Source organism: Martes martes (assembly GCF_963455335.1).
Source record: "Martes martes genome assembly, chromosome: 12".
Lineage (NCBI taxonomy): Eukaryota > Metazoa > Chordata > Mammalia > Carnivora > Mustelidae > Martes > Martes martes.
In genome coordinates, this window is record NC_137900.1 from 30,362,052 (window position 1) to 30,650,409 (window position 288,358).

General features: G+C 39.0%; 1 protein-coding gene across 1 annotated transcript; it reads left to right on the plus strand.

The window, feature by feature from the left end:
* The first annotated feature begins 105,564 nt into the window (after positions 1-105,564).
* Positions 105,565-233,186, plus strand: ERCC6L2 (ERCC excision repair 6 like 2). The gene is made up of 19 exons (XM_080819719.1): positions 105,565-105,989; positions 111,405-111,829; positions 130,315-130,437; positions 147,272-147,465; positions 154,454-154,615; positions 155,020-155,227; positions 158,767-158,907; positions 159,928-160,041; positions 160,958-161,077; positions 166,611-166,682; positions 167,521-167,666; positions 170,383-170,478; positions 182,130-182,229; positions 191,553-191,705; positions 196,230-196,310; positions 197,641-198,805; positions 202,898-203,052; positions 225,035-225,216; positions 231,494-233,186. The coding sequence occupies exons 1-19, from the start codon at positions 105,944-105,946 to the stop codon at positions 232,458-232,460; spliced, it is 4,650 nt and encodes a 1,549-aa protein (XP_080675845.1). The 5' UTR covers positions 105,565-105,943; the 3' UTR covers positions 232,461-233,186.
* Positions 233,187-288,358: the final 55,172 nt, after the last annotated feature.

Consider the following 288,358-nt stretch of genomic DNA (forward strand, 5'->3'; position numbering starts at 1 on the left):
AAATACAGAAAGGCAAATTAGAGAATCGATTCCATTTACTATAGCACCAAAAACCATAAGATACCTCGGAATAAACCTAACCAAAGAGGTTAAAGATCTGTACTCGAGGAACTACAGAACACTCCTAAAAGAAATTGAAGAAGACACAAAAAGATGGAAGACCATTCCATGCTCTTGGATGGGAAGAATAAACATCGTTAAAATGTCTATACTGCCCAGAACAATCTATACTTTTAATGCCATTCCAATCAAAATTCCACCAGTATTTTTCAAAGAGCTGGAGCAAATAATACTAAAATTTGTATGGAATCAGAAGAGACCCCGAATTGCTAAGGAAATGTTGAAAAACAAAAATAAAACTGGTGGCATCACGTTACCTGATTTCAAGCTTTACTACAAAGCTGTGATCACCAAGACAGCATGGTACTGGCATAAAAACAGACACATGGACCAGTGGAACAGAGTAGAGAGCCCAGATATGGACCCTCAACTCTATGGTCAAATAATCTTTGACAAAACAGGAAAAAATATCCAGTGGAAAAAAGACAGTCTCTTCAATAAATGGTGCTGGGAAAACTGGACAGCTATATGTAGAAGAATGAAACTTGACCATTCTCTTACACCGTACACAAAGATAAACTCGAAATGGATAAAAGACCTCAACGTGAGACAGGAATCCATCAGAATCCTCGAGGAGAACATAGGGATTAACCTCTTTGATATCAGCCATAGCAACTTCTTTCAAGATATGTCTCCAAAGGCGAAGGAAATAAAGGCAAAGATGAACTTCTGGGACTTCATCAAGATAAAAAGCTTCTGCACAGCAAAAGAAACAGTCATCAAAACAAAGAGGCAACCCACGGAATGGGAGAAGATATTTGCAAATGACAGTACAGATAAAAGGTTGATATCCAGGATCTATAAAGAACTCCTCAAACTCAACACACACAAAACAGATAATCATATCAAAAAATGGGCAGAAGATATGAACAGACACTTCTCCAATGAAGACATACAAATGGCTACCAGACACATGAAAAAATGTTCATCATCACTAGCCATCAGGGAGATTCAAATCAAAACCACATTGAGATACCACCTTACACCAGTTAGAATGGCCAAAATTAGCAAGACAGGAAACAACGTGTGTTGGAGAGGATGTGGGGAAAGGGGAACCCTCTTACACTGTTGGTGGGAATGCAAACTGGTGCAGCCACTTTGGAGAACAGTGTGGAGATTCCTCAGGAAATTAAAAATAGATCTTCCCTATGACCCTGCAATTGCACTGCTGGGTATTTACCCCAAAGATACAGATGTAGTGAAAAGAAGGGCCATCTGTACCCCAATGTTTATAGCAGCAATGGCCACGGTCGCCAAACTGTGGAAAGAACCAAGATGCCCTTCAACGGATGAATGGATAAGGAAGATGTGGTCCATATACACTATGGAGTATTATGCCTCCATCAGAAAGGACGAATACCCAACTTTTCTAGCAACATGGACAGGACTGGAAGAGATTATGTTGAGTGAAATAAGTCAAACAGAGAAAGTCAAGTATCATATGGTTTCACTTATTGGTGGAGCATAACAAATAATATAGAGGACAAGGGTAGATGGAGAGGAGAAGGGAGTTGAGGGAAATTGGAAGGGGAGGTGAACCATGAGAGACTATGGACTCTGAAAAACAACCTGAGGGTTTTGAAGGGGCGGGGTGGGAGGGTGGGGGAACCAGGTGGTGGGTATTAGGGAGGGCACAGATTGCATGGAGCACTGGGTGTGGTGAAAAAACAATGAGTACTGTTACGCTGAAAATTTAAAAAAAAAAAAAAAAAAAGAGATAGGTGGCTAGCGTGCCCATTTTGCCTCTGCAGATGAACAAAAGTTTCCTCTGCAAGGTCACCACGGGAGACCTTGGGACCAAGGGGAGAGCCCCAGTTCACCTGAGCACTTTGTAACATCCTCATTAGAAAAGAAAGATAATTTTGTCATTGGCTGTCTGCTCAGTGCAGCTGCTCGTGGGATGAGGCACCTTCGATCCACTTCGATCCATCATCACAGGTGTTGATGTCAAGCCCCTGTCACTGCCCATCCAGATTAATCTCAATGGGCAGTTTTGTTTTGAAGTTTATTGGTTATTGCCATTTGCAATACATGCAAACAGAGCTCCATCTCTCCCTCTCTGACCCTTTTTCTCTTTTTCCTTTTAGCCACCCTGGAAGTATTAAAAAACCTAGACTTTTTGAATGAGGGTGTATATTTTTGATTATGAAACACTCTAATTCTGTGTTGTCCAATATAGTATCCATGAGCCACCTGTGGTTATTTAAATTTGAATTAATTAAAATGAAATATCCAGTTCCTCAGTGGTACTAGCCACATCCCAAGTACTCAATAGCCACGTGTGGCTAGTGGCTCACATTGAACAGTGTAGATGATAGACCATTTCCATCATCGCAGAAAGTTCTATTGGAAGCACTTTTCCAGATTCTTGTTATTTCAAGTGTGGTCTGGGGCCAGCAGTATCAGCTTCAACAGAAAGCTCGATGAGCAGTTCCAGCCAAGACCTACTGTATCAAAAATCTATATTTTAAAAGAATGCTCAGATGGTTCATGCGCACATTGAAATTTGAGAAGCATCGCTCCAGTTCACCTGGCTATACCCTGCCAAAGACTTGAAACTTGGGCTTTGAAAGGTGCTAAATTTTTACTTTTTCCTGGGCTCATCCCATGAGAAAATAGTGCTTATTTTGTCCCTATGACGAATTTTTCTTCTTGACCTCTAAAAGGTTTGATAATTATTCTAAGCTACCCCATCCTATCAGGGGCTATGAGCTAGTTAACCATTGTTACTTTCTTATTTTGACAAATGTACCATGGTGATGTAAGATGCTAATATTAGGAGAGCTAAGTAAATAATATTTAAGAGCTATCTGTATTATCTCTGCAAATTTTCTACATGTCTAAAATTATTCCAAAATGAAATGTTTTGTTAAAATAAAGAAAGTTAACCCAAAGTATTTTTTGCAGCAATTTTCATGTTTCTAAATTCAGTCTCAGCCAAACTATACTTTGGGGGACTGTTTCATAACACTTGACTGTCCTCAAGAATTTACCAGAGGGGTCTTCTGGGGTAATGTTTACTGGGGGTGCCAGTTTGATGTGGAGAGTCTTAGGCCAGGATTGTAAGGATAATCAGGAATTGTCAGAGCAGCCAAGGATGCCTCCAGGTCCCAGGATTCCAAGGGGTATTCCAAGGTATATGTTTCCCTCTACTTTTAGAGTGTTTTTAAAAAAAATAATAGAACCCCAATTTTGTTGACATAACTGCTTCAGTTCTCCACTTGATGAATGCATGATTTCAATGGGAAGACCAAAGATAAATCAAGAATTCTTCTTGTTCTTTACATTCTACATTGTGACAAATTTATATGGTTTCTTCTTAAGACTTAACTTATTGAGGGCGCCTGGGTGGCTCAGTGGGTTAAGCCTCTGCCTTTGGCTCAGGTCATGATCTCAGGGTCCTGGGATCGAGCCCCACATCAGGCTCTCTGCTCAGCAGGGAGCCTGCTTCCCCCTCTCTCTCTGCCTGTCTCTCTGCCCACTTGTGATCTCTGTCTGTCAAATAAATAAATAAAATCTTAAAAAAAAAAGACTTAAGTTATTGAGATGTCCCATCTCCTGAAAGTCCTGCCAATTAGTTATTGTTTTTGACCTTGATGAGGCAACATACCTCCCTTGTAAGTCCTCTTAACTATATCCCAAACTTTTATCTGAGCTAAATTTCCTACCTTCAGACTGTTACAAATGCAAATTTAACTGCTAGTTTACCTTATTGCCTATTAAGTATATGGCCAACCTTGAATTATTCAGAAACCTAAAATCTAGCATTGCTTCTCCTTTATCTTTGTTCCTTCATGTTGGTTAGTACTTCCCACTTGGGAAGAACAAGGAGTATTTTGTATTGTGGAGATGGAACAGATCAACCACCAAAAATCTTACTTATCTTCTCTGGTCTATGGTGTAAAAAATACCAGAAGAAATAGTAATGCAGTTAGCCTTACTGAATTTCAGTGATTATAACTCTTGAAGCTCACCAGAAAGAAAAAAAAAGTGTTATGCAAATTTACCTCTTTCTCTTCTTTATTTCCCTTCCCCAACAAAAACATTGTAAATTGTTAAAAGTCTTCTTGTGACTTGTCATATTTGGCACTAGCTTAATTGGTCTTGGCAAGTGTATTTTAGTGACTCATAAGAGAATACTTTTAGTCTCTTTACTAACAGATGCGTGTGCTGAAAGCAATGACAACAATGTCACATGGCCATAAAACTGCAGGAATTTGCTGCTGGTGGTCCAATAAAAACAAACTTGTATGAAAAGAGAGTCAAGAGAAGATAAGATTTAAAATATACATTGTTATAAACATTTAGTCATAAAAGATCTGACCTTTCTTCATTTATTTAACCACCATATGTTGAAATGGGGAATCTGCACAAGACATCAAAAGATTTTGCATCTGATGACGTGTTTATAATCCTCATATTTCACTGGAAGCAGTGTTCTAATTTCTCGTTCAGAAGTGTTTCCGACACCATATTCAGGTGATACCCTACTCACATTTTGCTTCTCTAAAAAATTTCTTTTTGAAAACATATGTGCTATGTTTCTGTGTACCTAAAATCATTACCATTTCCCCATGTAGCATCTGATTTGATGGCCATTACAACCACATGTGGTAACCTCATCTGAAACATGCCAATATTTAGGCAACAAATGTTTGAGTGCCTGTTTGTCTGCCATGAATGCTACTGAGTACTGGAGAAACAGCTCTGAACAAATCCTTGCCCCCAAGGAACCTACAGCAGAGGCAGAAGAGGCAAGAAAAGGTTTGTACTTATTCAGAGCTATGGTAGGATGCCATGCTAGTATCACAGAGATAAGATTCATTGATGTGAGACAGTCCCAGCCTCCTCTCTCCCAACCCAAGAAGAATGTTAGTCTTTGCCTATTCTGCTTTGCCTTCAACTCATTACTCTCAGGACCTTCTGTCTCTGCCAGCCTTGATTATGGATTTTTGTACTTCAGACTCAGGAGAATGGGTAGAGACTAAAAGGATGTGAGGATAGAGGGGCCAATGACTTTTTCCTAGACTGTTTCTTGGTGTCACCACTACAAAGAATACTTGGACAAAAGAGAAAGGACACTTTTTAAAAAAGGAAGTTTAGTGGCTAAGCCATTATACATAAAATCAGATTCATCAGGTTGTAGTGCCTAACTTAAGTCTAGACAAAAGGCATGTTCATGAGCAATTCTCTCTGACCTGGGGTCCAAGCTTATGCCTTCAATCCCAGAGACAGAACTATTTTTTCTCCCCATCCAAGTTCTTGGCTAGTCTGTGACCCATACATGCAATCATGGGAAATAATGGTACATTTCTCAAAGTTTGGAACATTCAGTTCAATCCAACACCATAGATGGGCATCTGTATAATGTCTAAAATTCTCCAAACTGAGGTACAGATTCAACATAATTCCTATTAGAATCCCTATTGGTTTCTTTGTAGAAATTGAGCAGCAGATCCTAAATTTCTTGTGGAAGTGAAAGGGGCCCACAATAGCCAAAACAATCAAAAAAAGAAAAAGTTGGAGGACCTACACCTCCTGACTTCAGAAATTATCACAAAGTTATAATAACCAAGACAATATAGAACTGGTACATGGATAGACATAGACATAAACAGAACAAAATTTGAGAGCCCAGAAGTAATCCCATGCGATTATGGCTAATTGATTTCAACAAGAGTATCAAGGCCATTCATTGAGGGAAAGTATAGTCTCTTTAACAAATGGTGATAGGACAACTGGATAGCCACATGCAAAAGAATGAAGTCAGACCCTTCCCTCACACCATAGACAACATGAATTCAAAATGGATGAAAAACCTAAATGGAAGAGCCCAAACTGTAAAACCCTTAGAAGAAAACAGGGATGGGGTGCCTGAGTGGCTCAGTCGGTTAAGCATCTCCATTTGGCTCAGGTCATGATCCCCAGGTCCTGGGATCGAGCCCCACATGGAGCTCCCTGATCAGCAAGGAGCCTGCTTCTCCCTCTCTTCTCTCTCTTCTCTGAGTCCAGGAGTGGGCTTTCAGCTCCAGGTTGCCATAAACCATGGGCACAGTCAGGCTACTGCTCCCTAAGCAGGGGCCCAAAAAAGCAGCAGATCTGATGAGACTGCCCTTCCTCCCCCAGGAGGAACACCCTGTAGTAATCTGCTGGTTTTGGAGACTCCAAACAGGGCCATGTGCCAGAGATAGTAACATTCAGTCACAAGCCGGGTGAGCATGGAGTGTGGCTGGAGACAAGGGAGACAGGAGGGATTGATTGCTTTTCTCTGAGGGTGTACTGAGGAGTAGGGCCCCAAGCTCTCAGCTCCTCTGGGGCCAGAGATTGGGAGGCCACCATTTTCATTCTCATCCTCTAAAGCAGCACAGAAAGGCTTCAGGGAACAAAAGCTACCCAGAGCAAACCTAAGCAGATTACTTAGCCCGGCTCTTGGCAAGGGTGGTGCAATTCTGCCTCGGGCAAAGACATTTGAGAATCACTGCAACAGGCCCCTCACCCCGAAGATCAGCAAGAACATCCAGCCAAGACCAAGTTTACCGATCAATGAAAACTGCAGAACTCTAGCACTAGGGGAATACAGCACATAGAATTCACGTTTTTTCCCCATGATTCTTTAGTGTTTCAATTTCAATTTTTAAATTTTTTCTCTTTCCTTTTTCAACCAATTTTTTATCTCAACTCTTTTTGTTTTGTTTTGTTTTAAGATTTCATTTATCTGACAGAGAGATAGAGAGAGAGCACTAGTAGGCAGAGGGACAGGCAGAGGGTGGGGAGAAACAGGCTCTCTGCTGAGCAGGAAGCCCGATGTAGGGCTCAATCCCAGGACCCTGGGATTATGACCTGAGTTGAAGGCAGCCACTTAACTGACTGAGCCACCCAGGTGCCCCTCATCAACTTTTTAAAAAAAATCTTTTTTAATTTTCATTTTTACAGTTACAGTCTATACCTTCATTGTATTTAATTTTATTTTTCTTTATATATGTTTTTCTTTATGATTTTGCAATGCAGTTTCTTCTAACAGACCAAAATACACCCAAAATCTAGGGTATGGCTCTGTTCTATTCATCTTTCTGATCATATCTTCTCTTTGTTTTCCTTCCTTTTTTTGGTTTGTTTTTCATTTTGTTAGAGAGTCTTTTTAAATTTTCATCTTTACTGTTACATTCTCTCCTTTCAATGTATTTAATTTTATTTTGATATATATATATATGAGTTTTTGTTTATATATATATTTATATATATATATATATATATATATATGAGTTTTTGTTTCTTTACAGTTTTGAGATGTAGTTTCTTCTGACAAACTGACCAAAATATACTCAAGATATAGTATATTGTTCTGTTCTGTTCACCTGTCTGTTTATATCCATTCCTTTTTGTTTTTGTTCTCTTTTGTTTTTTTTTGTCTTTTAATTTTCATTTTTATGAGTTTATTTATATGAGTTCATATTTATGAGTTCATTTATATGAGTTTTCATTTCTTTACAGTTTTGAGATGTAGTTTCTTCTATCAAACTGACCAAAATATACTCAAGATATAGTATATTGTTCTGTTCTGTTTACCTGTCTGTTTATATCCATTCCTTTTTGTTTTTGTTCTCTTTTTTTTTCTTTTAATTTTCATTTTTACAGTTACATTCTATCCTTCCATTGTGTTTTATTTTTGTACATATGCAAGTTTTTCTTTCTTTAAAATTTTGGGATCTGATTTTCAAACAAAGAGACCAAAATACACACAGCATCCAGTGTATTGCTCTATTCTGTTCACCTGTCTGATTATATTCTCTCTGTTTTTTTCTTAAAAAATGTTTTTTTCAGTTTCTGGTCTCTTCTGATTTGTTTAGTGTATATTTCTCTGGGATCGTTGTTGTCATTTTAGTATTTTATTCTCATATTCATCTATTCTCCTCTGGAAAGTATGACAAGATGGAAAAACTCACCTCAAAAAAGGGAAAAAGAGGCAACACTGACTGTCAGGGACTTAATCAGTATGGACATAAGTAAGATGTTGGAACTAGAGTTCAGAATAATGATTATAAAGATACTAGCTAGGCTTGAAAAAAACATAGAAGACACTAGAGAATCCCTTTCTGGAGAAAAAAAAAACACAAAAATCTAACCAAGTCAAAATAAAAAGGCTATTAATGAGATGCAATAAAAAAGGGAGGCTCTAACTGTTAGGCAAAATGAAGCAGAAGAGAGAATTACTGATATAGAAGACCAAATGATGGATAACAAAGAAGCTGAGAAAAAGAGAGATAAACAACTATGGGATCACAAGGGGAGAATTTGAGAGGTAAGTGATACCATAAATCAAAACAATATTAGAATAATTGGGATCCCAGAAGAAGAGGGAAGAGAGAGAGGGGCAGAGGTGTTTGGGAGCAAATTATAATGGAGAATTTCCCTAATCGGAGAAGGAAACAGGCATCTAAGTCCAGGAGGCACAGAGAACACCTCTAAAAATCAATAAAAATAGGTCAACACTCTGATGTATAATAGTGAAACTTGCAAATCTCAGAGACAAAGAGAAAATCCTGGAAGCAGCTCAGGATAAGAGATCCATAACCTACAAGGGTAAAAACATTAGCTTGGCAGCAGACCTACCCACAGAGACCTGCAGGCCAGAAAGGACTGGCATGATATATTCAGAGTGTTAAATGATAAAAATATGCATCCAGGAATACTTTATCTATCCAGATATGATGCCATTCAAAATAGAAGGGGTGATTAAAACCTTTCAGGACAAACAGAAACTGAAAGAATTTGTGGTCACCAAACAAGCCTATAAGAAATATTAAAAGGGATCCTTTAAGCAAAGAGAGAGCCCACAAGTAACAAACCAGAAAGCAACAGACACAATATACAGGAAAAGTCACTTTACAGGTCACTAAATGTCACTTTAAATGCCACTAAATAGTTACTCTGAATGTAAATGGGTTAAATGCCCCAATCAAAAGACACAGGTATCAGATTGGTTAAAAAAGCAAGACACGGGATGCCTGGGTGGCTCAGTCAGTTAAGCGGCTGCCTTCGACTCAGGTCATGATCCCAGCGTCCTGGGATCGAGTCCCACATCGGGCTCCTTGCTCCTCGGGGAGCCTGCTTCCCCCCACCCCTCTCTGCCTGCCTCTCTGCCTGCCTGTACTCTCTCTATCTCTCTGACAAATAAATAGATAAAATCTTTAAAAAAAAAAAAATTAAAAAAAAAAAAAGCAAGACACATTGAAATGCTGTCTGCAAGAGACTCATTTCAGACCTAAAGACATCTCCAGATTGAAAGTGAGGGGATGGAAAACGATTTATCATGCTAATGGACTTCAAAAGAAAGCTGAGGTGGCAATCCTTATATCAGTCAAATTAGATTTCAAACCAAAGATTGTAATAAGAGATGAAGAAGGACGTTGTATCTCAATTAAAGGGACTATCCAACAAGATCTACCAATTGTAAATATTTATGCCCTTAACATGGGAGCAGCCAATTATATAAGCCAATTAATAATGAAATTAAAGAAACATATTGATAATAATACAATAATAAGGGACTTTGATGCCTGAATCACTACAATGGACAGATCATCTAAGCAGAAGACCAATAAGGAAACAAGGACTTTGAATGACACACAGGACCAGAGGGACTTCACAGATATATTCAGAACATTCCAACCTAAAGCAACAGAATACACACTCTACTCAAGTGCACATAGAACATTGTCCAGAATAGATCACATCTTGGGTAACAAATCAGGCCTCCAATGGTACCAAAAGATTGGGCTCTTTCCCTGCATATTTTCAGACCACAATACTTTGAAACTGGAACTCAATCACAAGAGGAATTTGGAAGGAACTCAAATACATGGAGGCTAAAAAGCATCCTACTAAAGAGTGAATGGGTCAACCAGAAAATTAAAGAATTAAAAGTTCATGGAAACAATTGAAAATAAAAACACAATGGTTCAAAACCTTTGGGATGCAGCAAAGGCAGTCCTAAGAGGGAAGGATTAGCCTTTCTCAAGAAGAAAGAAAGGTCTCATACACCTAAAGGAGCTGGAGAAAGAATAGCAAATAAAGCCTAAATCCAACAGAAGAAAAGAAATAATAAAGATTAGAGCAGAGATCAGTGAAATAGAAACCAAAAGGACAGTAGGACAGATCAACAAAATGAGGAGATATTTCCTTGAAAGAATTAATAATATTGGTAAACGCTTGGGCAGACTTATCAAAAAGAAAAGAGAAAGGACCTAAATAAATAAAATCATGAGTGAAAGAGGAGAGATCACAACAAACACCAAAGAAATACAACTATAAGAACATATTATGAACAGCTATATGCCAATGAATTAAGCAATCTGGAAGCAACGGATGCATTTCTAGAGATGTATAAACTACCAAAACTGAAATAGGAAGAAACCAAAAACCTGAACAGACCCATAACCAGCAAGGAAATTGAAGAAGCAATTAAAAATCTCCCAACAAACAAGAGCCCAGGGTTGCATGGCTTCCCAGGGGAATTCTACCAAACATTTAAAGAAGAATTAACACCTATTCTTCTGAAGATGTTTCAAAAAATAGAAATGGAAAGAAAACTTCTAAGTTCATTCTATAAGGCCAGCATTACCTTGATCCCAAAAACCAGACAAAGACCCCACCAGAAAGGAGAATTACAGATGAAAATCCCTGATGAACATGGATGGTAAAATTCTCACGAAAATACTAGCCAACAAGATCTAACAGTACATTAAAAGGATTATTCACCATGACCAAGTGAGATCAATTTCTGGGCTGGAAGGGTGGTTCAACATTCACAAGTCAATGTGATACACTACATAAATAAAAGAAAGGACAAGAACCATACAATTTTCTCAATAAATGCAGAAAAACCATTTGACAAATTACAGCATCCTTTCTTGAAGAAAACTCTTCACAGTGTAGGGATAGGAACATACCTCAATATCATAAAAGCCATATATGAAAAGCCCACAGAGAGTATCATCCTTAATAGGAAAAAACTGAGAGTTTTTCCCTGAAGGTCAGGAACATGCAGGGATGTCCACTGTTCAACATAGTCCTACAAGTCCTAGCCTCAGCAATCAGAGAACAAAAAAAAAAGTAAATGGCATCCAAATTGGCAAAGAGGAAGTCAAACTCTCACTTTTTGCAGATCACACTATACTTTATGTGGAAAACCCAAAAGACTCAACCCCAAAATTGCTAGACTCCATATAGGAATTCAGCAAAGTGGCAGGGTATAAAATCAATGCACAGAAATCACTTGCATTTCTATACATTAACAGTCATACAGAAGAAAGAGAAATTAAGGAGTCAATCCCATTTATAGTTGCACCCAAAACCATAAGATACTTAGGAATAAACCTAACCAAAGAGGAAAAGTATCTGTACTCAGAAGACTATAGAACACTCATGAAAGAAACGGGGGGAAACACAGAGAAATGGAAAAACACACCATGCTCATCTCATGGATGGGAAGAAAAAATACTACACATTCAATTCAATCCCTATCAAAATACCATCACCTTTTTTACAGAACTGAAACAAAGAATCCTTAAATTTGTAAGGAACCAGAAAAGACCCCAAATAGCCTTAGGAATGTTAAAAAAGAAAACCAAAACTGGTGGCATCACAATTCTGTGCTTCAAGCTCTCTTACAAAGCTGTAATCATCAAGACAATATGGTATAGGTGCAAAAGCAGACACACAGATCAATGGAACACAACAGAGAGCCCCGAAATGGATCCTCAACTCTAAGGTCAACTAATCTTCGACAAAGCAGGAAAGAATATCCAAAGGAAAAAAGACTGTCTCTTCAACAAATAGTGTTGGGAAAAATATTGGACAGCCACATGCAGAAGAATGAAACTGGACCATTTCCTTACAACATACACAAAAATGGAATCAAAATGGATGAAACACCTAAATGTGAGAATCTATCAAAATCCTAGAGGAGAAAACAGGCAGCAACCTGTCTGACCTCAGCTGCAGCAACTTCTTGATAGACACGTCTCCAAAGGCAAGGGAAACAAAGGCAAAAATGAACTATTGGGACTTCATCAAGATAAAAAGCTTTTGCACAGCAAAGGAAACAGTCAACAAACCAAAAGACAACTGACAGAATGGGAGAAGATACTTGCAAATGACATATCAGATAAAGGGCTAGTATCCAAAATCTATAAGGAACTTCTAAAACTCAACACCCTGAGAACAAATAATCCAATCAAGAAATGGGCAGAAGACTTGAACATATATTTCGCCAAAGAAGACATACAAATGGCCAATAGGCACATGAAAAAATGCTCAACATCACTGGGCATCAGGAAAATACAAATCAAAACCACAGTGAGATGCCACCTTGACACCAGTCAGAATGGCTAAAACTAACAAGTCAGGAAATGACAGATGTTGGCAAGGGTGGGAAGAAAGGGGAACCCTCCTACACTGTTGATGGAATGAAAGCTGTTATAGCCACTCTGGAAAACAGTATGGAGGTCCTCCAAAAAGTTGAAAAAGGAGCCACCCTACAACCAAGCAATTGCACTACTGGTTATTTACCCCAAAGACACAAATATAGTGATCTGAAGGGGCATGTGTACCCCAGTGTTTATAGCAACAATGTCCACAATAGCCAAACTATGGAAAGAACCCAGATATGCCCATAGACAGATGAATAGATAAAGAAGATATGATATATATGCAGAATACCACCCAGCCATCACAAAATTGAAATCTTGCCATTTGCAAAGACATGGATGGAACTAGAAGGTAGTACGCTAAATGAAATAATTCAATCAGAGAAAGACAATTATTATATGATCTCACTGGTATGTGGAATTTAAGATACAAAACAGGATCATAGGGGAAGAGAGGAAAAAGTAAAAGAAGACAAAACCAGAGAGGGAGACAAACCATAAGAGAGTCTTAATCATAGGAAAAAACTTAGGGTTGCTGGAGTGGAGGGAGGTGGAGCGATGGGGTGACTGAGTGATGGACATTGGGGTGGGCACATGATGAGCACTGGGTGTTATATAAGACTGATGACTCTCTAACCTCTACTACTGAAACCAATAACATTATATGTTGATTAATTGAATTTAAATTAAGAAAATGGAAAAAATAATATAATCTCAAAAAACAGAAACTAAAAGTACAACTTACAGAACAGGAGAAAATATTTGCAAATCATATATTGGATAAGACTTATATCTAGAATATAGAAAGAACAATTGGTTACAAGTCAGTAATAAAAGACAAATAACCCAATTTAAAAATGGATAAGATACCCAGATATTTTCCCAAAGAAAATACTACAAATGGCCAATAAACTAAGATAGCTAAAATCATGAAGTCAGATACTAACACCTGTTGCAGAGGATATGGAAGAATCGGACCCCCCATACACTGCTGGTGGGAATGTAAAACAGTGTAGCCACTTTGGAAAACTTGACCCAGCAAATTCACTGCGTGTTTTGTACATTGGAAAAATGAAAACATATGCCCAGACTAAAACCTTTTCATGAATGTTCATAGCACAATTATTGATAATGGCCAAGAATGGAAACAACCCGAGTGTCCATCAACTGATGACTGCATGAACAAAATGTGGTTTATCTATAATATATAGTATAATATATATAGTATAATAATATACTATTATTTGGCAACAAAAAGAAATGAACTACTGGTACATGGTACAACTTGGAGGAAGCTTGAAAAAAATACATTTAAGTGAAAGAAGCCAGTCATGAAGGACAACATATTACTCTACTTATATGAAATTTCCAGAATTGGAAATCTATAGACAGAGAGTCAATTAATGATTACCTATGGCTGGGAGAAATGGGGGGGAGGTTAGGTTAGGCAAGTGATGGTTAAGGGAGTTTCTTTTTAAGATGATGAAAATGTTCTAAAATCAATTAGGCAAAGATGCACAACTCTGGGAGTAACTGAAAATCTGTTGAATTGTACACTTCCAATTGGTGAAATGTGTGGTATATGAATTATATTTCAATAAAGCTTTTACGAAAATCATATCCTTTCTACATTTTACTTCGATGAACATGCTAATTCAAATTCTAAATATTTTTGAACAGTTTTGAAAAAAAAACAGACCATGACTGGGACGCCTGGGTGGCTCAGTTGGTTAAGCGGCTGCCTTCGGCTCGGGTCATGATCCCGGCATCCTGGGATCGAGTCCCACATCGGGCTCCTTGCTCAGCAGGGAGCCTGCTTCTCCCTCTGCCTCTGCCTGCCTCTCTGTCTGCCTGTGCTCACTCTCTCTGACAAATAAATAAAAATAAAATCTTAAAAAAAAAAAAAAAAACAGACCATGACTGATGTCCTCCAGCAAGACTGCATCCAGCATACATCCCTACCAAGAGCATACACAGATGCCTTCCCTGGGACGACTACACAGCTGTAAGCACCAGGATGGACATGGGCTATTTTACGGCTGCCATCAGTTCTGAATGCTTGCTGCCGGCTATCCTCGTTGTTAAAATACTTTGAACTTCCCTCCTACTTGTTCCCCACACTCTGGCCCACCTTGGGAATCACCGAATTTTGTAAATATTTGCAAAATTGATAATTTGGAAGTGATTAGATTGAATTCCTTTAATTATGAGTGAGGTTGAATCTGTTTTCTTTTTTTTAAGCATTGAAATTTTATTTGTATCAAAAACATCTACACATGGTTTAAATATTTAATTGGACCATAAGAATTTAAAATGAAAAGACCAGGGATGCCTAGGTTACTCAGTCACTTTAAGCATCTGTCCTTGGCTCAGGTCATGATGCAAAGGTCCTGAGATCGAGTCCTGCATCGGGTTCCTTGCTCAGCAGGGAGCCTGCTTCTCCCTCTGCCTGCTCAGCCTGCCCCTCCCCCCTGCTTTGTGACTCCTCTCTCTCTCTGACAAATAAATATATAAAATCTTTAAAAAAAAGAAAGAAAGGAAGGAAGGAAGGAAGGAAGGAAGGAAGGAAGGAAGGAAGGAGGAAAAGAAAGAAAGAGAGAAAGAAAAGATCAGTCCCTAGCTCCATCTTGGTCCTGATCCCCAGAGGTGACCATGTTTTCTTGTAACATTTTCTGATTTTAGTTCTTGGTGTGAATCTCAATCTCTTTACATTTACTCGTGACTTCTCAATAATATACACAAACTCTGATTTCTCTATTTTTCCCTATAAGTGTCTAACTCTTGATTTCTGGCCATAGTACATAAGGATTTGGCTCATCTCACCCTCCTTGCGTACAGTCAGGTCACTATTTTTATTTCTGTTGGTTGCTTTTGTAACTTTGAATACTAATCTTACACATTTTGTTCCTTTTTTGTCAGTTACTAAGATAAGGATATTGGGCTAATAGTCTTTCCATCTTCTCTCATTTCCCCTCTTCTACTTCCCACGTTCTGTGGTCTGTACTTGAAAATTCCACATTGTCGAGGCGGATGTCATTTATTATTTAGAGTCTGCTCTGAAATTGTAAATCCCCGGTGCTATGCCAATACTTTGATCCTAAAACTGAAACTCCATAAAGTGCTTATGCTATTATGACCATGTAAATACTGTTCACGGCAGATCCAAGTAATGCTCTGTGTTTATATTTCCCTTTTCTGGTCTTCCTGGAGCTTCTAACTGCTTATTTATTCTGCCATTGTTGGCTTTCTTGCATCTTTAATCCCCTCCCCCATTCTCCGAAGACTACTATCAAATACATGAAATCTTCTTTTCAAAGATCCTTCATCCCTGGACACCTAGCTCTCCCGCACTGATCATTCTTCTATGTTTGTGGCATAGCTGCTTCTGGAACTTCCTCCTTTTTTCATTCTCCTGGGTTCAATTGCCTATGTCTCAGATTCTGGTATTGTTCATCCTGAGAAAAGCCATATGAGAGCTAAACTCGGTTTGCAAATATCTTTATTATTTAGTCATATTTGATTTATAATTAGAATGAATATAGAATTTCCAGATGATAGTATTAGAATATTTTTGTTGCAAGTGTCAGAAAGTTCGATTTTAGAAAGGTGGAGTAGGAGTTCTGGTGGAAATAACCAAAAAGTCCAAAGTTAAATTATTTTCAGGTATGGTTTGATCCAGAAGTTCACAGGATCTATGGTCTTTGGCTCCTTTATCTATCTATCTATCTATCTATCTATCTATCATCTATTTATTTTTATTATGTTATGTTAGTCACCATACAGTACATCATTAGTTTTTTGTGTAGTGTCCCAAGATTCATTGTTTCATTTAACACCCAGTACTCCATGCAATACATGCCCTCCTTAATACCCATCACCAAACCAACCCATCCCCTCACCCCCCTCCCTCTAAAATCTTCAGTTTGTTTCTCGGAGTCCACAGTCTCTCATGGTTCCTCTCCCCCTTTGATATCCCCCCTTTCTATTTCCCTTCCTTCTCCTAATGTCCTCCATGTTATACCTTATGTTCCACTAGTAAGTGAAATCATATGAAAATTGACTTTCTCTGCTTGACTTACTTCATTCAGCATAATCTCCTCCAGTCCCATCCATGTTGGGGCAAAAGTTGGGTATTTGCCCTTTCTGATGTCTGAGTAATATTCTACTGTATATATGGACCATATCTTCTTTATCCATTCGTCTGTTGAAGGGCATCTTGGCTCTTTCCACAGTTTGGCGATTGTGGACATTGCTGCTATGAACATTGGGGTACAGATGGCCCTTTTTTTCACTACATCTGTATCTTTGGGGTAAATACCCAGTACTTACTGGGTTATTGGGTAGCTCTATTTTTAATCTTTTGAGGAATCTCCACGCTGTTTTCCAAAGTGGCTGCCCCAACTTGCATTCCCACCAACAGTGTAAGAGGGTTTCCCTTCCTCCACATCCTCTCCAACACATGTTGTTCACTGTCTTGTTAATTTTTGCCATTCTAACTGGTGTAAGGTGGTATCTCAATGTGGTTTTGATTTCACTCTCCCTGATGGCTAATGAAGATGAACATTTTTTCATGTGTCTGTTAGTCATTTGTATATCTTCATTGGAGAAGTGTCTGTTCATGTCTCCTGTATTTTTTTTAATTTTTTTATTAATTCCCCTGTCCTTTCCCACTGCATTATGATCAGGGAGTGTGATCTGCATTTAAAAAAAAATATATTTTTTTACATTTATTGAGATATATGTGCCTAGTACATGATTAGTTTTATAAATGTTCCTTGGATTTTGAAAAATATATATTCTTTCATTCTAAAAAAGAAGTTATTTTGTAAGGTTCTATAAATATTCATTTTATGTTATATTTTTAAAAAAGTTTTTTTTTCCTTTTTCTTACATTTATCTGGTATGTCTTTGTCCCTGTTGTTGCTCTGTTAGTCCAGCCCACTGTTGTACTGCAGGAGTTGTGAGAGAAACCATTTTAAGCTCAAAGTATTAATTGGACTATCTATGGTGTATAATCTTTATATATATACATAGAGTGTAGAGTGCAGTGCAAAGGTGCTCAAAAATATTTGTTAAAAGGATTAATGAATAAAATGGAATAGCATGCCTAATCAAAGCAGTTCAGTTCTGACCTATGTATGTTAGCAATTTTCCATTTGCTGTATTTTTTTATTCCTGTTTGCCATTTGAGATCAATATCTAATTTTCAGTGGGAATTTCTTAGGGACAGAAATATGTCATTGACCACCTCTTTTGTCTGCTTTTCTATCTACCCGAATTCTGACTAATCATTTACTAAGAGTACAGAAAACCCATAGAAGAATGGTTCTTATCCACAACTAAATTAAAGGAACTTACGGAATATTGGTTTTCTCAAACTCCCAGAAATGTCCTAAAGCCAACCACCTAGGGGAGCCCAGTAGAGCTCACAAATGGCTGGGATTGGGTAAAGGGATGTCAGTGGTCTGCTCTTCTTAGAAACACCCAAGGGCCCGGCCTTTGTGGGGATTTGCCTGGCCTGATTTATGGAGCAAATCTAGCCTCGCCCAAAAAAGTTTCTCTTTTTCCTAAAATGAAACTTCTATATTCAGACTTACATCAGCAATTTTGTTCTTTTTAAGGACACAGTCCCGTTTAATCTCTGCCAACCCCAGTGACTTAGGCATAATTCGAACCTGTCATATGGTGCTGATATACAGAAGGTTTGGTCTGGCTGCTAATACTGGCAAAAGGAGTTGAGTTTTTCCCAGTAGGATGAACATTCTGCACTTAATGAAAGCAAGATTCTAAAATTGGCTTCTCCTTTACAACATCTAGGTCTTGTAAAATTACATACAGCTTGGGGACCACTTAGATGATATATGGTGGAGGGAGGGGGCAGTTACTTTATACAGAGAAATCTCCTTGGTGACTCCAGTTGAGGCCCAGGCTTAACAGCTTCACATAAATCTTACCCGAGAGAGACCAGATAAGCTGTTGCTTTCAGTGTGACTTAATCACAAAGATCTGATCAGGTACCAGTGACTTTTAGATGGCCATTTATGGAACTCTCTCCACGGCGTGCTAAACAGGATACGCTACTCACCTGGTAGCTCATTTTGTATTATCCTGGAGTGAGAAAAACATTGTTAAGGACCCCATTTTAAACATCTCTTCAAGAGAAGGGCCTCCCGGTTTGAATTTGAAATGAATCAAGGCAGTTGGACCTATGCATTCGGTGTCATTGATGTTTTCCATTTTGTTTCTTCCTAACCTAAGCAAAATAAAAAAGCTTTGCCCTTCTAAATTGTAGGCAATATTAAAGGTTAGAATAGATTGAAAAAGAGAAATTCTTTTTAAAAAAATTCTACTTCTAGGAATTTAATCTACTATGACACCCTTTTTTTAAGCCAAGCTGTAAGAGGATCTTCAGTCAGCATCTTTTTTAAATCAGAAAAACCTGGAAACTGCTTAAATGCCAGTTTTAACAAAGGGCTACTGAAATACATTGTAGGCTGTATTGGATATATATAAAATCCAGCAGAACTGGATGCTATGCCACTGCTAAACGGAATGAGGTTGGTCGATTTGTGTTAACATGGGAAGCTCTGCAAGACATCTTATTACGTGAAAACAAGCCAGGTGAGGCACTTCAGATAGTGATTGCATGATCTCCCCATAAAAATTTTTGTGTGCATGTGTTTGTATATATATATGTACATGCATATTTTGATGCAGGAGAAAAAATGTTTTCTAGAAGAACTCTAAGACATGACTAATAACCTGGGTGACATGAGGACGTAGAATATTACTTTCATTGTATAACTTTCTGTACAGCTTGAATTTTTCATTATTTACATGAATTAATTTTTATTAAAATATGTTATCAGGTATTATCTATGTGGTAGGTACATTCTTTATCAGTACATCTTTTATAATTTTTTGTATTAAAGAAACACTGGCAAATGTTAATTTTCAGAACCACATTCATGGGAATAGTCTTGACAACAACAAGTAAGGCGGTTAAATTTCAAAGTTTGATTTTTTTAAAATAACATAAATGATAAACTCTAGTCTAATAGAAATGATCTTGTACAAGAAAACTTTTGATCCAGTATGTGAAATAGACTCTGGAATCCAGTTGAAACTGGGTGGAGAAAGTTTTTTCAAAGTGTAATAAATTAGAATTACTACTTTTTCCAAGAAAAAAAAGAATTACTATTTTTTCAAAGAATATTAGAAAGGAACTTTTGAAAAATATTGATGCATGGTGATTTCAGGAAAATACATAGAATGAATGTGCAAAAACTATTGATAAGTTTTGTTTTCTGGTATTTTCTGTGGTTGCACACATATTTTTAGCAATGTTTGTTAAATTTAAAGATTTTCTCAAAGATGTTATTCACCACGTTTTTAAAGAGATAGCACCAGATAAGGACACTGGAACCAGTATTGGATATTTTCTTATCATGAAGTAGTCGGTTAAGTTATTCTGCATTTCCTTTTCTCTACCTGATCATTTCAATTCTGTGCTTAAAACTACTTGAATCCAGCCCTGAACCTTCAATTACTACACAGTAACATTCTGTTCTCTGTAACCTCATGAAGCACATGACAGAGAATGCATAGCACTCCTACTCCCCTTGGATTGATTAACTGATTGATTATAAAGTAGGATGGAAGTTTATTCTGGTGTATATCACTTCCATAAAATTAACGATCACCTCAAAAAATGGTTCTAGTCTGCATTCAATAGGACCTGTGAAGCAATTTTCACTCAGCTTAAGGTTTTTCTCTGATTAAAAATAGACTTTTCCACTTTCCTTAAACTTATATTTCAAAGAAAAGTTGCTATGATTCTCAGTAAGAAAGAAGTGAATCAGATTTGCTTTTGTGAGGTCTGAAGACTTTTAGCGGCGGACGGTGAGAGAGAAGGAGGGAGTGGGATGTGTTGCTGCAGACAGGGACACCGGGCTTCCGTGAAACCAAGAATTCTGTACCTTTTCTCAGGGTCCCAGGAGACTTAAAAGCATTCTTTTCTTAGCAGATACTGCTTCAGATGGGCGCCAAGTCCCAACATATTTATTCAGACTGCTTAATGTGCATGGTCAAATTGAGGACCAAATTCCATATTAATTACAGGAAGAATATTTAAGTTTTTTTTTGTAGGAGTTAATTTGCTATAAATGCATTTCAATTAAATATACCCAAATATTTGCTGACGAAATACCTATTCGGGTCATAGCCGCGTCTCTTCCGCATCAGGCCTCCATCCACTCCCCATCATTTCACTGAATGTGCTTTCCATTGCTTCGGTGGCGATTCATTACATTTTATGAATTTTCTGGAAGACGTTTTCCTCTAACTGGGTTCTTATGGGTCTCCTTGGAAACTTGCTCCTGAATTTAATTCCTCTGCTCCATGCCAGTTGAGTTTTCATTCTAGTCCAGACATGTTTGAAGAACCGTTCCAGGGCTTAACTCTCTGTGGCCTGTTTTGGTCCTGATAAAACTTCTCAGTACTTCAGTTTGAACCAACCCTTGCTCTGCTCCCAAGAGGCTGTGAATCTCCATCTGACGTGGGAATTTGTTTGGCCCGATGAAGCTCCTTTAAAAGCCCTGGAAGTTCCTGTGTTTATTGTCTTTCGACTTTGAGGTCTCCAGGCTTGCTTACCTCCCATGACCTTGTGTCCCTGTGTCTTCTTGTATGTAAACAGTTTCACAGCAGCAAAGTTGCAGCTCTCCATGGCTTTGGCAGCAGGGAGGTGAGTCATGGCTTTCAGAGAGAAATCTCTTTTTGAATACATTTTCCTCCACATCTCCTGGCCCCCAAAGGGCTGCTATTAGCAACAGACATGTCATTTCATGTCCACATGATCTTATTTTTGGATGAGCATCTTCAAAAAAGCGAACTAAATGATATTTGCCTTCATCTTTCAATTATCTTTCATTCCTTGTTCTCATCAAAAATAGACTCCCATTTTCCCACATCTTTGGGGGTATGTCTTCATATTTAGCCTTCTCTCAGAAGAAAGATATTTCTGCCATCTTCCTCCACTAGCCATCGATCTAGGTCTCTCACATCCCCATCCCAAATTTTTAGGAAAGAAGCACAGGCTGGTTTCTGCACCCACAGCACTGCACGGAGCGACAGGGTCCACTGACTTCCACCCTTGACCCACCTGCCTTCTGCCATCTACCCTGTAGCTTCCAGGCAAACTGTCCAAGCAGAGACCCATCATAGATTCCAGAAGGAAAGAGAGCCGGGCTCAGGGTCAGGGTGACACCCAGAAGACACTAGTTCCCTGAGAATAAGGACCCTTTCACAGCAGGCTGCCTTTACCCAGTCTGAATGTGGCTTCCTGGGGTGCCCCTCTGTCCAGAAACAAGCCTGGGTCAAGGGGAGAAGTCCAGAATGAAGCAAGTAGTGCTTCTCTGCTGTTCCATTAGTGGATTGGCTTTCCCAGTGTAGGGGGCCGGACATTGCTTGCTAATCACCTGGAGGCTGGGATTTGCAAACCTGATGCGTGCCAATAAAGGGCAGTCCTGTTTCACTAGGACTGCTTGCTTATTTATTTATTTATTTATTTATAAAAATATGGGACGCTTCATGGAATTGCCTGTCATCCTTGTACAGGGGCCATGCTAATGCCTGTATCGCTCCAATTTTAGTGTCTGTGCTGCTGACGTGAGCACCCTAGTCCTGCTTTTTAAAACATCATTTGAACTTGAACTCCTTCTCTAGTTTGCCTTCGCCCCAGCGGCTCCCTGTGCTGCCGGCTCAGTGTCGGGAGATTCCAGCCTCTGAGACTCAGCAAGCGCCCATTGAGGACCCCTGAGCTCTCGGCTCTGTGATAGGCACTATGGGGAGGACTTGGACAGATGAGGCAAAGGCGGGAAGCTCCTCCCTAGCAAGGTGTCATGGGACGTAGGATCTCCAGGAGATAAAGCAGGAGATATGTAAGCAGCCAAGTGAACGTAGTTTTAGACAAATGGATCAATGTTAGCCTACAGAGCTGGGGGAGGCGTCTTTGTCTTGTGTATGAAGAAGGGATTATTGAAGGGCAGGGAGGGTTTGTGGAGAGAGAAGGGCAATCAGAGATTCCGGAGCCAAGATGTAAATCTGTGGGCAAGCCCTCAGGGGGCAGGAGGAAGAGAGGATCACCCCACTCCAGGTTTGTGTTGAAGCAGCAGTGAGAAGCTGTGTCTGACTCCAAGAGCTGCAGATTACTATCTTATCGACAGTGGCTTTAACTCCCCATCTCCTTTAATGCTCTTGTAGTCAATATTTAGATCGTATGATTTTGTCTCTGCATTGCCCAAGTGGCCAAGTGGCCAAGTTGGACTGCTGGGAATGGGTCCTCCAGGCCACATCAGCCAGAGCAGGACTTCAGATTCATTTTTCTGTGATCATCTCCCATTAAAATCCTCTTGATTTTCACAATGCGGAGTGAAACCTGGCAGTCTTCTGTAGCCATGCCACGGATCATCAAGTACATGAAAGACTTTGTTCTAGAGCCTGAGCCATACACTGAGCCTGCCCTAGATCAAGTCTAGTAGCAGTAAGTGTCAAATGACTATCTAGAATAATCAAGTTAGGGTTAGTTTGTTATTTTGTATAGCATGTACTGAATTTCTCAAACAGGGTAGTTTATTTTTATAATCAATCATTGCACTAAACCAATGTATTGATAATCAGGTTTGTTTCAACGTGTTATTACTTTACAGGTTAATTGTTGGAACGGTTAACCAGCAATAACAGGAGGCATCATTCACTTTCTCAGCCACTAGGCTAATTTGGCTATTCACAATTATGAGATTCTTTGGAAAAATATTGGTAGCTTCTAGCAGTTAAACGTTTACGTCCCTTCCCCTAGACAATCTCACCACCAAGACATATGTTTAAATGAAAACAAAACTCAGACCACATTCTGCCACCTACACTCAAACATGTACTAGCAGGTAAGCCCAGAAAAATCATTCAACCTCTTTGCCCCAGTCTCTAGTCTTTTTAGGAACGCTGACAAGCCCCTTGCAGGAAATATTCAGTTTGATGTGGTCACGACGAAATTTTGACATCAGGATCAGGTGACAGGTGACAGAGACGGCTTTCCCTCCTCCCACGGTTGGGGACTGTGGGGCAGAATTCTATCCCTAGGGCATCATTCCAGAAGGTATTGGACTGCTGGGACTGCCAGATCAAAGAAAGAGGTGCCAGTGGAAATCTTCTTAGCCAACGAGTTGTTTTCACACCACTCTTTTCTCCGGAGCAAACTTACTTCTACACTCCCTGTGGTAAGGAACGCACCCTCTGAGGCAAATGGAGATAGGGTTATTGAAGCCTTTACTTTTGTTTCTTTTGGACCCTGAATTCCTGATAAGAGTTCTTTATATGTTAACCAACAACTGTTGACTAATCACCCAAGAGCACAGATGAAAGTAAAGTATAATCAGAGATATCATCTGGTTGGCCTATATTTTAGGTTCCCTCCCTTTAATCCCCAACAGCTGTCCTAAAGCCACCTCCAGTAAAAATAGAACCTAAGTCCGAGAGCATTACTTGCTACATACATGCAGCTTCCATCCAAACCCTCCAGCACCTCCCAACCCCTCTCTAGTCTAATGAGATCACCACCATTGAATTACTCCTCCAGAGAAATACAAGAGCCACTCCTGCTGGAACCCAGATCCCAATGATTGATTTCACAGAGACCCAGAGACAGCTACTTGGATCCATATATAGTAGACATTGTGCCCCTTCAGGAAGGAAGGAAGGACTTGTTCCCTGAGCTGCTGAGAGTTCTGCTGGAGGCAAGCTGAACCTCTCAGACCCTCTGTGAATCGCCGAGGCTTAAAGACAGCTACTTTACCCAAGGTTACTTCCCAGGGTTGCAAGTTCCTGTGACAATGGGTATCCAGACTGGTCAGTACTGGGATATAAAAGTCTGCCCCCTTGGGGTGCCTGAGTGGCTCAGTGGGTTAAGCCTTTGCATTTGGCTCAGGTCATGATCTCAGGGTGCTGGGATACAGCCCCACATCCAGCTCTCTGTTCAGCAGGCAGCCTTCTTCCCCCTCTCTTTCTCCCTGCCTCTGCCTACTTGTGATCTCTCTCGCGCGCTCGCTCTGTCAAATAAATAAATAAACTCATTAAAAAAAAAAAAAAGTCTGGCCCCTTGTCTTAATACCTTTGGTCTGTCCCAGCTCCAGAACTCCCAGCCTCTCCCCCTGCCCAATCCTGCTTCCTTCCCTTTGCTCACCTCCTACACACTAAACTCCATCTCAGAATCTTGTTCTTTCAGAATAATTTACTACAAAATCATAGGTTTGCAGGGGCGCCCATGCATCCTTGCAGAATGTATAGCATAGTTATACCAGAAAAGGAGCTGTAAGCATCTGGAAATGGAAGGACTTAAAGCGGGGTACCAAACAGGACTGCGTCTTCTGGGCTCCACACCATCCACACTGTCTGTTCTGGGGATGCCTGCAATCTGCTTCAGGACCCTTGTCTCTAGGTTCGAATCATTTATTCCCTGTTCAAAAGATGATCTTAAGGCATCATGTCCTAAATTCCATTTTCATTTGTATTGAAGTTACATAGACCCTTGGTTAAAAGAAATTTATTTGACAGAGGCTGCTGGCTGAGCTACTTCCAGGTCGTGTTCCTGTCAAGATGTGCACAGGTGCTGTCCTGACCCATTGCCCCCTCCCCCTGGCTGGCATCACAAGAACCAGAATGGCTGCTGTGGTCCCCGAGATGGAAGCTCCATTTAGGGATCATAAAGCCACCCTTTAATCCAAATTGCTTCTCTCCGAACCATATCAAACAAGAGCAAGATATACCTAAATCATTTAAACATTTGTATTTTGAGGTTTTTGTTTGTTTTGTTTTTCATTAAAGCAGCACAGCCTGTATTTTCATCCATTTAGCTTGGTTGTTTTTTGAATTCTCTTTTTTTTTTTTTTCCCAGAAACAACCATAATAAGTTTAAATAACATATTTCTATCTGATATATCATCTTTAGACATTCTCTATTGAGTTTCCAATTTGGACTATGACTATTCTGCTCTTTCTCCTTCTCGCCCACCCACCTCATCCCGCTGCATACCTGCTACCTTCTCCCCTCATCCTCCAAAATAGTTATGTCATCATCTTAAATAGGTAAATACTAAGTGGTATATCATTATGACAATGCAAATGGTATCCCAACTGATCTCTGCAGTGCCCTATGGATGCTTTTCCTTTCTTAATTAATACTTTTTTGTCCCAGAGATGATATTGAGCTATTTTTTTTTAAATTTCTTAGCTTCCCATTGACTTATCATTAATTCAAACCTAAACCCTCCTGCAGTTGTATGATCTCCTCTGAATATGTTCAAATGTACTTGGGATGCAGTCAGTTTTATCTCTTTGAAGAAATACTCCCAGGGTTTTCTGACTGGCTCCATCTGGACTAGCTGTTCACTAAGCCTCAGGTGTGCGTCTGATCAGCCATCTTTAACTGGACATCAGCTACCAGTTCTACAACTTTGGATTGATTGCTCTGCGTGTCTTAATCCTCTCTATAGGCTAGAAGGGCTGCTCTGGCTATATGATAGAGCATGCCTCCGACCTGGGAGGGCTCTGTAAGCAAATATTCTCCATGGTGGAGGCTTCCTTCTGACAGTAGTAGCAACCTTCTGCACAGGGAAGACATTGCAAATCTCCAAGATGGATCAGTGTCTTCCTTTTTGGAGTTGAATCTTAAAACTCTTCCTGCGTTAGGCAAAAAAATTAACAGCCTCCTAAAAGACCCTCTAACTCAAGGTCATATGTTTAATTATTTCAAATTCAGTATTGTTCAGGCTACCGCATTGCACAGGGATACTGACCAACCTTCAACTTGACAACAGCCCCAGATATTTTGGGTATGGTACTAAGGTATAGTTTTTTGGCCTTTGTCCAAGTTCAGGTTTAAGTATAACTCTTACCAAGAAGGCCTGGAATCTAAAAAATCAAATTTAGAACTTCAGCAGAACCCCCTTCCTCATGTTCTTTTGCTGCCAACACTGTTAATCACCACCCCCCTCCCCAACCCCTCTGAGCCCCTGCCAGGGAATTCTGGGAAGTCAACTCACCTTGGCATATTTTATTATTATAAGATGAAAGCATTGCAGGGAGGTGATCTGCCCCAAAATGGGTGGACACTGGTTCACTATTGTCAGTCTCATTCTCCCCTCAGTTATCTTTCCTACATTCCAGTACAGTTTTGGATGATTGAATAACCAGTGTGGTCTGATGAAAGCTTGTCACCTGAGAGTAGCCAAGGAGAGCAGAGTGAAGATCACTGCTTCTCACTGGGGCTGATGTGAAGCTAAACCAGTCAATGCAGCTTCCTAAAACACACACACACACACACACACACACACACACACACACACAAACAGCAACACAAAATCCATATTCGATCATTTCAATCTGGCTATTGATAAAAATTTTGAAAAAAATTTAATGTAAGGAAATTAAGAGTTGAGTTCCAGGGAATGTAGGCAGGCATTTCTAAACAGAAGTGTCTTTGAAATTTGTGCTTTTTAATTTGCAATCATCACCACACATTTCTGAACCCATGCTAGGTGTCAGCTGCCACATACACAGATGACTAATGACAAAACAAGGTAAAACACATTAACTAGCCAACAGGAAGTGAGGGGGGACAGTAGAGAGGTAGGGACTTTACTTATATCTCCAAGAAAGGATAGATTATATATTGTTGCAAAGGAGTAAGCGAGCAGTATATGCAAAGGGGTGCACTGATTCTAAATTGTGGTGGAGCTGGAAGGTCAACTTAAGGGATTTGGACATCTTGGAGGCATTGGGAAACCACAGGTTTCTATTGTTGTTTAGGTGTGTGAGTCCGCTTAGGGAGGAGGGGAAATGTGATAGACACATGATTCGTCTGACCATGACGTGTGATGGATTAGAACGGAGAGGCCTGGGGGTCAGGGACCAGCAGGCTCGGCATGAGGAAATGAGAAAGGCCCTCAGTGATGAAGCACCTAGGCTGTGAGCACACTACAGGCCGTGTGAGCTCACCACTCCACACTGTCGTCAAGTAATTCTCCCAGCACCCCGTGGAGTAGGTATCTGGCTCCATTTTTCAGATCAGGAAAGTCCAAGGTCACGCAATGAGCAAACGACACAGAGGGGATTTGAACTCATTTGTTTTCTGACGTCAAAGTCTTTGTTCTTTCCATTCATCATGACACATCAGACTTGGATTTTTGTTTCCATTAAAGATTTTATTTTTCAGTAATCTCCACACTTAACATGGGGCTCAAACTCACAACCTTGAGATCAAGAGGCGCGTGCTCTACTGACAGAGCCAGGCAGGCACCCTTAGCATCTTGTTTTTAATAGGGGTTAAATATATAAATATAATTATAACCTAATTATAGGTGGTGACAGAGGACAGGGAAGGGGAACCTACCTACGACAGGGCTGTCCTCGCAGCCTCAGTGCCATGATTTCGTAACTCAATATCCTCTTATTTCCCCTTGAGAGTTGGGGGGGGGTGTGGGGGGGGGTTGTCGGGGGGAGCCATTCCATGGTGCAGGAGTCTCCCTGCCGGCCAATGGCCGGGATCGCCCAGAGACAGAAAGCGAGCAGTGAAACATGCTTCAGGTTTGTGGGAAATTGCGAAGGACAAGACAGAAATCATAAAGGTGCAATTGAATTACGTTGTGTCGTGGCCCCTGGGATAACAGCTGTTTTCCAGGCCTACGATCGTTCTCATTAGGAAATTAAAAACGTGAAGCTCCGGGGCCCAGCCCTGCCCGGCTCAGGCCACGTGGTGACAGGAAGCCCTGTGTTTGCACAGGTGGGGGAGCGAGCAGCCGCTCGAAGTGGGTGGCTGAAGGCCCTGCCCGGAGCGCAGGTGGGCTATTGGAAGAAAAGCAAACCCAGGAAGAGGCTTGTGTGTTCTGGTGTTGTCAGCTTCCCTCTGCAGAGGGAGGAGTGGTCCAGCAGGCCTCTCCACGTTGGTGGGTCAGCTCAGGGCCAGAGCCAACTGATGGTTGGGGCCCCTCCACTCCCCGAGGCAGAAGGATTCCATCCTGGCGCACAGTCAGTTCCCCTCTCTGGGCTGGTCCTTGGAAAATTACCTACCACTTGATACTTTTATCCACAGATAAGAACAACCCAAACTGTGCCTTTTGAGAACACACTAGGAATGTCGTCGATTGCAGAAAAGACAGTTGTTGCAGACAAAGGGAATAAGCAGCAGAGGACTCAGGAGAGCGCCCACTGCAGGTCTGGGGCTCAGGGAGCCAAGCGGTCAGGATGGGCCAGCAAGCTAGTTTCTTTCTCTCTCTCTCTCTTTTTTTTAAGGTTTTATTTATTTATTTGACAGAGAAATAGAGAACACAAGTAGGCAGAGGAAGCCCCATGTGGGGCTCAATCCCAGGACCCTGAGATCATGACCTGAGCCGAAGGCAGCCGCTTAACCAACTGAGCCACCCAGGTGCCCAGCAAGCTAGTTTCTGAGTGGGGTGGTGATGTCATGCAAGTTGATGCAGTTATTATTTTTTCTTTTTTTTAAATTTATTTGACAGAGAGAGACAGTGAGAGAGGGAACACAAGCAGGGCCAGTGGGAGAGGGAGAAGCAAGCTTCCTGCTGAGCAGGGAGCCCCGATGCGGGGCTCAATCCCAGGACCCTGGGATCATGACCTGAGCTGAAGGCAGACACTTAACGACTGAGCCACACAGGAGCCCAAGTTGATTCAATTATTAAAACCACATCTACATACAGACCACAGAAGGGCAAGCACGGACCAATGAGGAGAGTAGGTCAAGAACCTAAGATGTCTGTCCACCTGAGGTGCAGAGAGAACAAGAGTACAGCAGATGTGACATCACTGCCACTCTGCCAAGACACCCCTAGGACGAGACACCTGGGATCCCCTCTTACCTTGCTGAAGGCCCTGCTGTGCTGCCCAATGACCTGACACCTGACCTCTGCAGCCTTCTTGGCGCGCAGTGCCCCCTGATCTCCACACACAGAGATACCACGGTCCTTGACCCCAAGACTGTGCAGTGAGCCATGGTAGAAAACGTCACTGAAAATGAACATGGAGAGGTGCCTGGGGGTTCAGTGGGTTAAAGCCTCTGCCTTCGGCTCAGGTCATGATATCAGCGTCCTGGGATCGAGCCCCGCATCGGGCTCTCTGCTCAGCGGGGAGCCTGCTCCCCTCCCCCCTGCCTGCCTCTCTGCATACTTCTGATCTCTGTCAAATAAATAAATACAATCTTAAAAAAAAAAAAGAAAGAAAGAAAATGAACATGGAGGACGGTAATGATACCAGACTCTACTGGAAATTTAGATGCCAATCAGCATTTCTTCCAATTAAAGGATATTTTAATATCAGAGAGAAAGTAAAAAATGTTGAATTTTTACACCTGGCCTACAAGCAATCAGTTTTGCGACCTCAAGAAATTACTTTCCATGTCAGGGGCTAGAAGGACTCAAGTACACCTTTTATCATTCCCTTCCCCATTTCTCCTCCCCTTCCCCCCTGCACCCTTCCCTCCTCTCTATTTCTAACCTGAAACATTCTTTCCTCCCTGAGAGAACACAAGATCTTAGGAGTTTGGCCCAGCTGATATCCAAGGTGCCTCTGGATATCCTACTGTATGGGTGTGACAAGGCACTGGGGTCAGGGGGCGGGACACGGGGCAGCTGCCACCTCCTCCAGCTGAAATGGTCCAGTCCAGGGTGAATCAGGGCATCACCCTGATACCTCCTAAGACTTATCTTGTTTCTCTCTCCAAAGTCAGAAAACTATCTTTAACTTCTTCCTACCTTGAATGCTTGAGGCCCAGAGTTGGAGTCATTGCAAAGTGGAGAGAAAGAGGGGAAAGAAGGCAGAGAGATTAAGCTTAAAGGGAATGCGTGGCTGTCTGAGAAAGGCCGAGTGACCACAGTGAAAACACAATGGTATAGTTCCGAATGTGTTCTCTGAACTCTCCTCGCAATGGCATTCATAGAATTAAAATGTGCTCCTGGTGTGATGGACAGCGTGTATGGTATCGGTGAGGAATAAATTAACAAAAATGTCCTGAGGAATAGCTATGTGCCCTCAAGTGTGTTAGGCCCCAAGGTCAAAGAAATGGCCACGCCCAGTGGTCCTCGCCCTGGAGGAACTTGTATGGGGACAATGACACACCCCTGCATCTAAGTGACTATACTCCATAACTTGGGTGGAGAGGGTGCTTTGAGGTGGAAAGTCTTCAGCATGTGGGGAGGCAGGGACCATGTGGATGTGGCGGTCACAGAAGGCTTCTGCGGTGGGGAGATGGGAGACCTGAGTGAAGGAGAGAGGCAGCCGAGTGAATGGGTCACAGGGCACCTTCTTGGAAGCAGGAATGGGTAGCACCTGGCCTATGGCTGCAGCCTGAGTGGCCTTGTGCCTGGCCCATGTGCAGACCAGAGGAGGCTCGTGTGCCTGCAGTGAGAGCCACTACATGATTTAGGAGACCCAGTGTAAAATGAAAATGCAGGGCCCCTGGTTCAAAAATTATTAAAACCTCCCAAACAGCAACAGCAGAGCGCTGAACCAAGTGTGGGCCCCTTTGAAGCTCAGGGCCTGGGCACCTGCACACGGCAGCCCCGCTGGCCCTGCCTGAGGAGGGAAAGGAAGTCTGAGAAATATTTGAGCTGGCTGTGGATGGTCTTGGAAGCCGTTGTAGGGACCTTAGATGTTACTCCAAGTATAACAGGAAACCATCGCAAGTTCTGAGTAGGACAGCAGTGTGGTCTGGCTGTTTCCAGAAGGATTTCTGACACTTTTATGAAGGTGAATCTCAGAAGACCACGCATGACAGAAAGGAGGCCAGGGAGGTGGCGAAAGAATTGGAACGGTGACAATAAATGAAGAACTAACTCAGCATGCCCATCTTTTGTCATAACTGGATACAATATTGTCTTCACCAACTCCCCCATTTGGAATATTCTGTGTTCTTTGGCTCCAGTAATGAATGAAACTGTTCTGGCGCCTGGAGTGGATTTGGGTAATGTGCTCAGAGAACTTAGGCAGAAAGAGAAGCCAGGCTGAACGTGTCCTCTACCTTCTCCGGATGCCTTTCCTCAATTGATTTGACATCAGGTGGGGACGGGAAGTAGAAAGAACAGAAACACATACTTCAGAAAAATTCCATCCCATGGGTCCCTGATCTGGAATTCCATTTCACTTTCTTTAAAGGAAAAGGAAATTCCTGAGGGCTTAAAGAATGTCTGTCAATGGCTTCCACAGGTGTCACAAGAAGGGAGTGTTGGAATTCTAACAGAGCCAGAAGGGAGGGGCAGGCTCTTAGGCACGTTGGAGTTGGTGGCCTCCTCGAGGGGAAACCACAGTGGGCATCCTCTATTTCTTCCCCAAGCCACTGAGGAGCACCCTGGAAAATCCACTTTCTGAATGATGGCTTCGGGAGCAGATATTGATGGAATTACGGCAGGGGGATTGAGGGTGATCCTGCTTGGGAAAGGAGGTAAAGGTAGCTAAGAAAACAAGGAAGAGGATTAAAACTAGCCACCTGTTTATGAACACTGATGCACTCTAACATGGATGTGTGCCTACCCATAGCAACCTGTGGTTGATCAGGCTCTGTCTGTACAGTGAGGAAGAGGTCAGGTCAGTTGCCTAAGGTCAGCCATTTAGAAATGGAGGAATCAGGATTCAAAACCCAGCTCCTATTTTTTCCCTTCTTGCCAAAACCCTAATCGTGGTAGTTCTTAAAAGCAGTCACTCACTGATTCCTCCCCTTGAATCTGTGTGGGCTTACGAGGGTTTTACACAATACGTATGGCAGGGATGATGCTATATGACTTTCAAGACTAGATCAGAAAAGGCCAGGCAGCTTCCATCTGATTCTCTTGGAACCCTTGCTCTGGGAATGCTTGCGTTTGCAATGTTCCCTTTTGGATCCTATCGGCTATGCTGTGAGAAGTCATGGCACGTGGAGGAGCCACATAAAGCACCTGGGTCAAGACCCCAGGGAGCCTAGCTCCGAGCAGCCCAGCCCCAGAGCCAGACAGGGATGCAAAGAAGCAATCTTGGAGCTGAACCCTTCAGGCTAGGCTCTTCCAGTCTTCCCTGCTGAGGTCACAGACATCGTAAAGCCTTCACATGCCCACGCTTTTCTGGGCCCTTTCCATATTTTCGACCCATAGAATTCATAAACATAATCTAAGGGTGGTTGTTTTATGCCATTAAGTTTGGGATAGTTGGTTATGCAGAGAAAGACAATGTACCTAATGGTTTGGCTGTGGGCTGACTTGATGGTATAAATGGACCTAAGATCACGAGTCTAATAGGAATGAGCATTATGTGCCATGGTTCTGAAATATATTGACTACAGAAACAACAAATTAATTCTTTATTTATCACCTGTGGTCCAGTTCCCGAGGAATGCCATGCATTCTCTTAAATCCCATCATTTAAGTGACAGTTGTCTGAAATGAGAGGTTCTTGGACCAAACAATCAATATATCTCTCTATATAAAGTTTAAATAAAGTCTTTCTGGTTTACATAAGATCATTGAAGTCTCCTTTATCCCAATAGTTCCATGCTCTGTAATCTGTAGAGTTATTTGGAATAGCATGGCAAATGACATTTATAAATCAATCTCTGGTGGAAGCAATTTTAAATCAAAGTACTTGAATAACCTCATTTTTTTTTCAAAAGTAGTATGTTTTAGGCTACATCTCATATATGTCAAATTTGTATTTATTCATGTACCCAAACCATATCCAGATTACACTCGAGCCCCCTCCGAGGCCTCTATGTACTATTTAATTGCTTTTGACAGGCATGATATCCCATGAAAGATATGGCTTTCCTCTGAAAACCTCCTTCAGCTAAAAATAGATTGTATTGAAAATAAAGTGGTTGCGTCATCTAAATTCGATTCTCTGTAGCATTTTGTAAAATCTCATGACCATAGAGAATGAGCTCTTAAACCTGATTTCAGGGTGTCTGGAACAAGATATGGGCATGAGGACAGGAGTCCTCATTCCCGGGAACCAGGAAGCACTTTCAAGTCCCTTTTTCCAGGCTCGAAGCACACCAATGCTTGGGCTTTCTGAAGGAAAATCATTTGTGAGGAACAACTTTTGAGGGGGGAAACTGAAGTTCTTGGAGCAGAGCGTGGGCAAACATCTGGGGCAGAACCAAGAGAGAGGAGAACGTGTCGTAGCTAAAAAGAAGGCATTTGGCAAGAGCTGAGAATGGGGACAGGAGAAGAAAGCAGTGAGTGACTGAAGTCACGCCAGGAGCTCTGAATATTCTTGTCACCAGGGCGCCTATCTTTTGCCTGATGGCGAAAACTGTGTGGTTTTCCTGGCCGACCGTCTGCCTCCCGGGGCCAGCTTGTTGCCCGGATCCCGCGAACTCCAGATTCCTTCTGGGAGTGTGCAGGAAGGATTGTGGCAGAAACCACATGAAAGACTTGGGTGTCGGCAGTGATAAATCTTCTGGAAGATGAAATGGCTCTGATGACTTGCATGCTGCCGTCTGGACTGTGGTCATTTGGGAGGTTAACTCTTTCCTTGTTGCAGTTGGTGTGGCCAGCACTGCTTGTGTTGTTCGATTAAAGATAAAACAAGGGGAACCCACCTCACCGCCACAAAGTTATGGCCTGAACATAGCTAGAGGTCTGCCTGTGAGCTTGTCAGGAATGACTCATCAGGCTCCTTGAAGCCAGAGGCTCCAGTAAATCTAAACATTTGATAATACTTGTTTTTGTTTAATTTATGAGGCAAGGCCAAATAGTCAAACCCACTGCCAGGCACGAGGGCAGGCAGCTTTTTGTAAAAACAGAGGGCGTGTCCTCAGGATTCCAAGAACACCTATGTCATCGTGCTGTTTCTAGACTTCTGGAGGTTTACTTCGCAATGAGAAACACGTATAGAGCTTCAAATCACATTCAGCTTGGTTGAAAGGGCCTTGAGAATTGATGCTGCATTTTATACATGTTCACACACCCACTGAGTAAACACGCTTGTAAGGTCAGGTTCTCCAGAAGTCACTCTCTGAGGTGCGGATTTGAATGGGAGGGGTTTATGAAGGAAGTACTTGTGGGAGGACCTATCTGGAGAGAGGGAAGCAGAACATTAAAGGGAGGAAGCCAAATGGGGGAGCTACTTCAGGCTGAGGTCTGAGGGTGTGGCATCAGCCTGATGCTGTAGGGGACTTTAGTGCATGGTCCATCATGTTTGCCCCAACTGGCAGCAAAGGAATGGAGCAGTCCCAGTCTCTAGGCATAGAACCCCTGGGAAATAAGACCAATAAAAATGTTCTAGTGCGAATATAATATGATGAGACTAGGATTTGGTGAGCCCATTTTTTGTCAGCTGCCATAGAATATAGATGTTCCAATACAGTAAAGTGTGAGTGAGCGTCTCAGTTTCTGTTATGAATCAATGGTCTCTCTTCTCACAGGAAGTTGAGGAATAATTTGAGAGCAGACTGAGAAGGTTCGACATGGCTTCGTTTTCCCAGAAAATGGTGTTTCTCATATTTCCAGTTATTATTAGTGCTTTCCATGGCAACAATCCTGCCTTCCATAGTACAAGGGAATCAGAAAGAAGAAATGAGATTCAGTCTATACGGAATGGCTAGGTTTCCATTCGTTTGGCCACCAGTTCAACAAATATCTATTGTGTGCCTGCTATGGTCCAGGACTTGCGGTAAGTTTTGAAGATACAAAGCAACAAAATATATATCTGTAAATGGGTCAACATCCTTGGAACAGAGGCTAGGAAGGAGGGAGGGAGGCACGAAACTGGAAAGGTAAGCACGAACTATTTCAGGGAGCTTCTTGAAAACTAAGTTAAATGCAATGAATTTTTTTTTTTTTTTTAAAGATTTTTTATTTTATTTATTCGACAGAGAGAGATCACAAGTAGGCAGAGAGGCAGGCAGAGAGAGAGGAGGAAGCAGGCTTCCTGCCGAGCAGAGAGCCCGATGTGGGGCTCGATCCCAGGACCCTGGGATCATGACCTGAGCCGAAGGCAGAGGCTTTAACCCACTGAGCCACCCAGGCGCCCCCTTGCAATGAATTTTTATTGGTCATATTTCCTGGGGCTCATCTGCTTTGAAAAATATTATCAGCTTTCTAATTTCCCCCTCTCTCCATTCTAGGAGAATCAGAGACGACATGATGCAAATATACCCAGATGCCTCCCCCTCCAGTTCCAAATCAAGATTTCCATGTAAACTACCCCTTGAGGGTACAGATTTTACAGAGTATAGATGATTATATTCTTTTATGTTTACTGTCTTCTTTTCTGCCTCTTTTCCTGAATTCTTTTAGCTTCTGGGCATGTGACACTCACATAAAATAATCAGAAAACAGATTAAAATTTTAAAATATTTTAGGAATCTTCTTCCTCTTCTAACTTGAATCATGTAAACTTTTGTATTGGCATGGACAGTCTTAAACTTCTTAATTAGCTACATGTTGGTGTTTCATTATTGATATGCAAAAGAAGTATTTTGTAATTATAAGAATGCAATCCTTAAAAAAGAGAGAGAATAGTTGTAAGAATGACATTCCTGAATTGAATTAAGAGTCCCTACTTGGGTTTGGCATTATAGAAATAGGTTTTTTCAGTCTTCTTATCTCTCTAGAATTCTAATTACCTGAGTGGTATGAATCTTAATTCCTTTTTTTTTTTTTTTTGATGACTTTAAATTTTCTGGTTCAACCTAACACTCACCATATCTCCTGGTGGGGGGCGGAGGAGGATGGCCAAACTATGCAAAGCCAATTAAAGAGCCTAGCCATATTTTTGCATCACCCATGAGCCCAGAATGTGCTCCGACTGACTGTGTCCTTTACTGATGGGACACTGTGAGGCACCAGCTTGTTCAGGTATGTTTGAGGTGTGTTGTCTACTAAGGATCCCCACATGAAAGAGTGAACTCTACATCCTGGATGGTATTGGTACAAAAGAAGGATCATAAATAGGCCCCAAGCAAAAGGTGATTGTAAGAATGAATAATTGCCCAAATTGATCACACTCAGCTAAATGGCACTATTTCTACAACGTAAGGGAGATAATGAATGACTTAATGAAACTATCAATAACTTAACACACTTAAAAAAAAATCCAAACTGAAACATTGATGCCACCACTTAAGAATATGTAACTTAAAATCAAAATACCAAGGTTTGAGTCTAACTGTATGATTCTGAGCAAGTTGTTTAGTCTCTATTTTGTAAAATGTAAATAATAGGCAAAACAGGAATAATAAGAATATAGAAGAAGAAGAAGAAGATGATGATGATGATATGTTGGAGTCTTCACCCCCAGCACCTGTGGATTTGACATTCTTTGGAAATAAGGTCCTTGCAGATATAATCAAGTTAGGATGAAGTCATCAAGGTGGGTCTAATTCAATATGACTGGTATTCTTATTCAAAGAGGAGAATAGACCCAGGGACAGACACACAAGGAGACTGCCATGTAAAAACAGAACAGAAATGACAATGAAACATCCACAAGTCAAGGCAAGGACAACCAGGGATTTCTGATGACACCAGAAGCTAGCAAAAGGCATGGCCCAGATTCTTTCCTAGAAGCAGCAGAGAAAGCATGGCTCTGCTCTCAGAGAGATGGTTTGGATGAACCAGAGAGGTAGTTTAGATCCAAAATCATGGATCCAAAATCCATGATTTTGGATGTCTAGTTTCCAGAACCACGAGAGAATAAATTTGTCTTGTTTTAAGCCACCTTGTCTGTGGTACACAGACTGTTGTTACAGCACAGACTGTCTGTTACAGCAGCCCTAGGAAACCAATACAATTAATATCTGTACACCTTTCTTCATGCAAATTATATATGGGTGCCCTTTGTAAAGTTTGTAAGTTACTGGTCAGGACACTTTCTTTTTCAAGAAAACAGAAAATAAAACTAGAAAGTGAAAAAAGGAAATTTATTGACTCAAGGAGTAGAACTCAGAGAAAGGACTCCTATTATCTCAGCTCAGAATATTTCATCTTTTTCTAAGAAATCCTGTACTGGTACTTGTAGTTCCAGACACACATCTTCTTAGGTCAAATTCAGGTGAAAAAGGAGGTGACTTCCTGTAGCTTCCAAAGAAGTTCTGGGTGTACCAATTCAAGGCACGTGCCCATTTCTGAACCAATCAGTGTATGATGTTCCACTGTCAAGTTGGGTCACTAGCCGCCCCCCGCCCCCCAAAATAAGGGTGGAGCCTCTCTCGAACCACATGTGGTGAGATGGGACAGGAAAAGTTTCTTGAAAAAAGTTAATGGCGTTACTAGAAGAAAAGAAAATAAATGTCCCATGTCTTCCTCCAGCTTCTGTCCTATTTCTTTGCTCATCTTCAGCAAAATGTCTCAAAAGAATTGCCTATTGTCACAGCCTCAGCCTCTTATAATCTACCGAGTGGGCTTCTGTTCCATTGCCCCAAGATGGGCAACTCCAAGGTCACCAATGTCTTCTGATGGACTTCAGCGTGCAAAGCCAGATCACAGTCTGTCCTTGTGGGTCTCAGCATCTCACCAGATGACCTAGAACCACTCCCTCCTCCATAAGCATGGGTATCTTATCTGTCAGTCACTGCTTGCTCCTGCCTTCCTTGCTTGCTCCTCTTTGTCTATAAGGAGGCCACCATCCATCCTTTAGCTGTACTTTCCCTGGATGATTGAGGCATTAAATACAAAATGCTTGCCAATGGCTCCCAAATGGAAACCCCCCCCCCCCAAACTGATTTCTCCCCTGGGTTCCAGACCTGCTTTTCACTCTTGTGGATTTTACCTTTACTGGCTTGGCTCTCCAGGCTCTGTCTGATACCTTGACCTCATCTCAGCCACTGCAATGGCTCACCTGGCCTCCTGCTTCAGCCTCGACTCCCTGCTTCCACTGCTGCCAAGACGATTGTGTTAGAAACCACAAGGAAATTGAAGGTACTCTTCTTCTCCATCTCCCCCCACTGGCTTTCCTCAGCACTTGACATTCAAGTAAAATAAAATCCCAAATCCTTACCCCAAGCTTCCAGAGTTGTATATGCTCCGATCCTGCCTGTCCCAAGGACCAAGTGAGGGGAGTGATCAGCTTTGGGTGTGGACAGGAAGAGGATACATTTGCCACAGAAGACCTAAAAATCATGGTAAAACCCAGTTACTCTGCCTTCTAATATCATCATGAACCAGCAATTCCAAAGTATCTAAATGCTAAAAATACTCTTGTGAAAAAAGCACTTGTTGGTCTGATTCTGAACAATTGCAGAAAGGATGTAGAGTTTTGATGACATATAGGTAATCTGTAAATGAGCATATTTTCATCCCTTATCCTTTAATGAACTTTGTATTTTACATGGAAGTTAATTTGGAGTTCTCCCAGATATAGTAGTTAGGGAAGACTTAGCCACACACATATGCTAGTTCCAAGAGTGAATTTTTAACAGTTTGAGATCATTCAAGCTCTCTTTGGACAACTCAATGAGACATAAATGCTTATAAAGATGAAAACTAGGGGGAGGGGAGAAAGATGGCGGAGAAGTAGCAGGCTGAGACGACATCGGGTAGCAGGAGATCAGCTAGATAGCTTATCTAACCATTGTGAACACCTACAAATCCAACGGGAAATCGAAGAGAAGAGCAACAATTCTAGAAACAGAAAATCGATCACTTTCTGAAAGGTAGGACCTGCGGAGAAGTGAATCCAAAGCGACGGGAAGATAGACCCTGGGGGAGGGGCTGGCACCCGGCAAGCGGCGGAGCAACGGAGCACAAAATCGGGACTTTTAAAAGTCGGCTCCACTGGGAGACATCGCTCCAGGGGCTAAACTGGGGGGAAACCCAGGCGGGGTCAGCATAACCCCAGGTCCCGTGGGGTCACGGAAGGACCGGGGGTGCCTGAGGGCCGTGGAGCTCGCAGGTATTGGAGCGGGAAGCCGGCTACAGCGACAGAGCCGAGGACTGAGCTCTCAGCCCGGGGTTACCTTGTGCCGGTTGCAGGCTGGGTGGGCTCGGAGCGTGGCCGGAGGCCACGGAGACAGAAGCGACCGGGCGCTTTTCTCCAGGCTCCAGCAATGACTGCTTTCCTCAAGGCGCGACCGCAAGCCAGGGAGGCGGGGCGGTTGGGCGCTTTTCTCTAAGGGCGCACTAAGGAGCGGAACCCCAAGCTCTCGGCTCCTCCGGGCTGAGAGATTGGGAGGCCGCCATACTCATTCCCGTCCTCCAGAACTCTACGGAAAGTGCTCAGGGAACAAAAGCTCCCGAAAGCAAACCTGAGCGGATTCCTTAGCCCGGCCCCTGGCAAGGGCGGTGCAATTCCACCTGTGGCAAAGACACTTGAGAATCACTACAACAGGCCCCTCCCCCAGAAGATCAACAAGAAACCCATCCAATACCAACTTCAGTCACCAAGAACAGCAGAGTTCCACAGCAGGAGAAAGCAAATCTTATCTGGACAAAATGACAAGGCGGAAAAACTCACCTCAAAAAAAAGAACAAGAGGCTGTACCGAAGGCTGGAGACCTAATCAATACGGACATTGGTAACATGACAGATCTAGAGTTCAGAATGACAATTCTCAAGGTTCTATTGGGGCTCAAAAAAGGCATAGAAGATATTAGAGAAACCCTCTCCGGAGAGATAAAAGCCCTTTCTGGAGAAATAAAAGAACTAAAATCTAACCAAGTTGAAATCAAAAAAGCTATTAATGAGGTGCAATCAAAAATGGAAGCTCTCAGGGCTACCTGGGTGGCTCAGTGGGTTAAAGCCTCTGCCTTCGCTCAGATCATGATCTCAGGGTCCTGGGATCGAGCCCTGCATCGGGCTCTCTGCTCAGCAGGGAGCCTGCTTCCTTCTCTCTCTCTCTGCCTGCCTCTCTGCCTACTTGTAATCTCTGCCTGTCAAATAAATAAATGAAATCTTAAAAAAAAAAAAAAAAAGGAAGCTCTCACTGCTAGGAAAAATGAGGCAGAAGAAAGAATTAGTGACATAGAAGACCAAATGACAGAGAATAAAGAAGCTGAGCAAAAGAGAGACAAACAAATACTGGACCACGAGGAGAGAATTCGAGAGATAAGCGACACCATAAGACAACACAACATTAGAATAATTGGGATTCCAGAAGAAGAAGAGAGAGGGGAGCAGAAGGTATATTGGAGACAATTATTGGAGAGAATTTCCCTAATATGGCAAAGGGAACAAACATCAAAATCCAGGAAATGCTAAGAATGCCCCTCAAAATCAATTAAAATAGGTCCACACCTCGTCACCTGATAGTAAAATTTACAAGTCTTAGAGACAAAGAGAAAATCCTGAAAGCAGCCCGGGAAAAGAAGTCTGTAACATACAAGGGTAAAAACATTAGATTGGCAGCGGACCTATCCACAGAGACCTGGCAGGCCAGAAAGAACTGGCATGATATATTCAGAGCACTAAACGAGAAAAACATGCAGCCAAGAATACTATATCCGGCTAGGCTATCATTGAAAATAGAAGGAGAGATAAAGAGCTTCCAGGACAAACAAAAGCTGAAAGAATTTGCAAACACCAAACCAGCTCTACAGGAAATATTGAAAGGGGTCCTCTAAGCAAAGAGAGACCCTAAAAGTAGTAGATCAGAAAGGAACAGAGACAATATACAGTAACAGTCACCTTACAGGCAATACAATGGCACTAAATTCATATCTCTCAATAGTTACCCTGAATGTTAATGGGCTAAATGCCCCCAATCAAAAGACACAGGGTATCAGAATGGATAAAAAAACCAAAACCCATCAATATGCTACCTACAAGAAACTCATTTTAGACCGGAAGACACCTCCAGATTTAAAGTGAGGGGGTGAAAACAATGTACCATGCTAATGGACATCAGAAGAAAGCTGGGGTGGCAATCCTTATATCAGATCAATTAGATTTTAAGCCAAAGACTATAATAAGAGATGAGGAAGGACACTATATCATACTCAAGGGGTCTGTCCAACAAGAAGACCTAACAATCTTAAATATCTATGCCCCTAACATGGGAGCAGCCAACTATATAAACCAATTAATAACAAAATCAAAGAAATACATAGATAGTAATACAATAATAGCAGGGGACTTTAACACTCCCCTCACTGAAATGGACAGAATAAGGAAATAAAGGCCTTAAATGACACACTGGACCAGATGGACATCACAGATATATTCAGAACATTCCATCCCAAAGCAACAGAATATACATTCTTCTCTAGTGCACATGGAACATTCTCCAGAATAGACCACGTCCTGGGTCATAAATCAGGTCTCAATCGGTACCAAAAGATTGAGATCATTCCCTGCATATTTTCAGACCACAATGCTCTGAAGCTAGAACTCAATCACAAGAGGAAATCTGGAAAGAACCCAAATACATGGAGACTAAACAGCATCCTTCTAAAAAATGAATGGGTCAACCAGGAAATTAAAGAAGAATTGAAAAAATTCATGGAAACAAATGATAATGAAAACACAACGGTTCAAAATCTGTGGGACACAGCAAAGGCAGTCCTGAGAGGAAAATATATAGCGGTGCAAGCCTTTCTCAAGAAACAAGAAAGGTCTCAAATACACAACCTAACCCTACACCTAAAGGAGCTGGAGAGAGAACAACAAAGAAAGCCTAAACCCAGCAGGAGAAGAGAAATCATAAAGATCAGAGCAGAAATCAATGAAATAGAAACTAAAAAAACAATAGAACAAATCAACAAAACTAGGAGCTGGTTCTTTGAAAGAATTAATAAGATTGATAAGCCCCTGGCCAGACTTATCAAAAAGAAAAGAGAAAGGACCCAAATAAATAAAATCATGAATGAAAGAGGAAATATCACAACCAACACCAAAGAAATACAAACAATTATAAGAACATACTATGAGCAACTCTACGCCAACAAATTTGACAATCTGGAAGAAATGGATACATTTCTAGAGGCATATAAACTACCACAACTGAACCAGGAAGAAATAGAAAACCTGAACAGACCCATAACCAGTAAGGAGATTGAAGCAGTCATCAAAAATCTCCAAACAAACAAAAGTCCAGGACCAGACGGCTTCCCAGGGGAATTCTACCAAACATTTAAAGAAGAATTAATTCCTATTCTCCTGAAAGTGTTCCAAAAAATAGAAATGGAAGGAAAACTTCCAAAGTTATTCTATGAGGCCAGCATCACCTTGATCCCAAAACCAGACAAGGATCCCACCAAAAAAGAGAATTACAGACCAATATCTTTGATGAACACAGATGTGAAAATTCTCACCAAAATACTGGCCAATAGGATCCAACAGTCCATTAAAAGGATTATTCACCACGACCAAGTGGGATTTCTTCCAGGGCTGCAAGGTTGGTTCAACATCTGCAAATCCATCAATGTGATACAATACATTAATAAAAGAAAGAGTAAAAACCATATGATACTCTCAATAGATGCTGAAAAAGCGTTTGACAAAGTGCAGCATCCCTTCCTGATTAAAACTCTTCAAAGTGTAGGGATAGAAGGCACATACCTCAATATTATCAAAGCCATCTATGAAAAACCCACTGCAAATATCATTCTCAATGGAGAAAAACTGAAAGCTTTTCCGCTAAGGTCAGGAACACGGCAGGGATTTCCGTTATCACCACTGCTGTTCAACATAGTACTAGAAGTCCTAGCCTCAGCAATCAGACAACAAAAAGAAATTAAAGGCATCCAAATTGGCAAAGAAGAAGTCAAACTATCACTCTTTGCAGATGATATGATACTATATGTGGAAAACCCAAAAGGCTCCACTCCAAAACTGCTAGAACTTATACAGGAATTCAGCAAAGTGTCAGGATATAAAGTCAGTGCACAGAAATCAGTCACATTTCTTTACACTAACAACAAGACAGAAGAAAGAGAAATTGAGGAGTCAATCCCATTTACAATCATACCCAAAACCATAAGATACCTAGGAATAAATCTAACCAAAGAGGCAAAGAATCTATACTGAGAGAACTATAAAGTACTCATGAAAGAAATTGAGGAAGACACAAAGAAATGGAAAAATATTCCATGCTCATGGATTGGAAGAACAAATATTGTGAAAGTCTATTCTACCTAAAGCAATCTACACATTTAATGCAATCCCTATCAAAATCCCATCCATTTTTTTTAAAGAAATAGAACAAATAATCCTAAAATTTATATGGAACCAGAAAAGACCTCGAATAGCCAAAGGAATATTGAAAAAGAAAGCCAAAGTCAGTGGCATCACAATTTCAGACTTCAAGCTCTATTACAAAGCTGTCATCATCAAGACAGTATGGTACTGGCACAAAAACAGACATATAGACCAATGGAACAGAATAGAGAGCCCAGAAATAGACCCTCAACTCTATGGTCAACTAATCTTCGACAAAACAGGAAAGAATATCCAATGGAAAAAAGACAGCCTCTTCAACAAATGGTGCTGGGAAAATTGTGCAGCCACATGCAGAAAAATGAAATTGGACTATTTCCTTACACCACACACGAAAATAGACTCAAAATGGATGAAGGACCTCAATGTGAGAAAGGAATCTATCAAAATCCTTGAGGAGAATGCAGGCAGCAACCTCTTTGACCTCAACCGCAGCAACTTCTTCCTAGGAACATCGCCAAAGGCAACAGAAGCAAGGGCAAAAATGAACTATTGGGATTTCATCAAGGTCAAAAGCTTTTGCACAGCAAAGGAAACAGTTAACAAAACCAAAAGACAACTGACAGAATGGGAGAAGATATTTGCAAACGACATATCAGATAAAGGGCTCATATCCAAAATCTATAAAGAGCTTAGCAAACTCAATACCCAAAGAACAAATAATCCAGTCAAGAAATGGGCAGAGGACATGAACAGACATTTCTGCAAAGAAGACATCCAGATGGCCAACAGACACATGAAAAAATGCTCCACATCACTCGGCATCAGGGAAATACAAATCAAAACCACAATGAGATACCACCTCACACCAGTCAGAATGGCTAAAATTAACAAGTCAAGAAATGACAGATGGTGGCGAGGATGGGGAGAGAGGGGAACCCTCCTACACTGCTGGTGGGAATGCAAGCTGGTGCAACCACTCTGGAAAACAGTGTGGAGGTTCCTCAAAAAACTGAAAATAGAGCTACCCTACGACCCAGCAATTGCACTACTGGGTATATATCCTAAAGATACAAACGTGGTGCTCTGAAGGGGCACGTGCACCCTAATGTTTATAGCAGCAATGTCCACAATAGCCAAACTGTGGAAAGAGCCTAGATGTCCATCAACAGATGAATGGATAAAGAAGAGGTGGTATATATACACAATGGAATACTATGCAGCCATCAAAAGACATGAAATCTTGCCATTTGCGACGACGTGGATGGAACTAGAGGGTATCATGCTTAGCGAAATAAGTCAATCGGAGAAAGACAACTATCATATGATCTCTTTGATATGAGGAAGTGGAGATGCAAGGCGGGGGGGAGGGTTGGGGGGAGGTAGGAAAGAAAAAATGAAAAGATGGGATTGGGAGGGAGACAAACCATAAAAGACTCAATCTCAAAAAACAGACTGAGGGTTGCTGGGGTGAAGGGGGACGGGAGAGGGTGGTGGGGAAATGGACATTGGGGAGGGTATGTGCTATGATGAGTGCTGTGAAATGTGTAAACCTGGCGATTCACAGACTTGTACCCCTGGGGATAAAAATACATTATATGTTTATTAAAATAAAAAAATTAAAAAAAAAAGATGAAAACTAGGAGTTGACTTGCTTCAGTTCTGTTTTCTACTGTGTCTACTTGAAGCTTTTATTTGTATTCAAAATGCAAAATCAAAATTTCTTCTTCTTTAATTGCCAGTGATTTAATAACTTAAGAATGAATAAAATGATTCTTGTGGATTGCTGCATAATTCTTACAGAAAATAACTTGTCATATAGAGGGAGCAAGTGTTAAAAACATCTCTTGACCTTGCTTCGGTAGGTTGGACCCTTTAAGCTTGATCATAACTGAGCCTTCACTCCAGCTCAGTGGCTCTCAAACACAATTCTGCCCCCAGGGGACATTTGGCAAAGTCTGGAGACATTCTGATTGCCCTAAGTGTGGGTAGGGTGAGGGAGCTGCTACGAGTACTTAGTAGGTAGTACGCGGGGATGCTGCTAAGTAAGCATCCTACCGCGCATAGGACAGTCACCTAAAAGAAAGAATTATCCAGGCCAAAATGTCAACAGTGCCATGATTGAGTCACCTGCTGTTCTCTCTGCCTCAAAATGCCCTTCCCTCAGAGTTTCTCATGGCTCATTCCGTGGCACTCAAGTCTCCAAATAAGAGTCACCTCCTTGTGGAGGCTTCTTCTGACCATCCATCTGGAGTATAGCCTCTCTGATCACTCACCCTCATATCACCTTATTTTATTTTCTTCATAACACTTTTCAGCGCCCAAGATTAACTTTCTCGCGCATGAGTTTGCTGTTCATTGCTCATTTCTCTTCTGTGAATGGAAGCACACTTCTCTAAGCACAAGGCCTTGCTTGCTGTTGTATCCCCTGAGCTTAGAGAAGTAAATGACACTGAATATGAGCTCAATAACAATGTGTATAGTGAACGAATGGAAAAGAATAAGACAACAGATGTCTATTAAATTCCTACAGTAATGCAAGTACAGCTTCACTGTTTTTCTCTATTTATTGGGGGCTTCTCACTTTGCTTTACTCAACAGGCATTCACATACCTACAGATCAGAATCACACTTCTGATTGTCCCAAGTCAGGATGGAAATACTCTTTTTGACATACACACTCAGTGTTCTTTTTTTTTTTTTTCATGTCAATATTCCAGTCAACTGGGTAGTTCTTCCTTGACCATATTGAACTGCTTCTCTACTCCTTTTGGGCATATAGTCTTAGATCTGAGCAAGAGTGATAAATACTAAATGCAAGAAGGTAATTTTCTCATTGATCTCTCAGACATCCTGCAACCCTTGATTATGCCTATGATTATATCTGCTTTTTAAATGATATTCACATATTATTAGGGCAGGTTACATTATTATTCACTATGATAAACTTATCTTGGTGGTAGGAGAGGGAGAATTACACAGAGTCATTTCTTTCAAATATCTATTTTTAAAGATTTTTAAAAATTTATTTGACAGAGAAAGAGGAGAAGCAGGGGGAGCAGCAGAGGGAGAGGGAGAAGCAGGCTACCCACTGGGAGGCAGGGAGCCCAACACAGGGATCAATTCCAGGACCTTGGGTTCATGACCTGTACCAAAGGCAAACACTTAATTGATTGAGCCATGCAGGTGCCCCTTAAATATTTTTTAATTGTCAACATTCCTCCCATAGTAGGAGTGAGATGCCTTACAAATACTGGTGTAGATGGGTACCCGGAAGTAAAGCATGGCCCCTGGGGGAGCTTCCAAGAATTGACAGTCCTATTATAAGGCGGATAAGATAAACATCAATCAGCTATGACACAACCTATACAACATTCCATCCCTTGGGAGTGGTGTAGCTGAAATGTCCCTGAAGTCCAGCTGTTAGACTTGGTAGAACATGGAAGACTCTGTGGAAGGGGTGGAAGGGAGTTGGGCTGTGAAGGCGGGGATGGATTCAGATGTGGGAGGCAGGGGTGGGGTGAGGAGGAAAAGGACCAAGAGCAATGTAACCTGAGGGCATTTCATGAGCTGAGCCACAAAACCCAATGCACATAGTGTGCAGCAAACAGCAAGTATTTCGATTTGACCAGAATAGGGATACAGAATGGGAGTAACAGAAAAGAAAGTTAAAATGGTGGTGGGGGTAGGTTCTGGACACTGTAGAACTCCCTGCTGAGGCGCTGGTTGAGCTGTGAGTGGGAAATCAATGGGGGTTGGGAAACATGGAGGTGAGATGACAGGAACTTTGGGAGGTGCAGTCTTGCAAGGCTGGGTAAGAAGAGTCAGAGCAGGCTGGCAGCAAGCCATAGCTGGCCTCAGGAGGAGAGGCTGGAGGGGCCAGAACCAGCTCAGCCTGGTAGCTTGGGGGTTGAGGTGAAAGTGGGCGAGCCCGGGGCAGCCATCTTACTTGCTTTTCAGTAGTTGCTCCTCTACTTTTATCTAACAGAGAATCAAAGTGCTCTGTGGTGGAAGAAGAGAGAAGGTGATGTGGTGGCAGAGCTAGAGTTCTTCAGGGAATGATAGGTCCTTTTAGAAGGCAAATTATTGGCCATCCTTTTCTCCTTGAGCTTACCTGTGGATGGGTCTCCCTTGGTCCACCCTACATCCTGGCCATGCAACACAGCATCCTTGAGGAGTCCCGACAAGTACACTGGTTCATTGGGACATTTCCAAAGTAGTTCAGTGCCTTTATCTCCTGGCAGCTTGCACTTTGCACATCTCTCCAAGTGTCCCATGTCTTGATCCAGATCTGGTATGAGAGGATGAAATATTATGGAACAGTCTGCTTCACCCCTAAATAGCACTTGTTCTTGGGTGTGACTTTGAGTAAATTCAACCAGTTACTTCTAATGCCCATCTCCTTTTGACTATGAAATTCCTTTAAAAAAAAAAAAAAAAGAATTGCTTCTCCATGTCAGTATCCTCTGAACCTCTTTTCAAAGAGCTGGGAATTATCTGAAAATGTAATGAATCTGCACTATTTCTTCAGTGTCTCCGAGTAATAAGGTCAATGCTAAGATAAGGCCAAATCATGCAGAAACTGCACTACAAGAAGGTCAAAGAAGAGAAACAGGGATTTGATATGTTGAAGTTTAAATCCATATTTCTTCTTGTCGATGCTGAATTTACTTGTCAGTTAAAGATCTAATTTCTGGGAGGAAGAATGGATCTGAGTTCCTGGGGTCAAGAGAGCTCTTCCTGATTCACCCTAATAGATCCATTCCTTGATAGCAAGATGCAAAATCCTTCTTCCATCGGGTAGAACTACCCTATTGAAGGGTCAAGTATGGTGAGGAGTCAGTCTCCCTTGCAGAGTGCTCCATCCACTCGGGCTCCCCACCCACTCAGACTCCCCGCAGCTCTGTCTCCTTCTGCAGTCCCAGTCCAGAGCAACAATGCCACCCAGACCACCACAGCCCCAGCCCCTGTGGCTGACACACAGACCTTCTCCAGCAAGGAGACTAATTCATGTCTCCTGTCAAAGTTACGGTGGTCGATCCCCAGGCACTGTCTGCTACTGCTGCTAACCCTGCTATTACTATCTTCAGAGACTGCAGAACCAGCAACCAGGCGTCACTGCCATGGCTCCAGGGGCACTTCTAAATGCTGCTGGGCCACTGGGGCCAATGCTCATGATGCCCATAGCAGCCCTAGTGGCACAGCTTCTTGTTTTCCTACTCTTTTCATATAGCACCTGCTTAATATTACTCAGGCCTGAGCCCAGGGAACCAATGAGAGGAAAATCTGTGAGACAGACACTATGCTATACTTGGGATTGTCGCTCTCATCAAGCCATGTTTCCCCAGCTTCTCTTGACCCTGTCTGCTCTCTAGTCTTGCTGGATAGAAAGCCCCATGCATCCTCACCTCATCTCTAGCACCAACAAGTGGCTGCCTGGCAAATTCAAGCAATGAGAAAGAAGAGGTAGAAAGGAAATAAATTTAACCAAGGAGGTTAAAGAACCATATACTGAAAACTTATGGATGTTAATGAAAGACATTGAAAGTCATAAATAAATGGAAAGATATTCCATGCTCATGGACTGAAAAAATTAGTATTGTTGAAATGTCCCTACTACCCAAAGCAATGTACAAATTCAATGCAATTGCTATCAAAATTCCAATGGCATTTTTCACAACAATTTCACACCCTAAATTGTGTATAGAACCGTAAAAGATCCCAAATAGTGCAAAAAATCTTGAGAAAGAACAAACCTGGAGACATCACTCTCCCTGTTTTCAAACTATGTTACAAACTATAGTAATCAAAACAGTATGGGATTGTCATAAAAACAGGTACATAAATCAATGGAACAGAATAGAGTGCCCAGAAATAAGCCCATGCATATATGCTCAACTGATTTACAACAAAGGAACCAAGAATCTTATAAATGGGGAAAGGGTGTTCTCCTCAATAAATGATATTGGGAAAACTGGACAGCTGCATACAGAATGAAGCTGGACCACTTTCTTACACCATACTCAAAAATAATTTCAAAATGGGTTAAAGACCTAAATGTGAGACATGCAACCATAAAAGTCTTAGAAGAGAACACAGGCAGTAACCTCATTTGCATTTTTTCCAATAACACTCATTCAACAGATTCATTGTTTCTCATCATATGTACTGGATATTATTAAAAACCATGACATTGGCATGTTGCATTAGTATATGGATTTAGGCTTAACAGAAAGGAGAGTTAGGAGAGCATCCTAATTTTATACCACTTAAGATTAGAATTTGATTTTTATTTTTTCTGATCTGCACTCTTCTACTGGGGTTTAATCATAAAGGCTTTGACAGAATATTTGTAATCTGGAATCTTCTAAAATCATATGACTTAGCCTATGGCATCAGACTAATAAACACTGAAAAACATTTCAAGTACCTTCTCAGTAAAAAAAAGCGGAGTATAGAAAAGGTCTGTGGGTAACTTGTTGTCACTAAATAAAGCCTGTTGGGTCTCCTGCAAAACATCAGATGGAGACCCCTCCAGCATGGGGATGTGGACATGCTGCGTTGTGTGCCTGAGGAAGGCAGAGGGTGGCTCTTCTGAAAATAAGATGGGGGTGCCTGCTAAGGTCACCTTGAAGGAATGATACCTGTTGTTTCATTACAATAAACAGTTACGGAAGGTTCAGGCCCATAGCAGGATTTAAACATCTGAAGGCATAAAGATCTTCCCAGAATAACATTTCCCAAATTGCCACTAATAACCATTTGTAACTACATGGAGGAGAAAGTTACCAGATTCTAATGGTGAAACACTGAATCTCATGTTGGATCCCTATCATGCAGCCCTGTGGTGCCATGTCTTCATTTATTGGTCGCCTATGTGGCTGTCTCCCGCTGAGATTTAATTTATTTCCATTTTTTTTAAGGTCAGTTTATTTTCCAAATTAAGTGGATATTTGTTTGTTTTTGAGAATTTTAGTTAAGATGCTGTCTTTCTTACTTGGCCAGACTATTTGTCCCAGCAGTGTCTTAAACCAAGGGCAGGGCTGCTAGGCATGGGGTAGTCACAGCTGTTTCAAACTGTCTCTTGAGCTGTCCATTACCATGGCTTGTAAGGAAATTGCTCCAACAAAATAGCTGAGTCAAGGCTCATGAATTCTTTGTTCCACCAAATAAGTTTTATGAACTTCATGACATCCTCACTTTGTTTTGGTTTCATTAATACTTGTATTTATTCAACATACATGATTAGTTAGACTTAGGAACCTGAATGTCCCGGGTTATTTTAAGTAGGAATTGATGCTTTTGATGTCTAGTTTATTGGTTAATTATAAATCATGCCTAAATCTGTTCTCTTTTTTTTTTTTTTTTTATTTATTTATTTGACAGACAGAGATCACAGGTAGGCAGAGAGACAGGCCGAGAGAGAGAGGAGGAAGCAGGCTCCCAGCTGAGCAGAGAGCCCGATGCGGGACTCGATCCCAGGATCATGACCCGAGCCGAAAGCAGAGGCTTTAACCCACTGAGCCACCCAGGTTCCCTAAATCTGTTCTCTTAATGAGAGATGACAGAAGTCCCCTTGCACTTCTATGCCAATGAACAGTATTACTTGTGATTACACATGAATTGTTACAAGTGTTCTCTTCCCTGACTTGTCCTTTTCTGACTCTTAACTTAGTTTTTCAATTTAGATTATTTGTTGGTAGATGAGCAGAACCATTGCCCAAATTAGTAAGGTTTAGAAGATTGCTTGCCCAGGATACCTCTAACCCGATGTGAGCATGGTATTTCTGCAGTTTCAGTGTCTTAACTCCAAGAAGACACAGAAATGAAAGATAGTCACTAACTTCAAATTGTTATTGAAAGATATGTTACAGATAATTTTATAAAGGTCGACTAGGTAACGTGTAGTTGCTCTCCCGGCAATGGCTAAGATTAAAGTGTATTCTTTGAAGTCTGTTAGCATTTCAACTTTTTGTCTTTTAGGTTTAACTGGGAGGAGTGAAGTAATAAAAGTATGTGTCTCCAGGGGTGATTAGAAAGGAGTAAACATGCTTCTTTGTTGGAGAAGGGCCAATAGTTTTATTTTCCTAGGAAATCCAAAGCCTGAGCAATCAAATCGATAAGACATTTTAAATAAAATAACAGAAAAATACTTGGAAGGGAAACTCCAGTTGTTGGTTAGTTTTACCCCAAATTGTTAAGTATGTGGATTTGGTCTTTGAGGTCCCCTTGCTCTCCACCCCCTCCAAACGATGATAATTAGAATGTCTGCAATTGACCACAAAATACTTGCCGAGAGCCTGGCACTCCCAGTTGCTCTAACCAAAACCCCCCATCTGAGATGGTGAACTTGCAGCCTACCAGAGAGGACTCGTTCAGAGGCCATTCCTCGACCACCATGTGGAGCTTTTCTAATTAGCATAGCGAATGTCAAAAATGAGATTTTATTGATGAAAGTAGTGGTCTGTTGACGGTCGTGAAAAACACTATAAACTCCAAATCTTAAATTTAAAGGTATTTAAGATGCATGGATTAACTAAAAGTTGTTTTTGTTTTTGTTTTTTTAATTTCAATGTTTCCTCCCCATTGAGTGTAAAGGATGTAAGACTCTAGTGAGTCTGTAGCTTGAGCCCTATGCCATGGTTTTCATGCTTGATCCCTAAACAGTCCTATGTCCAGGCATTGGTTAAGGATCTGATGAGGTTAACCAATAATGTTAACAGAATCCTGCTTCTGGAATACTGTTGCATTTTTCTCAAATGAACCCCTCATGAAAGGCAGTGGTCAGAGGACCTAAAAGGGTAGGAGTCTGGGACCTTGTGGGACCAATGAAACAGGTGGTAAGGAATGTTTGGGGTCTCCTTGCATATGTGTGTTTGATAAGTATTGATAAGTATAAGTATAAGTATAAGTATTGATAAGTATTGATAAGTATTTGGAAGGTAGCAGAATTTGTGAGACTTGCTTTCATTATAACCTGACAGTGAGTTTGTGGGGGGAAGTCACTAACCCTTACCATAGAAAACTTCTTCCTCACCGCTTTCACCAAAATCCAAAGGGAACCTAAGAGTGGTACAAGGCCAGACTGGCTTGGGTTATTTTGGAACACATCTTTTCTTCTCTTCCGATTGCCTTTCCTTTTATCCCTCTGTGTATCTTCTTCAAACCATACAGGTTTTGCAAGGATCCTGTGCTCTCCGTGCTCACCTCTCTTGGTCCTCTCCTTTCCTCTGTCTTCTCCCCTCACCCACACACCCAAGAGCAAACTATTAGCTTATTGTTAAGACTCAGTTGCTGAAAGTCTCCAGGGAATTCTCTTTTAAGCCCAAGAAACGAAATTTAACAACAGAACTTCAGGCATCAGGAAGAGAATAAAGGAGGTGTTTTAGGTCTGCTGTCATCCAGCTACTTTTATCCAGTATGTTAAGTTCAGCCCCGGGCAGGCAATTATTGGACAGTGCCAAGGGGAGATGTGGACAGTTCTGGGAAAAGGTGGCACTGGAATGCCATTTATATTCTGTCCTGTGTTCTGCACTCAGAATTCCAGGCTCTGAACTTCCCCAATTTCTTGTACTGTGAAATCTCCTTTTACTTGCTGACTCCTTAGCATCCAATGTCCTGAAAACTCATCACTGCACCAATATCAGGGATATTTGTGGGCTCATGTAGTATTTTTAACGAATCTACTTGATCATCATCACAGCCTTGCAGGTTCCAAATCCAGAGGGAGAACCAATGGGGGAGATGTTGGGGATCAGAAAGTCCAGAGGAGAAGGTGATTTTAAGTAGGGGTCTTTGCCTGTCTCCCTAGTTGTTTAATGTGCCTACCTGTCAGCTTCAGCTTCACAGACTGCTGGTCTCCTGCAGTGACATTCTACTTATAAAAAAAAAAAACAAACTATCTTTCTGCTAAGGCAGTTTTTTTTTTTTTTTTGTTCCTTTTGCTCTCCAAATTCATGGGTTGCAATTGTTCATAATCATTTTAACAGTGATAACAATAATACAATGAGTGAACATCTTGCCTGCATAGGAATGTCATACATTTCTATATAAAAAATATAATTATACAAACTGTGGAAAGAACCTAGATGTCCATCAACAAATGAATGGATAAAGAAGACGTGGTATATATATACAATGGAATACTATGCAGCCTTCAAAAGAAATGAAATCTTGCCATTTGCGACGACGTGGATGGAACTAGAGGGTATTATGCTTAACGAAGTGAGTCAGTCGGAGAAAGACAACTATCATATGATCTCCCTGATATGAGGAAGTTGAGATGCAACATGGGGGGCTTGGGTGGGGTAGGAAAAGAAAAAATGAAAGAAGATGGGATCGGGAGGGAGACAAACCATAAAAGACTCAATCTCAAAAAACAGACTGAGGGTTGCTGGGGGGAGTGGGTTCGGGATAGGGTGGTGGGGATATGGACATTGGGGAGGGTATGTGCTATGATGAGTACTGTGAAATGTGTAAACCTGGCGAGTCACAGACCTGTGCCCCTGGGGATAAAAACACATTATATGTTTATTTAAAAATTTAAAAATAAAAATTAAAAAGAAAAAAAATATAATTACATGTTCACCTGAAACTAATGTAACATTGTGTATCAGTTAAAAAATTAGAAAACAGATATATAATTAATAAATAGACATATGTCAACATTTATATATTTACATGAGAACATTTCCATTAAGTTAAGGTGAAATGAGATGGTAGATGTTTTTATTTTTATTTTATAAAGAAACTAGCTGGTGCTGTTGGTGCCCCACCCATATTCCTGGGTCCTGTGGCTTCAGCACGGATCATGATCTCCTCCCTGAGGATAGACAATGTTTCTCTTCCCTGCTTACTAGAAGCAGAAGAACCATGGGGAATCATCTACCCCCACCCAGACACCTTCCCAATGATTGACTGAATGGATATATAAATGCCCCCGCCCACTCCACTCTGTAGCTATACCTCTGTAGTGTATTATACCTTTACAGTGTGTCCTGTACCATTGCCTACAGTTTCTTCCCAGAATTAAGTTCCAGCTTTAGTCCAGGAGACAACAGGCATATATGAAGGTGCCCTTAACAATGTGTCTGTGGGGCGCCTGGGTGGCTCCCTCCATGAAGCGTCTGCCTTTGGCGTCTGCCTTTGGCTCAGGTCATGATCCGTGGTCTGGGATCGAGTCCCAAGTAGGGCTCCTTGATACAAGTCTGCTTTTCCCTCTCGGGCTCTCTTTGTCTCTCCCCACACTAGTGCATGTTCGCTGGCTTTCTTCTTGCTCTCCCTCCTCTCTCAAACAGATAAATAAAATCTTTAAAAAAAAAAAAAAAACGTATCTCTTTCCTGTCTTACTGCTCCCCTCTGCTACTGTGTATCCTATACTAATGGTGCTCACTCACAGCATAAAAGAAACAGAAAACAGCCCTGATGTTTAGCACTTGCTTATTTCCTTGGTGTAAATGCTCCTGCCACCGCTTATCTCAAGCTCTCTGTATGCTGTCGCCAAACTGGGACCTGAGAAGAGATGTGTCTGGGCAGCTCTCCCAGCCAGTAGGAGCTGCCTCCTGCATCCCACCCACTGTGAGTCCGAAGTAAGGGCTTCCCCTCAGATCTGAGCTTTTCCTTTAAAAAAAAAAAAAAAAGTTGCTAAAACACATTTAGAACTTCATAACTTTTGAGAACACTGCCTTGAAGTCACTTCTCTAAATGTTTTCCACTGCCAAGAAATTCCAAGCAACTCAACTCCTTTTGCTTTTCCTTTGCAACATGGGTTCCATATTGCCAAGCACATGAAGCCTGATCTGCAGGCATCTCTAGTGTGCAAAATAAAAGGATTTCAACTCTCAGGCACATTCCATCTTGGCTTCCTGCAAAAATGGGTCTGTGTGCCAAATATGATATGTGATATGAATTGGATGCTAAGAGAAACTCGCGTGACTGATTCATACATGGCTCTTGGTATTTCTACCAGTCTTAAGAACTGTTCCACACTCCTTGGGTAGAGTCAGACATGAGTTTCGGAGGTCAACAGTATGGAACCAATTCCTTCAACTCTACCTACCCTACCTGCAGATCTTAACGTCTCCTTTACTGTGTGTATATTCATGGCTCTATCAATATCCTCTTTGATTTAAATAGCTCTTTGAATTATATTCTACTTAGTAGATTGTACCAACATTGCTTATCTTCCACCTGAAGAGCGCAGGACTAAAAAGACTTCATGATTATTAATGCACTGATCTGTTTGTGATTTGGGGACACTGAAAAAATACTGGGTCTAATTATGCAAATTATGAGTGAATAAATTGTAGACCAGGCCGTTAGAAGACTGCTTAGGCGTGGGAAGAGACATGATCTTTTAGTTCATTCAGAAAACCATTTATCAACTACCTACTTTGTACTGGGAACTGGACATGCTAAGAGCATTCTAATGGATCCAGAGAAGCTGACAACTTACTGCTTTTGTTTGTGTGTTTGTTTGCTGAAAATTAGTCAATGTTTTGCTCGTATCTCTCACATAATATTTTATTTCCATGTCTTGCATGTATTAATTTGTGTATTTATCTTTCCCCCTTCATTAGATTGTAAGCACTTTCACGACAAATGCTTGGTCATATTTATATACCATTTGCCTAAGTGCCTTGTAAAAAAAAAATACTCAAGGAAAATTGCTAACCTGAACTGAGGGGTCGATGCCTTCTTTTTTAGGCCTGTGCTTGAGCTAGCAACACAACTTAGGACTCCTGACTTCACATTCTTAGCTGCTTTACCCTCTATTTACAATTCATAACATAGTTTGTGATGTAAATGCCTTGGTGTCTGAAGAGTTTATTATTAATGGGACCACGTGAGTGCTTGATATGGCAACATGTATGAATGCTGATTTGGATAATATTTTTTGAAGTGTTGGATTTTATTCTGACTCAGCAGATTATCTCTTTCACTGGCTCCTATAAATGGGGCCCAAGGTTGTGGGTGGCAAAAATGCAGCCTGTGGACCACATGTGTTCTCTAGGCCATATTCAAAACATGGAGAATTCTTGAATTCTAGATGCAACCCAGGCTTTGGGTACAACTTGCCTTAAAAAAGCCATGCCTCAGAGATTCTGAGCCAGTGATGGGGTCAGTCCCTGAAAAATACGTTGCACCCACTGCCCCACCTCCACCCCCACACAGAGTCTTTAACTTTCAACCCAGTTCTCAAGCTTTGGACTGCTTTTAATTGAGTCCTTGGGAATTCACAAGAAATCTTAGCACACATTTTTCTGTTTGTCACTCTTTTCTCCAACTTGATCCTGTCAGCTTTCGCCTTTGTCTTTATGCTGATCCTCTTCTCTCCTCCTCCATTCTACCACCTCAACACCCTCCTCCAACTCCCACAAGGGAAGAACCTACACCCTGGCCTGGTTGAACAACATTGACTTGAACAACAACTTTGGCTGAAGCCTAGCACCAAAGAGTTCTAATCCTGTGATATGGATTAAATTCAAGTGCAAGAATGAGATTGTACTATAAAATGGATATAACAAGAACAAAAGATCAAAACCATTCAACCTTGTGGATGATAAACATGTGGCATTTATGCTTTCAGCTGACCCTCCAGTGTCGATGATGTGCACTGGTACTTTCCTAAAGTTCTTTCCCACTGAGCCTGGACATGATTAAAGAATCCTGAACACTATATCTACCACCTTCAAACAGAACTGGTCCACAATTTGGAATATTTTTTTTTAAATCCTCCTTTGAATGCCTTCTCTTGTTGGGTGAGAAGAATTCATCTTTAAAGGAAGGTTACTTCAAGTGTGGTTTCTAAGCCAGCAGCATGAACATCACCTGGGAGTTTGTTCAAAATGGAAGTTCTCTGACTCTCACCCAGATCTAGTCAGATCCTCTGGGGATAGAGCCTAGGAACCCATGAGTCGTTGTTGTTTTTAATTGTCGCAAAATATGCATAATATAAATATACCCTTTAAGAATTTGTATAGTATACAATTCAGTAGCATTAAATGCAGTGTTACTGTAGTGTAGCTATTACCATGATCCATTTCCAGAACTTTTTCATCATCTAAACAGGAACTCTGTAACCTCTAAATAGTAACTCCCCATTACTCCCACCCATTCCCAGTCCCTGGTTACTTCTACTTTCTATCTCTCCATATTTGCCTATTCTTTATACCTCATATAATGCAATCATAAAGCATTTTTCTTTCTGTATCTGGCTTATTTCCCCTAGCATAATGCTTTTAAGTTCATCTATGTTATAGCATGTACCTGAATTTCATTGGTTTTTTATTTTTTACAGCTGGATAATATTCCATTGCATGTATAGAACACATTTTGTTTAGCTTTTGCTCTATTGATGAATATCTGAGTTGTTTCAAACTTTTAGCTCTTATGGGTAATACTGCTATGAACATTGGTGTACAGCATAACTTTGAGTCCTTGCTTTTATTTATTTTTAGATTTTATTTATTTATTTTGAGAGAGAGAGAGAGAGAGATCGATCCTGTGTGAGAGAGAGTCAAGGGAGGGGCAGAGGCAGAAGGAGAGAAAGAATCTCAAGCAGGCTCTATGGAGCCTGACTCGGGGCTTGATCCCATGACCCTGAGATCATGATCAGAGCTAAAATCAAGAGCCAGATGCTTAACTGACTGAGCCACACAGGCACCCTAAGTCCTTTTAATTCCTGTGAGTATGCACTAAAAAGTGAACTTACTGGATCATTTGGTAATTCTATGTTAACTCTCTAAGGAACTGCCAAACTGTTTTCCATAGTGGTTGCACTATTTTGCATTCTTACCAGCAACATACAAGGTTCTAATTCTAATTTCTCCACATCATTGCTAACACTTGCTATATATATATATATATATATATATATATATATATACACACACACATATATTTTAAATTAAATTAAATTTATTTATTTGACAGTGAGAGAGAGATCACAAGTAGGCAGAGAGGCAGGCAGAGAGAGAGGGGGAAGCAGGCTCCCTGCTGAGCAGAGAGCCCGATGCGGGGCTCGATCCTAGGACCCTGAGATCATGATCTGAGCCGAAGGCAGAGGCTTAACGCACTGAGCCACCCAGGAGCTCCTATATATATATATATATATATATATATATATATATATATTTTTTTTTTTGATAATAGGCATCCTAATGCGTACGAATTGGTATCTCACTGAGGTTTTAATTGACATTTCCCTAATGACAAATGATGGTAAACATCTTTTCATGTGCTTATCAACCATTATATCTTCTTTGGAGAAACATCTCTTCAAATCTTTTGCCCATTTTTGAATTGGGTTGTTAATCTTTTGCTGTTGAGTTTTGGGAATTTTCCATATATTGCAGATATTAATCCCTTATCAGATATATTATTGGTAAATATTTTCTCCCATTCTTTGGGTTGTTTTGTCAATGTCTTGAAAGTGTTCTTTGATGCACAAAGGATTTTTATGTTTGTGATGTTCAATTTATCTATTTTTTTGTTTCCTGTTTAAGAAATCATTGCCAAATCCAATGTCAGAAATACTTTCCCGGGGCACCTGGGTGGCTCAGTTGGTTGAGCGACTGCCTTCGACTCTGGTCATGATCCCGGAGTCCTGGGATCGAGTCCCACATCAGGCTCCCAGCTCCATGGGGAGTCTGCTTCTCCCTCTGACCTCTCCTCTCATGCTCTCTCATTCTGTCTCTCTCTCGAATAAATAAATAAAATTAAAAAAAAAAGAAACATTTTCCCTATTTTTTCCTGAGAGGTTTATAGTTTTATCTCTTATATTTTAATTTTAGCTCTTAGGTCTTTGATCCATTTGAGGTAATTTTTGTATATGGTCCAAGGATCTAGCTTCATTCTTTTGCATGTGGATGTTCAGTTTTGCCAGTACCATTTATTGAAAAGATTGTCCTTTTCTCATTGAAGGATCTTTGCACCCTGGTAACAACCTGTGTTTTGACTAAACCTCCAGGTAACTCTAATGTACACTGAAATTTGAGAACCACTATGCTAAATGGGTTTTATCCTTTATCTTAGACTTAACCAACATAAGATATACCAGTCATAACTTGGCTTTACCAATACATAGAAGGCATTTTATCTTGAAATTTGAATAGTCTCACTATAATCATCTGACTATAATCATCCTAGACATTGAGAGTACTCATATCAAAAAGGAAAATGTTACCAATTTAACGTTTGTTAAATTTGTTGTTAACATTTTAACAACATCCATACTTGTTAGAACCAGTAAGTGATCCACTCAATTATTTTCATTGCTCTGCTAGAATTAACCGTAAGAAAAGACCCATGACATTTGATTAATTTGGCTCTAAAAATAGTTTTCTAACAGATACTCTTAAAAAGATTTTTACCAAACTTGATCTTAAACTTGTTTATGCTAAGCAATGTTCATCTCAAGTTTTAGTGTAGAGAGTTAATGAGACTAAAATTTTTTTTAAAGATTTTGTTTATTTATTTGACAGACAGAGATCACAAGTAGGCAGAGAGGCAGGCAGAGAGAAAGAGGGAAGCAGGCTCCCTGCTGAGCAGAAAGCCCAATGAGGTGCTCCATCCCAGGACCCTGTGATCATGACCTGAGCTGAATGCAGAGGCTTAACCCACTGAGCCACCCAGGTGCCCTGAGACTAAAATTTTCTTTTAATTTTTTATTTCTTATTAACATATAATGTATTATTAGCCCCAGGGGGACAGGTCTGTGAATCGTCAACCCAAGACTAAAATTTTTAAAAGCTTAGCTACATTTTATATTAAAGCTTGGCTTGATCCATGCTAAACTGGTACTTAGTTTTCATGTATTAATGGAAAAAGAGACTAGCACATTATAAATAAATCTATTTACAGTATAGTTAAATTTTTTTTTGTATAGTTGACTTACATACAGCCAAGCTAACCCAGCCACATTTAAATGTTCCCATGAGGGATGCCTGCATGGCTCAATGGGTTAAGTGTCTGCCTTTGGCTCAGGTCATGATCCCAGGTTCTGGGATCGAGTCCTGCATCAGGCTCCTTTCTCAGCAGGGAGCCTGCTTCTCCCTTGGGTTGCTGCACTCCCTGCTTGTGCTCTCTCTTTTTCTCTCTGACAAACAAATAAATAAATAATCTTAAAAAAATAAAATAAATGTACCCATGATATACATGTCCAAGCTTTGTTGCAGTCCCTAGAAATTTATCTTCAATACAGTCCTAGAAGAAAAATAGTTACATGAAGCTGCCAAACATTTTAAAATTCAGTGACACAGATTGATTTCTACTTATTACTTAGATATCCAGGCTTATTTAATTGACAAATTAGACTTTATATCTTAGTTAACTGTATCTTTCAGTGATCAGTCATCATCCAACCCGGCAATAAATGCTAGTTGATTAAAGTAGTAAAGGTTAAAACGTTAAAACCACATGCTGCGGTTCTCAAAAATCAAGTCAACATGTGTAAAGGGAAGAATTATTAGAGGATTTATGAAATCTGGCCTGAACAAATTAATTCATCAGTTTAGCCAAAGGTCTGTCAATGAATTCAAGAATCTTTTCAAAAAGGGAAACATCTGTTGCAATTTAAGTTTCTGTTTTTAAGTGAATGTTGTGGATTATTCTTTCTGAAAAAGGATACAACAGTTCATACAAATGTATTTGAAAGTTAATTTGAAATTACTCTTGTGTCGTTGGGGATCATGGGGCAGTCTTTAGGGGATTTGTACTATTACGGTATTCTCCAGCCTTTCTTGGTTATAGAAGGTAATGTGAACCTCATTGGGACTAAAAGATGTTGCAACAAACCATGATGCCAACTGTCCAGGAAGAGATCATTGTCTAGATGAGTCCACAAAGCCTCTACCTACCTGTGTGGGATCTATTGAAATGATGTACATAATGGGAGATTTAAAGGTACTTCCAAACATATACACATATGTCATATGTATACACTGTATATACATATATACATTTCTGCCTTATGCATTTACTTAGAACATAGACTTCAAGTTAGAAGAGCCCCACCATATTTTGAACTGGGTATGACAGGAATTATACATACATAATAGATAAGAAAACTAAAGCTCACAATCATTGCATGAATTTGTTCCAGAATGCACATCAAGCAAGTGGCAGGACTTCAACTTACACTAATGTCATTTGATACTGGGGCATGGCTCTTCCTGTTGCAACATATTACCTTCCCAGCTGTTTTCATAAATAATGAGGGTTCATCAGGGTCCCCTACCCCTGCTACTTAAAGTGTGATCTGTGGACCAGCAGTATGGCATTTCTTGAGAGCTTGTGAAAATGCAGAATCTCAGGCCCCTCTCAGACCTAATGGATCAGAATCTACATTTTTTTAAAAGATTTTATTTATTTATTTGACAGACAGAGATCACAAGTAGGCAGAGAGGCAGGCAGAGAGAGGGGGAAGCAGACTCCCCGCTGAGCAGAGAGCCCGATGCGGGACCTGATCCCAGGATCCTGGGATCATGACCCGAGCTGAAAGCAGAGGCCTTAACCCACTGAGCCACCCAGGTTCCCAGAATCTACATTTTTATAAGATCCCCAGGTACAGTTTTAGAACTCACTTTGGGAAATCAATGTTACAATTTACATGCTAATAAAGACTTGCTGAAACCCTTAAGATTTAATTTCAATTTTCAAAACAATAATTTTCTATATTTCAAAGATGCACAATGATTGATTTTTGTGGAATTTATTCCAGACTTATTAAAAGACAGAAGATTCACTAACTATTATGGGTTTGAGACTAATTCTTTAATTTTTATTTAGGAATTAGTTCAATGCTACACGGAAAAAAGTTGAGCAATTTCCTATTGAAAACAGTCTTTAAATCATGAATAAAGCTTTAAAAAAGATTTTTCTCACTTAGGCTTAAAACTCATGATATTCCCTTCAGCTATTTGTTACATATCCTGTGTGTTCTTGATAAGACTTATAGTTTTTCATAATTAACTGCGGAAAATTCATAGCTTTTAATTTGCCCAAAGAATGGGGGGGGGGTGTCTCAGTTTAATATACTGACCAGCAGTATGCATGAGTACTTCACTTGGAAACAACTTCATTTCAAATTAAGCCAATTCTCTCTATAATTAACCTTTATTACCTTCCTAAAACTGAAATCATCCCTAGGCAAAAGTATATTTTTATAAGCACAAAGTTGCAAGACAACTTCTATTATCAAAAAGTCTTCATGAAGTCTGTGGCTTCACAATAACCAGTTTTAATAGAAGAGGTTGATGTCTGATAACCACTCAATAGTTAAATTTTGGTCTTGGAGGTTGTTGTGAACTGCAAATTCTAACTGGCTTTTAGAAGAAACCCATAGTCATGTCAAAGAGGAGTTAATGCCTATCTCTGGTATTTTCTATTCAATGAAAATCCACAGGATCATATCTCAAAACTTTTTAATTGTGCCTCTGACTTACCTAAGTGTAGCAGAGTCCCAGCATGAGACAGGGCCATACTCACTATGCAACTTGGGCATAACTAATATATCAAGAAGCCTTGCTGGGCTCCCAGGGGTTTGTTCACACAGGAACCCAAGGTACATTGGCGGGAAGTTGAGTGTTGGCATTTAGTTCTTTCTTGACTACCTTCACAGGTAGCTGGAGCAGAAGGAGACAGGGTTGAGTACCCTGAAAGCTAGAGTGGGATTTCCTTGGTAGACCTGGCAAATAGCAACAGGCATAAAGTAAAGGGAAAATATAAGCCAAATGCCTTCAGAAAGCAAGAATTATATAGTTGAGTGTCTCTTATGGTTTGCCTCCATTAATAATATACTATATGTTAACTAAACTGAATTTAAGTAAAAAAATTTAGAAAGACACAGAAAGAGAGAGAGGGAAAAAGAAAGAAGAATTTTAGATTAATAAATCCAAAATGAAGGGACTTAAATAGAAGATAAACACAGCATGGAATGAAGATGTGCTCAGTATCATCGATCATCTGACATGATGTAATACCATCACACACACAGCAGAATGGCTAAAATAAAAAGATTAGCAGCTCCAAGAGCTAGTGAGCATGTGAAACAACTAGAACTCTGAAGGTAGTATATATTGGTACAATCACTTTGGAAAATTCTCCATCAGGGTCAGCATACATGAATATGTTTCACGACACAACAATTCCATTCCTGGGTGACAAAAATAAGTGCATATCCCAGTTTCCAGTCTGGAATATAAGAAGCATGGAAGTCATCACTCCATCCTAACAAGGTAAACAAGCAGAAAAATCAACAACTCTTCTTAGATCTGTCAGAGAAGTGAAATCATAGGGATAAGTCCTGCCCCACAAATTGGAGAGGCAAACAAGAAAATAAGAGTCACAATTTTTACTGCAGCTGAAACCCATGAGCAAAAATCTCTATGGGAACCAGTACCAAGGTAGGAAAACCCGAACTGTAACCAACAAATAGCTGGAAACTCAGCGTGGACATGTGTGTGACTTAAAACCTCGGGAGGGGGAGTTCTGGAAGGAGGGATACTTTTGTGAGTTTTGGCTCTAGGACTCTAACAGATTCTCATGGTGAACATCAAAGAAAAATACTTTCATGCTTTCAGCAAGTCCAGCAAGAGGAGAAAAGAAACCATTTTGAAATAACCCAGAACATTCCATTCTTCTTAGAAAAGCCTGACCCCAAGAGCAACAGTTTTACCAGGAGCCTAACCTGTTGAGTTTTGTCAGAGCCTAACTGATTTGGGAGAAGAGAAATATGCAACTCCAACTCACTCTAGCCATCTCAGCCTGCCTTAGGAGGGTGGGGGGAGAACTAAGAAACACTTGTGAAGTTCACAGCCCAGGGACACTGCTCACTAAAACACTCAGATATAATCACAAGATGGTAGGTAGAATGCTTCCCTTCCTTTGACACCACAACACTAAGGCCCTGTTTGCTGAGGTTCCTTATATCTAGCACATTATGTCCAACTATCAAGAAAAAATTACAAAGCATACCAAAAGGAAAAAAAAAAAAAACAGTTTGAAGAAATAGAACAAGCAACAGAACCAGATTCAGCTATGAGAGGGATGTTGGAAATATCAGACCATGAATTTAAAACAATTGTGATTAATATGCTAAAGGCTTAAAGGAAAATTATTTCTCTACTTTCAATATTTCTGACACCACATGTGTAGATTTTCCACACTGAGCAATTCTCCAGTTCTCTGTGGGCACCAACTGGGCATCCTGCAATTGAATTCAATTCCGACATTGACTACCAAGAGTTAGCACAGACGGTCATAGGTTAAGGGCTCAGTCCCACAAGATTGTTCTCCACGTCACATGCTAATTGCAAGCAGTGCGTCCAAGGTTGTCTAACTCCCATACAAATCGGCAGTTCCCACAACCCTCTCCTTCAGTTTGGTTATTTGCTGTAACAGCTCACAGAACTCAGGGGAACACTTTACTTATATTTACTGGTTTATTTTGAAGGATACAAATTGATAGCCAAATGAAGAGGTACATAGAGAGATGTTCAGAAGGGTCCCAAGCACAGGAGTTTCTGTCCCAATAGAGTTTGGGATGTGTCACACTGCCAGCATGCAGATACATTTACTGATCTGGAAGCTCTTCAAATCCCATCATTTAGGGTTTTTATGGAGTTTCCATTAGGTAGGCATGATTGACTAAGTCATTGGTCATTGGTGATTAACTGAGTCTCCAACCCTTTCCCTTCCCTGGAGTTCAGAGCAGGGTTGGTGTAGGGGGAGTGGAAGGGGGTTGAAATTCCAGCCTTCTAATCACATAGGGGTTCCACTGACAACCAGCCCTCATCTTCCAAGAGTCACCTTATTTCCCTAAACTCCTGTATGGTTGAAAGGGGCTTGTTATGAATAATAAAAGATGTTGCTATCACCCCTATCATTCTAGAATTTATAAGTTTCAGAAGCTCTACCAAGAACAAGACATGAAGATAAAATATGTATTTCTTATTGTATCACAGTATTGCAGTGTTATGTTGGAAAAGTAAAGAGCATAGAGGAGCAGATGAGTAATGTGAGCAGACAGATGAAGATTCTAAAAACCAACACGTAATGCTAAAGATAAAAAAACAACAATCACTATAACAGAAATGAAGAATGCCTTTGACAGACTTATTAGTAGACTGGACATGACTGGGGAAAGAATATCTGCGCTTGAGGATAGATTGATAGAAACTTTCAAAACTGAGAAACAGGAGAGACTGAAAAAAAAAAAAAAGAATCAGAATATCCAAGAACTGTGGGGCAACTAAAAAAGATGTAACATATGCGCAACGGGAATACAAGAAGAAAAAGAAAGAAACAGAATTAGTCAGACACCAAACCACAGATAAAGATACAGAAAGCCCAGAGAACACCAAATAGGATAAATGCCAAAAATAAACAAACAAACAAACAAACACACATGAAAACAAACACAAAACCCAATCCCTATGCATATCACATTCAAACTTCAGAAAATCAAAGGTAAAGAAAACATTCTGAAAAAAGCTAGAGGAAAAATACACCTCACCTGGAGGAGTCAAGATGGCGGGGAAGTAGCAGACTGAGACTACATCAGGTAGCAGGAGATCAGCTAGATAGCTTATCAAACCATTGCAAACACCTACAAATCCAACAGGAGATCAAAGAGAAGAACAGCAATTCCAGAAACAGAAAATCGACCACTTTCTGAAAGGTAGGACCGGCGGAGAAGTGAATCCAAAGCAATGGGAAGACCGTGGGGGGAGGGGCCAGCTCCTGGAAAGCGGTGGAGCAACGGAGCACTAAATCAGGACTTTTAAAAGTCTGCTCCACTGAGAGACCTCTCTCCAGAGGCTAAACCGGGGTGAGGCCCATGCAGGGTCAGTATGGCCCCAGGTCCCGCGGGGTCACGGAAGGATCAGGGGTGTCTGAGTGTCACAGAGCTCACAAGTATTAGACCGGGGAAGCCAGCTACAGAGACAGAGCTGAGAAGTGAGCTCTCAGCTCGGGGTTACCTTGAACTGGTCGCAGGCTGGGTGAGCTCAGAGCACAGCCAGAGGCCAGGGAGACAGGAGTGATTGGGCTCTTTTCTCTGAGGGCTCAGTGAAGAGTGGGGCCCCGAGCTCTCGGCTCCTCCGGGCTGGAGACTGGGAGGCCGCCATTTTCATTCCCCTCCTCCGGAACTCTATGGAAAACATTCAGGGGACAAAAGCTCCCGAAAGCAAACCCCCGTGGATTACTTAGCCCGGACCCTAGTAAGGGCGGTGCAATTCCGCCTAGGGCAAAGACACTTGAGAATCACTACAACAGGCCCCTCCCCCAGAAGATCAACAAGAAATCCAGCCAAGACCAAGTTCATCTACCAAGGAGAGAAGCAGAATTCTAGAGGAGGAGAAAGCAAAGCACGGAACTCATGGCTTTCTCCCCATGATTCTTTAGCCTTGTGGTCAATTTAATTTTTTTTTAAATTTAATTTTTTTTCTTCTGCTAAATTTTTTTAACTTTTACCCTTTTTTAATGTTTTTTTAACTAGTTTATCTAATATATATATATATTTTTTTCTTCTTTATATTTTTTCTTTATTTTCTTTTTTTAATTTTTTTTTTTCTGAACTTCTTTTTATCCCCTTTCTCCCCCCCATGATTTGGGGTCTCTTCTGATTTGGTTAAAGCTCATTTTCTTGGGGTCTTTGCCACCCTTTTAGTATTTTATTTGCTCCTTCATATACTCTTATCTGGACAAAATGACAAGGCAGAAAAACTCACCACAAAAAAAAAAAGAACAAGAGGCAGTACCGAAGGCTAGGGACCTAATCAATACAGACATTGGTAATATGTCAGATCTTGAGTTCAGAATGACAATTCTCAAGGTTCTAGCCGGGCTCGAAAAAGGCATGGAAGATATTAGAGAAACCCTCTCCGGAGAGATAAAAGCCCTTTCTGGAGAAATAAAAGAACTAAAATCTAACCAAGTTGAAATCAAAAAAGCTATTAATGAGGTGCAATAAAAAATGGAGGTTCTTACTGCTAGGATAAATGAGGCAGAAGAGAGAATTAGTGATATAGAAGACCAAATGACAGAGAATAAAGAAGCTGAGCAAAAGAGGGACAAACAGCTACTGGACCACGAGGGGAGAATTTGAGAGATAAATGACACCATAAGATGAAACAACATTAGAATAATTGGGATTCCAGAAGAAGAAGAAAGAGTGAGTGGACCAGAAGGTATATTGGAGAGAATTATTGGAGAGAATTTCCCTAATATGGCAAAGGGAACAAGCATCAAAATCCAGGAGGTGCAGAGAACCCCCCTCAAAATCAACAAGAATAGGTCCACACCCCATCACCTAATAGTAAAATTTACAAGTCTTAGTGACAAAGAGAAAATCCTGAAAGCAGCCCGGGAAAAGAAGTCTGTAACATACAATGGTAAAAATATTAGATTGGCAACAGACTTATCCACAGAGATCTGGCAGGCCAGAAAGAACTGGCATGATTTATTCAGAGCACTAAACGAGAAAAACATGCAGCCAAGAATACTATATCCAGCTAGGCTATCATTGAAAATAGAAGGAGAGATAAAAAGCTTCCAGGACAAACAAAAACTGAAAGAGTTTGCAAACACCAAACCAGCTCTACAGGAAATATTGAAAGGGGTCCTCTAAGCAAAGAGAGACCCTAAAAGTAGTAGATCAGAAAGGAACAGAGACAATATACAGTAACAGTCACCTTACAGGCAATACAATGGCACTAAATTCATATCTCTCAATAGTTACCCTGAATGTTAACAGGCTAAATGCCCCAATCAAAAGACACAGGGTATCAGAATGGATAAAGAAACAAAACCCATCAATATGTTGCCTACAAGAAACTCATTTTACACCCGAAGACACCTCCAGATTTAACGTGAGGGGGTGAAAACAATGTACCATGCTAATGGACATCAGAAGAAAGCTGGGGTGGCAATCCTTATATCAGATCAATTAGATTTTAAGCCAAAGACTATAATAAGAGATGAAGAAGGACACTATATCATACTCAAAGGGTCTGTCCAACAAGAAGACCTAAGAATTTTAAATATCTAAGCCCCTAACGTGGGAGCAGCCAACTATATAAACCAATTAATAACAAAATCAAAGAAACACATCAACAATAATACAATAATAGTAGGGGACTTTAACACTCCCCTCACTGAAATGGACAGATCATCAAAGCAAAAGATCAACAAGGAAATAAAGGCCTTAAATGACACACTGGACCAGATGGACATCACAGATATATTCAGAACATTCCATCCCAAAGCAACAGAATATACATTCTTCTCTAGTGCACATGGAACATTCTCCAGAATAGATCACATCCTGGGTCATAAATCAGGTCTCAACCGGTATCAAAAGATTGGGATCATTCCCTGCATATTTTCAGACCACAATGCTCTGAAGCTAGAACTCAATCACAAGAGGAAATCTGGAAAGAACCAAATACATGGAGACTAAACAGCATCCTTCTAAAGAATGAATGGGTCAACCAGGAAATTAAAGAAGAATTGAAAAAATTCATGGAAACAAATGATAATGAAAACACAATGGTTCAAAATCTGTGGGACACAGCAAAGGCAGTCCTGAGAGGAAAATACATAGCCATACAAGCCTTTCTCAAGAAACAAGAAAGGTCTCACCCTACACCTAAAGGAGTTGGAGAAAGAACAACAAAGAGCGCCTAAACCCAGCAGGAGAAGAGAAATCATAAAGATAAGAGCAGAAATCAATGAAATAGAAACCAAAAAAACAATAGAACAAATCAATGAAACTAGGAGCTGGTTCTTTGAAAGAATTAATAAGATTGATAAATCCCTTGCCAGACTTATCAAAAAGAAAAGAGAAAGGACCCAAATAAATAAAATCATGAATGAAAGAGGAGAGATCACAACTAACACCAAAGAAATACAAACAATTATAAGAACATATTATGAGCAACTCTACACCAACAAATTTGACAATCTGGAAGAAACGGATGCATTCCTAGAGACATATAAACTACCACAACTGAACCAGGAAGAAATAGAAAACCTGAACAGACCCATAACCAGTAAGGAGATTGAAGCAGTCATCAAAAATCTCCAAGCAAACAAAAGCCCAGGGCCAGACGGCTTCCCAGAGGAATTCTACCAAACATTTAAAGAAGAACTAATTCCTATTCTCCTGAAACCATTCCAAAAAATAGAAATGGAAGGAAAATGTCCAAACTCATTTTATGAGGCCAGTGTCACCCTGATCCCAAAACCAGACAAGGATCCCATCAAAAAGGAGAATTACAGACCAATATCCTTGATGAACACAGATGTGAAAATTCTCACCAAAATACTAGCCAATAGGATTCAACAGTACATTAAAAAGATTATTCAGCACGACCAAGTGGGATTTCTTCCAGGGCTGCAAGGTTGGTTCAACATCTGCAAATCTATCAATGTGATACAACATATTAATAAAAGAAAGTACAAGAACCATATGATACTCTCAATAGATGCTGAAAAAACATTTGACAAAGTACATCATCCCTTCCCGATCAAAACTCTTCAAAGTGTAGGGATAGAGGGCACATACCTCAATATTATCAAAGCCATCTATGAAAAACCCACTGCAAATATCATTCTCAATGGAGAAAAACTGAAAGCTTTTCCGCTAAGGTCAGGAACACGGCAGGGATGTCCATTATCACCACTGCTATTCAACATAGTACTAGAAGTCCTAGCCTCAGCAATCAGACAACAAAAAGAAATTAAAGGCATCCAAACAGGCAAAGAAGAAGTCAAACTATCACTCTTTGCAGATGATATGATACTATATGTGGAAAACCCAAAAGGCTCCACTCCAAAACTGCTAGAACTTGTACAGGAATTTAGTAAAGTGTCAGTATATAAAATCAATGCACAGAAATGAGTTGCAGTTCTCTACACCAACAACAAGACAGAAGAAAGAGAAATTAAGGAGTCAATCCCATTTACAATTGCACCCAAAACTATAAGATACCTAGGAATAAACCTAACCAAAGAAGCTAAGAATCTATACTCAGGAAACTATAAAGTACTCATGAAAGAAATTGAGGAAGACACAAAGAAATGGAAAAATGTTCCATGCTCATGGATTGGAAGAACAAATATTGTGAAATGTCTATGCTACCTAAATCAATCTACACATTTAATGCAATCCCTATCAAAATCCCACCCATTTTTTCCAAAGAAATTGAACAAATAATCCTAAAATTTATATGGAACCAGAAAAGACCTCAAATAGCCAAAGGAATATTGAAAAAGAAAGCCAAAGTCAGTGGCATCACAATTCCAGACTTCAAGCTCTATTACAAAGCTGTCATCATCAAGACAGTATGGTACTGGCACAAAAACAGACATATAGATCAATGGAACAGAATAGAGATCCCAGAAATAGACCCTCAACTCTATGGTCAACTAATCTTTGACAAAGCAGGAAAGAATGTCCAATGGAAAAAAGACAACCTCTTCAATAAATTGTGTTGGGAAAATTGGACGGCCACATGCAGAAAAATGAAATTGGACCATTTCCTTACACCACACACGAAAATAGACTCAAAATGGATGAAGGACCTCAATGTGAGAAAGGAATCCATCAAAATCCTTGAGGAGAATGCAGGCAGCAACCTCTTCGACCTCAGCCACAGCAACTTCTTCCTAGGAACATCGCCAAAGGCAAGGGAAGCAAGGGCAAAAATGAACTATTGGGATTTCATCAAGGTCAAAAGCTTTTGCACAGCAAAGGAAACAGTTAACAAAACCAAAAGACAACTGACAGAATGGGAGAAGATATTTGCAAACGACATATCAGATAAAGGGCTCGTATCCAAAATCTATAAAGAGCTTAGCAAACTCAACACCCAAAGAACAAATAATCCAATCAAGAAATGGGCAGAAGACATGAACAGACATTTCTGCAAAGAAGACATCCAGATGGCCAACAGACACATGAAAAAGTGCTCCACATCACTCAGCATCAGGGAAATACAAATCAAAACCACAATGAGATACCACCTCACACCAGTCAGAATGGCTAAAATTAACAAGTCAGGAAATGACAGATGCTGGCGAGGATGTGGAGAAAGGGGAACCCTCCTACACTGTTGGTGGGAATGCAAGCTGGTGCAACCACTCTGGAAAACAGCATGGAGGTTCCTCAAAAAGTTGAAAATAGAGCTACCCTATGACCCAGCAATCGCACTACTGGGTGTTTACCCTAAAGATACAAACGTAGTGATCCAAAGGGGCACGTGCACCTGAATGTTTATAGCAGCAATGTCTGCAATAGCCAAACTATGGAAGGAATCTAGATGTCCATCAACAGATGAATGGGTAAAGAAGAGGTGGTATATATACACAATGGAATACTATGCAGCCATCAAAAGAAAAGAAATCTTGCCATTTGCGACAACGTGGATGGAACTAGAGGGTATCATGCTTAGTGAAATAAGTCAATTGGAGAAAGGCAACTATCACATGATCTCCTCATATCACTGATATGAGGAAGTTGAGATGCAACATGGGGGGTTGGGGGGGTAGGAGAAGAATAAATGAAACAAAATTGGATCGGGAGGGAGACAAACCATAAGTGACTCTTAATCTCACAAAACAAACTGAGGGTTGCTGGGGGGAGAGGGGTCGGGAGAGAGGGGTGGGGTTATGGACATTGGGGAGGGTATGTGCTATGGTGATTGCTGTGAAGTGTGTAAACCTGGCGATTCACAGACCTGTACCCCTGGGGATAAAAATACATTATATGTTTATAAAAATAATAATAATAAATAAAAAAATTAAAAAAAAGAATATATAAAGAACTCTTTTCTTAACAACAACAACAACAACAAACAAATAATGCAATGAAAAGTGGACAAAGGACCTGAATAAATCCTGCTCCAAAAAAGATCTCCAGAACTGTGATTCTCCAGAATCACAAAAGTACAAAAAATCCAAAAGTACATAAACAGATGCACAATATCATCAGTCTCTAGGGAAGTACGAATGAAAACTGTGAGGAAATATGTCTTCATCAGCAAATGAATAGGTAAATATAATATAGTGAAGGCACACAATGGAATAGTATGCAGCTACAAGAGTGAGTGAAATACTGACACGTGCTACAAGGTGGATGAAGAAGACATTATGCTAAGTGAAAGAAACCGAACACAAAACCCACAAAATGCATGATTTTATATACGTGGAATATTCACAATAGGTAGATCCTTAGAGAGAGAAAAGAGATTAGTTGTTGCCAAGGCCTGGAGAAAGAAAGCAAATGAAGAGTGACTATGTAGGGGGTATATCTGGAGCAATGAGAAAGTTCTGTAACTAGATGGTGATGGTTGCAATATTTTGTGAAAACATTTAATTTCACTGATTTGTATAAGTAAAAATTGTTATGCTAAATTCATTATGTGTATTTTAATACAACAAAAATAAGTTCATTTTAAAGAAAAGATGTTAGTTCATTGCTGTGTTGGACACCAATAATTATATGATTGAATTTTGAAGAAAATCTGTGAGCACTGGGTGATACACTCAACTAATGAATCATTGAACATTATATCAAAAGCTAATGATGTATTATATCTTGACTAATTGAATTTAAATAACAAAAATAAAAAATAAAATTCTTAAAAAAAATACACCTTACCTGTAAAGTAACAAAGATAAAAACTGTAATGGTAACTAACTAACTAGAGAACTAATTATTCCTATCAGATACCATGCAAGGGAGAAGAAAGTGGAGTGAAATATTTTATGTGTTGAGAGAAAAAAAAACCCACCAACTCAGTTCTGTATCCTGTGAAATTATCTTTCAGAAGTGAGAGAAAAATACTTTTCCACACATAAATTATATAGGAAATGTGTTGCCAGTAGATCTTACAAGAAGTGCTAAAACAAATTCTTTAGAGAGAAGGAAAATGATATATGTCACATATTGGAATCTACATAAAGTAAGGAGAAGTACTGGAGAAGAAATAAGTGAAAGTAAAAAAAACCTCTTATTTTCTGATTTTTAATTGATCTAACAGATAGTAGTTTGTTCAAAATAGTAATAGCAACAATGTATTCAATAATGTATGCTTATATGTATATGTGTGTGTATATAAGTGAAATGAATAACAGCAATGATACAAGAAGTGGGAGAGGGAATTACTACTATTTTGATATTAAAATGTATTAGCACTATACCTTGAGTGATATAGTGTTATTTGAAAGTAGACTTGGATTAGTTGTAAATATATATTCCCAACTCTAGAGCACCAATTAAAAAAATTAAAAAGAGGGATAATCAATACACTAAGAAAGGAGAGAAAATGAAACCATGTAAAATACTCAATTACAACCACAAAATGTGGAAAAATAATGGAATGTAAAGATAGGAACAAAGTGAAAGTTGCTAAGATAGTAGATCTTAGAAGTCCTCATCACAAGAAAAGAAAATGCAACTATCTATGGGGACAGATATTAACTAGACTTATTGTGGTGATCATTTTGCAACATATACAAATATCAAATCATTATGTGTACGCCTGAAACTAATACAATGTTAAATGTTAACTACACCTTGATAAAAAATAGAAACAAAGAACGAGGCAACAAATTGAGAATAGTAACAAATATGGTAGATATTAATCCAGCTATGTCAATAACTTTAAAACCAGGATCCTAAACATACTATTTTTTTTGTAAATGTGACTTTATTTTTATTTTTTACAGTGTTATTTTAGTTTCAGGTATACAAAATAGTTATTCATATACTATTATGAATAGTAATATGGATCAAAAAACAACACTCAACTATATATTGTGTACAAGAAAACCACCTTAAATACAAAGACATTTATAGATAAAAAGTAAATGGGTGGAGAAAGATATACTATCCTAAGACTAATCAAGAGGAGTAGCTATATTAATGTCACACAGAGCAGATTTCAGAGCAAAGAAATCTATCAGGAATAAAAAAAGGCATTCCATAATAATAAAGGGGTCAATTCCCCAAGAAGACATATGATCCTTAATGTGTACGCACCTAACAACAGGGTTGAAAAATACATGAGGCAAAAACTGGTAGACATAAGAAATGAGGAGAAATAAGTGAATCCATTATTATGTTTGGAGATTTCGGTACTCTCTATCAGAAATGGACAGATCTAGCAGGCAGAAAACAGTGAAGGACAGAGCTGAATTCAATAGAACCATCAATCAAATGTATATAATTAACATCTTTAGGCTACTTTGTCCAACAACAAAAGAATAAGCTCACATGGAACATCCACTAAGACAGACCACATTATGGGACATGAAAATCACCTTAATAAGTTTAAAAGAAGAGAGATCATTTAATGTCTGCTCTCAGACCACAACAGAATTAAACTAGAAATCAGTAATAGAAAGATAGCTAGAAAATCTCCAAATACTTGGAGATTAAGCAATACTCCTTTAAATAAAACACAGGTCAAAGAAGAAGTCTCAAGAGAATTTAAAAAATAATTTATATAAATGAAAGTGAAAATAGAACTTACCAAATTAGTGGGATTCAGCAAAAAAAGTACATTATAGCATTGAATTGCATACATTAAAAAAAGAAGAAAGATCCAAAATCAATAATCTATGCTTACATCTTAGGAAACTAGAATGAAAGAGCAAATTAAATCTAAAGTAAGCAGAAGAAAAGAAATAATAAAAATTAAAGCAGAAATCAATGAAATTTAAATAGGAAAACAATACAGAAGATCAATGAAACCAATAACTGATTCTTTGAAAAGATCAGTGAAATTGATAAGCCTCCAGTTGTGCTAAGAAAACACGAGAGAAGATATAAATCACTAATATCAGAAATAGGAGACATCACTGCTGATCCCATGGAAATTTAAAAATAATGAAGAAATATTTATGAACAACTGTATGCACTCAAATATGATTACCTAGATTTAATGAGCCAGTTCCTTTACAGACACAATTTGTTGAATATACACAATAAGAAATAGACTATCTGAATAGGCCTACATATATGAAATAAATTAAATCAATAATTAATAACTTTCTAAAACAGAAAGCATCAGGCCTGGAAGCATTCACTGGTGAATTCTACTAAACATGTAAAGAGGAATTATACCAATTCTGTATAATCTTTTCCAGAACGTAAAACAAAAGTAATACTTCCTAAATTATTCTATGAGGCTAGCATTACACTAACACCCAAAGCAGACAAAGGCATTTTATAATGAAACTATAGAGCAATAACCCTCATAAACATAGATGCAAACAGCCTCAAGAAATTATTAGCAAATTGAATCCAACAATATATAAAAAGAATTATATACCACAACTATGTGGGATTTATCCCACATATGCAAGACTGTTTCAACATTTAAAATCTCATTAAAGTCATTCATCACATCACCAGCTAAAAAGGAAAATTACATGATCATATCAGTAGATTCAGAAAATGCATTTGGCAAAATCCAACACCGGTTTATGATAAAAACTCTCAGCAAACTAGGAATAGAGTGAATCTTCCCCAACTTAGGAATACCTACAAAAAACACACTGCTAACATCATACTGAATGGTGAAAAACAAGAAACTCCTCCTAAGAACAAGACCAAGGCAAGAATGTCACCCTCAAATTCCTTTATAACACTGTACTTGAAGTATCAACTAATGTGATAAGAAAAGAAAAGGAAATACAAGTAATACAGATTGGGAAGGAAAAATAAAACTGTCTTTTTTGTAGACATGATGGTCTATGAAGAAAATCTGAAAGAACTGACAAAAGCACTCCTGAAACTAATAAGTAATTGTAACAAGGTGGGAGGATACAATGTTGATACACAAAAGTTGATCACTTTCCTATATACCACCATGAACAAATAGAATTTGAAATTAAAAATAATACCATTAACATTAGAACCCTCCAAATGAAATACTTAAGTACAAATCTAATATATATGTACAAGATCTATATGAGGAGAACTATAAAATTCTGATGAAAGAAATCAAACAAGCACTAAACAGATATTTTCCATGTTCACATGTTCATAGGTAGGAAAATTCAACGTCATCAAAATGCCAGTTCTTCCCAACTCAGTCTAATAGATTCAACACAACCATAGTCAAGATTCTAGCAAATTATTTCATGGATAACAACAAACTGACTTTAAAGTGTCTATTAAGGTCAAAACATGCAGAATAACCAACATGATATTGAAGGAGAGGAATGAAGTCACAGAACTTATACTACTAGACTCCAGGACCTCCTGTAAAGTTCTAGTAATCAGGTATGGTACTGGTGAGTAGACAGATAGAACTGACAAACAGACCAATAGAACAGAATAGAAACCTCAGAAATAGTCCCACACAAATATAAAAAACTGACCTTTGACAAAGGAGCAAAGGCAATACAATGGAGAAAAAGATAGTCTTTTCAACAAATGGAATATCTAGATAACTAGAACAACTGGACATCCACATGAAGAAAAATCTAGACACAGACTTTGCCCGTCACAAAAATTAAAAACTGGATCACAGAACTAAATTTAAAATGAAAAACTATACAGTCCTAGAAAATAACATATGAGAAAATATAAGTGACCTTAGTTATGGTGATGACTTTTTAGATACAACACCAAAGGCACAATCTGTGAAAGAAACAGAACTCCCTAAAATAAAACTTGAGATGAACACTGCTTACCATAAACAAGTATAAGATCAGTTTGGTAAAAATATTTTAAGAGTATTTGTTAGGAAACTTTATTAAAATTAAAAATGTCAGGGGCTCCTGGTTAAGCACCCAACTCTTGATTTTAGCTCAGATCATGATCTCAGGGTTGTGAGATGGAGCCCCGTGTCAGAATCCATGCGTGGAGGCTGCTTAAGATTCTCTCTCTCCGGGGTGCCTGGGTGGCTCAGTGGGTTAAAGCCTCTGCCTTCAGCTCAGGTCATGGTCCCAGGGTCCTGGGATCGAGCCCCGCATCGGGCTCTCTGCTCAGTGGGAAGCCTGCTTACTCCTCTCTCTCTGCCTACCTCTCTGCCTACTTGTGATCTCTGTCTGTCAAATAAATAAATAAAATCTTAAAAAAAAAAAAAAAAGATTCTCTCTCTCCCCATCCTTCTGTCCCTCCCCGCCAACAACACGAGTGCTCTCTCTCAAAAAAACAAAAAACAGGGACGCCTGGGTGGCTCAGTGGGTTAAAGCCTCTGCCTTCAGCTCAGGTCATGATCCCAGGGTCCTGGGATCGAGCCCCACATCGGGCTCTCTGCTCAGCAGGGAGCCTGCTCCCCCCCCCCACCTGCCTCTCTGCCTACTTGTGATCTCTGTCAAATAAATAAATAAAATCTTTAAAAAAAACAAAACAAAAACAAAAACAAAAAAATAAACTAAATTAAAAACTTCTGCTCTGCAAAAGAGACTCAAGAGAATGAAGAGATAAGCAACATACTGTGAAAACGTATTTGTAAAAGACACATCTGGTAAATATACAAAGAATTCTCAAAAATCAACAATAAGAAAACAAACAACCTGATTTAAAAATAGGCCGCAGACTCTGACACTTTGCCAAGGAAGACATATAGATGATAAATGAGCATATAAAAGATGGTCTAAAACATATATCATTAGAAAAATGCAAATTAAAAATAACAAGTTACCACTACACACATATTAGAATGGCCAAAATCCAGAACACCAACACCACCAAATGTTGATGAGGAGCAGCAGAAGACCTCATTCCTTGCTGGTGGGAATGCAAAATTGTACAACCATTTTGGAAGACGGTTGGCAGTTTCTTACAAAACTAAACATACTCTTACCATACAATCCAGCTATTGTGCTTTATAGAATGTACCCAAAGGAGTTGAAAACTCTGTTCTCACAAACACCTGCACATAAATGTGTATAGCAGCCTTAATCATAAATGCCAAAAGTTAGAAGTAACCAAGACGTCCTTCAGTAGGTAACTGGGGAAATAAAGTGGAATATTCCGACAATGGGATAATATTCAGTCCTGAAAAGTTCTAAGTTAGTTATCAATTCATAAGAAAACATAGGGGAAATTTACATGCATATTACTATGTAAAAGAAGTTAATCTGAAAAGGTTATACACTATATGGTTCCAACCATATGACATTCTAGAAAAAGCAAAAGTAAGGAGATAGTAAAAGAACCAGTGGTTGCCCGGGATTAGTGGGGAGGAAGAGATGAATAAGTAGAGCACAGAGGAATTTTAGAGTAGGGAAACTATTCTGTATGATATTATGACTGTGGATACATGTCACTATACACTTGTTAAAACCCATAGAATGTAAAACACCAGGACAAAAAGCTAATATAAACTATGGACTTAGGGTGATTATGTATCAGTGTAGGTTCATTGATTATAACTAACTACCACCCTAGTGGGGGACGTTGATAGTGGAATGGCTGTGCATATGTGGGGGCAGGGGATATATGGGAAATCTCTATACCTTCTGTCCAGTTTTGCTGTGAACCTAAAAACTGCTCTATAAAATAAAATCCAATAAAACAAAACAAAGTGTTTTGTTCATCAAAAGACCTATTTTGCAACAATCAAAGCAGCAGAATGGAAATATGAGTGATGACATTTTCATACACTAGAACACTATATAGGGCAATGAAAAAGAACAACAAGGTGGACAACTTGCATTTTAGGTCTCACATAATAGGCAGGAGAGAGTACACATTTTATTGTTATATTTACATCAGGTCATTTCTAAGGTGATAGAAATTAGGATCATGACTATCTAGGAGGAAGCATGAAAGAATCTTCTGAGTACTGAAAATATTCTATATTTTAGATCTTTGCACTTTGTGGGGTGCGTGAGTAGGTCAGTCTTTAAGCATCTGCCTTCAGCTCAGGTCATGACCCCAGGGTCCTGGGATCAAGCCCTGCATTGGGCTCCCTGTTCAGCAGGAAGTCTCATCTCTCTCTCCCACTCCCCCTTCTTGTGTTCCCTCTCTGTGTTTCTGTCAAATAAATAAAATCTTAAAAAAAAAAAAAAAAGATTCATGCACTCTGCTATACAGCAATGAATCTTTCCTTCAGAATGTCCTTCAGGTTAGTCCCCATGTCCTCATACCTGGGTCCCAGGATGAAGGATATATGGAGCTCATCAGTTGAAATTATGTGGGACACTGAGAGCTGAAGGTGGTAGCAGCTTTGGTAATAACAACGTGTAGTACCACCAGCAGCGATGGAGAGGATCCTTTGTATGGAAAGGAATATCCTCCACAGCTTTGGTTCCCACATCAACAGTAGGAGCAGTACCTTCCATTATAGCTGTTGTACCGTTGGGGCATCTCAACTTTTTTTTTATATTTTCTGGGACTGGAGATTTTAGCACTGAGGTGGAAGGGAAAAATGGAGGCAACTTTGTAGGAGCCAAGAGAACCAGTTTGTGGAGTCTACTTTTCCTGGAGACTACTGACACACAAAGAGACCAATGCATTAACATCCTTGTCTTCCACTACAGTTCTGAGCCATTTGAGATAGAAAGTGGAACCAGACAGATGACAAGCAAAATGTCAGCTTCATTTTGGATAGAGCATTGGGAGAAGGTGTACAAACATGGGAAGAATGAGATTCCTGATACTTAACTTCAGGATGAGACAGGTTTACTTATCCACTGGAAAACCACAGTCCCTTGGTCCCCCGCAATAGCAAAGCCTTTATTAGTTACCTCATGGTCAAGAACAGCCTAAAGCACATGACTTCTGCAAGCAAACAGACTCCAGTAATAAAAGGAGGGAGGACTAAGCTGTAAGTGTTCATTTCATCATCCCAAGCTCCCTACTCAGATAAGTACTACCTTCCAAAGGAGAAAGTCAGGGAGCACTATGCCACATGAACAGATGTTCTCTACCTGGAAACATCCAGAATGGAATGAGTGCCTTCCAACAACTGCCCCAAATATCTAGCAGGAATATGAGAATCTTGAGTTCCCAGACAAGGATTTGTGATTACCACTATGATCTATTTTTAGTGAGATGATGGTGTGGTCTTGGAATTACGTTGCAAAGGAATGGCACACCCTGAATTTAGGATATTTTATGATGACATCTGGAGGTCATCATCTTATGTCAGGGTCCTGAGAGAGTATCAGGAGACAACAGGAGAAAGATGATATTTTTTTGTCTGCTTATGAGAAGGAAAATAAAGCAGCTTCAGATTTGAGTCAGAATGCAATTATCATAATTCCAAATGCCTCTTGCACCAAGGTGACTGGAAAAGGAGTATTCTTCTTCACAGGTGGGCCTGTGGGGGAATAGGAGATCTATCTCTGGAGGTCTTTCCTCTGGACAGCCAGAGGCCCCATGAAGAGGTCAAACCCAACCTCTCTCTATTCTAAAATAGGAGTCGTCTGTTCAGATTTCTGGGGCAGGGCTCCAGTTATAAGGAAGGGAAAATCTCAGTGTGTTCAGAAAGTTGCACATTTTCATACAGAAAATAAATTTAAGTTTAAGATCATTTCAAGTTGAGGGAAAGTGAACTAAATTGCTATAGTTTAAAAGGTAAAGATACAGAATTGCCACAATTATGTGAACAATGTGTAGAAAGTACCAAAGTTCAGGTACTTTACAAAAATTGGGCTTAAGACATCTTATTTTCAGATATTACTATCTAGCATTTTCTTAATGTTTTGGAAATTATTAATATTTTTGAGAATCATTCATATTTTTACCCATAAGAGTTCATTTAAATATCTGATTTTAACAGCTGCTGCAGTAAGCTTTATCTAGACACTAAAGTTACTTTCAGGATAATATATCTAATTTTATAATGAAAGTCAACAACCACATCACAAAATAGAATTCCCTGGAAAGATATGCTTTAATTTTTTTTTTAAACCAAAATTCTAGTACTCCCTAAGCAACTGTTCCATGAAAGAAAAATAGAGGGTTTCAAATCCTCTGCTGGGCAGATTATCAAGCCAGACATTTAGTGCATCCTTGAGAGATCAGAGAAATTGTGAAGGAATCAGAGAAGATTCTGGGGATGCACAGAGGGGATATAACCAAAAGGGACATCAGCCAGGGAGGGAAAGGAATGACAAGAGCAACCACAAGGAAGGAAGGAGGCAAAATTATTACAAACTGCTCCTATTTCATAATTTTGCAAAAGAATTGGGTCTAAACTTCTAGCAAATCAGGATGGAAGATATGTAAAACCATAATTAGATACGTAAGGGCAATTCTTCAAGTTTGACTTTAATCTTTGGCATAATTTCCTCTATTTTCTGGATTATTAGAATCTGCAAACAAAAGACAGTCTTGTAGAAACAAGGAAATAAATTATTCTCTTTTATATTGGCACTATATTTTTCTCCCTGATACATTCTTTTGTGGGCTTCTTCAGCTGTCCTGAGTCTGTGGGAAAGGACATTTACCAGAAAGTCATTGAATACTTATTTATACCCCTCTCTGCTCTACTGATCAGGAGAAGGAAACTTTTCAACTTCTTAAAAGTCCATTTAGATGTTCTTTAAATGACTCAGTTGACGTGTTCCTTGGTGATAAGCAATCTCATGATGACTAAACCAGCTTCTACTTTTGACATCGTCCAGTAGAAGAAATGAGTCGCTGTGTAGAAGTTTCCCTTCAGGTGGCCTTTACCTCAATTTTAACAAATAACCACTTCTATATTAGGAAACTTTCTTTTCAAGAGATGATAATGTTATATTAATGCAAAGTGCTTATTGCTGCCTTTCTGCTGCTGTAGAGCTCTTTTTAAAGAGTTCTTTACTTGGCACCCAAGAATAATACTTTTTTCTTGTGCTTCAGATTTTTAGAAAAATAACATTCCTCCTAAGAAACAGGCACCAGCAGTCTCTGAATGCAGCTGACTGAAAAGTGGGCTTCTGCATGCAAGGTGGAAATCTACATTCAGTTTAAGGTAACTAGAAAGCTAATATTTAATATTAGGTTGCCGTGAGAGGCAGGTCCTCTCTTCTTAACATTCTTGAAAACCTTCTTTATTATTCATGGTGGGTTTAAAAAGCATACTTGGGTTATCAAGGCACTTGAGAAGGGTTGGCAGGGACACTGTAGGGGGTAGACTGGGTTTGAGAAAATAATGGAGGGATCATGACTCAGTACTTATTAATGTACTCGGGTCCTGTTGGAAACAACAGGATATCATGATAGATTTTCCAAACATATTTAAAGTGAAGAGAAAAATCAAAGAAAACAGAAAGGTATGCAGGGTGGTAGAATAAACGCAAGATGAACAGAAAAATAAAAAAGAGTAATTGAGTATTAATTGCAGAGTGAATAGCAAGGATAATTAAAATTATGTGGCATCAATTATTTAATGATAGATCTTTCGTGCTAATTTAGATCACAGTGTATGATGTAGTTTGTGCATGAACTTTATTTTAAATTATATAATTATTATTACATTTTGTCAACAGCCCCTAAATTAATAAATAACTTACCCCCGATCCCACTGCTTAGTATTGTCTCAATGTCAATGCCAGATATTAAGGGAGTAATTTTTATCACCATTGTCTAACACTAACAGATATTTCTTCAGCTTAATGTTTCACTTTTATATTTAACAGGTAGACTGGTTTGCTACTCGGTTTGTTTCTCCAGCCTGGGCTGTTAAAAAAAAAAAAAAAGCATCCTCTGGGGAAGCCCTTTGCACTTAACCCAGTAATTCAGAGATGCCAAGACACAATTTCAGCAAGAACCACGCTTACTCTGGTAAACTCACTCATTCATGTGCTATGTTAGCTAAATAGTAAAATATTCACCTAGTTGTTCATGCTTACAAAGATTGTTAGATTTTATACTAAGAATTTCATCTGACTCTTATATAAAATTTCTGTAAAGTTTGGATATCTATCATAGCAAAGATAATTAATATGCTGACTTCTCTGAGCTTAAAGTTATGTAACACTCTAAGCCATTGGCATCCTTCTTTATCCTGAGAACATACATAATACTTAGAAACAGATAACTGATATTGTAAGGCCAACTGCCTATGTCTTAAGGATGATTACCATTATTTTCTTGGCATTTTATTTAGTAACAAACCAATTGCATTCTTTGTAAAGAGTGCTTGTTCACTCTTGAGCTTAGCTTTCTATATTTCATAGAGAATTCCTTTAGATCCTTTTTAAGAAATCCCAAAAGGAACTTCTATTATAAATGCTTAAATAACCTTTGTTTTTTTTTCAACTTTTTATTATGAATATTTTTAAGCATATAGAAAGTTTGAAAGAAAATTACAACAAACACTCATATCACTCATATACCTACCATCTAGATTCAACAGTTGTTAACATTTTGCCATATAGGCTTGTGTGCATATTGTGTGTATGTTTGCTGAATCCATTTCAAAATAAGTTGCAGACTTCTCAATACTCTTCCCTAAATATTTCAGCTGTGTCTCTTAAAAAAAGGCATTCCACTGCATGATCTTATCATTAGCACAACTCAAAAAAATTAACAGTAATTGTATAATATTATCCAATACCCAGACCATATGCCAATTTCTTCATTTCTTGCCCAAATATATTTTGTGTAATATATTGTATAGCTGGGGTTTTTTGTGTCTCTTTAATCTCTTTTAATTTAGAACAGAGCTCTCCCCAGTACTCCCCACTCTCCAACACACATTTTCTTTTCTTTGGCATTGAACTTGTAAAGTGTCCAAGCCAGTTGTTTTGTGCAATTCTCTACATTCCAGATCTGTTTGATTATTTCTTCTTAGTGTTAAACTTGTTTACCTCTCCTGTATATTTCTTGTGAATTGTGAGTCTTTAGATCCATTTTAAACATTTTATCCGAGTTACAGCCACTCAGATTTGCTTTTTTTTTTTTTTAAATCATTGTTTGTACATAGATAGGACTTGGCTTTACTCAATAGACTAAAGGCTATCTGATTTTATAAAATATAACTATAAGTGGCATTAAGTAAGACCTCTTTCCTATGACTTAAAATTTCTTAGCAAAATATATACCACACAATTGCCAGTTGAATCATGTCATTCATATTCAAGTCCTTTGCATTCTTGTAAGTCATCCAAACATTTTCACTGAGAATGTGGTGTACTATACTAAAAATTAGTCTTTTTCTGTCAGTGTGCCATCTTTTTTTTTCAGTAATCTGTGACTTTTAATTAAATAAACTTTTCTGTCCTGATAGGCAGTAGGTCCTAGAATTATCTAGACTGTAGGTTATCTGCTTCTGGAGTAATAATACATAATGTGAATATATGAAAAAATGCAATTTATAAAAATAACTTTTTAGTGTTCCAACTAAGTGTGAGGGAAAGCTATATGGTATATCTATAACATGTAATGAGTAACATGAAGTCTCTAAAGAATTGTGACATTTTAATTAATCCAAGCTATGAGTACCGGTAAAACTTATGTCTGGAAGGTTTCAGAGTGACTGCACATTAAACTAATTACGAATCTATTACAATTGATGTTAGTTCTTTAAGCTCTTCTCAAATAAGATGAAAGCAGTATTTTTTTTTTGAAAGCAGTATTTTTATTTATGACTGAGTGACTTTTTATGCACAATACCTCTTTTTGGGCCACATTTCAGTCTTTTCAAAATTTACCTCTTAACGAGATACTGAGAGGAAATTAGCCTCTTATAGATAAATGTATATGTTGCTGGTCCAGAGGGCATAAATTCAATTATAGAAGACACAGTAAATTGTACAGTATGAATTACCATGCAGCATCTTGCATCCAAAAATCATTATATATAGTGTAGAAAAGACTTATAACCAGAAAAGGAGATATTTTTTTATCTGTTCAATTAGTCATTTAAGTTGAGAATTAAATAGACAGCTGATATGACCTTGAGGTATATTATCTGATGATAGAGGAGGGCAGTGTTTTAAAAATCAGTTTGTTAAAAGTTAATTTACTAATTTTCCAAAAATTAATTTTAATTGATGTTCTTCTTGAATATATTTGCCCACTAGAAATAAATTATTCTTGTACATATTCAAGTGATTCATTCAACAAATATTTATTGAGTGCCTACTACGTCCAAGAGTGTTGTATGTGCTGTGCCCATAACAGGGAGCATCAATATCAAGAAGTCACTGCCCTCATGGTGCTTAAAGGAGGTGGGCAATGAACACATAAAACATAAAATGTAATATCAGGTAAAGATAGGTGCTATAAAGTCCCACCCATACCTCCTCTTCCTTTCTTTACTGATTAGATGTCAATGGTCTGGATCTAGTATCCAACCCCTGGTAAAAAGCCAAGAAAGCCAAGAAAGTGACCCTGCCAAAGTCACTTAAGGATCCATGGTACATCCCCTGGATGAGTGATGGGAGTGTTCTTTTTAAATAGATGGATTCAGTGAAGCATCTGACAAAGTGGCATTTCAACAGAAATCAGAATAAACTTGGACTGTGAGCCCTGAGAATATCTAGGGGAAGAATAGTCAAGCTGAAGGAAGGGCAAATACAAAGAACCTAAGGACAAATTCCTTGATCAATACTTACTTAAAAATCTAGACTAGAAGAAAATGATTGCAAGTACACTAGACTGCCTACAGCCTCATTTGCTGCTACAAGTTGAATATTGCTTAAAATGATCCCATGAACACATATATTCATGAATACATGTATTCAATATAATCAAGTATTTTTGAATGTCAAGTGATCTTTTCACTATTTCTCCATTTATTTCCTTGTATCTTATCATTGGGCTTGAAAACTTCGCCATAGAGAGCTTGCATATTATTTTAAAAGTTTATTACCAGACACTAGCATAGTTTCTATTATGTTTTCTAGATGCTCATTGCTGGTACAGAGAAATGCTACTGACTTTTAAAAATTGACCTTGTGCCCAGCATCTTTGCTAAACATCCTGATTTGCTTTACTTTATTGATCTGTATATCTATCTATCATCTATCTATATAATGTTGCTCTTTGCCTTTTATAATATTTTGCCTTGAATTCTCTTCTGATAGATCATAAGATTGGTAGGTTAGTCCTTTTTATGATCATTTTTTATATTTCCCTACTAGTGTATTTTCCCATCAGTATATTCCCTACTAGTATATTTTTTCAATTCCACCTTTTAAATTCCACCTTTCTGTATCTTTTTGTTTTAGACGTCTCTTATTTTTACATTTAGCATTTTGTTTTGTAATCCAGTAGGAGTACCTTTTACATTTACTGAAATTACTGTTATAACAGGATTTATTTCTGCATTTCATACTTCCTCTTTGTATTCTTTCCTTCTTCTGAACAGATAAAAATTTCTTTTGCTGGTTTGAGATTGACATTCTAACTTTATTCTTCTAATGTGTTATCCCTAACTTATTAAGACCTACCGTTACACTTTTTCTAATTTTTCTATTTCCTAAGTTTATCAGTATCTATACCTTTCCTCAAACACTACAAATCATTTAGTATTCTCTCATCTCTTTCCAGCTCCTCTCTGAAATGTTTTAGTTTATATCATCTAGAAATTCAGTTTTGGATTGTTATGTGTTTTTTCCCCATTTTTCCCTCTTTTTTTTCTTTTCATTCTTTATTTTTTGTTCTAACAAAAAATTTGTTAATTTTTTTAGGCAATAATGAATTTTAAAAAGTTGCTTGCTCACTCTTTCTTCCCATATTTATATAACATCATACTGAATTTCTCTTTTTAGAGTTCTTCCAGAAGATTTTATAGATATTTTAATTGTGGTAAAATATACATAACATAAAATTTACCATTTTAACGATTTTTATTTTTAGTTGTGATAAAGTACACATAACACAAAATTTACCAGGTAACCATTTTTCGGTGTACAATTCAGTAGTGTTAAGTTCATTCTCATTTTTGTGCAACCATCTCTACTCTCCCACTCAGGAACATTTTTCATCTTCTCAAACTGAAACTCTGTACCCATTAAATAGTAAGTTCCTATTCCCTCCTCTCTCCAGCCCCTAACACTATTCTAATTTCTGTCTCCATAGATTTGGCTACTCTAACTGTCTCATCTAACTGGAGTCATATACTATTTGTTCTTTTGTGTCTGGCTTATTTCATTTAATAAAATGTCTTCAAAGTTCATCCATGTTACAGCATGCATCAGAATTTCCTTCCTTTTTAAGGCCGAATAATATCTTATGGTGTATATACCACATTTTGTTTATCCATTCATGCAATGATGGACACTTGGATTGCTTCACCTTCTGGCTATTTTGAATGATGTTGCCATGAACATGAGTATACAAATATCTGAGTCTGTACTTTCAATTCTTTTGGGCATATATGCAGAACTGGAATTGCTGGATCTATGATAATTCTAGAATCCAGAAGTCTAGAATCTTACAATAATTCTATGTTTAAGTTTTTGAGGAACTGATAAGCTGTTTTACATAGTATTTGTACCACTTTACATCTATAGTCCCACCACCAATGCACAGGCTTCCAATTTCTCCACATTCTAACACTTGATGTCTTCTAGGGTTTTTTTTTTCATTTATTTGTTTTTAATAACATTCAAGTGGTGTCATGTGAAGTAGCTCATTGTGGTTTTGACTTGTCTTTCCCTAATGATTAGTGATGTTGAGCATCTTTCCTTGTGTTTACTGGACATTTGCATACTGTCTTTGGGGAGATATCTACAAAAATCCTTTGACCATTTTTGAATTGCTTTGTTTATTCAGATTGTCCATTGCTTGTGTATATATATGCAACTGATTTTTGCATTTTGACTTTGTATCCTGCTACCTTGCTGAATTCATTTATTAGTTGTTGCTATTGTTGTTGTTTTTAAGTAGGCTCTCTGCCCAGTGTGGAGTCCAATGTGGGGCTTGAACTCAACACCTTGAGATCAAGACCAGAGCTGAGATCAAGAGTCAGATGCCCAACTGAATGAGGCACCCAGGCACCCCTTCATTTATTGTTCTAACACCTTTTTTGAGTGTGTATGTAGTCTTTAGGAGTTTCTACAGATAAAATTATATCATCTGCAAATAGAGATAATCTTACTTCTTCTTTTCCAATTTGGAAAAGAAAATTTCTTTTTCATGCCTAATTCCTCTGGCTAGGACTTCCAGTACTATGTTAAATTCCTATTTAACATGCTAGATATACATGTTTTATTCCTGATCTTAGAGGAAAAGCACTCAGTCTTTCACCATTAAATATGATTTTTGGTGTAGGTTTTCTATAATGAGCTTTATTATGTTAAAATAGTTTCTTTCTGTCCCTAGTTTGTTAGTGTTTTTCATCATAAAGGGGTATTGAATTTTTTCAGATGCTTTTCTGCATCAGTTGATCATGCTTTGTTTTACTTTTTCCTTCATTTTGTTTATATGGTCTGCTACATGGATTATTGTATGTTGAGCCATCCTTGCACTCAAGATTAAGTCCCATTTAGTCATCGTATATAATCTTTTGAATATATTGTTGAATTTATGGGGTGCCTGGGTGGCTCAGTCAGCCTAGGGTCCTGGGATGGAACCACGTGTCACACTCTGCATTCAATGAGGAGCCTGCTTCAGTATTCTCTCTCTTCCTCTGTCCCTTTCCCCTGTTCTCTCTCTCTCTAAAATAAATAAATCTTAAAAAGTATATATATATGCCATTGAAATGGTTTGCTAGTACTTTGTTGAGGCCTTTATTTGTAAGAAATATTGATTGATAGTTTTCTTAGTTTAATGTAGTTCAGGATAATGCTGGCCTCATAAAATGAGTTAGGAAGTGTTCCTCCTCTTCAAAATTTTGGAAATGTTGGAGATGGATTGATAGAAATTCTTCTTTAAATATTTGGTAGAATTCATCACCAGTGAAGCCATCTGGTCCTGGGTTTTTGTTTGTTGACACCTGTGATTTCTGATTCAATTTCCTTAACTAGACTATTCAGATTTTCTGCTTCTTCATGATTCGGTCTTGGTAGGGTGTAGGTGTCTTGAAATTTTCCATTTTATCTAGGTTATTGAATTCATTGGTGTACAGTTGTTTATAGCACTCTCTCAAAATTCTTTTTATTTCTGTAACGTCAGTAGTAATATCTTCCTTTTCATTTCTGATTTTAGTTATTTCTGTCTACTTTTTTTTAGTCAAAATAAATCAATTTTGTTGATTTTTTTTAAAAGAACTCTTGGTTTCATTTTCTCTATTGTTTTTCTATTCTCTATATCTGCTCTAATCTTTGTTATTTCCTTTCTCTTGCTGGCTTTAGATTTAATTTGTTCTTCTTGTTTTAGTTCCTTAAGTTGTAAAGTTAGGCTGTTGATTTGAGATGTCTTGTCTTTAATATGTTTACAGCTATAAATTTCCTACTTGGTACTACTTTTGCTGCATCACATAAGTTTATGTTGTGTTTTTATTTTCATTTTTCTCAAGATTTTTTCAATTTCCCTTATGATTTCTTCTTTGGCCTATGGGTTTTTTAAGAGTTTGTTGTTTAATGTCTACATATTTATGAATTTTCTAGTTTCCCTCCTGCTGTTGATTTCTTGTTTCATTTCATTATGATTGGAAAAGACACTTTGTATGATTTCAGTCTTTTAATATTTATTAGGCCTTGTTTTGTGGCCTAACATATGGTCTATATTGGAGAAATTCCTTGTGTACTTGAGAAAAACGTGTATTATGTTGTTGCTGGAAGGAGAGTTCTCCGTATGTCTATTAAGTCCAATTTGTCCACAGTGTTGTTCAGGCGAACTCTTTTTTTTATTGGTCTTCCACTAGTTATTCTATTCATTATTCAAAGTGGTGTCCTACTATTACTGTTCTCAAGAGTGGTTTTTTCTTATTTAAAGAGGTTGTTTGTGTAGCAAAGTTTCTGAGGCCTTAAATGGTAGAGTTTGGTTTTTTTTTTTTTTTTTTAATTGCACTATCTTCTTTAAATGACAGTCTAGATAAGTGTGCAAAATACTAGCTTTGGAGATTTTCCTCCCCTTCAGTACTAAAAATGTATATACAACTTAGTTGTCCTCTTGCAGAAGTTTTTGAAGTATCTAAAATGAATATTATCTGTTCACATGTGAGTGATCTGCTATCTCTCTCTAGAAGTTTTTCTTTATTTTGATATTCTTAAATTTTACTGTAATGGGTCTGATTATAAAAATTTTTCCAATAATAGCAATCTGTGTTAATTAACTATGTGGGAGTCTATGCAATCTTCATTTTAGCTTACAATTTTGGAGAGGTTTTCGACTTTTAATTTTATGAGGGCAGGGACCATGTCTTTGTGGTTCATGGGTGTATATTCAGTGCCTAGCAAGGTTTCTGACATATGGTAGGAGTTCTGTATAAATATCTGTTGAAAGAATGACTAAATAAATAGACACTAAGATAACTGCCAACTTTTCTAAGATTTTATAAAATTTACTAATATTTCTTTTGTCATCTCTCTCAATAGCTAGAGAATTTTTTAAAGATTTTTATTATTTTTAAAATTTATTTGAGAGAGAGAGAAAGTGAATGGGGGAAGGAGCAGAGGGAGAGAGGGACAAGCAGACTACATGCTAAGCATGGAGCCTGGCACAAGGCTCAGTCTCACAACCCTGAGATCATAACCTGAGCTGAAATCAAAAGTTGGGCACTCAACTGATTGAGCCACCCGCATGGCCCAATAGCTAGAGAACTTTTATGGCAGTAAAGAAATAGGCATTTAATAGAATTTAAACTGAGTTAGTCCATTAAAAGGGACTATGGATTATATATGATGTAAAAAAATACATAGTTAGGAAAAGAATCATTCAAGTTATCATTGGTCTATATATTTACATTTGGAGCCTGAAAGATATTAGTTTCAGTAGAAAATGTAGCAACCCTTTGTACACATCATTTATCACATTATAGTTGGTCTACAGCTCTTTCTCCCCTATTAAACTGTGATCAGCTTGGAGGGATGACCTGTTTTGAATAATGTAGATGAAAAGATTTGCACTATACTCCATTAGACTAGTAATATTTATCACTATATAATAATTAAAATTCTTAAAAGTGGAAAGAAGTGGTAGTTTTCTTTTTTTCCTTCAGGAATATCCATTTAGGATGTAGTGTACAACATGGTGATCATAGTTAATAGTACCATATTGTATATTTGCAAGTTGCTAAAAGGGTAGATCCTAAAAGCTTTCATCACAAGAAAAAATTTTTTATAGCTATACATACACGACAGATGTTAACCATACTGTGGTGATCATTTCACAATATATACAAATATTGAGTCATTATGTTGTACACCTGAAACTAACAGAATGTTATATGTCAATTATATCTCAATAAACAAAAAAAGAATATCCATGCATATGAATGAATGCCAAGTTTTTTAAGATGTGGAGGAGAGAATGGGGGCTTTGTTTGCTTAAATCACCTTTGTTCTGGTTTTAGGCTTATTTTGCTTAGTCATATAATTTTTTTCTAATAATAAACAACCATGTATGAGCCCCAAATCATATTCTCTGCTTCTCCTAATTGCCTTCTAAAATAACAGGAATAATGTCCCACTTTAACAGATATGTAAATTGTCATAGACTTAAGAACTGATACAATCTTTCTTGAAGAAAAGCAATAAAAAGGTTGATAGAAAAAAAAAAGATCCTGTCATGATTGTGAATATGGAAAGACTCAGGACAATTCACAGCCACAAGAGGCATTATTGTAACAACAATGATAAATGCAAGAAGACCTTAAGAAAATGCAATTATTGCAGGCTGTTAGATATTGAGAATATGTTTGTAAAAATGAACTATATAAATAACTAACAGTAAGAAAAATAAAGCCCATGTTTTTCTACAGAAATTGAATGAAATCTTGAAATTTGAGAAGGTGCTAACAGTCTTGAAAATATGAATTCTTCGGGTTTTTCATTTCTACTGTGCAAAAGTGGAATGGAATATTTCAACCAGTCTGTCAAATAATCTATGCATAAATTGGAGAGAGCAGTTCCCCTGAAAGAGTTGCTTTATATTAACAAAAATAGTATCCAGTTTAAAAATAAACTCATTTTACTTTTACATGCTTTTCATATTTCCCTGTTTTAATTAGTTCCTCGGGTAAATTTCTTACTAACCAAACACTGTCAATTCCCAGATCATGCCATCTCATTCAAATATATTGATGAATATAGGGCAATGTGCTAAAATGATACTTATGAAGGAAGCACAATATTATATTTGCTTTTGGAATAAATTCCCATTCAAGTCTAAACATCCTGTAATGACCACAGAATTCCCTTTACCATTGTTTCATGATTCCTAAGGTGTCACTCCCTTTGGAAACATATTTGAAGAGTTAAACTTTTGCAACCCTCTTTATTAAGGACATAGGCATACTTTTAAAAATGTGATTTTTTACATTTTAAACCATGTATACAGATTCTCTTTTGAAACGGTTGCCTTGTTTAAAGAATTTAAGCAATGAAATCCAGGTAAAGTAAAAAATAATGAAGTGATGTGGTCTAAAGTAACTTAGGGAAGAATTTTCTTTTACAGAAATCACATCGAATTTCAGACTTGAAATGGACTCTACAAAGCATATAATCTGAAAACATTTTTCATCCTAGGGTAAAGACTGGAAACATTTTTCAACCTACAATTTTTAATATAAGCCAGATATTTAAAATTTCTATCTTGTTTTGTGAAACTAAATCTAGATTTTTTGCATTATCTAGACATTATTCAAATGTAATTTCCATTACTTTAACTGGAATCTTTTGGGAAAAAAGATTCTATTATGAATATGTAATGGATTTTTAGAGTTTACTTAGCTCCTTGGAATAATACATCTTCATTAGTATTTTTCTAGTTGGGCAAAAAGTTTTCTATGGTACTTCTATCAGCTACTTTACTATGCTGCCAAACTTGGGTAAATGAGTGAAGGGAGCTAGTCTAGAAGTCCAATGCAGTATCCATTGCGCAACGGAGCCACCTGAAGGGAGCTAGTCTAAATATTAATGAGATCTTATTAATATATAATGTCCTTCTTTGTCTCTTGTAACTTATTTGATTTTAGGTCTATTTTGTCAGATATTAGCATAACCTTTCCTTCCCCAACCTTTTGTTTACTGTTTGCATAGAATATCTTTTTCTACCCTTTTGCTTTTAACCGGTGCCTTTGTTTTTTGTATTTATTTATTTATTTATTTATTTATTTATTTATTTATTTGACAGAGAGAGGGAGAGGGAGAAAGAGGGAGAGAGCAAGCACAAGCATGGGGGATCACAGGTGAGAAGCAGGCTCCCTGCTCACCAAAGAGCCTGATGTGGGGCTCTATCCCAGCACCTGGGATTACAACTTGAGCTGAAGGCAGCCACTTAACTAGCTGATCCACCCAGGCACCCCTTAACTTGTGTCTTTGAATACCATATGAGTCTCTTGCAGATAGCATATGCTTGGTTCATGTGTTTTTCTCCATTCTACCAATCTCTGCCTTTTAACTGGAGTTTAACTCATTTACATTAAAATAGTTAATGACAAGGAGGGACTTATTCTGCCATTGTTCTATTCATTTCCTATATGCCAATAGCTTTTTTTTGTCCCTCATTTCCTGCATTACTGTCTTCTTTTGTGTTTAAATGATTTTTTTTTTGAAGTGAAATGTTTAAATTCCTTTATTCCTAATATTCTTTTGTTTATACTCTACAGCTATTTTCTTTGGTGGTTACTATGGGTATTACATTTAACATCCTTAAGTTATAACACTTTAATTTGAATTGATACAAGCTTAATTTCAATAATATAAAATATAATTTTGTGATGTCACAAAATTATACACTGATACATTGTGTGTCTACACATATAAATAATTCTTTTAAATGAATTAGTCTCCTCAATTATGTAGAAAATACAACTTGGACTTATAAACAAAGGTTACAGTAAAACTAGCATTTATAACTAATGATTTTTTCTTTAAATATATTAGTTTCCTCAATCATGTAGAAAACAAAACATAATTATGAACCATTGTTACAATAATACTAGCTTCTATAATTTCCCCTGTATACACCTTTATTGATAACTTTATTTTGCCATAAGCCTTTGAGTTACTGTCTTATGCCCTTTCATTTCATCTTACAAGATTCCATTAAGCATTTATAGCAGAGCAGGTCTAATGGTTACAAACCTGCTTTTGTTTATCTGGGATTGTCATAATTTCTTCACTTTTGAAGGACAGTTTTGGCAGTTTTTGTCAACAGTTTTTTTTTTTTCCTTTTTGCACTTTGAATATATGGGCTCAGTGTCTTCTGGCCTCCAAACTTTCCGATGAGAAATCTGCTAAAGATCTTGAGGATCCCTTGTATGTCATGATTTACTTCTCTCTTGTTGCTTTCAAGAGTCTCTCTTTACCTTTGGCTTTTGAAAGTTTGATTATGATATGTCTTGGTGTAGGTCTCTTTGAGTTCACCTTCTTAGAGTTCACTGAGCTTCTTGGATGTTTATATTCATGTTTTTCATCAAATTTGGGACATTTTCAACCATTAGTTCTTCAAATATTCTTTCTGCCCTTTTTCTCTCTCACTCTTCTCCTTCTGGGACTCCCACCATGTATATACTGGTCCACTTTATTGTGTCCCCAGGCCCCTCCGGTTCTGCTCAATTTTCTTCAACCTTTTTTTCTTTCCGTTCCTCAGTTTCAATAATTTCCATTCTCCTGTCTACAAATTCACTTATTCTTCTGCCTGCTCAAATTTGCTTTAGAATTCTTCTGGTGAGTTTTTGATTTTAGTTATTATGCTTTTCAGCTCCAGCATTTCGTTTTGCATTTTCTTTCTAGGTTTTCTATTTCTTTAATTTCCATTTTGTTCCCACATCATTTTCTTGACTTTCTCCATATCTTCCTACAGTTCTTTGAGCATTTTTAAAGACAGTTTTAAAAAAGTCTTTATCTAGTATATCTGCCATTATTTCTTTTTCAGGTACAGTTACTGCAGATTTGTTTTTTCTTTTGAGTGGGTCATACTTTCATGTTTCTTTGTATGTCTTGTGATCTTTTTGGCTGGACATTGGACAGTTGAATTTAATAATGTAGTAACTAAGGATATCAGATTCTTACCTTCACCAGAACTTGCTGTTTTTGTTATTGCTTTTGTTTTTATTTGTTGTAGGCTGTCTCTGTGCCTAGGAACACCTTGAAGTGTAAATGTAGTGTTTTCTTATGTCTCTTCTGAGACTTTCTCTGGGCATGTGTGGTCACTTTCTAATTTTCTCCATGTATGCAGTTTTTTTCCCTAAATGTCCTACTCTTTAATGTCTGGCTCCCAAATGAAAAAAAGGCAAAAAATATAGAAGGGGAAAAAGGGTGGCTGGCCCTTTAAATACCCTGGTTATCACTTCAGCCAGAGAGGGAGGGGCTTGCAACAATGGGGGTAGGCCCAACAATGCCTGTTTTCTCTTTGTGTTTCTGTGATTGGAAGCAGTAATCAGCAATGGGAACACAGATTCTTTTTGTCCACTCTATAGTTTACACAGCTTTGTGGAAGCTGCTTGAGGGACATACCCACAATTAGTGGCTAGGGGTGGTGGATAGGTTGCTGCTACTGTGCTATGATCTGAAATTAACCAAAATTAACCACAATTCACTGTCCCAAGTCTTCCCCTAGAAATTGCAAGCCTTCAACAAACTCTGGAGTTCCAAAACAGTTATATTAGACAGATTCTACCATTCCAATTATTGCCTAGGTGGGGAGACAGATTCCTGGTGCTTCCTACCCCACCATTTACTCAGAATCTTTTCCTAAATAATAGCAGTTTTGATTCTTCCTTTCTAATCTTTCTAATCAAACCTATAATTTGTATCTAGTTTTCTTTTATTATTGAAATGACTAGGATCAATGTTGAACAGATGTGGTAATAAGAGATATCTTTGTGTTCATGGTTTTAAAAGGAGTGTTGTGTACCATTTTGCCATTTAGTGTTTCCTACAGGTTTGGAATTGACACCTTTATTAAGTTAAGAAAGTTTACTTCTATTGCTATTTTGCAATATTAATATTTGGTTGAATATTATAAAAAGAGTTTTTTATCTTGGAATTTTTCTCCTTTAATCTGTTGGTCAATTACACTACTAGATTTTCCTATTTGAAACTATCCTTGCATTCCTGAGATAAACTTAACTTGGTCATGATGCATTATGATTAATGTTATAGTTGTTATTCAAAGTTAGATTTGATTCACTAGTATTTTGTTTAGAATTTTTGCATCAGTCATCATAACTACAGTGGGCTTGTAATTTTCAATTGTCATGCTGTCCTTATTAGATTTTGCTGTCAAGATTTCACTAAGTTGATAAAATAAGTTGGGGAGTCTTTCCTCTATTCTCTCGAAGAGTTTATTAAATACTGAATATATCTATTCCCTTAAATATTTGGTAGAATTTGCCTATCTAACCACGTGGATCTGGTCTTTCCTTGGAGGGACATTTTCAACTACTGACTCAAGTTATTTCTTAACAGTTATAGTTTCATTCGGGGCCTCTTCCTTTTTGACATATTTTTAAGGAAATATGCATTTAAAATTTTGGTATGAAATTGATTAGCATATATTCCCATATTTTTCTAATCTTTGAATTGGCTTTAGTTTTGCCCCATTTTTCATTCCTAATATTTATTTGTATTTTTTCTTCTTTTTCTTGATGCATTTTACCAGTGGCTTGCCTACTTTATCTTTCTTTTCAGAGTTAACTTATCGCTTTATTACTGCTATTGTATTTTTAAAATTACTCTTTCATTAATTTCTCTTCATTATTTTTCTTCTATTTTCTTTAGGACTAGTTGTTCTTTTGTAAGTTACATTGGAAATATAGATCATTTAGCCTTTCTTCTTTCTCAATATAAGTTTTTCTTACTCCCTAAGTACTAATTTCTTACTAACTTTGATGTGCAGTATTTCTATTATTATTCCATCCTAATGGATGTTGAAAAAGCAGAACCCATGAGATGAAATTAGAATAGAAATTCATTTACTTGCTGCACTGTTCATTCAAACCCACTTTGAGGGCTAGTTTTTCTCCATACTCTTGAAAGGAAATTAGGAAAAATCACAAGTCTTCTTCAATAAAAAATCCTATGGTCACTTCGAGCAACTAGACAAATATAGCAGAAAGTCTCAGTTTAGCAGTTAAGCTAAAGTAATATTAAAATTAAGATTTCAAAACTCATTCAAACTTAAAGTTCTTCCTCTACCAGAGTTCATATCTGCTACAGGTGAGTTGTGTGCAGTGAAAAAAGTAGGAATGACTGCTTCTTTTAAAAGAATTAAGCCTCTGCCTTCCTCTCCCACTTACTAGGCTGCTTCTAACTTTTCCAGAATTAATCTTGGGAAAAGGAGATAAAGTAAGGAACAGGAAAGGTCTTATTTAACTGTAATGAAGTTGCAAAGGCTCTCCTTAAACATCTTTCTCTCACAGGGTGCTTTCCTGTGGTCTTCAGTCAGTACTTTACTCCTAGGCATCCAGCTATCCAGGTCCCTGATTAGGGTCATTTTGAAATGGCTGCTGGCTTCCTCTCACCTAACATCTACATCTGCTCCAGGGAAAAGTGCCTCCTTTTGTCATCCTTTGTAAGGTGGTCCGCAAAGCATCAACTTGTCTTACTCAACTTCAGAGCAGTTAGCCAGCCATAGTATTTGTCCTTCAGATTTCTAAGGTTTGAGGCAAATGGCCCATGATGTCCCACAAATTCCAAGGGTTGCATATTAAACTTTCCAAGTGATCCCTCTAAAGCCTCTTGCTTGTCTAGAAGTGTGGGATTTAGCACTACAATAGCTTTATCAGTCTCTTCTTCTAATCTCCCATTCCCAGTCCTCTAATCCTGCTCATTCCACCCTTTTCATCCTCAATGTAGATGAGGAGTTAGGAACCTAAAATCTATGTTGGTGACTTCCTTTGGAAATATTATATGGAAGACTATCTTACATTAAAACACGAGGTTTGTCATTTTAGGACTGCAAGCTGAAAGAGCCTAAAAACATATTTTTAACTCTGCTTCACAATTATTTTCTAATTTCCATCATGATTTCTTAAACTCTGACCCCTAAGTTACTTAGAAGTGTTTATAAATTTCCAAATATATAATCTTTTATTTTATTTTTTTTAAAAGAACTTATTTATTTGACAGAGATCACAAGTAGGCAGAGAGGCAGGCAGAGAGAGAGAGTGGAGGAAGCAGGCTTCCTGCTGAGCAGAGAGCCCGATGTGGGGCTCGACCCCAGGACCCTGGAATCATGACCTGAGTCGAAGGCAGAGGCTTTAACCCACTGAGCCACCCAGGTGCCCCAATAATCTTTTAAAAATAACTTTAAAATGTTGACTTCTAACTTAATTCATGGTATCAGAGAACATCATCTGTATGAATCAGATTGTTGGAAAGCTGTTGAGAATTGCTTTATGACACAGATCATGGTCAATTTTTTTAATGTTCCCTATGTACTTGTGAAGATTTTTATTCTCTAACAATTGAATGGAGTAGTCTACATATGTCTACTAGATCAAGACTACTAATTGTGTGGCTCAATTCCACTTTTCTTCTTAGTCTTACAATTACTGTGAAGAATATTAAAAATTCCTACCATGTTTGTGGACTTATCATTTACCCCTTGAAATTCTGACAACTTTCATATATATATTTGGTACTGTTACTAGTGGTGATAAGTAGAAAACTTTTTACCTCCCTGGCAACCTAAGACTTTTATCATTCATGTGGTTAATTTCTTTACACTTATTGCATTTTACATTAAAGCTTGTTTTGTCTGATGTTAATATTCATAGCATTTTTATTAAGAACTTACACATTCCTTTAATATTCTATTTACATATACTCTGACACTTAATGAGAATACTCTGCTTAGTAAAGGTTATCTCTGCTCTTCTCTTTCCAACAGAAATATCTCAAATACCTTAAAGTCTTCCACTATTATCACATTTTTAACTTATTTCTGTCCAGTATTTTAATTTCCCTTTATTTTTTATATTCCCAAGTTACATCATTGTTGTTAAAGTTTTATACAGTCAATGGTTATTTTTTCATTTTGTAAGGCTTAATCATTCTTACATTTCACTTTTTTTTTTTTTAGTTCAAAATCCTTAAAAAGTCTTGTGAAAGTCCATTGGTGTTATGTTTTTAGTTTTGTCTGAAAATATTCTTATTTTGCTCTTATTATAGTTCAGCTGATTATAAAATTTTAGGTTGGTAGTTATTTTCTCTGATAGTTATTTTCTTTGCACTTGGAAGTTACTATCCAAGTTCTTCTGACTTTCTTGTTACTATTAACCATTATCAGTTAACTTTTACCAGTTAAATTGTTATTCTATTCTACACAGGTAATCTGTCTTAGAAAATGGCTGCTTTCAAGATTCTTTGTTGCTTCTGTAATTTTACTTCAACATGCCTAAATACTGATACATATTATTATATATTACTATTATTTTAAATGATTTTATTATTTTTTGTATTATACTTAATTCATTATGATTTCTGAATCTGAGATTTCAGGTATCATTTCTTTCAACATTTTTACCCTCAGTGTCTCTATTCATTATTTCTGGACATTCAATTCTACCCTCCATTTCTCTTAACCTTTCTTTTATATTTTCTATCCACTTGACTTTCTGCTCTCATTTGGAGTCATTTCCTTAGATCTTTCAGTTTATGAATTCTCTGTTAGGGTGTATTTAATCTGCTGTTTAACTTACCATAGAGTTTTTAATTTCAGTTATTAAGGTTTTCATTTCCATAAGTTCTGGTTCTTTTAACAAATCTATTTGCTGTTTTCTGACAGTGTCTTTCTCATATTTTCAGTTCCACTTAAAAAAAAATCAGTAAATTTTAAACACACACAAACACTTTTATCTAATACTTCTGTTAATAGAAATCACTGAGAGTCTATTTCTGTTGCATGTTTTCCCTGCTTGCTTTTGTTCATGGTGGCTTGTTTTAAGCAATTTTTAAATTCTTTTTACAGTTTAGGAATTATGAATTGTTTAGGATTTATTTTTGGAAACTTTGGGGAATCTTTGTTTTAACATGTTTTCCTTTAGAGAAGATGAGCTTGCTTCCTTCTTCCAACCTGGATGCAATTAATCTGACACTACATTATGTTATTATCTTGGCTTGGGGTTTCCCAGATCATACAGAATATGTGAACTCAAATCCTAAGTCCATTTGAGGATATGGTAGTGGTTTCAAAATGTTAAAGGAAATTGACACACATACATACATACACACAACACATACACACATGCCCAACCCTGTCCATAGAGCCCAAGCCACAACAGACAAGTCTCTCTTCTTCATCCTCCCCCTTTTCTGCTTTCCAGATTTTTATCTACCCAGTAATTTCACTGAGGGTGTTGCCTTTCATGATTTCTGATTTCAGATGAGGGTCTCAGTTCCAATTTGTGACCTTGTAAGAGCTTAATACCATGTCTTCTGTACCCATAAGACAGATAAAACTCAGACCTTTCTGTAACTGAGATGGACAAATACCTCCAGTACACTAGTAGAAGGTTAGTAAGCTGTTTTTCAGTTTTTTCCTTATTTTTGGCCTTTGAGTATTTTAACTTTTTTTTTTTTTTTGCTTAGCGATACATTTTGGATATTTTTATAATAGTATTTCAACCTGCAGATCTTGGTGTTTTGTTGCAGGATTTTTAGGCTTATTACATGACATGAGATGGAATATTACAAGAAATAGAATCATAGGTTTTAATTTTTCAAATTTAAAAATATCTTCTATGAAATAATATTTTTTTTATTATTTTTTAAAGATTTTATTTATTTGTCAGAGAGAGAGAGAGGGAGAGAGAGAGCACTGGCAGACGGAGGCAGAGGGAGAAGCAAGCTCCCTGCCAAGCAAGGAGCCCGATGTGGGACCCAATCCCAGGACGCTGGGATCATGACCTGAGCTGAACGCAGCTGCCCAACCAATTGAGCCACCCAGGCGTCCCTGAAATAATATTTTTATACATCTATCACATTGGACTGAGAATGAGAAATCGTATTCTAATCTTGGTTTTGTTATTTTCTATTTGTGACCTTGGAAAAATAAGCTAACATTTCTCAAACTATCTTAATTATCTTTAAATTAGAGCACTGGATTGAGGACCTCTGAGATTTCTTCAAGTTTTAATGTTCAGTGAGTCTGCGAAGTAAAAATAGTACTGATGAAGGTTCAAGATGTAATAATCACACAGTCCTAACACTAAACTGCCATTCACTATGTATCTTTCACTACACTTGGCTCAAGCTTTAAACAGTCCTTTTGTTGACACTTTTTGGTTTGTTTTTTAACTGTAGTAAACACACACACACACACACACACACACACATTTTACCTTCTTAATTATTTTAAGTGTACAGTTCAGAAATGTTAAATATATTCATACTGTTGAATAATGCTGCCTTTTAAACTATAGATTGATAAAGGACACATCTATTTCTACCATGTCTACCTTGCTCTTACTCATCTATTCTTCCTTTCTTTCCCTTGACACAGTGGCTGGTACATTTTATCAAGGGAGAAATGCTACAACCTAAAATTATCTAACTAAGAAATTTTCAAAGTTCAAAGTTTTCATATTGCTATGATCTGAATGTTCGTGTCCTCTCAAAATTAATATGCTGAAATCCTAGTGCCCAAAGTGATGACATACACACATGTGGAGCCCTCATGAACAGAATTAGTGTTCTTAAAGACATACCACAGAGTTCTCTAGTCCCTTGTATGAGGACACAAACAAGAAGGTGCCGGCTATGAATCAGGAAGAGGGGTCTCACCAGAACACAACCATGCTGATGCCTTGATCTTGGATTTCCCAGCCCCCAGAACTGTGAGAAAGATTACTGTTATTTATAAATTACCCAGTCTGTGGTATTATTATAGAAGCCCAAATGAACTGAAATACATACCTATTTTTTTTCTTGAGCTTTCCTGCTGAATTAACACACAACTTTGGAGGTCTATGAACCACATATAGATATATATTTGATTTTTGCAGTGCATACACAAAAAAACTTCTTTGGTAAAATATAAGAATCATTTTCCTCAAGGGTCTCTTTGATATTTAAGTAATATTCTTTGAAAAGTCTATGCTATCATCCTCTGTGTTTCTTGTCTTTTTGTAGTTTTAATAAGTTTAATTTTGCTAGCTTCTCCTTTGCCAATGGTTTTGCACATGTTCTAGTTATCCAAGATCATTTATATTGACTTTAGGAATTCCCAAATATTTTGCAAGACTTTCAATTTCACTTTGCAGTGACTAGCATTACAGTATTAGCACATCAGCACCTAGACAAGGATGTCCTTGCAATAGCCTTAGACAAAAGCTACTGTTAAGTGGGGGGAAGGAATGTTTAAGGATATCTAATTTTGTGAGGCATCTAATTCACTAAAACATATTTTTATATCATGATTTTTTCTGCTACACTATGCATCATAAACATGGTGGTGAGGTTAATTAATACTCAGAAATTGAGGTTTCCTCCTCCACTGTTAGTCATAAGAGTATTCCTTCAACCAGATGACCTCTTTCATTTAAATAAAATTTACTTCTGATTTTGTTTTATCACTTGTATTTAGATGTCAGCCCTTAAAGATCAAGGTCTTGGGGTGCCTGGGTGGTTCGGTCAGTTAAGCATCTGCTTTAGGCACAGGTCATGATCCCAGGTTTCTGGGATCAAGCCTGTGCTAGGTTCCGTGCTAAGTGGGGAGCCTGCTTCTTCCTCTCCCTCTGTCCCCTACCTCATGCTCACTCTCTTAAACAAAAACAAAAACAAAAAACAAACAAAAAAAACTTCAAAAAAATAAAAATCAAGGTCTTAAATTAGTAGACCTCTGGAAAAATAAGACAATATTACAGAACTAGTTATTTTAGTGGGGGGGGGGGATAATCAAACCTTTCTGGTAGTTGTAAAAAAGTAAGCTTGGTTGAAATTTCCAACTGCCATTAATTTTGGAGACAATGTGAAAAGAGTTTAAGTAAAACAGATGTATTTCTTCAATTCCAAGAAGCAGATTTTTCCCCCCTACATTTAAAAATTTCCTGTATCAGGATGTATGTTAAAAATCAGAGTTGCAATTTATATAATGAGCAGTTTTTCCTTTTTTTCAGTTGTACCTAAATAATATGCCTTACAATCTATGGTGTTTTAAGTTAGAATGTAGTCTAAAGTCCTAATCTAAGTAATAATGTACTATCAACTATTAGCCAAAATATTAAAAAATGAAGCAATGGTTATATAGAATGCAACTTTCAAGTGGATGCATTCCATTGATAACAACAGTAATAGCAATCCACATACTTCTTCCTACAGCTGGGTACTGTTTTAGATGTTTTACTTAACCTATTTAATTCTTACAACAACACTTTTTTATGTAGGTTACTGCTACTTGCCTCTTTGTTGTCATGGTTGAGGACACTGAAGCAATGAGGGTAAATGACATAACCTCTCAACCAAGTGTGAGGGCCAACATCTCACACATAGTCAGTGAATTAGATGTTTTTCTTACATACGGAATTTCTACCTGTTGGTAAACAGAAACAAGTGCTATTCTAGATGAAGGATTTTATGAAAACATACTGCTAATTGTTCGTATCTCTCAAAGAATAGATACCTATTGGCAGCAAACATACCTTTCCTCATTTAGACCAGTTGGTAGGTTGAATAATGAGCCCCTAAAGATATTCACATCCCAATCCTTGGAACCCATGAATATATTACTCTACCTTGCAAAGGGACTTTGCTGATGTAAAGGGTACAGATCTTCAAATGCGAAGGTTATCCTGGATTATTCAAGTAGACCGAATCTGGTAAGATCAAAGAATCTTACCCAGCTGCAATCTGAGGAAGATGTGACTATGGAAGTCTCAGAGAGAGGCAAGGCTGTCTTTGAAGACAGAAGGAAGGTGGCCATGAGCCAAAGAATATGTAGAAAGACAAGGAAATGGATTCTGCTAGAGAGCCTTCAGAAAAGAATGTAGCCCAGCTGATTCCTTGGTTTTAGCCTGAGACCCACGTAAGAATTCGGACTTAACAGAACTGTGAGATAATAAATTTGTGTTATCCCTAATACTTTTGTGCTCTTCTAAGCCACTAAAATTTGTGGTAATTTGTTACAGCAGCAATAGGAAACCAATACAAGCCCGTTCAAGCAATCCAGTTCAGTGAAATATCCCACAGTATATGAAAACATTTCAACATGTGCAGAAACCATTTTTGGATGAATCAACGTATGAGGTCTGGCGAAGTATAGATTAAGTAGTGTCTATTAAGTTGTGAGTAGTGTGTTGTTCTGATGATGCTTAAACAAAAACAGCCCGACCGCCTGCATAGTGTTTTCCCGTAATGTCACACAAACCACTGTTAACCGTAGATGGTACACGGAAAAACACTTTAAATTTTCGTAGTATTTTTACCTTTATCTTCCATTTATGGCACGTATTGCGGGTTTGCACTCACAGGAGTCGTTTTTTACTATATTTTAGTGTGGGACCACTAAGTTTCCTCAGCCACCCGTGAGTGTCGTGAAGCGCTGGCTTCCGGGTGTCCCACCCCGCTGAGACAGCGCTCCAGGAGGGAGTCACTGGACTCAAGTTCCTGGGCAGGCGCTACACGAGGGACGCGAGGAAGTACCAAGTATAAGCCAGCAGGCCGCGAGCGCGCACACGGTCTCCAGCTATGAGTCAGCCCTTAGAAGACTGGCGCAGGTGCGAGCCCACGGGGATCTCGCGCCTCCGTGTTGTCTGCAATATCGGCAACAGGCAGGCCGGCGACATCAAACTTTGCGACATTTGCAAGTGTCGCGGACCTTTGTGTTACCGGCATCTGGGGCAAAGATGGCAGGAACACGACTCCGCCCACGTGAACCAAGATTTTTTTATCGCGAGATCGTAATGACAGTTCAGGCGCCCGATCTCGCGGGATTTTCCGAGCCAGGGCTGAAAGTTGCAGGGGAAGGTAACGGTAGGGTCAACTCTGAAAGAGACGGTAACGGGTCCGTCCATTTGCCGGCTTACTTCCTCCCCTGGCGGATAGCGGGATGACTAGGTGAGCGCCGCCTTGCCAGTCTCCACAGCACTCTCCAGCTCTGCCGCTGCCTGGGAGGCCGCCTCCCTTCTCCCTGGATCATCTCGGGCTCCACCTGTGTTCCCCTCGGCCGCTGGCGTCGCGCTTCAAGGGGGGCGATGTACGCAGGGCTGCAGGAAGTGGCGTTGGCCTCAGTCTTCCCGCCCGCCTCGTCCTCCAGGTCCTCGGCCGCCTGTCGAGTGTTGTACGCAGCCAGGCTGCCCGGCCCCTCCCCCTGGCCAGATGGATCCCTCTGCCCCCAAGCCTCGCGCGGAAACCGCCGGCAAAGGTACAAGCTCGGTGCTCGCCTGTCAGCCCAGGCAGCTGTCTACTGCGCTGGGTTGGACCCATTCCTGCCAGTTCTCTTGGGGTTGGGGTTTTACCTTGTGGGCTCTTCTGAATGACAGCTGGAGTCTGGCGCAAGTTCTTTGGGATTCAGTGTTGAGAACTTGGATTCTGGAGTCAGACTGGATCTAGTGGTGGCTCTGACAGTTACTTGCTGAGAAACTGGGCAGTTTCCTCATCTGTAAAACAGACCATTGCTGAGTTCTTGTGATTATGAAATGTGACGGTGGATGCAACGCACTTATGTGACCCAGCTTCTGGTCCATATTAAGCCCTCCCTAAATGTGTAGTATGTTTATTTTTTATCCTTCTATGCCCCAGTTCTTAGCGAATGGGAATAAAGGTTGAGATATTCAGTTCACATTATTTGATGGCACAAAGACCTTAACATATGATGTCCTGAATCAGGGCCTTACAGTCAACCTTTATTGGGTCCTTAAAACGGGGTTTAAGGGGGGTGTGGTTATCTAACACAAGTCAAGTGGAATGCCTTCTTGCCCCCAAATTAATAGCTTTCATTATTAAAAGTGATATAATAAAAATTCTCAGATATTGAGTGCTTGTTCTGTGCCCAACAATATGCTGCTTGTTTATCTCCATGCTTTCCTTTGAGGAAGGTATCCATCTCATTAAATAGATGAAGAATTCAGAGCTAAAATTTAGAGAAGTCATGTAATAAGACTCAGCTACGAAGGCTAGGAATTGATGACACTCTAACTCAGGGATCACAAATATAACTACCCACAGAAGCCTGGCAGGTGAAATAAGTAGTGAAGCTGCTGAGTGGGGATTGTAGTGGCTGTGGTGCTCAGACCTCAGTTAAAAGGAAGAGGGACTACTCAGTTCCCGGGACTTGTTTATTCCTGTGTGCATGGTACAGTAGTGTAGCTATAAAGTCAGATAGCTTGATTCAAATCCTGGATCTGCCATTTGTAACCATGGGCAAGCTGGTTAACCTTTATCTGTTTCACCATTTGTTTTGTTTTGTTTTTTAAAGATTTTATTTATTTATTTATTTGACAGACAGAGGTCATAAGTAGGCAGAGAGGCAGGCAGGGAGAGAGGGGGAAGCAGGCTCCCTGCTGAGCAGAGAGCCCGATGCGGGGCTCGATTCCAGGACCCTGAGATCATGACCTGAGCCAGAGGCAGAGGCTTTAACCCACTGAGCCACCCAGGCGCCCTGTTTCACCATTTGGAAAATGGAACTAATAATATTACTTACATGAAGTCATGAAAGGATGGTGGTAAGGCTTACATGAAATAAAGCACATGCCTGGCACACATAAGTCTTCAAATATTAGCTCTATATAAATATTTGTTAGTCCTACAAGTATTTGAGTTTCAACCATTGTTCTAGGTGCCCAGGATATAGTAGTGAACAAAGTTAAGTCCCTGCTCTAGGGAGCTAAGTTGAGATAAACAATAACAGATATTTCATATTTTTCTTTGAAAATGGAATTAAGCAAGGTAAAGGAAGAGTGGCAGGGAGTGCTATTTTAGATTGAGTGGTCAGAGAAAACACCTCTGAGAAGATGCCATTGGAGCAGAGACCTGAATGAAGTGAAAGGGTCAGTCATTTGGGTGTTTAGGGAGAGTGTTTATGGAAGGAATAGAAAACTCAGGGGCCCTGAGGTGGGAGCATGCTTGCCATGGTTGACCAATAGCAAGAAGCCAGCCTGGAATGAAGGAGGAAAGGAAATGACGTTAAAGAGGAGCTGCCATTCAACCCCATGGGAAATCCTCCCAATTTAAGATATTTGTTCTAGAATTTGATACAGAGAGATTCCAGCCTTTGCTCAAACTTAACGGAATCTCTTTAGTTCTAGAAATTATTCAAACTAAGGAACCAAATAGATTTCTGGAATTGTTGTGTGAAGCCCATAGGGCTTTTGCACATGCTATGTGCTTAGAGATCCTCTTCTTAGATCTTCTTCCCCTTTAAATTACATTTCTTCAATACTTTTTTTTTCATAGTACTCTGTTCTTATCTTCTGAAGCACTTATTGCAATTTTGTGTTTGTGAACTTTTTAGTATCTGTCTCCCTCACTAGATATCTAGGATCTGTGAGATAAAGGATGTGTGTTTGTTAATAAATTCAGCACATTTATTGAGTGCCTATTGAGTGCTGATGCTGGGGATAAAACTTGAAAAATACAGACATTTTTCTGGAAAAGAAATTACTCTCTAGTGGGAAAGACAGATAAAAACAAATAAACATAGTCATTAAACATTGTGATGTGAGTTATGGAGGCAATAAAATACTGAGATACAGAACAAAAGGGTACCCTACTTTAAATAAGGTGAGAAGATGACATAAAAACAGCTGAGAGAAGACTTGCTTAGCATGTTTAAGTACAGGGGAAAAGTGAGATTGAGTTGGAGAGGTAAGTATTGGTAGATCATGCTGGGACTTAAAGGCTATAGTAAGGAGTTTGTACTTTATTCTTTATGTAATGATAACTATTGAAAAGTTTTACATTAAAGATTTACTAGTAATTTTTAATTTTTTAAAAAATTTATTTATTTTAAAGAGAGAGCAGGCAGGCAGAGGGAGGGGTAGAGAGAGGGGAAGAGAATCCTCAAGCAGATTCCCCACTGAGCATGAAGCCTGACGCAGGGCTGGATCCCAGGACCCAGAGATCATGACCTGAGCTGAAATCAAATGCATAACTGACTGAGCCATGTAGGCACCCAGTAATTTATATTTTGAAATAGTATTGCTGCTATGTGTAAAATGGATTGTAGGGATGGCAGCAGAGAGAATGGTTAAGAGTTTATAGTGGTAATTTAGGAGAAAGCCATAGGTGGTATACTTTAGGGCAGAGAACAGCAAATTACGGGCCAGGGCCAAATTCAGCCTGATACTTATTGTAGATAAAGTTTTATTGGAACACAGCCATGCCCATGTGTTTATGTGTTCTCTGTCCCTTCTCTTGTGTTACAAGGGTAAGAGACTGTATAGTCTGCAAAACTAAAATAATAAAAAGCTAAAATCTGACTCTTTGCAGAAAAAGTTTGCCAACAGTTGTTTTAGAAAGGTGGTAGCATAATGGAGGGAGAATGAGCAGGACTTTCTGATGGATTGGATGTAGGGAGGAATATAAAACGAATAAGGGCTGGCTAAAGGTTTTCTGTTGTGAAAAGTTGGCTAGATGATGATGCCATTTAATGAGATTTGGAAAGACTAGTTCTAAGCAAGGTTTAATCATTATCATTTTTACATTGTTTTTTTCATTTTATACCTATTGTGGTACATACAGTATTTGGTAGGTAAAAACATATATGTTTAATAATAACACATTAATGACTTAAGTGTTTAAAAATTGGAAGGCATTTTCTGGATAGGCAAACAAATCATGTGAAACAGAAATAATGTGTTAAGAATTGCTATAAGGGTTAATTCAGGTCCTAAGGCTCAAATGGTATGGTTATGAAAATAGGGCCCACTGATCTGTTATCCCTGTACAGTGGATCAAGGTTTTAGTTTCTTGTTAAAACATTGTCTTTTAGGGGGCACCTGGGTGGCTCAGTGGGTTAAAGCCTCTGCCTTCAGCTCAGGTCATGATCCCAGAGTCCTGGGATCGAGCCCCGCATCGGGCTCTCTGCTCAGCGGGAAGCCTGCTTCCCTTCCTCTCTCTCTGCCTGCCTCTCTGCCTACTTGTGATCTCTGTCTGTCAAATAAATAAATAAAAATCTTAAAAAACAAAAACAAACTATGTCTTTTAGAATTGTGTGACAGGTCTTGAACAGTTTGGATCCAATTAGCAATAATCGCGCCTCGGATAAACCTCATTGGCTACAATACTGCCACTGCGCAAAGCTGACAGTTTGGATCCAAAGATTAGAGTGGGAGAATAGATTTTTCTTGGCGTACTTCTAATTGTTATGCAAAATAACCTTACCAAAGTTAGTGGGAATAATGGTTTTACTTTTGAGGCACAACTGCTGAGGAATAGCATAATGAGTTATTTGTGCTTAAGACAGTATAGATACACTAGTCATATTATAATCACAAATGTTATAAAAACCTAACGAGAAATCATCGGAAAGATCCTAAGAAACTCCCAGTGGTCACCTGATCTCAATAAGAAATATGTGAGAAAAATAATTCCTAGTATTCTTATATCTGTAACCATATAACTCCTCTGTAATTCTTGCTATATGAAATTCCATATAGCAAATATTTTTATTTAATATCCTCTATTTGGTATCTTTTAATTATACTAGTTGTATGCTATAAAGATACTCCCCTCCCTATTCATAGTGCTGTATTTTCTGAATAGAAAATAAAACAGATAGGGTGCCCAGGTGGCTCAGTGGGTTAAGCTTCTGCCTTCAGCTTGGGTCATGATTCAGGGTCCTGGGATTCAGCCCTGCATCGGGCTCCCTGTTCAGTGGGGGGCCTACTTGTCTCCCTCCCTCTGCTGCTCCCCTGCTTGTGCTTTTTTGCTCTCGCTGTCAAATAAATTAAAAAAAATTTTTTTTTAATGAAAATAAAATAGAAAGCTATACAATTAAGCACTGAATAAATACATATAGAGAAAGGGGTCAGACTTTTCAAATAATAGAATATTAGCAGAAAGAGATCTTTGAATTCTTTTCTTTTTTAAGAACTGCAACCCTTTAAAAACTGGAAAGGAAAAAAGCTATGACAGAGCTGGCACACGTTACTTTGTGGTTGAATTAGAGATTCCCTTGGTTAGTTGTATACAAATTCAAGAAACAGTTTAGAAGCAGCAATACTAAAAAAATTTTTTTTCAAGTTAAAAAAAATAGTAGCAGTATTGACAAGAAGGAACAGCTCTTTATAGAGAAAGGAGATGGGAAAATGCAGACAGGAGAATCACAAAAGAATTGCTGTCTAGAGGATTTTAGCTTACTCATTATCAAGTCCCATTTACTATTACTCTACAATATCATGAATAATATACATAATGTTCATGAATCATCATGAATATCTAAATCAGTGGTTCTCAACCGTGGCTGTGAATCAGAATGGCCCTTTGGATTCAACAATATCCACCAAACAAAGTAATAAAACCAAATGCCTATGGCCTGTAGCCACTGAACCACAATCAACAGAGGTAGTGTCCAAGCATGAATGAGGAGATTATGACACACAGCCAGGGTGAGAACAACCGGAAGTAAATTATATATCCTTTATTCTGCTTATTATAGGAGAACATTTGACAATATGTTTTAGGAGAATATCTATACATGTTATAATTTATCTTGTTTCAGTAATTTGGAAAGGGTATTCGTGTGAGATACATTTTTTTTTTCTCATTGCAGTGGATAAATGGGAGGTTACTTTATAAGTTAGATTCGGAAATTTTATTATCTTCTTTATTATTACAGACATATGGCATCCAGGAGAAAGATGTCTTGCCCCTTCTCCAGATAATGGGACACTTTGTGAAGCAAGCGTAAAATCTGTCACAGTGGATGAAAATGGGAAGTCCTTTGCAATCATCTTATATTCAGATTTTCAAGAAAGAAAAGTACCTCTTAAAAGACTTCAAGAAGTAAAATCTGTTAAAGATTGCTCCAGGAGTTTTATATTTGATGATGAAGATTTGGAAAAACCTTATTTCCCAGACCGAAAATTTCCATCCTCTGCTGTTGCTTTTCCGTTATCTGAAGATGGGGACTCTATTCCTTATACTATTAACAGGTATTTGAGAGACTACCAAAGGGAAGGAGCCCAGTTTCTGTATGCACACTTCATTCAAGGAAAAGGATGTATTCTTGGTGATGACATGGGACTTGGAAAAACAGTACAGGTATTTCTTTTAATTACTTTACAATTAAAATTCATTAAAGTCATTTTATTATGTACATGAATGGATACCATATACAAATCTCTATTTGTGCGCCCAACTCTTACAGTAACTATTTTGTGTGTGTGTATGTGTGTTTCTCACCCACTGGACAGGAAAGTCCTCAAAATTAGGATGGTGTATAGTCATTATTTTATCCTCAGTACTTGTTTAGTATCTGAAATATGTTATTCAGAATAATGTTTTGGTATAACTTGGCTTGACTTTACCTTTGGTAATACTAGTATGAAGATATCAAGTATATTTAAAGTAGTTTAAGTTTCTTAGCAATACTGTATGGAAGGGAAGTATTCTGCCATTTGTCAAGCTACATAGCATGGTTAAATTGATTTCTTGCGGGCATTTTGTGTATATTGTTTAGGATTTATCATATCAGAAGTTTCTTAATCTGGGATCCCTGAACCACTAGGAATTCTACTGATGGACTTCAGAGAGGTTTCCTATTTCCCTAAAATGTGTGCCAGAAGTCTTGAGAGGAAGTGCTAATTATCTATTGCTCTATAAGAAATTACTCCAAACTTTAGCAGCTTACAACAGAATGCATTTATTATATTACAGTTTCTGTGGGTCAGGAATCCAGGTACAGATTAGCAGGGTCGTCTGGCTCAGGCTCTCACAAGGCAGCAGTCCTCTCAAGGTTGGACTAGGGCAGATTCCCTTCCTGGCCACATGATTGTTGGCAGGATTCAGTTCCTTGTGGGATGTTAGACTGAGGCCTCGTTTCTCGTGAGCTATTTATTGGTGAAGGGCTCCCTTGGTTCCTTGCTATAGGAGCCTCTTAATGGAGTTTCTTATAATATGGCAGCATACTTTCTCAGGGAGAGCAAGTGAGAGGGTAGGAGAGAGCACAAGTAAGAGGGAACTCATGGTCTTTTGTAACCTAATCACAGAAGAGACAGCCCTTCACTTTTGCCATATTTGCTTCTTTAGAAGCAAATTTCTAGGTTCAGCTCTTACTCAAAGGGGAAGATTAAACAGGGTTATGGATACCAACAGGTGGAGATTATTGGGAGCCCTGTCAGAAGCTGCTTATCACAAAGTTTTGTGACCTAAAAAGATTAGAGTTCAGAAACCAGACTTTATACTATATAATCACTCTGGATTTTCAAGGAGTGTTTGTCTAGTTTCTGATTACCTCCTGTGTTTCCTTCATTATAATTGAATTTAAGCCATTTTATTCTTCATGACACCTCTATTGTTAGTGGAACTCAAAGGTAAGTGAAAAACTAATTTTAGCATTTAAAAATTGTCTAGGGGCACCTGGGTGGCTCATTGGGTTAAGGGTCATACTCTTGGTTTCCACTCCAGGTCATGATCTCAGGGTTGGGAGATTGAGTCCCACATCAGGGCTCCCTGCCCAGAGTCTGCTTCAGATTCTCTCTCTCCATCTCCTTCTCTCTCTCTGCCCCTCCCCCTGCTCACCAGTGTATGTGCTCTCACTCTCTCAAATAAATAAATAAAATCTTTAAAAAATAGTCTAGAAATGCAATTGTGTATAGGCTCTGATGTAAAAAGCTAGAGTGAAACTTGATCATTCAATAATCATAGTCCATCATCATTAGCCATACTGTTTGTCCCTTTAAGCCTAGGCAATGCACTTAGTTCTAAGCTTGCACACTGAAGGTGCTAAATAATTGCTTATGGAGTAAACAAATTTACTTTCTCAGGAGAATAGGTGGCAAGAATATAGAAAGGAACCTTTAGGAAACTATCATCTGTGACCAAGGTGTATGGATGAATACTAGAGGAAAAGAAATAACTCTCTATAACTATAAACAACTAATATGACTATCTTTACATATAGTTTTATTGTTTTTGCCTATGCTAGAATGTCTTTCCCACCAATGCCTGCTAATCTGCAAAATCAGAAACATCAGGGTGCTACAAAAAGTGACCTTTTTGGGAACTAGTTGGGAGTCTCCTCGCATCAAAACTACCAAATACAATTCAAATTCTTATGCATGTTTTAGGCTCAAATATAGCTTTCATCTCTGAAGTCCATGTTATAAAGTTATTCCCTTTATTTTATGTTGTATTTTTTAAAGTGGTTTTACTGCACAATTTTATATTACCTGACACACTGAAATCCTTGGAACACTTTCAATTGTGTTATGAATGTGCTTTGAAAGTCCTGAGGGCTTATCTTCTGAAGGTTAGGACATGATTTCTACACTAGTTTTGATACTTGGCTGGACTTTTCTGATCCTTGGGGACCTACATCTCTAGTTATTATTCTTATAGCTCAGAGAATAAGTTCTACATAAATAGGGGGTTTGGGAGATCCATTTAAGGTGGAACTTCTATAAATACAATGGCTAAACCAATTAAAGAACTGTGGACAATAGTTAATAAGTTTAATAGAATTTCAAAATACAGTAGAATTAGGTAAAAATGGTCTATGAAAATTTACTTTTGGCATTTATTACCATTGGCATTTACCATTTGGACTGTAGTATAATTTTTTTTTTTAAGATTTTATTTATTTATTTGACAGAGACACAGAGAGAGAGGGAACACAAGCAGGGGGGAGCAGGAGAGGGAGATGCAGGCTCCCCTTGGAGCAGGGAGCCTGTTGTGGGCCTCGATCCCAGGACCCTGGGATCATGACCCAAGCTGAAGGCAGCTGCTTAATGACTGAGCCACCCAGGCACCCATATAATCTTATTCATTTTTTTCCTTTTTTCCTTTTTTCTGATAACATCCCTTAAGTTTTCCCCTTCTCACATTCTGACTTGACCATAATATGAAATTGAGCTTTTCTTTTTAGAAAAGCTTGGTTTACATACCAAATGAAGTTTGTTTCTCTTATTTCAAATTTAAAAATGTCAGTTTAATATTTTACATTCTTCAAGGGATGAGGATTTTAAAATGTACATTTGATCTAGTGACCTTGGAAATTATTGGTTTGTTTGTTTGTTTATTTATTTGACAGACAGGGATCACAAATAGGCAGAGAGAGAGAGAGGAGGAAGCAGGCTCCTTGCTGAGCAGAGACCCCGATGTGGGGCTCGATCCCAGGACCCTGGGATCATGACCTGAGCCGAAGGCAGAGACTTTAACCCTGAGCCACCGAGGCGCCCCAGAAATTATTGGTTTCTTGAACAAGAGCTGTTTTGCTGGAATTTGCGGGGGCACAAGCCAGACGAAGTAGGTGAAGGCATAGACAAGGGAAGTATGCTTACCTCTTTAAGAATGTGGCTTTGAAAGGAACAAAAGTGACCTAGTAGCTGAAGGAGGTTGGAATTTTGAGGAAGTTTCTTTTTTGTTTGTTTGTATCATTTGGGAATAGGAGGAACTTGAGTATTCTTTAAGTGAATTGGAAGGATCTATCTGACTGAGAGGGAGCAGTTGAATATACAGCATATATAAGATCTTACTATGAAAGATCTTACTATGAAACTTTTCAAACATATAGAAGAGTTGGAAGAATTATAAAATGAATACCCATATACCCACCACCTGGATTCTTTCAACATGTCATTATACATGGGTTTATCACTTATCTATCCATCTATCAAACCATGTTTTGTTGCATTTTAAAGTAGCAGTCATTAATATATCCTATCCCCAAACACTTGAACATGTGTCATTAGCTAATCAGTATTTATTTACAATTCTTTTTTTTTTCATTTTGAAGTAAAATTTAAAGTGAAATGCACAAGTCTTAAGGGTACCTGTCATTCCATGAGCTTTGACATCAGTGTAAGTCAAATAAACCCTTTCAAGATACAGGACGTTGTCATCACTCCAGAAGAGGTCATTCTGTTTCTTCCTGGTCTTCCACCACCCCAAGAGGCAATCACTGTTCTACTTTTTTATATCATAGATTAATTTTGTATTTACATATAAATAAGATCATACATGTGTACTCTGTGTCAAGCTTCTTTCACTTAGCATAATATTTTGAGTCTCATCTATGTTATTAATTGCATAACTAGTTTGTTCCTTTTTATCGCTGGTAGTTATTCCATTCTATAGATGCTGCATTTTGTTTATTCTCCAGCTGATGGGCACGTGAGCTGTTTCCAGTTTTTAATTGTTATGAATAAAACTGCTAGAACTCTCTTGAACAATTTTTTATGTATTCACTTTTCTTGAGTAAATAATTAGGAATGGAATTACTTGGTCATAAACTAACCTATGCTTAGTTTTAGAAGAAATTGCCAAACCTTTTCCAAAATGTTTGTACCATTCTGCATTCCTGCCAACAATGTATGAAATTATGGTTGCTTCATGTTCTTACACAATTTGATTTTTTCAGTCTTACTAGTTTTAGCAGACGTATTGGTTGTATGTGTATATATATACATTTGTGTGTTGTGTATGTACTTTTTAAAGATAAAATTGATATACAGTGAAGTGCATAAATTTACAGTATATGGTTTGGTAAGTTTTACATATATATGCACCCAACAAATGATACCTACAATACCACAATCAAGATAATGAATATATCTATCACCCCAGAAGTTTCCTTGTGTACATTTGTGCCCATGATGTGTTCAACACCAATAGTTCATCTATTTTCACTTTTAGTTTTTAATTGTACTAAGAAATTAAAATTGGGAATGAATACAAAATCCTAGATTTTTATTAAAATTTCCCAATATTTTATAGAATTCTCAAATTCATGGAATTTGACAAATTAAGTTAAAATTAAGATTTTCTTCATTTTGGGTAAATGAACAGATTGAATTATGAACTATCATAATTAAGAATATAGTTTTCTTATAATGAAAAAATCCATAGATGAATTTAGAGGAAAGCAATGGATTGATATCTTTTGGTATCTTTTCTGCCTTTTTAGTAGCCTTTGAGGACCAGTTTGCCTGTAATTCAAAAGAATATATGTATCTGTGTGTGTGTATGTATGTATATGATTCTGTCTTTAATTATGAACAGTAAAATGCATGGATCAAAAGTATACAGTTATGCATATTCAACTCATATATATGTATACATATAACCACCACTCTAATAAGATATAGAACATTTCCTTCACTGTGTAGTTTCCTCATGTCCCATTGTAGTCAATACCCAGTTGCTAAACTTTTCGTTATTGTCCTCTGTCATTTGTGAAACATTCTTTCTACCTCCTTTGGTCTGAGTTCTACATCAGCCATTTTGCTCGTATCAATCTCTTGCTGAATTTAATAACTATTTTCTGCTCATTAATTTTTTTCTCAGCCATGCTTCCTCAACTCATCTCCTTTCCCACTGCACCCCATCCTCAAGTCAACTGGATTTTGAACTGCTGGCAGATACAAATAAACATTTCATTTAAACTTTTCTAGCACCTAGCACAACACCTGGCATGTATTAGGTAGTGAATATATTTTTATTGAATGGACTAATGAATTTTAAGTTGGATTAGCTAATCATGTGTTATGGCTTATATTTAATGATCCCTGCATTGTTAGGCTCTATGATAGGCATTTTCTGTTAAGCATACATGTTAATTAGGCATTATTGCCCCCATTTTATTGATGAAAAAATTGAAATCTATTGACACATTATGTAAATTGCCCAAGGTCACATAGTTAGTATAAAACTGGTTGGTCAGACTCCTGCATTACACTGCCTTATATAATATGGGTTAGGAATGCAAATTTTGTTAGAATATTTTAAAACTCAGCACAAGTTTTGACCATTCTCATATATCAGTATTTTATAAACTTTTAGATAACATAATTTGCTGAAAAATCTGCTTTTTTTATTGTGATATATGAGATTGTGTACAAGCCTCCTTATCTCAGTAGAATGATGCTGACAATAACAGCTCCTGTTTATTAAATCATTGATGTGTATTAACTTGACATTTTACATTTTTTCCACCTTTTTTAAGAACTAAAATAATGCTGATTATATCTTAAATGTACAAATGTCTTTCATAAAAATGTAAAGTATAATTTAAAATTTTTTTATTGAGGTAAAATTCACATAACATAAATTAACCATTTTGTTTTATTTTTAAAAGATTTTATTTATTTATTTACTTGTCAGAGAGAGAGAGAGAGAGCGTGCAAGCGTGAGCACACAAGCGGGCAGAGTGGCAGGCAGAGATGGAGAGAGAAGCAGGCTCCCTGCCAAGCAAGGAGCCCAATGAGGGACTCCATCCCAGGACCCTGGGATCATGACCTGAGCCGAAGGCAGCGGCTTAACCAACTGAACCTAAATTAAAACAATTTTAAAGTATACAAGTCATTTAGTGCATTCACAATGTTATGCAACCCCTTCTCTCTCTGTTTTAAAATTTTTCATCAGCACAGAACACCCCAGAAGTAATTACCCTCATTTCCCTGACAACCACTAATCGGCCTTTTGTCTATATGGATTTGCTTTTCCTGAATACTTCATGTAAAAGGAATCATACAATTGTGACCATTTGAACCTGGCTTCTTTCATTCATCTAGTATGATGCTATCAAGGCTCAACCAAGCTGTAATATATATCAGTACTTCATTTTTTTTATGGCTAAGGAATATTCTATTGTATGTAAATACCACAATTTGCTTTTCTATTCATCCTTTGGTAGACATTTGGATTATTTCCACTTTTTGGCTGTTATGAAAAATGCTGCTATCATGTACAGGATTCTGTGATAGCTTTCATTTGTTTATGTACCTAGTAGTAAAATTACTAGATCATATGGTATTTCTTTGTTTATTTTTCTGAGGAACTGGTGTATCATTTTACATTCCCACCAGCAATGTGTAAGGTTTCCTATTTTTGCACATTCTTGTCAATACTTATTAAACTTTCTTCATTATAGCCATTCTAGTGCATGTGAAGTGGTATCTCATTGTGCTTTTGATTTGCATTTCTATAATGACCAGTGATGTTGAACAACTTTCTATGTGCTTTTTGGCCATATCTAGCTAGCTAGCTATCTTCTTTGGAGAAGTATATATTCAAGTTGATATGTAGACTGAATGTTTGTGTCCCCCCATAATGCATGTGTTGAGACTCTAATCCCCGGTGTAATAGTATTATTTGGAGATGGGGTCTTTGAGGAGTAATTTAGGGTGAGATTAGTGACATTGTAAGAAGAGATAGGAGAAAGGTTGCTTCCTCTCTGTTCTCTGTCATCTGAGGGTACAAGACGAAGACTGCAAGCCATCTGTAAACCAGGAATCGGTCTCTCACCAGACCAGATTTGCCAGAATTTTGATCCTGAACTTCCTAGACTGTAGAACTGTGAGAATGTTGTTTAAGCCATGCAGTCTATGGTAATCTGTTATAGTGCTCCAAAGTGATTAAGATGCAAGTCCTTTGTCCATCTTTAAACTGAGTTGTTTGTCCATGTATGTAAGTAATTAACACAAAATTGAGTATGAGGATAGTCAGACTGAACAATGGTATAGAACAAAAAAGACTAGAATGGTCTTGTTTGGTTTGACTAATATGCAATTTTGTGTTATTACTTTCTTGTTATACCTTGTATATCTTTATGTAATCCTTTATATTTTGATGTAAAGTTCTAATCAATGTGTCAAGTTCCATGAACATATCTTTTTAGGATTTTATTAGGATTATGGAGTTCAGTTATATTGAATTTATAGAACACTTTGGGGAGAATTAACATGGAATGATAGCTCCATTAATTTAGGTCTTTAATTTGTCTCAGCAGGGCTTTATAGTTGTGTATATGGGGCTTATACATATTTTGTTATATGTAATTATATATTTTTGATCTATTGTTAGTGGAACTTTTAAATTTAATATCCTAATTTTTTGCTGGTAGTATATAAAAATCAAATTTATTTTTATATATTGAGCTCATATCCTGCTACCTTGCTAAATTCATCACTTGCTAGTTCAAGTAGTTGTTTGTTAGATGCCTTGGGATTTTCTGTGTAAACAGTATATGTCATCCTACTTCTCTAATTTTTATCTTTTATTTCTATTTCTTGCCTTATTTCACTGGCTAGGTAGGATTCTAGGACAATGTGAATAGAAGCAGTGACATCCTTATCTCATTCCTGTTTTAGAAAAAATTCAGTATTTTAACATTAAGTATATTAGCTGTAGGATTTTCATACTATCTTTTATCAGATACAGGATATTTCCTTCTAGTCCTAATTTCTAAGGTTTTTTTTTTTTTCATAGTTACTATGTATTGAATTTTATCAAATACGTTTTCTGCATCCATTGAGATCAATTTTTCTCCTTTTCTCTGTTAACATACTATATGAATCAATGTGATTTATATTCATTGGTTTTTTTAATCTTAAACTAGTTTTGTATTTTTGAGATAAACTCAATTCGATCATGAGGTGTTGTTTTTATATTTGCTGGATTTAATTGGCTAATATTTTAAGAATTTTTGCCTCTATATTATTACATATATTGGTCTATAGTTTTCTCATATTATGTTTGTCTGGTTTGGTTTTGAAGTTATGCAGACCTCACAAAATAAATTGAGAAGTGTTTCTTCCTCCTCTTTTTTCTAAAATAATTGGGTAAAGTTTCTGTTATTTTATACTTGAATATTTGATAGAATTTACTAGTAACGTCTTTTGGACCTGGAGTTTTCTTTGAGGGAAGGTTTTTGATAATAGTTTCAGTTCCGTTAATAGATATGAAGCTATTAAGATTTTTTGCTTCTTGCTGTGTCAGTTTGGTAAATTGTATTTTTCAAGGAATTTATCTGTTTCATCTAAGTTGTCAAATTAATAAAGATTTCCATGATACTCCTTTTCACTCTTTCAGTGTTTGTAGGATCTGAGTGATACCTCTGCATTTTTAATGTGAATATCTTATGTTCTGTTTTATTATGTTTTTTAAAAAGATTTTATTTATTTCAGAGAGACAGAGTGCGTGTGTGCATGAGTTGGGGGAGGGGCAGAGGCAGAGGGAGAAGCAGACTCCCTGCTGAGCAGGGATCCCTATGCCTGGATTTGATCCCAGAATTCTGGGATCATGACCTGAGTCCAAGGCAGACTCATAACTGACTGAGCCATCCAGGCACCCCTCTGTTTTATTCTTGATAGCCTAACAAGGTTTATTGATCTTGTTGATCTTTTCAAAGAACCAACTTTTAGTTTTGTTAATTTTATCTGTTGTTTCTTTGGTATTTCATTGATTTCTGCAACTATTTTTATTGTTTTGCTTCTACTTACTTTGGATGTATTTCACTCTTCAGTTTCTAGCTTGTTAAAGTAGAACCTTAGGTCATTAATTTCATACTTATCTTCTGATGCACTATTTTTATGTTTGAACTTTGCTTTATCTGTGTTCCATAAATTTTGATGTGTTACATTTTCATTTTCATATAATTCAAATTATTTTCTAATTTTTCCTGAGATTTTTTTTTCCCTCTGGTTCTTGAGTTAGTTACAAGTTTGCTTGATTTGCCAATATTTATTTTTTCCTAGATATTTCATCATTAATGATTTCTAATTCCATAGTGGTTAGAGAATACATTTTACAAGATTTCAATATTTTGAAAAATTTATTGATTTTTTTTCTATGGCCCATTTTATTGAATATACTATATGTACATTTTAAAAGAATATGTTTTCTGCAGTTGGTTGTAGTGTTCTATAAATATCAATTAGTAGATCAAGTTAATTGATAATGTTCAGATTTTCTATGTTCTTAGTATTACTGAGAGAGGGAAGTTAAAATCTACTGTGTTTGGGGGTTTATCTATTTCTCCCTTTAATTTTGTCAGTTTCACTTTCATGTATTTTGAGATTCTGTTATTAGAGTCATAAATATTTATAATCACTATGTCTTCAATCAGGAATTGACCCTGCTATAATTATGAAATGCTATTTCTGGTATAATACTTGAAATCTACTTTATCTGATATTAAGATAGTCACTCTGATATTCTTATGCTTGCTGTTTTCAAGGTATGCTTTTTTGCATTCCTTTATTTCAAGCTCTGTGTCTTAATATTTAAAGTGTGTCTTGTATAGCAGAAATAAACAAAATGGAAAGTAAACAAACAAACAAAAACCAATAGAATAGATCAGTGAAACCAGAAGTTGGTTCTTTGAAAAGACCAACAAAATTGAAACACCTTTAACCAGATACATTAAAAAAAAAGAAAAGGAAAAAAGAAAAGAAAAAGGACTCAATCAGAAATGAAAGCAGAGAAATAACAGCTAACACCACAGAAATGCAAAGGATTGTAAGAGATTATTATGAACTAGAAAAAATGGATAAATTCCTAGAAACATAATCTCCCAAAGCTGAATCAGTAAGGAATAGAAAATGTGAACAGACTATCAGCAATGAAACAGATTATCGGCAATGAAATTGAATCAGTAATGAAAAAACTCCCAACAAACAAAGGTTCAGGACTGAACAGCTTCACAGTTGAATTCAACCAAACATTTAAAAAAGCGTTAATTCCCATTCTTCTCAAACTATTCCAAAAAATAGAAGAGGAAGGAAAACTTCCAGATCCATTCCATGAAGCCAGGATTACCGTGATACTAAAATGAGGTAAAAACACTACAGAAATGAGAACTATAGGCCAATATCTCTGATGAACTTGGATGCAAAAAATTCTAAAAGATACTAGCAAACTAAATTTAACAATACATTTTAAAAAACCACAGTCAAGTGGGATTTATTCCCAGGATGCAAGTGGTTCCATATTTACAAATCAACCATGATACATCATATCAATAAGAGAAAGGATAAAAATCATATGATCATTTAATAGATACAGTAAAAGTATTTAACAAAGTAGAACATCCATTCATGGTAAAAACCCTCAACAAAATAGGTCTGAAGGGAACATACCTCAACATAATAAAGGCCATATGTGAAAAACCCACAACTAACAGCAGACTCAATGGTGAAAAACCGAGAGCTTTTCCCCTAAGGTCAAGAACAAGACAAGGATGTCCATATTCACCACTTTTATTCAACATCATAACCAGAAGTCCTAACCACAACAATGAGACAAGAAAAAGGATTAAAATTGGTAAGAGGAAGTAAAATTTTCACTATTTGCAGATGACATGATACTTATATAAAAAACCCTAAAGATTCCACCAAAAACTACTAGAATTGATAAAGGAATTCAATAAGGTTGCAGGATACAACATCAATATACAGAAATCTGTCACATTTCTATACACTAATAATGAAGCAACAGAAAAAGAAATTAAGAAAATGATCCAATTTACAACTGTACCAAAAATAATAGAATATCTAGGAATAAGCTTAACCAAGGAGGTGAAAGATGTGTACTCTGAAAACTATAAAACACAGATGGAAGAAATTGAAGATGATGTAAACAAATGGAAAGACATTCCATGCTCATGGACCGGAAGAAAAAAATTGTTAAAATGTCCATACTACCTGGGGTGCCTGGGTGGCTCAGTGGATTAAGCCTCAACCTTCAGCTCAGGTCATGGTCTCAGGGCTCTGGGATCGAGCTCTCTGCCCAACAGGAAGCCTGCCCCCCCCCCCCCCCGCCTGCCTCTCTGCCTACTTGTGATCTCTCTCTCTGTCAAATAAAATAAAATAAAATAAAATAAAATAAAAAGTCCATACTACCCAAAGCAATATACAGATTTAATGCAATCCCTATCAAAATACCAACAGCATTTTTCACAAAACTAGAACAAACACTCCCAAAATTTGTATGGAATGACAAAAGACCCCAAATAGCCAAAGCAACCTTGAAAAATAAAAATAAAGCTGTAGGCATCACAATTCCATATTTCAAGTAATACTACAAAGCTGTAGTAATCAAACAGTATGGTGCTGGAACAAAAATAGACACATAGATCAATGGAACAGGATAGAAAACCCAGAAACAAACTCACAGTTACGTGGTCAATTAATCTTTCACAAGGGAGGCAAGAACATACAATGTGAAAAAGTCTCTTCAACAAATAGTGCTGGGAATCTGGACAGCTGTGTGCAAAACTGGACCAGTTTTTTATACCATATACAAAAATAAACTCAATGAATTAAAGACCTCTGAAGCCATAAAAACTCTAGAAGACTTACTAGAGTAATTACTGCCCAGGCAGTAATTTCTCTGACACTGGTTGTAACAGTATTTTTCTAGATATATCTCCTGAGGCAAGGGAAACAAGCAAAAATAAAATATTGGGACTACATCAAAATAAAAAACTTCTGCACAGCAAAGGAAATAGTCAACAAAAGTAAAAGACAACCTACTTAATGGGAGGAGAAGATATTTGCAAATGACATTTGATAAAAGGTCTGTATCCAAAATATATAAACTTACAAGGACACCAAAAAAAAAAAAAAGATTAAAATGGTTAGAAGATATGAACAGACATTTCTCCAAAGAAGACATACAAATGGCCAACAAACACATGAAATATGCTCAACATCACTTATCATCAGGGAAATCAAATCCTCATCGGTGGCTCAAGTAAAAACACAAAAGTAAACAAGTGTTAGCGAGGATGTGGAGAAAAAGGAACCCTTGTGCACCACTGATGGGAATGCAAACTGGTACAGCCATTGTGGAAAGCAGTATGGAGGTCCCTCAAAAAATTAAAAATGGAATTACCCTATGATCTAGTAATTGCACTACTGGGTATTTACCTAAAGAATACAAAAACACTAATTCAAAAGACTATATGCACCCCTATTTTTATTGCACCATTATTTACAATAGCCAAATAATGGAAGCAGCCCAAATGTCTGTCAATGGATGAAGAAGATATGGTATCTATATCTATATAGATATGTATAGATATATCTACACACACACACACACACACACACACACTGGAATTTTATTCAGCCATAAAGAAAAATGCAGTCTTGACATTTGCAACAACATGGCAATCAAAGTAATCAGCCAGAGAAAGACAAATACCATATGATTTCACTCGCATGTGGAATTTAAGAAACAAAGGGGGAAAAAAAAGAGAGAGAGAGAGAGAGACAAACCAAAAAACAGACTCTTAACTATAGAGAACAAACAAGTGGGTTTCCAGAGGGGAAGTGGGTGGGCAGATGAGTGGAATAGGTGAAGATTAAGAAGACACTCATCTTGATGATCACTGAATAATACATAGAATTGTTGAATCACCATATTATACACCTGAAAATAATACAACACTGTATGTGAGCTATACTGGAATTAAAAAAAAAAAAAAGTATGTGTCTTGTAGACAACTCTTTATCCATTTTGGCAATCTTGATATTTAATTGGAGTGTTTAGTCCATTTACATTTAATGTAATTTCTTTTATATTTGAATTTGTACATACCATTTTATTACTTGTTTTTTGTTTGAACAGACTGTTTTCTGTCTTATTCTTCCTACATTCCTGCTTGCTTTTGGGTTGCTAGGATATTTTTAAAAATTTCAGTTCTCCTATTGGCTTTTTAACTATTTACATTTTTTTTGTTGGTTGCTCTAGTGATAAAAATATACATTCCCAACTTTTCACAGTGTGCTTAAATTTAATAATGTAGCACTTCATGTAAAATGTATCATGATGAAATGGGTTGTCCTATTATTTTAAGGAAACCAATGTTAGGAAAGTTACATATAATACCCAATATCCATACAATATCTAAATTTTGAAAATTAAACCAAACTTACATTCCCAGAATCAGCCCAACTTGATTTTAGTATATATTTCTTTTTTATATTTCTGTGTTATATTTGCTAATATTTTAAGGGATTTAATTTAATATTTGCTTCTGAGTAAGAAAAATTGGCCTATAAATCTCCTGCCTATAATATGCTTGTCATATTTTCTTATCAAGATTATGTCAAACTCATAAAATGAGTTGAGACCATTTCTCCCTTTCTAAAATCTGAAACAGTTTAAGACTGGCATTATATCTTATCTTATCTTATCTTATCTTATCTTATCTTACCTTATCTTATCATCCTTTCCTTTCCTCTCCTTTCCTTTCCCTCTCCTTTTCTTTTTTCTTTCATCTTTTTAAAAAAAGATTTTATTTATTTATTTGACAGAGAGAGACACAGCAAGGGAAGGAACACAAGCAGGGGAGTGGGAGAGGGAGAAGCACGCTCCCTGCTGAACAGGGAGCCCAGTGTGGGCTCGATCCCAGAACCCTGGGATCAGAACCTGAGCTGAAGGCAGATGCCCAATGACTGAGCCACCCAGATGCCCTGTTTTGTTTTGTTTTCTTTTTTTATGTAGGCTCCACACCTAGTGTGGAGCCCAACATGGGGCTCGAATTCAAACCCTGAGATCAAGACCTGAGGCGAGATCAAGAGTTGGATATTTAACTCAGTGAGCCACCCAGGCACTCCAAGACTGGCATTATATCTTTCTTAAGCATTGGTAGACTTTATTGGTGAAGCCATTTGACTTTTAGTTTTCTTTGTGTAAGGTCTATAATTATGTATTGAGATTTAATATTTTATGAAAATGTAAATTTTATGTTTTTTCTTGTGTCAGTATAGATAAGTTCTGTTCTTCATTTCTTCCAAATTTTTAGTTATTGGCATGACATTATTTATTATGTCCTTTGTGTGTATGTGTGTGTGAGTATTTACCTCTTCTTGTAGTTTTTCTTCTTCATTAATTATCTAGGGGCTTTATCACTTTTTAAAATCCTCACTAGAATGATCATTTGGCTTTGTTGATTCTTTTTATTATATGCTTTTCCACTTATACATTTTGTTTATAATTCTGGTTTTTTGTGTTATGTTTTCTGTATTTTTATTTATTTTTGAAATAGATTCTTAGATACTTTATTAGCAGTTTCTTTTCTTACTAATATAGGCATTAAGTCCCTAAAACATGATCTTAGGTATAGTCCACAAGTTTAATATGTAATTATTACTTATTATTGTTAAACTCAAAATATATTCTAATCTTAATTATGAAATTAGAAGTATATTCTAATATACTTTATTTTATATATATATTTTTAAAGATTTTATTTATTTGGGAGAAAGAGAGAGAGGATGGGAGATGGGTCAGAGCACAGGGAGAGGAAGAGGGAGAAGCAGAGGTTTGATCCCAGGACCCTGAGATCATGACCTGAGCTGAAGGTAGTTACTTAACCAACTGAGCCACCGAGTCACCCATTATTCTAATATGCTTTAAAATATATTTCTTCTTTGAGGCACCTGAGTGGCTCAGTCCTTGGGTGCCTGAGTGGCTCAGTCATTAGGTGTCTGCTTTTGGCTGAGGTCATGATCCCAGGGTCCTGGGATTGAGCCCGGCATCAGGCTCTCTGCTCAGCAGGAAGCCTGCTTCTCCCTCCCTGCCCTGCCCCCCTCCCCCCCCAACCCCAGCTTGTGTTCTCTCTTGCTGTCTCTATGTCAAATAAATAAAATCTTTAAAAAAAATAAATAAATAAAATTTATTTCTTCTTTGAAGTATATTTCTTACTTTATAAATATTTGTGGATTTTCTTCTTAAACTTTTGTTATTTCTAGTTTCTCACATTAAAGAACATATTCTGTATTTCTGCTGAACCGTATTGAGATTTGTTCCATGACCTTATATGGTGCTTTGATAAATATTTCATGTGTATGTTATTAATTTTTTTAAAAGATTTTATTTATTTATTTGAGAGAGAAAGCATAACTAGGGAGGGTGCATAGGGGTAGAAGGAGAAGGATAGATGACTCCGTACTGAGTAGGGAACCCACACAAGGTTCAGTCCCAGGATCCTGAGATCATGACCTGAGCTGAAGGCAGATGTTAAACCGACTGAGCCAGCCAGGCACCCCTCATATGTATTTTAAATGCAGCTATGTTTTGCAGTAGTGTGCAGTGTTTGATCAAATGTTCATTAGGTCAAGTTTGCTAACCATGTGATTCAAATATTCTGTTTCTTTACTGATTATTTTGTTTCTTTTTTTTTTTTTTTTTTAAAGATTTATTTATTTATTTGACAGACAGAGATCACAAGTAGGCAGAGAGGCAGGCAGCGAGAGAGAGAGGAGGAAGCAGGCTCCCCGCTGAGCAGAGAGCCTGATGCGGGGCTCGATCCCAGGACCCTGGGATCATGACCTGAGCCGAAGGCAGAGGCTTTAACCCACTGAGCCACCCAGGCGCCCCTGATTATTTTGTTTCTTACTGAGTCATTTCAAAATCTTACCATTATGCTATGGATTTGTCTACTTTTATTTCAGTAAGCTGTTTTTTCTTTGCTTAACAATTTATACTAGTTATAACTTCCACATGAATTAATTTTTTAATCAATATCAAGCTTGAAGTATATCTTTTTAATTTAGTAATGTTTTTGCCTTAGAGTCTAATAAAACAGCTATATCGACTTTCTTTTGGTTTTTGTTCACATGTCTTTTCATTTTTTTACTTAACAACTTTTCCTTTTCCTTGTTTTAAATGTTTTTGTGTGTGTGTGTGTAAATGGCATATGTATTTTATGGACCTGATGATCTTTGTCTTTTAATTGTAACATTTAGTCACCTCCATGAAATGTGCTTTCTAATATATATGGATTTAAATCTACTATTTTATTATTGCTCTTTATTTGTTGTATGTTACCTATGTTTATTTTCTTCTTCTTTTTTGCCTCCTTTTGGATAGATTATTTCATATTATTTTGTTATCTCTGTCTTAATAGGTTACTACTTACACATTGGTGTATTTTCCTTCTAGTGGTTACCCCAGAGATTAGAACAAACATTCTTGACTTATCAAAAATTTTAATATAAACAAGTACTTTTATTTCCTCCTGGACAGTGTAAGGACACCAGAATATTATAATTACACTGGGCCCTTTCAGACTCAACTGCATGTGTTGTCATATCTTTTAATGCTTTTATTTAATTTCAAGAAGACAGTTTTGTTCAATAATGTTTACATATCTATATTTTCTGTATATTTACCATTTTTGTTGCTCTTAAGTTTTTCCTGCATCACTGAGCATCTACATAATATAATTTTCCTTGTGCCTGAAAACATCCATTAATTATTTCCTGTACTGTGCTCTTTTGATGAGGATTTTGTTCAGTTTGTTTGTCTGAAAATATCTCCATCTTTATTCTTGAATAATATCTTTACTGGGTATAAAACTAGGTTACTTTTATGTTCTTTACCATCTTGAAAATATCATTCGACATATAGTGTCTTTTGTTGTTTTTGCTGCCAGATCAGCTATTTGTCTAGTTGTTGCTTTTTGGTAGGTAATCTATTGTGTTGTCCCTGTGCTACTTTTAAGATTTTCTTTTTGGTCTCAAGTTTTGAGCAGTTTTTCTTTGCAACACCTACTTGTGGGTTGATAATTTATTTATTTACTTATTTATTGGTTTGATGTTCTTAGTGGATTGGGAATATATGGCTTGACTTTTTTTTTTTTTTAAATCAGCTTTTAGAAGTTTTCAGCTTTTATCTCTTCAAATACTTCTCTTACACCATTCTTTTTCTTTGTCATTTGGGACTGAGATTATAGGTAACCATTCTTTTTTTATTTATTTTATTTTATTTTTTTAAGGATTTTATTCATTTATTCATGAGAGACAGAGAGAGAGAGAGGTAGAGGGAGAAGCAGGCTCCCCACTGAACAGGTAGCCCGATGCTGGACTTGGTCCCAGGATCCCAAGATCATGACCTGAGCTGAAGGCAGATGCTTAACCATCTGAGTCATCCAGGTGACCCCACTCTCATTTTAAAAAAACTGTTTGTTTTTTGTTTTTTGTTTTTTTAGTTTTTCCAATCTCATATTTTTTTCTTTAGGTTTTAATATTTATATGATTTATTTTTCTAAAGTAATGATTCTTCCCCCATATGGATACCCCAAATACTTTCCCCAATCTTTAAAATAACTCTGCAAATATTTATTTTTGCTATTTTCATGTATTTTTACAGTTATTCAAAAAGATTATCTCACCTAAGTTTACATAACTGCCAAGCAACTAAGGCTGAAATTTGAACCAAAGTCCAATTTATTAAATATTTCTTGCTCTTCATTATGTGAGGTTATATTTCCTTTATTATGTCTCTTTGTCTTTCTTACTTGGTATTTAGAGAATAGCTGTTATTCCAAGTGGTGTGTATATTGATGAATTGTCTTAGTCTATCTTAAAATAACATTCTATCATTCCATCTATAATTATTAGATGAACCGAAGTACACAACAGGGAAAAAAGAATGTATGTAGTTTATTCTAATAGAATATATGAAGAGATAGTTTCCATGGAGAGAGACAAATAAGAAGGTAATGTCCCAACTGATGAGATCAAGAAAAAATTCATTCAGTAGGTAAAACTTACCATGGAAGTGATAGCCATGTGAGAATTCTTTTTCACTGTACTCAGGGGTCAGGTGTGCTGTACATTTGTTAATATATATAAAGAAAACCAATACTACTATTTCATGTTGTTTATCCCTGTAACAAATCTATTTGTATATACTCAAATTTTCACTAATTGTGTAGTCAATCATGTAAGCCATAACATTTTGTCCATCTTGAAACATTTACACAGTAACTAAAAAAATTTTTTTTCTCCCAGGTTATTTCATTTTTGGCTGCAGTTTTGCATAAAAAGGGAACTCGTGAAGATATTGAAAACAACATGCCGGAATTTTTACTAAGAAGTATGAAAAAGGAGCCTCCTTCTTCTATAGCAAAAAAAGTAAGATGTTTAGGAACATAAAGCTCATGAAGCTGGTATTGGAAATGTATATAGAAACTTGTACACAGCATACATTATAGCATAAATTCAAAACACATAAGTTAAATACATTATTAAAATATTTGTTTTATAGACCTAATTCTTAAAGGATTATCAGTTTCATCCTCAAATTAAGTATGATTGACTCAAAATGGCAAAACAATTTTAGCTTGAATTTTTTTGTAGGTTTTCAGTCTTTTTCTTGGCTGGATTTATATGACTTACTTTCATTAATTTGTTAAATTTCCATAAACGTGTATGTAAAGTTAATCAAAGTCCATTGTATTGTTTTTTTATTTATGTGAGAATGAAAGGGAGACATTGATATTGATAAGAAAGGTATGTCATTGATAAAGTTGTTCAGGAGAATACTTACATCCTGAAACTCTGAAACAAATTCTTCCTACATGAGGACTGTTGAAGTTGGAATTAGAAAGACTAAGGTCTAGGCGTGTCTTTGTCTCTGCTCCTGTCACTATGAATGCTATTCATGTCTATATTTCAGCTTTCTTCGTTGTAAATACATGTTTATAAATATCTCATGTACGAATCATAAAAAATAAGAGATTTCTAATAAAATAATGAAATGCAAGAAAAAGTATACTTTTGTGTCTTTTATATTCTCAGAAAACTGGATAGAAATAAAGATGAAATGATTTTATGAAATCTTTATTTTCTTATGGTAATGAAATCACTTTCTACAAGTCAAGTTTTAAATAGTCTCATCTATACTAGAGTCTTATACATAAGATTGGTGAGGCCAATTTACTATTGTCAATCATTGGGGCATTTTAGTGCAAAATTTTGAGAATTACTGACTTATGGAATTATTATTGCTTTAACATTTTTTTATAATTTTAATATTATAAATATATCCTATATCAAATTTAATTTGATCCTAAAGAAGTATTTAAATCTTTTTTAAGGATATTCTTTTCACCTGAATCATTTTATTATTTTTTTGAAATTCAATTAACATATAGTATATTATTAGTTTCAGAGGTAGAGTTCAGTGATTCATCAGTCTTATACCCAGTGCTCATTACATCATATGCCCTCCTTAATGTCCATCATTCAGTTGCCCTGTCCCCCATCCCACTTCCTCCCCAGCAACCCTCAGTTTGCTTCCTATAATTAAGAGTCTCTTGTGGTTTGTCTCCTCTCTGATTTTGTCTTGTTTTATCTTCCCTTCCCCTTTAAAGCATATTCTTAATGTGTCTTTAAATCTTCTCGAGTTCAGGGACTGTTTGTAGTCCTATTTTCAGTTATTTGATTCTAAATGTCACTGCAGAATTTATTAATATTTTATGTCAGTTCTGGTAATTAACAGGGCAGAGAAAGCAGGGAAAATTAATACTTTAAATAGGTAAAGATATTAATATATAGTATATATTTATAATACATATTTATTTACATTTATATATGTATATGGGCACATATGCATATATATGTATAATTCCTTGTTATAATAAACAATGCTATTTTTCTATCTCTTTCAGTTCAATTCTATTTATTTATGATTTTATTTATTAATTTAATTGATAAAGATGGAGACAGCAAGAGAGGGAACACAAGTAGGGGGAGTGGGAGAGGGAGAGAAGCAGGCTTTTAGCCTAGCAGGAAGCCCTATGTAGGGCTCCATCCCAGGACACTTGCCATCATGACCTGAGCCAAAGCAGATGCTTTAAGAACTGAGCCACCCAGGCGCCCCCTTCAGTTCAATTCTTAAGTATTTATTTTTAATCTTTTTATATTCTAATGAATTTCACTTAAGTTGTATATGTTTTTTTGAGTACCACTGTGGCTGCATTTCATAGTTTTCATTAGGTGGGTTTTTCATTATTGTTTTAAATTATCTGTGGCTCTATAGTTTTTCTCTTTACTCAAGTACTATTTAAAGTGAAGTTTAAAATTTCCAAGTGAATAGATATTATTGGGGTATGGAGAATAATAGGAGTATTTCGCCTTTGTTGTTGATTTCTACTTTGTTGTTCAGGTAATACTGGTTTTATTTTTATTTTTACTTTTATTTTACTTTATTTTATTTGTGGCTAAATCCCTGGTCAGGTGTTTTTAATGCTGTGGTGTTACATAGACTCAGTTATTTAAAAAATTTTGCAAGGATTTTGCACATTATTTGTTATTAAGGCCACATAGGTCTAAATATATCTGTTTGATCAAGATAATTTGATAATTATAGTGTTCAAATTCTTAATACTATTTTGTTTTGTTTTTGTTCTATTTGAGCAATTAAATTCTGAGAGAAATATATTAAATTTTCCTGCTATGTCTTTTCAGCTTTCTCATTTCTTCTTGTGTTTGTACCACTTTTTGCTTATTTAACAACTTCAATTAATTGCTTCTAAAGTTTTATGTACTTCTATATTACTGTCATACTGGGTTGATAGTTTATCTCTATGTATAATTCTAAGTTAAAAATTTTCTTTCAAATTTCACCAAAATAATTTTATTTTCTTCTGTCACTCCATATTGTAGATGAGGTTCCAATACTGAACTGATATTTTCCTTGGATAGGAAATTTTCTTTTTGTTTGAAAGTGTATAGGACTTTTTCTTCAACCTTGAAATTTATAAATTTCCTCAGCCCCAACACTCACTATGATTTCTGAAGAAGTTGTGCTTTGGAAAAGTATACACAGTACTTTATGTAGGGGAAGTGGAGTGCTGCTTCTCTGAAGCAGATGATTGGCCTAATTGTTTCCCCTTTAATTACTCTGCCATTACTTTGCATTGTTTTCTTAATTTCCTTTTCTTATAAGCCATGCTAATATATTAAAACACAGCTGATTTTTATATATTGATTTTTGTGTCCTGCATATTTACTGACTTTATTTTACTGAGTTCTAAGAGCTATTTGTTTTCATTTATGGCATCTTTAGGGTTTTCTACATGTAATGTCATGTCATCTGCAAACAGACAGTTTTACCTTTCCAATTTGAGTGTCTTTTATTTCTTTATTTACCTAATTGCTCTGACGAGGACTTCCAGTCCTATGTGGAATAAGCTTTGTAAGAATAGGCATCTTGTTACTGATCTTAGAGGAAAAGTATGGAGCTTTTGACTGCTGAATGTGATATTAACTGTGAGTTTGTCATATGTGGTCTTTATTATGTTGAAGTATGTATTCTCTATGTCCAGTTTGTTGGAAGTTTTTTATAAAAAAGGAAGTTAAATTTTGTCAAAAAATTTTTTGCATCTATTGAGATATGATTTTTACCCTTCATTTTGTTAATATGATGTATCACATTTTTTGATTTGCATATGTTGAACTATCAATTCATCTAAGGAATAAATCCCACTTTGATCATGGTGTATGGTCCTTTTACTGTTGAATCTGTTTGTTTCATATTTTGTTGAAGATATTTGTGTTTCTATTCATCAAGGATATTGGCCTTTAATTTTCTTTTCTTGTGATACCCTTGTCTTTGATACCAGGGTGACATTGGCCTTGAAAAATGAGTTAGGGATTGTTGAGAAGGATTGACATTATTTTTCAAATGTTTTATAGAATTCATTAGTGATGCTGTCTGGCCCTGGACTTTTCTGTGCTGGGGGGTGTGTTACTGATTCAGTCTCTTTACTACTGATTTGTTCAGATCTTCTTTCTTCATGATTCAGTCTTGTTGGGTTATATTTTTCTGGGACTGTATCCATTTCTTCTAGGTTATCTAATTTCTTAGTATATAATTACATAATTTCATATGGTCCTTTGTATTTCTTATCACTTGTAATGTCTCCTCTTTCATTTCTAATTTTATTTATTTGAATGTTTTCTTTTTTTCCTGTTCTAGTTAAACATTTGCCAACTTTATCTATTCAAAGAACCAGCTCTTAATCTCAGTGATCTTTTCTAGTGTTTTTCTAGTCTCTATTTCATTCATTTCCACTACGATATTTGTGATTGCCTTCTACTAACTTTGGGCTTAATTTGTTGTTGTTTTTTAAGGTTTATTTATTTTATTTTATTTTATTATTATTTTTTAAAGATTTTATTTATTTTTTTGTCAGAGAGAGTGAACACAGGCAGACAGAGTTGCAGGCAGAGGCAGAGGGAGAAGCAGCCTCCCCGCTGAGCAAGGAGCCCGATGTGGGACTCATCCCAGTACACTGGGATCATGACCTGAGCTGAGGGCAGCCGCTCAACCAACTGAGCCACCCAGGCGTCCCAAGGTTTATTTATTTTAGAGAAAGAGAGCATCCTTGAACAGGGGTGGGAATGGGCAGAGAGAATGAGAGTCAGTCCGAAGCAGCCTCCACACTGAGTGTGGAGCCTGACTGGGGGGTTGATCTGACAACCCGGAGATCGCAACCCGAGCCAAAACCAAGAGTTGGGCGCTCCATTGACTGTACCACCCAGGTGTTCCTTGTTCTTTTTATAGTTTCTTGAGGTATAAAGTTAGGCTGTTTATTTGTGATTTTTCTTTTTTCTTAATGTGAGTCTTTGTTACTAAAAATTTCTTTTTAGAACTCCTTTTGTTGCATCCTGTAAGTTTTGGTTTGTTGTGTTTCAATTTTTATTTGTCTCAACATATTTTTTTGGCTTCCTTTTTGATTCCGTCTCTGACACCTTTGGTTGTCAGGAGCATATTGTTTAATATCCACATATGGGATTTTTTAGTTTTCCTCTTGTCATTGATTTCTAGTTTCATACCATTGTGGTCAGAAAATATGTTTGATATGATTTAAATCAAACATTTATTAAGACTTGTTTTGTGGCCTAACATATTATCTGTTCTAGAGAAAGTTCTATATGTGCTTAAAAAGAATATGTATTCTACTGCTATTAGGTGAAATCTTGTATATATGTCTCTTAGGTCCCTCTGGTCTAACGTGTAGTTTAAATCCGATACTTCTTTACTGATTTTCTATCTGGATAAGCTATCCATTGTTGAAAGTAGGGTGTTGGAGGTCCCCCATTATTATTATATTGCTGTCATTTTCTCTCTTCATATCTGTTAAGTTTTATAGTTAGATGTTCTGATGTTGAATATAATATTTATATTTGTTATATTTTGTTAGTGAATTGATCCCTTTATTATGATCTGATGACCTTCTTTGTCTCTTGTTACAGTGTTTGGCTTAAAGTCTATTTCTAGGGAAATTTGCTTTTTTGTTTTTGGGAGAAGTTTTCTTTTTACATAGGTATAGGATGGATTCCTCAGTTCTTCAAGTATGTCAGTTTTCATCTACTCTTACACAGTTCTGGTTATCTGGCAGCACCATTTCCAAGCATTTTACACTATTATGATTTATTTTTATATTTTATATTTGTACTTTTGTTTCAGTTGGCATCAATAAATACATTTGTTTAGTTAATCATTTGAACTGGAATTTCATAAAGCTTTTAATGGGATTACCAGTGACATCATAAATTAATTCCTCAGAAGGAAATTCAAACAAAAACTCTATTTTTATGTGATGAAATTCTTAAAAGATAAATTTGTGTTCATCCAGTTAAAATTTTGTGCATTTTTAAAAGATAGCCTATGAAATAGCTAGAAAGGAAATAAATTCCTTTATATTTATTATGTTAATGCCAGAATTGCAGTGGAATCCTGAAAAATTAATGTTGGAACTCCTTGAAAAACAAATCATTTTAATGAATCAAATGTTACAAATTAAGGATTGGTGGATTTGAGGTATGTGTATGTTATATGATACATCTTACATATATTTTGAAACTTTTCAAGTGTGAACAAATCATCTAAAAATGCATGCAATAGATGTTTCTTGCCAGGAATAAATTCCGAAAAGACATAAAGTATGCATTTCAAATATTAATTCTTGGAATGAGTCTTTAGATTTAGGCCTTTAGGATTGGAATTCAGTCTTTAAGAAAATCAAAGTAAATTAATTTAATTTAATTTATTTTTAAAAAAATAAATAAAATAAATAAATAAATAAAATAAGAGAGCCCGTTGTGGGGTTTGATCCCAGACCCTGAGATCATGACCTTGGCCGAAGGCAGAGGCTTTAACCCACTGAGCCACCCAGGTGCCCCCCTCAAAGTAAATTAATTTTAAAATACTGCTCTCTCACATGATAAAGCTTTAAAGAGTCTATGAAAATTCATAATCAGTATTAATGCATAGAATTTTTCTAGTAGTCATATTATCAAACAGTTTCAGTGGTGATTGAACAAAAATATGTTTCCAGCATCTTATTTACTATATACTATTTAGTTTCTGATGTATACCAAGAGTATTATCTTGCAAATGATGCTCCTGTGAAAATCCTCATGCATATATCTTGCAACTTTTGCCATTATAACTATAGAATAAATTCTTGGTACTGGAATCACACAGTCTGTGGTACTAAAATTATGGGCATATTACATCTGACAGCTAGGGTCAAATTGCCTTTCAAGAGCTTGTGTCAATTTGTATCCTCACCAATAGTGTAAAATTGTGTCTGTTTCCCACATTTTCATTTATCCTAGGCGTTAAAAAACATAAATTATGCCAGAGATGTAGAAAAAGTATACCTTGCTTTGATTTCTATTGCTTTATTATGAGTGAGGTCAAATATCTTTTCAGAATCTTAAAAGACTTTTAATAGCTTTTTAAAACATCAAGTTCTAGTTTTAATCATTTCTTCATAGTCCTAAATCATATGTTCTACGTACTAATCTTGTATCCATTATATATTCTGTAAATATTTCTTTCCTACTTTTTTCAGGGTCAGCTTTTGATTTATTTATTATACTTTTTAAAAATTGAGGTAGTTAAAAATATCTATCTTTATAGGTTCTAGGTTTTGTGCCTGCCTAGAAAAATCTTCTGTACCTAAGACTGTAAGTTCACCCATGATTCTTTTATAATGTGTATGACTTTATTTTACACCTTTACATCTCTGTATCAGCCTGAATTTATTTTGCTATAAGGAATGATCAATTAATCTGGCTTTATTTTTTCAACTGGTTAGCCAATTATTTTATTGTCATATATTGAGTAAGCCCTCTTTCCCACAATATTAGAAGGGTCACTTTTGATTAAAAATGAAGCTCGTTTATATATGTGTGAGTATATTTCTAGATATATTGTTCTGTCCTATTGATTTATTTGTTCATTTATCTTTCAGTGCTAAATAGTTTTAATTTTTTTGGATTTATAATATGTTTTAATATTTGGTAGGTTAGTTTGTCTTCAAATTTCTCAATTTTCTCCTAAAAGTCTATTGATATTTTAATTGTTAATAATGTTAATATTACATTGAATTTATCGATTTATGTAGGGAGAATGAACATATTTACACTGTAAATACTGCATATCCAAGAGTAGTTGTATTATTTGCTCAAATCTTATTTCTTGCCCTTCAGAATTTCTAGCTTTCTTCATGTGACCTAGTTTCTTATTCATTAAGTTTAACTAGGTATTCTTTTTTTTCAGTTGCTATTACAAATGGAACTTTTAAAATTTTATGTTCTAACTGGCCATGTTTTTATATATACTAAAGCTACATGCTTTTTTAGGCCTTTTCTGAAGTATTAATGACATGTTAGTTTCAGGTGTGTAACATAATGATTGGATGTCTGTATACATTGCAAAATGGTCACTACAGTAAATAAATCTAGTTAACATCTATCACCATACCTAGTTAGAAAAAAAAATTTTTTTCTTGTAATGAGGACTTTTAAGATCTACTGTATTAGCAACTTTAAAATATTCAATACAGTATTAACTGTAGTCACTGTGGTGTACATTACATCTTCATGAATTATTTATTTTATAACTGGATGCATGTTACATACCATACTAATGCCCTAGCAACCATTAATTTGTTCTCTGTAGTGATGAGCTTATTTTTTTGGTTTGTTTTATTTAGTAGATTCCACATATAAATGAAATCAAATATTTCTCTTTCTTGGTATGACTTGTTTCACTTAGCATGATACCCTCAAGATCCATCCATGTTATCACAAATGGCAGGATTTCATTCTTTTTTTATGGCTGAATAGTATTCCATGTGTGTGTTTGTGTGTGTGATATATATAGAGATATATATCTACATATATCACATCTTCTTTATCACCCATTAGTGGACACTTAAGTTGTTTCCATATTTTGGCTATTATAAATAATGCTGCAATGAATATGGGGGTACATAAATCTTTTCAAATTAGTGTTTTTGTTTCCTTCAGATAAATACCCCGAAGTGGAAGTCCTGGATCATATGGTAGTTCTAATTTTTTTTAATTTAATTTAATTTTTTCTTCACTGTTTCAAGATTCATTGTTTATGCACCACACCCAGTGCTCCATGTAATATGTGCCCTCCTTAATACCCACCACCAGGCTTACCCAACCCCCTCCAAAACCCTGTTTATTTCTCAGAGTCCACAGTCTCTCATGGTTCGTTTCTCCCTCTGATTTCCCTCAGTAATTGTTTGTTTTTCATAGTGGCTGCACTAATTTAAATTCCTATCAATAGTGCATAAGGGTTTTCTTTTCTTAAAATTGTGGCTAACACTTGTTATTTCTTGCCGTTTTGAAAATAGGCAGTCTAACAGATGTGAGGTGATATCTCATTGTGGTTTTGATTTGCATTTCCCTGATGATCAGTGGTATTTTTCATGTGCCTGATGGCTGTCTCCTTTTCTTCTTTAGAAAAACGTCTATCCAGATTCTCTACCCATTTTTAAATTTGGATTTTTTTTTTTTTTGGCTATTGAATTGTATGTGTTTGTTAATATTTTGGATATTAAACACTTAGCAGAAACTTTTTAGTTTGTTGTAATCCCTCTGTATGGCAAATGATATCATCAACAAAATGAAAAGAAACCAACTAAATAGGTGAAAATATTTGCAAATCATACATCTGATAATGGGTTAATATCCAAAAATAAATAAATTTTTGTTTTTATTGCCTTTGCTCTTGGAGTTACATTTAAAAAGCCATCACCAAGACCATAGTCAAGGGGCTTACTTGTATTCTTATATACTTCTTACTTGTATACAAGGAGCCTATATATTCTAGGAGCTTTATGGTTTCAGGTCTTACATTCAAGTCTTTAATCCATTTTGAGTTTTGTGTGTTGTATAAAATAGTAGTTTCATTTTTTTGCTGTGGTTGTATAGTTTCCCCAACACCATTCATTGACATGACTGTCCTTTCTTATTGGATATTTTTGCCTCCTGTATCATAAATAAATTGGCCATGTAAGTATGGATTATTCGTATTTTGTTCAAGTGATCTATGTTTCTCTTGTTATGCAGTAGCATACTGTTTGATTACTATAGCTTTGTAGAACAATTTCAAATCAGGCAGTATAATTTGGCTTTGTTATTCTTTCTCAAGACTGCTTTGACTATTTGTGGTCTTCTATGGTTCTATACAAATTTTAGGATTGTTATATTTCTATGAAAAATGTCATTGGAATTTTATAGGGATTGAGTTGAATCTGTAGATTGCTTTGGGTAGTATGTACATTTTAACAATATTTGTTCTTCCAAACCATAGAATGGAGTATTTTCCCATTTTTTGTGTCTTCTGTAGTTTCTTTTTTAAAAAGATTTATTTATTTAATACACTGAGCCTGGAGTCTGATGCTGGGCTCAGTCCCAGGACCCTGAGATCATGACCTGAGCCAAAATCAAGTTGGTCACTCCACTGACTGAGCTATCCCAGGTGCCCCTTCTGTGGTTTAGCAGTGGCTTGTAGTTTTCAGTGTCCAGGTCTTTTACCTCCTTGATTAAATTTATCCCTAGGTATTTTACTCGTTTTGATGTAATTATAAATGAGATTATTTTTTCATTGCTGTTTCTGATAGTTTGTTGTTAGTGTATAGAAAAGCAACAGATTTTTGTATATTTATTTTGTTTCTTGCAACTGTACTGAACTTGCTTATTCTAACAGGTTTGTTTGTTTGTTTGTGTTTGTGGAGTCTTTAGTGTTCTCTAAATGCAATATCATCTCATAAGCAAATATTGACAGTTTTCTTCTTACTTTGCAACTTGGATTTCCTTCCTTTTTTCCTTTCCCCCTTCCCTCCCTCCTTCCTTCCTTCCTTTCTTCCTTCCTTCCTACCTCCCTCCCTTCCTCCCTTCATAATTGGTCAGCCTAGGACTTCCAAGATTATGTTGAATAAAAGTGGTGAGCATTCTTGTCTTGTTCTTTATCTTAGAGGAAAAGTTTTTATCTTTTACCATTGAGTATAATATTAGTTGTGGCTTGTTAATATGGCCTTTATTATGTTGAAGAACTTTCCCTCTATACTTAACTTTGTTGAGAGTTTTTATCATAAATGGTTGTTGAATTTTGTCATCTATTAAGATGATTATGTGATCTTTATTCTTCATTTTGTTAATGTGGTGTATCATGTGATTGATTTGCAGATGTTGAACAATATTAACATTCCATCCTTGCATCCCTGGAACAAAAACCACTTGATCATGGTGTATGATCCTTTCGATTATTTCCGAATTGACTTTGTTGATATTTTGTTGAGAATTTTTGCACCTATGTTCATCAAGGATATTGACTTTTAGTTTTCCGTTGTTGTGGTGTCCTCGTCTGGTTTTGGTATCAGGGTAACAATGGACTTGTAAAATGAATTTTCTCCTATTTTTTAGAAAAGTTCGAGGAGAAAAAAAAATAAAAGAAAAGTTTGAGGAGGATTTGTATTGACTCTTCTTTGAATATTTGGTAGACTTTGCTATTGAACCACCTGGTACTGGATTTTGTTTGTGTTTTGTTTTGATTACTGATCAAAAACAAAACACAAACAAAAAAATCAGTAGTAATTCATCTTACTAGTAATTGGTATATTCAGATTCTCTTTTTCTTTATGGTTCACTCAGGGAGGGTTGTAGTTTTTAGAAAATAGCCATTTCTTTTTGGTTTTCCAATTTGTTAGCACATAATGGTTCATAGTACTCTCTTTTGAGTCTTTATATGTGTGTAATATCAGTCAGTAATATCTCCTTCATTTCTGATTTTATTTATTTGAGCTCTCCCTCCTTTTTCTTGGTGAGTCTAGCTAAAATTTTATCAGTTTTATATTTTCAAAGAAGCAGCTCCTAGTTTTACTGATTTTTAAAATGCCTTTTTAGTTTCTATTTTATTTATTTCCATTCTGATCTTTGTTATTTCTTTCTTCTACCAACTTTGGGCTTTGTTCTTCTTTCTAGTTCTTTGAGATGTAAAGCCAGGTTGGTTTTTTGAGATTTTTCTTATTTTGGGGGGGGTAGGCATAGATTGCTGGGAAATTCTCTCACAGAACTACTTTTCTACATCCTATATATTTGGTATGGTTTATTTCCATTTTCATTTGTCTCAAGACTTTTTTTTTAATTTCTCTGTTGACCTTTTGGTTGTTCAATAGCATATTGTTTATTTTTTAAAATTTTTGTTTAAATTCTTTTTAGTTAACATACAGTGTAATGCTGATTTCAGGTGTACAGTATAGTAATTCAACACTTCCATACAATACCCTGTGTTTATTACAGCAAGTGCTCTCCTTCTCCATCACCTATTTAACCTATCCCCCACCCACCTCCCCTCAGGTAACCATTAGTTTGTTCTCTAAAGTTAAAACAGTATATCTCTTGTCTCTTGGTTTACCTCCTTCTCTCTCTCTTTTTTTCTCCTTTGCTTGTTTGTTTTGCTTCTTAAATTCCATATATGAGTGAAATCATAGGGTATTTGTCTTTCCCTGACTAACTTTGCTTAGCTTAATACTCTCTAGTTCCATCCATGTTGTTGCAAATGGCAAGATTTCATTCTTTTTTATGGCTGTATAATACTCCATTGTGTGTGTGTGTGTGTGTGTGTGTGTGTGTGTGTGTGTGTGTGTATTTCATAATTTGGCTATTGTAGATAATGCTGCTATGAATATCAGGGTACATCTATCCCATTGAATTAGTATTTTTATATTCTTTGGGTAAATATCTAGTAATGCAATTGCTGGATCATAAGGTAGTTCCATTTTTAACTTTTTGAGGAACCTCCATACTGTTTTCCAGAGTGTCTGCACCAGTTTGCATTCCCACCAATAGCGCAAGAGGATTCCCTTTCTTCATATCCCTGCCAACATCTGTTTTTTCTTGTGTTATTGATTTTAGCAATTCTGACAGACGTGAGGTGATATTTTAGTTTTGATTTGTATTTCCCTAATTATGAGTTATATTAAGCATCTTTTTGTGTGTTGTTGACCATCTATATGTCTTCTTTGGAAAAATGTCTATTCGGCTCGGGTCATGATCCCAGGGTACTGGGATTGAGCCCCGCATCGGGCTCTCCACTCCGTGGAGAGGCTACTTTCTCCTCTCTCTCTGCCTGCCTCTCTGCCTACTTGTGATCTCTGTTTGTCAAATAAATAAATTTAAAAAAAATTAAAAAAAAAGAAAAATGTCTATTCATATGTTCTGCCCACTTTTTAATTAATTATTTTTGGGGGGCTATTGAGTTTTATAAGTTCTTTATATATTTTGGATACTAACCCTTTATCAGATGTCATTTGCAAATATCTTCTCCCATTCCATAGGTTGCCTTTTAGTTTTGTTGATTGTTTCCTTCACTGTGAAGAAGATGTTTATCCCAGTAGTTTATCTTTGGGACTGGGACTGAAGTCCCAGTAGTTTATCTTTGCTTTTGTTCCTCTTGCCTCTGGAGATATATCTAGAAAAAAGTTCCTAAGGCCAATGTCAAAGAGGTTTTGTCTATGTTCCTCTCTAGGATTATTGTGGTTTCAAGTCTCACATTTAGGTCTTTAACCCATTTTGAATTTATTTTTGTGTATGGTATAAGAAAATAGTATGGTTCATCCTTTTGCATGTTGCTGCTCAGTTTTCTGAACACTATTTATTGAAGAGACTGTCTTTTTCCCATTGGATATTCTTTTCTGCTTTGTTGAAGATTAATATAATACCATAATATTAATACCATATAGTTGTGGATTTGTTTCTGGATTTTCTGCTCTGTTCTATTGATCTGTGTATCTATTTTTGTGCCAGTACTGTACTGCTTTGATCACTACAACTTTGTAATATAACATGAAGTCTGGGACTGTGATGCCTCCAGCTTTGCTCTTCTTTTTTTAAGGTTGCTTTGACTGTTTAGGGTCTTTTGTGATTCCATACAAATTTTAAGATTTTGTTGTAGCTCTGTCAAACATTCTGTTGGTGTTTGATAGGGATTTTGTTAAACATGTAGATTCCTTTAGGTAGCATAGACATTTTAACACTATTTGTTCTTCTGATCCTTGAGCATGGAATGCTTTTTCATTTCTTTGTGTCATCTTCAGTTTCTTTCATCAGTGTTTTATAGTTTTCAGAGTACAGGTTCTTAATCTCTTTAGTTAGGTTTATTCCTAGGTATCTTATTGTTTTTGGTGCAATTATAAATGGGATTAATTCCTTAATTTCTTTTTCTGCTGCCTCGTTATTGGTGTAGAGAAATGCAACAGACTTCCATATATTGATTTTGTATCCTGTGACTTTACTGAATTAGTTTATCAGTTTTAGCAGGTTTTTTTGGTGGAGTTTCTTAGGTTTTTTAAATGTAGTATAATGTCATCTGCAAACAGTGAAAGTTTTACTTCTTCCTTGCCAATTTGGATGCCTTTTATTTCTTTTTGTCATCTGTTTGCTGTCACTAGGACTTCCAGTACTGTGTTAAATAATTGTCGAGAATGGACATCCCTGTCTTTTCCTCATAATAGGGGAAGAGCTCTCAGTTTTTCCCCATTGAGGTTGATGTTAGCTGTGGGATTTTCATATATGACCTTTATTATGTTGAGGTATATGTCCTCTAAACCTACCTCGTTGAGGGTTTTTATCATAAGTAGCATTTGATTAATCTCTACATATTTGTGAATTCTTGAGTTTTCTTTTTGTAATTGTTTTCTAGTCATACTTTTTTGGTTGAAAGATGCTTAATATGATTTCAGTCTTTTTAAATTTATTAAGGCTTGTTTTGTGTCCTAACGAATGATCTATACCAGAAAACAGGAGCACTTGAGAAGAATGTATATTCTGCTGCTTTGGGATCAAATATTCCATATATATCTATTAAGTCCATCTGGTCTAATGTATCATTTAAGGTGCAACACATATTTGATAAATTCCACTTTCTAATTTTTTTACTGTTCTTAATAATTGATTTACTGTTTGGGCGCGTGGGGGCTGAGTTGGTTAAGTGTCTGATGCATGATTTTGGCTCAGGTTATGAACTCATGGGTCATCAGATCAAGCTGCAGTTAGGGCTTCATGGTCAGTGGAAAGTCTGCATATGATTCTCTCCTCTGCCTCTTGCCCCCCTCATGCGCATATGCACATTCTCTCTCCCGTGCTAATAAGTAAATCTTTAAAAACATTAATTGATTTACTGTTCATTTTATTATTTTACTTATATTTTCTACAAATATGTTTACTTGTCATTTTCATTTTCATCCCTTATTTACTTTTCTTGTTTAATTGAAAGATTTTATATTTATTGGTTTGCTGCCCATTAATTTAAGTGATATTGGCCTATAATTTTATATTTTTGAAGAATGTCTGGTTTTGGTATAATTTTTATGCTGCTTTTCTAAAAAATGATTTAGATAAATCCATGACTAGAATGGGTTCTAAACTTAAATTCCCGTATGGTAAATAGCCACAGCATTCCAAAAGGAAAAGTTACCAGTTATACATAATAGTGTTTAAATTAATTACTTTTGGCATTTTTGAAAGAATTAACATTATAGATGTAATTAAATGTGGCCTCTGTTGATTTTACTAATATTTAAGTGAGAAATTTTTAATTATGTTTGTATTAAATTTTAGATCTAGTTTTATAAAATTGTTTCTTAGCTTCAGAATAACAAATACAGTTGCTTTGTGTACAGTGATTTAGCAACTGGACACTGCTTTCCATTTTATTGTTTTGGCATCTTTTGCTTAAATAAGGCTTGTTAAATGAAATATTATTCACAGCATGGTAGTGAATACTTTACATTCGTCTTCTTATACACTTTCTCTGGACTTTGTACCTGGCATAACTCAGTTCTCTGACTTTTTCTAGTATTAAAACAAGTTACCGAACCATTTTATTTATGTTTTGCAGTTTCAAAGACCAATAATAAGAAATGTCTTAATTTTAAAACTTTTTGAATCTTAGGGCTGATTCTAGGAGTCTTTAGATTCATTGCCAACTTTGATGAATGATACCTGAAGTGGAAAACAGCTCAAAGTGAGCAATGGAGTTTGGACCCATCATTTTCATCTTACAATATACAAAAATGAGGGGAGGGAATGAGACTATACTTGGATTCCAAATTTTATATTTTTGAAGGTAGGGGAATAATGGAATTCATAGGATAAACTCCAAGCCAAAAGGCAGAAGTATTTGAGGTGAATCAGGTATGACAAGAAGTATTCATGTGTGTTTGATGATGGGGTGGAAAAAGGAACTTTCACACTGAGTCCGTTAATCTTTTGTTCTTTTTTTCTTCTTTCTCTTTCCAAAAGAGTCAGATTTGACTTCTTAAGGCTGTCAAATGGCTTACCTGAAATATTTCACAGAAGTGAGAGCAGGATTTAGACTAGTACTGTGTTATTTAATTTTTTGCTAAACTGAAAATTTTTGGTATGTTTAATTGGTTCATCTTTATCAAGTAGGACAAATATAAAGCTTTAGGGAAGAAACTTGTAACATTATTAAATATAATAGCTCAGAAGTAGTGATAACAGTGAGAAATAAAAACATTAAAAAATTAAAATGGGCAGTGACAACAGGATTTGGGGTTAGTTTACAGGGAAGATCGCTGGAACCCCAACATTCATTCAAGACTAAACAGATACATATTGTTAATCTTGATAAGGACTACTTTGATTGGAGGTGTTAGGACAGAAGTCATTTATATGAATTCAAAAGAGAACAGGAGGAAAGTAAGTAAGAGCAATTAAGTATTGATAATTCCTGAGTATCATTGCTAGAAAGGCAATAAAGTTAATGGGGAATAGCTAAAGAGAGATGTAAGGTTAAGGAAGGGGATTTTGGTATTGTTTTGTTTTGTTTTTTTAACCCTGGAAATATTAGGACTAACTAGCTTGTGGATGGATATGGTCCATTAAAAGGGGAAAGTTAGATACATAAGGGAGATTTGGGCAATTTCTCCAGCATTAACTTTAGGTTGACAAGAAAGTGATGGTAGCCACTGTATAAGTTTAGGGTTTGTCTTTAGATAAGAACATGGTTAGTTGATCTATGGTAATGTGTAGGAGAGTAGAATGTTTGCAAATAAATATAGATAGATTACTGATCTAATGAGAAAAGAGGTAGGGGATTTCTTCGACTTGCTTAATTTTTTAATGAGTTTTCGAGGTCAACTGACAGTATCTGAGAAAAGGAGAGAGGAATTGTACTAAGGGTATACAAAGGAAAGAGAGCTTCAGAAAACCATATATTTCAAGAAAAAAACCTGGCTTGCTTTACATATTTGTATTACCCACTTGACTCTTGAAGTTATTATTTGGGTCCTGATTAAACTCTTTTCTCTGTTTTGGAGAATTATTTTCTCTAACCTCTCAGCTCCTTTTTCCGGGGGGTGGGGGAGGGGAATAAAAACAGTTTTTTCTTTGGACAAAGTTAGGTATCTGTTTTATTCTAATAAAAAGATAAACAACAAAATATTTTTGATGGTTTTTTATATCCAGATATATCCAGTCACTACATTGTATTTATTTTTATTAATTGCAGTGTCAAAATGGAAGTAGGACTGTTGATATTCCAGATTTCACTTTTTTCCATTTTTTACAAAAATATATCATAATTTTGTTTTTCTTCTTCTTTTAGATGTTCTTAATAGTTGCTCCTCTTTCTGTCCTCTACAACTGGAGGGATGAATTGGACACCTGGGGATATTTCAGAGTCACTATTTTACATGGTAACAAAAAAGACAATGAACTGGTTCGTGTAAAGCAGAGGAAATGTGAAATTGCTCTAACAACTTATGAAACACTACGTTTATGTCTGGAGGAACTTAACAGGTAATGGGAATAATGGAAATTAGTGCATTAATATTCTGTTTACACCCTTTGTATTTATCCCTTTATATAGTGATTTTTTTAAAAGTTCTAAATATTCCTTAGTATAATTTCATTTCATTTCAGGATTACTGAAATACTTTATAATAATTTATTCTCTAAAAGGGAAAAACCTGTGGGGTGCCTGGGTGGTTCAGTCAATTAAGCATCCCACTCTTGAATTTGGCTCAGGTCATGATCTCAGAGTCATGGGATTGAGCCCCATGTCATGCTCTATGTGGGTGTGGAGCCTGCTTAATATTCTTTCTCTCTCTCTCCAGCCATCTCCCACCCTGTCTGAAAACAAAACAAAACAAAACAAAACAAAACCTGCATCAGATTTTATACAGTCTGTTCTATTTCCTTTATTCTATCTCCAAACAATGCATGTTAAAGAGGGTAATACTGTCCTAAATTTTATGCATATGTTACCTCTAGATTAAGACAGCAATTTTCATGAATGATTTTAATTATGGGAATCTGTTGCGAATGTTGAGTGGCAAAAAAAACATATACATATTGAGAATCAGGGTTCTAGGACTATAAATACCCAAAAGAAATGAACTGGCTTATGCCCACCTGAGTCTTGAGATTTTAATGAGGTATCTAGAGCTGTAACTATAAAGCCATGTGAGTGTTATAATATGTAACAGAGGATGTTGTGGGAGCATATAAGGGACCTAACTCTGTTGCAGTGAGGAGAGTTGTCAGGGAGCTTCCCAGAGAAGATACCTATGAGCTGAGTAAGAATTGAATTATGGTAAGAGTTGAAGAGTAGGAGTGTAATGAGCAGGAAGAAGGAGCAAAGAGCATTTGCAGAAGCCTTCAGCCCACAAACATCACGGCCCACTTTTGAATAAATGGAAGCAGTTCTGATGCTTTCTGTATCTCATGGCTGCAGCATACGTGTAAGAGGGAAGTGGCTGGGAAACAACAACTGTGTGGTAAGCAAGAACAGATTATAAAAGATATTGAAAACTGTCTGGAAATTAGAGGTCTTTATTCTTAGAGTAGTAAAGTGTCCTAGAGATGTTTCCAATGAATTACTAATAAAAATGGTCAGATTTGCATTTTGTAAGTAACCTATCTGCTGTGTGAGCAGACAGAGGAGAACCAAACTAAATGGAACAAGATAACTTAGGAGGCTTATTATGAGCTAAATTATGTCCCCTCCAAACGTGCATGTGCAAGTCCCAACCCCAAGGACATCAGAATGTAACTGTATTTGGAGATAATATTTTTAAAGAAGGAATTAGGTTAAAATGAGGCCATTAAGGTAGCCTCGTCCAATCTCTCTGGGTTCCTTAGAAGAGAAAGAGATACTAAGAACTTGAGTGCACAGAACGGGATACATGGGGACACAACAAAAAGGCAGTCATCTATAAGCCAAGGAGAGAGGCCTCAGAAGAAACCAAAGCTCCCAACACTTTTGTCTTGGATTTTTAGTCTCTAGAATTGTTGTGTCTGGCACATCATATTTTTTCTCATCATCGTATTTTTGAGATTCATCCATGATATTGGATGTATCTGTGATTGTTCTTTTTTAATGCTGAGATGTATTGAATTTTATGAATATATCACATTTTGTTACCCATTAATTTGAGGATAGATATTTATATTTGGGTTTTCCAGTTTTGGGTTATTATAAGTAAAACTAAGAAGTATTATTGTAGAAGCCTTTTTTTTAAGCATACATTTTCATTTATCTTGGGTAGACATATTTGCATTTCCTGGGAGTAGAATTGTTGGGTTATGTAAATGTAGGTTTAACTTTAGAAGAAACTGCCAAACCACTTTCCTGAGTACCTGTACCATTCTATTCCAACTAGCAATCTATGGGACTTCAGTTGCTTCATATATTCACCATTTGGCATTATCAGTCTTTTTGTTTTAGATATTTTAGTGTGTCTGTAGTAGTACTTTGTTGTATAATTTGCATTTTTCTGAATGATGTCTACATGAAAAAATATTTATTCTACAGTTATTCTATAATCTATAAATACCAATAAAGTCAAGTTGGTTAGGATTTGTTCTTAAGTGTTCTTTGTCTTTACTAATTTTCTGTTGTTTTATAATTTCTGAGAGAAAAATGTTGTAATCTTCAATTATGCTTGTATATTTTTAAATTCTTTTGAGTTCTGTCAGCTTTTAGTTCATGTATTTTGAAGCTCCTATTGGGTATACACACATTTAAGATTAGTATTTTTTCTTATGATTAATCCTTTTATCTTAAATGTTCCTTTTTACATCTTGAAGTTTTATCTGATATCAATGTAGACAATACAGTCTTCTTATACTTAATGAATGTTTATCATTTTCTGTCTTTCTATTTGAATATATTGGTTCTTTATATTTAAAGTGAACCATTGTGGTTAATGATAGATCTTGCTTTTTTATCCATTCTGATAACCTGCCTTTTATTTGGAGTATTTACTCCATTTACATTTTATATAATTATTAGTAAGGGGGGCTTCCATTTTTGTCAGCTCTAGAATTTGATTTTACCTCACTTAGAAGCTAATAGCCTGCTCCTGTTTTATGGATGTGATCAGAAAGATAAGTGTAATCTGAGGTGTGGAGAAGTTAAGTAGCTCACCAAAGCCTACATGACATGAAATTTAAACTTTGACCGATTAACTCCAGAACTTGTGCTTTTATTTAATATTTTATATGACCCCAAAAGATGTTCTGCACTTACATAAATGTCAGTGGGATATTCATTCATCATAACATCAATCATATTTTAATTTTTAATTGTCTGCCCTTTTAGACTGTGAGGACTTTGGTGTAGGATAATTTCTGTATTTCAGAGCTTATTACATTTCCAGCACTTAATACTTGCTGAATAAATATTTGTTAAGTAGTTATTTTCTGTGATTGTTACAAACATTAAATAAGAATTCTGAAGTGGAATTTTCTAGGTATGTGTCCCAGATTTCTGTGTAAAATTGAAAAATTAAATGTTACAGTGTTTGTTATATGTAGCATTCTGTTGTTTGTTCAAAAGTCTTCATTTTGACAAATGTTCAAAATAATTTATATTTCATTTGAGTAAATATTAAGTAATCCTGTTTTAGAGTTGCTGCAATCTGGTTTCTTTTTTTTTTTTTTTTGAAGTATAGTTGACATACATGTTATAGTAGTTTCAGGTGTACAACATAGTGATTCAACAAGTTTATATATTATGCTATGCTCAAATATTAAATAATTTTTGTGAGAACAGCACTTTGTGATAGAACAGGATTAAACATTGATCATAGATAATCCAGAGTAAACACACTATACGAGTGAGCTGTATCTCTTTTTATTATTATTATTATACTTTGCTTTACTTTTATTTTTATCAGTTATATGTGTATATTATTTAAAGAGCCAAATATGAAAAACTGCAATTCACTCCTTTCTGCCACCTCTATAAACCCTTCTTCAGACACAACTACCTTCAATTCTTTTACTTATCTTCCTACTTTTACCTCCATATCTCTAAAGAACATTTTTATACTATAACTTTTAATTTTAATTTAATTTAATTTAATTTAATTTAAATTTTATTTTTAGTTTTCAGCACACCTGCTGATTTCTTCTTAAGAAAATGAGGATTTTGCCCTCTTTTGCTTACTGTTTAATGGAGTAGGGACTACTATCTAGGAGATACAATTGCTTCTTAGACTTGAACATTTACATAAATCCAATTTCCAGAGGCATCTGGTACCACCAATTCCTAGCTTTTTAAGATCTCAATAATATGAATCAGATTCCTTTTTGGCTCTCTCCACTACTGGCATAGGCTTCTTCCCAGGCACTAAAATTTTGTGGTCATTTCTTCCTTTTTCTTTGTTCTTTTGTTCTTTTTCAACTTTATATTAAGAAATTATCAAACCTGTAGAAAAATTGAAGTAACAGTATATGAACATCTATATACTTACCACCTATATTCACCAGTTTTGTGTGTGTGTGTGTGTGTGTGTTTGTGTGTATTCAAATGTTGGCAAAATATGTTAATACATGTGTGTCTAAGTCTACGTACAGCGGTGGTATTGAGTCATTTCAGGAAGTTGTATATAACATGACAATATTATCTCTAAATATTTTAGCATAGATTTCCTAAAACTAATTATATTTTTTCTTGTACCACATTATCATTGTCACACTTAAGAATATTAACAGCAATTTAAATTTCCTTACTTATCTTCAAAATATTATTAAAATCCAGTATTTCCAGGTGCCTGGGTGGCTTAGTGGGTTAAAGCCTCTGCCTTCAGCTCAGGTCATGATCCCAGGATCCTGGGATCGAGCCCCACATTGGGCTCTCTGCTCCGTGGGGAGCCCGCTTCCTCCTCTCTCTGCCTGCCTCTCTGCCTGTGTGCGATCTCTGTCAGATAAATAAATAAAATCTTAAAATAAAATAAAATCCAGTATTTCTAAAGCAGGGTTTAATAAATGTTCAAATGATGGATTTGTTGATTAAGCCTATTTAGTCCCTTCTAATCTGGGACATTCCCCCAACTTCACTTTTTTATTATACAATATTTTGAGGGGATCAGGCCAGTTGTCTTTTAGGTTATCTCAAATATTAGCTTCATCTATTTACTTTCTCAAGGAATAGTGGGAATAGTGTATTCCTTTAGCATCTGTGTTTCTATAAGCTGATTTTGGTCTAAAGTCTTAATTAGATTCAGGTTAAACATTTTTGATAAGAATACTTCATAAGTGAGGCTGTGGGCTTCATATTACATTACTTCAGGAGATATTAATGTCAGCTTGTTTCACTATTAATGGTGCCAAGTTTGTCCTATAGGCTAAAGAAATGGTCATCAGAGATTATAAAGTTATGTTTTAACCTTTACAATTAGAAGTAATTTGTGTGGTGATACTTTGCCAGTATTTGAATATTCTGATCCTTCAGTCCTTTTGTTTAGTGGTATTAGCATACAACAATTATTCTTGCCTCAATCAGTTATTTTATTGGGTTTTGCAAAATAATGTTTTCCTAAATCTTTAATTTCTTCTACATTTATTAACTGCAGTATCCTTTAATAAGGAATTAACTATAATATCAACGAAAAAGCAAGGCAAATGCTTGATTCTTTGGCCAACTTTCAGACTAAGATGTTGCTGTAATGGTCATCTATAATAATAGCAAAGTTTTCCTTCCATCTCCCCCTTTTTTGAGTGTCACTGTGGATTAATGGATTAATGAAGTAGATTTGACATACCATAGAATATACCCAGTCTAAGTATAGAATAATTTTTAGTAAATTTATATGGTTGTGATTATCACCACTGTCCAGTTTTAGGACATTTCTATCACCTCAAAAAGTTTTTTGGTTCGAGTCAATCTGTGGTCCCATTTCCAGTTTCAAGCAATGCAATCTGTTTTCTGTCTCTGTAATAGATTTGCCTTTTCTGGAAATCTGATGTAAATGGAATCACTCACTATGTAGTCTTCTGTGTTTGGTTTCCTTCACTTAACATCATAGGTCCATCATGTTGTAGCATGTTTCAATAGTTTGTTGCTTTTTATTGCTTAATAATACTATTATATGTATATACCTCATTTTGTTTATCTGTTCATCAGTGCATGGATATTTGGATTGTTTCCAATTTTTGGCTGTCATGAATAATGCTGCTGTGAACATTTATGTACAAGTTTTTGTGTGGATGTAAAATTTCTGTCTTTTTTTTTTTGACACATACTTAGGAATGGAATTGCTGGGTGTTAGGAGAAATTTAATTTTTGAAGAAACTGTCAAATTGTTTTAGAAAAGTAGCTGCACCAGAAAAAAAAAAAAAAAAAAAGGAAAAAGAGAAAAGTAACTACACTTTCCCAAAAACAGTGTATGAGGATTCATTTCTCCATATCCTTGTCAACACTTGATATTGTCAATCTTTTCTTGATTATAGCCATTCAAATGGGTTTGTAGCAGTATCTTATGATTTTAACTTGCATTTTTCTAATGACCAAAGAAGTTGAGAATCTTTAATGTACTTATATGTCCTTTGTATATCTTCTTTGGTTAGCTGTCTATTAAAATATCTTACTCATTTTTTTTAAATTGGATTGTTTTAACTTGTGTTGAGTTGTAATAATTCTTTATATATTCTGTGTATAAGCTCTTTACCAGATTATGATTTGCGAATATTTTCTCCCAGTCTGTAGCATGTCTTTCATTTTCCTATGGTTTCTTGAGAAGAACAGAGGTTTTTAACTTTAATAAAGTCCAACTTATCAAAAATTTTTTATTGGTGTAATATCTAAGAAACTTATGCCTAACCCAGAATCCACAAGATTTTTTCCCTGTGTTTTATCATTTTTAAAGTTTTGACTTCTATATTTAGGACTGTGTTCTGTTTTGAGTTTATTTTTGTTTATAGCGTGAGGTTAGCATCTAAATTAACTTTTTTTCCTAGAATTTTGGGGTTTGTTTTTATTCAGTGTTTTATATTGAGTTACAATCATTATTCTTAATGATGCTCACATTTTCCAATTAGTTTGGCTTTTGTGTCCTTTGGACATTCCCTCATTTGTCTATGGATACATCTGTGTTTTCTGGCTCTTCACTATTTCCTCTGCTACATGTCTGAAACCAATCATTTCTCCATGGGGCTTTATTTTGTTTTATTTTTGTTTTAGTGGACTCAGTACTATGGGAGCTCATTGCTACTGGGGTAACAATTGATTCTAAACATTCATTTTAGTGATGTTTAAATGACTTTTTTATTCCGCCATCATTAAACAGAATCTATGCCCTTTTTTCTCCCTACTCATTTCATTTTTATGGGTTGTCCAAACCCACGACCGTTGCCCTAATGGAGAATCCTATGGAGTCATCACAGAGTGAATAGCGAAAAAACTCTACAGCTTTGGTAGAGAAAGCTGCTCTCTAAAAATGATACAGAGTAAGAAAGAGAAATTTACTCAACATTTCCCCACTTTTTTCTCACCTTGCAGTTTGGAATGGTCGGCTGTCATTGTAGATGAAGCTCATAGAATCAAGAATCCAAAGGCTAGAATAACAGAAGTTATGAAAGCTTTGAAATGTAATGTCCGCATTGGCCTCACTGGAACCATTCTTCAGAACAACATGAAAGAACTGTGGTGTGTTATGGACTGGTGAGTGAAAAGTCATTTGTCCGTTTTGGAAAATTTTTCTTATTTTTTTAACTTAATATTACCTTGTTTGCTAATTAATAGTTTCTAAAAAAAATTGTGTTTGTTTATGGATGTGTTTGTCCCAAATACAGTATACAGAGTAGAGAGTCCCATGAATGCCTATCTTTATATATTATTCTTTGTCCCTGAGGTAAATATCTGAACTTATTTACTAATTCTGTCATCTTAGAGTTATATTCTGAAATGTCATAAAGAAAAAACATTCTCTTTTCTTGCATTTTGTTATTGTTATCACTCATGAACAAGTGACTTAGTATATTTCTTAGAAGCAAAAAGAAGTCATTGTGTGTCTTTTTAGATAATTTAATAAAGCTGTCATATTTTTTTTAATTGTCTTTATAAAGGGCTGTGCCAGGACTTTTAGGTAGTAGGATCCACTTCAAGAAGCAGTTTTCTGACCCAGTAGAACATGGTCAAAGACACACAGCAACAAAAAGAGAACTAGCCACTGGCCGAAAGGCCATGCAAAGGCTTGCGAAAAAGATGTCTGGGTGGTTTCTCAGGCGTACCAAGGCTCTAATCAAGGATCAGTTGCCTAAGAAGGAAGACCGGGTGAGAATTGCATTTGTTTAAATTATAAACTTATCATCATTTAATTATTAATTTCTCATATTTTATTTTTTTCTGAAAAAAATTGTTTTTAAGAGGAAATCTATCTCCTGTGGTATTTTATGAATATAGTTTTTTGCCTTTTACTCAGTATGGAAAAAAATTATTATATGCAAATTTAGAAAGCACTAATTCAGCCCAATCTAACAGGTTAGCTAACAGGTTTTTTGTTAATATGCATTAAATTCATTTCTCTTATTTTATAAGAATGCTTTTGGTATAATTCTTTCTCACTGAAGAAAGAAGAACTCTCTCCCTAATTTATTTTCTGTTCATATTTTGCCCTTCATATATTTTGCCCAACGTATTCTTTGAGACCTTAATAATAGCTATAGGACTGCAGTGATTAAAAACTTTTATAGGTTTATTTCTTTTAGAATGCTATCTATAGTTATACAGTTAACTTAATTTGAAGAATTTTAGGAAAGTTACAATTAAATTCTGTCAATTGTTTAAAAATATAGTGGTCCTCTTTTATAGTTTTTAATCTTGTGGTTCTTCTAACTCAGGTAATGGAATAAAGGTTCTATAAATTACTATGAACAAAGCTTAATTAATGTCCCAAATATGGGCAATACTATTAGATACTCTCTAATCCAAGGATATCCTATTGATTATTACTTTAAAAAGTAGATTTGAAAGGAAAATATACTGATATACAAGTTGGGGAAGTTGACTATTTGATCTAAAGAAAATGTTACTGTTTAATTGGAGTCCTTAATGAACCCCCATTTTAAAAAATATTTTGTATAACTTTACATATATTATTTAGTTATCTGTCCAGTAGGAGCAATAACTATAAATATATGAAGAGAAAATTGTGTACAAAGTGTTTAGAACTTGGGCTCTGAAATGAAATAATGTAGACTTAAATCCTGGCTCCCCTACTTAGGAGTTTTATGACCTTGAGCAATTTGCTAAGTCTCCCAAGCCTTGGTTTCTTTACCTGTTAAATAAGAATGATGAGGGGCGCCTGGGTGGCTCAGTGGGTTAAAGCCTCTGCCTTTGGCTCAGGTCATGATCTCAGGGTCCTGGGATCAAGCCCCGCATCGGGCTCTCTGCTCAGCAGGGAGCCTGCTTCCCTCCCCTCTCTCTCTGCCTGCCTCTCTGCCTACTTGTGATCTCTCTCTCTCTGTCAAATAAATAAATAAAATATTTTTTAAAAAAGAATGATGATAGCAGTGTCTGCCTTACATGGTTGCTCTGAAGTGTGTGGCATGTGAGAACTGTTCAGTAAATGTTACTACATGTTTTAAGGTACTTAGGAATAAATTTAACCAAGGAGGTGAAAGACCTAAACACTGAAAATTGTTAAGATGAAAGAAATTGAAAGACACAAAAAAATGGAAGGATACCCATGTTCGTGGATTGGAAAAATTAATATTGCTAAAATATCCGTACTACCCAAAGCCATGTATAGATTCAGTGCAATCCCTGTCAAAATTCCTGTGGCATATTTTTACAGGAATAGAAAAAACATTCCTGAAATTTGTATGGAAGCACAGTAGATCCCAAAAGAGACAGAGCAGTCCTGAGAAAGGACAGCAAAGTTGGTAGGCATCACATTTCCCGATTTCACACTATGTTACAAAGCTATAGTAATCAACAGTATGGTACTGGCATACATACGGACACATAAATCAGCAGAGTAGAATAGAGAACCCAGAAACAAACCCACACATATACAGTCAACTAATATTTGACAAGGGAGCCAGGAATACTCAGTGCATAAGAGAGGAGGATACTCTTTTCAATAAGTGGTGGGAAAATTGGATATTCATATGCAAAAGAATGCAGTTGGACACCAGTCTTATACCACTAACAAAAATTAACTGGAAATGGATTAAAGATTAAGACACAAGTCATAATCTTATAAAACTCCTAGAAGAAAACAGAGAAGGAGCTCCTTAACGCTGGTCTTGGTGATGAGTTTTTGAATATGACATCAAAAGTATAAGCAACAAAACCAAAATTAAGAAGTGAGACTATGGGGCGCTTGGGTGGTGCAGTTGGTTAAGTGTCCGGCTCTTGGTTTCAGCTCAGGTCATGGTCTCGGGGTCATGATACCAAGCTGAGCTGAACTGTGTCAGGCTCAGTGCTCAGTGTGGAATCTGTTTAACACTCTTTCTCCCTCTCCCTCTGCCCCTCACTACCTCCCCAGCCCTGCTCTCTCTTTCTTTAAAATAATTAATCTTTTTTTTAAAAAGTGAGACTACATCAGACTTCAAAGCTTCTGTTACCCAAAGGTGCTCAGTCGTTAAGCGTCTGCCTTCAGCTCTGGTCATGATTTTTCTTGGGATTGAGTCCTGCATCAGGCTCACTGCTTAGTGGAGAGCCTGCCTCTCCCTCTCCCTCTGCTGTTCCCCCCGCTTGTGCACGTGTGCGCTCTCTCTCTCTCTCTCTCTGTCAAATAAATAAATAAATAAATAAAATCTTAAAAAAAAAAAAAAAAGCTTCTGTATGCCAAAAAAAAATGATCAAAAGAATTTGTCATTTTTTTTGCAATAGTCTGTTTTAGTGATATAAACATATAAATATTTATAAATAGAAGGCTTTTCCTTTTTATTCACATTTTTCAAAATCTTATTATGAGCTTTATGATCTGGTTACATACAACCACATCTAGAAGACTTTTACCAATTTTTGGTGCTACTAGAAATATAAGGTAAATTATATCCTGTATAACTTAGTGGCATGATTTTATCAAATTTTCTTCTTTTTTTGAATTTGGGTACAAAATAGAAACTCATAGTTGCTTTTATGTGTATTTTCCTAATTCTTACCTTTATTAATCTTAGGAATTTATAGGAGGATATCAAATACAAATTATAATACAAATGGTAATAATTAAGTTTTAAATTTTTTCCTAAGTTTTTAAGGAATTGAGTAAGTACTATTCATACTGTTGTTCTAAAGTTTTCCCTTTTCTTCTTATCCAGTATTTTTTTTTTAGAGAGATTTTATTTATTTATTTGAGGGAGAGAGAGAGCACAAGTAGAGGAGAGGGGTAAAGGGAGAGGGAAAGCAGACTTCCCGCTAAGCAGGGAGCCTGATGTGGGACTCTATCCCAGGATCCTATGATCATGACCTGAGCGGAAGGCAGACATGCTTAACCAGCTGAGCCACCCAGGCACCCCTCCCTATCTAGTTTTTTTATTTGACCTAAACCATAGTAATTTACTTGCATTATGGGCTAATAGTATGAAACCCTGAAAAGACCCAGAATATATTTAGAAATATATGAGGAAAACACTTGTTTTTTCATATTTTGATTCCTTTCAATTGAAAAAGAAACTCTATGAGATTTATTTGAAAGTAGAGTTATTTATATGGTTTAGGGTAGGGTGTCATAATAATGTATCTAAAAGAATAATAGTTTATAAGCAGTTTTCACTCTTACAGTCTTTAAAATCTGGTATACATTGTGATTATTACTGCTATTAAAAAAAGTACCAATAATTCTTCGTGTTTCATCTTGGCAGATGGTATATTGTTCTCTGACAGATTTTCAGAAAGCTGTCTATCAAACGGTATTAGAAACAAAAGATATGACTTTGATACTTCAGTCTTCTGAGCCTTGTAGCTGCAGCAGTGGCCGGAAAAGGAGAAATTGTTGTTATAAGGCAAGCATTTCTGGGTGGTTATCTTCACATCTTGCTTTTGATTACATTGTTCTCTATTCCAGTGTCAGAGGTAAGGAGCAGATAAAATAACTTTTCCTCAGTTCTTTATCTTTAGAAGCCACAAGTTAATAAAAAGGAATAGTTTTCAAAAGTATTTTGCAATATCAAATAGTAGTCATAGCAAAATATAATATTCAGATATCTTCCCAATAAACTGGTTTTTCAGTAGCTCTCAGAAACTAGTACCTTCAATTTGATATCCTCCCTTTCAGCTTTTATTGGGAAGTAGCCTACTTCATCTTGAGGCTTCATCTTATTTCCAGAAGTTTCTCAATAATAAACTTAGTCTTTGACAGCAGGCTTAAAATACTGTTCTGATAGACTGTTAATTAATCAAAATTGTGTATTAATATAATAAAGTATTTTATTTTTATTTAGCAACAAATATTAGTTTATATTTTTTTAACTTTCTATCTGTATTTCCTGCCCTTTTTTTTCACCTCTTTGTTTTAGTATCAAGATATCTATCAAATATCCATGTACATTGAGGGACCCTGAATAAATATTTATCTAGATTGATATTTATTTCATCTCTCATTTATTTTGCTGTTTTTTAACCACATCACTTTTTCATAATAGCACAGTTTCCTCGGACACCTTGGAATATAAAGGAGAGGATAGAGAAGGGACAGTGAAGTATGACCCTGCCCCTGTGCCATTTTTTATTACTAGGAACCTCTTATGGCAACATTCTCTACCACTATGTATCATGAGGGTGCTTTCTGGAATGAGGACTTTCTCCCCTCTTTTATTAAAAACATCACCTAAAGTATGAGTCCACATGAAGTGATTCATGGATTTTTTTTACATAATGGCAGACCATCATTTTCTCAGAATGTATTGTGCCAGTAGTCACCAGATGATAAACGTTAGTGTGAGCAATAGAGTTTATGAAGTCACTTGTTACATAGCCGTGTTAGTCTCTTGCATGTTTTTATTTTCTTTTTTTTCTGGTTACAGACCAACTCACATGGTGAAACAGTGAAAACCTTGTATTTCAGTTACCTTGCCGTCCTTCAGAAGGTAGCCAACCATGTTGCACTACTGCAGTCTACTGGCACCTCCAAACACCAGGTTTGAGTGGGCTTTGTACATTTCTTTATGAGGCTATTTGGCATAAGGATTTTGTATTTGCTATAAAATGCCATAGCCAAGTATCTTTAAGTTATTTTTGTATGCAGTTGAAGAGGAAACTAACTTACTCATGCTTTAAGTTAGGTATCAAAGAAGTATATGCTCTTAAGTTTTTTAAGGAGAAAACTGAAGCCTAAGTTAAAATAATAACCCTTCTTTATGCCTCTTTTAGTGTTGCTGTATTTGTTTTCCTAACATGTTTTGATACAAGTACTAAGTAAGATATTTGATGAGTCGGTCTCATTCCATTAATAGTGTATCTAACTCTATTTATCCAACCTACTGGATTAAAATGCACTTGCAGTAATCTGTATATTAAATATTAGGAATATATCCCAAGTTGGCAAAAATCAGCAATTTCAAAGTTTAGAAGTAAACGCAATCATATACTTTGATCAATTCAATTGTATCTTATTCTAGAGCACACGTAAATAAAAAGAAGTCTTTAAGGCTTATTTTTTATTGCTTTTTAAGGCTTTTTTAATATAATTCTATATTTTCTTTTTGTGTTATGGTCTTCATGCTGTTCAAATATAATTTTAAAATCTAGTAAGCATTTAATATTGTTCTTTGATAGTACTGTTTGCTCTTTGGGAAGTATTTGAGTCCTTGATTTAGAGATTATAAAAGAATAATGATAAAATTATTAGTCCTATCATTTCAGATCTCATCAAAGCCATATATAATTAACATTATCACTTTAAGTTTTTCTAAATTATTAGTCTGACTTAGAGAAGATAATATCTTCAAAGTAATATATTCCTTCTAAATAGAATTTTCTCATAAACAATCTCAATTTATGTAGATATAAATGTGTTAAGTTGAAATTTCTTTTCTTCTATCTTTTCCTCCTAAGGAAACACTTATCAAAAGAATATGTGATCAGGTATTTTCCAAGTTCCCAGATTTTGTGCAGAAAAGCAAAGATGCAGCTTTTGAAACCCTTTCTGATCCAAAATACAGTGGGAAAATGAAGGTAAGTGCTCTTCTTTCAGGCTGCACACACATTAAGTGTGATACACAAAATATTTATCAGTGGTATGATGGAGACACTAACTAATCAGAACAGATACCCAATCATTCAGAAGAGACTGTGGCCAAAGACAACTGATGTAGCCTTATCAGCATTTACTAGCTTACAATGAACCATGCATGCAGTAGGTTCTCAATTAGTGCTTACATCGAATATACTTCAGACTTTCCTTATTGATTTATGAGATGTACGCCCTCTTAAAAATGTATGTTGTTGCCACATATATAATAGCTTATCTTCAAATGTTTAAGGAGATTATCTATCAGAAATATGAATTCTCATTCCAAATACAAGGATGAGGATAAGCAGTAGCTCAGAATTAGAGAAAGAAAATTCTTAAGAGTTCAAGGTAGACAAGACCTCTATGTCTAGACTGAATTTTCTGCCAATCTATATTGGAAAGTTGCTAAGTGTCAGTTGTAGCAAGGGAGCATTTGTTGTACACTAGGAAACTGATCTGTAGATGCTGTTCTACTAAGGGAAGGCGGGAAAAATAAGGCTAGGTTCTCCAGCCATGACCCAGGCCTTGGGGGCATTGCCTGTGACAGCTGCATGAATTGCTGATAGCTTCCAGCCTTTTTGCAGTCACTTTGTTTAACTCTTTAGTAACAATGAAGAATTTTTATTTATGGATTCAGAGATTATTACCAAACAATTCCCAGCATTATAGTTTAATTAAGAAGAAAGTAAGTTACTTCTTTTGGCTAAATAAATAAGTAGTTTTAAGTAGTCAGGTGGTCATTTTCTTAAAATCTTGGAAATATTTTTAGCAGTTAACCTATATAAACTCATAGTTTAGTTTGCTTGAACCTCTAAATTCAATGAAATAAAATAAAAATGAAGAATATTACCTTAAAAACTTGTGTATGTATTTTTTATTGAGATAAAATTGACATATAACTATGTTAGTTTTAGATGTACAGCATAATGATTTGATATGAGTATATGGCAAAATGATTATCACAATACATTTAGTTAATATCCATCTCCACACATAGTCTTTTTTTATTGTGATGAGAGCTTTTAAGATCTACTCTCAGTAACATTTAAATATGTAATACAGCTTTGTACATTCAAATATGTAATACAGTTGCTGTACATTAAATCCCCAGGACTTACAACTGGAAATTTGTACCTTTTGACCACCTTCACCCAATTTGCCTGCCTTCACCCCCTGCTTCTGGCAACCACCAATCTATTCCCTGTACCTATAAATACAAGCATTTTTTAAAAGATTCCACATATAAGTGAGATCATAGGGTATTTGTTTTTCTTTCTTCTATTTCATTTAGCGTAATGCCCTTCATGTTGTTGCAAATGCCAGGATTTCCTTCCTTTTTATGTCTCAATATTCCATTATATATGTATATATCACATTTTCTTCATCCATTTATCTGTCAACAGACACTTAACATTTTTTTCCATGTCTTGGCTGTTGTAAACAAGTGCAGTAAATATGGGGGTGCAGATGTCTTACAGAGATCTGTTTCATTCTTTTGCATAAAGCTATTCAGTTTTCCCAGCACCATTTATTGAAGAGACTGTCTTTTCCCCCATTGTATATTCTTAGTTCCTTTGTCATTAATTAGTTGACTATATATATGTGGGTTTATTTCTGGGCTTTCTATTTTGGTTTCATTGATCTGTATCTGTTCTTTTTTTTTTTTTTTTTGATCTGTATCTGTTCTATAATAGCATACTGTTTTGATTACAATAACTTTGTGGTATAGTTTGAAATCAGGAAGTGTGATGCCTCCAGTTTTTTGCTGTTTCTCAAGATTGCTTTGACTATTTGGGGTTTTTTGTGGTTCCATGCAAATTTTAGTATTGTTTGTCCTATTTCTGTGGAAAATGCTGTTGGAATTTTGATGGTGATTACACTGAATCTATAGAAGCTTTGAACAGTGTGGACATTTTACAACATTAGTTCCCAACCTATGAAAACTGAATACCTTTTTATTTAATTGTGTCTTCTTTAATGTCTTATAGTTCTCAGTGTACAGGTCTTTCACCTCCTTGGTTAAATGTATTCTTAGTTACTTTATTCTTTTTGATACAGTTGTAAATGGGATTGTTTTCTTAATTTCTTCTTCTGATTTTTCCTTATTAGTATACGGAAATGCAATGAACTTTTGTAGACTGATTTTGTATTGTACAACTTCATTGAATTTATTAGTTTTAACAGTTTTTTTGGTGGAGTTTTTAGGGTTTTCTGTATATAAGATCATGCCATATATAAATAGGAACAGTTTTTCTTCTTCCTTTCCCATTTGAATGCCTTTATTTCTTTTTCTTGCCTAATTGCTCTGGCTGGGACTTCTAGTACTATGTTGAATAATAGCGGCAAGAGTAGGCATCCTTGACTTGTTCCTGAGCTTGGAGGGAAAGCTTTCAGTTTTTGTCAGTGGATGTTATGTTAGCTGTAGGCTTATCACATATGGCCTTTATTATGTTGAGGTGTGTTTTCTCTATACCCACTTAGTTAAGAGTTGTATATTTTTAAAATAAGTCTGTGTTAGTGAGAATATTCTATGATTTATTATTATAATAAATAATTCAAACCTAACAATAGTAAATTTCCTAACAATCTTTCCTAACAATAGTTAATCTATTTTTGTCATCCATTTTGCTGACTTTATTTTTAAATAAAACAATGTAAAAAGCTCAGTTAATGTGGAACTTATCCTCTTGTTTCCCAGGCCAGAAATCATGGCCTCCTGTGAAAACTGTATTATCTATTGTTATATATTTAAATTGCATTTTTTATGACTCTTCACTAAAAAGTTACTCTTGATATTAAATGAATTTTATAATTCTACATTTTATATTCTTATACTCAACATATGATTTAAAATGTACTATTGGAGTTGTCTGATTAAAATAATTATTACATTTAATTTTTGTTATGATTTTTAGAAAGGAAAAAGCAAGCATGAATTATTGCTAGAGGCTGGGTAGGTGTCTGTATATGTGAAAGAAGCCTGTAATTTATTTGTTTTGTGAGAGAACACCAATAAGACGGAGACTGATAGTAATAATCTAGGGTTATATTTTTAAGATTGTGTATCATCATCTGATTATCAACATCATCTGATGATTTAGTGATACAAAATGTATAGGCATATAACCTATTGCCTGTGGGGAGAGTTAAGAAATCCAAGTTGCATGTATGTCTTGAATTCAGGTGATACTAGTTCTACTTTTCTTATTATTCATCAGCCTGCAGCTGTAATTTGTTTGTTGTTGTAATGCTTATTGTACCCTTCATACCCTCAAAGCTACACTCATGAACTCAACCTCTTTCTCTTATATGTGAAGGTCTTTTTTCTTTTTTTTTTTAAATCTCAACTACTATTCAAGTGGATGGTCACAAGTTGAACTTACTCCCCTGATAAGAATCCTCATTTTCCCTTCCCTTGGGAAATACCACAGGGCCACTTACTGTGAGGGGGTGGGGAAAAAGATTCAGGAAACCCAATTTAGTGCTGTTGGGATCATATAGGGGTCATGTTCATCTCTAGGCCTAATTTGAGAAGAGTTAGGCCCAGGATTTCTTAGCTGTGAACATTGTTATTTACAACACTCCTTGGTATTTACCCAAATGAGTTAAAAATCTCACACAAAAGCCTGTACCCAGATATTTATAGCAGTTTTATTTATAACTGCCAAAACTTGGAAGCAACCAAGATGTCCTTCAGTAGGTGAATAGATAAATTGTGGTATATTCAGACAATAGAATACTATTCAGTAATAGAAAGAAATGAACTATCAAGCTACAAAAAGACACAAGGCACTTTAATTGCATATTACTAAGTGAAAGAAGCCAGTCTAAAAGGCTACATACTGTATGATTCCAACTATATGACATTCCGGAAAATGCAAAACTGTAGAAAAAGTAAAATGATAAGTGGTTGCCTGGGGTTTGAAAGGAGGGATGCATAGATGGAGTACAGGGAATTTTTAGGGCAGTGAAATTATTCTGTGTAATACTGTAATGATGAATACATGTCATTATATATTTGTAAAAAATCATGAAATGTACAATACAATGAATGAACCCTAAGGTAAGTAATGTAAATAGACTTTAGTTAATAATAATAGTTAATGATTTAATAATAATAGTTAATGATTATATATTATTAATAATAATTTCTTCATTCATCAGTTGTTACAAATGTACCACCCTAATGCAAAATGTTAATAATAGGAAAAGCTGGGTGCAGGGGAGGGGCAGAAGTGCAAGATGGGGGAACGGAGTCTGTGGGAGTTCTCTGTATATTCTACTCCATTCTCCTGTAAATCCAAAGTTGCTCTAAAAAGTAAAGTTTTTTAATTTTAAAAAGCTAATATATTATGTGAAACTCTAATGCACATATTTTATATAGAATCAGTTTTATTAAAAAATAAAGTAAATGCAAAACTTATTTTGCAAATAAATGCAAAGCTTACTTTGTAAGTTCTGCGAGTATTAAAATTATGTGTTTACCTGATCTGTGACATTTTTATTCACCATTTGATTGGTTATCTGAGTAGCTTTCTTTTTAACTCCATGGCTTTTTCCAAGGGATTGGACGCAGGGGTCAGAGTTAGCACAGTGTCTTCTCTTAGTCGACTATTGAAAGTGTCTTATGTTTCTTATATTGCTTATAATTTTTTATTTTAAGTTTAAATGCTTATCAGTGAATAAACAAAATTGCTGAAGTGTTTGTTGCATAATTCAGAAAAATTTTAAGCCTAGTTCAGAAAATTCCTTTTCTTTCCTTTGTGGATTACTTTTCCACAGTGTTCTGGAACTGTCATTGCCAGATGTGGAAATGCCTGTTTTAAAAATAACAGTATTACTATTATAAATAGGCTTTGGATTATTTGCTCCATCCCTAAAAGCACTGTGTATGGGGGCAAATTATCGACATTTTGAGGTCAAAATCAAATCTGGAAGTCAGGGCTTACTGTAAATAGAGAAGCAGAAGGGATAAAATGAGAAGAGGTGTATATGTGACTGATTATTTTAAGAAAATAAATATCAAGACTTTTAGAACTTAAATGTAATTAAACACATTTCATTACATCTATCTAGAAAAAACTTAAATACTTCCTAAAAGGAATGCTGTTCTGTAATTTAGTTTCTGAACATATTGTAGGTATAAAGAAAGTGTGCTTTAGAAATTAAATTAATTCATTTAAATGCATCCCATAATCTAAAATGCTTCCTTTTTATTAAAACCAGATGAGATGAAACAAAAGTCTTTGGGAACCTTACCTCATTATTGACAATATGATGATGAAAACATCTCATGTAATATCTAATACTTTATTTCTCTAAGTTGGCAAAAATGAAGGGAATTAGGAAAGAGGAGTGAGGTTATGTTGTATAAAAATAATTTTTAAGAAATTCTCAAGTGAGGTTTATATGTATAAAGCGTGCTTTTAGTTGGAACGGTTTCACTGGTGGTTGATTTCTGTGGTTCATTTCCAGGTCCTTCAGCAGCTTTTAAATCATTGCAGGAAAAACAAAGATAAAATACTTCTTTTCTCCTTTTCCACCAAGGTGAGTTTCTTCTGAAGTATATTCTTTTTTTTTTTAAAATGATTTTTTTTTTTAAGATTTTATTTATTTACTTGACAGACAGAGATCGCAAGTAGGCAGAGAAGCAGACAGAGAGAGAAGGGGAAGCAGGCTCTCCTCTGAGCAGAGAGCCCGATGCGGGGCTCGATCCCAGGACCCTGGGATCATGACAAGAGCCAAAGGCAGCGGCTTTAACCCACTGAGCCACCCAGGTGCCCCCTGAAGTATATTCTTGATTGGCCCAGCACTAACTCTGAGCCACAAAGCCTAAGAGACATATGTGTCCAGCCACATTTTCTATCCTATACATACTGTAGGAAATGATAGTGAGATAAGCAACTTTTAAAACAGAAGACACTTAAATCTCAAAGATATCAAGGTTATTGTCAAATAGCAGATTCAAAGATAGATTTTTAATACTCTGTTGATGTTTTTGCTATAATTAAAATATTCAAGACATTTAAGAGATTTTAGAACCTGGAAAATAGCACAAATAATGAAAATCATTTACATAAATTGGCCAATACTTTTCTTTTAATTTAGTTTTAGTTTAAAAAAATAAAGTTTGACTTCTTTTTTTCCCTAAAAGGTTGATTTTTTTCTTTTTTTTTTTTAAGACAAGCGTTGGTGAACTTTAGTTTCAGGATAATAGGAAGAAATACATGAGCCAGAAGCCAGGAAAATATTTGTTGCTCTTATAATTGTAAGAAAGAATTTGTAAGCAGCAATTATTAATACTTAGTAAATATTATCTCTATAATTGTATGAAACTTATTACACCATGAATATGTCTTTGCCTTTCTTCATATCTTTTCTGTAGTTGCTTGATATTCTGCAACAATACTGTATGGCGGCTGGACTTGATTACCGACGACTTGATGGAAGTACGAAATCAGAGGAAAGACTCAAGATTGTGAAAGAGTTCAACAGTACACAAGATGTTAACATTTGCCTAGTATCCACAATGTAAGAAAATAAAATTTGATAACTTGATTTTTATCTAATTGCTTTTAAGATTTAGGGTAATTTAAAAATTATTACTGGATTAATTTTCAGTGGTTATGCTTCTATTGCTTTGTTTTATTTGGCTTTAAGGAGAAGCAGCAAAAATGCTATTAATTATGACTGAAATAACAATATCTTGAGTTTTACCTAACCTTTTCTCTCAATTTTCTTATTATCACTGAATTCTCCTTATATGTCTGGGTTTATAAAGATAACAATCAAAAGAAATGGATGTTTCCTCCCAGGAATTTTCTGTGATAGTGTTTTTATTCATGTCTTGTGGTCAGAATAGCCAGACTTAATTGAATAATCAAGTTATTAATCATATAACTGAGAATCATGTGTAGCAGCATTTTTAAACTGTGCTCAAGGAGCCGTAGAGAGCCCACTGGGCTTAGTGGGCCTGGTACTTCCTCCCTCTGTCTACCTCATCTCAACCACAGCAACTCCACATTAATAGGTTTTATAGAAGTTAAGTCAGTTCTAATACCTATTTATGAATCTCTCAATAAAACCTTTTAAAGAACATACACACTTTAGAGAAAGAGTTAAGCCAATATAAACACCTAAGAAGATTAATCCCTTTTTGGGGGTAATAAATCCTTACTTTGACATCTAATATGTAAGTGTTTTATAGATCTGTCCCCACTATCTTTCAAAAAGAATTTCAAAGGACTTTAAAAACAAACATACATAAAATGTAAAAAGTCAACACAATAATTACTTAAAATGAGGAATAAAATTATGTATACGATGAGTGAGCCACTTACTGTTGAGAAGTAAGTTATTCTCGTATTCTTGCAATGAAGTCATAAGGAGAGAAGTTCTGGATTCTCATTTTCCTGTGAATAAATCAAGAAATACTTTCTCAGATGAGCCCTTCCTTACCCACAGAGCATTAAATAACATAGAATATTGTCTTCAGTTAAGTTTTATAAAGTACACACAAGCATTCTTGATTTCCTATATAATAAACATTTTTAATTTCTTAAATAATGTTTTTCAGAGCCATAAATGCCTTCAACAACAGTTCAAATAGTGTAGAACTTCCCATGACAAGCAGTCATCTCTCACTCCTTTTCTGCTCACACCGTCTAATTTGATGAGATTTGCCAGAAAGCTCCTAATTATCTCTTTATATTAGAAATTGTTATTTAACCCATTCATTGAATTTTTAAAGACCGCATTTTTTCATGTTTAAAAGTCCTAGTGATATTTTTCAGATCTGCCTAATTGTTTTTACTTATATTTTGTTCTTTATGGTTTCTAGCCTGCCTTTTATTTCTTTAGTAATTTTAATTATTTTTTTTAAATCTCTTTTTGAATGGCATTTTTTGCTCTACTAACTCCTGTACTTGGGGCTGCTAATCCTTCTGTTTGTTTTTCTCTCGACTCTTCCTTATGGTGGATGGTTTCTTCACACATTTTGTAATTTTTTATTTTGAGCTTATCTACCGTGGGGCTTTTTCCCTTTGTTTTAGGCAGATGCCATGCCAGCCGCATAGGGGTGGGAATCCATGTTTCTTGCTTAGCTTCTGTTGACATCCTGAGTGAGGCACTTCATTAATGTTCGGTACAGCCTCCACTGACATCACAGAGGGGATTTGGTTATAGCTGAGTGTAAAAAAATGTCCCCAGCTCCTCAGTTTGTTTTCTCTGACACCCTCTGGGTGTGGATGAGAGGCATCCCATTAAGGCAAGGGTGGAGAGGGGCACCTGGGTGGCTCAGTGAGTTAAAGCCTCTGCCTTCGGCTCAGGTCATGATCCTAGGGTCATGGAGTCGAGCCCTGCATCAGGCTCTCTGCTCCTCAGAGAGCCTGCTTCCTCCTCTTTCTCTGCCTGCCTCTCTGCCTACTTGTGATCTCTGTCAAATAAAAAAAAAAAAATCTTAAAAAAAAAAAAAAAAGGCAAGGGTGGAGATCTAATCTCCTCACTCAGCCTTTACTGACCAGGTTGGGAGTGGGACCATAGATTTTTTTTCCGTGGTGTTTACAATAGGCTGGTTATTACCTAACATTTTTCTGTCTTAAAAGGCTATACCTTTCCTGGTTCTTTGGCTAAAGGAAGAAGGCTTTTCTTGGGGCTTTTTTGTCTCAACTGTTGGCATTACCAGTATACTGGTTTCTTCAGAACCCAGTCTGGGATTTTTAGGCAAAAAGACAGCTGGAGAACTCGTTGCCGTATCATTCCTTAGTTCATATACTCCCTAGCATGTCTTTGTTCTCTCTACCTTTCTGAGTCTTTTGTTTATTTTATATATGATGTCCAGGGATTTTTAGCTGCACTTAGTAGGAAGAATAAGAAGTGTATCTACTCCTGTATTGACTTTTAAAAATGTGTATATTGCTTTATTTAGCTGGACTATACTTACAATTTTTAGAATGCATGTTAGGAAAATCGTATAGCATAGTAATTTGAATAGCCAAAAAGTGAAAAAAAACCAGCACAACCTACTTATGTGGGCTTTAATAGTCAATTTTTTTAAGGGATATTCTAGAATGGTAGAAAAATGATATTCCATAGCTATTTCGGTTTTGGTGTGTCTGTGTTGTAATCTTATTTTTATGATGTCAATGCAATATTGTATTGATTTGGTTACAGAAACCTGGCACAATTGAATTAGAGGGCAACAATTATGTTTTTGCTCTTTTAATATGCCCTTTTCTGGTTCCTCTAGGGCTGGTGGACTAGGCCTCAATTTTGTTGGTGCCAATGTTGTTGTATTATTTGATCCTACTTGGAATCCAGCCAATGATCTTCAAGCAATTGACAGGTATAATACTGACAAAATTTAACAAGTACTTTTTATCTGAAAATACTCCTTTTTGACTCTTTTAGATTGCTACTATGATTAGAAGATAGAGAAAACCTTATGAAAAAAAATTGTATTTAAGATAACCCCAAATCTGAATCCAAATGGCAGCCTGATAATAGCAGTTTATTTTCTGTCCATCCCCAGATCCCATTATTATGACAGGACTGGTTTAAGAAGGAACAAACCCATAATACTGCAGGAAGAGAGGGAAGGTCACTACTAGTAGATCAGAAGTTTTGAGAAACTCCTAGAAGACAGAAGGTAAACAGAATCTGTATGATCAAGAAACCAGCAGAAAAAAGCCACAGTCCAAAGTTGGTAGGAGAGCACAGAGAAATTTCAAGCTTGGGGTCAGCAACTATAGGATGTAGAAAGAGACCAGATGGAATTGTGGGAAATTAATTAATGTGCTAATCCTAAAACCATTTCCTCTCCTACACTCCATATATAAAGAGGGATTGGCCTACAACAGATACCCCTTGATCAAAGGTGAAAGATTTATTTCATAAATTTTATAAATAAGTGGGGAATCAGACTGACAGAAGGTTTTTGCAGTGGACATTAGGACCAGATCATAAAGCAGAGCTGAACCTAAAGTAATCCCAGATCTCTGTGGAACACAAAAAGAGGGGAATGATTAAATAGACCTGTGTACCTGTTTGGAAATCCAGACCAGCTTTCCTGTGCAGTCCATCCAGTTCCTCATTTGTAATTATGAATGGAAAATTAAGAATTATGAGATGGGGTTACCTGGGTGGCTCAGTTGGTTAGGTGACTACCTTCGGCTCAGGTCATGATCCCAGGATCCTAAGATCGAGCCCCATGTCAGGCTCTCTGCTCAGCAGGTGAGTCTGCTTCTCCTCCTCTTTCTCTCGCTCATACTCTTTCAAATAAATAAAATCTTTTTAAAAAAGAATTATAAGATAGTTTAATAAAACCAGCAGTATGAAAGAAAAAGGCCAAGATGAGAAACAGACCCTGAAGGAAATAAAATAAGAATGGGACACCATGTAAAGAAGTGCATAGAAGAGAAAAATAGAAATTCTTAGATATTAGGGGCACCTGGATGGCTCAGTACATTAAGCATCTGCCTTCAGCTCAGGTCATGATCCCCACATCAGGCTCTCTGCTCGGTGGGGAGTCTCTTCCCTCTTCCCTTCTGCTCTTCCCTCTCCCTTTGTCCCTCCCCCCTGCTCGTTCACTCTCTCTCTAGCTCTCTCTCAAGTAAATAAATAAATAAATAAAATCTTAAAAAAAAAATTCTTAGAAATTACAATTATTGCCAAATAATTCAGTTCAAGGTCTAAGTAATAAAGTGGAGAGGACTGAAAGTGGAGATTGATATGGAAAATAAAAGGAATGATTATTTTAGAACACAATGACAGGGCAGGAGAGAAAAAATACACATAGTGGTGATATTTCTAAATTCCAGAGATAAAGAAAGGGGCTAAATGATGCCAGAGTGAGAAAGAGGGAGAGAAAATTATTTATAAAACAAAGACAAAAAGAAAAAAACAGGTTACCAACAAAGAAATAAAATCACATTCATTTCAGCAGAACAGATTTTGAAGAACAGACTTTTCATCTGCATTATAGAATTCTGGAACACAATTGAAGTTGTCAAAGTGACAAAATTCATATGATGATATCTGCAAGAAAATAATTTTGACTTTATAATCAGTAGCTAAAATATCAGTATGTGAAGGAAAATAAAGCAACTCTTGACATCTAGGAACAAAGAAATTTATATTTAAGTCTAAATAGTTGTTGATGGTTTAGTTGAGAGGCTTAATGCAGTTTTAAAGAAAGAATTCTCAAAAATATGAAAGGATGGTATAAGAAAATTAATAAGAGGGGTGCCTGGGTGGTTCAGTCAGTTTAATGTCTGACTTTGGCTCAGGTAATGATCTCAGGGTCCTGAGTCGAGCCCTGCATCAGGCTGTGCTCAGCGGGGAATCTGCTTGAGATTCTCTCTCCCTCTGTCCCTCTCCTGGCTTGTGCTCTCTCTCTCTCAAGTAAAAAAGTAAAATTTAAAAAAAAAATAAGAAAATAAGAATCAAAAACTAAAATTCAATATAATTTCAATAAAACACTGGAGGTGGGGATAATTGTGTTAGAATTTATATTTCATCAAAAAAGAATTAGAATATCTTAGTTTTCAGATTTATGCCAAAAATTGTTTTTAAATTTTAGCAAAAAATTTAAGGGCAACAACTCGGAGAGTTGGGCATAATAATCACTTGGTTCAATTTTTAAACACGGATGTTCAAGCTCCATCCTTCTGGTATTCTAACTCTGTAGGTCTAGTGTGGGGATCTACAGTTTCCACTTTAAGAAACTCCTCAGGTTGTACATCAAAGGACAATAGCAACAGAGTAAAAAACAACCCATAGGAGAAAGCATTTGCAAATTATACATGATAAGGACTTAACATTTAGAATATATAAAGAACTTCTAAAACTCGGTAACAAGAAGCAGAAAATAAAAACCCAATTTAAAAATAGGAAAAGGGCTTGAATAGACATTTCTCAAAAAAAGATATACAAATGGCCAATAGGAACATGAAAAAGTGCTCAATATTACCAATCATTAGGGAAATGCAAATCAAAACTACAATGAGATATTACTTCAACCCATTAGGATAAATTTTTTTTTTTTTTAAGAGAACTTGTGTGTGTGAGCGGGGGTTAGGGAGGGGTTGAGGGAGGGGTAGAATCTTAAGCAGTCTCCATGCCTAGCCCAGAGCCTTGGCAGGGCTCAATCTCATGACCATTAGGATAACTATTACCAAAAATAGATCAGGGCACCCAGGTGGCTCAGTAGGTTAAGCATTTGCCTTCATCTCAGGTCATGATCCTGGGGTCCTGGAATCAAGTTCCACATTGGGCTCCTTGCTCAGCGGAGAGTCTCCCGCTCCCTCTGTCTGCTGCTCTCCCTGCTTGTACGCCCTCTCTCTCTCTCTCTCCTTCAAATAAATACATAGAATCTTAAAAAAAAAAAATAGAAAACAAGTCTTGGTGAGGATATGAAAAAATTAGAACCCTGTGCATTGCTGCTGGGAATATAAAATGATGCAGCTGCTATGGAAACAATAGGGTGATTTTTAAAAGATTAAGTATAGAATTTCCACATTTTGAATTGAAAGCAAAAACTCAAAAAGATGTTTGTACAACCATGTTTATAGCAGTATTATTCACTGTAGCCAAAAGGTAGAAGTAACTGAAATGTTCACTGATAGATGAATGGATAAACAAAATGTATTCTGTACATAAGATGAAATATTCAGCCTTAAAAAGGAATGAAATTCTTTGTTTTACAGAGATATAGTTGACATACAGCACTATATAAATTTAAGCTATACCACAATGCCTTGACTTACGTGTACTATACAATGAGTACCACAGTTAGTTTAGTTAATACCCACCATCTCATGTAGCTTCTAAAAAACAAAAAAGAATGAAATTCTGTTACACGCTACAACATGGATGAACCTTTAAGACATTATGCTAATTGAAATAAGCCAGATATATAAAGACAAATATGGTATATTTCCACTTATATGATTGTATCTGGTATAGTCAAATTCATAGAGACAGAAAATAGAATGGTGGTTATGAGTGGCTGGGAAAAGGAGGAAATGGGGAGTTACTGTGTAATGGGTACAAATTTTTTGTCTGGGATGATAAAGTTGTAGAGATGGACGATGGTAATGTTGCAAAACAATACAGATTTTCTTAATGCCACTGAACTGTATGTTTAAAAATGGTTAAAATGGAGAGAGCATGGATGGCTCAGTTGGTTAAACATCTGACTCTTCATTTTGGCTCAGGTCATGATCTGAGGCTTTTGAGATTGAGCCCTGTGTCAGGCTTGCTCACACTGGGCGTGAAGCCTGCTTAAGATTCTCTCTGTCCTTGCCTCTGCCCCTCCACACCCCACTTCAATGCACTCTCGCTCTCTCAAAAACAAAACAAAACAAAAACAAAAACAAACAAAAAAACCCCCCACATGATTAAAATGGTAAATATCACATGTATTTCACCACAGTTCTTTCAAAACTACCCATGGGCTTCTGGTGCTCAGTTAGTTAGGCATTCGACTCCTGATTTCGGCTCAGGTCATGATCTCCAGGTGGTGGGATTGAGCCCTGCATGAGGCTTTGCACTCAGCATGGAGTCTGCTTGTCCCTCTCCCTCTGCTTTGCCCCCCACCTCCCCACCCCTCACTGCTCATTTTTGCACACGTGTGCTCTCTCAAATAAATAAAATCTTAAGAAAAAAAACCAACCAAGGTGATTGTGATGCAACTGATCCCCAAATCCACTTAGAGAAACATTGGAAATTAGAAGTAAAAACAAACAGAACTTCCAAAATAATATTTTTAAAAAGTCACTGAGAAAATGTGATTATTTCAGTAAATGATTAGAAATATGAGTGAGAGGGATATGCAGTGAGATATGTGCAGTGAGAGGGAAAGAAACTAAAAAAGAATGGCAAATACAAAACATAAAATAAACTGTAAGAAATAAGGCCAAATATAAATATGAATGGGCTAAAACTTCCTTATTTAAACAAACAAAAAAAGAAAGTTAAAATGAAAAGTTAGATTCAGGTTTATGCTTACTACTATATATAAAATTTAAAAATACATAGAAGGTTAAAAATAAAAATATAACCTAAAAATCTAATCAGGGAGATAGTAACAAAAAGTAAGAGTGGCAATATTAATATCAAGCCATCAAGCTTCAAAGCAAGATGCATTAAGGAAAAAAATGAGGAACAATCCATGAGGAAAGTATAATAGCATTATATAACAAAGCCAAAACTCTTTTATGATGAGAAATGGACAAATCCACAGTCATGATGGGAAACTTAATATCCCTCTCTCAAAAATTAATGGATTAGGCAAAAAAAGGAAATATATAAATTATTTAAATAACAGTTATTTAGCCTTGAATTTAATAAATGTATATAACCATATTACAACTGAAAATACCCAGTCTTTCATTTTAGAGCATACTTTTAAATGACTATATATTTTAATATAAATCACAAGGACTAGATTACATGGCTCCAGTCAAAAGACCCTAGAAAATAACAATGAACTTGTAGCTAATAAAAATCTAGTCATATGGATGTTTTTAAATATATTTTTAAATAACTCTTGTATTAAAGAGGAAATCAAAAAGTGATGCCAGCTAGATGGCAGAATAAGAGGCTCTAGGTACATGTTTCCCTATGGGTGGATTAAAAAAAACAGAGACTGATTAAAATAACTTCATTGGATCTCTTTAATTCAGTCAAAGATCTATAGTAGTTAAACAATGTCCAATGAAGAAGAAGCTATATTCAAAACTGAGAAGTTTCATGGCATCTTTACTCATTCTTGGCTCAGCCCCATTCTCTAATGCAGTACAACCAGGGGAAGCAACCAATTCCCAGTTCCCTCCCTCTCAGGTATGGAACACCTTTGCAACTTTCTAACCTGTCTGTAAGCTGCCAAAGGGAATTGTTTCAATTTCACCTGACAGTGCTTAGAGGAGGAATGGTGGCATAGTTTGGATCTCAGACTAGCAGAAGCTAAAGCAGTGATGAGCCCCACGGTGCATGAAAGCTGCAGTGGGATTCTATCCCTGGTACATGGTATTACAGTAGAAGAATATGATAGAATGTGTTTAAGGCCCTGAGAAGACACTGAAATGAGACTCTTTGGGAAATTAAGACATTTAAAAGCACACACATACACACAGACCCAGGCAGGACATATGACTAGAAATGACCAAAGCAGATTTTAATCCTTACCCTGAGCTTCTCCCAAGACTCAAGATATACCCTGCTAATTAATGTGTGTTTTCCATACTAGCTTGCAAAGACTAGAAGTGGCTATTTTATCAAATGGCCAATTTTTTTTTTTTTTACAACAAAACAAAACAAAAACATCAGACATTTAAAGAAAGAGGAAAACCTAGTACAGTCAGAGGAACAAAATCTCCAGAAACCGTCCCTGAAGAAACATGGGCTTAGGACTTAGGTGACAAAGAGTTTAAAATAACTGTCCTAACTCTTAAGAGCTGGATGGAAACTATGGACAAAGACATAAAGAAAATCAGGGAAACAATATATAAACAAAATTAGAATATCAGCAAAGAGATAGAAATTATATATAAAAAAAGAACAAAGCAAAAACTCTGAACCTGACAAATACAATAACTGAATGTAAACAACAACAACAAAATCACTGGAAAGACTCATCATACTCAAACAGAACAAGGATCAGCAAACTTGAAGACTGATCTGAGGACAAACAACAACAACAACAACAATGAAACAAGCAAAAAAAGCAAAACAAAACAAAACAAAAAACCCCACCAAAACAACAACAGCAAAACCAAAACCAAAACAACAAAGAAAAATGAACATAGCTAAAGGAATTTATGGGACACATCAAATAGACTGAAATACATATTATAGGAATCCAAAAGAAGAGAGAGAAAAGGACAAAGTTATTTAAGAAACAATGACTGAAATAATAACGACCCAAATTTGGGGAAAGACAGGAATATACAAATACAAGAAGCTTAACAAACTCCAGGTAGGATAAACCCAAAGTGACTTACGCTGAGACATGTTATCAAGTTTTAGAAAGTTAAAGACAAAGAGAATGAGAACCTTGAAAGCAGCAAGAAAAAAATGACTTGTAATGTACAAGGGATCCCCAGTAAGAATACCAGCAGATTCTCAACAGAAACTTTATAGGCCAGAAGGCTGTGGAATGATAGATTTAAAGTACCAAAAGGAAAAAAAAATTAACCAAGAATTCTGTATCAGGCAAAACTGTCGTTTAGAAATGAGGGAGAAATTAAGACAACAAAAGCTGAGTTTGTTATCACTAGACCTGCCCTATGAGAAGTGCTAAAAGGAGACTTTCAAGTTCAAATTAAAGGACTCTTGACAGTAACTCAAAGCCATATGAAAATATAAAATTTTTAAATATAAAAACCAGTATTACTTTAATTTTGGTTTGTAAGTCTACTTTTTATAGGATTTAAAACACAGGGGTGCATGGATGGCTCCATTGGTAGAATATGTAGTTCTTGCTCTTGGGGTGTGTAGAGATTACTTAAAAATGAAATTTTTAAAAAAGAAAAAAAATCTTTAAAAAAGAAATAAAAGACATGCATAAAGCTAACTATAAATCTATGTTAATGAATAAATGATATGTGAAGGTTTAATTTGTGACATCAGTAACATAAAAGTGGGGGGCAAAGCTGTAAAGGAGGGGTTTTTTAATGCAATTGATGTTGATTAGTATCAGTTAAGAAATTGTAAGTTTTGGATGTTATATATAATCTTCACAAAGAAACTATCTGTAGACTATACACAAATGGAAATGATAAAAGAATCAAAATTTGTCACTAAAAGAATCATGTAACACAAGAAAGGCAGTAATGGAGGAAATGAGGGGCAAAATAGCCATGAGACCTACAGAAAACAAATAAAATAGCAAAAGTAAGTCCTTCCATATTGTTAATTACTTTATCGCTTTTTAATAAAGATTTTATTTATTTATTTGACAGAGTGAGCACAAGTAGGCAGAGTGGGAGGGAGAAGCACACTCCTAGGTGAACAGAGAGCCCAATGCAGGGTAAATCCCAGGACCCTGGAATCATGACTTGAGCTGAAGGCAGACTCTTAACCAACTGGACCACCCAGATGTCCCTCATTAATTACTTTAAATGTAATCGGGTTACAATTTGGTTAAACTCTCCAATCAAAAGATACAGATTGGCAGAATAGATTAAAAAACAACAAGATACCATATACCAACTATATGCTGTCTATAAGACATTCACTTTGGGTTTAAGGACATGCAGAGGTTGAAAGTGAAAGGATGGAAAAAGATATTCCATGCAAATAGTATCAAAAAGAGAGTAGCGTGGTTATTCTAATATCAGACAAAATAAACTTTTGAATACTGTTATAAAAGATAAAAAAAGGATAATACACAATGATATATAGTATATAATGATAAAATCCACTGATGGATTCTACCAAGGACAATGGCAGTTCTTGATTTAACTCATCCAGAAGCTATAACAATTATAAACATAAATGCACCAAACAAATGAGCTCTAAAATACTAAAGCAAATATTGACAGAATTGAAAGGGGAAATAGTTCTACAATAGCCGTAGGAGACATCAATACCCCATTTTCAATAATGTATAGAACATCCAGTCGGGAGATCAAGAAGGAAAGACTTGAACAGCCCTGTAGACAAATTGGACCTATGAAACATATACAGAACTCTCCTTCCACCAAGAGCGCAATACACATTTTTCTCAAGTGTACATGGAACATTCTCCATGATAGGCCATATGTTAGGTTATAAAACATGTTAATAAATTTTAAAAGATTGAAACCTTACAATTTCTTTTCTGAACACAATAGAATGAAATTAGAAATCGACAGCAGAAGAAACACTGGAAAATCCACAGATATGTTGAAATTAAATGGGGCCCCTGGGTGGTTCAGTCAGTTAGGTGTCTGACTGTTAAATTCAGCTGAGATCATGATCTCAGGGTTTTGAGATGAAGCCCCGAGTTGGCTCCACACTGGGCATAGAGCCTGTTGGGATTCTCTCTCCCTCTTCTGCCCCTCCTCCCTCTCTTGGCTCCCACACCATCATCTAGCCCCACTTGTGCACGCTCTCTCTTTAAAAAAAAAAAAAAAAAATGATGGGTGCCTGGGTGGCTCAGTTGGCTAAGTGCCCCAACTCTTGATTTCAGCTCAGGTCATGATATCCGGGCTGTGAGATCGAGCCCCAAGTTGGGTTCCATATGGGTGTGGAGTCTGCTTGAGATTCTCTCTCTCCCTCCCTTTGCCTCTTCCCCACCTTCACTCGTACTCTCTCTCTCTAAAGTAAATAATTTTAAAAAATTACACATTTAAACAACCACTCCTAAACAGTACACTCTTAAACAACCAATAGGTTATGAAAGAAATCACAAGAGAAATTAGCAAATATCTTGGGAAAAATGAAAATGAAAACAGTATATTAAAACTTTTGGTAAAAAGTGAAAGAAGTGCAAAGAGAAATTTATAGCAGTAAACACATTTTAAAAAAAGGGTCTGAAATCAACACTCAAACCTTATACCTTAAGGAACTAGAAAAAGAAGAACAAACTAAACCCAAAGCTCGCAAAAGGAAGGTTAATAAAGATTAGATCAGAGATAAATGAGAGACTAAAAAAACAGGAGAAAAAAAATTAACAAAACCAAGAGATTTTTTTTCAAAATGATCAACAAACTTGACAAACCCTTAGCTAGATTGAGAAAAAAAGAAGACTGAAATAACTAAAATCTGAAGGAAAGGGGGATGTTACTATTGATTTTACAGAAATAGAAAGGATTGTAAGACAGTACTATAAACAGTTGTACACCAGCAAATTGGATGACCTAGATGAAATGGACAAATGCCAAGAAACATAACTTACCAAGACTGAATCATGAAGAAGTAGAAAATATGAATAAACCTTACAACTAATAAAAAGATTGAATCAGTCATCAAAATGCCAACAAACAAAAACCAGGACCAGATGGCTTCACGGAGGGATTCTACCAAGCACTTAAAGAAGAATTAATACCAAACCTTCTGAAGCTCTTACTAAAACTTGAAGAGAAAGAAAACACTTCCTAACTTATTCTGTGAGGCCAGCATTACCCTGACACCAAAACCTTTATGGGGTAGGCACTATTATCATACCCATTTTTGCATGTGAGGAAGGTGCGGCACAACAAATTGAAGTAACTTGTTCAAGGTCAGAGCCAATGATTTCAAGATCTGAATTCACATACCCTGACTTGCAGAGCCCACATAGTTAACCAGCCTCTCTCCACTGACAGCTGTAAAGGAAAATAATCAAATGAAAGCCACAGAGAATTCTCTCTCTCTCTCTCTCTTTTTTAAATCTTAACAACATTTGTCTTAATTTTGTTCTTTTTCATTTGGGCCATTAAGACCTAATATCCTATTTATCCCAGGGTACTATGTTTTCATACTCAGTTTAAGTTAGTTGCCAATAAAACTAAATGAACAGCACGTCTCTTTCCCTCCCTGCCCTTCACTTGATGCTGGCAGGAGGAATCAAGGAGAGAAACGAAGATCTAGACCTCCATACTGTAGCAGTTCCCCAACACTTGTTTTCATAGTAAGAAGACCATCACTCAACATATCTCTTCTTAATGGACCTAGAAACTGATGAAGCATAGGTCCAAACTAATATGTTATAAGGTTTTTATCTGTGAAGATTAGAGAATATGTATTCTAACAGAATCTGTCCTATTCACCAGTTGACTGAGCACACTTCCAAAAGCCGTTTCCTTAGATCCATTAAAAAATTTTTTTAAGACTCCATTCCACTGTGGGAGAGAAGGGGATTGTGAGTCCCTCTGTATTTGGGCTGCAGGATGAAAGTGAGAAGGCAGTACCTTACCCTGGCTGTGCTGTGCCTCAGGATCCCCCATTCCCCTCTGTGGGTGCAAGATTTTCGGGGCCCCAGGATACTCTTTTTAGTAAAGCCCTTTTCTATGAGGAGCAGTGGGTGAAGGAGGCAGAGAGAGAACGAGATACAACACAGAGAGACTTTACAAGGTCAAATTAAATTTCCCCCAAATTTTAACAGTTTCAAGCATGAGGTGGTATGGCCTTGCCCCTGATTCTCACTGCCCAGCCCATGACTGTAACAAATATTTAGAAACAGGTGACTTGGGGCACCTGGGTGGTTCAGTCAGTTAAGCATCTGCCTTCGGCTCAGGTCAGGATCCCAGGATGCTGGGATCCAGTCCTGATGGGGCTCTCTGCTCAGTGGGAAGTCTGCTTCTCCCTCTGCCTGCCCCCTCCTCCTGCTCATACTTTCTCTCTCCTCTCTCTCGCTCTCTCTCTCAAATAAATAAATAAAATCTTAAAAAAAAACAAAAACAAAAACAGGTGATTTCATTCATAGCATCCAATAAAGCCTTTACGTGACAGAAGCTCCCAGGCCTAGACCTACATTAACCAGTATGGTGAATCAGGTTATTGTTTTAAATAGCACTATGGTGCATGTCAAAATACCTGATATGCTAGTCAACTGAGTGATTCAGTCAGACAGGAATCTCTGCGAAATTAAGGCTGCAAATTTGCACTTTCCCCTCCCCCATTTAAAACAATTTCATTGAGATACATATTAATTAACATACATTAATTAACATACAATGAACTGTGCCTACATTTCCTTCTAAATTAAAATTTTAGTAACAGGGGTGCCTTCGTGGCTCAGTCTCTTAAGCTTCTGCCTTCAGCTCAGGTCATGATCCCAGGGTCCTGGGATCGAGCCCCACATGGGGCTCCCTGCTCAGTGCTTGTCCCTCTCCCTCTGTCCCTCCCCCCTTCCCCCTCCCCTGCTTTCTCTGCTCTGTCTCTCACTCTCTCTCTCTTTCAAATAAATAAATAAATAAATAATCTTAAAAAATATTTTAGTAACATTCCATTTTTCTATCCTAAAGCTATCTCCTGAACCCAAGTTGTTTCATTTGATTTTTGTTTGTTTTGTTTTTAATCTTTTCACAGAGCATATAGGATTGGGCAGTGCAGGGATGTGAAAGTGTTTAGGCTAATATCTTTGGGAACTGTGGAGGAGATCATGTACTTACGACAGGTATACAAACAGGTAAATATATTTCCCTTTTTCTAATTAAGAAGTAAACATTTATCTATTTAAAAAATTTCAGAAATTTGTGTAAAAATATGTTTTTCATTTTATTCTAACTGTAATATGGAATTTAATATTATGAAATATATTTTCAAATATATTCTCTAAAACAGATGGATTCTTACATTCATTGAAATTCAAAGCTGAAATTTTCTTTGAGTAGTACTTCTTAAGTTTTAATGTGTACGTATATCATGTAGGGATCTTTAAACTATGGATTTTGATTTAGTAGTTCTGGGTGGAGCCCAGGATTCTACATTTTTAACAAGCTCCCAGGAGTGCCAACACTACTATAGACCACAATTTGATTAGCAAGGTCACAGCTTCCCCCCCTGTGGGCCAAGACATGACTGTATGCCACAGATGGGAGACAGGTGCGCTGAAACATTGATCTCACAGCTCTCTGGGCAGCAAGATTACCTAAACCAACTTCCAGCCTTAAGAAACCTTTCCAGGTAAGTGTTCATTTTACTGTTTTCTGTAGGTACCATTGCATGAAGACGACTAAGGGGAAAATCCCTTACACATATCTAATGCAACCATTTCATGTTGTACGTAATGAAACTAGGACCCAGGGACACCCAAGTAAATGGAATAACAGGAATAGCACTCAAGTGTACTAACTGCTCTGCTGGTGCTGTTAGTGTTCATTTGAAATTCTATTAGTTCTTTAATATCTTCAGGGTATCAATTACCTTACCATTTATGGCTCTAAATAAACAAAATGTATTTAGTTTATAATTGCTCACTTGAGAAGATCTGGAATGAGTTTCAAGTTTAATTATAAATGTTAAATTTGAGTTACTCCCTATATATTCCCGTTGGCATCTATTTAAGAGCAAACATCTGCCACATGTGGTGGTAGTTAACCTAAGAATGATCCAATCTTAAATTTATGCTGTTTTCTTAATTCTAAAAATAGAATTGTACACAGCAGTTTTTGTTTTTTCTTAAGGCACTTAGCTGTATAAGAAACCTTTCATCTTTTTGTTCTTTGGTATAGCACAACTACTTGAACATTATTTTGTTCAGATATATTTAACCAGTGTTGGAAAAAAGTAGAACATTACTCTTTTCATCTTAGGAGCAGTTTTTTAGAATACTGTCTTAGACTTGTCACAATCCAGTGTGATTTTTCTGTCCCTTTTCTATATATATGTAGTAATTTTCTCTCTTTATATATATGTGTGTGTGTGTGTATACACATATATACACATGTGTGTATATATACATATATACACATGTATATATACATATATGTATATATACATATACATATACACACACACACACACACATATATATATAATACTATTACTTCAGAAGATGAGGATAATGTCCATTATCAGAAGTTTGTATGCTTTACTTGCTTATTAAAATATTTTTAAGCATGAGCCCTTTAGGAAAGATTCAGCCATACAATTTAGTAGGCACAAATCAGGATAATAATGGCAGTTGTGTGAGGAAAAGGCAAGAGATGTGATTTAAAGGTTGATTGGCATTTGAACAAAGTGCATATGACATACACACTCCAGCTAGTTTTCTGAGTATTCCTCAAATTCCTTGGGGAAAAAGAAATCTACAAATGATTTTTTAAAATTTTATTTATTTCTTTAAGAGAGTGAGAGCAAGTGTACAGGATTCGGGGGAGGGCTGGAGGGAGAGGGAGAGAGGAAATCTTAGGCAGACTCTGCTCAGAGCATGGAACCCCATGTGGGGCTCAATCCCACGCCCCTGAGATCATGACCTGAGCTGAAACCAAGAGTCAGACACTAAACCAACTGAACCACCAAAAATGATGTTTAAAAAAACTGTAAAAATTTTAGAAAGTAAGAAGAGTTCCATTTGTGGCCCAGAAGTTATAAGGAACCCTAAAAGACAAAAGGCATTTGGACATCAGATTGAAGGAAGAAGCCAAGCTAAACTCAGAAAGAGACTATTTAAAAAGGTAGGTACAGCTTCTGGATGTTCCAAGTTAGAGTCAGCAGATGCTAAAAAAAAAGGGCAAGGAGTCTTAGGGTGACTATGATGCCCCCTGTTTGGGTTATAATTGATGATCTAACAAGATGGGTTAGCTCCATACAATCTTACCCCAATTGCAGCAAATTATAGCCAACGGTGGTGTCTGCTGTCAAGTAGAAACAATAAATAGAAATACTAGAAGCAAGGAAGCAAGACAGAGCTCCATATTTTGCTGAAATTGAGAAGAAAGTCCCTCCTGTTGCCCAGCAGTTTAAATACTTGCACTCCCCCTGCTCTGAATGATCACTGCAGTAGGCTGAGATAAGAATGTAGGGTATTTGAAGACAGATGAATACCCAACAAAAAAATAATTGTTGAACAGTTTAAGAAAAGAAACACTATGAAAAATGGTCCTCAAAGATACCAAGTCCTAATCTCTGGAATCTGTAAATGTTACTTTATGTGGGAAAAAAAGGGTCTTTGCAGATGTGATAAGGATTTTGCAATGGAGGGGATTAGCCTGGATTAGCCAGGTAGGTTCTTAAAAGGTTCTTATATAAGGTTCTTATAAGAAAGAAGCAAGGGGAAATCTGACACAGGAGAAAACAATGTTACCACAGAGGCAGAGAATGGAGTGATGTGGTCACTTGCTAAGGAATGCTGGCAGCCCCCAGCAGCTAGAAGAGGCAAGGAATGGATTCTCCAATAGAGCATCTGCAGAGAGCATGGCCCTGCCAAAACCTGGATTTCAGGCAGTGATACTGATATCAGACTTCTGGACTCCAGAACTGTAAGAGTAAATTTCTTTTAATTTAAGCCACCAAGTTTATAATTTGTTACAAGAGCCATCAGAACTATTTTAGGCATTCAAAAAGGAGAAGAGGAAGAGGAAGAATTAACATCAGAGAGGACAAAAATTAATAGAAAAGAATAAAATAAATGTTTAAAAATATATAAGTAATATTTTCAAAACATGAGTGAGGGGATGCCTGCATGGCTCAGTCAGTAAAGTGTCTGACACTTGAGTTCGGCTCAGGTCATGATCTCATTGGTCATGGTATCAGTCAAGCCCTACGACCGCTCTGCACTCAGCAGGCAGTCTGCTTGGGGATCGTCTCCCTCTGCCCCTCCACTCTCTCAAATAAATAGATATTTAAAACAACAACAACAAAAAAACGTGAGTGAGGTTGTTGGATCTTAGAAATAAGAACAGACTACTAGAAAAAGAATCCATTAACATCCAGTAAATGAAGAACTCCAGAGATATGCTGAGTAGCACAGAGCAACGTTTTCATCTAAAAGAGAGAACTAAACAATTGTTCTAGATTACAGAGCAAAAAGACAAAGAATACATGTAAGAAAAGTTAGGAGAAATGAATTCTAGGTCCAGAAGTTCTAATACCAATCTTATAGTTGAAGAGGGGAATAAAAGGAAGGGAAAGAAAGAAACTTGAAATAAAGGAAGAAGCATATAAAAAGTAGAAAACAAGAGTCCAGGAATTATATGGGTCCGTATAATTATATGAGTGCTAAACAGGATGGATGAAAATAGATCCACACTTAGACCATCTTTCTATTGTTATAAAACACCAAGAATAACGTGAAAAGTCCTTTAAATTTCCAGAGATGAACCTTCTGCAGAGAAAAAAAACATTACCTATAATAGTACTAGGATAAGATAAATATCTAACTTCTTATTAGTGATTCTGGATACTTAGGAGCAGTGATTTCAAATGAGGACAAATAATGCCTTATATTGTCAAAGAAAGTGAATTTTTAATTCAAACCTTTCTCATAGAACAAGATCCTAACCTAGATGACTTCCATGGTGAATTCTATCAAACAATATTCTTTTTGAAAACAAAGGAGGAGGGAACACTTATAACTTATTTTAGAAAGATAAAAAATTGTTGATACCAACATTTGGCAAAGATATTACAAGAACAGAAAATTATAGACCAATATCTCTTATGAGCATGAATGTAAAAATTTTTAACAAAATCTGTTAGAAGTTGAATTGTGTGCTCCCTCCAAATAAATAAATAAATAAATAAATAAATATGTTAAAGCCCTACACCTGTGTGTAACCATGAAGGTGTCTTATTTGGAATTAGGATCTTTGCAGATGTAATCAAGTTAAAAAGAGGTCATACTGGATTAGGGTGGGGCCTAATCCATGACTGATATACTTACAAGAGGGAAATTTGGATACAAACTGACACTGAGGGAGAATGACTTTGATGAAGGAGGCAAAGATTGGAGTGATGCAGTTTCAGACCAAGAATGCCAAGGACTGCCAGGAACCAAGGGTCTTCACTTGGAACCTTCAGAGAGAGTGTGGTCCTGCCACGATCTTGATTTCAGACTTTAGCCTCCAGAACTGTGAGAGAATCAATTTCTGTTGTTTTAAACCATCCAGATTGTGGCAATTTGTTACGGCAGTCATAGGGAACTAATACAGCCTCAAAGGCCAATATTGTAAATTTAACTACATTTTTATGTGAAACTTCTCTATGACAAAGGACCTAGAAGCCAAATTAAAAAATGTCTAGGACATCATTAGTTTTTGATGTAGTGTTCAGCAATTCATTATTTGCACCCAGTGCTCCTCAGCACACATGCCCTCCTTAATAATTATATGCTGGGTAATTGAACATAATAATAAAAAATTAAAATAATTTTTGGAAACAAGAAATCAGAGTATACCACATGCACATTATTAAAGACAGAGCTAAGAAATAGAATAAAATACATGAATATGAACCAAGAAATGATCTTGTGTATGCCCTTTTTAAATGTCTAGATAATCAATATAAAGAGTTTTTTGGGGGGAGGCTGGGTGGCACAGTGGGTTAAGTGTCTGACTCTTGGTTTCAGCTCAGGTCATGATCTCAGGGTCTTAGGATCACGCCCTGCATTGGGCTCCACAGTCAGTGTGGAGTCTCTCTCTCTCTCTCTTCCTCTCTCTCTCAAATAAATAAATAAATCTTTAAAAGAAAAAAAAAAGTGTCTAGAAGGAAATTTTCCATGTATATGCTAAACAAAGGATCAGCATCTATAGTACATAAAGAACTTCCACAAACCTATAAAAAGACTATGATCAGGCATTTTACTGAAGGTAAAATGCAAATGGTTAATGCATATATGAAAAGATGCCTAACCACAGTTATAATCTAGAAATATAAAATAAAACAATGCTGTGTTATGCACATTCTGCTAAAACTTTCTTGTGTGTGGGTTTTGTTTGGGGGGCAATTAGGGATATAGGGAGATTGGCACTCTTCATTGTTGGTGGGAGTATTTGTAAAGAGGTACTCATTTTTGAGAATATAACTTGGTCCTTTTATTTTATAAGTGAAGTTATCGTTTTAAAGCACATCACCTTCTCCTTATTTGTCTGACAGAAATATTCTCATATACAAACAGTGAAGGATGACAAGGATTTATATTCAGCAGTTAGTATTTGTTTAAAAAAATGAAAAAAAAAAAAGAAAGAAAGAAAGAAACAGCCTAAATGTCTTGTAGTAGCAGAATGATAACATCAATTCTGATGCATGCAACAGAAAAAAATTATAGAGCAGATGTACTGACCTGGCAAGACTGCTAAGACATTTTTAAGTGGGACCAAAAAACCTGACTTGCAGAACAAGTATATCGATTATGTTGGTGCATGAAGTTATTTCTATGTGCATATATAAACAGCTCTTACTGCATTGAGAAAGATCTAGAAGGATATACCTAAACATTACAGTGTTTCTAAGACTGATAGAGGATGATCTGTATTATTCAAGGGGGACTTTAACTTTGATATTTTGTTTGCATTTGTTGTGATAATGCATTAAGACATTTTATACTTTTAAAAAATAAAACGCCTACAAAAAAACTGTACTCCTTCATGTTTGGAGCATTTCATGTATTCTAAATTCACCTTAATTTCTGAATACCACATTTTAGATTATATGAAATCCTCTAAACGTGAAGTATATGTGTGTGTCTATGATGTGTGTGTATATATCCACACACATACAAAATATGTATATGTGTGTATATATACACAAATATATACATATACACAAATATATACATACAAATATATATGTGTATGCATGTATATGTATATATACACAAACATGAAGAAGTACATATATATATATATATATATATGAAAGGTGACTAGATGTATATAATATAGAAATACATTTGTAGATGCAGAAGAATTACAAGAATAGCTCAAAGAACATCCAATTAGGGGCACCCAGGTGGCTCAGTCATTAAGCGTCTGCCTTCGGCTCAGGTCATGATCCCAGGGTCCTGGGATCGAGCCCCACATCAGGCTCCCTGCTCTGTGGAGAGCCAGCTACTCCCTCTCCCCCTCCCCCTGCTTGTGTTCCCTCTCTCACAGTATCTCTCTCTGTCAAATAAATGAATAAAATCTTTAAAAAAAAAATTAACTTCACCTAGTTTCCCCAGTTGTTAACATTTTATCACATTTGCTTTTCTCTTTCCTTCAGTCATGATCTTTATTTTTCTGAACCGTTTGAGAGAAAGTTGCAGATTTATCACTTCTAGTTCTCTAGTGTGTATTTCCTTCAAAGAAGGACACTCTTCTATTTATATGTACGTAAAGAAATAGTTTTATGCATATAAATACTCAGTTCTGTGTGCTGTTCTGCACTTGCTTTTCCCCCTTTCCTCTCCCGAATGTAGTTACCCCAATCAAAAAACTAACATTGATACAACATTATCTTGTAATCCACAAAACTCATTCAGATTTCACCAATTTTCCTGGCAATTTCTTGTCTCCTTTTTCTTTTATGGTTCAGGATCCAAACCAGGATCGTGGTTATAGAGTATTCCTTTTCATGTCTCTTTAGTTTTCTTTAACCTAGAGTAGTTAGTTACCCAAGCTTGCCCTGTCTTTCATGACCTTCACAGTATTAAAGAGTAAGGCCTTTCCTTGTGTTAGCTCACCTTTAAAGTAGGTTTTGATGTTTCCTCATGTCCAGACTCAAGCAAGAATAGTTCATAAACAATTCTGTGCTGTTCTCATTGCATTGGTCAAAAGGCACCTGGTGGTGACATTTATTTCCATTCAGTTTCATGTCTGTTAGCTTTCTTCACTGCAGTCACCATTTTTTCCCTTTATAATTGATAAATATTTTATGGGAACATCCTCTGAGACTTTGCCAGTATTCCTGTTCCTTGTTAAGCCTGTACCTATCAGCCTTAGCGTTCATTGCTAATTCCCACCTGAATCAGCTACACTATGATGATTCATATGACATCATATAGATGATGTCAGATAGTGACTTAAATTCCCATTATTCCTTCTTCTTTGTTCCTATTCTACCATAAAAAAAGAATTTCCTTTTTGTCTATATATTTATTTAACCTATATGGACTCATGGGATCCTGTATTAGTAATAGGTTACAACCTATTGAATTTCACTGTGTATTTTGATGTTAAAACAGTCTCACTTTGGTCTAATGAGAACCCTTCCAGGTGGGTTCTGTGCCATTTTGTCAAGCGTCCGTCATTCTTTTTTTTTTTTTTTTAAGATTTTATTTATTTGTCAGAGAGAGAGAGTACACACAAGCATGCAGAGAGGCAGGCAGAGAGAGAGGAGGAAGCAGGCTCCCTGCCGAGCAAGGAGCCTGATGCGGGACTCGATCCCGGGACCCCAGGATCATGACCTGAGCCGAAGGCAGCGGCTTAACCAACTGAGCCACCCAGGCGTCCCGTGTCCATCATTCTTTTTACACATCCTTCCTATGATAGGCTGAATGATGTTCCTCCAAGGATGTCCATATCCTAATTCCACAAACCCACCTGGATTCTCTGGGTGAGCCAATGTAATCACTGAAGGGAGCAGTTGGGAGGAGGTTAAGAAAAAGGAGAGAAGGAGGAGATATGACGGCAGAAGCAGAGGGTCAGGATGATATGAAGATGCCATGCTACTGGCCTTGAAGATGGAAGAAAGAGTGATGGCTCCTTAGCATGGTGAACGTGACTTCTTTTCTTTCTACCTCTTGTACATCCTGTACATTGTTATGAAGAAATCCAAACATTTTCTAGCCTCAAATGGGTTTTTCTTAAGCCAGAAACTGAGCTACATTTTCCAATTACTGATTTTTTATCTCCTCACCCTCTGTAATTCTAACATTATTTTCTTATAGCAGCCTATAGATGGATGTATCTGACCTTCACTTTTAACTGGAGCCACTTTGAAAAACTTATTTTACATACAAAATAGTGTGCCTTTTATAAATTTTGTAGTAAAACTATGGTGGGGAATTTATAAAGATGCACATTAATGCATAAAAGTTACTTTGGTTATTCTATTTAGTAGTTTGCAGTCTGACAATACAGTGTCTAAGGGAGAATCAGTAGTAAAGTATAAAATCATCAACCAGACCATAAGGTACATCAGTTGCTATGGCGATTCATTTTTCCCAAACTATAGCCTATGTTTCTGGAATACTGATACCAACTGATCCAACTTGGATACTGATCCAAAGCTTCCTCAAACTAAGTTCCCAAGGGTCTTGTTTTTTTTTTTTTAAAGATTTTATTTATTTATTTGACAGACAGAGATCACAAGTAGGCAGAGAGGCAGACAGAGAGAGAGGAGGAAGCAGGCTCCCTGCAGAGCAGAGAGCCGGATGTGGGGCTCGATCTAAGGACCCTGAGATCATGACCTGAGCCGAAGGCAGAGGCTTTAACCCACTGAGCCACCCAGGCGCCCCCCAAGGGTCTTGTTTTAAAAGGGACATCCTGGAGATGGGAAGTTGTTACAAGTATAAATTTTGAATTTAGCCAAATCAGGTATAAATTCTAGAAATGACACTTCCTATCTGGGCAGCTATGAGAAGACACTTAATTTCTCTAAACTTAAGTCTTTATTTCTAAAAGGGAGATCATAATGTCTTATAGGTAGATATTAAATGAGAGAATGTACAAATAATTACAGTAGTTCCTGTTGTAATGAGTCTGGAAAGGTGAAAAGTGTATTCAAATGTATGCTTTTATCATTAAACATTTTACATCAAGTGAATATTACATAGTGATGGGCTCTTGACTCAATTGGTAGAAAACAGATAAATTGGAAATGTAAGATCTCTTCTTCAATAAGACTGGCCCAATTACTATTATTTCACCATAATGGCAACATCTGCCAGGGAAATTAAAATAAAATTTCCTCCCTAAGGAGACTCTTCCTGCTCCAGCTAAAGCTGTGTATATACAGGGAATGCCAGGAAATTCTGACATATTGTTGGAGCAAACACTTCAAAAATATCTTGTGTTTTTTCTGTTTTAGCAACTTCACTGTGTGGTGGTTGGAAGTGAAAACGCCAAGCGATATTTTGAAGCAGTTCAAGGATCAAAAGAGCATCGAGGAGAGCTTTTTGGGGTCTATAATCTCTTCAAACTAAGGTCCCAAGGGTCTTGTCTTACAAGGGACATCCTTGAGGTGTGAAATTGTTCCCTGACCTTTTCAGTGATATTTTAAATACAGTTTTCTCCCTCAGGAAATTTGAAATACAATTGCTGATACCTTTTCAGAGGAATTTGGGGTTTTCTTAGTAAAAAATGCCTTGTGTTTAGAATTTTGACTTTTAGAAAAATAGGAAGTGAATTATTGCACCTCTAAGCTAAGATTTCTTCATGCATACTTGTAAATAAGGTATACACACAAACACAGATACATATAGTAGATAGTATGACCTCCAAGACCATTTTCAGACTGGCAAAGAGAAATATATTATTTTGAAAACAGCTACTTAAGTCAGAAACTAAAAAAAAAAAAAAAAGAGAGAGAGAGAGAGAGAGAAAGACACTTTCCTAAATAAACAAAAATATAAAATGTGTTTTGATTAAAAGTTACCAAATACTCCCTGAGATGCACTCTCATGTCTCATGGACATTTTTGTTTTCTGTTCCCAATAAAAATTCCACACCAATATTTCAAACTCTCCCAGTTGTGTTCATCCTCAGCATACAGATGTTTCTTATTCTTCAAACAGAAATTTCTATCTTTTTTTTTTAAATCGCTTAAATTCTTTGATATGTCAGGATACTAAGGGTATTAGCCTGTTTTCTAGTCAATACTGATAGGAGTATTATAAAATCCTGGAATAGCATCTTTTTCAATCCCCTAATCATATAGATGAGGAAAATGAGCCTCAGAAAACTCAAAGATATTTCCCTTAACCTCCAAGACTTTGTAGTAAAACCTTCACGTACTTCATTGATTTAGTCAGTTTCGTAAAAACAGGTCAAGAACAATTGGTCCCTGCCCTTAAAGAACTTAGATCATCTTGATGAGAGGTGGACGAGAACACTTACATAATAAACATAAAATATCAGTAAGTATGTTAAGCAAGATGGCTTAGAGGAAGGCATGTTTTGTGTATATCCTGTGAATACTGCAACTATTATACAGTGTCTGATGTATACTGCTGAATTTTTATTTTATAGTAACTATTTGGTTTGAATTAAGTGGCCCATTTGAAGTTCCCCTGTCCTGGGACGCCTGTCTGGGTTAGTGGCAAGAGCATGTGACTCTTGATCTCAGGGTTGTGAGTTCAAGCCCCATGTTGGGTGTAGAGATTACTTAAAAATAAATAAAAAAATAAATAAAATTAGGTCCCCCTGTCTTTTTCTTGAATATGCCATCGCTTTCATGGACTTGTTCTTTCCCATTCCTTTTTTATAATCAGTAACCTTGTTAGTATTCCAGGCTCCCCTCAAATCCTACTTCCTTCTCAGAGTAATACCTAATGTACCAACTATATGGTGTTTCTCATGTGAAATTATTATCTATAAAGTATGTTAGCAATATGTGACTTATCCCTTTTCCTCTCATTTATCAAATATTTGAGTTCTCTATTAGAATAGCAGCCTATTTCTTAAGCAAATGTTAGGTAGGACACTCAGTATAACAAGTTATTAAATGGAAAATTCTCTTCTTTTCTGGTTGTCCTAAGTATATCTTGTTTCTCCTCCAGGACTGTTTATTAATGACAGGACTCTCCATGTCTTATATCTTGTTTGTGGTAAAATATGCTTCTTACTAGGCACATTACCAGCACCCCAATATTAAATTAAATTTTGAATTAAAATTGCTCATTTGTTATCAGCCAGAATTTAAAATTATTCAAGCCAGGGGCTTACAAGCTAGAATAAATATCTCTTCCCCTAAAAAAATAAAGAATAATTATTATTATTATCATCATTATTATTATTATTCAGGCATGGTTAGATTCATGCTGCTTTTGGCCAAACAATGTTTTAAAATACTATTATTCCAAGCCCTATATAATGGAAGCATATATCACAAAGTAAAAGAATTATTTCAGGGGTGCCTGGGTGGCTCAGTGGGTTAAAGCCTCTGCTTTTGGCTCAGGTCCTGATCCCGGGGTCCTGGGATCGAGCCCCGCATCTGGCTTTCTGCTCAGCAGGGAGCCTACTTCCTTCTCTCTGTCTGCCTGCCTCTCTGCCTACTTGTGATCTCTGTCTGTCAAATAAATAAATTTAAAAAAAAAAAAAGAATTATTTCACTTCCTACAATACAGTTTTAATTTTTAAAGATTATAGAAAATTCCTTTTAAAATGTTTTAAGACATAGAAATTTTCATATAGAGCACTTTTAATCTGATGATTTCCAGGCTATTTAGTTCTACTTTGCACTGACTTTGTTATCTATATTTATATCATGGTCTCCCTTTAGAGAGCTAATTTTGCAAGTGTCTACTGAGTATATGCTAAATGTCAGCTAGCATACATCATAGAGCTAGGCATACAGAAATGAAAAAATAGACAAAAAAACCCTACCTACAAAAAATTTAGCTTCTATTTTGGGAAAACAAATAATAAACCAAAAAATGATACATATAGCGTATTATGACAATAGGCTCTAAGGATAAAAATAGAGCAGGTAGAAGATGAATGACTTCCGGAGATCTAATGCCCAGTGTCATGATTTTTGTCAAAACTGCTAATGGAGTGGATCTTAAATGTTCTTACTACCAAAAAAAAAAAAAAAAAAAAAAAATCATTCTGTGGCATGATAGAGATGTTAGCTAAAGCTATGGTGGTGACCATATTACAACATATAAATGTATCAAAACATGCTGTACACCTTAAGTGTACATAATGTCATATGTAAATTATATTCTAATAAAAAATATGGAGCAGGGAAGGGAAACAGGAAGACTGTCACAGAAAGAGCATTGCAGTTTTAGCTGGAGTAGCCAAGGAAGGGCTCACTAGGAGGTTCCAATTGATTCTTTGAAGGGGTGAAGGAGGAAGATGTGTTTTACACAGAGGAACAAATACAAAGGCCCCGCAGGAGAAGCATGCCCAGCAGAATTTCCAAATGGCAGGAAAGCCAAAGTGTCTGGAGTGGATGAGCAAGAGAGCGAGAGAGGGGGCCAGAGAGATGACAGGAAGCTAGGTCACAGGGGCACTCTGACTTCGACTCTGAGTGAGACGAAAAGCAAGTAGAGGGTTCTGAACAGAAGACAAACATAGTCTGACCTCTACAATCGAGATTAAATATGAAGAATTAGGCTATAGAGGAAACATGAACGCAGAAGGAAAATGCCAGGTAGGCCGATACAGCAATAATCTAGCCAAGAGATGATGGTGGTTCAGACCAGAGTGACAGTGGTGGATGGTGTGAGAACTGGCCGGATTCTGTATGTTACCTAGGTGGTGCTGGCAGGATTTGCTGGTGGATTAGACACAGGGTATGAGGGAAAAAAAAGGCATTAAGGATGACTCCAAGGTGCTTGGCCTGAGAAACAGAAGACCAGAGTGGCCATTTACCTATCACAAAGGGGTTGTGACAGGATTGAGGATTTCTGGCGCTGCCTGTTCCATCCGTAGTAGCCATCTGGCTTCAGAAAGGATAGAGTACTGGGATGGAGACCTCCCTGTCCCTGCCCACCCCTGCAGTAATTGCCTCTAAGCTCTGGAAGAAAAGATTTCAAAGAACTATTTATCATTCTCCACAGTTCTGGAAGGGAGATTCTGACTTGTTGCCCTGGATACCAGGTGGCTGGAACCATGCCATTGGTAGATATGTATATTTGTAAGTTAGGCATCTGTAACTCTGGTGATGATAGTAGTATTTCTCCTTGTTGGGTCCAAGAATAAAGTCTTAAAGGAGAAATAATTTGACTTCCTTTTGAAGGAGAATTTAATGGTCCAGAATCTAGGCCATTAAGTACCTTTGCTGAATGGTATATCAAAAGCTTTAAAAGAATATATACTTTCCCAAAAGATCTAACAAGGCTGTTACACAATTAGGATCATTTCCTAGTTTCATATTAAATGGACCTTTTCATTTGATGTTTATTGACCAAAGGGATCAATAAGCATATTTTAGTGAATATGTACACTAGCAGTGTAGGCTAGAATATCAAGTTCCCAATATTCAACATTACCTGTACTACTTGATATGCTAATAATATGTCCTTACTATAATTATTATGTAGACATAGTTACTAGGGATATCGTTATTGGGTAAATATATAACATTTTTTTCACTCTCTCTCCCTTACTAGAACTGTTAGTGGAGTTGGCTGAAAAGTACTATTTTCTACCTGAAAAAGACACTTTAAGACAAGAAATAAGAGTACTTTATGGGCCCAGCACACTTCCACCATACCTCTCTATTACCTAAGAATTATGAACATTTTAAAATGTTATGTAAACTGTATATAAGTTTATAGTAATTAACAAAATTGAAAAATAACATTAAGAAAGCTAAAACAGTGCTCGCTTTGGCAGCACATAGACTAAAACTGGAACAACCCAGAGAAGATTAGCATGGCCCCTATATAAGGATGCCTTGCAAAGTCCCGAAGTGCTCCCTATTTAAAAAAAAAAAGGCTAAAGCAAGTCGCTCTCAGTTTGCCTTTCTTAGTTCCAAGTTTTAGCCTGCCACTGCTATTGTAAAATATTTTACAGTTATTTGCATTCTTTATAGAGAGAAGGCAAAGTGGAAGCAGGGATCATGACGGCCACATCATGGTTGAAAGAGGGGCCTCTGGTAAACAAGCAAGAAGCGGTAAGCAATTTTTGAATCTGTAGCCTAGGACTCCTAGAAAATATGTATTGGGACAATTTTAAGTTACTTTTCCCTTATCTTCATTTTTCAATGTGTAAAGAAAAAGGTCTTAAAAAAAGTCAAGGACACAAAGTCAGAGGACTGTCAGTTAAATGAACAATTTAGGCTAATTTCACATTTCATATCATAAGAACAAAGTCAAGAACAATCAGCAGTCATTTACATCCAAACTGGAATTTTAACTATACCAAACTATAAATCCAAAATTAAATACACTGTATAGGTGAACAATCCAACCTAACTAAAGTTTTTCACTAACCAAAAACTTAAATGGAAAGATAGTAACCAGTGTGTGTTTAAGATTACTAAATCCAAACATCAGAATTATTCTCTGACTCAAACATATTTTATTTTATTTGAGTCCTTGATCTTGTGATCTTTTTGGTAGTTGGTCTTCTCACATACTACAAAATCTATATTGTCATCATAAGGCCTCTTTAAAAGTAAAGAATCTACATGTGGAAGGTTTTTGTTGTTGTTTTTGCTGGGTGTTTTTTTTTTTTTCTTGCTTTTAGAGATTTAACTATACATTTAAACTAGCTTAATGATTTGGAACATGGAGTAAATATTTTTCTAACTTTATAGAAATACATGAGTAGCAAATGTTGGCAGAAGTATTACTGGATTTAAAAAAAAAAGTATTACTGGATAATACTTTCCCCAAATCTTTTCCTAATAAAGCCTTGGTCTTAAGAAACTAGAGGATATATTTAGCTCTAATTGATGTAAAAAGAATAAATACTGGATTTAAATTTGTAGCAAATTTTACTTTAGAATATCTAAAATATTTCCTTTATTTCTGATGGTCAGGATTCTATCAAATCTTATTCTTATTTTTAATCTATTAGAACCATTTTCCAGTTGTGAATTCTTTACTTTGTTAATGCCTACAAATTTTTTTTTTCTTAAAGTGTGGTTGGAAATATGTGCTGGACTACAGTAAGCAAGTTGTGTACTTTTTACTTCTGAGACCAGAATCAGTCCCTACACTTTAGAAGCTGACTGCTCTGCTCTGTGTTTTCCTTACATATAAATTGATTACGTGGTATTCTGTTTAAACTTCTAGTTATTTTGGAAGGTTATTCAACTTGAAAAAACAGTGTACTAGACTGTGATATTGAATCCTTTACATTTGTTTATAAAATGCTGTACTTTCAGAAAATGCCAAGTGACATATTAGTTATCTGCCCAAATTTAATTCCCTTCCAGTGTGATAGATTTGATATTATCTTGACATTTTCTAATGTTTCTGTTACTGCTTCTTACATAGTCTAGAGAGACTGACTGTCAAGAACACAGAAGTCTAGAACAACCTGCGGAGTTGCCAACAAATGAAGCATGTGATCTCTGCAGTGATTTTAGTGATGATGAATCAGTGGGGAGCTCAAGAACAAAGACTGCTAAAAACAAAGCACTTGACTCAAGTAAAGCTTTGGGTTCTCCTGGACAGCTTACCCTACTCCACTGTGGTTTCTCTAAATTGTTTGAAACAAAATACAAAGCAGTTGATGATAGTGATGGAAATACTGCCTCTGATGATGAAAGTTCTGATGAACAGCCCATGTGTCTTTCAACAGAAGCCAAAGATGTCGGTTATCAGAAATGTCATGACTCTCTTGGTACTTCAAAACACCAGAAATTAGCTAGTATCCTAAATCCAAATGAAAAACGTATTTTTGATAAAAGTGAGAAAATTTTCAAACAAAATATTTCTTCAGAGTCTGGTGATGAGAAACATTTTAAAAATACAGCTGACCACCATGGCACTCTACCGAATGTCACAGAATCAGAAGATAGTGATGTCATCTTTCCTACACAATGTATGACTCAGAGATGCCCTAAGAATGGTGTAAAGTTTAAGCCACTTGTGGATGGATCTCAAGATTCTGAAACAGATAATCCTGTAAAAATAAGAAATAGTGGTGATGATAGAAAGACTGATGTCAAAGGAAATAGACAAATTTCAAAACAATTAAATCCTGAGAACATGACCCTGAAATCTATTATGAAAAGAAAAGGCAGTAGTGATATTAGTGATGAGTCTGATGACATTGAAATTTCCTCTGAGTCAAGAGTAAGAAAGCGAAGAACTACCAGTTCTTTGAGGTTTAAGAGAAAAAAGGAAAATAAAAAGGAACTTCTCACTTTTCCTAAAACAATGAAGAAAACAAATCAACTGTATGCAGCAGATGGAGATTGTAACTCTCAGGCTATTGATGATTTTTCATCCTCAGACGATGATTTAACTGTTCGCCACATCAGTTTCTCTAAACAGAGCCATCCACCAAAAACTATAAAAGATAGAATCAGTTTCTCTTCAAAATTGCCTAACCATAAGGAAAATGGCACTTGTATGCCAAGAAAATCAATGAAATTTTCAAATGAGAAAGTTGTCAATCAAGAGCAGGTGTATGAGTCAATGGATAAATTTTTAGGTAACTATAGATATATTTTGAAAACTTTATGTTATATTATTTGTTTTGTGCATTCAGATAGCTCTGTAAGATACAGATGCTTGAATTGGCTTGTAAAATAGTTCTATAGTCAAAATGCTACATTGAGGCACAAATGAGGAAGTGGGTGGAAGGTAGTAAAGGGAAGACCACCTAGGTCAACATAGTGAACTTGTTATCCACCCCAGGACCCCCTCTACGTATGCCATCTGAGTCACAGCCCCCACCAGACTTCATTTAGTCTTGACCTATAGGTAACTTTAAATTTAATGGTCCTCTTCCGTCCTTAGGTGAGTGTCTTACCAGTCCGTGTGATTGTCAGAAGCTTATTTTCTAGTAGATCCCTCAGGAAGTGCTCCCGAGGATAACACTCCCTGAGATTCCTGTTGGTAACAGTCTATGCCCTTTATACTTAAAAGTCATTTTGCCAGATATAAAATCATTGACTCACACTTTCTTAAGTATTTTAAATATGAGGCTTCATTTTCTTTTGGCATGAAGTGTTGTATTACATGTTCTTTTTCTTCCCCCGTGATGTCCAAAGAATTTCTTTTCATTTTTGTCCAGTAAATGTACTACATTGTGTTTGAACATTTGTCTTAGTTTGACTTGCTATAACAAACTCCCGTGGACTGCATGGCTTAAACATTTATTTCTCATAGTTCTGGAGACTGGAAGTCCAAGATCAGGATGCCAACATAGTTAGGTTCTTGGTTAGGGCCTCATCTTGGCCTACAGAAGGCTGCTGTCTTGCTGTGACCTCACATGGTGGAGACAGGAATCACCTCTCTTGGGCGCCTGGGTGGCTCAGTCCATTAAGTGTCTGCCTTCGGCTCAGGTCATGACCCCGGAGTCCTGGTACCAAGCCCCACATCAGGCTCCCTGCTCAATGGGGAGTCTGCTTCTCCTTCTGGCCCTCTCCCCTCTCATGCTCTCTCTCACTTGCTCTCTCTCTCTCTCAAATTAAAAAAGAAAGAAAGAATCTCTCTTCTGTCTCTTTTTTTAAGGGCAGTAGTCCCATTCTTTAGAACTTCACCTTCATGACCTAATTATCTCCCAAAGGCCTAACCTTCAAATACCATCTCACTAGGGGTTAGGGCTTCAACATACAAATTTTGGAGGGACACAAACATTCAGCCCATACCAGTGTTGGTTATTCTGGGTCAGTAGTGTCATAATATAGTTTCAACTCGTTTTTTCTTTTGGGAAGGATTTCTTGTACTCGTATTTTTAGTTACTTTTTGTATCCCTTTGCTTTGGTTTTCTTCTTCAGAGACTCCTATTACTCAAATACTTAGTTTTCTTTGCCTGTCTTCAGTATTTGTCACGTTGTCTCAAATCTTTTATCTTTTCCATTTCTTTTTGCTTTTTAAAAATATCCTTCAAGGGGGGCCTGGGTGGCTCAGCGGGTTAAGCCTCTGCCTTCAGCTCAGGTCATGATCCCAAGGTCCTGGGATCGAGCCCCACATCGGGTTCTCTGCTCTGCAGGGAGCCTGCTTCCCTCTCTCTCTCTGCCTGCCTCTCTGCCTACTTGTGATCTCTGTCTGCCAAATAAATAAATAAATAAAATCTTAAAAAAAAAAATCCTTCCATTTTTCTTAAAGCATTAGTTATTATTTGTTCCCTCTTATGTTCCTGCAGTTTAGTCTTCATTTTTGAATTTTTTTTTAATTTCCAAAACTTTCCTGAGTCCTGTCTGTCCATTTCTGAGTTATTCTAATTCTGACTTATGTCAGAATTATGTATCTTACCATATTCTTAATGTCTTTTACCTCATTTTGAAATTAGTTACAATTTTAATCTGCTTTGTGAGCACATGTTTATGGCATATTTTCATTCTGCTGCTTATTCTTTTTTCTCATAATAATTTTTATGAGATTGACCCTCTTGCTCATTCTTATAGAAATTATTTTCCCTGAATTTTTTAAGTGAGACAGAGTTTAGGATATTTTTTACTAAGTTCACAAAGATCCATATCTTGTTTTTTTGTACAGTGTTCAAAACTATTGTGGGATTTCCTGCCTCTATCTGTACCCACTGCTTTGCTTTAGACCTTCTCTTTCCCTCATTCCCAATCTTCCTATCCTGTTCTTTTTGACTCCCTCCCAGCAGTTTTTCTTCATCATGGGGCCCTGACTTGGGAGCCCTGGTGGATCAGTTTGGAGAGTTCCTAAGAGCTAGTTTGTTTCGTTCTCTCACCCCCTGCACCCACGCAGCTTTGGAGGACGGAAAACCTTCCCAAATTTGGCTGCTCATCTCCAAGTGGCCCACTGTGCTCTCCAGGACATACTTGTCGACTGTTCTAGGCTCTTCTGTTCTCAGATCCATCAGATGCCACCTTGTTAGCATTGGTGGACTGTCCCCATCTATTTGTATTTTAGGGTGTCTTATTATCTTAATTTGTTGTATGTGTTGTCTGTGGCCTTTCGTTTTGCTCACTTATTGCTGGCTATTTTTTGTAGGGATTCAGAGATTGAAAAATCGCTTCCCCTGCTACCAGCTACCACCATCTGCTGAGAATCTGCTTAGTGATTTTAAGAGTTAGCATCATTTCTAAAAGTATCTGACTCATTCCTGGGGTGGGGGGGGAGAAAAAGAAAACTATGTGAAAGAAGCTGATGTATAAGCAAGGATAGTTTGATATAGGAACTTTAATCATTGTGTTTGACTTATTTACATATAAAGTTTTCTTTTGTGGTTATTCAAAAGTTCATTATGATATATATTTTGATACCCTTGTAACTCAGTGCTGGACTATCCTTTGGTTTGATTTAGGTTTGAGAAATTGTTGCATAAACTGTTCTTTAAAAGATCAGCTGAGCTGTTTTTGTTTTTTACTGTGTAAAAGATGTCAGTGGTGTGGAACTAAAGCTATTTTGAATAATACATAAAACATGTCATCAAAATTAAGAAAAATCTGACTGAATTTTCTGCCAGAAGAATCCTTGATCCTTCTAAAGGTTTAAAACTTTTGCCATGCACACTACTTGGTATTTTGAGATTTAAGGAGAATATTATCTTGGTTGTTCTTTTTGTTATTTAATATTTGTTTTCTCACAATTATCAGTTTTGGTTGAGAGAGGTTCAGGACTGAAATAGCACAAGTGTTGAAGGTCATAATTAAGGTTCATTGCCAGAGATGTTTGAGGGAGCTTTTACAGGCCTCAGTTCTAGCCTTCTCTTTTATGGCCACAATTTAAAAGTAAATTATAGGTGCCTAGAAGCAAAGCAATAAAAAATGTAGCTATTTTTTAGACTTCTTTCAGATAAAAACTGTAAGTTAATTTTTTTCATTTCCTAAAAAGCTCCCAGTCTTGACATTCTCTGGGCATATGTACAAAAAAGACAAAATACAAACAGTAAAACTGAACAAAGCCAACCAAATGAAACTCCCTGGTCATAAACCCCAGCTCCCACTCCATTGTTGTAATCAAGTACATGTTTAAAGGAACAGATAGATGAGGTCAGCACTGCTGTTTAAATTAGTAAACAACTTTTTTAAATCAATAGGAACACAAATCCATAGAGATGACCCTTCACCATGACTTTTTTCTTAGCCAAACCACTCATTTCAGGTTGAAATCTAAAGGTTGATATCTAATCTCAGAAATTCTCATATTGATGAGAAGGAAAAGTCATTTCCAAGTTAACCTAGACCAATATGTTTGAACTCTTTTCTTTTTTAAAGATTTATTTATTTATTTATTTGACAGACAGAGATCACAAGTAGGCAGAGAGGCAGGCAGAGAAAGAGGAAGGGAAGCAGGCTCCCTGCTGAGCAGAGAGCCTGATGCGGGGCTCGATCCGATCCCAGGACCCTGGGATCATTACCTAAGCTGAAGGCAGAGGCTTTAACCCACTGAGCCACCCAGATGCCCCTGTTTGAACTCTTTTCAATTTTTTTTTTAAAAATAGAATATTATGATGTTAACATACAAACTCAATGTTTTTCTTGAGGATTAAGAATAAAGGATAACTTCTTTTTTAGTGTATTGCTGATAATTTTTAAAGTATACATGGAACCCTATTGCTTGACAATGAAACATCACTTAATAAACACCAATTGCCTCCCAGATGGTGTTCAGGAAGTGGCTTATATTCACTCCAACCAGACTGTGATTGGATCCAGCAAAGCTGAAAATCACATGAGCCGATGGGCAGCCCGGGATGTGTTTGAATTGAAACAGTTTTCCCAGCTTCCCGCCAATGTAGCTGTTTGCACTTCTAAGGTAAGAGAACACAGGGCCCTGACATCTTTAGTATTTAGAAGTTACTCAATAGGATCTTCTCTAAATACTTCCTCAAAAAAAGTGGCTACTAAGACTATAAGTGACATACAAACAAGTATAAAAAACAGAATGCCATTTGGAGCACTGTTGTGCTAAAATGTTTTATATTAAAAGGCACATCTATGGGCACCTGGGTGGCTCAGTTGGTTAAGCAACTGCCTTCGGCTCAGGTCATGATCCTGGAGTCCTGGGATCGAGACCCACATCGGACTCCCAGCTCCATGGAGAGTCTGCTTCTCCCTCCGACCTTCTCCCTTCTCATACTCTCTCTCACTGTCTCTCTCTCAAATAAATAAATAAAAAAGAAAAGAAAAGAAAAAAAAAATAAAAAATAAAAGGCACATCTATACTTAAATGCCTAATAGTGTTGAGTTGCTTAATAATTCCCCTTAATAAAAGTTTGCCAAAAAAATGAGAAATCTGAGGGAATCATTCAGTTAAATCAGAATCAAAACCACTTACACTGATACAGAAAAGGGAAGTGTATGATTAGGATTTCCTTCAGAATTTTTCATCTAACATGAAGGCATGCACAAAAATTAACTTCATATAGAATTTATATATGTATGTATGTGTATATACATATATATATATATATTTTTTTGAGAGAGTATGCATGGGGACGAGTAGGGGTGGGGGGCTGAGGGGCAGAGGGAGAGAAAGAGAGACGATCTTCAACAGACTGTACACCCAGCATGGAGCCCAATGTGGGGCTCTGTCTCATGATCCTGAAATCATGACCTGAGGCAAAATCAAGAGCTGGACACTTAGCCGACTGAGCCACTGAGATGCCCCTAGAATTTATATTTTTAAAAAGGATTCATATGATGTTAAAAGTAATAAGTAGATCCTCTATGCTTTTCTTATTTAAAATTGCTATTATATAAAAATAAGGATTTATGTAAATGTGGTATTTTATTTACACATAGTCACTTTCATCAAATGTTTTCAAAAATGTTTTCTTCTCTTTGGCTTATTATTCTTTATTCCTAAGAGCTGATTGTCTGAGAAGTTTTTCTATCACTTTATGCGTAGGAGTTAAAAACCGGTACTGTATATAACAATGATACTTTGTTTCTAGTTAGTACTACTTTTTTAAGAATGAAGCGAGGGAAATGCCTCTGAACTGTCAAGCTATCTTTATTTATTTGTACCTCCTCTGGTTCCACAAAGGATTTGGATTGTCCTAACAATAAAATCAGAATACAAAATGAAATTCAAAAACAAGGAAAATATAAATTAAACTAGAAGTTCAGGACTGAAAGTTAAATGCAAATATATAAGACATAATGTTCTTAGCCAGATATTTTTTTAAATGACAAGTTGGAGTTTCCTGGTAGACAAAACAAAGGAAGTAAACAATTTATTTAGTGTTTTCTCAACTACCGCATTTGGAAATGTGTGTGGGCACTTTGGGTGGTCACAGTGACTGAGTGCCCGAGTGGCATTAATGTCTGAAGGCCAGGGAGACTAAATGGCTGTCGTGGGGGAGGGGGGACCATCCCACATGCCAAGAATTGTTCTGCTCAAAATGCCATAACACCCCGCTGAGAAGCACTGAGCTAAATTGTTGTCCTTAAGGAAAAGAAAAAGAAAAAAAATACTGGCTCTCTAAGGAGGAAGAAAGCTCTTCCTAGCACTTAATTTGAGGGAAATTTGTCACCTGGGATTTTAAATGGTGACTACCGAATGATCTAGTGAACAATCAGTTGTTTGATAATATCCTTAGAGTAAATGAAATAACGGACTTTGAAAGTCTGTGCTTTTAGCATTTTTCATTCTAATCCAAAGGCACAATGCCACAATATAACACATGAAAGCATTCTTTCATGACCCACATATGCTGCCTTTTTTATATATTCTCATTTGATCTAGGAATATACCATATCTCAACCAACACTGTAGAGAGCTATTTCTATAGCTGGTCTACCTTGTAAACGAGCTATCTGAAAAAGGTAAGCAGAAACATGCTGGGTTTGCCAGAAATTTGCTATATTAGAGAGAAGAGCCTATCAGAATCTCTTAAATAGACAACTAATTTTTTCTTAAGGTTGTATTTTTTCAACCATACCCCCCCCTTTTTTTAACCATGCCCTTATCCAAACAAACAAATTTTAATGTGAAAACATCAGCTAATTTGGCAAACCCCTGTAGCAGATGTTAATGAAATCATTTAACTGGATATTGGTTGTTGGTTTATTTAAATATTTCTCAGAAAACAAATTTGCAGTCTCATGTAATTCTTTCCAAAGCGGATCTGAGAAGCAACCACCTAAATATAAAAGAAATAAAGGTCCCTTTGGAACCTTCTTAAGGCAAGCTGTAAAAAATTAAAATGGTAGAAATACACTTTGCCCTTAATTAGGCCAAGGAACAGGGACAAGGGAGTTCCTTTATCCTTACGTTAGCAATCCCAGTAGTTCTCAATCTTTTTTAGCCCTAACATTCTTAAGGTAGACAGCATAATCTCGTCAGAAACTTTGTCTCTTCACAGTGATTTTTGGAGTGAGGGACATTTCTTACCAAGAAACAAGTTGAAATATTCATCCCCTAGGATTTCTAATATGCCCTTTGAGGCTGTATGTCTCCCCATCACACACAGACGAGCTTAGTAAACCTTTTTGCAGGGTGTATGAAGAAATGTGTTGTTAAATGACTAAATCATAGTGGGTGTAAAATATTCAGGAAGTTTTAAAGCCACTAAGCAGGAGGTCCCATCCCATGCCACCAGTGCTAGCAGGCCAAGAACAGTCTGTACAAACATGCTCATCTGAGCAGCCAACCTCTTTAAATCAATACTTGATACAGTATAATTCCAACAGAATAAGATTCAGTCCCTCAAATTTTACCTCTACCATTTAATACATCAGGTTAATAATACCGCTGTAATTTCTTGAAAGTTATAATCTATTACCTATATACAAAAGTCACTTGGAGACAGTACATGATTTAGGATTAAAAAAGAAAATTCTTACTTGTTATAAGAAAATCGGAATTTTCAAAATAGTGATCTTACGTATTTATGATGTTCTTAATTTTTCACCACCATCAAAGACTGAAACTATTGGTTTTTTTGACATTTAACTACAACTCCTGAGACATGTCTCACGCTTTCCTCCTTTTAGTTTGATTAGTAATAAAGGCCTTATGTAATGAGTTTCATTTTCAATTTGTTGAACTCTGTAATCTTCCAGGGGCCAAAGTTATAATTAGCCTATGGCGTGAACTCTATTCAGAATGTCATAGTTTAGATTGTAGCTCTACTTCATACTTCCTGTGTGACCCTGAGAAAGGCACTTACCTTCTCTGTGCCTCAATTTCTTTGTGTTTAAAATACAAAATAATTATATTTCTTACCTCAAAAAGTTGTTGTGAAGACTAAATGAGGTAAAACACCCTGGACAGTATCTGACACAAAGTAAGCACTCAGTGAGAAATAGGTATTGTCACCACTGGGTAAGACTAATGTCCAGTCTCTAATTCCCCTGGAAGGGAGGTATCAATGAGGAAAAATAATCCATAAATAGTTGTATGCAACCATATTTAATTATAAATAAAAGAATGGGTGATATTAGCAAATCTGGGGCTTGGGACTCCCTTAAAAAGAAAAACAAGAATATTCATGGTAGAATATCCTTCAGAAGTTTATATGTGACTACTGAGATTTTGCTTATGAAAATAGAAAGCCATCAGTACTTTATAATTTATATTAGTTTATTCTAAATATTCTGTATTAGAATTGGAGATATTAGTAACTTTTTTGCATAAAGCTGACAGATTTACTTAATTTTGATTCACTGATTAAAGAGACTACTTTTAATTCAAGATATCTCTATAGCTGCTGACATTCAAATGAGTGAGACATCACTCTGCCATCAGACTAGTCCTTTCATATTATCTCTGTATATCATATTCTTGGTTCTCATCATTATAAATCTTCTGGAAACTAAATACCACCTCAGTAATGTCAGGGAGATGGAACTATGGTAGTATCCTTTTTCTCTTTTTACTAAAACGATTTATAAAGATGGTTAAATTAGGATATCTGAAGAGACTTTTTAAAATAATATTACTTTACATAGATGAGATATTGATGACATTTCAGAGTCATCTTGCAGATGTTCCAAGTAAAAAAATTCATAATCACCGATTTCATCATATCTGGTCAAAATTACTTAAACACCTTTAATGAGTAAATCACCGAAACACACCATCATCTTTGGTTAGAGATAACGTATGTCATTCAGTGAGAGAACTGTAGAGCAGTGGTGGTGATAGCATGTGGTGGCAATGGTGAATTTGCAGTTTTCAAAAAAATTGAAAGTTGTTATGGGAAGAAAAGAGAATAAACTAAGGTAAAGAGAAACAAAGCAAAAGAGGCTCAGCCATAGTGTCAGAAAATATCTGCAAACCTCTTCTAAAGTCTCCAGAAATCCCCAGACCTCCCACCTACAGTACAGTATCTTTCATCTTGGGGCTCACATCCAGAATCTTTATTACTGAGAATTCTTCTGAGTGCTTCTTGTCTGTCACCAAAGTTTTATTAGAGACCTTTATTTGTGTTTGAAAAGATTGTGTGTGCGTGTGTGTGTGTGCATATGCTTGCGTGTGGTCTGTGTGTGTGTGTGTGTGTGTCTGCAGCCAGATGCAGATGTGTTGTCTCACTTCCTAAGAAAATGAAACAAATCCTATTTACTTGTATGAAGGCAACACACATTTAACAGTAGTCACAATATGCAAGTGTTTCACTTTCCAAGGAATACTATAGTTGAATGTAAGTAGGAGCTTTTAACTAAATTGCAAAGGAGTATACTAACTAAATGGAAAAGTTACAAAAAAGAAGTAATGTACACCACAATCCTAGATGAACTCCTATGATCCTTTTAGAGTTTCTCAGTCTTTTTGATGTAATTATTGATAATCAAAATGACAAAAGCTCAGAACCTGCTTTTCAAATTCAACCATATATTAGAAGGCCTCAAATATACTATCTTTTCCGTGTTTCTTATAATTCAGACTTTTATAAATCAGTTTCAACTTACATATTATATAGATGTCTTGAATGAAAACCTGTCTCTCCTAAAATAAATTTCTAATCAAATTTGGTTATTTAGTAATACAAACTATATAAAATAAGAACTCGTTTTGCCTTAAGTTTAGATATTTTAGAGCAGTTTCTGAAGACAGCTTATCTTAAAAGATGAGATGTCTGATAACAAGAGGGGAAATGTGGGTGGTTTAGGTTTAAATTCAGACTAGAAAGAAATGTTTTTAAGCATCTGAAAGGACTGATAATACCTTTATTAGAGTTAATTTGTTCTTTTAATATATGGAAGTATGTAACAGAATTTAGCTATACCTGTTTGTGATGTGGGGCCTCATTTTTTCAATCAACTGCGTGTTTTCAACTTAAGTATACTTAAAGTTTTCTGAAAAGAAATGTACAAAGACAGCATTCAATTAAGGATTAATCACTATGGCAACTGAGACGTGGTGACCGAGAGGAGGGGATGTATTCTCCCCTCCGTTTCCTGCCAGCTGTCATGGTCAACCTCTGTGCCTGAATCCACGCCAAAATATAGACTGTGACCAACTCTAAGAAACTATATCTGTATTTTTATAAATTGGTACAAGTATCAGACTATAAAAGAAGACTTAATCCCCTGAATTGGATGACAGACACTTGGCATTCTTGCCAGTGTTTGACAGAGAAATAACGGGTCGCTTTGTAGTAAAACCTGGATTAATAGTAAACCCTTCTTTATGTTATTGCAGTGTGGTGTAAATGAGAGGCCCAAGCACGCTGTCAGCCCAGGCTGGGGGGGAGCGTGGGGAAGGGTGCCTTTTATAACCCGTGCAGGTTTAAGCACTGCTCAGAATACTGTAAATACAAAATGTTGTGTTAGTAAGAACTCCTCTTTCTTGTATTCGCATTAGATTGGCGTTTTGTAGATTACTTAAAGAAAAGATTTCTATGAGCTATGGTGGATTTGATTGCAGTATGTTTATACAGCTTTTGGAGTCACCAAGGAGGGATGGACTGTTTACAATGAAGCCGACTTTGGGGAGATATAGCATTCCATTATCCTATTTTTCAGGATAGTGAATGGCATGATGGTTTAAAGTAATCGTTCACAAATGACTGGTTTATGAAGTAGTTGAGTAAGGAAGGTTTATGGTTTCAGCATGTAACAAAATTAACTCTTACTGGGTGAGATTTTTTATGGTTTTATCATTTTTCTTTCTATAGCTAGATGCTAATTTTATGGTATTTGTATCAGAAAGTTATTCTTTCAAGTAATTTGAGTAGAGATCAAGATTTTTTTAATTTTGTGTGTGTATTTATGTCATTATGTAACTAGTGTTGGCATGAAGACTTTCTATCTTTGGAACTAGGGTTGATTCAGAAAGATAGTAATAATTCATGAAGAACACCTGTTACCTAGTCAGAGGAAGGAGATTCTGATATTAACTTTAAATATACACACCTAGTCCCCTCCTAGCTGGTGGCTGTGAGTAGACATGACATCCTTCCTCACAGTGGTGTTACCAGGATTACTGGAGTAACTTGACTGCTGAGCTTCTGTACAAAACAGATTCAGCTTCTGGCAAGAAAGACATTGAAATTACTCAGAATATAATATAAATTTTTATTTTTGTAATTATGATTATTGCTGATCAGTAAAGGTGATGAGTGAGACTCCCTACAATGTCCTAATATGATTTTTATTGTTAATAGTACCAATAATAGCATGTGTTAGAAAACCATAGAAGATGTCTAGTTCTCTAATTTTATAGATGAAGAACCCACCTGAGCTATGGCTCATTTTTCATGAAGAATTCTATAGGAAAAATGCATTTGAAAGGAATTATAAACCAATTTAACAATGAACTGGACTGATACCAATAATCTTTGCTTATCAAGAAGTAGTTGGATTCTAACTCTTCTTCTAGTCAGTCATTGTTCCAATTGCATAGAAGATAGATGTTGCTTCTTAAAACAATTTCTCCGTTTAGAATAGTTGGAAGATTCTAAATAGTTAAAAAATACTATGTCTTCAAATAATGCTTTTTCATTAACAATATAAAAACTTAAAGATATATGATCTCATTGAACTGTGATTGACTCTACCTAGTGACTTAAAGAAAGTTAAACACATAACATCCCTTTTCAAATTATATTTTATCCCTCTGTGAAAACCGTGGTATCAATTGGACATGGCCACTTAATGGAAACACCTATTGCCTTGTCATCTGAGACTCTTGTCTCTACGCATATGAATTCTGAATTTTTATAGGATGAATAAAACAAAATTTTAAGATGAGAGAATCATAGCATTTCAGAATTTGGAGGATTCTTTGAGACTATTTAATGCAAATGAATTGTTTTTACTGATTTTTAAAAATGAGATGGTAAGTGATTTCCCTCAGACCCAATAATATCAGTAATCTTAGATCCCTATAGTCTTTCAACACTTCTATCTTCTGTTGTGTTTTTTCCCTCAGTTCCTTTGGCTTCTATTTTGGTTTGGAGGTTTTACTTTTTTTTTTTTTAACTCCATTTTACTTTTCCAGTATGAAAAATCAGTCTAATTTTCCAAAATAACTTGCCTGTGAAGAACACCCTTACTTTAGCAGTTGAACAAAAAATTCAGGTGGACTGAATATATCCTTTAAAAAAATTTTTTTAGATACTTAAAACTATCTGGCATACACTTTCATAAACACCATGACTTAGCAACAGGCAGCACAGAGTGAGAGTTTAGAAAATGTTTATCATTGGGAATTCGTGCGCGAAAGTATTACATAAGGCACAATAATCTTCACTATGACGTCAAGGCTCCTGCACTCTTAGCTCCACAAGTTAATGTTAAACTGGGTACGCTGGCAGATCACATAAGGATATTAGTCATTTTAGAGCAGCATAAAGGCTGGTATTGATTTTTACTCACTCTTTGTCATCTGTTGGCCATAGTGCTGGAATAGGAAACCACTCAAGAATGGAGAACATAGGTAACCGTATCAGAAAAGATATCCCTACCCATGCATGACTTTATGAGCTTCCTCATTTAGCAGTAATAATACATCTAAACTTGGGCCTTAATTTTCTGTCTTCCAAAGTTCTGTGAAATGTCTTTTTGTGCTTCTTTTCCATGGCACACAAGGCCTATCTCAATTGGGCCCCAGCCTGCTTTTTCAGTCTCATTCTGCTACACTCATTCAAAGTTACTAATACTCTGTGTAAAATCACTGTGCTAGACACTGGGGATATAAAGATAAACAGGCTCTTCTGGTCAGCCTTCAGCTTATAACCCAGTCTCCAAGCACACCATGGACTTTTACCATTCTATGCCTTTGCTCCTGTGATTCTTTTGTTTAAAATTCCATTTCTGGGTACCTGGATGTTCAGTTGGTTAAGCATCTGCCTTTGGCTCAGGTCATGATCCCAGAGTCCTGGGATTGAGCCCTATATTGGGCTCCCTGCTCAGCGAGGAGCTTGCTTCTCCCTCTCCTTCTGCCTGCTGCTCCCCTTGCTTGTGCTCACTCTCTCTCTGTGTCAAAAATAAATAAATAAATAAATAAAATCTTTAAAGAAATAAAATAAAATTCCATTTCATCTGTGTTTGCCTATTGAACTCCTGCCCCTTGGATCATCAATGATGGCTGCCCCTCAGGCTTCTTCAAAGCAATGTGAATGTCTTCCTCATCTTCGTGTGTGTGTGTGTGTATGCTATAGCACTTATCACTGTAGCATGTGATATTATAGTATGTCTACAGGATGCTTTCAGCTGTAAGGAATAGAATAACCATCTAAAAGTGGCCTATACAAACAGACACATGAAGAGATGCTCAACATCACTAATTGTAAGGCAATTGCAAATCAAAACCACAATAAGATATCACCTCACATCTGTCATAAGGGCTAAAATAAAAAACACAAGAAACAACTGTTGGATGTGGAGAAAAAAGAATCCTTGTGCCCTGTTGGTGGGAATGCAAACTGGTGCACCCACTACAGAAAACAGTATGGAGGCTTCTTAAAAAATTAAAAATAGAAATACCATATGATCCAGTAATTCCACTACTGGGTATTTACCCAAAGAAAGTGAAAACACTAATTCAAAAAAAAATATATATGTGTGTGTGTGTGTGTGTGTGTGTGTGTGTATCTCACCCCTATGCTTATTGTAGCATTATTTACAATAGCCAAGATATGGAAGCAACCCAGGTGTCCATCAATAGATGAATGGATAAAGAAGATGTGGTATATTACACAATGGAATTTTACTCAGCCACCAAAAAGAAAAAAGAAAAAAAACCAAAAAGAGAGACCTTGCCATTTGCAACAACATGAATGAACCTAGAGGATATTATGCCAAGTAAAAGAAGTCAGACAGAGAAAGACAAATACCATGGGATTTAACTTATATGCAGAATCTAAAAAAACAAAACAAGTGAATAAATAAACAAAAAGCAGAAATAGACCCATAAATAAAGAGAACAAACCGATGATTGCCAGAGGGGAGAAGGGTGAGAGGGATGGGCAAAATGGGTGAAGGGGAGTGGGAGATGCAGGCTTCCAGTTACAGTATGAGCAAATCACAAGAATAAAAGGTGCAGCACAGAGAATACAGTTACTGGTATTGTAGTAGTGCTGAATGGTGGCAGGTGGCGGCTACGCTTGCGATGAGCCTTGCATAACACGGAGACTTGTCAAATCACTATGAAACTAATGTAACATAGGTCAACTCTACTTCAATAAAGATTAATTAATTGATTAATTAATAAAAGTAACCTATACAATGGACTACTGAACTAATTCACATAACAGCCAGTCTGTTGGGGGCTATGTCCAGGTTTAGTGCTACAGATCAGTGACACTGTAAGGATTCAGGCTCTCTCATCTTCCGCCCCACTATCCTTAGTAAGTTACCATTTAGTCCCTGGGCCTTTTGCCTCATGTTGTAGGATAACTACTGCATCTCAAGAACTCATTTTCTCATACAAATGTATCTAAAGACAGAAAGGTGTGGTTCTTTTCATATTTGTCTCCCTTTATTGGGGAGAACAGTCTTTCCTGCAAAACATGCCTACTAGCTTGCCTAACCTCAGTTTATCCCCCCAAAAACCGAGAGAGCAATCCATCTTCCCCAAACACATCTCTAAGAGAACTCCACTTTTGTTCAGACAACAAAGAGTAACAGTGGCTGTTGGGAAGGCCATCAGCAATGTTTGCCACAGTGTTCCTGGTTAGCTTGTGAAACTCTTCTGTGTTAGGAACTGAGTCTTACTCTTTTATTCCCAAAAGCTAGGTACCTGGTACCTAGATATTCAATCAGAGCTTACTAATTTTAATTGAGTTTCTAATAGACACTAAATAAAACCTTCTCAAAGAGATTCTACAAATAAAAAATGGGAGGAATTTTTAACATAAACATGAATTTTTGTGTGGTGGATTGGCTTCAGGCAGGATAAATAGGTTTGGACTGTGGTCCTTGATCTAATATGAAATTTGGGACTCTTTTGCAAATTTCTTATGGAATTTGTGATATTTTTGCCAATTTCCTGATGAGGCTGATATCCCTGTTAACGTAACCAGAGTCAGCTCTCACAGATTTTATGTCAAGATTTTATGTTTTATTTTAAAGGTATCATCATCCCGTAGCCAAGTTACTATCAGAATCAACTTTCAATTAATCTGTAAACAATTTTCATGACTCTGCCAACAGTTGCTTAAAAATGGAATTGGAAAGACATATCCTACTTTTATTCAGTATTTAAGGTTATGCTGTTATTGTTGCCAGGTGAAGTAATGAATACCTTCAGAGGAAGAAATTTTGCTTTTGGTAAATTGTCTTCCAAAAATTTTTCTTACTTGTGTTATGTTTGTGTAAGTTTATATTCATCCAACATTCATTTACTGGAAGTCTGTTGGGTACATGACTCAGGACTCTCCCTCTCCTCCTCACTTTCCCGCTCTCTCTCTCTCCCTCTCTCTCTCTATACACATATACATACCTACCTACACATACACACACACACACACAAAAACACACATGCCTCTGTTAGAGGCATGTATAGATCCGGTTACACAGGTAAGATCTAAGCAATCAAAATAGTTTCCAATAGTACAAGGGTCCTACCTATTCAAAGAGGGCCCCTTGATTTTGCTGTATTCCCTTGGTGTGTGAAATTAGGATTTTTGGTCTACATGCAGCATTGTTGCTGCTTGGCTTAGTATGCTGTGTGTGATTACATTAACTCTTAAGTCAAGGTAGATTCCATTTATGAGACTGACGCACTACCTACTGTGCTAACAAGGCACCTAGTAGATTCCATTTATATAGTAAAGCTATCAAGTGAGAAATTGAAGTAGCAATGCAAGGGGGGAAATAAAGGGATGTAAGGAAAGTCTCATGCATCTAGACCTTCAAGAATGGGTAGGACTATGCTGGGCAGAAGGCAGGGCTAAGGAAATTTGACTCCAAAAATGAACATCATGATGTGTCTGGAAGTAGTGAGAAGACTAGCCTAACCAGACCAGCCTATATTTGACATCAGAAAGAGTAAGGCTGTATAGGGGGAACAGATCATGAAAAGCCTTAAATGTAGAGCAATAATCAAAAGATGCTAAACTGACCTGAACAGACCAAAATGTAGGAGTTTATACTCTGACAAGTAACTTTCAACATGTGCAGAATATTTTACTATTATCTGGTGAAGAAAGCCAAGAGCCAGGCCTGGAGCTGCTAATCATTTTTCTAGACAGAAAGACTCTTCTGTTTTCCCTCGCTAAGCCGGGAGCCTTTTCCTGTGTGTAGACATAAAGCTGGGTGAAACCTAAACCCATTCTGGATCAGCCTGGTCTGTTTTCCAGCATGGAGGTAGCAAGTGTGTGCTGAATGAAGGATGTCAGTTTCTGGTAGGTGAGTGGTTCTCAAAAGTGTCATCCATGGAATGGACCCCTAAGATACTGGAGGCTCTTGTAGGGGTCTGCAAGGTCAGAACTTTTTTCAGAATATTTCTAAGTCCACTTTCCACTTGTTAACATTTGTACTAATGGTGCAAAAGCGATGTTGAGCAAAGTGCTGGCAGCTCAGTGTGAATTGAGCTGTGGCCCCCATGATGCCTCATGACCTTTAGGTTCTGTACTGTTACATATTTGCAGGAAAAGAAAACTAGCTTCTCTGATGAATATCCTTGATGAATTTATATCTTTGATAAAACATGGCTAATTTTATCAAATCTCAACCCTTTCATACTCATCTTTTTTTCTATTCTGTTTGATAAAATAGGAAGTGTACATAAGCATTTGTTTAATTGAGCTGGAAACTGAACTAGCCACTTTTTTTTTTAATAAAACATCACTTGTACTGACAAACTGGTTATTTAAATTTGTATATTTGGTAGATAATGTCTTAAAAATGAACCTAGTGAGTTTTGTTTGTACTTCAAGGAAAACAACGGGCAGTATGTGTTGTCAGGAATAAAAGTCAGGCTTTCGAGTGAAAACTAAAATGTTGAAAAACCATGACCATGACACTTTCCCTTTACTTAAAAGATTTTTTTTCTGATGCAGTAGGTGATGATAACAACACATATGGTTTTCCAGTGTTGTGCAGTTGAATGTATCAATGTTTTGAAGATCTGCATAGCTCAGTTAATCGATATTTTCAAATGACCAGTGAATGATAACCACGAAATCATGCTGGGGAGAAAAGCCAGCCAAAGTACAAGATATACTCATGTATTTTAATTTTAACAATATAAAAAATTTACTGATACAGTTTCAGGTTTTACATGAAATTAACCTTGAGTTTTGATACAATATAAAAAAAGAATATCTCCAGTTATCTGAAAAGGCTATTAAAATATTCTTCCCTTTTCTAACTACATATCTATGATACTGATTTTCTTCAGATACTCCAACCAAAAGTTACCTTGTTGCAACAAATTGAATGCAAAAGCCAGTTACGAGAATCCAGCTGTGCTTTATGAATCCAGATATTAAAGACATTTACAGAAATGTAAAACGTAGACACTCAGGGAGCCTGGGTGGCTCAGATGGTTAAGCATCTGCTTTCAGCTCAGGTCATATTCTCCAGGTCCTGGGATCGAGCCCCACGTCAGGCTGCTTCTCCCTCTCCTTCTGTCCCTCCCCTCTGTTCCTGCTCTTTCTCTTGAATAAAATCTTAAAAAGAAAAAAAAAAAACCTATAAAAACATGTTATTGATTTTTTAACAGACTAATAAATATTTTAAATATTTAATAGGTAAAACCCACACAAAATCTCTTTGGGGTCCTTCATAATTTTTAAAGCGTAAAAATGGGGTGCCTGCGTGGCACAGTCAGATAAGCATCTGTCTGACTCTTGATTTCGGCTCAGGTCATGATCTCAGGGTCCTAAGATTGAACCCCAGGTTGAGACCTACATTGGACTTGCACTGGGTATGAAGCCACTGAAGATTCTCCCTCTGCCCCTTCCCCTGCTCTCGAGCACTCACTCTCTTGTGTGCACTCTCTCTCTCTAAAATAAGTAAATCTTAAAAAATAAAAAAAGGAAAGAAAAGGAAGGAAGGAAGGAAGGAGGGAAATGTAGGGAAGCCTGGGTGGCTCAGTCAGTTAAGCATCTCCCTGTGGCTTAGGTCATGATTCCAGGCTCCTGGGATCAAGCCCCATATTGGGCTCCCTGCCCAAATAGTCTTTAGAGAAAGTTTTACAGTACTGTAATTAATACATATAAAAATTCAAAAGTGTGTCACGGCTATGAGATTCTAAGGACCTATTCGTTACTTTCTGGAAATCCTATAAGAACTGGTAGAATTGTGAATTTTAAATATGGAAGAGATTGATGGGAGTCCCTGATCCAGATTCCTGCCCCCTAGATCCTGATCCCCAAATCAGTAATTATCTCCCAGGGTAGTGAGGCTCAAAAAGATACAAAAACTTCCGAGCTTCCCCTGAACTCTAGGGCCTGAGGTGCTGAGTCCAGTGTTCCCACTTTTATCCCAGGAGCCCCCAGATCCTGCTCTAGCCTTTTTCTGCAGGAGGTAATAAAGGGAATTTATGCCCTGACCACGCTGCCACATAGGACTGAGGGTGTTTGTGAACACTCCCTTTTACTGGGCTGCAGACTTTGATTGCCACTGTCTCATCTGGCCTTTTCCACAGATGACTGCCATGGCAGTGCCTTCAGGGGCGCAGATCCCAAGGAGATGGGGCTTTTATATTTCTTTTTGTAGTCTGCTCCACAGTATTCACCTGCTCTCCCAAGGCTGTCACTTTGTTCTTTTAGATGGGTGGATCTGTCAGATAATGAGAAATGGCCTCTTGCGGATAGAAAAGGAACCTAGGCTCAGGACAGCCAACATAAACTTGTCCTGTTGTGACTCTTCTAGAAAGCAAAGCACTATTAAAAAATATATAGAGATAGGGGCACCTGGGTGGCTCAGTCATTAAGTGTCTGCCTTCGCCTCAGGTCATGATCCCCGTGTTCTGGGATCGAGCCCTGAGCCCCGCATCAAGCTCCCTGCTCAGTGGGAAGCCTGCTTCTCCCTCTCTCACTCCCCTTGCTTGTGTTCCTTCTCTGTGATGTCTCTCTCCCTCTGTCAAATAAATAAATAATATCTTTTTAAAAACTAGATAGGTAGATATAGAGATATATAAATAGAGATGTGGCTGGGTTGTAACTGTTATTTCTTCCAGGAAGAAAGCAGACCAAAAACAAAAAAGATTTGGAATTTGCATCTAAGTGTTTTTTTCAGATTTGAATGTCATTTTTAAACATGCGGAAAACTTGACTTTAATATGTATTTGTGGTGACTCCTCTAAACAGCTGGCTTTTCTCCAGAGGATGAGTAAAGACAATTCAGGACTCATAGTTGTCTTAGGCTTTCCTGAATATTGGAAAACCGCATTCACAGTAATATTGCCTATCTCCAGGCAAAAATCTTGAATGATTGCTTTAAGGATGGGAGATTTTTCACACCAGTACAAAGATCCTTAAAAGTTTGTGTCCTTTTAGAAACTCAGATGCCATTGAATGAATATATTTACATGTCCTGTATGTTTTTATAGTACTCCTGATTCCCTGCTTTGCAAAGACAAGGAAGTTTATTACTTTTTATGTGTTTACAGAGTTCAGCCCTTACCCAAAGGGAGATTTCAATTTTCATCTTTCATTTGAACAGATGTGAAAACAAAAGCTGCCTCTCAGACTTCACTATTTAAGATTTAATGAAAAGAAAAAAAAAATGAAAGAGCACTTTATTTATTTATTTATTTAGTCTCTATGGCAAAGTTGGTGTGATCAGGACAGCGTGAGGACCTGTGACTACATGGTACGCCCACAGGTGGCCATGACCATAGAACGTCTGCACCTTTTGAGGCTCTGTGCTTTTCTCAGGAACCAGGTGTAGACCAAGAGCTTCCTGTAATGGGCAGATCCTTTGGTAATCTTGGAATCCAACTTTAATTAATCTTTCTGTTCAGGCTTCTCAGGGGGTCCAAGTGATCAGGACCTTCCAATGCCTTTGAAAATCTCCTCCCTGATTTCAATTTTCTCAATGATGAATCAAGCCTAAACATCTGGTTAAGGGAGAAAAATAGTGAATGTGTCTGTTAAATATGCATTGCTCTTTGTTCTGGTGTATGTTCTACAGGAGAAACCAGCTTAGCAGACAGATCTATTCCAAAATTGCTTAATAAAACATTTCAGTAACTCCCAGTAGCCTACCGTGGAATGGTAGGAGCTTATCAGGCTGTTCTGCTTCATTGTGCCCTCTCCCTGTCCAAGCCTAAGTGGAGGGTACAGATGAGCAGGGGAGAAAGAATCAGCAGTATCTGCACTGGCTATGGGTGTGTCTCTAAGAATTGGTCCCAAGGAGCTTTAGAAAGATGGCAGAGATTACAGTAGTATTTCTCCTGCCAGAATGGGAATTGAAGGCTATTCATGATTGCTTTTGAAACTCACTCTCCTGGATTATAATGTTTCTTGCCCATTTGTTATAGGTGGGTGGCTACAGGCAAGATTGATCCCTATCAACTTTTTTATTGCCTTGCCATTCTCATCTAGGTGCTGTCTGCAGTTCTTTTGATAATTTACCTCCAAAGTTACTTTTTACCTTCAAGACTATTAGGAGAAAGTTTTTTTTTTTTAACTTAAACATTCTCTGTACTATTCCCAGTAAAGTTTCCTAGTATATGAAGATAGATTTCCTACATAGCAGAGTAAATAGAAAAATGTTATTGTAATCATATGGCTGTGAGGTAGGGGCATATGTCTTTTTTTCTTTTCTCAGTACACTGATACCAAAGAATGCTATCTTTAAACTTTTAAGAGTCAGGTTTTTCCCCTTACTTTCATATTGAAAACCTATATATACTTTATCACCTTTTTTTTAAGCTGTGCCTTTTAAAAAGTAACTATTGGTTCAGTTAAAGTAATGTAGTTTGGTTTAGATCTACTGTCTTGAAATACAGACAATGCAATGCACTTTTGGTTCAAAGGAAAAATAAAGTATTATCAAAAGTTATCTGAATGTTTCTTAATATTGGCCTGAAGATAAGGAACTTTCCTGGTAGAACCAATATAAACCTAAAACTTTCCAGGAAGAAATAAATTGCACAGAATTATATACAGTTGTTTAGGTCTAGTGTGGATTCATTGTGGCTACTCCAGAAGACAGAATTTTTCCCTACAAAAGTGCCCTCTTATTTATTATAATCCTAATGTATATCTTTTACAACTTAAAATAAGTATAGCTTTTACTTTATAGAATGTGGACACTGTACATTTTTAAATAGTAATTTTTATGATATATTTTCAAACACATTTTACAGATATAGTGGAAAAATCAATAATGATTTTATAACTTCATAAAAATTAAATCAAAGCTGATAGTCATGAAGTCTTTAAAGTGAGCTATTTCCAAGTTAAACATTTAGTTCTGAAAGATGAGGAGACTGTTTTGGCCAAAATATATTAGAACAATTGTCATTTATAGGAATAAAGTGTTTAATGTTTTAGCTGAATTGAACAAATTTTTATATTATGAATTTTAGTTTTAACAACATTTACCTTTGTAAACACAACACATCATATATTTAAATTCTTAATTATATAAATCAGATTAGGACTTGGAGAATCAGACATAGCCTTTTATCTTTTTAGTCCTGTTTAACTGTGGTCTGAAGGGGGATAGTTTTTCCTTCACTTTTTCAATTCTCAACTAACTGCTCCATATAGTATGTATATGCCCATAGCACATTACTGCTTATAGATTAAAATTATTACTTTAGGATTCTCTGATAAATCCACCTTCTTAAGTAGCCCCCCATTTCCATTCAACTAATTTCATTGTCAAATGGATTCTTAACTGCATTCTTATATTTCCTAGAAACAATTACTATGTTCTTTATGCTCACTAAGTTTTGTTTCTAATAAAGTTTCCATAAATTAAATTTAACTTTTCATACAAACACTATAGTAGAAACACCTAACAATACTCAGTAATTAAGCAAATAATCATGAATTTAGCAATACTAAGTTGTAAATTATATTCTAATAGTGTCAAACTTTCCAAAATACTTATTAACAGAAATATTTATACTATATAAATACTATACAAAGTCCTTATCTTTGTAATTTCTTATCATTATAATCATAAATTATCATATGAAGGTAAGCTTCATCAGAATCACAGAATATAGATGTACTTTCTAAAGGCAAATCTTAATGGATAGTTTTAAAGAAACTTTTTAAGAAAACATTAGGAACAGTAAGGGGCTTTTGCAGAAACTGGCATTTCTGCTTTATTCATGTCATGATTGCAAAATTTCTTTTTAAATACAGACATAGTGTTCCAGTTATTGGCCATTCTACTCTCTAGGGGGGAAAAGGAGTGGATTCATTTTGCTTTCATTAGCAAGCAACCTCACCCTCTTTCCTAATGTTAAGAAGGGGTAGTATTGTCTTTTCAGTTCCTAATCTAGTTCATTTTACTGAATTTTTTATTACTCAAGCCTTTATTATTATTGCTACTTCGTCGTGTTGCCTCAGTGTCATATGACTTCACAGCTTTGACAAGTGGTAATGAATAAGCTTGAGTCCAATCAACATAATCTGGAATCTTTTCATCTTGGCCATAAGCCTTGAACTTTGCTTTAAATAAATTATAACTATCACTACAATTGAAACTGCACTTTGGCACTGTTTTCCTTGTATCAGCTAGTGTAAAGGATACTATTTTACTGGAGTAAAACCAGCTTTATAACAAGGTCACCAAAATGTTTATTAAGTTAATTAATAAAATTTTGTTTCATAACCTTGTTTCAGTAGTTTCAAAGGACTCTACCAAAATGGAAATCTGAACCTGGATAGATTTAAAAAAAAAAAAAAAAAAAATGAAGGATAGGGTACTGAGCCCATGTGGGAAAAGAATGTTCTTCCCTTTTTTATGATTGTCTTAACATAATCAGGTTTTTAAATATGGACTATTTGGCAAAAATTAGAGATCCACATGTTTGATACCTGTTGTTAGAAAAGCTGAATTTCCCTGAAGAATTTATAAAACTGACTTTAAAAAAAATGTATCCACACAAAATGTGAGCTCTGTAATCCTGCCAAGGTCAGAAAGACCCAGAGTAATCATGTAAATTATTGAAAATTACCGTCGTCTGTCATGATTTCTCTATGGCTTCAGAAATTGCAATATACGAGGATGGAGTGTTCTTGGTTGGCCCAGTTCCTTCTTTTTCTGTTTATTCCCTTTATCTTCATGTAAACATCCCATCTCTCCTTACAGTAATAGATCATTATTTCTTGGGGACCATCTAAGATGATGAGCCTTTTTATTGGAAACTTTCAACCATCATCTGTTTTCTTGTGATGTAAAATAAATGCATCAAATTTCTTTCAAATTTATCTTTAAAGATTAGCATTTTCCTTTCTGTTAATGTTTTAAGATTCAAGAAATTATGTCTTTAAGTACTTTCAACATTCTGTGTCTGTCCATCTGGTTCACAAGAGATATTTAAGAAGTCAATTTATTTTCATTAGAAATGGTTTGTTACTACAAAACAAACAGTTACAGGGTCTCTGGCTGGCTCAGTTGGCAGGGCGTGTGACTCTTGATCTCGAGGTCATAATTTTGGTACCCATATTGGATTTAGAGATTATGGAAGGAAGGAAGGAAGGAAGGAAGAAAGGAAGGGAGAGAGAGGGAGGGGGGAGGGAAGGGAAGAGAAGGGAAGGGAAAGAAGGAAGGAAGGAAAAGGGAAGGGGAGGAAGGAAGGAAAGAAGGAAAAGAAAGAAAAGAAAGAAAATAGTTATATCATATGTGTTATCTTATATTCAGTTTATTTCAATAAAATGAACTTGAATATAAGTTGAAGAGATAAATGATTTATTTCTTAAAAGAAAACTAAATGTTCCATCTTTAAAATAAAATTAAAAAATCGGCTTGTCACTTTTAAGTCCCTTAAGGGTTGGGGACTCTTTGTATATGTAAATATCTTTGTTCTCAACTGCATAGTGTGGTGGCAGGAAGATAACAGGTGCTTAGTAAATATTCGTGGAATGAAAAACTATCCCCTACCCATATTCATTTATATGTGCCATTTCAATCCCATCTAACTCCTATAAAAGAAAAATAATTATGTCATTAGCAAGAATCTGTATCTAGTACACTCTTACAGTCTTTGTATGTCTGAAAAAAAGAGTAATTTAATGATAGTTAAACTGGGTATAGAATTCTAAGTTTACAGTTTTTTCCCTCTCTGCATGTGGAAGGTATTATCTAATTATCTTCTGGTGGTGGTGGTATTAATGAGAAGTCTTTCTTCAGGTTGATTGTCATTTCTTTGTGGGATATCTTGTTTTTTCTCCCTGCTAGTTTTTAAGATGCCCTTTGTGATATAACAAAGTACAAGATTTATTATTATTTTTCCCACTAGAGATTCTCTCTCCTTTTTTATTTTGAGGATTCATGCCTTCTTCAGTTACCTGCCATTATGTTTTTGTATTATCTCTTCTATTTCCTTTATTCTTTTCTTCTAGTATTTTAGGAATTTTGGTATGTCTTCTTACTCTACCACTTTCCCAACTATCATAGTAAGGTTGTTTAGTCTGATGCTTTAACTCATATTTTGAGCTTGTTGCTATCTCTGTTTTTTATTTCGAAACTATATTTCCTTTTAAGAGTTTGTGTTTGGTTCTTTTTCAGATCTGCCTATATAATACCCAGTTCTTGCTGGCAAATTCTATTCCTTCCTTTATCTTTCTGGACTTGCTAATGATTTAAAGCCTCTTTCAGGTTGCTCATTATCTGTAATTCCTCCAGCTGCGTATTCTCACACTTGCTGCATCTGCCCATTTTCATGGTGGTGGGTTTTATTTGTTCTTCATAATTTTTGCCTCAGCTCCTCCCCACACCCCCACACTGGAATCAAAAGCATTTTCTGGGTTATAGAAGTCTTCCTAGGGTATGTTTTTGTATTCATCTCTCATTGAGAGCCATAGTTTTCAGTGATTCTGGACCAGTTTTTTATGTTGGTTTTTAGCTTAGATTTCCCATACCACTCAGGTGCTACAAAATCAGATTCCACAACTGGCATAGCCTGGGCAGTCCACATTTCATCAGTGATTCTTCCTATCTAGAGTAGGAAAGCAGCCTGCTTCTCTCCTGCGTTGCCAATTTGGGCTTTCCTAGCTTTAATATGCAAACTGGATATCCTCCTTTGTTTTTGGTTTATTTTTTTAATGCAGGGAGTTCAGTCATTTTCATCTCCCCTCTGGACATGGGGTCCTGCAGACTATAACTTAAGGCATTAGCTCCCATTCACCACTACATTACTTCTTTGCTTTTTGGCACCTAGTGACTTACCTTTCTTACTTCTGAGCTCAAATATAATTTTCCTGTTGTTGTCAAATTGTATACAGTATTTCTCTTTTTGGAATGGGATAGGACATATTCACTATACCATCATCTCAGGGAAATTGGAACCATGCAGTTTAAAGTTATTTTTTTTCCTTGACCTAGCATTTTCAACAATTTATGTTAAATAAGCAACCCATATAGCCTGTAAAATAAATATAATTTTATGTATTATTTTAACCAACTATAACTAGCATCTTAAAACTATTAAATATCCTGGCAATCCAGTAGAGATTAAAAAGTAGGATTTAGCGGCGCCTGGGTGGCTCAGTGGGTTAAAGCCTCTGCCTTCAGCTCAGGTCATGATCCGAGGGTTCTGGGATCGAGCCCCACATCAGGCTCTCTGCTCAGCAGGGAGCCTGCTTCCCCCTCTCTCTCTGCCTGCCTCTCTGCCTACTTGTGATCTCAGTCAAATAAATAAATAAAATCTAAAAAAAAAAAAAAGTAGGATTTATGAAAATAGTTTCTTATTTAATTCTCACATAAAGATTTTTTTTTTAAAGTTTGGCTACTTACATAAAACTAATACCTGAAAATCTGACTCATAATATTGAGAGAAGTTACTGAATTTAAGAATTTTAAATAGCTCATTTTTATGCCATGATTTTTATAATCATTAACTTTTATCCTCAGTATTGTGGATATGGTATGCAATCAGTCTTGACAATGAAGGCATCATCTTATTGTTATTACTTTTATTCTATCTTTAAGAAAGATATATCTTTGAGATATATCTTAAACCATAGATACCATGGAAACATTATAGTATTGCCATTAGTTTTATATATTTCAGAAAGATATAAAAAATAACTTTTCCTTTTATCTTCTTTTTAAAAATCTAGGTTAACATCTCTTATAGTGCTTTCAGTTGGGGAATTTGATATACTTGATTATAAAGAGTTCGGGGGAAAAATAAGGACCTCTTCTCATTTAACCAAAAATAACTGTTTTTTCAGACTTTGTTTTTGCTTTCCTTTTCTTTTCAGACACATAAAGAAAAAGTGAGAACAGATACATTGACACATACAAAGAAAGGTCACCAACTAAGTGAAGGAAGTATTTCATTTCCCCTTTACATTTCACACCCTGTAACCCAGAAGAAGAAAAAAGTCTACCGCACAGACCAGACCACCTTCATAATTGGAGAAACGCCAAAAGGAATCCGCAGGTATGTCTATAACAACATTGGACTTCAAGAATTATTCTCAAAAGAAATATAGCTACTTAATAAAATATACAAATTATTTGAATCTTAACCATACCTGGCATCTCAATTTGTATACTTCAAAAAATAAATTCCAGATGTTTTAAATGTTTTTAGAAAGCTAATTCCTGAGTTGATTAAAAAAACAAAATCATTTTATATGGACACATGAAATACTTAAGTGCATTGTATTCATTCATTGAATATTTATTGAGCACCTAATATGTACTCAGGCATTGTGCTGTGTGCTGAACATACAGGGTGTAAAAAAGGACATAGAGCTTACAGTGCAGTGGTAATTGGCATTAAGCCATAAGAATTTTCAAAAGTTAAAAAAAAAAAACTTATAAAATGATATAAGAAAGAAGTGGACAGGCCTCCTTGATAGAGAATAATGGGATCTGGAGGGGGTGCAGATCGCTTTCTATGACGTAGTCAGAGAAGACCTCACAACAGAGTTGACATCTGAGACCTGAGGGATAACCAGGCAAAGAACTAGAGTAAGAACATCCCTGAGGAGGGAAGAGGTTGGTACACTCAAGGAACTGAGAGAAAACTCATGTGCTTAGTGCATGATAAACCAAGCAGGGTGCCATGAGGTGCAGGCCGAGACACAGATGGGGCTGGAGCATACAAAGCCCTGTAGGTTGCGGACAAGAGTTTGGATTTTATTCCAAGTGCAGCCAGAAGCTTTTGAAGCATGAACGTGATCTGATGTATGTTTCTAAAAGTTTGTTCTGGTTTCTGTGTGGAAGAGAGCAGACAAGGCAAGACTGTAAGGAACTAGTTAATGGTGGTTGGCGATACAGTGGTTGCCATGGAGACAGTGAACTGGATGAATTCAGTTTGGTACTGGACTGGTTGTCGGAACAACAGACTGGGTTGACTAAAGGGGGAAAACTAGCAGAGAAAAGAGTTTTGAGTGAAAAAAATCAAGAATCCTCTTTTTGTTCATATTAATTTTGAGGTTCTACAGAAATGCAAAATAGGCACTGGATATGCTACTCTGGCATTTGGGGACTAGAGATCTAAATGTGGAAGTCATCAGCATTGAGATTATAAATGACTTTAGAGCCACAGACTGTGTGAACAGCCTAGGAGTCCAGCACAGAGGGGAGAAGAAAAGCCCCAAGACTAAGTCTTCAGGTGACACTAGCCCACCGGGTAGGAGGCACAATATAAGGTCCTGAAGTCCAAGAGGAGTGAAAGTTTCAAAAAGGAGGGAGCCCTTCACTTTATTAAATGCCTCTGAGAATCTGAATCAGATGAAGTGGGAATGTGCCTCCTGGAACTGGCAGCAGAGAACTCATTGGCTGCCTTGATTGGGAGCGGCCTGCAAATCTATGAGCAGATGCTGGGATGAGGTGGACAAGCAGGGGATGGGCTGGTAGACCCTGTGACAGCTCTTGGAGAGTGAAAAGTAGCAGGAGCTAGAGGGCATTGTCAAAGATAAGCTTTTTTAAAGTTGGGAAAATATTAGAACCTGTTTGTGTATGGAACAGGGGAAAAAGAGAACATGCCCAAGATGTGCTAACAGAAGCCCTGGAGGCAGGAGAGAGTGAGGTCAAGACCCATGAAGAAGGTCTAACTCCTAGATGAAGGGATGAAGACAGGCATTGTATACTGTGATATTTCCTCAATTAATTGAGAATTAAAGTATCAATTCAGAGGGAGAGAAATTTCAAGAGATAAAAATCATTAAATAAATCATTTATAAAATAGGACAGCAGGTTTAGTGGGACTAGAATTCATGACTCATGTTAAGTCCCTGTTTGAGAGTAATTCTAGTAGAAGCTTCCATGCAGTTGTGCAGACTTTATTCAGCAAGCTTCAATTGCTCAGTTACAGACACAGAATAGAGAGATGTTCAGGGGTTAGAATGGAGGGAAAGAGAAGCAAGGAAGCTGAAGGATGGTTGCAAAGGAGTAATTATAAAATTGAACCTAAGCTAGACAAGGGGAGGCTTGATGAGGTCAGAAGTATCTTCCAGCATTATGGTCATGGAGGAATTAAACAGTTGGGCTGTTGTATAAGGTGCCTGAATTCAGGGATTTGCGGGTTGTGCAGTTAATGGTGTGACAGTGGCAGTCTATGGTCTTGGGAATAGGGACCTGACATGCAGTTGATTCTTGGGTTAGGAGCGGTAAAGAAATTGGTGGGCCAGGCGTTGGAATTGGGTGGGACATCCACATGGATATTGGTGTTACCAAGAATGATGGCAGGAGATAAGAAAGGAGGCAGGATTAATCTCCGGTGTTCAGTCACTAGCAGGAAGCAATTAAGAGGTCACTTAACAAGTTGAGGGAGAGAATGGTTTAGTGAGATAGCATAAACTTAAAAGAGGGGAAGGAGTCTCCAAGAAAATAATCATCTGGAAGCAGCAATGTGAACCATGAACGCTGAGATTTAGGGTGTGAGCTTTAGTATGTGAGGGCTGCACGGGAAGAGGTGGTATGAGGGGACAGAGGGACCATTCTGGGAAAAGAACAGGGAGTTGGTAGATCATGGCCTTGTTCTGGGGGCACCGCAAGAATGATCTGGAAGGGTGGCAAGAATGATCTGGAAGGGTGAGGGATTGCATTAGATTGGGAAAGGAGAGACAAGGAGGGGATGAGAGGCCAGTGGTTCCAGGTAAGAGAGGAATAGTGGCTGAGGTAAGTGGGGATGGGAGGTCTGGTTGAATTGGCCCCGAAGGCTCAGCAGGCAAATGGTGATGGCTCTCTAGGTTCCAAATTCTCTCCTCAGGGTTTGGCAGCTCCTCGGCCGTTGGGTGCTGTGTGATAGGCTAGAGCATGGCTCTTAGCGGCCTACCGTTGCCCAAAAAGGTGAACACGCCACATGCTACAGCCCCATATCTCCTCTTAAGCAGACTTATAACTATGATTCTGGGCAAACTTGGGGCAATTTACTTTGTGCAATTATTTTGTTCAGAGACCAACCATATGCATTTTACCAGTTTTTGAGGAGCACAAGAGTCCTTACTACCTCTAGCACCGTATATTAAAATAAAACTATTAACAATGCTTAGTTTTTGCCTCTCTCCCTTCTTTCTCTGCCTAGCCTAGGGAATAAATATCTCAAGCTAAGTGAAAGGCAAACATTAGGATACCAATATTTGAGCCAGGGAACAGTATTAGAACTGCTGACACAACTTTCCCGCCAACCCCTGCTTTGTGAGAATCACGACTGTGTACCAGCTGCTGCTCTCAGGTCACTGGAATGAAGAGAAGATGGTTTAGCTGTGTTCTACCCCTTTCCCCCAGTTCCTCAAGAAAAGGGGAGAGAATGTGAATTATATCCATGGCACACAACTTCTCTGGATATATTTGCTGAAAGATACCTATCTTTGGTTTTCTCTCTCTTTTTTTTCCTTTCTCTGTAGTGGCTCATGAGTGTCTATTCTCGTTTATTAAATTGTCCTTACAAAGTGGCTAGCTTATACCTCCTGATTGTACCTTGCACTTCCTTCAATACTTGGAGAATATTTTTTTAAAGACCAAGAATTATGAAAGCCAGGTAGAAGGCAAAAATAAAACAAATTATAATCATAACTAGTCCTGTGAGGGGGCTTCCACACGGCCAAATTTACTCACATATTACTGACATGACAGGGGTCAGAAGCAGGTCTCCTCCCAGAAGTGAGAGAATCATGGGGATTGTGAGTGAGGTCAGCATAGCAAAGGTGAAAGTACTTTGGCAGCTGCTGAGACACCACCAAGTCTTGGATAAATAAAAAGACATCAGCCCATAACTTGGCCATTAACCTAATCTTTGCAGCACAAATATTTATTAGAAAGGCCATGAAAATGGATTTGGAGATGATTAATAAACAAAATAATAATACCTCATTACTTCATATGAAGTGAAAACTGGAATCTTTTAAGAACGTGCTTGTTGCTTTCCAACAAGAACATTGGCAATTTCCAGGACAGAAATTTGGAAGCTTGTATTTGTGTTATTAAATATTCTGTTGGCAGGAAGAGTGGCTGTTGATCAAGCATAGATAATATCTGGACTTGGAACAGTTAATAGGACCAGTGTGGTGAGGACTGGAAGCCAGTGTGTTCATCTGGAGCCACGAAAGAAAGTCCTGAGCGCACAGGATGGATTGCCACTCAAATCACAGGAAACACAAACTTTATGTAACCTGGCCTGAGCAGTAAAAATCATAGTGGCTTTAGAGCTCCTACGTACATACATTATAAATAAATCATTATTTTACCTTCAGGAGTCTCTGTTGTGTGCAGGAGGAAATGCAAACTTCTGAAATTGGCATACGGACCCCTCATGATTTTCACCCTCTTCCCTGGCTGTTCCTCCTGCCCCACTGTACGCCAGGTCCTCTCAGAAGTGGGCCTGTGTGTGTTCCCCCTCTCCCTGGAATGTTTCCTCACTCATCCTTATCTGACTGGTGACACCAGGGAAGCCTGCCCTGCTACCTTACCCATGACCCATCGTTGGCTTCAGTATCTGTGGGCACCCACAGGGCCCTGCATTTATACTGTAGTGGGCTTTATCAGTTTCTTCTGGTTTGATTTTCATGCATCTGTCTCCCCTAGCTCAGCTATAAACTCCTTGAAGAATATGGTATAGGGCTGTTCACGGTGCCTAGCACATAGAGGGTCTATAAATATTTGTTAAATGCGTAAATGACTGTTTTAAGAAAGTATTATATAAAATACAAATATAATTCTAAAACTTTGGGCTACAAAACCATCTCTGGCTTTTGTCTGAAAGAATGTTTGGGAACATTGAGCTCTCCTGATTTGTGGCCCAAACTCAGTATCAGCAAAGCAGTACCCTCTGTCTCAATCTACTCTGTCTCCTGTAACGAAACCCCACAGACTGGGGCTTAAACAACAGAAAGTTATTTCTTACTCTAGAGTCTGGGAAGTTCAAGATCAGCATGCCAGCTGATTTGGCTTCTGTTGAGGGCTCTCTTCCTGGCTTGCAGATGGTGACCTTCTCACCATGTCCCCTCATGTGGAAAAAGATCTCTCTGGTGGCTTCTTATGACCTTATTTAGCCTTAATTACTTTCTAAAGGCCGTATTTCCAAATACAGTCACACTGAGGATCAGGGCTTCAACATATGAATTTGTGGGGGACACAGTTCAGTCCATAGGACCCTCATCTGGGGAAAGGAGCAGAGTCTGGTGTCTAGGGTTCTGAAACAATCTTTCTTTCTGCATCTGTCTTACGAGGGTTCTGGAAGGCCTGCTTCCTCACATATGCACAAAATAGCTTTTATTAGTATCTTACACTAAGAGGGAAACTCACTGCTTTAAATAGCATCTTACTTCTTAGTTTAGCTGTCTAGACCCAAGTTGGACCAGTTGGGGGAAGAAAGAATCTAGGTGTATCAGTTTAGAATTTTCCCTCAGGATCTTCAAAAAATTGTGTGAAATTTCTATGTTGTATTTGTGGAAGAAGGGAAAAAAGAAGAGAGAAGAAAAAAATTCCTTTATTTTTCAGAATTTTCTCTCTTCCATTCATTTAGACCTTTCTTTGACAATTCAATTGTCAGACTTAAATGCAATATAGATTTTCAAATACAGATTATATAAATTATGATTCTCATGTCAGTCATAAATTGGCTGACTGGAGGAGTAACATGCTGGGATCCCACAATTCCCAGGAGATGGCTAATAGTATAAATCAGAATAACTTAAAAAGTTGGTTATTTCATGGGCTAAAAGTTTTTTTCAGTAGCATGAAGAAAGAGGTCACATCCTGCTAGCATAAAATGCATTTTCATTATGGAATGAAGGTAATATATACTAAACGAATAAAATTATAGTTGACTCGAGTAACACGGGTTTCAACAGTGTAAATGCACTTATAGGCAGACTTTTTTTTTTTTTTTTTGTAAATACAGTCCTGTAAATGTATTTTCTCTTCTTTATGATTTTCTTAATAACATTTTCCTTTCCTCTAGCTTACTTTATTGTAAAAATATAGCACATAATACAGCACATTATAAATAATGCATATAACATACAAAATATGTGTTACTTGACTGTTTTGTTATTGGTAAAGGTTTCCAGTCAACAGTAGGCTAATTTGGGGGACAGTAAAAAGTTATGCTCGTATTTCCGACTGCATGGGGAAACCTGACACCCTTGTTATACAAGGGTCAAATATACATAGCTTTGTCTCCTTAAAAAATATCACTGATGATGAGGTCTTTAAAAATAAAATGTAATAAAAATAACCACTGCCTTTGTTCATTAAATCTTCAGAAAACAATTTGAAGAAATGGCTTCTTATTTTAACTTGGCTTCTGTAAAGGAATTTGCTGAACATATAACTAATGCCACATCAGAAGAACGACAGAAAATGCTAAAAGACTTTTATGCTTCTCAGTATCCAGAGGTAAAAGAATTTTTTGTGGATTCTGCTGCAGAACTCATTAAATCTTCCCATCAGAAAAGAGAGAGAGTCAGGAATAAGTCTGAAAAAAGAGAATCTCTTAAGAAAGAAAGGCTGTCAGATTCTGAAACTTTGTCATTTAAAGATTCTCCCAAAAAAGTTTCTCAAATTTGCAGCCCCCAGAAATATAAAGAAAAATCAATTAAGTTTCAAAATCATGGTTTCCATAGAGAAGAGGTGCTTCCTAATGATGGAGAAACTAACAAGTCACCTATGAACTCTACCCAAGAGACTGACAATGGGAAAAACAGCCAAGCCTCCAAAGACACTGTAGCATCCCATTCCCTGAACACTGAAGTATATGAGTTAGAAAAATTTGAATATACCATGAAAGACCAACAGGACCTAACAAGAACAGGCATTTCAAGAAATGAACCCCTTTTCAAAGTGGAGAACAAAAAGCTAGAAAATCCAGAGTTAGGAAACACTTCCGTGGTAGGCTTACTTGGTGACACATCTATTCTTGATGACCTCTTTAAAAGTCATGGGAACAGTCCCACACAGCTGCCAAAGAAAGTTCTTTCAGGGCCCATGGAAAAAGCAAAACAGAGACCAAAAGATTTCTGGGACATCTTGAATGAACAGAATGACGACAGTCTTAGCAAACTCACCGACTTGGCAGTGATAGAGACTTTATGTGAAAAAGTGCCCCTTGCTGCCTCCTCCAAAAGGAAAGAGGAGCTGGAAACTTCACTTTGGAAATCAAATGACAAATTTTTGTGGAAAAAATTTAGCACAAGTGATACAGATGAAAACACAACTAATGCACAAAAGTAACGCATAAACATACAATGAATTACTCTAACCAGTGAGCTTCTACCCTCCCAAGATCACAACATTTGTGTTCCACACTAATAATGATGTTCCCTTGAACACCGTTGTCAACATATGCTTTTATTCAACTCTTGCTCTAGGGTTGTTTTAGCCTAAAAGGTTATCATGTATTTTTTCCTTGATATCTGATTTGATCTTTTAAAAATATGATTGTATTATAGCGTAAACATCTTTATGAAATAGAAAAGGTCTGAATTTGTTATCAGGAGACCTGGGACATCTCCCTCACTGAGTAATTATGTGCCTGTAGATAAGTCACTTACCTTGGTGCACAGGTATTTCCTAATATGAAAGATGAAGGGTTTGAACTCAAGCAACATTTGTGTCCTTCTGGATTAAAAAGGCTTTGGTTTACTTTTCGCAGGGCAAATTATGGTCATCCCCAAATATGGTGTACATTGATGTGTTTCTCACTAGCATCTAGAAAATTCAGTTAACTGTCTTTCTTTTCCCAAAGTATCATGTATTATTACTAAATTATGATAGAGTGTTAACTAGTACTGAATATACGATGTGTTAAAATAATAAGTTTATAACTGCTCAAATACAAAGGGTTAATGTTGTGTAACTGTACTATTTGAGGTTTGACACAGAAGGCAATGCCTCCACTGCTTACGCAACAGTTGGGATTTAATAAGTATCCATTAAACTTGGTGTAGTACTTTTGTATGAAGTATAGAGAAATGAAGAGACAGTTCACTTAAAACTGTTCTATTTTGTTGAATTTAATGTATGTGGTTTATAATCAGCGGAATGTGCTTACTGTTGAATTCGTTTCTGTGGAAACACTCACTGGGTCCCCGTGTGTACCATGCCAGCGGCTCGAGGTGTGCGGGGGAGGTACGGCTACGGGTAAAAGGCGGGAGACCGCATCAGTGAAGAGCGCTGGCTGTGAAGGCCGGGGCGGGTCATGCCAGGCCCAAGGCAGCAGAGACCCGAAGTTTCCACTGACTCCATTCAGACGCGTTGTGGCAGCTGTGCTTCTGTTGAGCTCCGGATCTGTAGGTCAGGAAGAAAAATAGGAAAATAGGAAACAGCGGTGACCCGGAAGCGGTGGCGCGCAGACTGCTGCGGATGGTTGTTGGGTTGAGGGGGCGGGGCCCCCGATTACCCGTCCCCGCAGCGCAAAGTCATGGCAGGGAGATGGGAAAACCAAACAAAAACAAAGACACAAATCTTTTCTCAAGGGACGGAGTGACCAAATATGACTTTCTCTGGGGTGCTGTTGAGGGCTACAAAATCTATTTTATATCATGACTCAGTACATATGTGTTAATACAGATTGAAACAAAATATTCATGAAATAATATTTACCCATAAGGCATGCAGTGTCCTTTGAGATCGCCATTTCTGTTGTACTTTTTGGCTCTTATGTCTCTGTGTTTTTTCATGCTCTCATAACCCACTAAATTGATTTTATGACCCGTTAATGATTAGAAATCACAGTTTGCAAATCATTGTCTCCACAAATTAGTCCTTTTTGTTTTGTTTTGTTTTGTTATTTTCAGCTGAGTTGTATCCAGACTGTTTGTTTCACCACTGGGGTGGTTGCTACAAAATCAATGTATTGTGTATCTGTGGTAGACATATCAATGTTGTTCGCCTGCTCTGGGCCTAGCTGTAGGAGGAGCCCAGAGAAGCAAGTAGAAACCCCTTTATCACAGTTTATATACCAGATGGGAGAGTTCAGTCATTTTAATAAAAGTGGATATTTCATAAAATAAAATACCTTTAAAATTTTTAATATAGATATGACCTTTGGATCATAAAATGATATTCATACAATAAAATGAAATATTATTAAAGAGATTTTTATCAGTAAAAGTCAAAGTGGTAGCAAAAATACAGGCCTGGAATTTAAAAACTAGTTTTCAGCAGTTGCCGGTGAAACTCATCATGCAGGAACAGCTTGTCAAGCAGAGTACGAGGTGCAGCATGACCAGAGTACAGGGGTCAGTCAGAAAGTTCCCAGAGGGAAGCTCTAGGGGTCAACTTGCCCTGCCCCAGAGCAATGGGAAGAGTTGGATCAGCCATTGATGAAGCTGGGAACAGACACTGTGAGGGGGGCTGACAATGAGAATTCTGCCTAGGCCACCCCCACCAGGTTCTTCAGGATAAAAAGGTGGCCCCAGGCAAATCCCAAGGCTTCTTTCAGCCTGTTTCCCCTTCCAAATCTGAGGTGGGCTGAATCAGTGGTGTTCAAGCATTTTTTTTTTAAAGCAATTGAACTCTGCTCTGTCTTAATTAGAAGATCAATTGTTGAAAATAATTAAAATGGAGGTCTGCTGGTTCCAGCAGCACTGCCGTGCCTCCACGGAGCACTGGTGTGAAAAACCACAGGGGTGATGTCACTGCTAAGAAACCTTCCAGCTTCAAGTTTCCAAGATTCTATTTGCCACAGTCTGTCTTGTTCACTTCTCTTTAAAGCACTCAACACACAGTTATTAATATTGGAAACTGAGGCAAAATACTGAGAGGCTTTTGCACTTGAATTCCTTGGGGTTCCCTTAAAGCCCTGCAACCACTTCTCAGAGTAAATTAACATCATTGGCAAGCCATATGGCTGCCCCTGAGTGGTCAAGGCAAAGGAGCCTTAGTTTGCAGAGAGGAGCTGGTGATAAACTTTCTGGCAGTCCACAGAAAGTGAGAAAGCCAAGGACAGTATAGTTCAAAGGTTTTAAAAGTACAATGTGTGCAGTTTTTAAATTCTGAAGTTACCCTTCCTTATATTAAAATTGTCTTTGTATGCAACAACAGGTAGTGGTTTTTAGTCTTTTCTCCATTGTCCTTAGTTGATACAAAGTTGATAACCATATGTCAGTTCCCAAAAGTTTTATTTGACATTTACTAGTCTATAAAATCCCTACGAATGGGAATCACTGCCTGCCTCAGCATTCACGAATGGCTACCTCTGTGGCCACTATGTCATAAATCCAGTTAACGGTAGGTCTAGGATGTCACTGAACGCATATGATCCTGTAAGACTGATCTGCCTTCACAGAGCCCAGAGCGCAGAGCGTGTTAAGCTCCCCACGGAATTCTCATCCAGTCATCACTGATGTAATCTTGCCCCCCAGTTCCATCCCCGCCTGCGTTTGCAAAGCATCCTCCACCCAGTGCTTCTGGGAGTGTTAAAGGGAAGACTCATAAGTTCAGGAACACATCTTGTCACTGGTGCCACTGCATTTGCCCTGGTTGACAGCCTTATGTACTACGCGCCCCCCTCCCCCACTCCACATGGTGTTTGTGGCAGATGGGAGGAACATCACACTTTTTCTCTATTAATGGGCAACCACAGGAGGGCTGTCTTGCCTCACAAGGTCTTACAGAGTTTTAAATGAAAACAGCCCTTTGGGGATTGACCCTCTGGAGGGAAGTGCAAGGCTGTGAGGTTCCCAGCCCTCAAGTAGCAATTCAGAACCACCTGCAGAGGCTTTCAGGGGATCGAGGGGTCAGCACAAGCACCTATTTTATTTTTAAAGTTCCACACTATGATATGACGTGCTAATATTTTGTCTGAGACCGTCGCTGGGCAGGATAGTCTCTCCAGTGAGCCCTTTTGCTCATGGATATGCAGCAGAGCTCATCCTGGAGCCCCAGAGTTGTCCTTAGCATGTGTTTCAACTTGGTCAATATGTACTTGATTTGCTTTGCTGCAGGTTAACAAGTGGCAGTGGTCATATCCCCTCAATTTCCAAATTTAGTCTTAATTATGTGAGTACGATGCCTTTCACTGACACAGATAATGCCCACTTGACTCCTGGGTTTGTACTGCTCTCTCTCATGGTGAAGAATCAACAATGGCTCTTTTGGGGTGCCTGAGCAGCTCAGTTGGTTAAGTGTCTGACTTCGGTTCAGGTCATAATCTCAGGGTCCTGGGATCCAGCCAGGGACATAGCTCTGTGCTCAGCCAAGAGTCTGTTTCTCCCTCTTCTCCCTTGCCCTCTGCTCCTCCCCCACCCCATGCTCGCTCACGCTCTCTCAAATAAATAAAATCTTTTTAAAAATTCTTTTAAAAAAATGCCGCTTTCTACAGATGTCTTCTTGGTTAGCTAAATGGGCCCCCTCCGTCTTGTTGAAAGAAATAACTGTAACTCACTTTATATTCTTTTAGCTTATGTAAACAAGGGAGAAAACGTGCATCTCTGAATGTCTTATAGGTCTCTAAGGAAATTCTAGTGAGTCATCTTGTCAAATTAAAATATGAATTAGTCTCCCCCTGGCCCCACATATATCTTTTAACTTTGATTGTATTTTTTCGTCGTAAAGGGAGACATGCTTCCAGACTGAAAGAGTTCAAAAGAAGGCTCATAATAGCTAATGCATATATTTTTCTTTCCTAAAACTATTATAAAAGCATTGATGAGAAGAAGAGGTTGTAATTCTTCGAGACATAAATGCCAACATGTACTCCATGAGAACTGATTTCACATGACCAGATCATGCCTGCTCTGCCCCCCAGCCACCTGCCAGAGCCATCCCTGTGCTGCCCATAGTTGACTCTCCCCAGCCAGTACTCACTGTCTCCTTGGCCACTACCATAAGTCGCCTTCCTTCAGCGCCGCCTGGCAGAGCCCCAAGTTCATTTCGGGGCAGTCCCTGACCTCAGCCTTCCCTGCTCTCTCCAAACACCTCGTCCTACTCAGACCACTTCACAACCTAATTTCCCCAACCTCTCCTCCACAAGACGGGAAATGCATCGGCAAAGCTGAGCAGGCTGAGCGACTTGGGAGGAGTGCTGAATGTCATACCTGGGACCCTCCTGAAGCCAGATCATCAGGCAAGTCATCTCCGGGGCAGTAATTCACTGACCTGCCCAGAGAAGGCAAAACCAGCCCGTCTGTGAAGTTGCGGCTAGGGTGCCATTATGCCCCTCCCAACATGGCCCACAGTGGCCACACTGCCCTGAAAGGCACAACAGCTCCTAAAAGACAGCTTAGGGCACATCAGTGTGCTAGGGCATGTTGGGGTGGACAAGCAGATCTCAGGAAGCCTGGAGTGTCCCCTAGGAGGGTGTGAGAGGACAGAACAAACCAAGGAACCCAAGTGCAAAATGTGTGCTGAGTGGTGGAAACAGAGTGGCTTCCAGAGCCCAAAAGCGAAAAAACATGTTTTTGGGATGAGTGATCAGGAAAGGCCACCCCAAATTCTGGGAACGGCGGTGGGGGGCCAGGCCCGAAAGAACGGGAAGGCCAGAACATCACTTCCTCCACTCTCCCTTGGCCTTTAAAACCCCAAACGACCAGGAATGTGGGCTTTGTAGAGAAGTTTGAGTTTGGGACTGGCCGAATACAAAAATGCTTCTGACAGTGAATCTAACGTCCAAGATACACAAAGGCGGCGGGAGACCCAAGTGCCCAAGAAAAGCGAGACAGAGTCAGGTGGGGTTAACTGCAAGTCCTGAGCGCGGGGCACAGGCAGCACCACCCGCGGGAGCCCGGGCCCTGGGGCACCTGCGGAGTCCGGGCAAGGAGAGGCCGTTTGGCCTTTCCTTCCGCGCGTGTGGCGACCGGGTGGTGTCGGCCCCGGGGGGCCGCGCTGTGCCGCCGCCCTGCCAGGCGGGACCCGGACCCAGGCGTAGAGTGTGCGCTCGGCTCTGTCCCCTTCCCTGGGAGCGCCGCCGCCAGGGAGGCCGCCTACCCCTCCCACCCCGCAGGCCACTATTAGAGGGTACAGGTGGCTAGAAACAGCTTCAGATACAGTTCCTCTGAAGTTTCCAGGAGGCCACCGCTGCTGCTGAGAACCGTCCCCGGAAACCCCGGCTGCGGAGGCCACCGCACCCGAGCCCGGGATTCACGGCCTCCGGGCAGAGGAGACAATCGGCTCCTCCCACTCAGGTTTCTTTTCTCCCTTGGAGAAACGAAAAAGAAGCTAATTAAGTTACGCTCCGGCTGTAGTGATGGAAAACATGAAATCCGACTCCAGGGGCTTGTGCCTCGAGGGCGCGGCATCTGCCACGAGCCGCAAAACTCAGGAAAGTCCCAAGTCCGAGCGTTCGCAGGAAGCCCTGGGTGGGCGGACTAGCCCGCGGGCGCGGCTGAGAGCGGCAGCCGCGCCCGGGGGCTAGGCTGCCGAGAAACGCGAGGCCGGGAGGAGAGGCACCGCTGGGTGGGGTCTTGCCTCCCCTTGAGCTGGGGAGTGCGGGCAGCGCGAGATAATCCCCAACCCGCGCCCTCCCCGCCCCCAGTCTGGGGATTGAGGCCGGAGTAGGGACCCCGCCGGAGACTGGCGGGATCGGGCGTGCGACGGGCTGCGGATGGAAAGGGATCCTAAACTGGTGGGGCGGGGTGGGGGTGGGGGGTGCAGGAGGGATCCCTGGCTTGCGGTGAGCGAGGACACAGAGAGATTCTCGGGCTTGCTGTGCCCCGGGTGACGAGGGAGATGCCCGACCAGCGTGGAGCGGGGAAGGCGGGAGTCCGGGACTGGCTGGGGGTGGGAGGGCAGTGACCTCCAGTTAGCAGTGGGCTGTTTGGGGGGGCACTCCTGGGCTTGCGGTGGGTTTTGTGGGGGGTGGCGGGGGGGGATCCCGAGCTTGCGGGGAGCGGGGCGGAGACTCCCGGCTTGCGGGGGGCGGGGGGATCCGGGACAGGCGGTGAGCGCGAGTTCCTCAGGGCGCACCCGCCCCAGTTTGTGGCGCGCAGCGGCCGATCGTCCCCCGCGCGCCGACCCTTGGGGCCCCGCCGGCTTAGAATTCAGCGGATGGTGAAAAGCGAACCTCTCCGACCGCCGCCGCCGGGCCTGGGGGCCCAGCGAGAGGGTCCCGTCCCCCGCCGCCCGCGCCCGTCCCGTCCTGGCCGCGGGAGGGCCGCGGCCGCCGGGTGTGAACGGCGGCGGTTTCTGCGGTCTGGCCGGCGGCCCGCTGGAAAACCAGCCTCAACTTGATCCCGAGCGCGTCTCACTGAGGTCATGGGAAGCGGGAGGACGGAGGCGCCGGGGGCCTCGCGGAATGGGAGCTCGTAGGCCGCTGGAGGCGGAGGGAGGGAGGAAGGGAGGCGGCAGGAGGGAACTCCCGGCAGGTCCCCAGCGCGGGGTCAGCCAGTGCCCCCGGCGGCTCCTCCAGGCCCGCTCGGCTGCAGTGCAGCCGAGGGTCCGAGGAGGAAATCGGACTTAGCGCCTCCACACACCGCACCTAGACAAGCGCCAGCTGCGCCCGAGAATAGCCCCGTTCCCCTCCCCCCGCCCCCGCACAAATTCTCCACCTCCAGCTCGAACCCCACCCCTGCACTCACAGCAGCCTCTGGGCCTGCTGCTTCTGCCTCCCGTCCCAAGCCGCCCTTCTCCAGCTCGCGCCTCTAAGATCTTCCCTGCAGCTGCCTCCCTACCTTCCACCTTCCTCCAGCCATCAAGGTCGGTGCCCTCCGCCGAGGGTCCGTGCCCAGCCTGTTACCAAGTCCTAAAGAGAATTTCTCCAAAATATTTCCCGAATGCCACTGCCAAGGGCCCGGAGTTCCCGCCCTTCCACCTCCCATCTGGATGCCTGCAGACTTCTCTGGATTTCTAGCCTTTAGCCTCCTCCTTTCCTAATCTATTTTCCACACCAATTCCCCCCAAAGCGTGTTAAAGCACACGGGGACCTCGGTGGTCATAAACTTCCTATTTCCCCTATTAAGCAGGTTAAGGGTGCTTCCACTGGGGAATAAAAACTGAAGGCTTTGGCGCACGTTTATTGAGCATTTACTATATGTCATTGTTAAACACATCGAGCGGATTTTCTCATTCAACTGCCCAGCAGTCCTTCGGGTAGGTATTATTAGGTATTATTATTATTATTAACCGCTGCTTTATAGAAGAAAAAAATGAAACAAAGAGCAAACTGCCCTTTGTTCTGTTTCTCCACCACTGCAATGAACTTCTGCAGAGAACCCTGACTTCCTAACAGGGATGGAATAACCCACAGCACCTGACCACAGGGCCAGGAGGCAGCAACCATCTGTGAGTAGCAGAATTAAGTGGATGGGTGGGTGGATGTCAGGTCAGGTTTGATCTGGAATGCCTCAGAGGCCCTGTTGCCCTTCCACCTGCCTTTAGTGGATTCACAGTCTGAATTTCTGGGCATGGGAAAGTTAGAACAGCCACCACATTTATCTTCTCCTGTGCTCACCCAACAACTTTCTCTACTCTCCTCAGTGAGCTCCTCTTGCTTGGCAGCATGCTGGAGACACCACAGGTGTCCTACCCACAAGGAGGATTTAGGACAGTCTCCTCATTCTCCCACAAACACAGACCCCTAAGAGCCCTCCACACCACTAGCATCCTCCCAACCCCAGCCCCTGCCAAGCCTCAGCCTCTGGCCACTTCCTTTGCATGTAGATGAGGCCCATCTGGGCAGCCTTTGTCCTGGCAGGGGGTGGGATTTTTATCACTAATTAGTGGCTGGGAGATCAGGAGTCAGCAGTGGCCCTCCTTTCCAGGACCCACAGATAATACTGATGTAGGAAGCAAAGGCAAAAGGAAAAAATCAAATTTCCTTACTGCCTACAGCCCACTGACAAGTCCTTGGAATAGGCAGATTGACTGACATTCCTCTAGGAATTCAGCTGTCATGATGTTAATGCTTTGTTAAGGGCAAAAGGCAATCTTAGCTTATTATCCCAACCCCCACCCCCCAGGATCCTGTAAGTATACTTTAACATATAAAAGTTCCTTTGGAAACTCCTTTTGTCTCTACTCCCCAAAATATATGTTAGCAATCCTCCTCTAAGCATATGACCCACTGATATACATTTGAAGTGTCTCACGACTGAGTTTTTGTTAAACAGTAATAAATGACCTTTTCCTAACAACAGCCAGTCCCCTGGAATCCTTGTTTCCAAAATACCTGTCCTTAACCCCCTCCCAACTTGAATGTATATGATCAGGCACTATTTATGACCCCACGGCAACTCTTTCTGCTCAGTGGTCTTGTCCTGTGTTTTAATAAAACCACCTTTTTGCACAGAAGATGTCTCAAGAATTCTTTCTTGACTGTCGTCCCCAAACCCTAACACTTCAGACCCCATCAATACCACAAGGGTTCATGCCTCCATTTCCTGCCTGGGATTTAGGGTAATTCCTCCCTGCCTGTCCTTCCTTCAGTGATCTGAGTAAGATGGGCAGAGGCTGCTAGGCAGCAGCGAACTGAGACTATGTGATTAACGTTTGCTCTAGTGAATCCCTGTTGTTTATTTCTATGAACGCACCTGTTATGTAATACTTACGCTGTCCTTTTCCTCCTGGAATGCATACCCTACTAGCAGCTTTATTGCTTTTTTGTAGGATTTTAAGTTAATTTTTTGGTAGGTCCATAAAATGCAATTCAAAGGCTACAAAAGAGCACACAGTGTGCCTCCTTCTCACCCAGGGGCAAGCTCTTCCATCCCTCGCTGTTGGCAGCTTCCTGTGTATCTGTCCACACATTTATAAGCATCTGTCATTTCTTTTAACTGTGTTTTTGTTTGTGTCTTTTGTGTTAACACCTAAAACGTATAATATTATGCTTTGAAAAAAAAATCAGCACAGTGTCAGGATGCAGCAGGAGATTAAGTACAGGATGGCTTGTAATCTACAAAACTTGGTAAGACTTAAAGAATCAGGAGAGGAGAGGTTACTGGGTGCTGGAATCTGAGACCCCTGGATGTCCATCAGGTGAAACGGTAACCAGAGATCCTAACCAAACAAGGGTGGGATGAATTTTTCCAAGTTTCTGGTGAGGGATGTTTTAGAATCAGCATTCTTCTATATAGATGTCCAAATCTCAGGTGTCCTTGGTAACTTTACATCTTTTAAACACAAATTCCTTCCCAGTAAATGCTACTAACTATTGCCCTGGTAACCAATGTGGTTCTGCTCCAGAGCCTGGCCACAGTCTAGTCCCTTCCTACACAGAGGCAGGGCTGCAGACACTGTGCATCCCAAAGCTTTCCTTTCCCTGGTCAAAGTCCCTGTCTTGGTATTTTTTCCCTTCTATCCTTTGGTGGAAGCACTGGTGACGAGGAGGAAAAGATAGGAGCAGAGCAGATAAAGGGAAGTCAGGGACATAGTTTATTTGAAATCTGCCCCATTAGCCCCAAGTGCATTCAGGAGAGAACTCATCTGGCTTTCCTAGATGGGATGGGGTGGACCGTGACACCACGCAGCAAATCACGACCTCCTTCTTGAGTGTTTTGCCTCCTTTCTCAAAGGCTGTGCTCATGCCTGTCCTTGCATGTCTGTCAGTTTTGGCCTGGCAGGCTCCCACCTCTCAGTGGGTCCCTTCTGTTTCCTACCAGGCCGCTGCAGTCTGGGGTTAGTCTCATACCAGACCATCTCCAGTCACCAGCATGCTGTGATCAGCCTGGATGGGGGTGATTGCAAATCTTTGTCACCACCGCTGACCTCTCTTCTGAGTTTCCCACTCATACCCAGTTGCTCTGGCGTGACTGTAGTGCCGTGGGTGATCCATGGACACACTGATGTTCAAAGTGGACTTCATCTCCAACTCTCCACTCGTCCTCCTTCTGTTTAACTCAACTCAATGATTTCACCTTATTTTCCAAATTTGATCACCACCTTTTCACTGGATGCCTCCATTTCTCTCACTCACTATGGTTACTCAGTAACCAAGTCTTAATATTTCTTGACCCTACCTCCTAATTTTCAATTTCCTACCACCGTCCTAATGCTTCAACCACCACAGTGGCTTCAAGTCTTCCACTTAACTCTTCTAGAGAAATCTGTAGATACCTCTGGTAGAACTAACTCTTGATTCAGTGACATAAACTGACTAAATTAAAAAAATCTATGGATGCTGGTTTCAGGAGGGGCTTGCTCTAGAAACTCAGCGGCCATCACTGAGACCCAGTGCCTCCATCTTGCCACTCAGCTCTATCCTTCTGCAAAAGTTGGCTTCATCCTCAGGCTGCACATGTGGCAAAATGAGAGGAGAAGCTCCAGCTCACATGCTTCCAACTCCAAGTTCTACAGGAAAGTGTCAGGCCTGAGTTATGTGTTCCGCCTGAGCTAGGGAGAGTGGTCCCCTCCAAATCTCATGGACTGAAAATGGTGGAGGGTTGGAATGGAGCTGGTTGATAGGAATAGTCTGAGTGGACAGAAGTCTGTCACACATGCAACGCTGTTACTCCTCTGCCTAGAATTCTCCAACAGCTCCCTAAGTCAGTCAAAATCTTGTCAACATGATTTAATGCACAATTTTCATCATTGTTGAGCCTTTTCATTTTGCTTGCATTGATATTTGCACCAGTCATCTTGAATAAGGGTTGAAAAAATTTTTTAAAAGATTTTAAATAATCTCTCTGCCCAACATGGGGCTCATACTTAAAACCCTGAGATCAAGAGTCACATGCTCTACCAACCGAGCCAGTTGGTAGTAACATTCAGCTCAAGAATTGAATTTTTAAAAGTGATCATTTGGACTTCTCTGTTGACTTGCAAGGGAACCATGAGCAATGCCTGAGCCTGTGCCTTTGGGAGGCCTGGGGAGAGGGAGAGCCTTCTTCCAGGTAGAGGCCAGTCAGGAAGACAGACCCCACCCCTTAGTTTAATAGAATATAAACTGAACATGGTGAATTGGTTGAACAGATCTTGGAGGGCTGAAAGGCAAAAAGGGACACAGAGTCCTGGGGAAAAAAAGCGGCCAGCATTCCCAAGGAACAAAGGGAAGAAGGCAGCATCTTAGAGCCCAGAAGCCCAGAGAAAGGGCCCCCACGAGTTGGAACCAGACCCCAATGCCAGCGGGCACTGGGGCCTCAGAAGCCGGAAGTGGGTCTCCCCAGGGCTGAGCTCACTTCTCTGAGGTGGACAAGCCTGCCTGCAGGTGCTGATGTCCCTGAGGGAGGGGATGAGGCTGGTCCCAGAAGTGAGGGAAGCAAACCCAAAAACTGGAAACCACAGCCACTGTTGGGGTCCCAGTCCACTCTTGTGGGGTGATGCTGATAGGAACAGGAAGGGACAGAAGGACTATATCCAGAAGGACAGCCTCTCTCTCTAGTGCCCCCTATTGGCAGAACCGAAAAGACAGCAGCGGGCAGAGAGAGGGTTGGGAGTCCTGTGATGGTCCCATCTGCGACAGAGCAGAGCAGATGGGGTGGGTGGGAGGTTAATAAGTGGTTTTGATGAAGTTCTAGAACCTGGGTGAGGTTCGGTGGGCTGAGGTCCGGAGCCGATGACCAAGAAAGAATTCTTGAGACATCTTTGGTGCAAAATGGTGGTTTATTAAAGCACGGGGACAGGACCCGTGGGCAGGAAGAGCTGCTGCTGCTCCGGGTTGTGAGGGATGGCAGGTTCTGTACCCTGCAGTTGGGGGAAGGTGAGAGAAAGGGAGGTTTCAACGGAGCTTTCATATGCTAAAGGAGGCCTCCAAGGCGCAGGGATACCAGAGGCTTGTCTTTTGGCAAGCCATTAACATCAAGATGGTTGGGAGATTCCTGGTGGAATGTCATAATCCTGCTATCAAGCATCTTTGTTAGTGAGATTTAGGTATAGAAGAAACTTAACTTCCTTCTACCCCAGCCTCCTTCAGTTTTGTTTATGGAGGGGAGGGTAACATTAAGGCTTGAGGAACTGAGTCATTTGCCTCTGGAAATTGTGCTATTGATAATGTAACTTCTTTGTTCATAGATCTCTAGGACATTTGTAAACCAAGGGAGACTCCTGCCTTGCAGGATTGTGAGTTAACTATTTGTTTTGGCAGTCAGGGGTACCTGAGGAATGCCACACACATCACCGAGGGGAGCGGATGGAGAGGGGGTGCAAGATGCCAGCTTTTGCTTTGTCCTCAGCCAGCCTCCCGCTCCCTCATCAGTTTGAGGGAGAAGGGGGAAGAGAGGGGAGACTGCGAGCAGGGTAGTGAGGTTGGGACCATGGGAAAGTGGGGGAGAGTTCTCCCGCAGTCACCTCTTCTGGAGTGTGGAAAGCCCAGAAGATAAAATACCCTCAAGACACAGGGCAGCATGAGAGCACTTCTCCTTCCACTTCACGCCCTGGACTTAGTGACACACCACACACACACACACACACACACCACGCACAAACACCACACACACACACACACAACTCACACACGCACACCACACACGCACACCATGCTTTTACTCAAGAGCTTCTTCAGCTCAGCTCCAGTTCCCCAGGAGCAGTCCTGGGACAGGATTTGGTCCACACATGATGTATTAAAGTACATCAGGGGAGATGCGTGAGGGAGGGAGGGAAGCCTGGGGAAGGGGAGGAAGCCAATCAAGGACCTGCTAGGTCCCGTGGCAGCAGGTTCAGCCTGATTCTTCTGGGGACTCTGGAGGATAGGTTATGCCCAGCGTTATCCCAACCTGATGCCGGGGACACTGGATTTCATATTCTCGCACCTGGGAGTCAGAGTCAGAAGTGCCAGGTTGTTCCTGGGACACCACACAGCCACCACCCTCCCCCTGCCTTGGTGACTGTGAACTTGGCCAATCCTGCAATTCTATCCCAGCTCCGGATGGGTGGTCGCTCAGAGTTGCCACTGTTAGAAGGTCTTCCTTCCCTCTTTATCACCTGACTTTCCTAACCTTTCTGAGGGCCTGGGAGATTAATTGCATATGGCGCCCCCAACAGGCCACCTACCCTCCTACTCTCCCTGGCCATGGCTCCACCTTACTTGCTGGGGTGTGGACCTCCCAGCTGTGTGGGAGTGACTGCACACCTCCACCAAATACCTGCCCCTTGGCCACCCTCCGCGCTTAGGAGCCCGTGTATCAGGTGCACACTCTAGAAGAAGACACCGACCTCTAGCTTCCCCTCCCAATTCATATGCTTTTTAAAAAATTATGCGTGATCTCTTTAAAGAGTCATTATTGTACAGGACATTATTGTTGCGTTTTATACAGATAATTCTCTTTGCACCTTATGTCCATATTTTTACCTACTTGTTTATCAATCCTTACTGCTTCTCGAATTGCCCATCAGGGGTCTTTTCCTTACTATTTGAAGTGCATCCCAGAATTTCCTTTAGTTAGTGGTTTTGGAAAAAATTTACCTTTCCTTGAAAAGCACTGATTTCAGCACTTTATTAACTCTTTGATATACTGAAGCGTTTTCAGACAGCTTTTGTATTATCTGGTGATGGTGGTAAAGAATGTGAGAAATTGTTGATTATCCAATAAATGGAGAGGAGGAGGCAATGTTAATCAACCAGTTTTTTGGGGGGGTGTCGTTTATACAGAGACATCAGAAAGAAACACAGCTTTGAGAAAGATGCATCCACCAAAGAGAAAAATGACTGCTCATCATTACTTTGATTTTCTTTTATATAGTGCACATCTCTTTCTGGGGACGACGGGATACTTACAAGAAGTGTCTGTTCTCAAGCGGCCAAAAGCATTTGGGCCATCTGAGCCTCCTCAAAGGAATTGTTTATACTTGCTGGCTCCATTTTATCAAATCCTACTCACTCTTAATTCCGCCCCCGCACCCCCCCCCCGCCACCCCCGGTCTGGCTTCCAGCCCCGTAACCCTGCCTAATAATCTCTCAGTGAGGTCACCGAGGGCCGCCGTGCCAATCCAGGTTCTCTGGAAGCCGACTCTGAGAGTTAGAGGTCTGAGAGACTCAGGAGGGGTAACATCCATGAAAGAGAGCGTGGGTGCAGACCAGCCACCTGCCGGAGAGGGAGCAGGATGGGGTAGGGAGAGCATGTGGGGCACCCAGGTGGGGCTACAGCACCGAGTTTACCCACAGTGGCCAGGGGCGTGTGACCACTTCCACCACCACTCGGCTCACTCACTGGCTGAGGGCTGCCTGGGGAGGAGAAGGCTTTGTCAGACACCGAGGCCATTCCTGGAGGCACCGGTAGCTGGAGGCTGTCTGATGGGCTCCTTGGGGCAGGGTCTCTCCTACAAAGGGGGCTCTGGGTGGCATGCCTCCATGCCGCCTTGCTCAACCGACTTCTCGGAAGCATCAGGACTGTTGACCTGTCCTTTCTTCTGAGATGCTGTCTTGCGTTGGCATCTGAATCTCAGTATTTTCTTGATTTGCCTCACATGCACTGGCTGAGAGTTCTTTCCAGGTTCATCTTCATCACGTGGCCTCTCTGCATCACTATTGCCCAAGCCTTATTTATTCCTAGGTCTCTATCCTACCTTCCCTCCCAGGTGATCCCGGCCACGCCCACGCCCACAATTAACAATCCCCATCTAGAAGCGAGTCATACATCGGCAGCCATCTGAGTTAGTGGACAGCATCATCATGTTTTGCACATGACCCTGTGTCTGGGTCTTCCTTTGCTTCTGTGGTCCCCAGCTCCCTAAGAGTGCAGGGCATCAGTGGTCAGATCTGTAATCTGGGCTAGTAACTCCCACCCTCAGAACTGACCTACCTAATGTACTTAAAGGTGCTCTGTAAACTGCAAAACTTAAACGAAAGCTTGGTGTTGTTGTAACATTTGCCAGATTTCTGAAGTAAGTAACACTGATCATCTATTTTCAAAGTTCCCTCTTTCCTAGAAAAAAAATCCCAACCCCCCTCTTTGCATTAAAAACAGTCCAAAGCACGTTGTCCTTTCATCCGCACTCTGTTGTGGATCAGTGTTTCCTAAAGCTGCGTTCCTTGGAACACTAGTGCTCCTTGAGATAAAAGTTGATGCTCCATTAAAAAGTCATTTAAGGGGGCACCTGGGTAGCTCAGTGGGTTAAGCCTCTGCCTTCTGCTCAGGTCACGATCTCAGGGTCCTGGGATCGAGCCCCACATTGGGCTCTCTGCTCAGCAGGGAACCTGCTTACACCCCTCTCTCTGCCTACTTGTGATCTCTCTCTCTCTGTCAAATAAATAAATAAAATTTTAAAAAGAAGTCATTTAGGAAATACTGCCCTCCTCAAGGTTAAAATACACTCTCTCCTAGTAAAGGTGCTGAAAAGTATAACATTTTTTAACCAGTTATCCCAAATGACTTAGCCACAGGCTCTTCTCATGCCACACTGTAGAATTCTTGCAGGCCCCTAGAGTTCCACCCCAGGAGACAGGAACCCCTGTTCTAGGCAGGGGCAGAAACTTACCATTCCATCTAAAGAGGTTGTCCATAAGTTCTTGATCCATTAGTATGGGAGCCCTGATTCACACCCTTTCCCAAACCTAGCAGTTCCCTCTTTTTCTTCTATCCTGTGAGCTACTTAGAACAGTTCCAATTAACCTACCTTTCTGAGTCAAGTTGTCTGCAAGACTGGCTGACACATCAGTGAGCAAAAAGTCCATGGCGGCGGGGGGTCATAGTCTCAAATTGGAAATTTCCCAAATGGCCCTTAACATTTGAATGGGTAAATAAATTGCAGAGAATCCGCACGTGGCATAATGTCCAGCGGCAAGAATCAAGTCTCTTCAACCATATGCAATGATATGCATGAATTTCACAGATATAATTAGAAAAAAAAACTAGACACAATATGAATCCATATATGTGAAGGTAAAAAAAAAAAAAAAAAAACAGACGATACTAACCTGGGCTATTAGACATCACGACAGTGGTTACCATAGGAAATGGAGGGACCATGAAAGGACCTCCAATTGCTGGTAATGTTCTCTTTTTGGATCTGGCTCTTGGTTGCCTGGATGTATTCAGTTGTGAGCATCATGACTGCACTTTCTGTAATTCTCTGAATGCATGTAATACTTCAGTAAAAGTCTGGGAAAGGTGGTATCAGACAAGATCATTCTGCACCAGGTATCCCATTGGCAAAACCACCCGAAGGAAACACGGTGATTGCAGGACCAAAGAGAAATAGAACAATACCATGGCTGTCTCCAAAGTATGTGTGGTTCTCACATTTGCGTAACCTTCTACATTTCTACGCATATCAAAGAGTCCTTCTGTATTGATCATGTTTGTTTGTGGGGTTTTTTGTTTTGGGGGGTTTTTTGGTCTCTATTTTGATACTGTGACAGCCTGGGAACTTGGGGACAGAGCAAGAGACTGTCTCTGCCAGTTAGCTATTTCCTACAAATAGCAAGCAACTTATGTGTATGCCTTTCATGCGTAAACAACCCCTTCCAGAACCCCTACTTCAAACCACCTCCTCTCTCCGCTTTTACAGTCCAAGAGGCAATATCCCTCCACTCAAAGCACCAAGTACTAGGCAAGGAGGGACCACCCCTCTAGCTGAGAGCCTGCGGGAATTACTCATACTAGTCAACCCTAAACCTGCTCAGCTCCTTACCCGGCTACTGACGCCTTCCCGGGAAGACCTCGATCAAGGGTCATGCCTGGGCCTTTCTCCTCTCCCCTTCTGCCCCCAGTTGGGCCCTGCTGCTCCCCCCCAGGGGCCCTGCATGCTGTGTGGTGCCTCATGTTTCTAGCGACCTGTGAGTGTAGACTTCTTCCTTCATGGCAGGTGTTTCTGCATGTCTTACCAACCCGATAAAGACAAATCCTGGGGACCTTTTAAAGTACAGTCATTCATTCCACAATGTGTATGTACTGTATTTCAGGCACTGTTTGAAATGCCAGGGATAGAGCCATGACCATGCAAATAAGGTCCCTGTTCTCGTGGACCCCATGTCTAGAGGGACAAACATAATAAACAAGCAAAGAAATAAAATATTGCCAAATAGAGTTAAGTGGTATGAATGAAGGGGGCCAGGATGGGTCATTTTATGTTGTCTCACTCTATTTGGTTTTTTTGGTTTGTTTGTTTGTTTGTTTGTTTTTTTTTTTTAGCAAGACTGTTCAGGGGAGGTCTCCCTCACAAGGTGACACTCAGGCCAAGACCTGAATGGTTGCTTGTACACCCAGGGTACCCAGAGATCTGTGCTGGATGTCTGGAAGAATCCAGAATAACCAGAATGATGTATCTCCTGCCAATGGTCATCCAGAACAAACTCTCTCCCTTTCTCGACAAGCAAAGCAGGGTTTGAATCCAAGAGAAAATAAGTTCCTGGCATCACAGCTTACTCCAATCAAGTTGCCTTCTAAATGCTACAAAGTCTGAGGTGTCCAAGTGCTAGGAGCCAGGGGATGGGTTGGCCGCATTCTAGAACTCTTAGGGCCCCAACCAGCTTGCATATTTATTTATGTAACTTTGCAAATAAAAAGTAAGTGTGCAGATTCCTGAGCCTTCTTTGCTCCCCCATCCCTGGGGACCCACTGCCCAGTTCAGCTTTGCAGTAACACAAGCCTTCCCTGGTCACTGCCGACCTGACCCACTGCCTGCTGCCCCCCAAGACCTGGTCTGGGAGGCCTTCATCTGGGCCTGTCCCAGAAGGGGCAGGCTGGTCATCTTCTATCCACACTGACAGCACACAGACATTCCACCATTTTATTTTGATTAGATCCAGCTTGCGGTGGACAAGATTAGAATCAAACAAGGGAAGAGAAAGTAAATCTCCGGCCCCAGCTGGTCGGCGGCAGTCGTGGGTCACTGGTGTGGCACGGGTCTGACTGGAGGCCCTCCCCTGAGCTCTGCGTATGCCTGGAGGCAGGGAGGAGGTGGCAGCGGGCACAGTCCCTTCCCTTGGAGCTCCCAGGCTAGACCTAGGGATCCCGCACTGGGGGATCTTCGACACACACCTCGAGCCCCCAGGCCAGCTCTCTGAGTACCTTCCTTCATCAAGGAAAGACCGGAGATCCCAGATCTGAAAAGTCATTCCCATGCCCCGCCCCCTCACGCGCCCCCACGTCCCCCCCCCCCCTTATCCTCCAGGAAAGAGCAGATCAATCTCATTTGGTGCAACTGGAGCTGAGCTGAGCACGGTCTGCTTTGCGCAAACAGAAGTTACACTGAGTGTCCAACTCAGTCTCTTCTCCTCAGCCTTGTCTCTCCTCGCAGGGTGTGTGCCAGCGACAGCTCCTTGGGAGAACATTTCTGGCGAACCCAGAGATGAACGATCTGGCTCTGTCATTGCCACCGGCTTGTTTATCTTTGCCTCAGCGCCTCTGAGAGCTTTTCTCTCCCATATATCTCCCTGATGGGTCTGTTTGGGTATTTACACAAATGCAGCCATTCAGCTTTGATCGCGGTCCTGTGGGAGTCTTTTTATCTGTCAGTAATGTCATGCTCCAGGGCAATGAAAAGCCAGAAAGCCGCTCTTAGACCTTGCAGCAGCTAAAACCAGCAGAGATCTCACCAAGAACCTGGGGCTGGCAGAGCCAGAGAGAACTTCTGTGCGGCCAAGAGATGACGCTGGCCATATCTGAAATGCCTCTGTCCTCCACAGACTCTATCAGGCACTTGACGGCCCGTGAACAAGTCCATTCCCCTCTATGTAGGTCAAATCTCAAATTCTCAAGGCTCCCAGTTGGCTTCAAAACATCAACAAAGAATTTTTCTACTTATCAAGCATTTTATTTCCCCATTTAAGCAGGAAGTCTGCAGAGACCAGAGCCCAAGCTGCTGTTTAATCTAAGAACCAGGACGCAAGGGTTGTATGTTGGCAATTTAGTAACCTGTATGCACAGACGCTTCTCTGGATAAACCAAAGCTTCCGTGGAAAGTGCCTAATTCCTATAAAAGTAATTTATTTGCTTATCCACCAAATTATAATATTTGTTTTGTTTGTGTAAACCCGCCAGTCACCAATCATTAATAGGAACCACAAGAAACTGTTTCAAGTAGGATTTCGTTCCAGACATAGTTTCCAGTTTGAATCTGACATATTATACCTGGGAGGATTGCAGGAAACCATAAATAATTCCTAATTCCTACACTGGATCTACGTATAATACAGATTTTTTTTTCTGCCTAAAAAAAACCACCACCACCACCAGAGGCTGGGAACGAGGTGTCCAGACAGGAAGGCTGGCCTCAGAGTGACAATGTCCCTTCTCGTAGCCATCATGAAACAAGAGCTGCCCTTTCTGTCTGCAGACACTGGCCAGGCAGATTGCAGAAACTCATTTCGCGTAAGGCACACGGTTCGAATCCAGAGCCCCAGAGCAGGATCTGGGCCAGCACCAGCAGGCAACATGTGGGTTTCTCCTGCAGGATGGGGCAGGGAGGCCAAAGCCACCTTGAGACCTGCCCAGGAAGGAGCCAAGGAAGGGCCGGCTATCTCTCAGCCGAGCTGCTCAGGGTAATGGTGACCAGCTTGGCCCAGCCCACAGTCTGCCTGTCAGGAAGCGCATCAGAAACCTGGCCTGAAGCTTTCCTTGGTTCTCCCAAGTTGAAAGGAGAGACAGAATCTTCAGCACCTTTCATGATGGGCTCAAGCCGCAGGTCCTGCTGGCAGCTGCCACTACCTGCCAGCTTCGTAGAATGCCTGGATTGCTCCGTTAGCCCCAGAAACACACGGCGGCGGCCCGAGGGCCTTCCAGGCACGTTTGACGAGTGTCAAGTAGCCGAAAGCCTAAAGCTTCCCTCCTCTGGCTCATTCAAGGGCCTGACCTCTTACTTCACAGCTTCTTATGCTTCTGTCAATGCTGAGCAGGCTCATTTTCCCGTCAGTCACTATGCAATGTGGGAATAGTGAGGCCTCGACCTCCAGAGGAGGCTCCTTGGCCTTTGACGTACAAGCAAGAGTTAGGTGGGTGGGACACGGGGGCAAAGGCACTGTGATCAAGGGGACAGCCAGTGCCCTGGTGGGGAGGCGCAGAAGCTGGGGGGCACTGGGAGGAGTGGCAGAGCCATCCTAGGGCAAGGGACTGTGAGCCCGGGCAGAGGCATTGTTGGAGCCAGGGGGCTCTGTGTGCCCAGCAAGGGGTTTGAGGATTCCCTTGAAGCAAGTTTAGAATGACTGAAAATATTTGCCTAAGACAGACAGACACAAAGTTAGACTCACTCTTTGAAAAGGTCACTGTGGCCAAGGTTGAGAATGGACGGGGAAGGGGTCAGAGTGCAGGCGGGCAAACCAGGAAGGAATGGAGGTGAACCTGATCCAGGGCAAGTGGTTCTAGAAGTATCTGTGGTGTGCAACATTTTGGTTCCAATTCTTGGATATTTTTGTAAAACAAATTATCAGAAAAATGTAGTTTAAAAAAAAAACAAACAAGGGGCACCTGGCTGGCTCAGTCCATGAAGCATACAACTCTTGATTTCGGCTCAGGTCATGATCTCAGGGTGGTGAGACTGAATCCTGCTTTGGGTTCCACGCTCAGTGGGGAGTCTGCACGGGATTCACTCTCTCTCTCTGACCTTCCCTCCACTCACGCATGTGGGCATGTGCACATGCTCTCACTCAAATAAATTACCTTTTAAAAATAAATAAATAAATAAATAAATAAATAAAATAAAAAGACAAAATGCAAGCCCTAATCTTTTATCCAAAATTTTTAAATTGAGATAAAACATACATAACATAAACTTTGCCATCTTAACCATGTTTTTAAAAAAATTTTATTTGTTTGACAGAGAGAGAAAGATCACAAGCAGGCAGAGAGGCAGGCAGAGAGAGGAGGAAGCAGGCTCCCTGCTGAGCAGAGAGCTCGAAGCAGGGCTTGATCCCGGGACCACGGGACCATGACCCAAGTCAAGCCGAAGGCCGAGGCCCAACCCAGTGAGCCACCAAGATGCCCCCATCTTAACCATTTTTAAGTATACTGTCCAGCAGTGTTAAGTACAGTCATATTGCTAGCCAGCCCATCTCCAGAACTTTTCCATCTTGCCAATGTGAAACTACCCATTCAACAGCAACTCCCCTTCTGCTTTCCCCAGCCCCAGCCAGCCCCCATCCTCCTCTGTGTGTTTGAGTACTCTAACTGAGGACCTCCTCTAAGTAGAAGGATACAGTTTTGCATTAGCTTGTTTCGCTTAGCAGCATGTCCTCAAACGTCATTCGCGTTGTAGCACGTGGCAGATTTCCTTCCTTTTTAAGGCCTAATACTACTCCACATTTGGTTTAGCCTTTTATCCTACAACGGATATGTGAGTCTGTTCCACCTTTTTGGCTACGAATAATGCTGCTATGAAGACAGGTGTCCAAATGTCTCTTCACATCCCTGCTTTCAATTCTTTGGGGTGTGTGCCTGCAAGTGCAATGGCTAGATCACATGGTAATATGTAAAACATTTTTTGAGTAAACTCCATACTGTTTTCCACAGCAGCTGCACCATTTTACAGTCCCACGAACAGGGCACAAGGGTTCCACACCCTTGCCAACACTTGGCTACCTTCAGTTTTTTGTTTTGTTTTGTTTTGTTAAGATTATTTATTTATTATTTATATAAGTGTGTGTGTTTGTGTGTGTGTGTGTGAGAGAGAGAGAGAGTGCACGCGCACGAGCATGAGCAGGGATAGGGGCATAGGGAGAGGGAGAAGCGGACTTCCTGCTCAGCAGGGGGCCGGACGTGGGGCTTCATCACAACCTCAGCTGAAGGGAGACAGACGCTTAACTGACTGAGCTACCCAGACCCAGACATCCCTACCTTCTGGTGTTTTGATAGTAGACACCCTGTTGTGAAATGAAGCCCCAACTTTTTACTATGAGACTTAACGTCTATAAAATTATCCACTGGACCCCATATTCATTTAACACACTTTAGGGTTATAATGTTTAAACCACCTCCTCTCGACCTCTGCACTTATCCCATTACAGACCAATAACAAACATTTCCCAGACTGGCTCCAGACTGGAGCCAGAATAGTACTGCCTGGTCAAATTCCATTGCAGGGGGAGGGGCGGGGGAAGAGGACAGCATGGTCAGAGCCACCCTTCCCGAGCTCGTACTCCCTGGCCCTCTGTGGATTCACCACTTAACAGCACAACAAGCCTGCAAAGTAGATATTTATTATGCCCACTTTACTGATGAGAAAACAGATGCCTGGAGGCTAAAGGCCTTGCCCAATCGATGTCAGGAGCTTGGCAGGTGGCAGAGGACATGGGAACCTAGCAATATGGCCTCAGCTGGGTTTTTTTGTTGTGGTGGTGGTGCTTTGTTTCTCAAGATTACTTAATTGATTGGTCATATGGAGGAAGATAGCAGGCTCCTGGGTTCTGGCTTGAGTGACCAGGTGGACAGGGATGCTACGTTGAGAGGAACCACTACCAGTCTAGTTTTGAATGTGTTAAGGTTAAGTATCTCAAGTGATATCCAGGCGGAATGATGCCAAGGGCAGCTGGGCATAAGTTCTGAGCTCCTAAGCAAAGACTGATCTAGAAGTTCAGTTGAGAAAGGCCAGGGAGGGGGTGGATCATGAGTTGGTGAGATCCCTCAGAGACACCAAGAATATTCCAGGAGGAAGCAAGGATCCAGAGAGAGAGTGAGGAGTGGGGGGAGGGAGGAGAGGGGGAAAGAGGGCATCAGCAGAAAGGAAGTTTCAACAAGAGTCCAGGGCTATGTGGAGGTCACACAAGATAGGACAGTCTGGGGCGTCCCCATCGGTATCACAGAGGCTGGGGGAGGGAGGCTAGACTGCAGTGGGTTGACAGGTGGGCAGTGGTGAAAAAGGTGGGAGAAATGACCAAAAGTGCAGCTCACTCTTTCTAGAAGCCTGACTGTGAAGTGGAAGAGACAAGGGACAGTTCCTGGAGGAAGCTGTGGGTGTGTTGTTGGGGTAGGGGAGAGAGAGTGGGCCAAGAATGGATTGTTATTTTGTTTTGTCTTTAAAAAAAAAAAAGTCTGGAACAAACACATGTTTGTTCATAGTTAGTCAGGGAACCCAGTACAAAGGTGAGAGATTAAGAGGAATTTGTGCCAACTGCTGGAAGGATGGAAATCTGATCTGGAATGATCAGGCTTTAGGACAGAAGGAGAGAAGCCCCTCTTCCCCTGAGATGGGAGGGAAAATACGTTTATGATGCAGATGCATTTGTGCAAGCGGAGAGGAAGCAGTTGGGTCAGAGGCAAACTGGCTGCTGAAAGGAGCAATGTCAGGTACAGAAGACAGAGGTGAACTTGGATGGACCACCAAGAAACAGCAGGGACAGTCCCTGGGGTCCCCTGGGTGGCAGAGAAGAGGTACCAGGAGCAGAAGAGCCCGCCAGGCTGGAGCATGTGCATCAGCCCCCATGACCTGCTTGTGGAATTTTTCTCCAATGGGGCTCATCTGCCTATGCACAGAAGCAGAGAAGGTAGATGAAATTTCTATGCAGAGTTAAGGGTTGGCTCTGGCTGCAGGCAAAGGGGCAGGAAAGCATCCTTATTGTGCTCCTGAGAGCAAGAGAATCAGGTGAACTGGGGTGGTTTTAAACTAGGCCACCCACCCCCTTCCCGGGTGGGCCCCATTTCCCCTAACCATGAATGTGGGCGGGCCTTAGGGACTTGGCAACAGAAGTCACAATGACATGTGAGACTTCCAATGCCAGCTCACAAAAGACCATGTGGCTTCGGTTTTGCCCATTTTCCTTCTTGGATCACTTGCTTTGGGGTCTTGAAGACAGCTGCCATGTCATAAGGATGCTCAAGCAGCCCTGAGGGGTGGTCCTCAAGGCCAGGAGCTGAGGCCCCTGCCAACAGCCCACTGTGGGGTTACCTTGAGAGCAAACCCTTCTGTCCCAGCCGAGCCTCCCCAATCCTATGGCCCTGGCCAACATCTCCTCTGCAACCTTGTGAGAGACCCTGAACCACAGACAGCTGCCACATGCACAGAAACCATGTGTGACAGTTAGTGTTTGTTGTGTTCTGCTGTTAAGATTTGGGGTAACCTGTTATGAGCAATGGAGAGGCAATATGGCGGCCCAGCAGGAGCGGGAGAGCAGAAAAGGGGGCTGATTCAGAGTTCAGCTTTGGCAGGCGGGCCCTGGGAGAAGTCTGAGGGGCGGGGGGTCGAGGCACTGGTGGCATGAAAGAAGAGAATCAGATGGGGCCAGAAGGTGCCGTGGAGAAGGCCACGAAGAGTCAGGAGCCTAGAGGTGTCAGTGAAATCAAGGTGCCCACGCCAGGGAGTAGAGGTGGGTGGGCGAGATGCAGAAGAGTCAGAGTGGGATTTCCTGTTTCAGGAACGAGTAGGGGGAGGAGCCTAAGGAAAGCCGAGGCCCGGTGAAGTGGAGGCTCATGGCCAGTGGAACCAGCCAGGACAGGGGTGGACTCAGGCCACAGAGGCCATAGGTCTACACCTGTGTTGGGGCAGTGCTGGGGTTCAGGCCAACAGATGACAGGGTGGGGGTGTGGGGGGGACGTGGCTTCTCTCTGTGGCTTGGATTTTCAGGGAGGTTTTTCCCGAGAGTGGAGGCCTGTGCGGGCAGAAGGAGCACTGAAGTCTGGCTGCCCTGAGCCAGGCAACAGGGAGCAGGGCTGGCCGGTGACCACGTGCTGGGGCTCTGTGGACCGGATCCCACCGACGGCGGGACACCAACAAACCTAAATCAAGATGGGGACCCCATCTGCAGAAGACATGGACCGCAGAGGGAGAAAACCCGAGAGGGAAACGGCTTTTTGGGAAAAAAAGTCCCCCCCACCCAACCCCCTCAATCCCCCCAACCCCAGCCTATCTCCTTCTGTTCTTGGATCTCGATGCCGTGCTGGGGTGCACTCATTTATTCATTCGTTCGTTCGTTTGTTCTCTCCCTCACCTTCTGAGGCAGGATCCTCATCTTCCTCTTGTCCTGGTCCAACCCCCCAACCACCCCCACCCAATGCGACCATAATGACTGCTGCTCTTCCTTCCTGCCACACCCCCTTCGGGGGTCACTGTGTTCCCCAGCCACCTCCTCTCCTGCTGAGGGGCCTCTGCTGCTGCGTCACCAAGCAGGGCCTGCAGTTCCCCTCACTATGGTGCTGGCTCGTCTGCTGGATTCTGTCTTTGCTTAGGTGAGCCTTCCCTCCAAGGCTCTGCAGCCACTCGTGGGAATAAGTCTCAGCGAGGCCTTATCACCAATGCCAAGCGAGGCTCTCTCACTCCCAGAGCAGGCAGAGCTCATCACCACCCTCTTCACATTTACCCTGAAAGCCGGATATCTGTGTCTCTATCCTTAAATTCACTAAGGTTCCCAAGTCTAGGCTTCTCCCCAGGCAGAATGCTTTCCAGAAGACAATGGAAGCCCTTCAGGGCACCCCCCCCCCCCGCCCCACCCCGCCCCTTCCTGCCTTCTATATGGATGCCCAGCTCACAGCCACACAGTCCTGTGAAGTGACAGGAATGACAGCATTTGCCAAGAAGAGAACATTGCTGCCTGACAAAGCCAAAAACACCCTCTGCAAAAAAAAATAATAATAATAATTAGAAGTTAAAAGGACAGGCTTGTATGCCTTGGACACCCGTTCTTATCCCTCAGCTTTTGTAGCTGTTTAATGTTGGAACAAGCCAACTTGAAGCTGTGGAATAAATGAATTCCATCGAGCCTTGGCGGGATGTGTTTTGCTTGAGGGAAGTTGTTTACGCTAACGCATGCCCCCCACCCCCACAGAGTTCGATTTATGTTATACAGAGCCTTGTCCATCATCTGGATACTGTTGTAAACAAGATAATCTTTGTCTACCAGGAATGAGTCCCAAGCCAATAACTTTAAATAAACGCAAGCACCAGTTTTGCATTTACATTGTCTGAGGGAATGGCTGCCAGGAGTTTTTAATGGCGCCGTTGGCCCCTCCCTGGCTAAGGTAACGTGGGCTTCTGGGACTGACCTGGTTTGTGGAGGATTCACAGGGTGGAAGATTTCAGACTTAGCAAGTGAGTGCCGCACCCAGGCCCATATTCTTTTGTGTGGTTTTAGCATTTTTTAATTCCGTCAAGTTAGCATTGCCCTTTTCTGTGTTGGGTGGAGCGGAACAGGGGTGGAGGGGAAGGCCTTAGACTGGTTCAGTGAAATTGGGAGCTCAAGCTACTTGACATCAGCAATGGCGAGGCTCTGGGTGTGAGTGGGGTCCGAGGACCGTGTTACTAATGGGGCTGTGACTGGTGTGTGGAAGACATGGGTGCATTGAGCTGCGTTCCATGCAGAAAATAAATGGAATTTTGCAGAACTCAGAGTGTCTGTTGCAATTCCAAACCAAGCAAACACAGAATATACACCTCCTCAAACAGTGATAAATTATCTCTGTGGAGGAGTGACGAGAAAAGCAATTTTCCCTGCTAATTTTCCCTACAAAGAAAGCAAGAACCATGTAGTGTGTGATTCATACTCCCAGCCCTCTTTAGGAACAGACTGAAAATATGTTATTAACTTGGTTAATAGTCCAGACTTCAAATGCAGGACATAAGAAATCAGTTTTTAAAGAGCTAAACAGGCTTCTTATGGAATATCCTTCTGCTGAGGGATGGTTTTAGGGGAGGGTGGGAAAGCGAGTCTGAATACCCCACGTGGGAAAACATAGTAGGAGTGAGAGCTCTGTGGTCTTGTTCGAGTTCAGATTTGAAAATTCTCAGGTCTGATTTATAAACCCACAAATTAAGACGAACAAAGTCAAAGAGTCAAAAAAACAGCCCACTTCTTAATTGTCTACCTTATGGTACTTGGGTTTAGTCCTTGCAAAAGAGCAGACACATTAGACCAACCATCAGACTGTCTAGACTGCTGGCATATGAGAGGCTGGGTGGCATGAAGACCGTCTCCCCTGCAGCCACACTGCTCGGGGACAGAGCTTGCTTTGCCTCTTTCCCCCAGGCAAATAATGGAATCTATCTGTGACTCGGTTTCCCCTTCTGGATGATAGGAGGAACATTGGTTCCCAGCTCATGGACTATTAAGAGGATTAACTTAGGGTTAGTTCACCACATCGGAAGCCATCAAAATACCTCTCTGAGGGACCTTGTCTTGCCTCATACAATGCAGACTCTCAGCAGAGGCTCAAGGTAGACCTAATACAACAACAGTATCCTTGGGGACTCGGTGGCCGAGAATAGAAGCCACTCAAGCTAGTGCCAGTGAGTCGGGCTTAATTTAGCAAAATGGCTAACAGAACCAGTGAGAGGGCTGAAAAGCCACCTGTAGGCTGAGCTTTCAGGGGTGAGTCCCAAACCACCGTGCCAGACTGAGCCACCAGGGAGCTGCCGCCTCTTCTGGAAAGTCAAGAAACAGCCACCACCACTGCAGGCCCCAGAAAACACTCCTGCTTAAAGTCATCTATTCCCAGCTAAGTGGAAGGCCCTGGGCCTCCGGATGTCCACAAGCTCACCAGGGTACCACAGACGCTGGCCCCACTTCACTGCCTGTCACAAATGTATCTGAGTGGCTGACTCAAACTCGTGTACAAAAGCTCAAGTGCAAGAGAGTTTGGTAAAATTGTGTAGCGTTCCAGCCCCAGTGGATCAAGAGGGTGAGTGGAAGGTGGTGGGACAAAGGCCGGGACCCAACCACCGTCTTACCACAGGGGCCATGACGTAAACACCTAAGTGCACGGCATGTGAAACGGGACTCACATTCCCCTTCTCTCCCTACCTTCCTTGTCCTTGGGCTCCTCAGCCTCTGTGGTCATGAATGAATCCCAGTGTGGTTCTGAAACCTGTGTTCTTTTAGAGCAGTGAAGTAAAGAGGACTGGAAGTTTCTAGGAATTTCTAAAAGAAATGAAAAAAATGGAAAATATGGATGAAGTCAAAGCAGATATTGCTGGACAACGAGAGATATTCGAAGATATATGTATATCTTCCAATATATACATATACATATATGTTTTTCACATACTTATATATATATATGTTTAAAAAGCCCTAAAATGACTTCTGATGTTAACTAAATTTGTTGTCTACTTTGGTAGGTGTCTGCAGGATACCAGCACAGTATGAAAATTGCTTTGTTTTTGTTGGTTAAAAATGAAACAGCAGGAGGAAATGCAAAAAACAAACAAAAAAATTAGTGGTGTTTACTTCTGGGCAGTGGAAAAAAGAGATTATTATTTTTTTGTCTATTTCTTTATATATCCATCAATATCTATGTAGTAATTTTACAACATATAAAAAAGCAATTCATATGATTTTTCAAACCAATCAACCAAAACCAAAACTTTCTTCCTCCTTCTCCCTTCCTTCCTTCCTTCCTCTCTTTCTTTCTTTCTATCTTTTAAATCATCTGCTGATACTTAAAAAGACCTCACCAGTAGGTAAATCCTTACTCATGAAACTAACAGACCATTAGACATTTTCAAAGTATTATAAACACACAACTTTTGAACTAAATTAATCTGTTTGTCAATGGCTGGATTTTGTCCCATCTTTTGAATGAATTTTTCTATCAACATCTTAAAACTGAAATGCAGGCTTAGAAGCTATCTAAAGTTGCTTCTGGTTTAACTTGTTCCTCTAAAAACCATGTCAATGGCAAAACCCAAGAAGCAGACTGTATTGAAGATTAATGTAATTTTTAACCCTCAACAATGTGAAGCATAGTCTCCATAGGGTAAGGTTAAAACTGGTCTTTGTTTATTTAAAATATAGTGTATGCGTGCGGACCACACAAAGTTCTTCTCATGAAGGATCTCATGTAGCCCTCATAAGACCCTGGAGGAAGGTGCTGCATTTTTTATTTTAGTGATGACAAGGAACCAGGCTCAGAGAGGTTGAGTGATTTGTCAAAGACCACACAGCCCTCTAATTCCATCCATGGAAACCCATCAGCCTCACACAAGCCCATGTGTATTTGCATCCCTCTTTCTCAAGCTGTTCTAAATGCACATCGCCCATGTCTCACTTGTCAGTGAAGGATGGTGACTCATGTTACATCAGCTTGCCTCCTGTAGCTATCCCACGACTGCTCACAGCCAGGCTCCCACTCCTCAGCCCAATGTGCTTACTGATCAGGGAGCCGATCTGAGTGGGGTGGTAAGCACCTGTCCCCTGCACCTGTCCCATCTCCATGATGCTCACCGGGCCAAGAACCCCTAACCTGCACAATCCCCGAACCCTGAGGTTGTCAGTGTCTGGAAGCTGCTCAGGTGAGACTCTGGAGGAACACACAATGGGACAATTTGCTCCAAAGCATTGTTTCCCACAGGTTGGAATTTCATAATTCACAGACTAGGAACGTTACAGTTTGCCCACTTTTCTTTTATTTCCTCAAAAGGGCATTTCTTACTATTTAACACCTCTGCCCCCAAACTGAGAAGGCATACTTTCAGAATTATAATTTTAAAAACAAATTAGCTCCATGAGAAGATCATTATGCTGCCATTTTTCTCATTTTGCCATGAACCTGTGTGGTAGGTGTAACGACCCCTCTTAACCCTGGAACCTGTGAGTTTATCACCTTACACAGCCAGAGTCAATTCAGGCAGCAGAGAGATTATCTTGGGTTATCCAGGTGGGCCCAGTGTCATCGCCAGTGACAGAATAGGAATTGGAGGGGTGTGACATCATGAAGACTTGCTCCACTGTTGCAACTGTGAAGATGGAAGGGGCCATGTGCCCAGTGCACGTCATACTAGAGCTCCCAATGGCCAGTCCCCACCTACTCCCTGTTTGTAAGGTCAGAGCCTCAAATGAGGGACATGCTGCCGAAAAGCAGGGCCTGGAGGACCCAGGTGAAGGAGAGCAGCCTCATGGGGAATCACTTGCCCAGGAGGCTTGGGGAAAGAGCAATTCAGAAGATACTGGGCTTGGAAATGCCAGCACAAGCCCAGGGGTAAAGACTGGGGTTACTTACAATTGTTACTAGGAACACAGCCAGTGCTTGATAGATGACAGCTATTATTATTAATAATAGCATTATTGCTGTTTAGTCATTGTCATTATTGTCATTTTTAAACCAAGGTTAACTGATCCAGTTGCTATCAAGGAAGGTCATCCTGGGGCTAAGACAGAGAATAACTCAGGCCAGAAGGGTTGGATTAGGAGGAGAACAATAGGGAGACTACTGGTCACACAACTCCCCAATATTGTCATGCACCAAGTCCTTTCCTGTATGCACACTTCTCATCCTTGTGAGTCTCACAGCAGGGGAGAATGAGGCTTAGAGAAATCCAGTGACTTGAACTGGGAAAGTTAGCATGTGCTGAAGGTGGGCCCTGATCCCAGGTTCCTGATCCAGGAAGTAGAATGATTTCTTTGCACTAGAAACCAAAATGGTTTGCAACCTGAACTTGAGTTTAAACCTCAGACTTTCTGGTGTGCTGCTAGTCAGGATAAGTAGAAGTGACTGCAGTAACAAACAAATCCCAGACACATCAGTGGTTTAATGTAAGAAAAGGTTTGTCTGGTTTGCATCCCAGTCCAGTGTGGGAAAGAAAGGGAAGGACTTTACTCCACACAGCCATTCAGGGATCCAAACTCCCTCCCTCTGATGACTTGCCTTCGTCTTGGTCCTGGAAGTGTCTCCATCCATCCAGTGGACGGAGGAAGGCCCAAGATCATGTGAGGGGTAACAATCAGGGGTAGTAATAAATCAGGAGTAGTAATCAAACTCTTGAGACAATTGTAGATTTACATGAAATTACAAGAAATCCAAAAGAAGATCATATGGACCCTTCACCCAGTTTCTCCCAGTGGTAACATCTTACAAAACTCCAGATCAATATCACAGCCAATGCCAATATCAACATAGTCAAGATGGAGAACGGTTCTCTCCCCACAAGGATCCTTCACGTTGCCCTCTTATAACCACACCCCCTTCTTTCCTACCTACACCCCCTCCTCAACCCCTGGCAACTACTAATCTGTTCCCCGTTTGTATAATTTTGTTATTTCAATAATATTTATATGGAATCATACAGTATGTAGCCTTTTGAGGCTGGTATTTTTCACTCACATAATTCCTTGGTGATTCTTCCAGATTTCTCATCTAGCATAGCTTGTTCTTTCTGCGGCTGCATAGTATTCCATGCTTTGGATGGACCCCATGTGTGTAACCATGTACCCATGGAAGAAGAGCTAATTGTTTCCAGTGTGGGGTGACCATGAGAGCTGCTGTAAACATTTTTATAGATGTTATTGTGGGAACCAAGACTTCATTTCTCTGGGATAAGTGCTCAAAACTGTAGTTGCTGGAGTGGAAGATAGTTGTATGTTTGACTTTTTTATTAAGGCACTGCTGAACTGTTTTCCAGAACAGCTGTACCATTTGGTACTTGCACCAGAAAGACTCACCATCATTTAGTGTTGTCATTAGCTTTTATTTCAACCAACTCAGAAGGTACTTGATGGTATCTCATTTGAATTTGCATTTCCCTAAGGATTAATGATATCAAACCCCTTTTCACATGCTGATTTGTTTCTGTATATCCCCTTTGGTGAAATACATCTTCATGGTTTTCTGCTCATTTTTCTAGTTAGACTGTTTGCTTTTTGACTACTGAGTTTTGAGAGTTCTTTGTCTTTTACATACATGGTTATATGGTTTGCAGATATTTTCTCCCAGTCCATGGATTTTCTTCTCATCCTCTTAACTGGGTCTTTCTCAGAACAAAAGTGTTGTTTTTTTTTTTTTAATTTTGATCATTTATTTATTTATTTTTTCTTTAATGGATTGTGATTTTATGTCGAGCCTAAGAACTCTGCTTAGCCCTGGGTCCCAAAGATCTTCTACGTTTTTCTGAAAGTTTCATAGTTTTATGTTTAACACTGAGGTCTGTGATCCATTTTGAGTGAACTTCTGTATTGTGTGAGAGGTTTCTATGGGCCAGGCGTGGACATGGCACGTGTCACCTCTGCTCACATTTCATTGACCAGAACCTGGTCACATGGCTACACCGACCGCAAGGGAGGCTGGGAATCTACTCCAAAGATGTGTGCCGGAGGAAGAGAGGAGCACTGGTATCAGGTATCAGGGAACACTACAGTCACTGTCACACAGCTTTATAATCTCCAAAAAATTTACTCCATTCTCTGGTACTGTGTTCCAGAATATTTACCAAATACCTGGGAGTTGGCAGTTTTTCTGGGCCTGGAACATAATAGACATTTGACAAAGAAATATTTGTTGATGTAAAGGAAAGGAGGAAATCTCACATTATCCTCACCCTATCCTATAAGATCAAAATCACCTTATCCTATAAGATCAAAAGCCTCTGGGAGGCTTGTGGAGTAGGGTTGACCTGAGAGTGGCCCAGGGGGGCCACAGATGAGAAGCTATGGAGGGGATGTGTTGGCTCTCACGCCAGCCCTCCGTTCCCCTAGTGCCCTGGGGCCAGCAGCAGCTTGCATGGGAGGGGTAGAGGGGCAAGAGCAGGTATGCCTGGGAGGCAGAAGTTTGCCACATGAATTGTGGACAAATTCCTGAGGGTAGAGGGCAAAGGGATTGACGAGCAGCTCTCAGGTTAGAATGAGTGAGTTTATTGTGGGAGGTGACATCATCAGAGCTGGCGCCAACTCAGGAAAGGAATGGAGGGAGGAAACCTTCCAGAATGTGTAGTGGCCTCTCAGCCAGGAGTCCCTGAGTTTGGCTCTTGTTCCATCTCTGCGGTTCGCACTCTGGACGGGAGAAGCCAGGGTCAATGGTCTCACCTGCACGGTCACAGACTGCAAGGAAGCTTCAGGAAAACCTTAAGAAAGCTCAGGAGAGAGAACTCATTCTTCTGCTGGTCTGCACTGCCTGAGGTCGAGAACCTGTGTGACCTATCGAGACATCCTGGGACTGTGTGGGTTCTTCATTCCAAACCAAACCAGAACCCTGGGGTTTTCAACTCAGTATTTATTCCTGGCAAATCATCTTCTCATTTCAAAATAGGGAGCGTAAGAAGAAAGAAGGAACACAAGTCTTCTGTCCAGGTCAGTCTCCTTGAAGCACCCTGCTGAGAGGCAAGTGGGGACAGCCCGAAAAGGTGCTGGCAATTCCCCTCTGCCACCTTCCCAGGGACAGTCAAGCCACAGGGCGAGGGAGGGGATGGCGAGGGGGAGGAACGGGAGCCACGGAAAACCTCGCGGGCTTTGCCAGGCCAAATACAACAGTGATGTCCACCTGGGCCGAGGCTTTGGGGAGCATACCCCTTTACTCGGGAGCAGCCTGCAGAATCTGACGAGGACCCCGGGGCTGTAGGGGAAGGGGCTGTGCTCCATCTCCCTGCCCTCATCCCACATGCCCACCCCCACTCATTGTGCCCTGGAAGCACGATAAATACTTCTTAAAGGAACTGCCTCACTCTCTCTTGGAGCCTACATTTAAATAAAAATTCAAAAAGGGAAGAAAGAAAACCCAAGATCTTCCAAACCTCACAGGGGGCCCCAATCGGTTCTGCTCAATCCTTTTGAAGTGTGCAGTCAAGGAGTGAGTCAATAATTTTGCCCCAGTGTCTCCTAGAAGAACCGGTCACCTCCTGTTGGTGCAGCCCCACGTGCCCGTGGCCACCAGTGACTTGTCTGATGTGAAGAAAGGCTGTGTCCAGTCAGGCCACCTGATTCCTGTGACCGGTGCCTGGGGAACAGTGCCTCCAGGGGCACTCGGGGGAAAGTTGCCACAAAACCAGCCTGGTTCTTGGGGAGAATGTGTGTGTGTGTGTGTGTGTGTGATTTTCCTGCCTCCCCACTCAAAGGTGATTTCAATCATTCCATTTGGCTCCAACTTTTCCTTCTGAAACAGCTGTGTTTAGGTGGCACTCATTTGTGTGTGTGTGTGTGTGTGTACTCTCTTCAGGGTGGGGTTCACGCTGTACTAATCCATTTTTTCATCAGCTTGTTGCTAACAAAGGGCCACATAAGTCCAGGAAGGCCCCCTCGGCCTTTGGCCACAGATGCCAGTAAGGGCTTTCCTGCTGTCAGTCACAGCATGTTTGCCAGAGTGGGAAGAGGCGTGTGTGTGTGTGTGTGTGTGTGTGTGTGAGAGAGAGAGAGAGAGGCAGCCTGAGTTCAGAAATGTCTCTGTGTGTGGTCTGAGGCGATTCCTCGTTTCATGAAATCCGTGCTTCGTTCTTGGCTCTGGTCACACTTGCGCGTCACTGAATGAGTCCCTTATCCACTTTCCAAAACACTGAAGAGGTTTGAAAGGGCTCTGTGGGTAGACGGTTACTATCAGCAAAAGCAAACAAGCCAACCTATTCAACTAAGCATTTTTTCATATTTAAACATAAGAACCTTCAAGCTAGTCCTGACAGTTGTGGCCAACAAGGAAGGCAGGAGGGAGAAGCTGCAAATGTTGCTTACACTGGGGTCTGCTTTCCCTGTGAGGGGCCAGCCCTGTGCAGCTGGGTCTTTTACTGTCTGGGGGCTCAGCTGCCCTGGGGGATTGGAAATGAGGACCCGTCTGACTCCCAAGGCTGGGAGACCCCGGGGCGAGGGGGACAGTTTGGGTGCCAGCCGGCTTTGGAATTCACTTACAGCCCTGTCAGAATCAGATATGGTTTGAGCCTAAGGTAAGGTAGTATTTCCCATCCTTGGAAAAGGAAAAAGGCCTGGGCAGCCCCTCCTTGGATACAAAGAAAGGTTTCTGATGGCAGCATAATTAAGGGGCTAAGCTGGGAAGCTGTGGGTGTCCAAAGCCCGGAACAGGTACAGCAAATATTCTCCCTGTGTGCGCAGCCCTGGCACCCGCTCTGGGCTGCTGCCGGCCCTAGCCCCGCCTTCCCTGCGGCTAGCACACACCACAGCCCCACCCGCGGCAGGATGGCACCAGACACCCGCCCACCAGACCTCCTTCCACCAGCTGGAAGTGGCTTTGGGGTTTATGGAGCAAGACGGAACTGTAAAGTCAGTCATTCTCATGGGCCAGAATAAAGTCAGCACCCCGCCCCCACCCCAGCCAAAGGAGCCTTCTAGAGAGCCCCCGACCCCTCCCCCACCCCATCCCCCAACCAGACGTGGCCTGGCCAGGCTCCCGGGCTAGACTCTGCCTGTGCCACCCCAGGGCTCTGAATGGGCTCCCTGTCTGCCAGAGCAAACACGATCCCCGTGGGTGGGGCCGGAGGTTACGAGGGACTCGGAGGAGGACAGGGGACTTTTTCTCTCTGGATGTTCCATTAGGGAGAGCCTGCCAAGGGCTTTGCCAAGGGATTTGCCAAGGAGCCCAATCTGCTCCAACATTATGGATTCACCACTAAATAGCCCCATTCAAGGAAGACAAGGCCCAAAGGGCTTTTATAATGCAACTGCTTCCCTGTGCCCCGGCCAGAGGCACCTCTCGTCCATTCCAGCCTGCCACCCAGATTTCTTGCCTGCATCAGCCTCCCTCCCCCCACCACACTTTGTCTGCCTAGTTCCTAAGTGCTCTGTGCGCTGGGACACACTGTTTCCCAGCTCCAGCTTCCTGTTTCCTATCTGTAAAATGTGGGAACTGGTATCTGGCTTGCTGGCTGTCCTGGGGTTTCGAAAAGGGCTCGGCTTCGATAGTGTCTGGCCTTAGTCACTTCTCCATGAATGGCCACCGTTGTTGTTATTCAAACCTTGAAGCAGTCTGGGGGGGGGGGGTCCCACTGCCTTGCTGACAGCCCAGGGGCTGGATGGCAGCGGGAGGCCTGAGGCCCTGCTACTTGCTGTCAATCCACTCCTCCCACCTCATTTCCCACGGGGCCTGGTGGTTTGGGCGGTGGGGAGAGGGCAGGTGTCTGACATTTTCCGACTGCATACACCTCTTCCTTTGGTCTCCAGACCTGGAGAAGCATGCTGTCTGTCACTCCCACCTTGCCGGCCTCTAACCACGCCCGAAAACCCAGCCCGTGGTCTTTAGGAACCTTTAAGGTCCCTCCCCTCTAGGTCCAAGCTGGAACCCTGGCTCAGCCTCTGATACCCAGGCTTAAACATGCTCAGAGCTGGAGCTCACAGCACAGTCTGGAGCTCCTCATGTTGGCAGGAGAGGCGGAAGGCAGGGGGGACCCACTTCCCTCCCAGCCCCTCCCCTCACGCCCGTTCAGGAGGGCATGCTGTGATTTGACACCTTGGAATCCCTGTGACAATTGTGCCTGCCATTTGGAAACCTACAGGAAAGGGGAAAAAGTGTCCTGTGAGGAGTCAGAGCTCGGTACATACTTGCTGGCTTCGTTGAGTTTATCCTGAAAGGAAAGGGCAGGAAAAATGACAAAGGGGTAACTGAAAGGAGGCCAGAGTGGGGGTGAGCGGGAAAGAATTTCAAACTCAGAATTGTCTGAGAGGTGACAGAGCACACACTGCAAGACGGGAGTAGTGTTGATCCAGGACAGGCAACTGTGCTTGGCTCTTCAGTCCCTCCACCTGCAAGAGGCTGGTGACACCCATCCCTGCGACGGGAGGAAAGGCCATGCGTGTTCCCGGTGTTTGGCTCTGAGTTGGGGCACAGCCAATGGCCCTTGTGTTCCTTACTCTTCTGCAGGCTGGGACTGGAGCCCCGTGTCTCAGCCTTCCAGGGTGTTCTCCCCACTCATCCCCACGGGGGACCCAGGGGCCCAAGTATCTTTATCTGTACCTCTTTGGCTTTTGGTTTCTGGGCCCGGTCCCCTCTCATGGTGGGGCCTCACTGCCAGATGGAGCATCTCCAAGAGGCCTTGGACTTGACCGTTGGCTGGTGGATGCCTTCAGCAAGACCAACACACAGATGACCACTAGACCCCACGTTCCAGCCAGGAGACTTCTGTCCCCACATTCACCATATGAAAACCTGCAAGCCACCAAAACCACCATCGATAGAAAATCGACTGAAATAAATATAACCATAGGGTGAAACACAAGGCGGCCATTGAAAAAAGTGAACCAGAGTGGATTTGAATGATCTGTCATAGGTAGTAAGTAAAGTCAGCGAGAGCCAGAGTTGTGGCCATAGAGAAATTCCTTTTATGTAAATGGAAAGTACATACTCTCCCCTGATTTTGAAGTTAACATTTTTCTGCAAGTTTATAGTTTCTTTGGGGAAGGGACACCTGGGATTTCACTGTACCTTTCTCCTTACGGTATTTTTCAAAGAATTCTGTGGGTGTCGTGCATTCCGTTTAAATGAGAAGAACTGCATCTGCTGGTTACCTGAGGTTCAGGACACCCGAGGGGGTTTTGTTTAAAACAGAGCAGGAGCTGATGGGTGGAAGGATGCAAGAGACACCTGACAAGCCCAGTTCAGCCCATTCGTGTCCCTAGAGGCAGCTTCAGCTCAAGCTGTTTTGGATTCCTCTCAGCGCCCTCCAGATGAAAGGGATGTAAACCACACACCAGTTATGAGACTCTCAAGAAGGAAAGTCTCTTCTGTCCGTCTAGCCACCCACTCATCCGCTCACCCACCCATAGTACTGTAGTGTCCCCCCATCCCCAAAAGAGGGGGGATAGAGAAAGCAAAGCTGCTGCTACTAAGTAAATAACCCTGTGGACAAAGCCACTCTGGGTCACTCTCCTGTCCCCGCTCTGTGTCACTGCCCCCCACCCCCTCAGCGGAGGGAGATTTACAAAATGCAGAAGAACCTCTTGCTCATGTGACTGGCAATGACAAGAGTCATTTTTCCCAGCGATCAAACAGAATGCACACAGCAGAGCTCCCCGAACACTCTCAGTGCACGGAAAGGTGAAACGGCTACTGTGAAAGACATCTTCTGGAAAGACTCCCTTTGGAGGTGTGGTCCTCAGTTCTTCCAAACCGGCTCCCACCTCTTACAGTTTCCCTGCCTTCTGCTTTGAAAGAAACGACAGGGGTCAAGTCAACCGATTTTTTCCTGAGTGCTTCTTGCATCCAGCTCTCTGTGGTAGATGTAAATAGGAAGTAGCCCCTCACCTTCTGGGGCTTCCAATTCACTGGGGGTGTGTCCTACTAGACAGGTTGAAAAGTAAACCTAAGGATTGCCCAGCTGATTGGGCCCAGACAACAGGCCAGTCCTATGGTCTAACGGTATCCACCCTGGATTGGGACCCCTAATTTTACTCCTGGAGTGGCAAAGAGCTAACGGCTAATTTAAGGCAAGTCACTTTTGCTCTTATGGTCTGTTTCCCCACCCACAGCATGTGGGGAGCTTATACTAAGGGAAAATATTATGCATGTAGATGAAACAACCAATAATCCTCTATCTCACATATTTGCGTGGGTCAACAGGTATGTGTTTGTTTCAGGAGGTTGCTTTTGGGACAATAGGAAAAAGTCATGTCCAGTAAATCAAGGTAGGTAGGTAGGAACAGGAGGTACAAGTGAATTTGGAGTAGAGTGGGCTTGTTGAATGGAAAAGGAGAAATCGTTTTGCATGTCAGGTGCTGTGAGAGAAAAAGGAACGTGGGTGGGTACAAGAAGAGAGTAAGTTCCCAGAGACTTTCGCTCCGTTGTGGTAAAAAATGGATCTGAAAGTTTGGAGTGTGTGGGGAGCGGGAGAGGGGTGGGAGAAAACGACTTGACAGGAAAGGATCCTTGAGATCTAAAATCTCTCAGACCCTAGGAAGAGAGAAGGATGCACATTCTGGGCAAAACCGTGGAATGACACTTGAGGAGCTGAACGCTGTGTTTCTGAGAGACGCAGAGCTGGAAGGTGCTCTTCTCTGGAGTCATGCGTGCTATGGTTCCTGACGCTCTGCTGGCCTCTAGAGGGATGCATTATCCTAAGTGCCATTAAACAGACATCCAGATTTGTGCTCTGCTTCCAGACTGTCTGCGAGTTAGCCAAGTTGTGTTTTAGTTGGTTTTCTAAGTAATTCAGAGATAGCAGTGGAAGAGAGCCCCCAGGAAGGATGACAGAAGGGGTGACCGAGAATCTCAGAAAAGGTTTGGGGCAGTACTCTCATGCTTTAGGGCTCTGCAAGGTGCTTTCTGCTCTGTAGAAACCTGTTTTGGAAAGTCACACTTACCAAAGAGACTGAGGGGTGAAAGTTGGGTTGAATACAGGGGCAGGAGCAGAGAAAGAAGGGCTAACCAAATCTTACCATCCGGGAAGGTGGTATAGCCCTAAGGAGACAGAGTCTGCTCTAAAAATATTAGCCCACTTTGATGTGTGATGAGCCACTTCTGCGACAGGTGCTTTAAGCATATTAATTACCTCATTTTGTCCTCCTCTCAGTCCTACAAAGCAGAAGTATATGATTGTTATGTTAATTCTGGTCCTAGAGTTAAGGAAATTAAGACACAAATTATGTTAGTGACTTCCTTGAAGATAGTAAGTATATTAGTTATCTTTTGTTGCCTAACAAATTACCACAAACTTAGTGGCTTAAAACAAAGCACATTTATGATCTCACAGCTCCTGTGGGTCAGGAAGCCAGGCACAGCATAGCCGAGTGATATGGGTAGGGTTCCTCATGAGTCTAACAGTCAGGCTTCATCTGGAGATTCAACTTCCAAGTTTATGGGGTTGTTGGCCAGTGGCCATTTCTTGAGTGCGGTTAGGGTCCCCCCCCCGACTGTGGGCCAAAGACCAACTCGGTTCCTTGCTTCATGGGCCTTTTTTAATGATAACTCAAAGCACGGCAGTTCACATCTCCAGCTGGGGTCGGCAAGCGAGGAAGTTATAATCTTATGCAGCGTAACCATGGAAGTGACATCTCATCACCTTTGTGATAGTCTGTTGGCTAGAAATCACAAGTTCCCACCCCCACTCAAAGAGAGTGATTACACAAGGGCAAAATACAGGAGGCGGGATCATTAATGGCCATATTCAAGTTGGCTGCCATAGTAAGTAGTGTGCTGTATTTGAAACCAGGCAGCATGGCACCAAAACTTAGACCTAACCACTATGCTCTTCTTTTCACGGATGGTTTTGAAATTTGTTTAACACCCAGATCCTTGATGTTTGACCCTGTGCCCATCCCTCTTTTGCATGCCCTTATCTTTAACTCACAGGAGGACCCTTGTGAACCATAGCAAAGCCTTCACTGGATTCTAACCATCAAATTAAGGAAGGATGCAATCTGCTACAATGGGTTTCTAAACTCTCCAGACTTTACCAAATAGAATCCCAACAGGAAACAGAGAGCACACTCCAATTAGGATAACAGAGAAGAGTTTCTTTACAAAGGGGCTACTTATAAGGTGTGGGCTAGGGCAGCAGAGCTACTGCCACCACTGGACCCAACCGGATGAGGGAGGGGGACATTATGGGAACCTGGAATGAGAGAGAGTGAGGAGGATGCCTCCTTCGGAGATGACTTCGCAGAAAGGAAGTCAGAGCAATGAACATCCTGGCCTCATTCTTCCCTCCTTCTGATCTGCTCCCACTGGCCACATTGACCCAGAAGGCAGATGGCCCGTAGCTATAGAGTGCAGTCCACTGTGTGAAGCAGGGAGAGGAGAAGCAGAGAAGGGAGGGTTGGTGGGGGTGGCGATGATAAACAAGATGTCCCGCTCAGAGACCAGTCTTTTAGCAGGTTCTTCTAGAAGGTTTAAGTGTTTGCCTGCTTTTAACCTCTGGTGGGAAGGGGGGAGGTGCTTAAAACTAAAGTTCTAAAGGAAACTAAAGTTTAAGGGACAGCTAGAGGTTTAAAGGGAAAGTTGAACACCAGCCAGAGAGGGAAATAAAGCCATTTTCAAATTTAAATGTGAATGTATGATTTCATTCATTAAGTGTTTAGTTTATCCCAGACTTTCAGGAGCACATCTATGGCTAAGGTGAGGCAAGCTATCACTTTGTGTAATTCCAAAGATTCTATAGGTTTCCACTATAAACTCTAAATCAAGAGCTTGATCTATAATAACAATATTGTTACTGTTATTACAGTAATTAGATAACAATTTTATATCTTATAGATCATCTTAAATGTATCATCTCACTTAGATATTATCTGTTCCAGAGAAGTTATCAATTCCATTGGGGCTTGAGGAAGGAAAGCACCAGAAATAAGGAATCCAATCCTTATTCTTATTCCAGGATTCAGTGTTTGCCTGGGATGGGGTCACTAATTTCCCTGGTTCTCCTATTTATAGACTCTTGTTTCTTTAAGAAAAGTTAAGAGATACCAGAGGGACATATCACAGAGAGCCCTGTTCTGGTTGTGCTCAGGAAAGGCAAAAATGTGCTGTTCTGATTATGATTACTGATCTAAAATACTATTCACCAGAGGGGCACCTGGGTGGCTCAGTCAGTTAAGCATCTGTCTCTTGATCTTGGCTCAGGTCATGCTCTCAGGGTTGTGGGATCAAGCCCTGCATCAGGCTTCACCCTGGGCATGGAGTCTGCTTATAATTCTCTAGATTGATAAATAAAATAAAATAAAATAAAATAAAATAAAATAAATATAAAATAAAATACTATCCACTGGAAAGCCATAATACACCCGTAGGTAGAAATCACTAAAAAATAATGTGAACGATTTCAGTTGACAAGGGAAGATATTCATCATACACAGTTGAGAGAAAAAATAAAAAACTTACAAAAGAGTATTGTACAGTGAAACTCAATTTTTAAAGAAATCAAATATGCGTGCATGAGTGTATGTCAGTTTTTAAGTCCTAAAGAGTAGAGACGAAAATATTGTCAATGGTTATCTTATCAGCTGAGGTTCCAGGTAATTATTATCCTTCTGCTTACTTGCATTTTTTAATCAACATGTATTTACTATATAAAAAAGTTGTTAAGGCATGAAAAAGCCATCCCTGCTTCTAACACCTTGGAGAGAGACCAAAACCCCAGGGTTCCCAGGGAACTCTGTTCATACTGTATTCTTTTTTGCTCAGGCACAGGGGGCCCCTTAGAGTTTTGACTCTCCCCCCTTGGTTATCCTGGTGTTTATTAAAAATACACCAGACAATAAACAAAGCAAGAAGACCAGCCCTGGGGCACCTGGGTGGCTCAGTGGGTTAAAGCCTCTGCCTTCGGCTCAGGTCATGATCCCAGGGTCCTGGGATCACCCCGCATCGGGCTCTCTGCTCAGTGGGGAGCCTGCTTCCTCCTCTCTCTCTCTCTCTCTCTCTCTCTCTGTCTGCTTCTCTGCCTACTTGTGATCTCTGTCTGTCAAATAAATAAATAAAATCTTTAAAAAAAAAAAAAAAAAAAGAAGACCAGCCCTGTGTCCCAGTGGAGGAGGACAAGGGACCAAAGACAAGCCTCTCTGGATACTATAGTCTAGTCAAAACCAGACTTTTTTTTTTTTTTTTAACATCTTTTCCATTTTTTCTTCCTTTGCCCTCGGGGGTCAAGCTCTAGTGGTTATAGCGTGGGCATAGACTCTGGAACTCTGATCATGCCACTTGAATCTCACCTCAATCTCTTCCTTATTTCTGCCTCACTTCCTATTCGCAAATGATGATGCTGTTTTCTCATCGAGGAAACAAAGAGGCTCTTCTAGGTGTCCCTAGATTCCTTCCCACACCTCATCCCCTTCCAGCTGGGCTCCAGATGAGAAATATTAACCAACATTTCTTCTGTCTAAAATAATTGCTGGTGATGCTTTCACTGAAGACATTCCCAGGTCATATAAGGTCTTCTCAGTTCCCAGCAAAGCACCTGAAGTGACCTCGTTCTGGAGACGTACTATCTCAGCTCTCCACATGTCCCTCTTTCACTTGAAAACATTCTTTTGGAAGGTCTCCTTTCCCCAATACTTCTCTGCTGAAGCCATGATGTTTGCTTTTCAGTTGCCTTTCCAGTTCTAGATTCTGTTATGTTCCTTAGTGAATCTGCAAAGTTTTCCTTTTTGGAAATGCTTCAGGTTGGGAAAGGTTTTTAAAGCCATGGTATTCCTGATGACGAATGTGTTCACTTCTTTTTTTTTTTTTTTTTAAAGATTTTATTTATTTATTTGACAGACAGATCACAAGTAGACAGAGAGACAGGCAGAGAGAGAGGAGGAAGCACGCTCCCCACCAAGCAGAGAGCCCGATGTGGGGCTTGATCCCAGGACTCCAGGATCATGACCCGAGCCGAAGGCAGAGGCCTAACCCACTGAGCCACCCAAGTGCCCTGAATGCGTTCACTTCTCAACATTTTTTTTTTACCTCCCTTCAAAGGGACAGAAGGCTAAAGAACATTTGATAACTAAAAACCTAAATATTGAAGAATTGGGCCCTGTTCTTTCCTTTCCTTTCCAGGATTATTTCCTTACTTCTGGAATATTTTTCCCAGTTCTCATTAGTCTATTTCATATCTTGGGTTCAACTTCATTATTTTAGACCAGAGCTACAAAAATGAAGTATAGTCAATCCCTAAAGACCCATGTCAGTGGGAGTTGGGGAACACAGAGGAAGCCCCCCACCTCCTATAGACAGTGAGCTTCACCATTACCCTCTTCCAGGTCTCAAGTCATCATGACCCACTGCCCCAGTCTGAGGAGAACACTCCTGAGTGATGGAATGATCAACAAAGACAACAGAAAGCCTAGAAAGGGGGAACCTGGGTGGCTCAGTTGGTTAAGCAACTGCCTTCGGCTCAGGTCATGATCCTAGAGTCCCAGGATCAAGTCCCACATCAGGCCCTCTGCTCATCAGGGGGCCAGCTTCTCCCTCTGCCCCTCGCCCTTTCATGCTCACTCTCTCTCTCAAATAAATAAAATCAAATAAATAAAATCTCCCTCTGCCCCTTGCCCTTTCATGCTCACTCTCTCTCTCAAATAAATAAAATCTTAAAAAAAAAAAAAAAGAAAGAAAGAAAGAAAGAAAGGCTGGAAAGAAGGCAAAAAAAAGGACAAGGACAGGGTACAACCAAGTCCTAATACCTACAACAGCAGCACCCTTAAAAGACCCCACATCTTTAGGTGCAAGGCACAGGGCTTGGGGTGAATGCTAACCTGAGCAGTTCATTAGTTGGGGGAATGAGTCACATAAAAGTCTTCATCTCCAAAGCATTGAGGCATTGTGGTCTTGGCACAAGGATAAGCTTACAGATGCATAGAATAGAATTGAGAATCCAGAAAGAAACCCGTGTACCTATGCTCAACTGATTTTGGACAAGGTTGCCAATGCAACTCAACAGAAGAGAATTGCATTTTAAACAAATGGTGTTGAGACATGTGGATGGCCACATGCAAAAGAACCTACACTACATTAAAAAATTAACCGTAAATGGAAGTGTTAAAACAATCCTTAGCAAAAGCAACCCAAGAAAAAAGTACATGAATTGGATATCACCAAAATTATAAACTTTTGTACTTTAAAGGACGCCACCGAGAAAGTGAAAAGACAACCCTCAGAATGGAGAACACACTTGAAAATCATGTATCAGATAAGGGACTTGTTCCTAGAATGTGTAAAAAATCTTAACAATTCAATAATAAAAATCCAAATAAACCAATTTAAAAATGAGCAAAAGATCTGAGTAGGCATTTCTCCCAGGAAGATATGCAAATGGCCAACAGCACATGAAAGGACGCTTGACATCATTAGCCATCAGGAAAACACAAATCAAAAGCACAATGAGATACTACTTCACTTCCACAAGGGTGTCTATCGTCAGAAAGTCAGATAATAACAGATGTTGGCAAGGATATGGGGAAATTGGTACACTCAGACACTGCTGGTAGGAAGGTAAAATGGTGCAGCTGCTTTGGAAACCAGTCTGGCAGTTCTTCAAAGGTTTAAACATTGAGTTACCATATGACCCAGCAATTGTACCCCTATCTATGCCCAAGAGAAGTGAAGAGAAGCCTTCTCACAAGCTTACACAGGAATATTCAAAGAAGCAACCCAAGTGCCCATCAAGGGATGAATAGGTAAACAAAAGGTGGTATATCCATGCAGTGGAATGCTATTCATCAATAAAAAGGAGTCATAGGAGTTCTGAGAGATTTGTGGAGGTGATCAAGGAAAATGGAATGGCCATGAGTGACAGTAACACACAGCAAAAGCTCTTGGGCAGCGCTTGGACAGGGTGGCAAGCAGGAGGAAATTCCTCCCAACATGAGACTTGCAGAGGCTTAAGGCAAGGTGTCCACCATCCTGAAAGGGAAGGGGGCCAAGGCAACGGCAGGTGAGAGAGCCAGAAAGGGGGCATATGTTTCTAAGTGATGCCATTCATCAGTATGGCGGACAGTCTTCACGACAGAGAGCTCTGAAGGGCCTGAACACCTTTGGGCCTTAAAACCATAAGGCTCTATCTAATCAATGGCCAAGAGAAGCTGGGTATAGTTTCCCAGGGCATACAAGGCAGGCAGGCCCCAAATGGCTAAAAATCTGCCTGTTTGAGCCCTTCTTAAAACAGCTGGATGTGCACAATTTGACTGTGGCACGAGTAGCTTTTGAGCTGAGGGGTCTCAGCTCGCTGTGAGGAAATAACCTAGGGCCATGTTGGTTCATTTGCATAATAGGAATGAGGTAATGATATATGCTCCAACATGAACGAAATTTTAAAATATTGTGCTAACATGAAAGAAGCCAGACACAGAAAACCGCATACTATATGGTTCCATATGAAAGCATATGTCAGAACAGACAGACAGAAAGTAGCTTAGTGGTTGCCTTGGACTGGGATGAGGGTTGGGGATAGGGGCTCCCTTTTCTCCACATCCTCGCCAACACTTGTTGTGTCTTATCTTTTTGGCACCAGTCATTCTGACCATGGTGTGAGGTGATACCTCCCTGTGGTTTTGATTTGCATTTCCCTGAGGACTGGGGGTGTTGGATCGCTGACACTGATTTCAGACATCTGGCCTCCAGAGCTATGAGAGAATACATTTCTGTTATTTTAAGCCACCAAGTTTGTGGTAATTTTTGAAAGCTGCCATAAGACACGAATATGCGGAACAGCACAGAAATGCTGCGGTGTCCTTCCTGCATCCCGTGAGGAGGCACATGATGTCACTTTGTTCCGTTTGTCATTTCGTGAATGATGAGCACTTAGTCGAGGTGATGTCCCTCAGGTTTCTCTACTGTAAAGTTACTATTTTTCCCTTGGAAGTTAATACATAAGCTGTGAGAAGAGAGTCGGAGAAAATATAAATATCTCTTTGCCATCATCCTTCCCTCACTGGTGTATGCCACCGATGATGATTCTCACCTGAGTCATTATTATGGTGATGGTCACCAATGGTGATTTTCTAAAGCTAACTCATGCTACAACTGTCAGTTGGCATTAGGCTATAAGAAAGCGCACTCCCTTCGCCATGTTTGTTTTTTTCTGTATTCATTCATTTCTATCAATAGGGACTCAGATTGTTGTTTCGTTTGAAAAGTTATAATCAGTTGGGAGCACAGCTTCTTTTGCTGTCATACTATCCTGGATTTGCTGGTGGGGCCCCTTTCAAGCAGGCTTCTGTGTCCTTTTCTCTTCTCCTTTTTTTCTCTTGTCTCTCTCTCTCTGCTCTCCACCCCTGCCCCCTGTCCTTTTGACAGTCTCGCATCATTACTTCCTAGCCCAGAAACCTAGGTCAGACTTGGCTCTTACTTCTCTACCCCAGTCCTGGAACCTGCCCTATCCTCAAGGAGCCTGGGCTTCATTTGGTGTGAATGGTATTTAAAAAAACCAAGAGCCGGGCGCCAAGTGAACACACATGTTCTCATGGGGTTTCGCTGAGCAAAGGCGCATGCCCATGTAGGCTGTTCCGGCTGGGGGAAGGCGCTGACCAGGCTCTCTACACACCACACAGCTTTGCGATGTGTCTGGACCTCTGTGTTTCCACAGTGTCGAGAAGAGGGTGGGTCAGAGCGGGAAAGGTTCTGTTCTGGGTTGAATTTTCCTCCCTTCCAAATTCACATAAGCCCTTACCCCCAGAACTTGAGAATATGAATTTATTTGGAGACAGGCTCTTTACAGAGGTAACCAAGCCAAGGTGCGGTGTTAGGGTAGGTGGGTTCTACCCCACCAAAACAGATGTCCCTCTAAAATGGGGAAGTGTGGACACCGAGGTGTTTAGAGGAAACACGATGTGAAGAGAGAAGGTGCCATCTACAAGCCAGAAGTCGAGACCTGGAGCAGATCCCTCCCGGCAGTGCCCACAGGAACAAGCCCAACCCACACTCAATTCGGGGTGTCTGGCCTCCAGAAAGGGGAGACAATATGTCTCTGTTGTTGTGGTACTTCCCTATGGCAGCTCTACCAGGCTTCTTGTCCCCCGCCCCAACTGTTCCTAACACAAAGTTTCCACTTGGCTTTGATCAACATTTTATTTGAAAAACAGCATCTATTGGTTTAAAATAAAAGTTTGGAAATTCATCATTCTACCCTACGCCCATTTCATTTCACATGTGAGGATGCTGAGGGTAATGATTTCTTTGCAGTCTCAGGGCCCCTTCCGGGGACACATTTTGCTTTCTCGGAGGTTGAAGACGAAAGCAAGGGAAGACGAGGGGGCAGGGGTCCGCAGGGGCTGGGAGATCGCCTTCTGTTCCTGCAGAAGGTCCCAGCCACGTTGGTTCTGAACAGCAGCAGGGACAGTGGAGTCCTGTTCGGCTGCATCGTCAGGGACCAGACAGCCCCGTGGGGCTGCCACAGGGCCGCCGGCCTCCCCGGTCCAAGGCCATCCTCCTCTCCCCGATCCCCTGCACAGCCCCGCACTGCCGGCGTCTGGGGGCTTCCAGGCCTGTCTGGGAGGATTGATTGCTGGGTGTCTGGGGATCATCAGCCTCCAGATGTTGGGAAGTGGCCACTTGAAGACTATATAAAGTTTCCTTCTGCAATTTCCCTCCTCCCCTCTCTTCCTCTAGATCCTTCCTGTCCCGCTGGTGCTCTGGCACGTCTGCAATGCATCCGTGGATGGACCCCTCTAGCGTTTGGGGTTTTACAAAGTCCTGGGTCCTAACACGGTTGCCAAAGAGTGGATCATGTCTTCTCTCGTGACTTTTCAGAAGGTTCTTATGCCATTTCTGTCTCCTTGGGCAAGAAAAGCTTCTACCGACCGAAGTTCAAGCCGCTACAGGTTATTCATTGGAATGAACTAACTCATCCCAATGCCTGTGCTTTTTGTGCAGAATCCATCCCAAGCCATTGTTCCAGCATGGGTGCCAAGGCCTCTCCCACCCTCAACGCTGCGGGTGACATAGGATATAAAATCGTTTGCTCCGAGATGCCCTCATTCTGATCCCATCTATTCAGAATCCCCATTGGATTCCCTCCCCTTGTCCTTACTCTATGTACACAGTAGAGAGAGTGGGGATGCCTCCTCTTCTGGAACACGGCTCATGATGGTACCCTATGCCACCCTTCCCTCCTCTGCATCCTGAATGGGGGTGGCTGGTCCCAGGTCAGCTTTATCTGCAAAAACAGGCCTGGACCACGAGTGGCCTGTGATCTCTATAGTCTTGTCTCTTGTTGACAAGTCATTTTACCTCTCTGAGCCCTAAGGTCTTCATCTGGAAGTTGTACAGAGGGCCTTGTGACCTTCCAGCTTATAGGTCCAAGGTAGACTCATTGGAACAATTTGACTGGAATTCCCACTTGCTCTGAGATGGGACATCAGCCCTCTCTTACTGTGTGTCCTGGAATCCAAAAGTAGACGTGTGTGTGTGTGTGTGTGTGTGTGTGTACATGTACATACATACGTCATATATGCATATCCATACTATTTAGGAATCCAGATCCCTCCAATCTCTCTGCTGTGTGTGACACCCCAGGTCCACCCACCGAGCTGTCTGCGCTCACCTTACCTGCCCACACTGAGGACACGAAGGACCCGCTGCTGAAACTCTACACAGGCACTCGCGGACACTGTGGCTGAATTTCTCAATGCACGTCCCAACCACAGTGCCCTGCACACCCCACACCATCTGCCCTTGAACTCCGGAGGGCCTATCTCCCTAGCAGGCATGGAAGTGTCTCTCCCGCAGCACTGTTGCTTGGTCCCCGAAACTGTAGTTATATTCCTGTGGGATGGAGATCCCTAGCAAAGAGGCCTTGGTGTCACTGGGGACAGAGAGGTTGTATTCCAGCCTGGGCCCCAATCCTTCCTCATACCACACCTGACCCGCAGTCTGCAGCACGCTGAATGCCTTCCTCGTGCAGGGAAACTGTCCGCTTGGCATTTTCTCTGCAATCTTCTTCCCAGAGATTTCCCCACAAGCTCCTTCTCCTGAGTCCTCAGACATTTAAGTAACACTTGTGACTTAAGTTCTTTTTAGTGGGATCCCAAGAAACCCAAGAGATCTGGCTGGACACCAGTTTATGCGACCCTGAGAATTGGGTCATAATGAAGGTACTTTTCTCTGACCTGAGCACACACATTCCCTGAGAGCCAACATCCAACTCCACACCATGCCGAATCTGTCTTGAGTCATCGGAGACACCCCTGACCTCTTAGAAAACGAGGAGCTTCACTCCAATATATCCCAAGACCCTGTGGCTCTATGCTCCATGGTTTTCTAGCAACAACTAGGAGAAAAAAATAGCAAAGTTTTGAAAACGCTCTTCTGGAACTAACTGGTATAATCAGAGAAGATGTATAAAGCTCATTAAATTTGTAAACATTCTGGCTGAGTCAAGAACTCCAGATTTGGAAGCTTTGGCTTCCCTAGTAAATAGACCTGGAGCAGGTTCTCCCGAAGCGCAAGTATTACGGGGCCCGAAAGAGTGAATGCAGGGTCACGTGATCCGGGGACTCCAAGTGCAAACATACTCAGCGCTAACCCAGAATATTCTTTGTTAGCGAGGACACTTTGCCAGACCAGCCCTTGAATGACACCTAGGGCTTTATCCACATGGATTAACATTGCCCAGCTAACATACCCATGGTGGGCAGGGGGGACCGTGCACAGTTCCTCTTTATGCATCTGTTAGGGTATCTGATTCTTGAGTGCTCAGACTTAATGCCAGGTAGCAAGAACACTTTCTTACCTTTCTATGTGCCAAGGCACTCACTCCTTAGGCCACGAGTAAATACAGTCAAACTCTCTGCCTTGTAAGACATTACTCCTTTCCTGTCGCACCTTCTGTTCCCATAACTTTCCACCAAGCAACAAAACCCAGGCACCCAGGGAGATGCATTCCAAGGCTTCCTGCTGGCTGCCAGCTGTATTTGTTCTCATCAGGAGCACTAGCCAAAAATTTGAAAAATCACAACGTGGAAACTAGCCGTATCACTCACCTGTTGCAGTGAAACAAATTCAAGACTTAGTGGCTTAAAATGACCCAATTTGTTATTTCTTTTGATTCTGAAATCAAAAGAGAAATTCTTTCTCTGCTGGCTCACCTGAGCTCACTCTCATGGCTTCATTCAGCTGGAGGGTTAGCTGGGCCAGAAGGTCCAACAGCGACTCACGCTCACTGGCAGACACCACTGGCTCTTAGCTGGGACATATCCATTCTCCTCCACATGGCCCCTTTTCTTCCAGGAGGCTGGACTGACCTCCTTACATGGTGGCCTCAGGGTGGTGGCCCAGGATGGCAAAAGCAGGATCTGCAAGGTCTTTTAAGGCCTAGTCTTGAAGGTCACATAACCCACTCTGGTACAATTGCTCAAAGCAAGTCATGTGTCATGCCCAAATTTAAGAGGAAGGGAAATAGACTCTACCTCTTGATGGAAGAAATGACAAAGTCCCTTCACAAGAGATCATGGGACAAATTGCTGCAGCATCTTTGAAAATATTTGGAGTAACAGTGCAGGTATGAAGTCCTCCTGAGCAGTCGCCATCTTGTAAGGAAGGCCGTGTGGGAGGCTCACAACCCTCTCTAGACAAAGGCCTTTTTTGCAAGAAAGAGGCAAAAGGCTCTGAAATCTTGGGTTTAGAGCTCAGAATTGAGCTTCTGCCTCTGCTGGTTAGAACTCTCCAGGTTGTTAGTGCCAGAAACCCCATTCAAACTAGCTTCAACCAAAAGGGAAATGTTGTAGAGACTGTGGATCCCATGGCAGGAAAATGGCAGGTCTCAGGTCTCAGGGACATCAGGAACCAGAGGCTTGCTGCTCTTTGTCTCCCCTTCCTGTTTTTCTGAGTACCTGGCTTCCTTCTGCTCACTCTCTGGTTGCAGAGAGCTTTCTCCTTAGAGTGACAGATATGGCTATTCCAGAAGGAAGGAGTGGGATGTTGGGTAGACAAAATGATGGGTCTATCAGACCTCTACTAGAAGGCCTCTACTAGATTCTGGCCTGTACAATACTTGGTGAGCCCTAGACACAGGGCTGGGCCATGTTAGGAGAAAAAGGTCTAGAGACAGAGTACCTGGGCTGGGGTCCCAATCCTTGCTACTCATTAGCTGAGTATCCCTAAGTAAGCTACTAAATCCTCTGTGCCTCCATTTCCTCATCTGTGAAATGGGCATAGCTCTTTCTCCTATAGAGTTGGGAGGTTAACAACTTAAGAAAATGGGTTAACAAGCACAAACCTCCTTGAACAATGCCTGACTCCACAGTATGTGCTCACAAAATGTTCATTATTATAAATAGGATAAACAGATTTTATTTACATTGATTACATTTATGTGACATGAGACGATATATAGATGATCAGAGAAGGTTTTGTTTCGCAGGAACTGAGATGACGAATCTTGGAGAAAATATGTATTAAGGGTCTTTTGTCTACTTTATAAATGCTTCCTGGGAGTTCAGAAGGGAGACATTTACCCTTTTGTTTGTTCAACAAATATATTTGTACAGGCTGCCCCCCGTGGCAGCCACTAGTCCGCACGGGGCAGCGGACCAGAGTGCCTGCCCTCACGGAGCTGACATCTCGTGGCAGACCGTAACCCCCGTTTCACATGGAAATGTGTGTTTCTAGGTAAACCCAGTTTCATTAGGCCAAAAAAAGGTCATGTCAAATCAGAGCCATTTCCAAAAATGCCACCAAGGAAAGTCTCTACTTGAATCTGGGCTGCACACCACAGCACACCTTCACTTCTGGTCTATTAAGAAGGAGTTACTTTCTACAATTTCCCCAAATCCCCTCAACCTCCATCCCCAAACAGCCACTCAGAAACCACCCGAATCACCCCAGTCCATTCTATAGTCAAAGGAAGAGAGAAAAAGATCCGAAGCAAACCCCACAGACTTCTAGCTTACTTAGGTATGAATTTCATAGGAAATCTGGCCCCTTGACTTTTTCACTAACTTTTGCATAGCTTGTGTCCACGTCTTCCCTCCGTACCAAAACGAACTGTTCTTGAATCATCGTGCTTGAAGAAAAATGACCTCTAACTGGATAGCTTTTCTACCAGCTACCATACCAGGTCACAGAGGCCTCAGAAGGGGAACGGGGGCCTGTCCAAGCACAGGCGAGACCCACACAGCCCCTTCAGGCCCGCCAGAGGGACAGCTGAATGAGGTCGGGTGTTCATCCCTTCAGAAAAATATTTGAACACAGCTGTTACCCTCCTTCCTGCCACCCATGTGGTTGTGTTTTTAAATATGGCTTGAACTTGAAGCAGTTTCCATTTATAAAAATTCTTCAGCAAAACGCTCTTTCCAATAACAATATTCCCATGTGTGCCTTTTGCTTCTGATATTTTTCCTTATAAATGAATCTGCTAAAACAGAGTCCTCTTGTCCTTTGGATTTTTGTGTCCACAAACCAGCTCGCCCCCACGTTGTGGTTCTGGGACCTCTTGCTTTGGCACAAGAACCCAGAAAAGGCAAGCTGCCCTCCTTTTCATTCCAGGGAGCATATCTTACCCCGTTACGACAGTCTGGGCAGGACTCTGGGCCCGTCCACACAGCCAGGCTCCCCGCAGGAACGCCCAAGCCCTGGTGTCCACGCAGCTCCACACATCCCCTGTTCTGCTCCTCTCCACGACCTTCCACCCTGGAAAAAGAGAGAGAAAACACAGGCCAGCTTGGTAGTCTCAGCCAGCAAATATCAGGAGCCTCAAGGTCAACAACGCTATCATAGAGGCTCCCAACCTTGGTGGGACTCGAGAACCACCCTTGGAGACTCCCATGCACGGCCAACCAACCCCAATCAGGGAAGACTCTGGGCAGGTAGCACTCCAGCTGGAGTAGCTCTGGAATGTCTTCAGATGATCCCAGTGGGCCAGTGAAGCTGAGACCCACTGCCCTGGGGGACACCCACAGCACCCCTCCCCAGGATATAGGGTATCAGATGGGAGCACAAAGTGGAATGGGTGTTTGCCAACAGCTGTTTCCATAACACTGATAAGTCCTGTAGGGATTCGGCTGTCAGGATAAGCATCTCCCCCTTGCAGATGTTTCCTGTCTGCCACATGGGGATTTGGGTCAAGATAATTCTAAATGGCCTTATTAACTGGAATTGTATATTATCACTCACTTCCAAAGGGCGCCTCCCTCTCAGGCCTAGGGATGGAGAGATCACAGGGACAATGCCTCTTTTGATCATTACAAAACTCTTTCCATTCACCGGGTTGTGAAGTCTAGAGCCATAATCCAATAAAGGTTTTAATTTCTTTGTCCATATTGCAGTCTTTTAGTATGAAGAAAAAAGAGACAAAAACAGAAATGTAAATATATACATGCATATGCATATGCACATACACAATATATTGCACATACGTACCCAAGTATATATATACATTAATATATATACGCACATACCTAGAAAGGATTGCAGAATGACATTGGATTGAGTTAGAATTCTGGAATGGGAGCCGAGAGCAGTTGACATTCTTTTCCAGAAGCTAGGAGAGTCCTCCGTGGCAACGTTGAGATTTTCAAGCTAAGAAAATCCTATTAAAGTAGGTTGAACCCAAAGAAAATCATCTGTACTGGAGCAATGACCAGAAAGCCTTAAAAAAAATTTGAAGACATTTTATAATAGTGGAATTTGTTGACTTGAACAAGGATGTCGTTTCAGTTGCAGAGATGAAATATAAAATGTGAGCGCAGTAGTGGGGGCAGAAGGCTCTAGCTCCCCCACCCCCCAGCACTGGCCATGCTGTGTGTCTGAATGTCCTCCTGATCTACCAGCCCAGGGACTACTGAGGTCCTTGGGGGTAGGCTCTCCTTGTTCATTGTCCACACGTGCGTGGGATCCAACTAGGGACATCTTCAATCTTAGTTGGAAAAATAAATGAATGACACCACACTTTCAAATGTTCAAACCAAAACTTATGAATTAATTGGGTTTTACAAAAGGTTTACGAGTAAACTGCAAAATATTATCAGTATAATCTGCCCCTTTACACACACACACCTTTCCACAATTCCCCCAACCACGAAGTGACTACTTTCTTCTCTGACTCTCCTGAAGAACCATTATAGCAGAATCACTGAAATGTTTTGATCTATAAAGGCAAAAAATAATTTGAAAAGGGAGTAACCACGAAGTGGTACCTGATGGTGGGTTTTACTATTAAGGAGTGTGAAGGTCCAAGTATGAGTCTCTTCATAAAACAGTTGTCCGATTGGCTATTTCCTACCTATAATGTAGGGATTGCAGGGAAATAGGGAAGTTATATCCACATGCATTTATGGAGGAAAGATATTTTAAATGGTTTTCAACCAATAATCTTGTAAAAATACCCAGGAGACTTGTGATGTGGAGCCAGAAGGAGTCTACGAGGTGAGGTTATGTCTGCCCCAGTACCCTTTGAAGCACTTAGAAATGTTGCAAATATAGAATCTACCCAATAATCTGCAAAGGTGGAAAGGGGAGGTCTTTACTCTCTGTGACTTAGTTCAGCTCTGTCTTTTGAAGGGAAAGCAAAGTATGCATGGAACTAAGAAACATTTTAGCATTTTTAAAGCAGGGAAAACTTGGAGCGCAAGAGAGATCTGTAATTGTTTTGAATCCTAACATTTTATAGTGCCATAGGAACACCAAAGATTTTGCATACTAGATTAACTCAACCAATTATTCTCTTTTGCACTCTAATAAAACTCTCTCTCTTGAGAAACTTTAAGCAATCTGTGAGTGAGGGGTGTATAAGCCTGATAGAAGCAGTTCAGCCTCCTCTGTCTGAATTGGGACTGAAAAACAACAACCAGAATTGAAGAGACTTTATTTCTTGTACAGAAATGTTTGGGGTTTTTAATGCCCTGCCTACATTTATAGATCTGCTTGCAAATAAGTCATACTCATAAATTTATAAAGGGGTTGTTGGAAACTTGGAAAGCATCCTAGGTCCTGTATCTTCTGCCCGTAGCCTACCTCACCAGCCTGACTACCTTAAGTGTTTTATGCTTCAGTATCCCTGACTCTGCATTCCTCTAACTGGCTTTGGCTTCTGTGCCTCCGTGAATTTGCCCATGCTATTGCCTCTGCCTGGAATTCCCTCCCTTCCCTTCTCTATTAAGCACACACTTAGTCTTCTTTCAGAACCTGGTGCGACCTTATCTATGAATCTTTTCTGATTCTACAAATACATTTCATTGCTCCTGCTCACGTGCTCCCTCACACTTCAGCTACTAGAACATGGATGTGCACTAAGTATTATTACTTGTTCTTTCCACCAGTAACTCTCCATCATTAGTCTGTGAAGACCTTGAGGACAGATTATGTTTCATTGATCTCCGTATGTCTGGTGCGTAGTCCAGCACTTCTTTGGTTCCTGATTTA

Coding starts and splice junctions, on each gene's coding strand:
- ERCC6L2 (XM_080819719.1), top strand. CDS start 105,944: ATGGATCCCTCTGCCCCCAAGCCTCGCGCGGAAACCGCCGGCAAAG. Junction 198,806..202,897: donor GTCAATGGATAAATTTTTAG/GTAACTATAGAT, acceptor ATTGCCTCCCAG/ATGGTGTTCAGGAAGTGGCT. Junction 203,053..225,034: donor TAGCTGTTTGCACTTCTAAG/GTAAGAGAACAC, acceptor TTTTCTTTTCAG/ACACATAAAGAAAAAGTGAG.